The following is a 288,358-nucleotide window of genomic DNA, read 5'->3' as shown; positions in this document are numbered from 1 at the left end:
TTCTAATTAAATCTAGTCAGCCTATTTTTTCTGGATGGGGCTATTGTAGTGTGAAGCCAAAAATTTCAGTGATCTGTAAATGACATTAACTAAGGCTCACATTGTAGTCCCAGTGTGATCTTTAAAATTTGTCTTCTTAATACATGTGGCCTTTCAACAAGCTTATTCTTTTAAGACAACATATGTAATGTTTCAGAATTTAATACCATTAGTAATAGGTTTCTGTTTTCAAGTTGATTCATTATCATACAATAAAGAACTGTTAGTTGTCTTAAATGTTACACTATTTATTATTGAATTAGCATTGAGTTGATTTAAAATAGGTGCCAGACAGAATGCTCTAAGTATGAATTGGCTTATGAAAAAAATTATATATTACATATATACACACACATTATTATGTAGACCTCAAAATTTATTTTTAATTGTCAAACATTAATTTGTTGAATAATTTATCTTCTGTAATAGATGATTATTAAAATAAGCTGTTATAAATCTTACACAAATAACTTCATAAAGCTTCAAAATCCATAACATTATGAAGAATTTTTTCTACCAAAGCATAATTAACAAAACATCATCCAAACTGAAAACCATATAGGACATAAGCCATTTCCATAATTTTATATTATTTTGAACTAAACAATAGTTTACAGTACATATTAGCTATCAACATGTATTTGTAAATCTATCCTCAAAGATATAATCAATTAGTGTAATTTTTGTGAAAGCCATATATTTAAAAACATACTTTATTCAATATGAGATCTCTTATTCCAAGAGAAGAATAAGTATTTCAGTTCTCTCTGAAAGAAAAACAATATTAGAGTATTTTTAAAGTTGTAAAAACTCAATATGTTCTTCTGTTATTTAATTGAATAATGAAAAAGTTTAAAATAGATAATATAACCATTCATAAGCCTTAAACCTACAACACTACTTTTTCCCACAATTTTATTTTTCATAATTATTTTTATTTGACACATAATCATTGTACATATTTATAGGGTATAATGTGATGTTTCAGTACATGTGTACATTGCATATTGATCAAATAATGATAATTAGTGTGTTTACCATCTCATTTATAATGTATTTGCAGTTGGAATGAAATATATCTTAAAATGGTTGTCTACTATTAATGTGACATCTTTTCATTTTCTCCAGAAGCCTTTATTGAAGCATTTTCCCCCAAATTAATGAGTAATAATATAAAGATAGAATATAATCTACTTATTTCATTAATTTGAGAATCAAGTATGAAAGACAGAAAATTTGGGAAGTTACATATGAGATCCTCATTATTGTGTATTTGTTTTAAAAGAATAAAACAAACTAAATACAAGCATCTTCTCCAGTTACTTTAAATATTATGGTAGTCTTATAGGAAAGATGATACACTTATTTTCCTGAAACACATTTTTTTTTAATACTGAAAATAGGAGAGGGTTACTAGTCCATTTTTCACAAAAATACAAGATACTTTAAGATAAACTATTCTTTTTTGAGAATAAGCATAAACAAAATGAAACAAAAAATATGATTCAAAATGTATTTTTTTTCTAATTTTGACAAACTTAAAATATATATGTATTAAAAGACAGGAAGGTTTGGCATATGCTAATTTATAGGGTCAGAGGCTGGCAGAACTGGAATAATGGCAAAGCTCATATTCAAACTCAAGATCTCCCTGAACAGGGCAATCATCAGGAGGCCGCCGGGTTACAAAAATGCACTTGTGATGACCTGGTCTCTGGAAGGGGTTTGGCTGGAAAATGGCATGAGAAAACTCCTTAAGGTGGAGAACATACAGTCAATCCTCACTTAACCTTGTCAATAAGTCCTTGAAAACCACTACTTTACATGAAATTGTGCAGAACAAAATTTGTATAGGCTAATTAATATAAACAAGAGTTAAGTTCCTGTGCTATATTTCTGGTGAGAAAAACATCACCAAACTTCTAAATAAAAACTCAAAACATGTTTAATATCAAATATTGAAGTAAATGTGAAGTCTACATATATTTATATTTATAAAATATTAATAAATCAAGTAAGATTATTATTCATCCAGTAATTTCAGTTTGGGTAAAGCCTTTCCCAGCAGTTCAGAGCACAGGTAAGGAAGAAATCCCTAGACAAAACACTGTTTCATGGCAAGGCATACTCACTCACGCACACACACACACTCAGACTGGGACAATGTAGACACATCAGTGAACTCAATGTGCACAGCTTTGGGATGTTGGAGGAAATTGAAGTCCCCTGAGAAAACCCATGCAGACATCAGGAAAACATCCAAACTCCACACAGAGAGTGGCACTGCTGGGAGTCAATTTTTTTTTTTTCTCATCAACATTATACTGAAATAAAGTTGAATGAAACAATGTTATTCAAGAACCTGCTCTAGAAGGTATCTGTTTTGACTGGAGATGCCATATATGAATAGAATCATTAAAACTCAATGAAAACCAATAATTTATAGTACATTTAAAAATAACTAAAAGAGTATAATTGTACCGTTCATAACACACACAAAAAAACTGTGTGAGGTAATGGATACCCCATTTACTCTGATGTGATTATTACATATAGTATGCCTTTATCAAAATATCTCATGTACCTCATAAACATATACACAGACTATGTACCCATAAAAATCAAAATTAAAAAACAATTCAATGAACTGAGGATTTTAAAAAGACAAAAGCAGTGATTTTTAAATAACATACATTGCAGGAAGCATAAAATATAATTTTGTTATTGCAAGCAAGAAAAACTGGCTCTAGCTTACTTAAAAGTCTTAAAAGAAAATGTATTAGAATAAAATTTGAGGAAGCTCTAGCCGAGCAATTAGGCAAGAGAAAGAAATAAAGGGCATCCAAGTTGGAAAAGAGGAAGTCAAACTATCTGTTTGCTGATTATAGAATTGTATACCTAGGAAACTTTAAAGACTCCTCTCAAAACTCCAAGATTTGATAAATGAATTCAGTAAAGTCTCAAGTTATAAAATCTATGTCAAAAACTGCTATACACCATTTCTTTTTCAAACTTACTAAAATGTATATGGCAAATATTTAGTTTTTAATTACACTGGGTAGAATTTACAACTTTCATAAATTATGCCACAGTTGAATATTTTGCATAGTAGTGGTCTGAAAGACCAATAAATCTAGTAACTGTCATGAAGTTTGCTAATTTTAAAATATGGAAATATGTGAAAACTTTGAAAATCTAAACTACGATGTGTAGGCCAGTTTTTCATAGATTTAGATTTTACCATTTTTTTAAAAATATATAAATCATCAATATAATACAATTCAAAAATTATCTGGTTCTACATGTTAGCTCATGCTACATTTAAAGCATTACATTAAAATCTTGATAAAATAACATTCTGCTTGATTATAATGTTTTTACTTGATAGATTTTTAGTGGCTTTAATTCTTATTCCATGATTTATTTTTATTTTAAATTAATATAATGATTATCAATTTTATAAATTGCTTCTGACAGTGAAAATAATCATGTGACTTTCAGAATGAGGTCAACTCCTCTCAGTAACACTGCAATATATCACAATGATTCAAGGCAAATGTATTATAGGCAAATGTAAAGGACAAGATGACTTTGTAACCCCAATTGTCTGGGAACACTGCCAAAAACCGGATTTTGTGCTACACTAATGTAATGGAGAGAGATTCACTTTTGAATTGCATGATGTTCTATTGGATTTAAAAAAAAAAAAAAGTCACAAAACATTTACCATAATGATGACTGGTCATTAGGTAGAAAATCCTGATTATAATGTAAGGGCAAAATTAAAATGGCATATATATCACATATTGTAATAGTTATTAAAATGAACAGATATTATAATAGCTATATTAGGGATATACAAATTATAATAAATGCATTATTAATAATCCACACTACACCGCATTTATATTGTTTTTACTGTATACTATGCGCTCTTCCGGGCCCTAGAGCTAGAAAATCAACAGAACCAACAACAGCAGATGTCACTTTCTCAGGAATTTATCACTTGTTTGGGGGAAGGCATACAACAAATCCTTAATAAAAAATAACAGATAATGATCAGTGCTATGATGAAAACTAGATACCACATTATGAGAACGAGTAGGATGTTTTACTTAAAACACACCCGGAGAAGGTGATATTATAGATTGAATTGTACTTTCCAAAAAGGTGTATGGAAGCGCCAAACCTTGTACTTGTGAATGTAACCTTATTTCAAAAGAAGATCCTTGGAGATATAAGCCAATTCAGAGGAGGTCACTAGAATGAGCCCTAAGCTAATGTGATTGTTGTTTTTTAAAAAAGAGAAAAATGTAGGCACAGAGACAGAAGGGAGAGCTCTGTGTGAATAAAGAGGCAGAGATTAGAATGCTGTATCAACAGACCAAGGCCTGCCAAAGCTTTCCAAATCCAAGGCTAGGAGAGGGACATGGGGTAGAATGTTTTTCAGAGTGCTCAACAGGAATGAACACTGCCAGTACTTTGATTTTGAACTTCTAGTCTCCAGAACTATGAGGCATAAATTGTTATTTTAATCCACCTAGTTTGCAGTACTTTGTTAGGAAACTGATATGGATGATATTTAATTTCAGAACTAATTTATAATAAAAGTCAACTCTGAAGAATTGGGGGAGATCATTCTGAATAGAAAAGTCAGATGCTGCAGAGACTTAAGGCAGGGGCAATATATCTTAGGCACAAGACATAGAAAGAAGGTGGCTGTGTGTGTAGTGTGAAGATAATTCGGTAGGGAGACAGTTGTAATAAGTGTGAAAAAATAACAAATCTTGAGACCCCCAAATCACTAAGCCAAGGGAAAAGTCAAGCTGGGAACAACTTCAGGGAAACCTGCCTCCCATTTTATTCCTAAATAAGATGGCTACAAAGATAAAAAAAGCTACAAACCTCCCTCGCAATTTGCCCACAAATGACTTGTGGGCCTCAAGATCTTTACCCTAAACAAGCTCAGTTAAATTTCATTGGCAATATAAACTGATGGCTTATCTTCACAGGTCCTGGATAGAAAGTCGTCCCTGTGCTCACCTGAGACAAACGCATATGATATTGCTTCCTCTGCCCTACTGTTTATGGGAAAATGCAGTTTTACTGAGCCAGGTTAAACTGTGTATTCAGTGAAAGGCTGATCAAGGACCGAAAAGAATGCAGCCTTTTATCTCTTGTCTACGTATGATCTGGAAGCCCTTGCTTCAAGTTGTGCCACCTTTCCGGACCAAATCAATGTACATCTTACAATATATTGATTGATGTCTCATGCCTTCCTAAAATGTATACAAGCAAGCTGTACCCTGACCACCCCAGGCTCATGTTGTCCGGACCTCATGTAGCTGTGTCCCCGGAATGCCCTGAACCTTGGCAAAATAAACTTTCAACATTGATTGAGGACTGTCTCAGATAGTTTGAGTTCACAAAAGTGACACTGAATAGGCAAGGGAGACAATAAACCCTGTTGTTCAATTAAGGAGTTCAGATACTATTATAAGTAAATTGGAAAACTTATTTGAAGACTTTAATAATAACAGAATGTTGTTAAAAGAAAGAATTCTATTTCAAAATGAACACTCTGGAGAATGGATAGTGGAAAGAGGAGGCGGACAAGAGTGGAGCCCGCAGAGCAGTTCAGTATGTACTGCAGTGACTGGTATCCTGAACCATAAATGCCTGCAATTTTTATGCAGTTGATCAGTATTGGAGATGGTGAAGAGTTAAAGATTTGTGATATATTGACCAGAATTACTGGCAGGAGTATGTGTGTAGTGAAAATGATTAGAAATCGAAAATAACTTAGGTGTTTTGGGCTTGAAGTGCTGGGTAGTTTGTTGAGATCATGTCCTGACATCAGAAACATTTTGGTCAGGGGCCACAAGTTCACTTTGGACATTCCAGGAAAGAAAAGTCTATTAACTATGAAATTATAATGTTAAATTTACAGGTTTGAAATATTAAAAATTTAGAATTCGGGGTGACCTTCCGTGTGAAGGAATATATCTTGAATAAATCAAAATAAAGTCGATATTTAAAGCTCCAGACCTAGATATATAAGATGTCCATCATTAGAGGAATATATGTGCTTATGAATTACTCTGTAATGTCTACAATATTCAAAACTGGTTAGCTGTGGAGCACACAAAGTATATTGATCAACAATGCCCTTGAAATAGATGAAAACTCCAGATTTGATTCAGAAATCAAAAGCAGAAAACCAAATCAGCACTCAGGAACAGATTCCTGCAGACACACAAGTCTAGCACACAAAGAATGGGTTATATTACCATTCTTTGAGAAAGGAATGAGTTACGTACTGAAATGAATCAAAGGCGATTCCAAGCAGAGGAAAGAACATGTCCAAATTTCTGAGGGCAAAGGGGCACACGATACATTAAAATAAATAGAAAAGAAATTCTTTCAGTATGATTAAAGGTAAGTAATAAAAAATGAGACCAGGGATGTAATCAAACAACAGGCCAATTGTTCTTAGTAAAACCCGTATCAAGCATGTTGGACTTTACCCTTACTGGCATGGGATGTCTTTGAATAATTTAGACCAGGAGAATGTCTGTATTACATTAAACTATCATTCCACCTGTGGTGTGAAGAATAGATTTGAGAGCAGTATTAGTAAGTCCCTACTATGCTGTATTCACGTTTCTTTAATAACTGCCCCTTCATGTTTCCTTAATAACATTATGTCACTGCAACATGAAACTTCATGAATACTTCAAGAAACTTCCAGAATAAACATGTTTCATGACTGTTCTTATCAACCTAAAATAAGACCTACAGTGAAGATCATAACATTGTTCAGTTACCTGGAGCAGTCTTGGTTTACTCCTGTGTTTTTGGCATAATTAAGTGCATCCTTTCATCCTTAAAATGTTCCAAGTCAGTGGTGTTCTAGCGAATGTTCAACAACTGCTGGAGAGTGGCAGGTCCTAATTTGTAGCATTAGCTGATTTCCACGGTGAAAAAAATACCACTATGGTGACCACTTCAAGTGAATCATTTTTAAAACCTGGCTTACAAAACTTTTTTTAACAATCAGCTCATCCAAGCTAGTAAAATTCAGTTTCAGTCCAGAACTGGTTTGATTTTCTATAGCAACAAATTACCTATTATTAGTACTCTTCTACATTCAAATGGAACTCCGTTTTGATTAAAAATTAAATGGTCACCTTACCTAAAAATGAAAGGTGCTACTGAGGATAAATCGTATAAACATACTAAGTAAATGTTAGCTTATACCATGCTTTGTAAATGGAGTCAGTCTATATTTCACAAGGAAATGAAATGTAGGGTAACAATATCAATGCAAATACTTTTCCTAAAACAAAAATATTAATTTATCAGATCAATAATTTTATAGCTCATATATTATACTTTATTAAATACTGGCCTATATAGAGTCCACAATTATAAATGTTATTTTTGAAGGAATTTTCTTTTTATATAAAAATATTTATGCACAATATTACAAGTATCTTCTAAAGCTTACTTTGGAGTATTTTAAAACAAATCCTTAACTTTTGATTGTAGATTTTTCTCCACAAATTGAATATTTATATCATTATTTATTTGATATCATTATTAGCAAATTGCATAAGTGCTGAAACAGTTGAAATGCCTTCTATATTATTTTAATAGATTGATTTTAATTAAAACTAATTAGGGCCCAGAAATCATTTTAATTACTAAATAACAAAATGAAAAAAATGATGAAATATCTTCAAATCAGAATTAGTAATAAGCCAGATAAGTCAATGTGTATAAAATAGGCTGCAACAACATTACAAGTAACATCAAATAAGAGAAATGGTTTTGCATAACATAATTTCGTATGTAAAAAGTACTCATTTGGCTTAACAGACATTTTGAAAAGTTATTAGTATAAATCATCAATGTTAAAAAATGTGAAATGCCAGTAGTACCAGCTAACCAGGTGCAATTCATAAAATCTGCTTTAATCAAGATATTTGTCAAATTAAAATGTAAATTAGGACTAATTTACAAAAACATGATAATGGTTTTTAAAATCGTAAAGGAATTCATATAGAGATGTAATATCAAATTATGTTAAGAATGTTTATTTGAGAATCTTTTCCGCCAAATTAAAAAAAAGCCTAAGACTTCTGTTGTGCATGTAGCAACCATCTTTTTCTGCAATTCATCCAGGATCTGAGTTATAAATGGTTCTTGCAAATGTCAGCCAGAATTCTCCATATTAAGGAGAATGTTCAAGGGTATCCTGTGGGGAAAGGAGAATTTAGTTTTAATGAGTCAATCTTTCTTTCTGTTTGGTGTGCTTTAGCTTTTCTGTTCTGAGTCTTAATGGTTATTGCTGGAATGGTCTCACTTGGCACATTGCACTGAGATGGATTGCTATTTGCTCACAGGAAAAGTTTTGTAACTGACTAATTATGTAACTCATTGCAATATTTTCCTCATCTCAACAACTATAGTCTGGATACAGATTGTGTGTGTATGTGTGTATGTGTGTGTGTGGTTTCTCCTATATAATTTTATCTTTCTTAAGTAAATGTAAGATGCAACATAATTGCCACTCTGAAAAAAAAAGGTCATTTACACATTAAAGAGATATCCATACACTATCAAAAAGCATCTTAGGGCCGGGCGCGGTGGCTCAAGCCTGTAATCCCAGCACTTTGGGAGGCCGAGGCGGGTGGATCACGAGGTCAGAAGATCGAGACTATCCTGGCTAACATGGTGAAACCCCGTCTCTACTAAAAATACAAAAAACTAGCCGGGCGTGGTGGCGGGCGCCTGTAGTCTCAGCTACTTGGGAGGCTGAGGCGGGAGAATGGCGTGAACCCGGGAGGCGGAGCTTGCAGTGAGCCGAGATCATGCCACTGCACTCCTGCCTGGGAGCACGGCGAGACTCCGTCTCGAAAAAAAAAAAAAAAAAAAAAAAAAAAAAAAAAAAAAAAAAAAAAAAAGCATCTTAGAAGATATCAGTTAAAAGAAGCACATTACTTCACTAATATTACTTTAGTAATTAACACATTGTACTCGACTGTTAAAAACTTATTTACTATAAAAACATAAGTTGGATATTCTTAATGTATCTTGATTTGTTTTTTAAAAAGAAAGCAATGCAGCACAATCATAATCAAGGAAGTTATAACTTTATAGGGGATGAGACTTTGAAAAAGAATATTGAAAGACAGTTTAGACATAATGTCTTCAACATACAGTAGTTCAGAAGAATTGCCACAAAAAAGAAAAATAAAAGTAGATTACGTGTCTATACAATAGCCCAGGTTACATCTTTCCAACTACAGTAAAATGTATACTTTGGTTAAGAGAAATATGTACGTTCTTTCAATTCCCTATTCCCTACCTGCTGGGTAAACAGAGGTACACTGGCAATGTGATATTGGGAAATGCTGTTAGGAAGAGTAAGAAAAAGACATTTGTCAGGCCAGGGCCTGCAGCCTGCTACCTAACCTATGCTTTCACCGATTTCCTGCCTTCACTGAAACAAATTTGCAGCTAGATATACTTGCCTGCTAGTTAAATACTTCATCCTTTTGATTATCTGAAAGTATTGTCCCTCAGATGTCAGTTAAATTGAGCCACTGGTATCATTAAAAATTCTAACATCATAGCATGTGTTAGCCTTCCTAGATACCCAATTGCTGTGATAACTGTAGTCTTATATATTTTAAGAATCAGGTTTCCCTCTATTTACCTTTCCATCTTTTATCTGGAGTGCTCTGAAATTCATAGGCATGAGCTTGCTTATTAACTGAAGCAGAAAAAACTATCATACTAAATGCTCCTTCTATTGACAGAGACAAATGGACCACTGGAATATTGGCATATTCAATTTAATAATTATATTCAAAAAGGGATGTTTTAATATTTACCACAATTTTATCATTTATAATATACGATATAGAAATGTTAAAATATTATATATAATTTTATGGAAAACAGGTACAAATGTTGATATAATACATTGAGGTTATGACCTCAATATATTTCTCCTTAATATTATGTATAAGCTTATCCTGATAAATATTTGACCCAGGTAAATTTGTGTCTGGTTAGCTTTTTCAACCTACCATATTGGCATTATGTTTTAAATCATGTTTCACTGTTGAAGATTCTACAAATAACACTACTGACTTTATTCAGTCAACCAAAATGCAATACTTGATCATAACCTAATATGAAAAGAGAAATCTTTCTCGTCAACAACAAAGACACAGAAAATGGAAATAAGAAATATAAGTAGCTCTGATATCATCAGACAAGTTTTAATCTTGCCAGTTATTCAAGTAAGTTGCTGTGTTTATGTTTGTGTAATGAATAAAACCTGCTAAGTGGTCTGCTCTTTCTTTTTCAGTCTGAAGAAATCTCTTGTCAGTAAAGTAGAAGAATTTTAGTCCATAGATTCTTGACGTCTATTAAATATATACAATGACATTTTTTACAATTTTTATTATTTGCCAATCATTAGCCATTCCAGTTGTGTTTCAAGTTGCCAAGTAAATGATCTCCAGACTACTGAAATATTATATATTGCTTCTAGCCACACAAGATTGAAGACATAGTTGTTTTGTTTGTTTAGTTTTCTCTTGTTCCCAAAGGGCTTTTAAACACGTGTGCTGTTTGCTACAAAAAAATAAAAATATGTTTTGCATATTCTCAAAGGAAAACACTCCCTGAAATTTATTAATCAGTAGTTTGATGCATTCAGTGTTTAGTAAAAGCTATGGATGAGAAACAAATAAAAACAGAGAGACTAAGAAAAATACAGAAAGCGGGAGTGAGAAGAAGGGAGCCAGGAAAAGAGGAAGGGAGGTGGGGTTGGAGAGATGAAAGAAGACAAATATAGAGGTATTGAACTGTAATGGCTAAGAAACAGGTCTCCAGAATCAGAAAGAATTTTTACTGCAAAAATTTTTAGGTTTTTTTTTTGACATTAGTCTAATTACATAATCCTTTGCAGTTCTGATTTCTTTTTTCTTTTTCTTTTTTCTTTTTTTAAAACGGAGTCTCTTTCTGTCGCTCAGGCTGGAAGTACAGTGGCGCCATCTCAGCTCACTGCAAGCTCCGCCTCCCAGATTCAGCCTCCCCAGTAGCCATTCTCCAGCTTCAGCCTCCCCAGTAGCTGGGACTACAGGCGCCACCACCACACCTGGCTAATTTTTGTGTTTTTTAGTAGAGATGGGATTTCACCGTGTTAGCCAGGATGGTCTCGATCTCCTGACCTCGTGATCCGCCTACGTCAGCCTCCCAAAGCGATGGGATTACAGGCGTGAGCGACTGTGCCCCGCCTGATTTTCTTTTAAAAATTGATATGATACATTTTCTCACTTCACAGACTTTTTTTAATGGTAATGAACTTGGTTAATCCATGTGAAGCACTAACCAAAGTGTCTGTCATGGAGCATGCAGTTGATAAATGTTAGCTGGTATTATTATTACATATGATTGTGGAATACAAAACGGACGCAGTGATGATGTATTTCTAATATATAAGACTGTTGTTACTCTTTAAATAAAAAGAAACAATAGTAAAATATTTGTAGATGGAGAGTAATCTATACTTTCTAGCTTTATGCCATATATCCTTATGGAGTGTCTAATGTGTTCTAGCCATTTTGATAGGCAGGTAGACACTGGGGTACCAAGAAGGATTACATTCAATTTGAAAGATGGAAAATTACAATTAAAAATGCTAAAATATTATGATCAAGGTATGAAAAAAACCCTACGGAAGCACATAGGAAGAAAATGAGAAACATTAACTTTAGGTATTCATTTCTCTGAGACGATTCCTGAAGACTGACAGAATTGTTTGTACACACTTCTGTAGATTACAGCAGAGAGAAGCTAAGGGATCCCAAATTATGTGATCACATTCACTAACACCTAGATGTGAATAAGAACATAGCATTATGATCACAACAAGATGTGAATAAGAACGTATCATTATGATAAGCACTAGATTCAGGGTATAACAAAAAAGCTAGAAAAGAGATAAGTTAAAGTATTTTACTTCCAATAAAATGTTTCTGGTAAATTATCTGCATATTTCAGTGTAAGGTATTTTTCATAGCATAAAATGCCTAGATACTCCCCATAATTTTCCATGACCCATTATTTTAGGACACTCTATTATAGCAGAAATCTAGATTTTTTAATGAATCTAATGCAGTTCATTATTCAATAAACAGCTTATTACTTCTCAATTGTCTTGCCTATGGGTATTTATTATGCAATTGAAATTATTTTGGAGACCTCAACATAGCAATCTTTAAACAGGATGAAGCTTATTAAAGTATAACAAAAATAATAAGCTTACTGCTACCATGTATATTATTTGCAAGGTTTTGATTAAAATCATGTCATAAAAACATATCTTTTCTTGGATAACTTATTTTACTCAGAGTTCAAATAGGGCTTATTTATGTAAATATAATTAATTCGATACTGAATTGCAGATAGAGTCTGATGGAAAAAGCTGCCCTATTTCCTAGTTTCTACATCACATGCAGCTGCCTCTGTAATAGTGATAGTGCTGCTGTCTCCCATTTTTATTTAAATGCGCAAATTATTGGGGGAAAATGACTTGAATGTTTTATGGTATCATATTATAGATAAGTCATTCTTCATGTGCAGCCTTTCTAAATTGTAGTAAGCACAGATTGATCAATATATTTTAAAACTGAATATGTACTCCACGACAAAATCGATACTGCTTTTGTTACCAGTGGAAGGTCTTGACTACAAGTCGTCCAGGTTCTTAGTATTTTGAACAAAGAACTGAATAAAAAGCATGAAGAAAGCAACAAAAGAATGAAGCAAGGAAAGCACAGACATATTGAAATGAAAGTACACTCCACAGAGTGATAGCAGGCTTGAGCAGGGGGTTGAAGAGCACTGGTTACAAAATTTTCTGGGGTTTAAATACCCTCTAGAGTTTTCCCATTGGTTGCTTGGTTACACACTGTGTAAATGAAGAAGTGGCCCACAACCAATCTGGGCATAAGAAAACGAGAGGCTGAAGTGAAGTTACAAAGTTACACCCTATGCACATGAAGACTGGTTGCAGGAGGGGATCAATCAAAGGTACCTGCCATTTTTCCTTTGCCACAGCAGTGGAAAGGGGGGTGTTGCAAAGGGAGTTGCCTCTGATCCTTTTGTTACTTGGGCATGGAGAGGTAGAGTTTTCCTTTTAATTCAGTTCTAGAAAGTCAGCGGGAATCGACCTTAGGTTCCCTGTCTCCAGACCCTATTCTCCTGCCTCACTTTCATAAAGAAAAATAAGGCAACTTTTAAAAAAGAATCATTTGATTGGTGTCTAATAAAGCATTATTTTCATGTTGTTTTTTCTTTTTTTTTCCAATTATATTTCTGCAACGAAATTTCTTCAGGAGTCACAAATTCTTCTCTGGTTAATGAATGTTTCTCTGTCTGTGAGCAGAATATTCTGAGACAATGGCTAACGCTATTTTTAAAAAAAGTTCATTATGCATCACTGAAAGGAAGAACTACTAAGCCACTTAAGTCATCCTGATCTGAAGAAAATTTAATAGAAGGAAATTCAATATTTCATTTGATTCATAGCAAAGATTGGGTCCTGTGCTACAAAGTAGGGAAAATATTCATATTAAAGGTATTGCAAACCAGATAAACAACTATGAAATATCTTTTCTAAGTGAAATTTCAATTTTTTTTTCACAATGGAACTGCAAATGAACAGAAAGATTACATCAACTTTAAGCACAGCTTTAAAATATAAATAGGACCAGTAATAAATTGATGGTGCATGTCTGAGCTTTTTTAAATTTCAATTTTCTGAACTTCTGATTTCCTCATTTATTTTGTTATGTGCTTGTTTTACTGTACCTTTCAAGACACTTGCAATATTTTTATTTTCTACTTGGTAAAATTAAAATGCTAAAGTATAGTATTCGGTATGTTTGAGACTTTATTAGATGTATCAATTCAGTAAATAATTATTTAGAATTTAAAATAATTTCCTTTTGCAAAGATCTAGACATACTAGAGAAACATTTAAAATTATTTTACTTATCTTAATTTTTAAAATAGAATGCAACCTTAATGTACGTGTTGTATATAAAAATATATAGAAAATTAATAACTCAATCTCTGTGTTAAAATTACTTCTTTGTCCATATTAGTTTCCATAGTTATTCCTAATTCTGTTGAGTTTTCTTTATTACTTATTTTAACAAAATGAAGGATATGCAGGAAGTAAAGTTAAAATGTGAGTTTAAGAATGTAAAATTTAAATTCAAAGGAAGGAAGGAAAACAAACAAGGAAATTAAGTTTACAAGACACAGTTTACAAATACGATACATTATGATCACCAAAGCTACATTTTTAACTGAAAAGTTGCTGTTCATAATGATATGGGAGGGGGACAGGGAAGTGCTGAGTAAAGAAGGGTGGGGTACCTGGCAAGGTCTCCACCCTTGGGCCTATGCTCAAGGACCTAAGTAAGGACAGACACTCCTGTTTTCCTGCCCAAATGTTGCATTTTCCAAGAAGACTCTGGCCCACCACACCCTCACTCCCCATCCTGTGCCCATGAAAACCCCAAGACCTTAGCGGGCACACACACAAGTGGCTGGACATTGAGAGGAACACACCGGCAGAAGAACACTCCAGCAGCTGCCAGCGGCAGGCCATCGATAGCCAAACACGCGAACACTCACGGGAATTCAGTCAGTGGAGAATCGGGCTGCTGGGCAGCCTGACTCCAGGGGAAGACCACCCTCCCTTTCCATCCCACTTTGGGCCTCCCCATCCACCCTGCTGAGAGCTACCTCCACTAAATAAAACCTTGCACTCATTCTCCTAGCCCACGTGTGGTCCGATTTTTCCAATACACTAAGGCAAGAACCCCGGATACAGAAAGCCCTCTGACCTTGTGATAAGGTAGAGGGTCTAATTGAGGTGATGAACACAAGCCGCCTGCAGACGGCAAAACTGAATGAGCATAATGTAACACAGCCCACTAGGACTTCAGGAGCTACAAACACTCAAACCCTAGACAATGCTGTGGGGTTGGAGCCCCATGACCTGCCCCTCCGCATGCTCCTCCTAGGTATTTGAGCAGCGGCGCACTGAAGAAGCAAGCCACACCACCATCGCACGCCTTACGAGGGGGACAAAGGAACTTTTCCCATTTCAATAATATTAATTATAATGACAATATAATTGCCTAAAACAAATAGAGAATAATTATAGCTTGAGGAAATAGAAAATTCGTGTGATACGATTTTACTTAAGTGTAAAGGTACACTTAGAAACTTTGTTCCTGAACTTGAAATCTTATCTTTAATCTGAGAGGATATTCAGAGATATCTTAGAGGAAAAGGATATTCTGGAAGTGCAAGAAAAAAAGAAAAGAAACTATAAGAAAAGCATATGAGGTAGGCCCCACACTTACCCCATCTTTCTTCCTAGAAAGAGTCTCTCAAATTTGACTCAGGTAGATGAAACTGAAGGACAATATGGTAGTCCAGCTGAGTAGACAAAGGTCAATTCAGGGGTAGTGCTGCAGTTGGAACTTTTCAAGGAAACTGTGTGGGACTGGGGTTCACCAAAAATCCTTGTCCAAGGTGTGCTTTCATTGTGCTCATGATGACACTTTTTTAAAGGCCAAACAGAAAGCAGCTGCGACAGACCGAAAGGTTCACATGGGGCTGGGAGACATTGGCATTCTGACCCATCTTAGTGGAGAGACTTCAATAATTTGAGCCATCTGCTGAGACAAGAGAAAGGGCATATTTTAAGAACAAGGACCACATTGTGTCGTAAGAACTTCTCTAAACCCTTTAAGACAAAGCCTAAAGTGAAGCCTCAGAGTGTTCAAGCGAAACTACCATACATTAACTGTTAGTTAGAACAAAACTAAACACTCTGTAAAGGAAGACAACATACTTCAAACCTGGATGTTAGAAATAGCAATCAAGGAGTTTAAAGAAACTATTATAATTGGAGACTTACAAGAACAGATGATCTTAAGAAGTAAAGATAAATCATAAGACAAACATTTAAATGATAGTCAACTGCACAAATCTGCAAGTGAAGAATACAATATTTGAAATGAAATACATTTATTGGATAGATTTATTAGAAGATTAGACCCTGCAGAAGAACAGATTAGTGAACATTAAGAATTTACTAATATAAACTATTCAAATGGAAACTCAGAGAAAAAAATTAAAAATAAAAATGGTAGAGTTTCAGTGAGTTATGGCAAAGTACCAGTGAACTATGAGGAAGTTCCTAGTAATGTAGTACATATGTATTTGGAATCTCAAAAAAAAAAAAAAAAAAGAAAGAAAAGAAAAGAAAAACAAAGAGCTTAAAAGATCAAAATAGTGATTGAAATTTCCCAAATTTGTTGAGAAACGTTGACTTCAAGACCCATGCAGCTCAGTGAATGGGAAGCACGATGAATACCAAAAAAACCCCCACACATTGCACGCTATAGTCAAACTGCTGAAAATCAAAGGAAAAACTCTTTAAAGCAAGAAGAAAATCATATAATACCCACAGAAAACAATGATACAAACAACAGGTAAATTATCACCAGAAAATAAAGGTATAAAAAGAATTATATATTTAATATGCTAAGAAACTGTCAACCAATAATTTTGTATCCCATAAAAATATTATTAAATAGATGTATGTGAAATACATATTCAGAAAAATGAAAACTGAGCACATGGTTCACCATATATATGCAGTACAAGAAATGCTAAAGAAAACTCTTCAGTCTGAAAATAAATTATACTATACGAAAATTCAGATTTGTAGTTAGGAATAATTAGCATGGTAAATGACAAATTATAAACATGTTAGTAAATATGTGAATGATTTATTTCCAACAAAAAACTGTTTAAAGGTAATAAACTTTATCATTAGGTAGGACTTATACTATGCATGGAAGTAAAATATGTATTAGAAACAACACAAAGGATAATTGGTTAATGAAAAAATGTTATCAAGTTGAGAGTTTCTTATATTTGTGTAATGGAAATTATGAAGTGTAAAGTAATACAATATTAATTCTAAATAAATTATGAAAATGTAAAGAGGCCTATTTCTATCTTAGCTACAAACACTAAAAGTTATAAAGAGAAGTATAGCAAAATGTAGAGAAAATAGATCAAATATTAAAATATACTGGTGAACTCCAGAGAAGACTGAAAAGAGAAAATTGTTTTTAAAAAGCACATAAAACAAATTGAAAGAAAATAGAAAAATGGTGGATGTCAACACAAACATACCAACAATTACATTAAATAAAAATAGAGAACATTTTTTTCTGATAAAATGAATCAATTATTACATTGAATTAAAAAAAAATGACAGCATACTGTCTATAAGGAACCCCAGTTAAGATAGATGGAAAGTCACAGGAAGGTTGAAAGTAAAAGGACAGAAAAATAAACAGTGAAATCTACAGTCAAAACTACTGTATATACAGCTTTTTCAAAAAATTGAACATGTAGTATTTATCAAGATAATTCATGACTTGTCTATAAAATATATCGCAATGCAAATAAAACAAAATCCAAATAAAAACAAAATGGTATATCAAAATAGTCATGCTGATAAAGCAGTGCTTGGCAGGGGGAGGGGAAACAACCCACAAATGTAATCCCATCTTCTCAGGAGGCTGAGGCAGGGGGATCATTCGGGTCCAAGTTCTTGAGGGTGTAGTGAGCTATGATTGAGCCATTGCACTCCAGCTTTGGCAACAGAGTGAAATACTGTGCTTTCTCCTCCCTTGAAAAAAAAAATCAATTCAAGGCGTGGGACATAGCAAATTGTGCTTCATCAAGCTCTCTACTTAAATGGGATACACACTGAAGTTTGAAAACTCTTCGTTTTAAGCCATTTCAGTTACTTCTCGTCAGAGAGATACATGCCCAATGCTGCTCATTGCTGTCATGGACAGTGAGAGCGATATTGCTGCACTACCATTGCCTGAACAATACTTTTAAAAGTAGACAAATTAAAAGGCAGATTTCAATTCAATCAACTGTAAATTAGAATAGTTGCTGTTGAAGCAGTCCATCACATTTCAGACCTTTACCAGGGGCTTGGTAGTTTTCAGTAACTGAAGCGCAACAGACATTAGCTTCTTAAGGAACTCCTCCAATTAAAATAGGTAGGACATTAAAAATGCACCTTGAAAAGTACTTCACGTCTGTGTCTTCATGGAGATGCTTTAATATATATTTTTAATTCAAAACACAAATCATTTGGTTAAAATATTAATTTATCAAACAGTGCCTTGTGTTTTGAACATTTGACTCAACTGACTGGTTAATTCATTCTGTATTTTCAAAACAGTTGTACAGAAATATTTTGGGAAAATGTAGAAGTTACAATATGAAGAATGCCAACATTTCCTAATGACCTCATTAAAATTCTAAGCTCATTGAATTAATATTTTTTAGTTTTGGTCTCATGGATTTATGAAGTTTAATTCAAGCTATGAATTTCTAAAGTACAAATATCCATACTAATTAAAATTCAGTCACAACAGACAAGCTTAATTGGGACAAAAAAACTCCTGAGAAAATTACAGTAGATTATTTCAAGTCTGAGCATTTCAAGGATTTCTTTGTTATGCCAAGATCCAGTTATTAAGATTTCTCTTGTCCTTTCATGATTTCTTCACAATAAATTTTACTTTCTAGGCAGTTTCATAAATGAGTAACTGGCATACTACTTCCAGTTTTCAGAAGGACTTTGTAATGATGAGCAAAATTGCTGTGATTTACGTTCTGTCCTATAGATGATAAAACAGAAATAAAAGAAAGTATGGGATAATTATAAACACAGTGATAGAATCATCTTTTTATAAGAATATTAGAAGCAAAAGATCTTGGACAGATTTACTCTGCCAGTACAGATGCTCATTTAAATATTTCACAAAATTCAATATTAAATAAATTGACAGTAATATCTTTATTTCAAGTGTAATTTAGAAATCAGGAAATACTAAAGTAAAAATTATAGATTTTAAATTGTGTTTGCAAATTTCTAATCTTACTTTATATTAAGTCTGAAAATCCAAAATATGCTACATATTTAAATGTCAGTGTCTTGGTTTGGATGTCTAGGCTATAATAATAAATACACCAAAATGTCAAGTGGCTCAAACACAATAAAAGATTACTCCTCAGTCACATAATACTCCAATGTAGCTTCATGATCAATAGGCAGTTCTCCTTCATATAGTATGTCAGAAATCCAAGCCCTTTAAGTCATTTGGTTCTCTCATCCCCTAGGCCTGAGACCTTGTTATTATAGGACTCCAGCTAGAATACAGAGGCAGTTTGAGAAGAAAAACTCATGCCAAGCTTAGTCTCAAAATAGCACCCATTACTTCTTTCATGTACTACTCTTTAGAAAACAGTCATATGGTTATATCTAAAGCAAGGGAAGTTAGGAAGTGTAAAATAGTTGTGTGCTGAAGAGAAAATGCATTTTTGATTAACTGATAGCATTCTCTGCAGCAGTCAGTTTAACTTAATACTAATTCAACACTTCCCAAAAAGTTCACTTTATAGAGACAAGCTGAAGTGGAACTGTCATAGTTTAAATTGTATTCACAGCATAAGTATTGAGACATTCCAATAAAGAGATAAGACACAAAGAGCAATTTCACAAAAGCACACCCAAATCATAAACTTACAACACAGAGTTGTGTGTCTGTGTTTGTGTGCACTCTTATGTGATGTCTATGGAAGTTAGCTATGGTAGAATAAAGAAAAATGTTGGTTTTGTATGTGCATTTGAACATAATTCTCATTAAGATGTGGCTTCATCTGTTCCCACTACTTCAATTATCACTCTTGAACAGGTATGAAACATGGGGTATTCAAAATAAGGTAAGTTACAGATTCAAACATTCTAAGTATGCGATCTTGGTAAAGCTGCTTACTAATTTTGAGCTTACTAATAACGTGAGTTTGGGGAAGTTTTTAAATCTCTTTGATCTAGCTTCTGATTTTTAAAAAGACAATTTTTCTACTTTGAACATTTTGAGGATCACGTGAGATAATACATAACAATACTCTGACTCACAAAAAGCAAACTGTAAATACTACCTATTTTTATGACTTCCCATATCTCCAGTTCTGATCTCTTTCCTGAACTCGTGGCCCATTTCTTTCAACTTCTTATTTTTCTATTTTATTTTGCAATTAGTTAAAAGCACTGCTTCCTACTTTTACCAAGATAAGTAGATTCCACTATTTAAAAAAAAAAATCTGGGCCGGACGCAGTGGCTCACGCCTGTAATCCCAGCACTTTGGGAGGCCGAGACGGGTGGATCACGAGGTCAGGAGATCGAGACCATCCTGGTTAACACAGTGAAACCCCGTCTCTACTAAAAAATACAAAAAAATTAGCCAGGCTTGGTGGCGGGCGCCTGTAGTCCCAGCTTCTCCAGAGGCTGAGGCAGGAGAATGGCGTGAACCCGAGAGGCGGAGCTTGCAGTGAGCTGAGATCTCGCCACCGCACTTTGGCCTGGACGACTGAGCAAGACTCTGGTCTCAAAACAAAACAAAAAATCTGTAGAATTACCTCCATTTCCATCATAAAGCCTCCACTACAGCCTGATTATATCTCATGCATAATAAGCTAATCGCATAGTAGACAGTATCTATGTCCTCATTATGCTGTTTCCACATGTTTTTCTAAAAAGATTATTTTCTCAGTCTTCAAAGGCATCTTGTTACTTGAGGAATTCTCAAATCTTACTATGATTTTTAAGGCTCGTCACAAATTCACCTTATCAAAACTTTTGCAACATCATTTCCTGTCATTCTCTTTCCCTGATCCATAAATACTATCTTAAAGGCTAACTAAAGGTTTGCACACAGAAAAGCTATTATAATCATTAGTTTATACATCTGTCCATCCTGGAAACCAGTGGTTATCTGAGACAATAAATTCATGATTTTTTAGTTAAGTTTGAGTTGTGTTGTTGTACCTTGTACTTTAAGAAATCTTACCAAAATTATATTATCCTATTTAATCCTCATAACAAATCTGTAAGTTAAGCAGACTGATTTTACACAGGAAGAATTTGAGATGTCATGGTTATATGAATTCCTTAAGGTAATTCATATAGTAAAGGGTAAAACACAGATCTGAAACCAAGTGTGTCTCATTCCAGTAACTGCTTGGTTTACTGCTCATCATTCTCTATTTGTCCATTAAACAACTGCTACCAACTTATTTAATCTGTCAAATAACCATAAAAGATCATGTATTGTGTTTGTTTTCAAGAAATAAAGAAGAGAGGAAGGAAGAAGGATAGAAGGAGGGAAAGAATACATGTCTAGATACATATATAGATACCTTCATATATATTTACACTGACAACTTTTTATACTATGGAAATTTAAAATATTGGTGATAAAATAATAATATTACACTTCAACTCTGCAAATAAAGCTAGTTCAGGGTAATATTAAATGATTCTATGTTTGTCTGCCAGGCACTGAATATTAGGATTTGGCATGTGGTATTTCATATCAAAAGTATGGGATACTGGACAAATTATAGCTCTTACACCCAGTTCAGTTGTTTTTCTTTTCTCTTTTCACTGGATACAGGTGAACATTTTAGTCAATTAATGCCTTCTTCTCTAATAGCTTTTGCTATCCCTTTTGGAAGATTTATCCCTCATTTTCAATTACATTTAGAGAAATTTTATTTAGATCATCTCTAAAAACTCAAACTCCATAAGTCAAAACCAAACTCACTGCACAAGCTGGTTTCTTCTCATGAGTTCTGGGATAATGTATAATTTTTTTTTCCAATAATTGGTATTCAATATTTCACATTAAAATTTAAGTGCTCAGATCACATTATTTTACACATTCAATCAGTGTTCAACACCTGAAAATTCAGTTCCCTACATTCAAGCATGCCCGTATATTTCTCCACTCTGATTTGCATGTCAGTCACCAAACTATGAAGTACACAGATAAACACATTTAGCAGATTTTTCAGAAATTATACAGAAAAATTGAATATTACTGCTTTACAAATATTTATTATAATAATATTTTTAAATACATAAATGATAAGAAGAAAACCAAAAACAACTCTTTAAACTTAAGATAGATGATGTTATTTTCCTATATACTGCTGACCCTCCAAACATACATTTTTAACCATTCTTTTCCAATGATTCTCACAGCTCAGACATCAAATATTCTTCTCCAAACAACTACATGGACATTTTACAAGCACCTCAAACAAAGCATATTCATAACTAAACTCATTATCTTTACTCACCTTTGTATTTTCCTCACTATTCCTAATCTCAGTTAATGACATTGTCATTTATCACCTCTTCATTCCTAAGACATATAAGGCTATATACACATTGTAAATATTCCTGACATGTACTAAATAAACACAGAAATATAATATTAATCTACATAGCTAGAGTTTTCCCCACTGATATAAAAATTGAAGTAACTATAAATGTTATTGGAAAGAAAAAATATTCATGTTTGGAAACAGGAATTTATCCATGCAACAAGGCATAAAACCTTGGAAACACAATTGTTATAAATGTGTAATAGCCTATTTGAATAATCTACTTATTTAGATCTTCATATTCTTATGTAATTGAATAGACACATGTGTGTGTGTGTCTGTGTGTGTGACAAATTTTACCAAAACATTTTGAAATTTCTAAAATGCAGATTTCAACCACTATTATGCTGCCTTCATAAAGCATGAAAAAAATACATCCTCAGAAGTTCTCAACATATAATCATATATTACATTGACCATCATGCAAATGACTATCTCTCATACCCTCTTATGTAATTTCAACATTTACTAGTGAATAATAAATATTTACATTATACCATATTATAGAAAAAAAACTTTATAAGTTGAAAGTATTAGAGAAAACCCAGGAGTTACAGAAGAATTCCATTTTAATTAAGACAAAAATGCAATAACAAGATGTAGTAAATTCTTGTAATTTTATGTTGCCTCAACATCCATTTTGAATACAAGTTAACTTTCTCATACCAGAAGCGGGGCTCAGTCACCCTTGACAGTTTCCTGTTCTACCTCATACCCAAATGGCTCAAGCCAAGCCTGTGGCTAGAGGAAGTACTTAGAGGTCTCTCTTCCGCCTAGCGTACTGCGCTCCCTAATTTCCCACCAATTTCTTTAAAAAGGCTATTCAGGCATTTGCCCACCAATCTAAAGTGACACACTCTCGATTCCCTTATATATATATTGTTAGTTACCATACACTTCTCTCTCTCTCTCACACACACACACACACACATACACACACACATTCTCTCTCTCTCTCTTTCATTCCTGCCTCATGTGACCAGGAGACAGAGGACTGCCCTCCTGACTCAGTAGGCCCTCTTTGCTCAGAACTGTAGGTAAAAATATTTGACTTTGTTTCCTATTGTAGTAACGTGTTGAATTTGCACTTTCTATCTGAAGAACCAAGGGCTATCTCAGGCCAGGTTTTTCCTGTGATGCCAAGGAGAACACAAGTCCAGGCTCCCAGTGTCAGAGCAATGGTCAGGCAGGCCTAAACTGGACATGGGTCAGACAAGAGCCACAGGGAAATCTGCCAGCATAAACAAGTTTCCCATGTGAGGGACCCCCTGAGGCGGGGTGGTAAAAGAAGTATCCATTAAGGGTACATTGTTAAACACCCATGCCCAGCTCTCCTTTATTTCTTGTTAGGGCAAAATTGCTAGCTACTCTGATACTAGAACCCCAATTTAGGAGGAAACTCCCAAAACACAATATATAGAAATAAAATGCCTGTTTTATTCTCTAGATTAATATCAATTAATATCATTTAATATAATCTTTTATGAAATAGAGCAATGATTAGTAATATTTAGATTTTATATTAAACTTAAAAACCTCATGTAAAATAAAGCATCAGTATTCAGAATGGAAGGTCTGCATGAGTAAGTCACTGTAAAAATATCATTAGTATGTAATGGTCATGCTGATATTCTGTTTTTCTCTCCAAATCTATTATCCTTTTGCCTACAGCACAAGGAAATTGATATTTATAGATTGATTTGCACGGTGGCCTTTCCTCCTATTTCCCTGTTAGACTTCACCAATAAAAGGCACCACAAAAGACGAGACATTGGACTAGAAAAAAGGTTAAGGGATTTATTTCTTTCCCTCCCTTCTTGCCGGTCCAAGACTGTCAGTGGCTGTATTTCACTGCTAACAGCATAGCTATGGTTAAGTGAACCTCAGCTACAGACACAACTTGCTCTGGATCCTAGCCACTGCTCCACACCGTTGCATCTTTAGCAATGATAAATTTAGAGATGATAAAGTGCTTCACCATCTTTTCTTGATTTCCCTTTATTATGCCCACACATCTTAAAACAGAATCTTAAATTTTATTAAACTCCCCTTAATTCCCCTCTCTTGGTAAAGCATCTCTTTTATGCATAGAGTTTATTTATTTAGAATTGGTTCTAGGAGTGGCCCCAGAAAATGATCCATTAAAATAGGATTCTGGCAATGGCTTGATGATAGGTTTGAAGAGGGAAACCGACTGTAATCATAAAGCTGATGAGGAAAATTTCTGGGTTCCCCGTATCAAAAACATACTTTATAAAAATGTGTACACGTAACAAAAGAGGATGTAGAGGGAAAGAAGATAGACTATGCTGGGTATTACTCATTTGATCCTCAAAAATATCTGGCAAATTTATAACAGTTATCTATTGTTACATAACCAATCACCCCAAAATTTAGAGGCTTAAGGCAACTTACATTTATTCTTTTTTACAATACTATGGCTCAAGAGCACAGTTTTATTTACCTGAGTTAGGCAAGAATGTTCTTTCCTTGATTTGTCTATGTAATTAGGGTCAAGTGGCAGATTAGCTGTGTTGACTGGTCTAGGATTGGCTGAGTGTGGCTGGTCTAGGATGTCCTTAGCTAAGATTACTCATCTCTTACCTATGTGGTCTCTCATTCTCCAGCATGAGGTTAGTTTGGGTTTGTAATGATGCCATTGGTAAGATTCTAAGAAAGATAAAGCAGAAGCAGCAAGGTTTTTTGACACTTGAGTTTTAAAGTGGCACAACATAATTTCCACCATATTATATTAGTCAAAGCAAAGTATATACCAACACAGGTTCAAGAACTGGAGTAATAGATACCACTTCTTGAAGGGAGAAGTTGCAAAGTTACATTGTGATGATAAGGGACACATGGATTGGTGAGGATTTGAGGATATTTTTGGCACTCAATCTACTTCAAAATTTCACCACTCTGTTCTGTCTGAGAAGCTCATTCTTATATATTACATCAAAGAATTCTCATCTTTCATCTTCTTATTGGGTTTGACAACTGAGAGACACCAGTAGCACATTAGAGACTATCAAAGCATGTCAGACCACAAGTTATTCATGGCTGAATTTCTCTCTCTAAGGTAAACGTTCTCACCTGGTGAGCTTTAAGATACATTTTTATCCATGATTCCATATTACTCTTCATTAATTAAAATACAACATTTTTTTAAAGTTAATGCATAGTAATTAAATTTTCAGATATTTTAATTTACTATTCAGTGACAAAATATCTATAACTTTGGAATAACATTCAGAATTGCTCTTGATGACACATTATCATTAAAATTGGACATTAAAATATCTTCAAAATATTTTAATTGAAAGTATATCCTTGTGAGGATATTTTTAACTGAAAAATTACTATTGTGGTTTCAAAATGTGCCTATATTTATTTCCATATTGTAAGAAAATTATCTTCAAATTAAATCAATTTTTAAAATAACATAGTTTGAGCATTGATTTTATCTAATTATAATTTGTGAATTTTTTTTACATTATTATATTTGACTTTCCATATTTCCCTGGGGTAAGAAACATATCAAAATAATTGTTAATGCTTGAATCTTCATTTTACAAACTATGTTTAATGAGCATTTTATATTGTGGATATTATAGAATATATTTATTTCAACTATATTGTTACAGATTGCCAGATAAGAAAAGGGTTATATTTATTTCAATGTTTATCTAAAAAAATTATAGTACATACATTTCACAAAGTTTATATCAACATTTATTTGGAAAAAATATAAAGATTGAATTCATGAATATTTCTCAAATTTGCTTTATCCATCTCCAACTCTATATCTGTATCTATATCGATATATTTATATAATCTCATCATTTTCATTATAGGCACCAGTGTATCTGTGTGTCTTCATTGAGCCAATTGCAAGCTACTATCACTTTAACTGTACTGTTAAATATTTCCACATACATCTTCTAAGAGTCAAAGCTATTCATTTACATAATTTCAGTAGTATTATCACAATTAAGTAGAATAACTGCACCTTTATGCCATCTAATGTTCAACCAATATTTAAATTTCTTTTCACAGCCCTCAACATCTCTTTTATTGATTTTTTAAACCATATTCAATCAAGTCTCAGACAGTACCTTTATTTGTTATATTTTTCAGTTTCTATCTAGAAAAATCCCCCAACTGGTTTTTATAGTTTTGTTTTTAAATTCTTGTTTTTATGGTGTACACTTCTGATAGAATCCAGTCAGTTGTCTGGTTGATGGTCCACATATTCTGGATTTGTCTCAGTGTTGTCTCATGGCGTATAACTTGTTCCACTACTCTATGTGTCTTGTCTGGGCTTATGTCTGAAAGTTTGATTTTTTTCAAGTGAAACAGGATCGGTAAGAATAATGTATAGGCAATGGTACATCCATTATGTGGCATCACATCAGCTGTACATAATGTCAATTTGTCCCAATGTTAGTTTTCCTAAGTTTGACCATTTGGTTAAAATAGTACCTACCAGATTTATCCACCTTAAAGACACATCTTTTTCCTTTCCTGAATAGTAGAGGAGTCTGTCTGCTGATACTTTGACAACATAAAACTATTATGTTTCCGAAAGTACTTTGAAACAATCATTATTTTTCCATTAAATTACTACGCTTATGGTGGAAAAATGCTTTTAAAAAATTTTAAGATGGCATCTCATGTATTAGCCTATATTCTTCTGAAAAGAAAATATTTTCTTACCACTGTCTTTTATTCACTCAGTTTATTGAGAGTCAGTATTTAATAAGTAAACTCAATTAATATTATTTTGGTGTTCAAATGATCAGCTTTGATTCAAAGCTTAATCAATAATTAAATATAATAAACGACTCTCATCAATTCTTTTCTAAAGATTCTTCTATTGTCTTTCATTGGATGAAGCTCATCATCTGATACATTTCAAAGGAAGGGATCATAATTAAGTTTTTCTTTTGTTTTTGAATTTTTTTTTTCTATTTTAAGTGCTCGGTTTAATCTTTCAAGTTTCTTGAAAACAATGCTCCACTGTTGCTTTCTTTGTATATTTTTGTTACTCTCTGGGGAAAACTATTCCGTTATATTTTATTTTACTTCATCCAAAATAAATGGATTATTTTGGAAATAAATAGGAAGGATAATTTTGCATTAATTTGGGGCTGCTGTTAAAGGCATGGTTATAAACTTTTTTATATTGTATTTTGTAACTCCCTTTTCTTATTGCCTAGACTATGGTATGAAGGGTTTCTTCTGTGTATAATTAAACCATAATAGCTTTCCTAAGATAAGATTTTTGTTGTTTTCTTTAGATTGACCATTCAAGTTATTTTTTTACTGGCACAAGATCAGCTTTTCAATATATAAATTCTGATATCCTTATTAAACCAGAATCTTTATTCTTTTGATTTTGAACATTAGTTATTTTTTCATTTTTAAATATTTTTGCTCTTCAGATTCTATAATTCATGTATGTGTGTGTGTATATATATATGTGTGTGTGTGTGGTGTGTGTGTCCATATATATCTACTTGTGTATTGATACCCATATGTTTTAAACATTGACCACAGAGATATATACATACACATACAGATAAATACAGGTTGATCTATTTTATCTATGCTTATTTCTCCTTGCTCTTCCTAAAAATTATTGTCCTTGGCCAGCTGCGACAGCTGTGGTGGCTCACACCTGTAACCCCAGCACTTTGGGAGGCCTAGGCAGGTGGATCACTTGAGGTCAGGAGTTTGAGACCAGCCTGGCCAGCATGATGAAACCCCGTCTCTACTAAAAATACAAAAAAAATTAGCCGGGCAAGGTGGAGGGCACCTGTAATCCCAGCTACTTAGAAGGCTAAGGCAGGAGAATCACTTGAACTTGGAAGGTGGAGGTTGCAGTGAGCTGAGATTACACCACTGCACTCCAGCCTGGATAACAAGAGTGAAACTCCATCTCAAAAAAAAAAATTTTTTTTAACCCTTTACGCTTATTCCTTTATTTTCAGTTTGCATTTGTCCTTCCACTGGCATCTTGTAATAATTAATCATGAGATGATGATGTCTTGTACTTCAATAGTTTCTCTGTTCAATTTCTTCTATCTCAAGTCTTTCTTTTGCATGTATATTGTAATTATGAGTTTATGCCTGTATCCAATTTGCTGCATTTCTTTTGTATCTCTAATTTATTTTAAAATTTTATTTAACTAGGGTGAAAAATTAGTGTACAGTTAACCTTTGTCATTTTTTCCATATCAGAGACAATTTATATTTTTAAACATAACATTTTTGATTGGCAATTTTTAGTCTTATGGTAGATTGGTATGGCTATAAATGATGTTCTCTTGTTAATAATAAGCTTTCTAGAAATGTTCTGAATCAACAGGAGACAAATTGGGGTGGAACGGGAAATGAGCTTAGATAACATCTTCATTTTATTTGTTTATTGTTTATTATTCTGAAGGTACAGTGAAGTTCACGTCTTTAATAAATGATACCTTCATGGTGGGGAGAGGTCAGTGTGCTTTCTGCTTCTGACTCTATGATATTTTTTTGTTTCCATGGCTTTATGAACTACAATGGCATGCTTATTTCTCTTTGTTCACCACCACCAAACCTCCTTCCTTTTCTTAAGTACTTCCCATGCATTCTCTTTTAAAATTTTCCTTTTTTAACGCGCCAGATCTGACCCATTGTCAGCATTCCTTACCTAGAACAGGAAACTCTCTCTGGGGCAGTTTTATTTATGTTTCATCACTGTTTTGGTCCCTCTACACACTTTTATTTTAAAATATTATTTTTTAAATTTAGAAACGCGGTCTTACTCTGTTACCCAGGCTATCCGAACTAAAGCTCAATGGAGCTTCAAACTCCTGCCCGCAGGGGATACTCCTACCTCAGCCTCAGCCTCCCAAGTAGCTGAGATTACAGACACACACCACCACACCTGGAAAAGTAAAGAGTCCTCCCTTTTTGCAATCTTCTTGTGATCTATTACTCATCAAAATGGCTCCACATCTGTGTCTGCTATTTTCAAATGTTGGTTTCCCAAGATAAAAGTAAATTCAGTTTTAAATTATTCTGTTTCCTGTTCATGCAGTCGGATGGGTGAAGCAGTTCAGAAATAAAGCTATCACTATTATCTTATGTATACTAAGAAGTTTCAAGTCAATGATTCTTAAATATTTGAAAGTCGATGGAATTAAAATATATGACCATGACCAAATATTTTTAATCTACTGATCCATGTAATAAAAAACACCATAATTAAGACAATGGAGCAATAAAAATAGGAAAACTTGTCCTGAGAATAAAGACAATAGCTTAAATTTTAAAAAATAAAGTCTGAATAGCCATTCAGGCCAGCAAAGATATCAAGTGAGGTTAATTAGCAGATTATAGTAAATCTAACCCAATGAGAAAAAAAGCAATGGCTCATTTTTATGACTTATTTATTTTCTCAGTACCACAAGGAAATGACTATTTTGTCCTTCAAAGATATATTTTTAAGAGTCAGATAAAATACAGCATAGGTTGTCATTTATTGATTTTCAATTATGGTAACCCATAAATTTTGTAACCGGGAAGTTTGCAGTTTTATCATGTATTATACACTTGCCTTCTGAATTTTCTGCTATATATAAGAGGTGCTGTAATGATTACCCTTCTTTCTTTTCTCTCCTTCCATCCTTCCCCTGTTTCTCCTCCAAATTCTTTTTTTCTTATCAAATATGTGTTTCTTCAGTTGAAAACAAAAATAAATGAATTATTTTGGAAATGGGAAAGATAATTTGGCATCATTATGAAGCTACTATTAGAGGAATGCTTATAACCTTTTTTATACACTCATTCTGTCTTTAAGGAAAAAAGTGAATTCTGTAAATGTAAAGAAAATTAGAAAATATAAATATTGAACACTGCTGCTGTCTAGATACACTGGTTATGTGCTTATCCATGCTTTAGGGTCTTATTACAAAACATGATTTCAGGAATTTTGCCCTTTAGGAGTTTTATACTGAAAGATTCAGTGAAATTGGTAGTAATATAGCATCTCTCTTTCCATGTTTGACTAAAAATTTAAAAACACTGAGGCAACCTATGGGATTATTAGTTGAAGTTCTTCTTTTCTTATACATCACACAATAGTCTGAAATTCATTTTACCAATTTCCAGACACATGCTTATAATACAGGAGTTAAAAAGAAATTATTTAGGTAGATAATGAGGGTACAGGAGACCTTGGTAAGGCTTTTTCTTTTAAGAAAAAGCAGTCCCCAAACCATTTCTTTTCTAACAAAAAGCATCCTGAAGAGTCGAGCTGTAAGCATAGATAAGCAAGCTGGAAGCTTGCATAGACAAATGCTGGCAGCTGTACTCAAAGTCAGGCCCACCCAATATGGTGATTCCCCCTCCCTTTTCTGTGTCACCACATGTGCAGGTGTCATAGTGCCGGCCAGGTAGAGGTCACATTTGCATAATAAAAGGGAGGGCCAGTTTCTAAGAGAGCTATGTAAATGACACACTTGGTCAAACCAATCCCCTGGGACCTATGTAAATCAGACACCACCTCCTCAAGCCTCCTCAGATTACCTACTGCTTCCCACCACAAGGGTTTCCGTTTATTTGTTTGTTTGTTTCTATCTGGAGCCCTCCTCCCTTTTTATGGAGGAGCTGTATTCTTCCCTGCCTACTAAACTTTCTGCTCCTTAACCCGCCCCATGTGTGTCCGTGTTGTTAAACTTCTTGGCGTAACACAACGAACCTCAGGTATCTCCTCAGACAATGAAGGTGCTTCACTTATATTTCACAACAAAGGACTTTGTAAAGTCTTAATAGGAGAGATGTATTTGCTTATATCATTGTTTTGCAGATTGTATTTAACGAACATCGATCAAGAGAAAATCACTGGGCCAGGGAACAAGAGTGTGAGGATGTGTTGGCAAGAGTGATGATAGGAATATGACTAGGATGCAAGAAGAAATGTGTTTTCCACTTATCAGGGAAAATACAAGACAATAAAGCATAAAACATAATGCAGGCTAACTGGGGTGGGCAGTTTGCCAATGTGTGGGTAGATTGAATGATTTCTACATTAAGATTCCATTAGTTTTATGGAAAATTATTATTTTTAAAATGCTATTCTAAGTGGTAAGCATGATTAGACTATTAATTATAGTGGCATTAAAATTTCCATTATGCTAAAAATATATTAATGAAAACCCTAATCCTGTGAAACTTTCTTTTGATTGACTAGGAAAAACATACACACACACACACACACACACACACACACACACACACACAGTCAAAGGGGAATGACTTAAAAACAAGGCAGGATAGGAGTTTCCAGCACTCACTCCCATGGAGAAACATTAATTTAAACAACTATTCATGCATGAAAATACCATCACAAGAGCTAAAGCCAGGTGAGAAATTATAGTACCTAAATATAGCACCGAAATTAAAAAATATATTTGAAGAAGGTAGGAAGGACAGCTTCATGTTACCTGTGCCATACTTCTCCCAAGATTATCCAGTGAAACACAAACAAAAATACTCTCCATGTGAAACGAAAGTGAAGTGAGAATCAATCTTTGCCACAGACCACAGCACCAGGCCAGCCCCAACAGTGCCAGGCACTTAGTCCATCCCCACATACTTTGTCACTAGGCCATTTAGAGAACAAGGCTGACACTTATGTACCCAAGGTCAATGCCTGCTTCAGCACAAGGTTGCTCTCCCTTAGACTTAGACCTTTCAGACCAACCATTGTGATCTCAAGCTGCAGGCCCACCTCCCTGGAACTAGTCACCAGGCCCAACCCAGTGGACCCCAGAAACAGGGCAGCAAAACTGGGCCCAGGACCCAGACCTGAGATGTGTCCCTCTGGACTGAGCTATCAAGCCTATTCATGCAGGTCCAACCTATAGGCCTACTCCTATTGACCTAGCCCCATGCTCACCCACCATAAGCTTAGGCACCAGTGTTGCCTGTCTGCTCACCCAGGTACCAAGCCATCATATCCATGGACTCCAGCAGCAAGTCTGGCTCAAGACCTTACAAGGTGGCACACCCAGATTCACTGGATAAGCCAACTGGTAAAGGGCTTCCCCTGATCAAGCCAGCCTATAAAGATTGGAAGAGGTGCCTACTTGTTAAAATACACAGATGTCAATGTAGAGCATGAGGATCATGAATAATCAAGAAAAAAAATGACACTGCCAAACAAACAAAACAAATAGAAAACAATAACTCACTCTAAAGAAATGGAGACCTGGCCAGGTGCAGTGGCTCACACCTGTAATCCAAGCACTTTGGGAGGCTGAGGTGGGCGGAGGTCAGGAGATCGAGACCATCCTGGCTAACACGGTGAAACCCCGTCTCTACTAAAAATACAAAAATTAGACAGGCGTGGTGACGGGCACCTGTAGTTCCAGCTACTGCGGAGATTGAGACAGGAGAATGGCGTGAACCCCGGAGGTGGAGCTTGCAGTGAGCCAAGATCCCACCACTGCACCCCAGCCTGGGCAACAGAGCGAGACTCCGTCTCTAAAAAAATAAATAAATAAAAAATAAAAAACGAAATGGAGACCTATGAACTCCCTGCAAAGGATTCAAAATAAGTGTATTTTAAAAGTTTAGCAAGCTACAAGTGAAATCAGGAAAATAATTCATGAACCAAATGAGAAGTTCAACGAAGTATAATAAGCATACAAAAAAAGAAATTCTGTTGTTGAAGAATGCAATGACTAAACTGAAAAAGTCAACAGAGAAGTTCAACAGCAGATTCAATAAAATAAAAGAAAGAACCGACAAGTTTTAAGATAGTTCATTTGAAATTATCTATTCATGGGGACAAAATGGAAAACAGAATGAAAAAGAGTGAAGAAGTCTGATGAGACTTAGGAGACACCATGGAGAGAAATGATGTACACTCAATGGGAGTCACAGGAGGAGCAAAGAAAGAGACAGTGAAGGAAAGATAATTTTAACAAATACTGTCAGAAAACTTTTTAAATTTGAAAAAATTCACTGGTGAATTCCATCAAAATTTTAAAAATTATTAATGTCAATCCTTCTCAATTTCTTTCAAAAGATGTGAGATAGGGGAACATTTCCAAACTCACTCTGCCAGGCCAGCATTATCCTGATTCCAAAGCTAGACAAGAAGGGTACAAGAAAAAAACTTTACGGGCCAATATCCCTGATAAATATGGATGTAAAAGTGCTCAAAAAAAAAAAAATTCAATAGAACCTTGAAGAGGTCACTCAACATGATCAAGCACAATTCATTACAGGGATGCGAGGATGGTTCAATTGTAAGCAAATCAACAAATGGGATACACCACATTAACAGAATAAATAATAAAAATAATATCAGCTTATCAGTACATACAGAAAAAACATATGACAAAATTCAACACCGGTTTATTACAAAAATTCTTATTAAGTTAGGTGTAGAAAGAATGCATTTTAACATAATAAATGCTATGTATGACAAGCCCACAGATAACATCATAGATCAGTATCAAGAGAAGGATACCCACTGTAACCAAGTGTCTAGTACTTGAAGTCCTAGCTAAAGCAATTAGGCAAACCTGAATACGAATGGAAGCATTAAATTGTCTCTGTTTGCAAATGACATGATCTTATATACAGAAAACACTACTTATGCCACAAAAAATCTTAGAACTAATAAATTCAGAAAAGTTTCATGGCACTAAAGTAATATACCAAAATCTGTTTTGCATCTATACACTAGTAACAAACTATGTGAAACATTTTTAAAATCTTGTTTATAATAGCATAAAAATACTTAGGAATGGATTTAATCAAGGAGGTGGAAGAGCTATACACTGAAAAATATAAAACACTTAGGAAAGACATGAAAAAGATCCAAATAATTGGAAAAATATCCTGTCTTCAGTGATTAGAAGAATTAATATTGTTAAAATGTTCATACCATCCAAAGCAATCTACAGATTCAGTACAATCCTTATCAAAATTCCAATGTCATTTGTCAGAGAAATAGAAATAAACAATTCTAAAATTTATATGAAACCACAAAAGACACAAAATAGCAAAAACAACCTTGAGCAAGGAGAGCAAAAATGGAAGCTTCACATTATTCAATTAGAAAATATACTCCAAAGCTGTAGAAATCAAAATATTACAGTACTAGCATAAAAGCAGACCTATAGACCAATGGAATAAAATAGCCCAGAAGTAAATCTTTGCATTTACAGTGAATTGATCTTCAACAAAGATAGTAAGAACAGGCGTAAAGAAAGGCAAGTCTCTTCAATAAATGACATTGAAAACTGGATTTAAAAAAGGATGAATTCATGTCCTTTGTAGGGACATGGATGAAGCTGGAAACGATCATTCTCAGCAAACTATCGCAAGGACAGAAAACCAAACACCGCATGTTCTCACTCATAGGTGGGAATTGAACAATGAGAACGCTTGGACACAGGAAGGGGAACATCACACACTGGGGCCTGTCGTGGGGTGGGGAGAGGGGGGAGGGATAGCATTAGGAGATATACCTAATGTAAATGACGAGTTAATGGGTACAGCACACCAACATGGCACATGTATACATATGTAACAAATTTGCACGTTGTGCACATGTACCCTAGAACATAAGTGTAATAAAATATATATATACACATATGTATATAAAATATGTATATGCATGTACATATATATATATAAAGGAAAACTGGATATCCACTTACAGAAAAATGAAATTAGAACCTTATCTCACACCATATACAGTAATCAACTCAAAATTGATTGAAGCCTTAAACGTAAGACCAGAAACTGTAAAATAACTGGAAGAAAACATAAGGGAAAATTTTTTGTCATTGGTCTCGGCAATGATATTTTGGATACAACTCCAAAATACAGGTAACAAAGATAAAAACAGACAAGATTGCAGCAAACTAAAAAGCTTCTACACAATAAAGAAAACAGAGTGATAAAACAACCTATGGAATAGAAGAAAATATTTGCAAACCATACTCTCATAAGGGGTTAATAGCCAAAATATACAAGGAACTCATACTACTCAATAGCAAAACATGAATAACCTGATTAAGAAATGCAAAAAGGACCTAAATAGATATTACTCAGACATACAACTGGCCAACAATTATATGAAAATATGTTCAACATCAGTAATAATCAGAGAAATGCATATCAAAACCACAATGAAACATCAGCTCATATCTGTTAGAATAACTATTATCAAAAGACAAAAGATAACAAGTGTTGGTAAAGAGGTGAGCAAAAAGGCAAGCCTTGTATACTGTTGGTGATAATGTAAATTAGTACAGCCCTTATGGAAAACAGTATTGAGGCTCCCCAATAAATTAAAATAGAACTACCACATGATACAGCAATCCCTCTTCTGGGTATATGTCCAAAAGAAGTGAAATCAATTTCATGAAGAAATATCTGCACTCCCATGTTCATTGCAGTATTAGTCACAATAGTTAAGATGTGGAATCAACCTAAGTGTTCATCACAGGATGAATGAAAAAAGAAAATATGATATACATGAATATCTTTTAATCTTTAAAAATAAAGAATATTATCAACAACAAAAAGCTTATTAACACTGAACTACTTTTTGAATTGCTAATTGGTCTCCTCCTATACAATCTCAAGGGAGGCTTGTTTTCTTGTTCTTTCCTTCTTCCTTTCTTCCTCCCTCCAATCTCTCCATTCCTCCTTTGTTTCCTTCCTTTGTTTTCTTTCTTTCTTTGTTTCTTTCACAATCAAGATATTTAGTTGCTCTTCTTTTCCTGTTATTAATTTTATTTTTGTTATCACCCACGTTTTTCATGAAGTCTTGGCTTTTGTTAAAAGGCAGGTTTCCAGTTGTGTATCTTGAACAGTTTTAATGTCTTGCTTTCTGAATCATGACTGGTTTTTCATACACAGTGCTATATGTTCTTGATATAGCTGAGGGTTCAACACTAGCTTACTACTGTGGAATCATGCTACCTCCTCCTCTTTGAACCCTGTCATTTACCTTATATTTAATTCTCAAAGTAATTATTCTTAAGTTTATTATATTTCCTATTAGAAGTTTAGCTTGACGAAATTTTTTTTTAGATTTTTTAAATCTGTCATTCTATAGAAAGGGAAATACAAAAGTTAACATTTATTTACAACTTCTGTATTGCTAGACATTCTAGGAAAATATGCATGATTTTTGTGTTATGAAAAAGTAATATTTTCTAAGTACTAACGTATGGAATAAAATTCAAATTTCCTAATGTATCTATAAGACTTTTCAAAATATGTTCCCTGACCCAGTCTTATCTCCCACACTTCAAACTGTCTCATTTTCATTTCATCTTAAGTGTTACCAATATTGGACTATAATTTAAAAATAAAATCATGCTGTGGTCAAAGTGCAGTCAGAATATAGCTTAAATATCAATCCTTTATTATATCTTTTATGAACTGCTCCATACACACAGCATAATTTCTCTGGGGAAATTTTTGTTTTGCATGTATTCAATTATTTGTGATTGAACACAACAACTCATTATAATATGCACCTCCAAATTATTAAAATATAGTCTTTCTATAAATATGTGTGTGTATATATATATACACACACACACACAACTCTGTATATCTTTATATCTTTGTCTATTTAATAAGTTAGATTTATAGAAGATATCAAATACCAAACCAAAAGATTCAGGATAAATCCTTTGAACAGTAATGAAAGATAATTGTTAGTGTAATCAAATTTTACACTTAACTTGGAAATTTACTGAAATCACGCATAAGGGAGACTATGATAAATGGCAAAATACTTGCTGTCTTCTCATTGTTAATTCTCTAAGACTTTTCATGAGAAAAATAGGAATAATACCAAATACTTACAAGAATACATTAAATGAACCTTTTTCTTAGGGTCATTGCATCTGATAATAAATAATACTTTCAGCAATGAAGGCTTACACCTGTAATCCCAGCACTTTGGGAGGCCGAGGGGGACGGATCACGAGGTCAAGAGATCGAGACCATGTTGGCCAATGTGGTGAAATCCCGTGTCTATTAAAATACAAAAACTTAGCCGAGCATGGTGGTGTGTGCCTGTAGTCCCAGCTACTTGGGAGGCTGAGGCAGGAGGATCGCTTGAACCCGGGAAGCTGAGGTTGCAGTGAGCAGATACCATGCCACTACACTCCAGCCTGGCAACAGAGCAAAATTCCATCTCAAAAACAAACAAACGAAAAAATAAACTTCCTATATTAAGCCATGATAGGTTTGAACTGGTTTTGTAAACAAGTTTTAAACTTTCTCTATTAAAAGTGTAAGCCCTTCATAACAAAACTTAAAATACAAAGAAAGCTTAAATCCTGCAACAATGAATTTTTAGCATGTTGTTTGACTACCAAATCTAATTTTGAAAATGGATCTTTTGGCAGTAGCTTGAAAGCTCATGCCCCTAGCAAATGAGACCTCCATAGTTTCTAGTCCAAACTTGAAAATGAAAAATATTTTTTTCTATTTTTTTGAATTAAAATAATTTATACTATTTCACTCACTTCAGATAGCCAACCATATGATAAAATTTGATAGCAGAGGTAATTTAAAGTGGAGACAAATGTCATTACATCAAGTATTTTTAAATTTGTACTGATGCCTATAATACATAATTTATCTTCAGAGTTCTACACCATAAATCATGGAAAATATTTTTAATAAAAAAGAATATATTATCAGTTAATAATTTCTTAGTCATACAAGAATATTATTTTGACTCTTGATATTATATATAATCTGTGTATATATATGTGTATATATATAATATATAATATCTGTGTGTATATATAAATGTGTGTATGTGTATGTAAATAACTTTTTTTATTTTAAAAAGGAATACATAATTGAATGAATTAGACTATCCCACCGGGTTTTTTTGTTACTATCTCTGTAATTTTTTCTTCATCCATCACATGCACCTCATAAATGTATACACTGATTTGGTACCCATAATAATTAAAAATTAAAAAAGATATTTGTAACTTTAAGCATCAACCTGAAAAATACATTCAGATATTTAATTGCTAAGAGAAGCTCTGTCTAGGAAGTGATTTTGTTACCTTATATTAACTTATTTTGCCTAAAGTAACAATGCATTTGTGAACTCTCTTAAGTGTTATGCACAGTATGAGAATCAAATTTTTCCATGGAGGATTTCATGTATTCTATTATTCTCATTGAATTGTCTTATGTATTGGTGACATGGTTTGGCTGTGTCCCTGCCCAAATCTCATTTTGCATTATAGCCCCCATAATTCTCACATGTTTTAGGAGGGACCTGGTGGGAGATAATTGAATCATGGGGGTGGTTTCACCCATACTGTTCTCCTAGTAGGGAATAAGTCTCATGAGACCTGGTGGTTTTATAAAGGCAAACCCTTTTAATCGGCTCTCATTCTCTTTTTGCTCGTCGCCATGTAAGACGTGCTTCCACCATGATTGTGAGGCTTCCCCAGCCACGTGGATGGTGAGTCCATTAGACTTCTCTTTCATTATAAATTACCCAGTCTTGAGTACGTCTTTATTAACAGCATGAAAACAGACTAATAGAATTGGTTTTGTTGTTCTTCTTGAGTTTCTTTTCTAACTTTTGTTGACTGGTCATTCTTCTTTGCTAACTTCAGGTTGAAGGAATTTTTTCTTCCAACTTAATCAAATTTCAAAATCTCAAGGAAACTACAAGTTATTCTTACTTCTCATTGCATAAGACTTCAAGTCAATTTTAGGAGAACCAAAAAAATAAATAAAACACTTTTTACTTAGCCACTTTACTTAAATATATGGTACCTCTTGCTAAAACATCTGTGTCTATCTAGCCTTGTTTTTTCTTATTGTAGTAATTTCAAAACCTACAGTGCATTCTTTCTCATTCCAACCAAAATGTTGCTAGTCATGATTGTGAAATGATGACAGAGATGCAAATGACCGATAAATAAATAACAAACATGTAATTCTTATACTGCAACATGAAAGCTTTGAATACACAGAGTCTCCCTGGTGCTGATATTAGGAAATAACAGATGTGTTGAGAGCATACAGCCTTCTGGTGTGTAGGAATAGTCAATGAGAAGAAATTGAATAAGGATAAAAACAAAGTTTCCTCAGTGAATTTTTTTAAGTGAAGTAGCCTTTGTTTTACTTTTTATTTCAATCATTTCCAGCATATTTTCATATGTAAACAGAATTTATCATTTTATATGCCTCCATTGGAATAAATATAGGCAATTTAATCAGTGCTTTCACACGCCTGCCAATATCTTTATTTTGGGGAACTGTGTGGTTAAAACTATCTCTACTACATTGGTACATACTTTATTATCTACCAACGTTGTTTTTTTTTTTTTAACTAAAAATATCTTGAATAATTCAACTTCTATAGAATAAAAAATAATTTGCCTCATGATTTAAGATAACCATCATTGAGCCTTTGTAAGTCAGTAAGACACTTAAAATAGCTTAGCCCCTTGCAATAATATAGGGTCAGTAATGATTATCAACAACAACAACAACAAAAATAAATTCCTAATAGTGATATACTTTGAAATAAAAAGAGACAACAAAAAGTCTATTTTTTTTGAAATCATAGTTTTAAAGAGGGAGATAACTTTTGCTAGGGCCTAGTATTGAAGGTTATAGATGTAGTATTTCTCACTGAATTTTAAAAATGTATGACTCACACCTGAATACTATACATAATTATTATACTCAACATTTGTGGTATTTGAAAAAAAAATGACAATAATTTTGCAAAAGCCCACGTGATACTAACTGCATAAAAATATCCAAATATGTCAAGTCAGATAAGTTATTTTGGGCTTCATCCAAGAATTCATGAACATTTCATAAACTACTTCAAGAATTCTCACTGTGATCAAGATAAAAGTGTCTGATAAAGCTTATACATTGACTGATACATGCACTTCAATGTATGAGTTAATTCATTTGCAATTTCCTAAAATAGTATTTTAGTCCGTGAATTTAAAACTGTCAATTGTTAAGTGATTGCTGAATGGCAACTATAAGAAGATAAATAATTGTCCTTGGTTAAATAACTGCAAGCCCTTAAATGAACAGCTAGGCTATTGTCTTCCTGTTTTACAAAGTTGCTGCATGCAAATTAGACTAATATTAATTATAGGTTTATTCCTATATCATTTTAAAATAAATATCTTGGCTGGGTGCAGTGGCTCATGCCTGTAATCCCAGCACTTTGGGAGGGCAAGGTGGGAGGATCACCTGAAGTTGGGAATTCGAGACCAGCCTGACCAACATGGAGAAACCCCATCTCTACTAAAAACACAAAATTAGCCAGGTGTGGTGACACATGCCTGAAATCCCAGCTCCTGGGTAGGTTGAGGCAGGAGAATTGCTTGAACCCAGGAGGTGGAGTTTGCGGTGAGCCGAAATCACGCCATTATACTCGAGCCTGGGCAATTAGACCGAAATGCCATCTCAAAAAAATAAATGAATAAATAAATACATAAATATCTTTAGAAAAAGTGCTTTTCTTTCCTTTGAGTTTTGAAAAATTCTAATTATCTGCTCATAAATGCTTGATACATTACTAAATTACATCTCATGTTGAAAGAAAAATACGAACTTTTTTTCCGCCCAGTAATATTGAGGTTTACATGAGGTATATTGGGTTTCTCATATTTCTAAATACCTTAGGCTTTAATTTCATTTAATTCAGATGTTTTTAACAATCATTTTTATTCCCAAGTTGTAAGCCAATGCAAGTTTTCAATTTTATTTATCTATTGTTTACATGCTTTGGTAGTTAATATTATTATGAGTATCTTACAAAATATTTTATTTAAAAGGCATGGCAAAGCTCATGCCAATTAAACTTCTTCAAACAGTATCATTCTGAGGTTATTCAATATTTCAGGTAACTCAAAGGTAATAGTTTAATGAAACTTCTTCTTATTATCTTCAAAGGCTTAAAACCAATATAGCTTTAAAGTATGTATTCTACTGTGAGCAAGACAGCATCTAATTTTCCTTACAATTACATTTTTTAATGGATGGAGGTAGTAGAATACATGGCTCAACAGCTGGCTTCACCAGGGTACTCCAAAGAACCTTAAAAATCTGGGCATTTATAACAATTATTTATTTATGAATTGCTGACTATTCTTTGGTTAACATTCCATTAATTGAATCTATGTTTTATAGTAGTTTTAGAGCTTAGTGATATTGCATTGTATGTCTCATTGATCTCCCTTATAAATATTAAAGCAAATGAACTCTTTCCAGTTTGTTAATATAAATAATTTATCTCTAGAGCCTGGAAACTTACTGGAAACTTCTTGCATTTTAAGTAAGGCATTTCTACACTTAAATACTCAGAGAAATGATAGAAGGACCATGTACAGATTATAAGTGTTGTACCAATAAATAACCTACCATTAATGAACTTAATAACTTTGATAAGTCAAAGAATAATTTTTTATTCATATCTTTCTATTTTTATTATTAGAGAAAACAATTAAAATTTTATTTGTTATTAAAATAGAATACAATGTACAATTTCAAGTTCAAAATAGGAAATGGAATACACTAGAAGTTTGTTGAATCTAGATGATTTTAATTTTATATGTGTGTATATGTTTATACATATATATATGTATATATAAAGAAATGGCTAATGAACAGTCAGAAATTCTAATTCTATGACCTTGAGGAACCTCAGAGTGGTTCTATAATATGCCCAGCAGCACATTAAATTAACCTTGTAAAGAAAATAGCATGTTAATGTACATATTGACAACAATAATTCTTCAAATCTGAATTCTAGAGGCCATATTGACAGGAATGATCCTTCAAATCTGAGTTATATGGGCCAAAGGTCATACTGTCAGTCAGGTTTTCCTTGGTAAATTTCTAGAGAAAAGGTCGTATTGTAATGTATGCAATTCCAGACACTCCTTGGACAAACTGTGACTTACAGGTGGCTTAGTGGTAAGGAACTTTGAGTCTGAGCTCTTTGTGACCTTCGGTTAACTACTTAGTGTTCCAAGGTTGTCTTCTAGAAAATGGAGCATAAATAATGTCTTACTGGGCTCTTGTGGGAATTACATGAGAAAAACAAACAAACAAACAAACAAACATATATTTAGTAATGAATACATTATAGGTACTCAACCCTTTTAGCTATTTTTACCCTTTATGTACACTTCTTAAGACTCCTAGAGTAATTCCATTGTACATCATCAAGCACTTCTACTGCTGAACTAGGTCATGGCTTCCAGAGGCAGCAATTCTATTCCCTGTCTCTAAAGATAAATAAATGATCAGTAATCAATGAGAACAAAACAGGAGCATCCAAAGACAGATGTATTTCTAATTCACTCAGAGCATAATAGAATAGAAAATGACACATGGAGCTACGTATTGTTTAATATAAATAAAATGCACATTTGATTCAGACCCCAACCAGTACCATAGATTATTTTTCCTCCCAGATACAATCTTTAATCTTCTAAACTGAATATTAGAATAGACATTTGTGTTTTGTGGCATGTATTTCATAGCTATGTATATGAATATGTATATAAATACATATATAAAAATATATATGTGATTATATATGTGTGTGATTGTGTGTGTACAATGTCCCAAATTTGTGTCTTTACTATTACAAGGGACTTGTGACTATGACAGTAAATTTGATGTGATGCTACATCTCAAACTGCCAAAGTGGCTCTGAAAGTAGGGGAGGTCAACAAACCACAGAATGTGAGCAACCTGTAGGAGCTGGAAGGGGCAAGGAAACAGATTTTCTTCTACGGCTTCCAGAAGGGACATAACCTGGCTGATATCCTCATTTTAGTACACTGAGAAACATTTTGGACTTCTAACATCCAACAGTGTCAGGTTAAAAAGTTGTATTATTTTAAGCCCCTATATGTGTAGTGATTGTTACAGTAGGAACAGAAAACTGAACAAACTAAATCAAAACAAAACAAAAGAATGTATTGTTATCCAAAATTACAATTTAGTTGGGTGTCCTGTATTTTTATTTACTAAGTCTGGCAACCAAATATTTGTAAATATATTAGAAATTTAAAAGTGAAAAGAAGTGAATTTCTGAGTGCTGAAAGGTTAGTTAAGACTTTTTAGATAAAAACATATTTGGGATGGACTTTTTAACATATAAATGTTATTAATTAGTGGATTAATTTTTAAAGTATGTCTCTATGTATGATAATTTAATACCAGGATTACATCCCAAACTCTTATTTCAGTATAGGGTAGGAATTAGGTCAATATGTTTTAAAAGATATGAAATAATTCTTATACACCGGTAACAGACAAACAGAGTGCCAAATCATGAATGAACTCCCATTCACAATAGCTTCAAAGAGAATAAAATACCTAGGAATCTAACTTACAAGAGATGTAAAGGACCTCTTCAAGGAGAACTACAAACCACTGCTCAGTGAAATAAAAGAGGACATAAACAAATGGAAGAACATACCATGCTCATGGATAGGAAGAATCAATATTGTGAAAATGGCCATACTGCCCAAGGTAATTTATAGATTCAATGCCATCCCAATTAAGCTACCTATGGCTTTCTTCACAGAATTGGAAAAAACTTTAAAGTTCATATGGAACCAAAAAAGATCCCGCATTGCCAAGGCAATCCTAAACCAAAAGAACAAAGCTGGAGGCATCACGCTACCTGACCTCAAATTATACTACAAGGCTACAGTAAGCAAAACAGCATGGTACTGGTACCAAAACAGAGATATACACCAATGGAACAGAACAAAGCCCTCAGAAATAATACCACACATCTACCGCCATCTGATCCTTGATAAACCTGACAAAAACAAGAAATGGGGAAAGGATTCCCTATTTAATAAATGGTGCTGGGAAAATTGGCTAGCCATAAGTAGAGAGTGGAAAGTGGATCCTTTCCTTACTCTTTATACGAAAATTAATTCAAGATGGATTAGAGACTTAAATGTTAGACCGAAAACCATAAAAACCTTAGAAGAAAACCTAGGTAATACCATTCAGGACATAGGCATAGGCAAGGACTTCATGTCTAAAACACCAAAAGCAATGGCAACAAAAGCCAAAATTGACCAATGGGATCTAATTAAACTAAAGAGCTTCTGCACAGCAAAAGAAACTACCATCAGAGTGAACAGGCAACCTACAGAATGGGAGAAAATTTTTGCAATCTACTCATCTGACAAAGGGCTAATATCCAGAACCTATAAAGAATTCAATCAAATTTACAAGAAAAAAACAACCCCATCAAAAAGTGGACAAAGGATATGAACAGACACTTCTCAAAAGAAGACATTCATACAGCCAACAGACACATGAAAAAATGCTCATCATCACTGGCCATCAGAGAAATGCAAATCAAAACCACAATGAGATACCATCTCACACAAGATAGAATGGCAATCATTAAAAAATCAGGAAACAACAAGTGCTGGAGAGGATGTGGAGAAATAGGAACACTTTTACACTGTTGGTGGGACTGTAAACTAGTTCAACCATTGTGGAAAACAGTGTGGCGATTCCTCGAGGATCTAGAACTAGAAATACCATTTGACCCAGCCATCCCATTACTGGGGGTATACCCAAAGGATAATAAGTCATGCTGCCATAAAGACACATGCACACGTATGTTTATCGTGGCACTATTCACAATAGCAAAGACTTGGAATCAACCCAAATGTCCATCAGTGACAGACTGGATTAAGAAAATGTGGCACATATACACCATGGAATACTATGCAGCCATAAAAAAGGATGAGTTCGTGTCCTTTGTAGGGACATGGATGCAGCTGGAAACCATCATTCTCAGCAAACTATCACAAGAACAGAAAACCAAATACCGCATGTTCTCACTCATAGGTGGGAATTGAACAATTAGATCACTTGGACACAGGAAGGGGAGCATCACACACCGGGTCGTATTGTGGGGAGGGGGTAAGGGGGAGGGATAGCATTAGTAGATATACCTAATGTAAATGATGAGTTAATGGGTGCAGCACACCAATATGGCACACGTATATATATGTAACAAACCTGCATGTTGTACACATGTACCCAAAACTTAAAGTATAATAAAAAAAAGATATGAAATCACTATTGAAATAATATACCTTAAATAGCACATAGTAATTTATTAAAATTTATTTTATAGTGTGAACCATTTCCTAGCAGAAAATGCGAGAAGGGAACAATGTTAAGACACATTCAAATAAACTATGGTTAACTAAGTGTCTAGAATAGACTCAGCTCTGAAGTATAAAGATGCATATAGGACATTGTCTCATTTGGCAGTTGGCTATTAAAACAAGTGCATGCAATTAGTTGCTTTAGGTGTTATATAATAATTCCCTAACTGAATTGTAGTTTATTAATTGTTATTTAATTTAATTTTGAAGAATTTAAATCACAGTAAACTTGAAAGTCATTCCTGCTCAAAACAAGAAAGGGGAAAAGTAGCACTTTAACTTAGTAAATAAATTAAGCAATTGACATTAGAATGTAGATTTCAGCAATGATAGATTAGAAAAGATAAAAGATAATGAGAAAAATATTTCTATCCTTCATTAGAACAGAGAAGAGTCTGGTAGTCTGCATGAAGTGTCATAAGTCTTCTGAAATGTTTCCTAAATTATAAGACTTGAAAGTCAAAATTACTCTTCGATCCATGGACTGCAGAATGGAAACTGTGTTAGCAGGCATGAAAACAACATTAATCTCCTTGTATCTCTCCATCAGAGCTCCTGGATGACCAGGTACATTATTGATTCACAATAATATTTTGAAAGGAATTTTTTTTTCTTAGCAGTGGGTCTCAACAGTAGGTTTAAAGTATTCAGTAAAATGTGATCTAAATAAATCAGATGTTTTTCAGGCTTTGCTCTTCCATTTATAGAACATAGGCAGAGTAGATTTCACACAATTCTTAAAAGTCCCTGGATTTTTCCGAATAGTAAATGAACACTGACTTCAATTAAAGTCACCAGCTGCATTAGCTCCCAATGAGAGAATCAATCTGTCCACTGAAGCTTTGAAGTCAGGTATTGACTTTATCTATCTAGCTATGAAAGTTCTAGATGGCATCTATTTCCAAAAGAAGGCTGTTTTGTCTACATTGAAAATCTGTTGTTAAACGTAGCCAACTTCACCAATTATCTTGGGTAGATCTTCTGGATAACTTGCTATGGCATCTACATCAGCACTCACAGCTTCAACTTTTATGTCATGGAGATGGCTTATTTTCTTACACCACCCAACCCACCCTCTTCTATTTTCAAATTTTTCTTCTGTGGCTTTCTTAATTCTCTCTGCCTTCATAGAACTGAATGAAGAGAGATAAGCCCTTGCTCTAGATGAAGTTTTGATTTAAGGCAATGTTGGGGCTGACTTGATCTTCTATCTTGCTCAAACTTTCTCCATAAGAGCAATAAGGCTGTTTTTGCATTCTTTTCGTTCTTGTGTTCACTGGAGCAGCACTCTTAATTTCCTTCAAGAACTTATCTTTTGCATTCACAACTTGGCTGTCTGGCCCATGAGACCTAGCTTTCACCCTAAGCTTTCCTCAGTGAGCTTAATTATTTCTAGCTTTTGGTTTAAAGTGAGGGATGTGTGACACTTTGTTTTATTTGAACACTTAAAGGTCATTGTAGGGTTATTGATTAGCAGAATTTTAATAATGTACATCTCAAAGAATAGGGAAGCCTGAGGAGAGGGAGAGAGAAGTGGGAACCAGTGATCAGTAGAGCAGTCAGTACATACAAATCATTAAGTGATTTGTATATCCATTAAGTTTGCCATCATATATGAACACACTTTGTAGTGCTCCAAAACAGTGACAATAGTACATCAAAGATCACTAATTACATGACAGACATAATGATAATAATAAAGTTTGAAACATTGCAAGAATTACCAAAATGTGACACAAAGACATGAATTGAGAACATGCAATTGGAAAAACGGCACTGGTAAAGTTGCTCAATGCAGGGTTGCCACAAATCTTCAATTTGTAAAAAGCTCAATGTCTGTGTAGTACAATAGCATGAAGTACAATAAACTGAGATACGCCTCTAATTGATGTTCTACTTTTTGAAGAATACTCTCTTTACTGTTTTGTTTAACTAAACTCAACAGAGACAGACATCATCAAAGCCATGGTTTTATATAATGGGTGGCTGAATCTTGTATGCTGTAGTTTCATGTGAAATCAGCCTTTTTTTTTAAAGTAGCCTAATTGTAGCTTTAGTAATGACATGTCTTCATTTTCTATACCAAGATATCCACCTATGTGATTTCTTAAATAGGAGATTCTCTAGGATTGGCAGAAAATTTAAGTTCGTAATTATGTTAGATAAATTGAAATATATTGACTAAACATATTTCTTTTAGATGAAAAACATAGTAGAACTTTAAATGGATATATGCAAATTGCTTAACTGAATCAGGGTAATATCTTTATTTTTAGCAAATGCAACCACCTTTCATTAGAAAGTGCATGGATTTGGATAATCTCCACAAAGCCATTCATGTCAATAAGGGAAAATTTACTCAAAGAATTAGGGAAATATCACTACCAAAATAATGCAAGATGTAACTCTCTTTTGAGAGTTATAAGTTTTATGAAAATTTTCACTTTTAAAATTTTGTTTGTTTCCATGTGATTATGTCCTATTTGTCATTATTGTTATTGTTTTGCTTTGTTTTCAGAGGATTTGAATGCTAACTAATCCAAAACCATGCTAATCCAAAACCCAGGAAAAATATCTACTTTAAGCATATACATTAGTGACTATGGCTTCAATTAAGATTTATCTGAAGTCAGATCTAATTATATAGTAGGTAAATTACTGTTTGTTTCCTGATTGTCCTGTGATGACTCATTTTTAGATACATGATATCTTTTTATTTATTTATTTTTTTCTGAGATGGAGTCTTATTCTGTCATCAGGCTGGAGTGCAGTGATGTGATGTCCACTCACTGCAAACTCTGCATCCGGGGTTCAAGTGATTCTTCTGCCTCAGCCTCCCAAGTAGCTGGGACTACAGGTGCATCCCACCATGCCCAGCTAATTTTTGTATTTTTAGTAGAGACGTGGTTTCAAGAGATACATGATATCTTAACTTTAGTAAGATGATCCAAAAAATGCTGTCTTTTCTGTAGCATAACTTTATTTATGCCAGCAGTGAAAATATTCACTCTCTGGAGCGATATTACTAGATCAGAAACACATCATATTTATCAGACATGAGGCACCATTGATGGACCAGGTAATATTATGTAATTTCAGAAGGAAGAAAGAACATAATCTTCATGCTGAAGTTAGAAATTTTTCTCCAAAAACTTTTTTCTTTTTGATTTTACAAAACATCTTACAAAGTTTCTTCTCCATGTTAATTTAGCTATTCTGTATTCCTTCACATTTCTTACTTTTCAAGCATATATTTATACAGATGGCTACATACAAAAACTCATATACAGGTAACTAAGTCTAAGATAGGAATAGGTTAAGACCTTGGCTTTTAAAAGTTGAGCAACTCAATTTTGATTCAGAAAGCAACAATGACTTAAAATACTTTACTTTTTTTAAGAAAGACATCTTCAATCAACATTCAACTGTAAGCAGCAACCCTTCTAATTTGCTAAGCCAGAAAACCATTACATCTTCCCCTTAAAAGTTATTCTCATTTTTTTCGTATTTACCTAATTACCATTTACAAAGCACATAACATTTCTTATAGGGCTGATTCACATTAGGAAGAGATGAAGTGGTTATAACTTCACAATAAAAATCAGTCCTGATAATTACAGTGTTCAGTCTGGATACATGGGTATTCATGCATAGCTTGTGAATAATTGGGGACAATTCAAAGAGTGTGTAGAATTTACAAAGACTTACAAGTGAAAAAAATTCAGGGAATAGGAAGAGTCCAAGTTATTTGAATAATTCTAGCTGCGTGATTTTTCAAATTCATATCATTTCTGCAAACATCACAGCTTTCAGGATGTATGCATGCTTTGGTTTATCCTCTTTGAGGCACAGACTGTATATCAAAGCAAGAAAGAATTGATAATCATTTACATTCTGTTTAGTAAAGAGCTTTACCAAATGATACGTAGAAAAAAAAAGATTGAATTTTTATATAAAATGAGTACTGCAATTATTAACAACAATATTAAACAACTCATGAATATGTATGACTCTTCTCCATGTACTTTGATTAACAGTCCTTGAGACGTTCCATTATTTAAATGATTTGTAGAGGGTAAGGTTATTTTAAAGTCAATTATTTGTTCTCATATGTATATAGATGCTGAGGCTAGAAGCTACATAGTTTGTCACAAATATATAAAACATGGCTGCCAATGTTCAATTCATTGAAATATTTATTAAGTTTCTGGTGTATTCTGATCACTGCTTAAAGAATATGGGATCCAAACTATGAGTCAACATGTTCCCTACAAAAGAGAAACACAAACATGTTGACAAAAAGAAGATATGTCAGCAAAGACATAACTAGAAAAAAAAAATTTTAAATCTCTAAAGAAGGAAAGTATATAAAATTTGTGAAATTCAGATTGTATTCATGAAGGGTTAAGAGTACTCATTCTTCCTGAATACTTTTATTCTGAGAAGTCTTCAAACTTTTGTTACAGATAGGCAAATTATTTCCTGGAACAGGTAAATATATTTATCACAGCCTTTCTTTCTAACAATTTAGGAGTTCCTTGTAGGAATCTGACTTTAAAAAGCAAAGCAGGGGAGCTGATTTTCTGAGAATTTCACCTTGTGCTGTTTCTTTGGTTGTTTTATCAGCATTAATACCTGCTTAAATTGTCTGGCTAATCTCACTTTTAGTTTTTTAGCCTAGTCACATTAGATTTGCTTTCCACAATTCACCCTACCTATCATTCGCAATAGTGGTACAGGAAGATCTCACACCAAAGACCATAATTGCTGATATACAAGTATAAGTACTTTATTCATTTTTACAGCTTTTGCCACCTAGCTTATTTACAGCATTCATAGAAATTTTCCATAATTTTCACCAGGATTCCATTTAAATATTAAAATTTCCTTTAAACGTGAAAACACACTCACACTAACAGACGAATTCTGTTCTATATATATATTAATTAACCAAAGCATCAAGTACTGGCATAGAATACCTGGACCTTGAATTTTTATAATCAAAGTATTAATTGCCCCTAGCATGACTTTCTGTAACTTATTCTTATATGCCACAGAATTTGTTATATGAAAACATACATATGCACACACACATATGTGTAATATGCAAATATGCATATATACACAAAAAAGAATTACAAAACATTGAATTATGAAAATTGACTTTATATTAGTAAAATGACCTGCAAAACTACATTTTTAAGCCAATAAACAGTCTTTCTTCCTTGAAAAGTGAGATAGCTAATGAAGACTCAAAATGCCTATGAATTACATATCTGATCTTACGAAAATATTTTGAAATACAATGTCTGGAAATATTTACTTATCTTTCTGTCTAATGGAATGTGATATTTTAAGAAAGATCAGCAACAAAATTTTATATGAATCTTTTGAAGTTACAATATTGTGCTTTCTCAGTGTTCAAATTGATTAGGATTTTTAAAAAAATTACATATTGCGATCATGGGTGCATGTTGTGTGTTATGGTGTCCCCCAGATTTAACAAAATAACTGATACATAGAACATACCATATAATAAAAATGGTTGTCAAATTGAATTTATTAACACTAATAATACATGAATACATTGGTATAAAATAAAATGATAACTTCAGGAGATAGTTTTGAGTTTTCTTCAGATAAACTCAGATATAGTGAGATACCACTTTTTGCTACAACAAATAATAAATTTGATTCTCAGAGCTGGAAAACATCTAAAAGTTCATGAGTATACCATCCTCTCTAAAGTCACAATTCTGGTTTAAAAAAAAATCTATCTTTCTGCTGTATAGGCTATATTGAATTCTGTAAATAATAGAAAATATGTTGCTTTGTTGAGAAGTCATAAATTATTAGACATCTAGTGCTACAGAAGAACTTATTCACACCTTGGTACTAAAAGCCACTACCTAGGATAGGCTCCCTTTAGTTATTTTCCTGCCTTATTAATTGTGGTTGTTAATTACTATGTCAACTTAGCTAAGCTGCAGCCACAATCCTTGGAATTTTTTTTTTTACCATATGGCCCCTGGTTAATGTTGACCAGCAGCCAAATTTTTTTGAGACTTTGAGGTAGAAATAAAGGCAGTCTTATTTTTCTACTGCGAAGGAGGGTGTTATCCACTATGGCAGCTTGCACATGTTGTCACTAATGTGTTTGGTCACCTTGTTGAAGTGGGGCATCAGCTGAGCCTGCAGCAACTCCAGCTACCACCATACCTATTCCTTCATCTTCTCTGATGCTGGGCCAGGTATATGTAGAGCTACACGGCAGCAGATATTGACCTCTCCTGCAGAGCCTCCACAGCCATAGTTGCAGACAGTGAGATAGAGGCAAAGATTTTATTTTGTCCCCCAAATTTTTTGTTTGTATTTTCAAGCTTCAGTTTGTCCTTGTTCTCAACCACATCTATCGGGTTGATGTTTTCTAAATTCATTGGGTGTCATAAGCAAAATTCAAAGAAAATCCCTCAAATTCCTGCCTCCAGCATTCAAAACTTATATAGCCTCCTCTCCCGATAGGTGTGCAGAAGTTGTAACTGTGATGAGATACCATTCCTACAACAGATAGACTTTTAAGTAATCAAAAGTAGATTATACTGGTGGGCTTGACCTAATTTGATGATTCTCTAAAAGAAGGTGAAACATAGACATTTTGCCTGCTGACCTTGAACAAGCAAACTGCAGTCTTGTAGAGAGGGTCACAGAGCAGGGAACTGAAAACTGGAAACAGCTACAGTTCCTGGTTGACAGCCAGCAGGAAATTGGGAAGCTCAGGTCTACAACCACAGTGAAGTTAATTTTGACAATCCAAATAGGTTTAGGAGAAGGCTCCAGTCCTCAGATGAGAATATGGGCCCAACTGAGACCTTGATTTCAGCCTGATGAGACCCTGAGCAAAGGACCCAGCTAATCTGTGCCCAGAGTCCTGGACCCACAGAAACTTTTTGATAATAAATTGTTATTGCATTAAGCCACTAACATTGTGGTAATTTGTTAGGAAACAATAGAAAATTAATAGAGTTCGTGTTACCTGGAAGTGAGGGTGTTGCTATAATAAATGCCTATACATGTAGGAAAGGCTTTGGAATTAGTCTGTGAGCAGAGGCTAAAATGATTTTCAAGAGTCTAAGTGAGAAATGTTAAATTTACTTGAAGAGACTGTTAGTAGAAACTTGGACTTGCAAGATGTTGCCCATGAGGGCTCCGGAAGGAAGTGAGAAAGTGAAGAAGATGTAACATTGTAAACTGGAGAAAGAAGATCCTTGTTATGTAGGGATAAAAAGCCAATGTTTAGGAAGGAATAGGACACTGAAAATTGTAAAAGTCATATATTTTCAGATCTTGAATCCGTAAAATTTTGTTGAATCTCCTTTACCAGTGGAAGGACCTTTTCGTCTCTGTCTGAAGACTTTGTCTACTTTTGCCTGAAGAAACTTCGGTGTGCTCCCCCATGGTCCTGCTATTACAAGGAAATGTTGATCCTTCTAAGATGTACCCCTTTATCCCTTATTATTCCTCAATATATAACTAGACTTAGGTCTCAAGAAATCCCAGAAAATAAGGTACACAGTATGACCCATGGAAAGGTGTGATACACACAAAAAAATTACATGATTTAAAAAAAATTTATATAGAAACCTGGGGATCATATATTGTAATTAATACTAAAGTTCTTAGAACAGGGTTAACAAATATTTTGTTTGATCAGGCTGAATTGAGACTCCATAAATAAGTATTTCACATTCAATATTTATATCAATATTCAACAGATACAAACAAGCAATGTCTTAATTAAATTAGATGTCAGTGGCTATAATATTTTTATTGGTAGATTGATTTGGGCCTCAATGTGCATTACACTAAATGAAGGGGAAATACCAGAACTTCTTTATTATGCAGAAGGCATAATGAATGCCTGTAGATGAAGACATCCAAATGTTGATGGAGATTGGAAAGCATTAGTAGATTTATCATATAAAATGAACTGCATCTTATGGAAGTTATAAAGGACAGTCCTTCATAAGTTTAGAGAAATACATTTATAAGTGGAATCTCTCCATATTTTAAAAGAACTGTGATGACTATTCTTTACAAGCCAGAAATGATAGTCAGAACTACTTCTATTAAACTTTGCTCTCCTAATCTTCAAGGGAGTAAAGGGATCTGGTGTAAATTGTGACTCTTAATTGCCAAAGAGAAAAGATGCATGATTGCCATAATCAGTGACAGAGCCAACACAGTAATCAGAATAGTCTGACCTGCAGAGATTTTTGGCATTGACCAGTTGATTACTGCATCTCTAAAATGAAATATATGGATATCCTACTAAGCTTGTATGAGTAATTCAACTCCAGACTTGTTGAATGAAATTGTTTAAATCACTATAATACAAAATCACAACCCCTGTACCAATTCCCAGACTTCAGTGGGTTCAACCCACAGTCTTTTGATTGAATAAGAGGAAAGGTTCATTCAAGGATGAATCCTTCCATATATCCAAAAACGACTACTCAAAATTTCTTTCTACTTTCTCCCAAATTACCTGTGGCCATTTACCACGGTGATTTTGCAATGGAAAAGAGGAAATGATTAGATACTTATGGGGTTACTGAACTCTGTCTCTGAAATGACCTTAATGCTTGAGACCTGAAATGCCATTTTGCTGTTCACCATCAAGATTAGGGGGTTATGGAGGTCAAATGAGCAATGGAGTTTTGGCTTGTGTGCATTTCACAAAGAGCTTAGTGAGATAAACATCCCCTGTGGTTATTTCCTATAATTGGAATAGTCATACTTAGCCACTGGCAGAGTTCCCACATTCATTACCTGGGCTCTTATAATAAGAAAGGTCAATTGAAAGCCACTAGAATTGGCTCTATCTACCAATAGAGTACTTCAAAATAAATCATGAGAGAACTGTAGAGATTTGTGCCACTCTGAAAGACTTGAAAAATGCAAGGATATTGATTCATGCTACATTGTTATTCAACTTGCCTATTCGGGTCATACACAATCCAGATAGATTTGGAGAATAAGGATGGATTGTCATCATCTCAATTACATGTTGACTCCCAATTGCAGCTGCTTTTATAGATGAAGTTTCATAGTTGGAAGAAATTAACAAATCCCTCAGCCAGCACCTTGTATGTGTCCATTGATCTTGAAAATATTTTTTCTTCTCTATATTTATAGTAAATGCCATAAAAGCACTTTACTTTCAGCTGAACTTGCTAGTAATATGTGTTCTCTGCCCCAGCTATGAAACTGTCTAATCCTACATCATTTGGAGCAAACATAATCATCCCTTCATTCCCCCAGAATGGTATATTATATTGATTTATTTCATCAATAATAATCATGCTGATTAGGCCTGATTATTCAGATGTAACCACTATTATAGGCATCTTGTTAAAATATATACATATCAAAAACAAATTCCTCAAAAATTATAGGTTTGAAAAATGTTTTGAAATCATTTTCAAATTGAATGACAACATACTTCAGGCATCTCCAACCACTAAGAAAAAGGACCTCTTTGGAACATGGAGGCAATGTGTACCTCCATCTGTGCATGCTGTCCTGACTACTTTGCTGAGTAATCAAAACAAAGCTCACAATTTTGAGCAGGTCACAAAACAAGACAATGCTTTGCAATATGTTCAGGTTGTCATACTTGTGTCATATAACTTAGCAGATTACATGGTATTTCTAGTATCTATGGCGGAATGGTATTACATTGCCCCCTCTCCCTCAACCCACATGTATGGTCTTTTAGGGGAATTCCCTATATGTAGCAGCTAATGAAAAGCAATGGGGGTTGTTTATAGATGTTTTTGCACAATACACTGGCACTATACACAGGTGCAGCATTACAATGGAGTTACTCTGGGATTACCTCCAGGAAGGTGATACTAAAAGGTTATTATGTTAATTAAGGAAAATGCTCACCTTCAAACAGTATACCTGGTTTTCAATGTTGTGTAGTAGGAGAGATAGTCAGAAGCATGGATCTTTATTGATTCATGGACAGTGGTTGCTGATTTGGCTGAATGTTGTCGATTTGAAAAGAAGAAAAGGGAAAAACTGTGACAAAAAAATGTGGTGCATGGGAAAACATTTCTGAATAGCCTTGGGTATGAAGATACTTGTTTCCCATAAGAAACTTCATCAAAATGCAACTTAGAAAAGAAGAATTATAATAATTAGATGGGAAAGTTGACCCATTCTAAGGATACCAGGACATAATTCCCTTTAGCTATATCTACGCTTTCCTGTTGGGCTCATAAACTAAGTGCTCATAGCAACAGTGATAAGAATGCCTGGGGTCAGCAACTTGGACCTTGACTCACCAAAGCTGATTTGAATCCAGCTACATGTAGCATCCACCTGCCTAAAGCAGAGACCAACAGTAAGCTCTCCAAATGATATAATATCTTGGGCTAACCAGATGCCTGGTGGTGGATAAATTGAATGAGATGCCCATCACAGAATGGGAAGTACATTAGTCTCCCTGAAATAGACCCTCTTGCTGCATATAGGTTTATTTTTCTTGTACACAATGTTTACGCTGCAATCACCTCACGCATATGCACTTTACTGGTCTTTCTTTGTACTCCATGACCTGAAACAGCTGACTTGAATAATGGTATGACTTTTAGAAGATTTATAGATGAATGCACCAGGCAATAACAACTCTGCAAAATAAAGCAGGATAATATTGTTTATTTTAAAATGTCAGAAACCAAAAATGATAAATTAAGAAATTTTCCAAAAGGCACACAGTTATTAATATTTGAGGTGGGTATAGGAATAAATATCTGTAACCCAAGCACATTTTCTTTTCCATTTACTATATCCCTTCTCTTATGACCAGAATTAAAATAACATTATTTTCTATGTACCTATATACTTCATCTAGAAAAGAACTAACATATATTCTTGTTAATTACTTCATCTTTCCAAGTTGAATTAAATTTGCTTCTATTATCTGTATTTTCCTCTATGTACTTTATGTAGAAAAAAAATTAAACTACTTATAAGAACATCTGCTTTGAACAAGTCAGTATATTTTAGCATTTCCTCTTTCTCCTCTTGGATATCATACAAAAGCAAACAAAAAAAATTTTAAATAATTCAGAAAATACATTTTTAGAGAATCTTGGACATAAATATAATCCAAAACTTCAAAAATACATTTCTGGCTGCCAACAGCACTGATGCTGAGCATAAGTCATCTGAAAAGGAGTGAAGACAAGAAGCATAGCAAATGATGAGAGAACTATCCTTGACATAGCTAAAAAAAAAAAAAAAGCTGCAGACAAAAAATATCTACAGTTGAAGTGCTCATTCTGAAGCTTAAAGCAATACTGGATAAAGTAACTAGTTTGACTCAAAGAAGCAAAGGACATACCACAACACAAATAATTACAGAGATGGGCCATATTTTCAGGAAACAGTCTGTCTCTGTGGCAGCAAACAGTCTCCCAAATTATTATCTCTGCACACTACTGCCTATAATAAAGACTAGCCTTCTCTGAGTCATATTGCATGGCCAAATGAAGAAGTGCTGAATGAGAAAATGTAAGCTGAACTTCCTGGAAACTTCAAAACATGACTCAAGGGCTCCATTGGTGCCTTTCCTTACCCATTCCTTGTGTTTGAGATTCAGACATAGTGCCAGAGTGGTAGAACAGCAAGATAAGATCTTCCTAAGAGATAAATAAGCTTGTCTCTTGTTTAAGCCAATTTTATTTTGGATTTTCTTTTGGACAGCAGCTAACCTTATCAAAATATATTTTTCCAAATATACATGGGTTTTAATTTCATTTGATGTCTTTTTTCCCAGAGAGAAAAGTAACAATTCTGACAACACTTAAACAAGAAAAGCTTTATGTAAAAGGATAACTAAAAATATATATGTAACCAAGGATATCATAAGCAGTGTCTAAGATAGGTCCCAAACTGTGTTGGCTTTAAAATCCTCTCATTGTCTGGCAAACTATCACCATCTTCTTGAAAATCTACCACAACATCTAGATTTTAGAAAAGACAGAGAGAGAAAGAGAGAGAAAAAATGAGATATCCTTTTGAAGAAGTGGCACGCAGACATCCAATGACATCAACAATTTCTTTGAGTCAGTGTTAGTTTCTGCAGAATTGAAATGCTGTCTCTGATCATGACTGCTGTCATCTCCTTATTCATAAGTTCAATAAGGCGATTGTACTGCTCTCCAAGTAACAAGCAAAGGAGAAATGGACAATGAAATCCAGTATTCACTTGAGTTTTTATGTAGGATTTGAAGGCTGTTGGCAACTAAGAATAAACACAGTAAAACAAAATGGAGTAGACTTTTGTAACAGAATGCCATGCATGTATGCATTGCTCTTAATACACACTACTGAGCAAGAAAAATTAAAATTCAATGAGGCTTATAGAAAAATATAACTTGTGTAATAAAAACAGATACATTCATGAAACCATATTGTACAATTTCAGAGAAGCATACACACACACACACACACACACACATTAAAGCAAATGTCTCTGATGTATGGTGTGTTTGAAGAGGGTCATGGTGGGGATAGGGCTAAAGAAGTGGGCCACAGGCTGGTCTCGGTGGCTCACGCCTGTAATCCCAGCACTTTGGGAGGCCGAAGCGGGTGGATCACAAGGTCAGGAGATTGAGACCATCCTAGCTAACACGGTGAAACCCCATCTCTACTAAAAATACAAAAAAAAAAAAGGAGCCGGGTGTGGTGGTGGGCGCCTGTAGTCCCAGCTTCTTGGGAGGCTGAGGCAGGAGAATGGTGTGAACCCAGGAGGCGGAGCTTGCAGTGAGCCGAGATAGCGCCACTGCACCCCAGCCTGGGCATCAGAGCCAGACTCCATCTCAAAAAAAAAAAAAAAAAAAAAAAAGAAGAAGTGGGCCAGAAAGGGAGAGGTATCTTATTTAGTTTGTTAGTTCTTATGAGGTATGAGGTATGGGTCAAATAATATAATTAATTTAATTTTGCCTTTGAATTATAGAATTAGAAATATACATATTTAAAAGGTTTTGTTTGTTTTGTAGAGACATCTGTCCAATATCACACAGGACTGAGAAACAGGAACATTTCCCTGGATTACAATGTCAGGGTTACTTAGGTATACATTTTAAATGGCAGATGCCAATCATTTGTGTGTGGGAGGAGGTGCGTATGTATACTTTGCATGAAAGTGGGCACATCAAAGGCTTTAAGAAGCATCTAAGTCTTAGTTTCTGATGGTAGACATGTATTCTGAACTCTTTACATCTCTGGAATTTTTTTTCTTTTGTTTCCTGTGATCCTAAATCATTTTTTTTTCTTTCTTTTCCTTCCTTCCTTCCTTCTTTCCTTCCTTCCTTCCTTCTTTCCTTCCTTCCTTCCTTCCTCCCTCCCTCCCTCCCCTCCCCCCTCCCCTCTCTCTCTTTCTCTCTCTCTCTCTCTCTTTCTTTCTTTCTTTCCAGACAGAGTTTTACTCTTATTACCCAGGCTGGAGTGCAGTGGCATGATCTCGGCTCACCACAACCTCCGCCACCTGGATTCAAGTGATTCTCCTGCCTCATCCTCCTGAGTAGCCGGGATTACAGGCATGTGCTACCACACCCAGCTAATTTTGTATTTTTAGTAGAGACGGGGTTTCTCCATGTTGGTCAGGCTGGTCTCAAACCCCCGACCTCAGGTGACCCACCTGCCTCGGCCTCCCAAAGTGCCGGGATTATGGGCGTGAGTCACCGTGACTGGCTGATCCTAAATCATTCTTAAAGTCTAGATTTTGTCCCAGATTATCCTACATCAATTCCTGATCCTAAAATACAGATCCATGCACTTATACTGTTTATTGTCCTGCTGCCTCTCTCACTATTATTATAATTTTTCTAATCAGACTTTTCATTACTGGTTTTCAAGGCAACTGAAACTAATGATGCAAATTAGTTATTATGTATTCAATTTAATAAAATTGTACTATATACCTACTCTTGCAGTGTTTCTATCACACCTGGATAATTATCCCTTCTTTATTTATTTAAATATTTTTTATCTTGAATGGTGGGTATTTTGTAAAGCTTAATATAATTGCCTTCAGAATAAAGATAAATGATAAAAGAAACATGTATGTGATTAAAATATTTTGAAAAACATATAACAGATAAGAGAAAATATTAACATATGTTGTAATTTTAACAAAAGAAAACCTTCCCTACCCATTTTCCTTTGATATAAAGCAGAAAAAAAATAAGGCTTGGGAGGTAGCGATTAGTAAGAATTAGATAGGTTCTCAATTGGAAGAAATAGCTACGTCTATTTTATTCACCCTTCTATTCAACGCATGGATTGCCTTTCTAAAGTTTGGTGTCCAAACAAGATAAAATTCAGACAAGTCTCAGATAAAACCCTAAATCAGCTGAAGAAGAGTTATGCTTAACTTTTATAAGAGCATTTCCTGGAAATCTACAGTGAAGACAAATAACAAAAGCATTGAGAATGCAGTAAAGCTTGCTGCACATCAACGATGGTGTCAGCAACTAGTGCAACAGAGATGAGGCACTGGAGCAGAATGCACAATGAAGCCTGAGATGTCAGGCAGCAGGCAAAATAGGTACAAGTTAAACCGAGATCACCTCTGTGCATCTAGGGAATACTTCAGTGACAGTTTTAGCAGCAGTTGATTTAGAAAATGCATAGCAATTATGTGGTCAATTTTAGAACAAGTGTGATGTGGTGATGAGAAGAATGTATATTCTGTTGATTTGGGGTGGAGAGTTCTGTAGATGTCTATTAGGTCTGCTTGGTCCAGAGCTGAGTTCAAGTCCTGAATATCCTTGTTAATTTTCTGTCTCGTTGATCTAATATTGACAGTGGGGGTGTTAAAGCCTCCCACTATTATTGTCTTGGGGTCTAAGTCTCTTTGTAGGTCTCTAAGAACTTGCTTTCTGAATCTGGGGGCTCCTGTATTGAGTGCATATATATTTAGGATAGTTAGCTCTTCTTGTGGCATTGATTCCTTTACCATTATGTAAGGCCCTTCTTTGTCTTTTTTTCTTTGTTGGTTTAAAGTCTGTTTTACCAGAGACTAAGATTGCAATCCCTGCTTTTTTTTGCTTTCCATTTGCTTGGTAAACATTCCTCCATCCCTTCATTTTGAGCCTATGTGTGTCTTTGCACATTTGATGGATTTCCTGAATACGGCAAACCGATGGGTCTTGACTCTTTATCCAGTTTGCCAGTCTGTGTCTTTTAATTGGGGCATTTAGCCCGTTTACATTTAAGGTTAATATTGTTATGTGTGAATTTGGTCCTGTCATGATGCTAGCTGGTTATTTTGCATGTCAGTTGATGGAGTTTCTTCATAGTGTCAATGGTCTTTACAATTTGGTATGTTTTTTCAGTGGCTGGTACCAGTTTTTCCTTTCCATATTTAGTGCTTCCATCAGGAGCTCTTGTAAGGCAGGCCTGGTGGTGACAAAGTCTCTCAGGATTTGCTTGTCTGTAAAGGATTTTATTTCTTCTTCGCTTATAATGTTTAGTTTGGCTGGATATGAAATTCTGGGTTGAAAATTCTTTTCTTTAAGAATGCTGATTATTGGTTCCCACTCTCTTCTGGCTTGTAGGGTTTCAGCAGAGAGATTTGCTCTTAGTCTGATGGGCTTCCCTTTGTGGGTAACCCGACTTTTCTTTCTAGCTGCCCTTAACAATTTTTCCTTCTTTTCAACCTTGGTGAATCTGACGATTATGTGTCCTGGGGTTGCACTTCTCCAGGAGTATCTTTATGGTGTTCTCTGTATATCCTGAATTTGAATGTTGACCTGTCTTGCTAGGCTGGGGAAGTTCTTCTGGATAATATCCTGAAAAGTGTTCTCCAGCTTGGTTCCATTGTCCCCGTCACTTTGAGGTACACCAATCAAACGTACGTTCGGTCTTTTCACATAGCCCCATATTTCCTGGAGGCTTTGTTAATTACTTTTTATTCTTTTTTTCCTCTAATTTTGTCTTCATGCTTTATTTCGTTAAGTTGATCTTCAATCTCTTATATCCTTTCTTCTGCTGGACCCATTCAACTATTCATATTTGTGTATGCTTCACAAAGTTCTCGTGCTGTTTTTTTCAGCTCCATCAGGTCATTTATGTTCTTCTCGAAACTGGTTACTTTGGTTAGTAATTCCCCTAACCTTTTTTCAAGGTTCTTAGCTTCCTTGCATTGGGTCAGAACATGCTCCTTTAGCTTGAGGAGTTGGTTATAACCCACCTTCTGAAGCCTACTTCTGTTGATTCATCAAACTCATTCTCAGTCCAGTTTTGTTCCTTTGCTGGCAAGGAGTTGTGATCTTCTGGAGGAAAAGAAAAGAGGCTTTTGGAATTTTCAGGCTTTTTGTGCTGGTTTTTCCTGATCTTTATGGATTTATCTACCTTTGATCTTTGATGCTGGTGACCTTCAGACGGGGTTTTTGTGTGGACATCCTTTTTGTTGATGTTAATGCTATTCCTTTCTGTTTGTTAGTCAGGCCTCTCTGCTGGAGGGCTGCTGGAGTTTTCTGGAGGTCCACTCCAGACCCTGTTTTCCTGGGTATCATCGACAGAGGCTGCAGAACAACAAAGATTGCTGCCTGTTCTCCTCAGCAAATGCAAAAGAACAGAAATAATAACAAACAGTCTCTCAGACCACAGTGCAATCGAATTAGAACTCAGGATTAAGAAACTCATTCAAAACTGCACAATTGCATGGAAACTGAACAACTTGCTCCTGAATGACTAGTCAGCAACTAATTAAATTAAGGCAGAAATTAAGAAGATCTCTGAAACCAATGAGAACAAAGACACAATGTACCAGAATCACTGGGAAACAGCTAAAACAGTGTTTAGAGGGAAATTGATAGCATGAAATACCCAAAGGAGAAAGCGAGAAAGATCTAAAATCAACACCCTAACATCACAATTAAAAGAAGTACAGAAGCAAGAGCAAACAAATTCAAGAGCTAGCTGAAGACAAGAAATAACTACGATCAGAGCAGAACTGAAGGAGATAGAGACACAAAAAACCCTTCAAAAAAATCAACGAATCCAGGAGCTGGTTTTTTGAAAAGATTAACAAAATAGATAGAAAGCAAGCCAGACTCATAAAGAAGAAAAGAGAGAAGAATAAAATAGACACAATAAAAAATGACAAAGGGGAGATCACCACTGATACCACAGAAATACAAACTACCATCAGAGAATACTATAAACACCTCTATGCAAATAAACTAGAAAATCTAGAAGAAATGGATAAATTCCTGGACACATACACCCTCCCAAGACTAAACCAGGAAGAAGTCAAATCCCTGAATAGCCCAATAACAAGTTCTGAAATTGAGGGAGTAATTAATAGCCTACCAACCAAAAAAAAAGTCCAGGACCAGATGGATTCACAGTCAAATTCTAGCAGAGGTACAAAGAGGAGTTGGTACCATTCCTTCTGAAAGTATTCCAAACAATAGAAAAAGAGGGACTTCTCCCTAACTAATTTTATGAAACCAGTACCATCCTGATACCAAAACCTGGCAGACACACAACAACAACAAAAAATTTCAGGCCAATATCACTGATGAACATCGATGTGAAAATCCTCAATAAAATCCTGGCAAACCAAATCCAGCAGCACATCAAAAAGCTTATCCACCACGATCAAGTCAGCTTCATCCCTAGGATGCAAGGCTGGTTCAACACAGACAAATCAATAAACATAATCCATCATACAAACAGAAGCAATGATAAAAACCACATGATTATTTCAATAGATGCTAAAAAGGTCTTTGATAAAATTCAACACCCTTCATGCTAAAAACTCTCAATAAACTAGGTATTGATGGAACGTATCTCAAAATAATAAGAGCTATTTATGACAAACACACAGCCAATATCATAATGAATGGGCAAAAGCTGGAAGTACTTCCTTTGAAAATCAGCACAAGACAAGAATGTCCTCTTTCACCACTCCTATTCAACATAGTATTGGAAGTTCTTGCCAGGGCAATCAGGCAAGAGAAACAAATAAAGGATATTCAAATAGGAAGAGAGGAAGTCAAATTGCCTCAGTTTGCATTTGACATGACTGTATATTTAGCAAACCCCATCATCTCAGCACAAAATCTCCTTAAGCTGATAAGCAACTTCAGCAAAGTGTCAGGAAACAAAATCAATGTGCAAAAATCACAAGCATTCCTATACACCAATAATAGACAGACAAAGAATCAATCATGAGTGAACTTCCATTCACAATTGCTACAAAGAGACTAAAATACCTAGGAATACAACTTACAAGGAATGTGAAGGACCTCTTCAAGGAGACCTACAAACCACTGCTCAAGGAAATAAGGACACAAACAATGGAAAAACATTCCATGTTCATGGATAGGAAGAATCAATAACATGAAAATGGCCATACTGCCCAAAGTTATTTATAGATTCAATGCTATCTTCATCAAGCTACCAATGACTTTCTTCACAGAATTAGAAAAAACTACTTTAAATTTCATATGGAAACAAAATGAGCTCATGTAGTTAAGACAATCCTAAGCAAAAATAACAAAGCTGAAGGCATTATGCTACCTGACTTCATACTACACTACAAGGCTACTATAACCAAAACAGCATGGTACTGGTACCAAAGCAGATATATAGACCAATGGAACGGAACAGAGTCTTCAAAAATAAAACTACACATCTACAACCATCTGATCTTTGACAAACCTGACAAAAACAAGAAATGAGAAAAGATTCCCTATTTATTAAATGGTGTTGTAAAAACTGGCTAGCCATATGCAGAAAACTGAAACTGGACCCCTTCCTTACATGTTATACAAAAATTAACTCAAGATAGATTAAAGACTTAAACGTAAGACCTAAAATCATAAAAACCCTAGAAGAAAACCTAGGCAATGCCATTCAGGACATAGGCATGGGCAAAGACTTCATGACTAAAACACCAAAAGCAAAAGGCCAAAATTGACAAATGGGATCTAATTCAACTAAAGAGCTTCTGCACAGCAAAAGAAACGATCATCAGTATAAACAGACAACCTACAGAATGAGAGAAAAATTTTGCAATCTATCTATCTGACAAAGGGCTAATATCTAGAATCTACAAGGAACTTAAAACAAAGTTACAAGACCAAAACAACCCCATCAAAAAGTGGACGAAGAATATGAACAAACACTTCTCAAAAGAAGACATTTATGTGGTCAAAAAACATATGAAAAAAAGCTCATCATCACTGGTCATTAGAAAAATGCAAATCAAGACCATAATGAGATACCATCTCACACCAGTTAGAATGGTGATCATTAAAAAGTCAGGAAATGGCAGGACGCGGTGGCTTACGCCTGTAATCCCAGCACTTTGGGAGGCCAAGGCAGGCGGATCCCAAGGTCAGGAGATCGAGACCATCCTGGCTAAGATGGTGAAAACCCGTCTCTACTAAAAATGCAAAAAATTAGCCGGGCGTGGAGGTGGGCGCCTGTAGTCCCAGCTACTTGGGAGGCTGAGGCAGGAGAACGGCGTGAATCTGGGAGGCGGAGCTTGCAGTGAGCCAAGACCGCGCCACTGCACTCCAGCCTGGGTGACTGAGCGAGACTCTGTCTCAAAAAAATAAATAAATAAATAAATAAATTAAGTAAACAACACGTGCTGGAGAGGATGTGGAGAAATAGGAATGCTTTTACACTGTTGGTGGGAGTGCAAATTAGTTCAACTAGCGTGGAAGACAGTGTGGTGATTCCTCAAGGATCTAGAACCAGAAATACCATTTGACCCAGCAATCCCATTAATGGGTATATACCCAAAGGATTATCAATCATTCTACTCTAAAGACACATGCACACATAGGTTTTTTGCAGCACTATTCACAATAGCAAAGACTTGGAATCAACCCAAATGCCCATCAATGACAGGCTGGATAAAGAAAACATGACACATATACACCATGGAATACTATGCAACCATAAAAAAGGATGAGTTCATGTCCTTTCCAGGGACATGGATGAAGTTGGAAACTACCATTCTCAGTAGAGTAACACAGGAACAGGAAACCAAACACCACATGTTCTGATTCATATGTGGGAGTCGAACAATGAGAATACATGGACACAGGGCGGGGAACATCACACACCAGGGCCAGGGCCTGTCAGGGGGTTGGGGGTTAGTGGAGCGACAGCATTAGGAGAAACACCTAATATAGATGACGGGTTGATGGGGGCAGCAAACCACCATGGCATGTGCATACCTATGTAACAAACCTGCAGGTTCTGCACATGTATCCCAGAACTTAAAGTATATTAAAAAACGTAAAATTACAAAAATTTAAAAAATAATAAAATGCATAGCAAGTGCATGAAGCAAAGAAGAACAGTAGAGAAAAAAATGGCAATGATATTGAGCAACAAATTTTCATTCTCACTAAGCATGCTGTAAGGCTGTATAGTAAAGTTATTGAAAGTGTTTACACTGTGCTTATTTTAAAATCACAAAGTTGAACATATGAGTGTTTTCTTGGTTTGGAGTTAAAAATGTAATGTAATCTGAGAGTCTCACATACATTCTTTCAAGGTCCTAATAAAGAGGTCTGAAGAATACAAAAGAGAGGAGTTCTCCCTCTGTTTTAAATGGTTGCAGTTGTGGAGGAAGCAAGCCACAAGTTTGATGTGAAATATATATGTGATTAGGCCTTTTGTCATACTCTCAAATGTCATTTTTCGTAAACCATTTCCTTTTTTGGCCTTTGGCAAGGAAAGTATATATAACATTTCAGTAAAAACAGCTAACAGATATGCATCAGCAACAATTAATTACTGAGAGAATATAAATATGCTTTAACTATTTTACAGGTGTAATTGTGTGGGATAGGTAACAAGCTAACACAATGTTTTACACACTGATTTCTTTATCCCTAAAGCATTGACAATTATTTTACAGTACAGACAAGGACAAAGCGTCAATTGTATGATAGGGAAATAATTACTCTAGTATGTATAACTTGTTACAAATATATTATATATCATTTCATTAAATTCTGAAGTATGAAAATAGCAATACAATATAATACTTACTTGCTTTCCATATTTAATAAGTATTTTCCTCTTATCTTCCATACCAAAGGAAGCATCAGGCTTTCATATGTCCTTGCCTAAAATGCTTTAGCAAGACAGATAGAGGAAACTATTGAAAACAAACCTCATTTTTGTATGCATATGAAAGCTTGAGATTATTTATAAGCCTTTGCTTGGTGTCCCATTAGGGAAGTACCTTACACTTTGGAATCCATTTGACTGTGAATTAATTCACCTAAAACAACCCATTATGCTTGCCAAGTTCCAGGTTATCAAAAACATGTTCTCGTTAAATATTTACAAAGTTTTTAAGCAAATTGTACAGCATGCGATGGTTTCAACCACCTTTGAATATTTTCGAAGTTTTAATTCAATTCAGTTTTAATTTTAATGTGATTCTTTTAAAATCCCAGGCCTTTGATTTAGCTAATTAGCTGTGGTTTTGAGGGATAGCTGAATTGTATGCCAGTGTATAGTCACCATTCAGACACTGAACATCTCATTTTTTTTTCCAAAATACACAAAATGAACATCTGATCAAGTTAGTTACATTTCTGGACGGAGACTGAAAATGTGTTTAAATTAGTAGCATTTCATGATTTATAAAAGCATTGACATCCAACTACTGGAAACACTTGAAAATCAAAACATACAACAAATGCATTCCCAAATATCAAACCAATGTCTAGAAAAACTCAGAAGTGTACTATATTTTGTCCACAGTGAAATTGGTGTCATAAAACTGTTGCAGGCAAATTTTAAAAATTACAATTAAAATTAAACTACACTGAAACTCTAAATTGACCAACTGTAATTCAGGAGGAAGACTCAGAAGCTACTAAAATTACCTCATTCTATATAATTTGTTGTGAACTGTATAAATACTTAAAATATGTATTGTGTCAGTAGGTAAACCTTTAAATTTAATAATCATGCAACTTAACAAATTCTCTTTTAGCCAGTTACATTTTATTACAAATTTTCACAAGATTTTTGGCCACACATCATATTGGCAATTGCACCTGGCAGGTGGTATATCCTAGGAAGGAATATATTCACTTATTGCCTAGGGAGACTGGACACTGGGCAGGTTCCCGTTCTCTCAAGAAGATCATAGAAACTGAAAACTTGGCACTGACTTTCAAAGGAGCAATTAGCATCCCATGTGTAAACAGAAATACAGGACATTCTCTGGAGCTTTGACAGATTATAAGCACTCCAGGATCTCTGTAGGAATCTGAAAACGTGGTATGACTTTTTTAAAAGCTGAAGTTATTTACTGAAATGAATTTTCCCTGTACATCAAGTAAATTTCTCTAGGAAACCAACTTAATATGGATCTATAATTTATTTTATATTTTTTCAAACACTATAGACCAAAGTGGCATTTCCTCCACATCTAGTTCTATGATTGTTATACTTTCCAAATGATTTTTGCAGATGAGAGGAACCTAACATGACAGGAATTCTAAGTGATAACTCATTAATACTTGGACAATCTGTCCTATATAAAAAGAGACTCTCGATAGAAAGCAATGTTGCATCTGATTACTTACAACTGTAGTTTTGTTAGTTTGAGTTTAATTTTATAAGCATATTCTAAATATTTTGTTGATTATTTTACTGTGTATTATGAACAGAGGCAAAATTGTGATATTTATATGCAAGAATTACTTTAATAAGTGCAAAAATAATGACCCATTACATGTTATAAAAGCCATGTTTGTTTTACCAATTTAATTTCTAGGGTTAATAGACTTTCACTACAGAAGCACTGTAAGGCAGTTTAATGACTAACAATTAGTAGCTTTGTTGACTACAACAACCTACGAGTAGATAGGGTAGCTATAACTCCTATGATGGGGGAGAGAGGCAAACTATAAAGGCACCAAGTCCTGGTCATAAGGTACAACTGGTGTACTTGTATACCAATTCCCTCAAATTTCAGTGATGTCTTGAGCCTCATATAAATGTTTTAACTTGAACCAAGGTGTAGGTATTGTCAGAATTTCTGCACAATCTTCTTTTTGAAAAGACTTACTAGCATTCTATACAATTTGAAGTACATCTCTCCTAAGGAATACTGTATAGGCCTTTCGGGTCAGAGTGAAAGAATGGAGAAACAGGAAATTATTTCTATTCATTTTTTTTGTCCACGGTACTAAATGATTACCTGTAATTAACTGCATGATGCTGTTGGGCCACAATCATGATAAACCATTTTTCAATGACCCTAAGTTTCTTCATTTAGTCATAGTCTTTCTCGAGAAAATATGCACATACTACACAGAGGATGCTGTACCCAACCTCTCTAAGTTTTGTAAGATTGAATTTCATGAAAGCAGCATCCAGATTTTTTTGTTTGTTTGTTTGAGACAGGTTCTATGCTCTCTCACCCAGGCTGGAGTGCAGTGGCACAATCAGGGCTTACTGCAGCCTCTACCTTCCGGGCTGAAGTGATGTTTTTGCCTGAACCTCCCCAGTAGCTGGGACCACAGGCATGCACCAACACGCGCTGCCTAAATTTTTTGCATTTTTTTGTAGAGACATGGTCCTACTACATTGTCCATATTCTGGACTCAAGTGTCTGCACACCTTGGCCTTCCAAAGAGCTATTTGCAGGGTGAGCCAGTGCAGCTGGCCCAAGGTGCACCTGAGCCAGTTCACCTTGCTGGGTCTCATATCATATGACTTCAACTTCTTCTTGACAAGCAGGTAAGGTAGTATTTAATAAACACTTAAGATTAATTGAACCAAACACCTGTATACTTAGCATCTAGTATGGGCGAGGAATCCTTACAGATTCACCAACTGAGTGTTTTGAGATATATTTTTTCCTACCTGATAGGTAAGAAACTGAATTTCAGTGTTCTGGCCCTCTCTTCACAGGCATTTGTCCTAAAGTTTTTGTTTGTTTGTTTAGCTTGCTAGGTTCCTTTGTTTTAGATTGCAATGTCTTAGCTGATGATATTTTTGTTTATGTTGGGGATGGGTGCTGTTTCTTCTACTTCAGTGACAGTTGTTTCTTTATGACTCTTGAATTCTAAAATTTGTCTCCATTTCCTTCTTTTCAACATCAAGATTCTAAGGGATGCCTCATTTGTTCCAACACACTATCCTCAGAAAAGAAAACTTTCTAAGACTGTCACCTGTTTTGACACATTTTAGCTATTTCCCTACAAAAGTCTGGTTGCCAATGCTATAACAATAAACAAAAAAGCTTCAATACTGTCTCAGTATTCTATTCAGAATGGGATACTGAAATGATTAGAAAAACAGTATAAACTTTAGAAGAGTAACATGGTAACAATTCATAGTGGTGGGGGGTGGGGGGAGCAGTATTGGCAAAATATCACTAAAATTTGTTGCTAGATATCTTAGAAAATAAAGCTAAAAAAGCATTTCCAAAAGTGTTGACCTCCCTGGTTTTGCTATCCTTATTAAACACATGTAAACAATGTATTACTGAAGTATTTCTAGCTAAGCAGATTTAGAAATGCCTCAGAAGAAAGTAAATATTCTGTAAGTTTCATGTTAGTCTGAGATACTATCTACCACTGGTAAGTTGGTGGTCTATACAGGATGCTGCTAAAATGTGTGTTGAGTGTTACAAGTTAAGAGAAGAACCGAAAACATAACAAAATGTTACAAGGGCTAGCTACCAGAGTGTCATAATATATGGTTTCTAGCAACAAGAAATAAATGCATAAATTCCAAAAAATGACTGAGGCTGCACATGGTATATTGTGTTTAGTTTGAAACTTTTAATTATGTGTTAAGTATAAAGAAACCAGAGACAGTTTAGAAGAGACTGCCAATAATTTAAAAAAAAATGAAGAGCTTATTAAAAGAAGATACATTATAAATATAAAAATTGATTAGTTGCTTTTCAAAGTCATAACTTAAAATAATATCTTAGTTTCAAAGAAATTGACATTAAAATCTGAATAATTTAGAGATAATATTTGTGGCATAAGAGATAATATGTTTTGGCTGAAGGATAATGAAGTAACTGAAATGGAAATAATAACATATTACGGGATACATAGCAAGAAGGCTGTACATATCATAAAAGAGTCTTTAACTTTCCATTTTGTCATTTTAAAAATGCTTACATTTCTAAGACTATATTCATAATTATTGCACAGAAAACAACTGCTTTACAGGTACTTTCTGAGATATGAACTAAATGGTCAATTCTTAGATATAGTGAGATCAGCAACTACAATTAATTGCAACAAGGCAACTGGTTATTCTTCTAAACTTAGTTCCAATAATACCAACATTTTTCCATGTGACATTTAAAAAGCATCACAAACATAAGAGAGCATGGAAACGTACCTACATGGAAACAAAATATTTAATGCACTTCCTGGAGCCATACACAAGTCTATAATAAGTTCTGTTAACATAAAAATGCCTGAATGAGAAAATACTCAAGTTGCAGGCACAAAGGAACATATTTCACATAAGTTTTGATACCTGCAAAATACTGTTAGTTTTTTAAAAACAAAATTATATAATGCATTTCCATGAAATTTTATTTTCAGTAGTTTTATCAAATGCAATATCCTCATTAGGCAGATTAAACAATTGAAACACACAGAAATAAACGTTTTCTTTTCTCTTCAATTCCTATATTTTTCTCCTTATTTTCATAGTATTGAAATTGAACCAGGAATGCCCCAAAGCAAGTTAATTCTATTTTCATGTTGACGATAGAACAAAAATTTGTAGAAGCATTTGTATAAGTTCTTGCACATACAAGAGAGAGTTAAGGACATAGTGATGATTGTTTATAGATGGAAAATATATATTATCACCATAACATTTTATGCAAATGCATTGAAGATACGTTTGCAGAGCAAGAACAATAATCAGCATAACTCTCAGAAAACTGTACGCTGGTTTTGATGAGATTCCGCATACATTTTATTAACTTTTTGTGTTGAGATTTTTTAAATTACATTCTGTCTCAAGCATATTTATGAGCTTTCCTTTATTTTTCAAAGCTTATTTGTAGAAGGAAAACACCATTACCACATTTATATAAAAATCAGAACTTCCTGCTTTCATTTACTTCTCTACATCTTGGACTTTATCCTATTTTAAAATTTTCCTTTGAACTTGGCTTCTTCAAATTTTTCTGTATTTCTTAAGACATCATATATTTCATGTAAGGTTTCTTAATGTTACCTTTTTAACAAAGCTAAAAATAGAATTTTTATGTCATATTTAATTTAAAAATACCTTATAAAAATGTAATAATCTACTTTGCAACCAGTAAGTGAGTTCAGTGCACATGATAACTAAATTTTTTAAAGGTTATTTCAAATTGTATTTGAATTATAAAACAAAGATAAAATAGGACAAAATAACTTTTATCAAAACCATTTTCTGCTGACAGGTTTTCTAAGTTATGGATTATCAACATGGGTAATTTTGCATGCCCTACAGGGTTCATTTGGCAAGGTCTGCAGTTCAAGAGGGGAACTGGAGTTATTTGAACGTAGCGGGTGGTGGCCAGGAATGTTACTAACCATCCTACGATACACAGGACAGACCCCCACAACGAAGAGTCGTCCAGTCCAAAATGTTAACAGTGCTGAATTTCCCTGCTTCCAAGTAGTCTTGAGATTAGTCAGTATTCAGAAAACATAAATTAGGAGGTTTACTGCACCTATTTGTTCTCCTCATTCAATTCCCACTTAGAAGTGAGAACATGCAGTGCTTGGTTTTGTGTTCCTCTGTTAGTATGCTGAGGATAATGGCTTCCAGCTTATCCATGTTCTTGCAAAGGACATGATCTCACTCCTTTTTATGGCTGCATAGTATTCCATTGTGTATATGTACCACATTTTCTTCATTTAGCCTACCATTAATGGACATTTGAGTTGATTCCATGTCTTTGCCCTTGTGAATAGTGCTGCAATGAACATATGCATAGAATGATATGTTCATATAATAGATATATTATATGATTTAATATATTATATGATGTAATAACATATAATATGTTCATAATAGAATTATTTATATTATTTTGGGTATATACCCAGTAATGGTATTGCTGGGTCAAATGGTATTTCTGGGACTAGCTCTTTGAGGCATTGCCACACTGTCTTCCACAATTGTTGAACTAATTTTCACTCCCACCAACAGTGTAAAAGGGTTCCTATTTCTCCACAGCCTCACTAGCATCTGTTGTTTCCCACTTTTTAATAATCACCATCTGACTGGCATGAGATGGTATCTCATTGTGGTTTTGATTTGCATTTCTCTAATGATCAGTTATGTTGAGCTTTTTTTCATGTTTGTTGGCACAGCTTTACCTATGTAAGAAACCTGCACATCCTGCACATGTATCTCGGACTTAAAATAAAATAAAATAAAATTTTTTAAGAAAGAAAATGTAAATTAGGAAATAAATTGATTTATTTTATTTTCAAGCTGAGAAAATTTCAGGTGTGATAACTAAATAATCAACACTTTCCTGAATAGACTTTGCCTGTTTTGCTCTCCACTCATCAATTATATTTTAATGCTTTTGTCAAAGACATAAAACATATATAAATCAATTTTAAAAGCTCTTACTAATATGATATAAACTGAATTCACTTTTTGCAATTTTCCAGGTTCTCATATGCAAAATTACACATACACACGCATACACACATACTAAGAAAAAATACTACCTAACGTGTATAACCCCTGAAAATTTACTAAATTATTTAAGTGTCCTCATTATGCCTATGAATTCAGTTACCTCCAATGTGCTGATTATTTTCCAAATTGCCTCTAATGATAGTCTTTCTTCTTTATCTTCAGAAGTACTCAAGGACTATTGGTGCTTTCTCATAGACACTCTTAGTACACTGTCCAGTGTAAAGTAAATTACACAGCAAACGCTATTGACAAGACCATAAATACCATGAGATTATGAATAAGTCTGCCTAATTCACCAATGTATCCAAATACCTTGCATAATACTCACCATACATAGCTTACTCTCAATCAATATTTATTAAATGAATAAATGAATTAAATGAAAAGCATGTTGATTCATTTTTAATTCCATACAATATCTCTGCTTTTTTGAGACTAATGAAACTAGAGAAGCCAAAAGATATAAAGTACTTATATTTTGTATACTTTTGGAATGCAGGAAATATTTAAGGTGGAAAATAGTTGAAGTAGTTGGCCATGTGTGTTGACGTTACTTTAACTGTTGAGTCACACAATGTAAAAGTAGAGTAGCAAAGTTAATAAAATGACAAGTAGATTATAGCACAACAACCTGTGATAAACAGTGAGAGACTGAAGGAGAACCTATTGACTTCTCACATTGTAAACTGCTGAGATAGCATCCTTTGTTAGAACATTTCTTTGACTTTAGAAAAAAAAATATTTCAATCTCTCACAGTATATGTGTGCTTTTTTGAGGGAAAAAAAACCATATTATTTTACATCTGTTTACTTAGTAAACGGAAACAGGTTCAAATCAGACTTATATGATGCACCAAAACTTAGCTGCCACCAAAGTCTATTCACAAAGTTAAGAACAAACATAAAAAGAATCTTCTATTTTTATTTACATCTTGCAATATTAACCGTACTATGATACTAAGTAATACTGATTATACTTAAAACTAAAATAAAAAGAAGACTATATTTTACTACCATCAGAGTGAACAGGCAACCTACAGAATGGGAGAAAATTTTTGCAATCTACTCATCTGACAAAGGGCTAATATCCATAATCTACAAAGAACTCAAACAAATTTACAAGAAACAAACAAATAAACAACCCCATCAAAAAGTGGGCAAAGGATGTGAACAGACATTTCTCAAAAGAAGACATTCATGCAGCCGACAGACACATGAAAAAATGCTCATCATTCCTAGTCATCAGAGAAATGCAAATCAAAACCACAATGAGATACCATTTCATACCAGTTAGAATGGCGATCATTAAAACGTCAGGAAACAACAGGTGCTGGAGAGGATGTGGAGAAATAGGAACACTTTTACACTGTTGGTGGGACTGTAAACTAGTTCAACCATTGTGGAAGACAGTGTGGCGAGTCCTCAAGGATCTAGAACTAGAAATACGATTTAACCCCAGTCATCCCATTGCTGGGTATATACCCAAAGGATTATAAATCATGCTGCTATAAAGATACATGCACACGTATGTTTATTGCTGTACTATTCACAACAGCAAAGACTTGGAACCAACCCAAATGTTCATCAATGATAGACTGGATTAAGAAAACGTGGCACATATACACCATGGAATACTATGCAGCCATAAAAAAGGATAAGTTCATGTACTTTGTAGGGACATGGATGAAGCTGGAAATCATCATTCTGAGCAAACTATGGCAAGGACAGAAAACCAAACACCACATGTTCTCACTCATACATGGGAATTGAACAATGAGAACACTTGGACACAGGGTGGGGAACATCACACACCAGGGCCTGTCGTGGGGTGGGGGGAAGGGGGAGAGATACCATTAGGAGATATACCTAATGTAAATGACGAGTTAATGGGTGCAGCACACCAACATGGCACATGTATACATATGTAACAAACCTGTACGTTGTGCACATGTACCCTAGAACTTAAAGTATTATAATAATAATAATAATAATAATAAAAGATCTTCACAAAAAAAAAAAAGAAAGAAAGGCTTTCAGGCACTGCGTGCTGGGACTCATTCTACCTAGAACATAATAAAATATAATAAAATGCTAACCTCGAAGACAGAGGACATATCCCAGAAGGATTCTCTTCCTCCAGGACCTGACAGCACCCTACAGGTCTGATAAGGTAGAGGGTGGAAAAAAAAAAAGAAAAGAATTCCACGTTCAGGTAAAAGTATTAATTAAATCAATAATAAAAACAAAATAAAAATTCCATAATTTTGTATTGGAAATTATACTTTCATGTTCTTTCACACTTGGGGGTTATAATGAGGATGTGTTGGAGATGGCCTAGGCATGGAATTTATTCTTGTTTTAATTAGTTACTGGACTTATGACTTCATATTTGATAGGAATTAATTGTCATTTGAAAGCTACAGAGATATATAAAATGTGCAGTGTATATTTACTGTTCTTTTTAAGAATATATACTTGTTTTTCAGACACTCAGGGAAACATATAGTAGATTCTTTCTAAAATTTTCTTTAAAACATATTGTTCAATATTATCACATTTTCTCTCTAACAGTGGTAAATTAGAACAGAAGAGCTATGCTATTTGCAATATCTACTTTACAAATGTAGATTTTTAACCCCTTTTTCTAACTACACAATACTTATTTCAGATTGTATTATATAATGTGATTTTAAAATTATCCTTATTTTCATTAAGTGTTTTAGTTGAATTTTTTGTGCTTGTGTATGTAAGAGGATAAAACTTATTTTATCAGGATTTGTCTTTTGGAAATAACTTGTCTTGGTTTAGGAGAATAATTTTATATACCACTTGTAAGTACAGAGTGCATGTTTTAGAAAGAAATAGCCTGAAGAGAGATAAAAATCACTGTTAGTAGATTACCGAGAATCAAGACAGGGATAGACAATTAAGTGGAACTTGTATTAGGGATTTACCACCACAAATGGTTTTCATAATTACATGTAATAAAGTTTTAACTGTGAGCGCCCCCAACATCCCACAATCCATTCTTAACCAGCACACAAGAAGATGCAGTATCTCCAAGAAACTAGAAAGGCAACATGTCCCTGCCCACAATTACAAATCATTTCACCTATTAAAATACCCATTTGCCAAATGTGATAAAATCTTCACATTCATCAAGTTGCTCAGATTCATCAAGCAGTATATTAAAAAAGATAGCATATACAGGTAGCCTGTTCTTTTCAGTACTTTAATTAAAATGTAATTCAGATTAGATTCCAGCTCTGCTCAAACTACTGGATGCTTCCCATTTCCATCTGAAGATATTCCAGTATCTTTACACAGAATATAGATCCTGCACTGTCTTGGATATCTGCTCTTCTCTCAAACCTCATCTCACCATTCTGCCTCTTTCTCAATGGACTCCAAGCACAGAGGTACCTCCGCAATTAACAGCCAACCAGGATTTACACTTGTTCCTCCTGTCTGGGACAGTCATTTCAGATATTTCCATGAGTACTTTCAAGGAGCACTTGAAAACTTGAATAACTGTAGGTTTGACAAGTTAATAAGTACTTTATTAAACTTATTTTGCAGTTTGGGAAGACTTCATTCAGACAACTACTTCAATTGCAGTGATTCAGTCAAAGGTTTATTTCCTTTTTCAGGAGAGAGTGAATATTTTAAACCATGAATCTGTTTCCTTAGAAAGATACCCATTAGCATACAGTTTGAAAAAAAGCCTCTGAAATATAGAGTTATTTAAAATGGAGAATTTAACAATTCTCTAGATGTATGATTTCATTTCCTGCAGTCAGGTAGTGTAAAAGGGTGTTCTAAAAAGTAACAAAACAAAATAAAAAGCTAAATGAAAATTCCAATGTAAATATCAACAGTAGTTACCAATTTTTAGAAGAAATATGCTCTGAACTTCCTCTAAGAGACTTTTTTAAAAAAATTACTTCTTGGTACCATATTTCCTATTTTTTTATCTTTAAATGCATATTAATTCCAGACTACTATATTAATATTGAAAATGTGATAGTTTTTCTTCTAAGGAGATTATTAATATTTGATTGCATACAATCATACATAGTTTTTTATATCTCACTTATTACATACTGTTTTATATCTCACTTATTATTTTTTGAAAAACAGTGGATGATTCAATTATATATTCAGCAACACTTCCGCAACAAGTAAACTGAAAAAATATCTTTTGCTCATTTAAATATATTAGCTCATTCAAGTGTATCAGGAATGTGAAAATAGCTAAATTATTACTGTTTCTTTATTTTTGTGGATATATGAGGTTTCACACATTATATATTCTTTACAAAAATAATGTGTTCATGCAAATACTTTGTTAGTCTTAAATTTCATTACTATTATATGCCAGAAACTGAATATATTTACTGATTTACTAAAAGAAAAACTGCGCTACTTCAAAACTAATTTTGAGTAACCATGATGGCATAATTTATACTCTATAAAAAAGGTTGACACAATGTAGACATTTTTAAATTGTTTATTTTTGTTTTTAAATGTATGCATTTATTTATTTAAATTGACAAATTTACATGTATTTATGTTATACAACATGATGTTTTGAAGTGTATATACACTGTGGAATGGTTAATCTAGCTAATTAAGATATGCATTTACCTCACATAGTTATTATTTTTTTGGCGAGAACACAATATTCACTCGCAGCATATTCCAAAAATATACTATACTGTCAGTGACTAATCACCATGCATTACATAAAGGGGTGTAATTCTTAGGTACAGTCTATGACAGCTGGATAACTGAGAAAAAAAAAATAAGTAATAAGCAACATTTTGTTTTAAGAAATTTTGAATACTGAATGTGCTGTCAATTTATCAATACTTAAAAATCAATAATTTAATTATTTTATTCAATTACTTATCTGGAGTAAACTAGATTAGTCCTAATTTCCATTTATGTGTTTTGTAGATATTGTTATGACAAAAAATAATTGAGTGATATAGATATAAATTTTCAGTAAATATGTTTTTGACACAGACACATACCTTTCAAGCTCTTAAATCTTTTTATTATGAAATTTTATTTTAAAAAGTGTATCATATATTCTTCTTTAACCATAAAGACATTCTTTGCTATGAAATATGGGGGTTTTATTGTAATTTGAATCACTGTAACTCTTGCTTAGATTCTGCTGTAATCAATAGGTCACAAACGGCTAGGAACTTGCACTTAGGTCGGATAGAATATAAGATTTTAATATTTCTACAAATAGCAACTATCGTCTTTTAGATGCTCAGGTCAAAATATGTGGTGGCATTTATCACTCCTCTCATATTTTACATCCAATTCAACAATAAATTTCTGTTGACACTACTTTCAAAACAAATGCAAAATCTTACCACTTACTATTATCTCTACCACTACTCCTTTGGTTCAGGATACTATTTTCTCTTACCTGGTCTATTTAAAATGTGAACTATGCAAAACACTTAACAACTAGCCTGCCTGAGCAATGATTTCTTGGAAAGTGCAATTATCATAATCAGCAAGTATGGTCACACCGGTAAATAGTAGTGACATAAAATGAAGGGAAGTAATTAAAGTTTAAGAGAAAGTGACAACTGGATTTGGGAGTGTATTCTCCGTAAAGAGGAAGGAAGAGAGTTTGATGAAGAAGAACCAGATCTTGGAATATTTGAATTCTAATAGACGTTGCTTAAAAGTAAATTGTAGTTAATGCAGTTTTCCAATGAATTATATTGTATACTTTGAGCATAAGTCTGATGGAAAAAAGGTCCCTGCATGTATTTAACAAATTTATGAACAGCACCAAATAACCCCTATTGCTAAGCAATTGACTTTCAGTAGTAAATATACTTTCTTATGCATTAAAAATAGTACTGATATAGTTGTCAAAACTCTGACAATACAAATAGAAATAAACTATAGAAATGTATATAAGATGTATCATTATTTCACTCATTCTTCACTCCATTTACTTTTTGTAAAACTCTCCTGGGTGCCAAGGTCCTGTTATACAGCAAATGTGATGTATGAAGTTAGTGCATATACAATGTAGGCGAAAATGTTTCCTGTTCTGCCTTTTTTAAAAAAGTAGCAGTATCTTGAGGGAGACAGAAATGGTTTCATGTAATTTCAAAATTTTAGTAAATAACAAAATAGAACATAAAGAAGCTCAAAGTTCTGACAAGACAAAGTTAGTAACAGCCCAGAGAAATACGGCAGATGCCAACTAAGGGTAATATCTACTCTCAGTGTGGAAGGTACTCAGCGTGCAGGAAAATTTGATGTGAGGGGTATAGTAACTGTATCTGGTGAAGAAAATGTCAAAAGAATGTCAATAAAATTCTCACAGCTTTAATAGTATTTTAATGGAAATTTCAAAATAGGTATCAATATTTAAAAGCTAAAATAAATACTTGATTTAAACGTTCTTTTTTAATTCTTTTCCAGACTTTGTATTTTCTAGCCATTTACACTCAAAGGAGAAAGTAGGTAATAATATTTGCCTGTCTAATATTCACATGCTTATTTTAGAGTAGTATGTATTTAATTATTCATATTCACTTATACCCGAGACTAGTATTTACTAGGCAAAATTTCCTTTCTTCTTGAAAAATTTCATTTCTGTATATTCACCAAAGTTTTTATAAATAAATAAATTTCAGACTTATCCTCATGAGTAAATAATATTTTTTTCAATTGAAAAATTAGGATTTGCTTCTATAGATCACACTGAGTTTGGCAATAAAGCTCATTGCTACAGCTGCACTCACTTCAGTGAATTACTTTTTAATTACCAACAATTCTTTTCATTTGGCTTGGATGACCAGACTAGCATCTGGGACTTAAGGGAAAAAAAATGGCTTCTCCAAACAACAAATTTTCTTAGCTGTACAAATCCTTTTTTGTACTTATTCTTATTTTTAACTCAGATTTTAGTGTTACTACTTTTTCTTTCAATACTACTAATTTTAGGCAAAATACCAACAAAAAACTAAAAACTAAGTTCTGGCAAAGCCTTGTAATTAAATCAGCAGTTTGAGATTTCTCCCCAATAGAATTTTCAAACTTCGATGCCAATTGGCACAACCTATTTTAGAAAAGTGTAAACCCAGTTTTAGAGAAGAGTACTTTTCAGGTGAAATTATTTCTGTCATAGAGGTCTGGGTCACCTTTCAAGCTGTAACATTTCTACTTCCTTTAGTCTCTTCCAAAATTCTGGGAAACAAGTTCCCTAGATAATCTACTAGACTGGAAATAACTAAACTAGCCAGCCTGAATAAAGAAGAGCTTCAAAACAGTGTGTTCCATCTGAGAATCAGGAAAAAGAGAGACAATCTCCCAGAGAGGTTTTAACATCTTTGGATACTCTGCTTGTAGAAAAGTCTCACACAGAGTCTGTTGGTTAGTTCCCAAATCACACTCTGCTATAAGAGCTTTGCACTTCTCTGCTGTTCATAGAGGAGTCATTATGTTCAACCATTATGTTCAGCATCTGCCTGGGCTTCTTTCCCCTCTCTTATATATCTTCTGATTGTATTAAAAAAAAAATCTTTCTAAAAGAAACCACCCCATTCTCTTTAATATTTTCGAAATAATACATTTGATAAATCAAGTTCTAGCACAACATACAATATTTTCGTCATTTCAATTTAGAAGGCAAAACAGCATTTACTATTTCACAACCAGGTAGAGGTATTTAACATTCAGGATTATTTACTGAATGGTGTCCTTCAGCCTCAAACAAATTCTTGACAATGGAAGTTAAAAACTGTGTGTATTAGCAAAGATCTTAGTTCTTATAGATTCTACATTCTAGAGGGAAGCATTCAAAGCCAACAGAAAGAGAAAGAACAGCTTTGGAGACATGTATAATCAGAAAAATAGAATTAGGTTAAGGTTTAGAGAGGACATTCCAGAAAAGTCACCAAGAAGGAACTTCTGGTGTATTCAAAGAAACTGAAAGAACGCAAATATGGTGGAAGCCGAGGGAAGGTAAAATGTTACACTACCAGAGAAACAGCTGGTGGCAAGTCATAATGGGCCTTGTAGGCAAGGGATAAGTATTTGGTTTTTCTTTTAAGGGCACTGGAATTCAATAATTCTATGCCCAAGAATAAGAAAATGTAATTTTTATTAAGAAACATCAATGTATCTTCAGAGCAAGGATTGAAGCAAGAAGGTCATATAAATGCTAATATCAGTAGTCACCATAAGAAATGATACTGGATTGCATTAGATTGAATTGAATTAGGATGGAAGCAATACATTTGAATAAAAGTAAATGGAAAATTGGGTGTTTTGTTTTGTTTGTTTGTTTTGCCTTTTGCTTTGAAAGTAAAGCTATCAAAATTATCTGATGGTTTATATGTAGGAGGATCAGTTAGGAGATATCCATATTGAATTCTAGTTTTGCCTTTAATAGTTGTCTGGATGATAGTCGTATTTACTGAGATGAAAAATGCTTAGGTGGGAGCACATTCAATTGAGGACAAGGTTCTGTTTTGAACACATTAATTCTAAGGTGGCTAATAGACTTGAAATGAAAGTATTGACTAGTATTAGGAAATTTTGACTTGAATTCACAGGTGAGGGGAAACCAGAACATTTAAATTTGGGAGTAATTAATAAACAGGTAACATTTAAGCTGTAAGATTGGATAAGTATACATATTTCAAACTATATTGTGCCATATAAACATATACAATTATGATATGTCAATTAAAATAAGAAAGCAAAAGGTTGCATGAGTTAATCTAGGATAAGTTATAGAAAATAAGGGGCTAACAAGGCTCAAGCACAGCGCATTCTACAATGTAGGATCCAGCAAAGAAGGTTTAGAACTAATAGTCAATGAGATAGATGTGAACTTTTAGAAACAAAGAGAAGGAATGATTAAAGTAGAGAATAGTACAGAGAGTTAAATGCTGCTGCATTTATTTATATATATATTTACATATTTATTTATTTATATTTATTTATATTTATATATTTATTTATATATATATATGTATGTGAAGTGGCTAATAGATCAGGCAAACAAAGTTGACAAGAGTAGTTTTAATGGAATAAGGAATAGGCTGGTATTCAGATATGGTAGAATGAACACATAGAGAAAGTTTCAAAGATAACACTTTACAGATTTTGGGGGGTTTTATTCTGTTTTTGTTTATTTGTTTGTTTTTATAAGGAGAACATAGAAATAGAGATGGAAGGACCCAGACAGAAACGTAGATATCAACACTTCTTACTGATGATTTCTGATAATATTTAAAATTAAAACATAACCTCAATTTTTCATATAAGAAAGTAACATTAATAGATATAAAAATCACTTTAGGAATAAGTATCCATTCTCTTCCAGAATAGTCCTATTATAATGAAACTCGATAATATTTATTAACCATGACCTCAATTCAATATAGAAAGCTATGAACTAGACTTAAAATGTAGGAACTATCATTCATACCCTTTGAAGACCTGCTTCTGTATATAGCACTGCACTTTATTAAATTCTCAAATTTAAGGTTGTAACTTTTGCTATTCATGGAGAACACCAAAGTTTCAAGTGCAGATCTTTTCTTATCCTTAATTTCACAGGTTTTGATCCCAGTCAGCATCTTGCACCCAAATTCCATCTGAGCCAGTCTCTATTTTCAGAAGGCCCAGCCTGAGAAAAGAGTCTTGAACATAATATTTATTCTGTAATGTCAACACTATAGCTTTCTTTTGCCTATGTGTTACTTTTAAAAGAAAATTAGAGTATAAATTATTATTCTTAAATGTATATCATTTCCTGCAGAGTTAAGTAAGCTCTTTTTGTTATGTTTTCTTCTCAACAGCCCTAAGTATCATGCCTATTGAATGATGGTATTCCTGGCATAAATTCAAAAAGAATTTTCTTTACATTTATTTATCTAAGCCATGATACATATTGACTTGTCTTATATTGAAAGTAGGTCTTTCCTATACAGTTTGTGATTTTATTTGAATTTTCTTACTGATGTTGTTTTATTATTGGGAGAATAAATAGGTTCTTTGCCTAATTTCTAATATTACTTACCTTTATTCTAGCTATTGCTTGAAACCATTCTTTTATATTGAAATCATTTGTTTTATTTTTCAGTATGGAAGATTTGCTTCATGTTAGGTCCATGTATTTGCCCCCTGGAATTTTCAAGTGCTGTGTAAATATATGTGTGGACGTATGCGCACATATATGCACACGTCTTATTTATTTTCTCATACTCTCTATTATATCTTATACATTTTTTCCAAATTGACTCCCATACTACCCAGTCTATGGCATCCTTACTACTTGATATGGTTTGGCTGTGTCCCCTGCCCATATCTTATCTTGAATTGAGACTCCCACAATTCCCACGTGTCATGGGAGGAACCCAGTGGGAAGTGATTGAATTATGGGGGCTAGTCTTTCCTGTGCTGTTCTCATCATAGTGAATGAGTCTCACAAGATCTGACAGTTTTAAAAAGAGGACTTCCCCTGCACAAGCTCTTTTTGCCTGTTGCCATCCACGTAAGATGTGTCTTGCTCCTCCTTGCCTTCTGCCATGAATGGGAGGCTTCCACAGCCATGTAAAACTGTAAGTCCAATTAGACTTCCTTCTTTTGTAAATTGTCCACTCTTGGGTGTGTCTTTATCAACAAGCGTGAAAGCGACTAATATGCTACTCTGTTTCCCCTATAAAAGCAAACCAAAACAAACAAAACCCACCTCTCTCCTGGAATTTTAAATTTTCTTGCTTTAATCTGTGCTGAATTCTTATCAGGTTCCTACAAACCCTCATTGTTTCCTTCATTGGATACTTGTTTCCTTTCCCCTTTACCTTATCTTGCTTCATTTGATCCCTCAGTTGTCTAAGTATACTCCTTTTAATATATTTTAATATATTTTTAATAATAGGTATTCAAAGTTAAATTTCTAATTCCCTTCAGCTCTGAAAATGTATGTCTAATCAGCCTGTTCTCACTACTTGGTATGTAATTTGGTAGGAGAAAGAATTTGAAGTGAAAAAGCATATCTCCTTCAGTATTTGAAAACCAATCTCCACTGTCCTCTAGGATTTAGTAATATTAATGAGAAATCTAATACAGTAAGTCTTCACTTAATGTGATTGATAGGTTCCTGGAAACTCCAACTTTAAATGTAATATTATATAAGGACACCAGTTTTACCACAGGCTAATTGACATAAATAAGAGTTAACCTCATAGGGCATATTTCTGATCACAAAAGCATCACCAAAACACTCTCAATAAAGAGTCAAAAGTACTTTTAATATTAAATATTTGAATAAATGTGAGCTATACATTCATCTAAGAGAAATTAATAGAAACTAGTAAGATAATTATGTACCAAATTTTTTGGTGACTCAGTGAGTGATGGCAGTCATAGAAGTGTGGGGGTAAAACAAGGGATATGTTTGGAAAGTGAGCATTGCTAGGAGCAGCTCCTCCCATTATACAGTTCAAAAACAATCACAACTATCCAAGGCTTGCTGAGCCTTGTCAGACCACGTTTATTTATTTATGTATTTATTTAGGCAAATACATGCATGTTAATAAACAAATAACATTCTAGAGGTGGCTGCATGCAAACATTTAAAACTTTTGAGAGATTATAGCACACCAGGGGAACTATTTCTATGACTATTAGAAGGATAATATCAAGGTTTGGAGTATGCTCCTTACCCAGAATTCCCATAAACCAAGTGACCTAAAATCAAGTAGATCAAAGAATAAGCTAGATAAACAGTTTACTCACTTAAAGCAGTTTCTTTGTTAATTCCCTACAACTGAATCCCTATAATCTTCATTTGATGTATTTATCTACAGGCCACAAGGGCCAGCAGCTGCACAGATACTTCTTTGTTTAGCCAATTCTATTATTTAGCAGAACTTTCCCAAGAAAATTTAAAGTCTGCTGTGTAACTAAAACCTTTACATTAGAATCTGCTATATAGCTTATCATGAGGAATACCTTTCTAATCATTGCTTATCTTACTCCAAACCATGGAAAAAGGACCTAATAAATGATGCCCTTCTAGAAAAGTGAAGGCCTCCTGGCAATGTTCTCTTTAACCCATGATGTAGACCACATCATTTATTGTCATGAATTTGTATGATTATTGCCTACAAATTTTTGTTTTACAATGATTGGAATTTATTCATTCACACATTTCTAATCTGCTTATTTCATTTTAGGGCTGCAGGTGGTTGGAGGCAATCCAGGTAGCTCAGAGCACCAGGTGGGAACCAGCCTGGACAGAAATAATGTAAATACACCAACTCGCCTAACAGGCACAACTTTGAGATGTGGGAGGAAACCAGACACCCAGAGAAAACCCACACAGACATAAGAGAATGTGCCAACTCCACAGAGGCAGTGGCCCCAGCCAGAAATAATTTTCTTTTCTCATGAAAGTTATAACAAAACTACTTTGACAACCTGCTTTATTACTAAATTATTGCAACTTTGTAGATTACCTATTTTCTCTATAAAACTCAAAACTTCTACAGGTTTATTTGTTGTTCTGGTTGTTCACAATGATTTTTATAGGTATTGGTATAGGTTATTATATTTATCCCATTTGGCAATTCTAATATAAAGATTGCTTTTTTATGGTCTTTTAAAAAATTTCTTTTGAAAAATGTTTCCATTTTTTGGTTTTTCATTTTTACTTTGAAAAATATGTTCTCAAGATATTGAACCAATGGTGGAGTCTTCATCTTATATTCATTTTGGCACATAGTAAGGACTTGATATTTTGAATCAATATCTTCATCTTTTTGTTATTTTATGAGCAATTTCCTTGATGTTATTTAGCCCTTCTATTGATTTTTTTTTAAAAAATTTCTGATGAGCAAAGAAAATCTAGCAACTTCATTTTTTAAAATAATTGATTTAATCCTCAGAAACTCTTAAGGAATACATAAGGAGGGAAATCAATGGTGTAGAATGTAAAACAGAAATTCTCAGTTTTAGGACAGCTAACTCTAAATGTTCAGTTACTTTAATGGTTAATTCTATTATTGGCTGATTCTATTTCTTTCTCTTTTTCATTCTCTTTCACTTTCTCTTTCTCTTAGCCCAGATGGTGTGTGAGCACAGGGGTGTGTAGGAAATAAGCTTGAATGATCTCATACCAGCCATGAGAAAAGTCTGTAGAGCAGCATGTGTGCTCTGGCCCCACATTGTTTTCCACTGTGGTAGGGGTGGGGATAGATATGACTAGTCTGTTCCCCAAGGATGGTATCTGGCAACAATATTGGTGGCTGATGACCTCCTTGTTTCTTATTCTAGTATGGCCAGAGCCTACCTAGATCCCACAAACTATCTTATTTTTACACCGTGCTGTGTGCGCTCTCCTGTGGGATGACTAAGCTTCCTAAGATGACTCTGTATTGCTGCTGTAATGAAGTACCACAAGCTTACTGGTTTACTACAATAAAAAATTATGATTTTACAAATCTGGGGTTCTAAAGCAAAGTTTAAACTTAACAGTGTTGGGTGGGCTATGTCCCTTCTGGGGGCTCTAAGGGAGAACTGGTTCCCTTGCCTTTTCCAGTTAAAAGTTCCTTGCATTCTTTGATTTGTGGCCAGCAGGAGTGTATTATCTTACAGTCTCTCTCTCTGCCCTGTTTCTGTTGTCCTACTTTTTTTTCTGACTCTGACTTACCCTTTTCTAATCAAGACTCCTGTAATTACATTGGCCCCCAACTAGATAATGCAGGAAAACTTCCACGCCTCAGGAACCTTAACTTAATCACAGCCCCGAATTCCCTTTGCCATGCCATGTGGTACGGACTCACAAATTCCAGGCAATAAGTATCCTTGGAGAAAGTTGGGGAGCACATTTTCTATTTACCATTTACCATGGTCTTTGAGCTACTGGTAACCTTGCCGCACCGATAATGATTACTTCATCAGTTTTGCCAGGCAAAATTAGCAGTCACATGTCATATACCTCTATGGGGTACTGGAAACTGAAGCCATAAGCTTAGATGGCTCAATTTCTGTCCTGTTATAATTTATTATCATATTCATTTTGTTCCATTTACTCAATGATTGCATGTATCATCTCCTGGAAAAAGATACTCTGAGTATCTAAACTGGGATCATGAATCAGATACAATCTTATTTCCTTTTAAATTACTTTATTTTATATTTTTAGAGACATGGTTTTGCTCTGTAACCTAGGCCGGAGTGCAGTGGTGCAATCATAGATCACTGCAGATTCGAGTTTCTGGGAGCAAGCGATCCTCCTACCTCAGCCTCCCAGGTAGCTAGGACCATACGCCACCAAACCAGACTAATTTTTTATATTTCTCTTTCGTAGAGACAGGATGTTGCTATGTTGCTCAGACTGGTCTCAAACTCCTAGCCTCAAGCTATCCTCCCGCGTTGGCCTCCCAAAGTGCTGGGATAACAGGCATGAGCCACCACACCCAACCTACAATCTGATTTTGATTGTCCCTTCACTACATCTAGAAGCCTGTTGCTTCCTACTCTAGGTGAAGGAATTATACAAGAACAAATGCATATTTCTAACAATTTGATTCCAGTTGCTCCCCACCCCAAAACCCAGGCTATTCCTTTCCTTATTTTTGTTTCATTTTCTCAAGATGGCCTTCTTTTATATAATAACTTCTTTTGCCAGTGAGTTTGTGATCAGCTTTTTGGATGCATATCACTTGGTATTTTATAATCTCTCCTTTAAAGGACCTCAAATATTAATCCTGAGTTAATTGCCATTAATGATTTTATGTATTTGCCAAAATTTCAAGATCAATTCTCATTTTATGTTACCCACACTGTGGAAATATCACAGCATTGGCAATCATATGATTTGTGTTCAGAGTCTAGTTTCAAATGTGTTATCTGACATTGGGAAAATCAATACATTTTTAGGGCTTTGTTTTTCTTTGGTATCAAATGAGGTTATCTAACTAAATATTATTTGAGATGCAAAGTTTTGATTCTCTGATCCTGAGAAATCCACTATATGTTTATTTGTAGCTAGATGTATGGAACTACTCATATTATGAACAAATTGTGAGTAACCTTGGGGTATGTCAAAGAGAACCAGAGCTGAACACTAAAGTGATACTGATAGATTTTTTTAGAAACTATTGCAATAGGGGAAAATAGACTTCAGTATTTAACTGAGTTAAATCTCAATATAGCAAGGGCAAATAGGAATTTATAGCCAATGGGAAGGAGGCAATGGATAGAAAATTACCAAGAATAAATATTAAGGGAATTCTGGATAAACTGACTTAAGCAGGATTCTTGCTACAACTGGGCTAGGTAGGCTTGAGGTCAAGGGCCAAGGACAAGACCTAGTCCAAGAAAGGGCTCAGAGGAACCTGTGGAAAGTTCCGTCCCAGAGTCTTACTAACAACACCCACCAATGTTGTGCCTGGGAGAGAATGAAACAATGTATTGGTAAAAAGTTATATTGGGAACCAAATATAAATATGTAGCAGTACAATGTTTCTCAAATAGTCTTGGTTACAAACAGCAGAGAAGCTTAGTAAATATGAGTGCCTTGGCCTCCTATGAGAAATTAGCTTATGGCTAGAATTGAGAACTATTAATATTTGTGTAGATTATCATCAACATATTTTTAGCTTGTTTTAAATTACTTTGCCCTCTTGCTTACAATGGCAACATATGCTTTTCTTTGTTGGGGGAGGGTAGAGAACATTAAAATAATACAAAATATAGAATATACAATTATCATTACCTTAATCTTATATCCCAATCCAGAAAATATTGCCCTTAGGGCATTCTGGTGATGAAGAGCATGTTTGAAAGAGAAATTGCCAAGAGCATATAAAACAAACAGCATAGGGATTATACCCATAGATAAAAGGAAGTCCCATATTTTTTTGCTAATCTTGGGTCCTAAGTTGCTCAATAGGTTCATTGTGGAAATCTGAAATTAAAGTTTTAAAAAGCATGTGATGATTATTTTATGTGTCTCTACCAATTATAGTTTAAATTATGACACCTCTGTGCATGGAAATAGCATCCCTACCTTCTATGGATCATTGAACAGGTTCCAGAAATGAACATAGAACTGTTTCTTATTCATGTGTTTGGAAAAAAAACTATCTGCATTGTCACGGTATACTTCTTTTTATTTTTTATTTAGTGTTTTTGAGAGGGAGTCTCGCTCTGCGGCCCAGGCTGGAGTGCAGTGGCGCAATCTCGGCTCACTGCAAGCTCCGCCTCCTGAGTTCACGCCATTCTCCTGCCTCAGCCTCCCAAGTAGCTGGGACCACATGCGCCCGCCACCACACCTGGCCAAGTTTTTGTATTTTTAGTGGAGATGGGGTTTCACCATGTTAGCCAAGATGGTCTCGATCTCCTGACCTGGTGATCTGCACACCTCGGCCTCCCAAAGTGCTGAAATTACAGGCGTGAGCCACCAAGCCCGGCTGTCATAGGGTATACTTTTAATGTGCTTAGAGCTAACTTTGGGATGTGATAATTCTTCCTAAGACTTAACTATAATAAAAGTACATACATGTGGTACCTAAAGCCATCACAAAAGCTTAAAAAGAAACAATTCATACCATTAATTTTGGGCTATAATTTTAGTAAGAACTAATGTATTAATTGATTCCTAAAATTGCATATTTTATACTTGACTATTAATGATGTATTATTTATATTTAGATATTCTGAATTACAAATTAAAAGCATGATTTGCTAGCATTTTTTTTACAATATTGTGTTGTGTGAGTATAATAAGCTACGACATGCTTGTGTGATGTAGATCCAGTTTCATGTCAATTATATGAAACTAAAGCTGTTTCCAAGCCAAATGATCGCCTTTGAGTTCAAGCTCTCAAACTGTGAATACCCTGGGTGGTTTCTTGGCATGCAGATTTCTTCCACCTGTTCTTAGATGAAACATAAATGTGAACCATAGGAGATGTGATTTTCAGTGCTAAAGAGAAACCATTTACTTTATAACTTTGCAATGGAAAACTACCAGTATGGCCAATTAGGTGTTGAATACTTTAAATATTTTTCTCTACCAACATGAGATTTTTGCCTAGAAAATGTCTTCACCAAAACAAACAAGAAAACAAATCAGTTGTTTAATTGGCATAATCAAGTTAGACAAATACAATAGAAAAAACTGAGGCAATAACATAGAAAATTCAGGTTAAATAAGATTCTATTGGGTATAGTGTTTAATCTTGTTGAGTTTTATTAAAGTTTAATTTGAATGATTGGAATCTTTTGATATGCATTTCAGTTAATCTATAGAAGTATCTTTAAGGAAATAGTCAAGTAGATCCACGGTAACCTGAAGGAGTTCCTTTACCTTTCTCTTGTATATTATTTATAAGTAAAGATAATAATAAGTGGTAGAATGAATTGTATCCCCTCTTAAATTGTTAATGTAAAAATCAGAACATTCAGTGCTGAGTGCTTTGAATTGTCCTCATTCCTTTAATAAGTGTAATGAGATAATTGCCTTGTTGGTTGAATTGTTTGGACCAAGGGTGGTACCTGACTCAACTGGACTCAGAACTGTTAAGCACATTAATATCAAAAGTAATACTTTTCACTGGGAAAAGAAACTAAAAATAAAACTTGGAGTTTTTGGTATCTCTCTTAGCCTGGGCATAAATCATACCTCAACAAAGGAAAAGCAGAAACTTATTCAACAGAAAAAATATATATATTTGGGAAAGAGTCCTTGGGAGCACACAGGTCATGGTTTCTCAGATGCATTGGCCCCCTTTCTCTTGTTAAAATGTTCTTTGGAGTGTAGGATTTGTATATGTCCATACTTTTTTTTTTTTTTTTTTTGACAGTCTCACCTCTGTCACCCACGCTGGAGTACAATGGTGCAATCTTGGCTCACTGCAACCTCTGTCTCCCGGGTTCATGTGATTCTCCTGCCTCAGCCTCCTGAGTAGCTGGGATTAAAGGTGCGTGCTACCATGCCTGGCTAATTTTTGTATTTTTAGTAGAGACGGGGTTTCACCATATTGGTCAGGCTGGTCTCAAACTCCTGACCTCATGATCCACCTGCCTCAGCTTCCCAAAGTGCTTAGATTACAGGTGTGAGTCACCGCGCCTGGCCTACGTCCATGATTTCTTAAGCTACTTTAAGGGTTTCTATCAATTGAAATCAAGAGTACTAATATAATTAGCTTAAGATTAAACAAGACTTGGTTCCCTTTGTTTTAATAAGAAATTATCTTTAGATTTGAAATGCACGTCTTATCAAAACTAAGCATGTACCTGAATAATAAATAAACCTCATTATATTTACATTTGAAAATACCAATAGTCTTAACAAATAAAGATACATCTTTTAGGAACCAAATTGGCAAAGTAAAAGAACAGGCAACACCAGACCATTATGAGGCTACAGAACTACTAAAAAGAACAAAAAATAGGATAATTATATGAAAACATTACAGTTTTTTCAATTTGGATGTGATAAAGATAATATGTCCAAATATCTGGTAAAAAACCAAAAAAACTGTGATTAGCAGCATTACCACTGGGAATGGGTGGAAACATGAGTGAATCATTTTTAAGATAAGCATTTTAGTCATTAATTGCAAGAGTCTGGAAACATTTATTCTGAAAGCCCTTTTAAATAAAATGAACTGCTCAACCATATATTCTTTTGAGGATGGAGTGAAAGAAGTAAGTAGCCTCAGCTATTACTACCGGTAATGAAGACAGTATGGCATGGGTACTCTCGCAAAATTGTAATCAACTTCCTTGTGCATTTTTAGAACACTTCATCATGGTTTAGTTGACATAATAATCAATTGTCATATTGAAAACACTACACAACTACCTAACTAAATTCTGGAATAAATTTGTAAACACAATAATAGGTTTTGTGGGTTTTCCTACACATCCAACGAACTTCTTTTTCTGATAATAGAACCCCATATTTACTTTTTTTTTTTTTTTTTTTTTGAGACGGAGTCTCGCTGTGTCTCTCAGGCTGGAGTGCAGTGGCGTGATCTCAGCTCACTGCAAGCTCCGCCTCCCGGGTTCACGCCATTCTCCCGCCTCAGCCTCCCAAGTAGCTGGGACTACAGGCGCCCGCCACCACACCCGGCTAGTTTTTTGTATTTTTAGTAGAGATGGGGTTTCACCATGTTAGCCAGGATAGTCTCGATCTCCTGACCTCGTGATCCACCCGCCTCGGCCTCCCAAAGTGCTGGGATTACAGGCTTGAGCCACCGCGCCCGGCCCCATATTTACTTTAAGTTACTATTGCTCCCTAATTGTTTCCATGTTTTTTTTCAAGCAAAGTCAATTTGACCTGTAACTCCAGAGACAGGGATATGGCCCGGTGTTGATAACTCAAATTAGCTGACCATGAAAGAGGTCATGTAACCCAATCAGAGCCTTTGAGACACCGTCTCTGGATTTTCCTCGGTCTATGCATAGAGGGTGGCTTCACTTTTTACATAAGCTTGGAGTCTGGAGGCCATGAGTTGGAACTATGTTGGTATGACAGTCTGTGGATACTGCATGGTAATGCCCTGTCTGAATGAAATGACTGCAATAAAACCAAACAGTGGGGCCTAGGGTCACATTGTAGCACCTAGATTCAGCTTCACTAAACTCTGGCTTTTGAGCAGCATAACTTCCAAGTTCCATTTTACTTAAATAAATTTATATTGGCTTTTCCTTGACTTGAAACTCAAAAAAGAATTAATTGGAAACTTGAGATTCTAAAAACAATGTGGAATCTAGGGAATAAATACGTAGAATTATGAGCTATACCTACCATTTGGAGCACTGACATCTCTCGCAACTCTCTCTCTCTCTCTCTCTCTCTCTTTTTTCTTTTGTCAATTCTTGCTCCCAAAGGTCAGACCTGTGATTTGTGTGTAAAATCTCCAGCTTCCTCAATGGAACTGGTTATATGACCCACGCTGTCCCAAACATATTCAGATTAAGGAAAAAGCATATAATATTGGGAGATTTTGGATTATCTTCTGTTTGCAATACTGCTTAAGAAACATAAGCAAAAATGAAGGAAATACGTGGAACTGTGTGGTTATAATAAGCTTATATCCTCCATTTTACATATATGTACACTAAAACAATTTGGTACTAAATACTTATTCTGTCCTATCAAATATTTTACCAACTTAAATGCAATTTCCACAACTTTTATGAATATGTTGGAAGAAGCAGAAACCATAGGATGTGGAGAATCTGTTTTTTATTCCTACATGATGACACATAACCTCCAAGTTCATTTTCTCTATTTTCCTGCCTTTATTTCCTTCCTTTGTTTTATTTTTCTTAGACTCCTATCCCATGCTGGGTTTGATCTATGATCTTCTAGCAGCATCAGAGGGAGTTGGAACAAAAATAAAAATTTTATAGTGTAGTAATTAGAGTAACAGGTAGAGAGATCAGTAAATACATGGCTCAGTGCTAAATTCTTGCAGATGTTTCTGACTGAATTCTTGCCAGAATTTGAAAGCAATGTATGACTGTTTCTGGGAGCTGCAGACAATCAACTCTCCCTTTCTGCACTTTTAAGTACAAGGTACTTACAAGCAACATAATGAAATAACTTACATCTCTCTAGTTTGTTCAGCCAGAGACAACATCTGAATCTTGATTTTTTTCAAATCTCCTTTATGAAACTTTTTCAAAAGCACCATTGTGTTACTGTTGTAAACAAAAGTTCTTTTAAATCATAATTATCTGAGTTTCAAACATCTGTTGATAATTAGTACTCTTATTCACATAAAATTATTTTTAGCCCGGAATCGTCACAGTCATTTTTGATTGTGAGATTATCTAGGGACTTTGGCAGAATTATGGCTGTCTTTGGACCTGTCCCAACTCTAATATCTCCCAGAGATATTAGAATCTGGAGGGTCTTGTAGCCATAATTTGAATAAGGCCTCCACACAATTCTTATATTCAGAAAATACTGTTAAACACTGATTTAGTCTTGACATAAATTTAAACCATATCACTCCACTTATGCTGTACCTTCTACATCTAGTCAGTAATCAAACGCTCCTGTGTCTTTTGTTCCTCAATCTACTCCAAAGCCAACATCTTTCCCGATGTCCTTCACATAAATCCTTCTTCCTAAAATTGTACTCTTCCCCCATGACTTAGTTTGTGCTGATGTATCATAGCATAGACTGGGCAGCCGAAACAGCGAACTTTTATTTTTCTCAGTTTTGGAAACTGGGAAGTCCAAGGTCAAAGGGCTGGCAAATCCACTGTCTATTGAGTGTTCTCTTACTGCTGTGTCTCTTCACATAGTAGAGAGAGAAGAAGCAAGCTCTGTCCTCTTTTTTTATATAAGGGTATTAATCCCTTCACAAGGGCTTACCTCTTATGGAGTCATTCCAAGAGTCATTATCTCCGAACACCATAACATTGGGTATTAGAGTTTCAACACAGGAATTTTGGGGAAGACACATTTTTGTTTTCTTTATATATGATATGTAGTTAATTTTGTGAAATTACGTTCTATTCATGTGTGCTGCATAATATGAGATTAAATCAGTTTCTGACTTTTATATATTGACTTTTACTTCAGTTTTGCAGCAACTCACATTCTTTATTCTCCAAAGCAGTTTGGCTTCTGGTTTTGGAATAAGAGAAACCAACAGTAGCTAACTTAAGCAGAAAGGAAATTTATTGGAAGGATATCTAGCTGCTTAAAGAATCATCAGAAAGACCAGAGGGATAAAGTTGAGAAAATTAGCAGGAAAAAGGAAAGCTAGGCCATGTACACTTGACAAATAGCGTATCACAGAAGCAGACTTTTTTTTTTTTTTTTTTTTTTTTTTCCTTTTTCTGGGATTCTCCCAATGGACACACTTTACTGGCTACCAATATCACTTCTACTCTAACTTCCACACCACTGCCATTGGACATATTTTCTCAATTGGCCATTTACTTTTCAGCTATTTCCTTAATGTCCAAGTAGCAAATAGGAGCATTTAAATGGGTGATTATTGGTCATGCGCTCATTTTCAACACTAGAGGAGATAAAAACAGATAATATTTGAACTCTTGTTCTCTCATAGTACAGGTAGAATAATTCAGAATCACATAATGGGAAATTAAAATAGGTAGTATCTTCACATGCTGATTAACTGTTGATTCTAATAATACACATGAGTAACTCTTCCAATACACAAATTTTCAAACTAAAAAATTGCCCCAACAAACATAAAACAACTATCTTCTGTTCAATGTAAAATTCATACACATCTGACAAAGTGACCTAAAGGGAGGCAACCCACAACACTTTTACAAACAATGCTAAGGCCCACATATCTTGGTGTTGTCTATTTTTTCTCTAGTTCTGACCTGTTATCTAAATATTGTCTCATGTACATAATTAAATTGCAAAGCTAGCCACAATCGATACACTCAATATATGATTTGGGGAAAATAAGTAGTAAAGACTATATATACATACACACACACACACACACACACACACACACACACACACACAGATATAAAGGAACACAAATAATTTTAGAAAATAAATTTTTTCATTTTACAACTGAATTTTAGGGGGAATTCCTGACCTTTCTTCTCCATTAACTATACCGTCTCCTTACGATTTCAATAAAGAGCTCAAGTGGTCAGGTTCTAAGTCTTCTCTTGTAATATAAACTTTCCTTTCCGAAAGACCTGTGTCTACGGTGGCCCTGCTTTTATACTGTTGCAATAGTCTTCCATTAACATTTACCATTAGATACAAAAAAATAATAGAGTCTGCCCAGAGAGAATTTGGACTCCCTTTGAACTCTCCTTGCTTCTAAACTTTGGAAATCACCCTAACCAAAATCAAAATTTCCATTTTTCCCCAAATGGTGTCAGAAACTACAGAAGACAAGCTGCTGTTTCAGCTTTCAATTCAATGGAATCATGGAATAGGGGAAGTCTATCTGAGGTAGAAAAATCTCTAAATTGCACAAGAGGAGAGTCATGGAAATAGTAAGCAATGTTTTTTTTTTTTTTGAATGGATACTTAAGGGTAGCCATGGGATGTACCACCCCTTACTTCTGCTTATGGACTTCCAGACCCATGTAGAATTTATTCTGTACCTTACATTGTGTTGCTTATAACTGACACCTGACTGGGGAAACTAGTGATCCCCATTGACTACTTCCTTTCTTATTTTGCTGTATAATAAATTTCTCTGTCAGAAGCAATGCTTTACAAAAGACTAAAGTGGTTTGTCATCAATTACTAACTGCATAGATAGTAGTACTAGCAGAGGCATAAAGAGGCAGAGAAATAATTTTTAAAACCCAAATGAGTAACTGAGTTATCACAAATTACTACCCTCTCCAAGGTAAAATGAATAAATAAAATTGAACCTTTTCAAGGTTATTCTAAGGATGTAATACAATATTAGGGGCTTCAGTCTTCTTACTTCTGCTAAGTTGAGCACGTGGTGGCAGCAATCATTAAAATAGTTTTAGTCAGCCAGGTGCAGTGGCTCACACCTGTAATCCCAGCACTTTGGGAGGCCAAGGTGGGCGGATCATGAGGTCAGGAGATCGAGACCATCCTTGCTAACACAGTGAAACCCCGTCTCTAAAAAATAATTAGCCAGGGGTGGTGGCGGGTGCCTGCGGTCCCAGCTACTTGGGAAGCTGAGGCGGGAGAATGGTGTGAACCCGGGAGGCAGAGCTTGCAATGAGCAGAGATTGCGCCACTGTACTCCAGCCTGGGTGACAGAGCAAGACTCCATCTCAAAAAAAAAAAAAAAAAAAAAAATTCCTTTAGTTATGGGAAGACTATGCCATTGATTTTATGCATAGCCTCCTATCTACAAAATAATCTCCTTATGAGGTCTTTGTGAAAGTACTTCAGTAGCAGATGAAGGAGACACACTTACTTCCTTAGCTTAAGTAATCTTGCCGTGTTGATTATTAACATTTCTTCTGTCATAATTGCTTTTAGGTGAGCATTCACATATGACCCAAATATGTTTATAGACGGGACCATTATACAATATCTCTCTAAAAAAGTCCTCCTCGTTGTTTAATAATACCTTTTACTTTCTTGACCACCCAACAAAATTGATTACTTGTGCTATGAATTGTAAGATACCCCTATCTCACACCATTTTTTTTCCAAGCAAAGTGGGCCAAACATATACTACTCTAAAAAATATCTCTGGCAAAACATTGCTTGCTCTCATGGCCTTCAGAACCACTCCTGAGAAGACTATACTGCTATCACAGTTCATTTTTCATTATTTTACTGCTATATAAGGTAAACTCATCTATAAAATGTTATATTCTGTTTAAAATTATCAAGGAAATCTCCTTATAGAAAAATTGTTAATTGAGAAAGGGGAGGTTATAAAGTTGGATAATTATAGTGGGAGATTAATGACTCAATCTATGATGTGCATCCAAAGTTATGTCAATTCAACAAAAACAATTCATAAAGAACATTTAGCATCATATAAAAATGTGGTAACCATTTGTATTAGTCCATTTGTGTTGCTATAAAAGAATATCTGAAGTTGAGTAATTTATAAAGAAAATATGTTTATTTGGCTCATGGTTCTGCAGGCTGTATAAGAATCACAGCACAAACATCTGCATCTGGTATCCACCTCAAACAGCTGCCACTCATGGTGGAAGGGGAAGGGATGCCAGCACGTACAGAGATCAAAAGGCAATAGAGGAGACAGAGAAGTGCCAGGCTGTTTTTATCTACCAGTTCTTGTGAGGACGGAGTGAGAACTCACTCATTATCTTGAGGACGGCACCAAACCATTTATGAGGGATCTGCCCCAGAATCCAAATACCTCCCATTAGACCCTATATCCAATAATGGGGCTCAGATTTCAACATGAGCTTCAAATGGGTCAATGAAAGCAGACTATAGTACCATTCAAGGTTTCAGCTGTTGTACTCTTTCATGGCCTATCACCAATCTAGAATCTATGTTGGAAAATGATAATGGTTACATAAGAAAGGTGACAGTCTGGCTTCAAAACTAAAAAGTTTCTACTATGCTTTCAAATTGTGGGTTATTGTAGCCTCCATAGAACATTCTGAAATGTCACAAATGTTTGAGTGATACTAGATTTTCTGTTTCAAAGAGTCAAGTGGCAGAAGAACTTATTTGTCATGAAGGGTTAACTGGAGAAAATTCTCTTGCCTTGACATGAGTCTCATTTAATTTTGGCTGCCTTTCAGATCTCAAAGTAAACAGACTGAGCCAAATCTCTTGTTCTTGTTTTTGTTTTTTCTATTTTTGGTGGTGGTAAGCAAAAGGTAGAGAACTTTTTTTTTTCATGATGTGCAGAAATCATATAAGCTTCCCTAAAATGAAAGTTTTACATGTTCTGTGGGATATGTGTCTTTGTCTCTGCCAAATGTATTACCATATTATTTAGACTGTTTATTAATTTGAAGTGAACTCAGCATGATGCATACAGTGGATCCATTGGAATGGGAAGACATTAAAGATCACTAAAAATAAGAAGTGATACCAAGTTTGAGAAATAATCTAGCCCAGGAAAAATATTGAATGTATGATCTACTAGGTAAAAGAAAACTGATTGTGATGTTCTGTGTTTATTAGGATAAAGGCAAAACCATTGCCATATCAATAGTGTTGAACAGGAAATGAACTGATTTGCTCTGAAACGAAACAAAAACTAAAAGAAAAGCTGCAATCATTGGTCAATGTACTACCATTCTGCAAGACTTCTAAGCTTTCATTTCAGACCAAACAAGGACATGTAATTGCTTTTAATGGACTATTCTGATACTGAGAAGGAACTGCTATTATTTTAGGGTCCTCTCTTAAATATATATATACACCACATAAATTAAATATATAAATATACCACACTTATATTTATATATTATTTACATATTATATATATATACACACACACACACACACATGCATACACACACATAATGTTTCATAATTGATATAAAGTCGTATTTCCTGCTTGGAAACACATACTATATGCACTAGGAATCATATATGACTAGATGTAACTTTAGGACAGATGGAATATAATAAAAATAAATTTATATTATTGAGAGACTGAGGGTCTATTAGGAATATTTCCTCTTTAAGAAAAATTAAAGTGACATAAATAAGTTGGTTTAAAAAAGTCAATGCATATATGCTTTCATATGCACTAAACGATTTGGAATAATATTGTATTGAGAAAAACTACTTTCAAGCCAAGTGAAAATGCATCGGAGAAGAACAAGGTAGTGAGAAACTGTGCAATCAGAGTTTGGGCAAGGAGAGAAGACTAAATGGGATAAAATGGACATTTGGGATATTCTCTCTTGTAGAAGAATTTAATGATGTTGGACACAACAGCTGAGTTTGAGAAGCTGAACAAAGCTTTCTGCAGACTCATGGACCTAGAGGGACAAACTTGGACTTCAAAAACACCTGAAAAATCCACAGGACTTGGAAAAGGGCCCACAAACAGCTACAATGAAGCAATAAAAGTGAACTAGAAACAAGATTTTCACCAAAACTGAAGACAGCTTCAGATTATCTCAATTTCATAATTATGCCAGAAGCAAGATAAAGTTACAATCATTGTTTAATGTACTACCAGAAGAAGATAAATACTCTCTAAATGAAGATTACATAATACAGAGCCTCAAATTGTTTTCATAAAGTGTGGTATAATATGGCAAATGCTCAATCAAAAGGAGCATGAGGAATAAAATGTGAATGAAAGCCAACAGTAGCAACTGGAAAGAGACACTGACCTATAGAAGACACATATAATAGAGTTGTCAGTCACAGACTAAGCAATATATGTTTAAGAAGAATTTATTGACAATAAATAAATGGCAGTATTGTCAGAAGACCAGAAATTATAATAAGGAAATGTGTAACATGTAACACTAAAAATTATAATAAATGAAATCAAGAACTCAGTAAATGCAGTAAGATGAAATTAGATGCCAGTGAAAAAGAATTATTAAACTAGAAGGTAAGCCAGAAAAAGAAATATTCAAAATGAAACACAGAGATACATGTCAAAAATTGTGAAAAATCTGAGATTATACTCTGCTTACAAGTTAACAAATTAGTCTTTCAGAATGTCATCGATGCTACCAGAAAGCACAACATTTCTGAATCAGACAAATAACTTCGATAGCATGACAGCAGAATGAACGTCATGTTCATATCTAATCTGCCTCCCTCTATACACCCCACAAATTCCATGGGGATGAGGCTCACGTTGGGCCCAGGTAGATGCTGCACATACAACATGTTTGTTCCACAAAACTGAAGAACACCAAGCTTAGAAAATCTCCAGTCTCATAAGGAAGCTGCAAGCAAACCTACCTAACTTTTTCTCAGGAAGGATATGTTATCTTTATTTTTCTGAACAGAAAACAAATCTTGTCCCAGTGTGAGACACTATCTTTATCTTTCAAGTTTATTTACTATGTAAATAAATCTCTTTGAAAACATAGTCTGAAACAAAATCTACTCCAAGCTATGTAGAAATACTATGGAGAATTGCTCATTAACAATACATATCTCTGTTTGCATCATCACGTTTTCTGAAAGATTTTTCAATGAATATGCTGATCCATCATCCACTTTGATTAATCTGGGATAAAGGACTTCATTCAATGAAGATACCATCAATAGAATTCTAAGCATCAGGCCAAGTGTCAATGCCACCCAATAGTATTTATAGTAATAGTATTATTTATAATAGTCCCCAAATTGGAAATTGCTCAAATGACCATCAACAATAGAGACAATAATAAACTGGCCGGACCCGGTGGCTCATGCCTGTAATCCTAGCACTTTGGGAGGCCAAGGCCAGCAGATCACGAGGTCAGGAGTTTGAGACCAGCCTGGCCAACATAGTGAAACCCCATCTCTACTAAAAATACAAAAAAAATTTGCTAGGCATGGTGTCAGGCACCTGTAATCCAAGCTGCTTGGGAGGCTGAGGCAGGAGAATCCTTGAACCTGGGAGGCGGAGGTTGTAGTGACCCGAGATCGCGCCACTGCACTCCAGCCCAGGTGACAGTGAGAGATTCCGTCTTAAGCAAAGAAAAAGAAAAAGAAAAGAAAATATAATAAATTATGGTGTATTAATCACAGAATACTTCTGTACTTGTAAAAATTGCAACTTTATGAGCCAATGGAGAGGAACCTCATAAAATAGTTTTGAGACAGAAGAAAAAAGGCAGAAACCAAAGGACACATCCTATATGGTTCAGTTTACACAAAATCCTGAAACAGAATTGATGCGTTGAGTTATAAATTAGCATAGTTTGGTTAGTCAGTGGGAGGAAGGACCAGGTGGGACACAGGCCCAGTATACTTCTTCTTAATCTGTATACTGGTAACAGAGAGTCGCTAGTATGCAAATATTTCATTGAGTTTTACATCTAGAATTCATGCATTTCCTTGAAGGTTCAAAACCCTGATCATGGTATAATATTATATTAAAGTGAAGAGACTCCGTCTCTACAAAAAAAAGAAAAAAAGAAAAAAAAGAAATCCTAAATAAAACTTAGAAAGTTATATACATTAAGAGAAAGAAAAATATTGACATTTGGTTTCATACATTAGAATGAATAACTTATTTTCATTAAAAGATGGAAACAAATGCATGAAGAAGCAAGGCAAAGAGCTGTTTCCAACACATGTAATTGAAGAGAGGCTTATATCAAGAATTTAGCACAAATTCCTGCAAATCGATAATACAATGACAGACAACCTTATTTAAAAATTACACAGGTTCTTCAGAAAAATAGGATATAGAAATGTTCAAAGTGGTTAGTTTTCAAGGAAATGCAAACGAAAGGGGCCCTATCACCAACATTGGCAGGACTGTTACCAGCAGACTCTGTACAAACTAGACCAAGAGCTTGGCTTTACAAAGAAACATTATCCTCAGGGAAGGAATCAGCAGAAAAATATGTTCTTGTCATGGGATTTGTCTGCAAAAGTTCTAAAGTTTTCATTGACATAACACAGTTATTTATCCAAGCAAAAGAGTTATTATCCAATTACTCTTTTTTGAGTAATTGAAAAAAGAAAAAAAAAACTTTTTTATGGAACAACAAGAGAATTATAGTAGACTTGGGAACGATCCAGAGAAGGTCCAGAACACTCCAAGCCCAACAAGGCAGGACTTTTATTGGAACACAATTTTCCAAAGAGGTGGAGGAGGTGGCACCATGGATGCGACCTGTGAATATCCTATAAGACTGCTATAGTGACCCTCTTTTATGATCACACTGGAATGGTAGCAAAATATTTTTACATGCAAATAGATATCAATCAAGTCATATTGACTATAATTCTGAGAAAATTCATGAGTTCTAATTCATTATGAAAATTCTTACTATTTCTTTGCTCCTAAGCTTTGCTTTCATTTAGCCAGCTGACTCTAATTTGAAAGGAGCCCTTGGGAAAATCCGCACCCCTCAGGATAAACCAGACTCACAATATGAGACATATTTCTTGCTTACTATGATGCTTTTCTGCAAAGGCCTTTGGTTGTTTAATGAACTAAGTCATGAAGACTGAATCACCCACAGTTTCTTAATCACCTTATTTGGACTTTCCTTCAGAAAAGCTAGTTAATTAATTTTGGAAAAGCAGCTGTTTATTTAAAACCAAATAAATTAACACTGTAAACCTTTTAGGAAAAGCTTTTTCTTTCTTTTTTTTTTCTTTCTTATAAATGAAGCAAGAATTATTTTCTAGGATACGTTTATCTCACGTCAATTTAAATATGTGACCTTAGTCTGTAATGAACCTAAACAATACCATTTCAAGTATATGATTTCATGAGGAGGAATATTTTTAAAATTCAAAGGACAAGAATGGTTAAGAGTCGAAAAAGATACTTCGGAAACCTGGGAGATGATATGATTCTAAAATCAGACATTCTAAATCAACTCATACAATTGGAAAGGGATCATAAAAAATTCACACTAAAAAATCATGTATTTGCAGGATTTTAACAAAATCATTTTAGAAACTGAAAGTGGGACCAATTTTATATAGGACTGAAAGCCCCGAAATCTGAGTCTGTAACAGAATGTTTTAGGGATGATTTCTGGCTTTCACTTTATATTTTTCCATAAGCCCAAACTAATGTGAAAATAACTCAGCCTAGGTTTACTCTGTGATTTATAACCTCTTCCCAGTGGAACATCACTCTTGTCCTGAATCTGAATTTCTTCTCCTCAGCTGTTGAACCCCATCTACTACTCTCTTAGTCTCCTTAAACAGATGACAATTTCTCTATCGTGGGATTTCTGATTTCTAGTCCATCACGTACCTCAAGAGAGGTTTTTAGTCAGTTCCTAAGTCTCAGGACTTCCTCCAAAGGCAGAAAGTCAGGTATGAATATTAAGCTAGAAAAGAAAAGCCAGGTGTGAATATTAAGATAGAAAAGAAAACAAGTATCTGAACTTAAAATAGTTTAGAATCCAGTATAGGGTGCCTTGCAAATATAAATAAATAAAATGTTTTTTCATTTGTATTTAAATACATATCTCATTATACTATTGAAACTCATTTCTGGAAAACCAGTTTTGGAATATTTATACATTTTAATCAATATGAATGAAATAAATGCCGAAATGAAGTTTCTGCCCATCTGAGCAAATTAATGTTGAGGTAATTGAATAAATAATGAATTAATATTGAAATGAGTTTTCTGCCAATTTAAGTAAAACCACAAGTCATTATAAATAATTCCAGCCATCCTGCACTAATCTCATAAACATGTCCAATTGACTAATTTAATGCTATCATTTATGCTTCCATCATTTCTAAAATGTTTAATTTTAATAGAAAATAAATTAAATGGCTCATTGAAACATCTATCTACCAGGTTAGAATAGGGTGGCATATTTTTCTTCAGTTGAAAGATGTAGAAATAAGTGAAGACCACTCAAATGAGAACAAGCAAAGGCAATTTATGCAGAACTTGCCATGGGTGACAAAGAGCCAAGCACCATCACTTGCATGTGGCAGCAATTCAAAGGCAGGCAGGTAGGTGTAAAAGCTTTATAGAGAAAAAAGAGAAAAGTTTTAGTATGACCTGATAGGAGGTTGTTGGCAAGGGGAAGCAGTAGATGGACTTCCTAGAAGTGGGGCACCCTATCTGACTGGTTGGTGGCACAAACTTGGCTTTCTCTGCTTGGTCCAAAGTTGGAAATGGGAGTAAAAAGGGGAGAAAAAATAACAAAGCTGGCAGGTATCAATCTAGCCCTGACCATTTCAAGTGCTGCAGTGCTACCGAGTGTGAGGCTTGGCTTTCTGGTCTGCAGACTGTAGGACAAAATTCTATGGGTCAGAGTTTTATTTTTATATGTGGTCTGGCCACTCTCCTTGTCCATTTGCACATTCAATCTCTAAGAGACAAGTGCAACTATACTAAAACTCAAGTTTTCTTCGATTAGATATTTTAATGCTACAAATATATGTGTCGCTTTTTGAGATATTTAATCCCCCATATATAGATAACACTTACTAATGTAGAGAAAGCTGTTGAACTTCCACACATAGTTGAAAATGTCATACAAAATTGTATTCATTTTAAAGTCCTTAAAATATAAGGAGAAACATATATCATTTGTTTCAAATAGAACGAAATCATTTTTGACAGTGGATACACAGTCTTGGCAGATTTTTAAGTAGAAACTTGATTTCTAGAGAAATTAACATCTGTGAGACTGCAGTATTCTCTCATTGCTTATAACACGTATTGTTAATAAGCCTTCAGGAATCACCTTCAGTTCCCTCTCTGCCCAGTGCTAATGTTGGTGGCATTTTCCAAATTTAAAGGTACTCAGGCATAACTACTCAGAAAATACAGAGCAAACTACAAAATTCGTTTGGTATCAAAACAAATCTTCTGGGAAGTGGACTATGAAAGTTGTGCAGCTTCAATTCAGACTTAGACGCGGAATAACAGATAAGATCCTTCTAGAAGGTGGTGGATCCACAGAGCACAGAGAATAATAGTCAATGAAGGAGTTTTGTGAAAGAGCTTAATGAGAGTCTATCTCTGGTCTATGGTGGAGTGTTGGGGGATAGACTTTACCCATAGACTTTGGTAAAGGCCCTTTCCTGAGAAAGTTCCTCTCTATTCCTATTTTGCTTTGTGTTTTAGTCATTGGCTTTTTCTGTGCTTTTCCAGCATCTATTAAAACGACCATATATTTTTCATCTTTATAAAATGAGTTGGAAAGTGTTCCTCCTCATTAGTTTTGAAAATTTTTTAGAATTGGTGTTCTGGAATTCTGTTTAAGGTAAAGCTTTTGAAAATGAATTCAATCTTTTAATAGATACAGGACTAGTTAATTTTTTACTTTGCATCTTGGGTTAGTTCAGGTAAGTTGTATTTTTCATGAGATTGGTTTATTTAATAAAAGTTTTTCAGTTTATTGCCATAATGTTTATACATATACATAGTTATATATATATATACACACACACTTTATATATATATACACACACACACACGTTTATATAGGTAATTACCTTAACATATGTAGAATTTGTAAGTATAGTTTTTTCCTTTTTTTTTTTTTTTAAATCACCCAGCTCAGGGCTTCTCAACTTTGTTGATCAGTGCAAAGACCTAACATTTGGCTCTGTTAGTTGTCACAATGGTTTGCCTCTTTTCTATATTGATTTCTCTTCCTGCCTTTCCTTTTTATCTCTCTTACAGTTTATTAAATTTGTTTTTTCCCCTTAGCTATTAGAGCAGATTTTAGATCACTTATTTTATACATTTTTGTTTCTTCCCTAATACAAAAGTATTAAAACCTATACAATTTTCTAAGTCTTGTTTTTGCTACTTCTAATATAATTTGTTGTATAAAAAAATCACATAAGATAAATAATAATTTACTAATGTTAAAATAAGGGAAGATACTCCACCCCCAACTTTAGGAAGTTCTTCTTTTGTCTCTTTGAAATATATGTGAAATTTTCTAAGAGTTAAATAAGCCTCTTGCTAGCTTTAGAACCCAAAAATGTCTTTGTTAAGTACCTACAAACCATCTCCTTGAAATGCCATCAATAAAGAAGACAGCACAGTCTTCAAGTTTCTGTGAGAGAACAGGCACATGACTTCAATGGGCACCTTGTTCCAGGTTTTAGAACCATATTCTGTTATAAAGATCTAATTTTATTTTTTCTTTAAGTCAATTAACAGATGGCTACTCTAATTACTGAGTAAACTTAGGATAAATACGTGTGACAAATAATGTCACATACGCTCTTACTTGAGGACTGCATATTGTTTATTTTGAGAACACATATGTAATGGGTTGTATCTACTTGGCTACATAAAAGGGTGAAATTTCTTTATGACTTTGCAATCTTTTTAGTGGATTGTCTGTGATATGCGTCATTAGTACTTATTCAATAAACTTTTTTTTTTTTTTTCTTTTCTACCTTTGTGGATAATTTTTCTAGATTGGAAGATTTTATTTTTAATTGCATTTCCCCAACAATTGTATGTTGGTTAACATTCATTTTGAATTTTTTAAGTCCCTTTAAAACATTATTTTAAAGTTTCATTCTTTAATGCGTGCATTATTTAGCGATGTGTTTCTTACTTTTTAAATATTTGAGCTCAGTTATTTTATTCTGCTTTATATATTAATGATTAAAATTCTGTCATAATTTAAGATATTAAAATTGTAAATATATTGGATAAAATAGGATATAAAGTCAGTAATTCTTGACTTCGAAACGCAGTTTTGCCAATTAACATGTGTGACTTTTGAAATATTAGTATCTCTAAGCCTTAGTTTCTTACCTATAATATAAAATAATACAAAATTGATCAGTTTGATTGAAGATATAAATGTGTGTATGTTTGTATGTGTACTGTAGGTTAAAGCAAAAGTTAAATTACTAGTATTATTATATTGACATGGGAGACTCATCAGCCTTCCACTCTAAAACTAGTCATTGTTATTATTCAAAATAACCTTGCATCTTTGATGAAATCAGTGCACTCACATTAGTAAAGATGGTGGAAAACAACAGTGATAACATTATTCCTAAAGAAAAGAAAGTAACATCACAAACATCAGAGAAACAAGATTATAGCTAGTGGGCATCTTCCTTAATTGAAATAACAAATTATAGTTTATACCACTGATCAGAAAAGAAGTTGGGGTATTCTCCTTAAGTACTTTAATAAGGACTAGATGGGTTAATGTATTTAAAGCAATCTGAGAGTGACTGAAAAGATGTGCTTTTCAAATCAATCAATAAAAAAATGCATATGTACTACCATCACACCCAATGGCTTAAAAGTAAAGGAGTCATTGCTATAGCATAGGCATAAAGTTACTTTGCATTGTTACTGTAATATCTATATTTGCTTTTAGATATCATATGCATATAATCTGAAAAACACTGCTCTAGAGAAGGCATAAGTTATTACTCTAAGTTAAAGTCTTCTGACCTAATAGTTAGATATCAAGGAAAAAGCACATAAAATCATCAATAAATAATTTATTATTAAAGGGCATGTATATGAGATAATTATTACTAATTTCTAGTCTCATCATTTACTAATGAGTCAATATTGTTGGAATGATAATATATGAAAGATACGGTAGAAATATTAGAAAATATTTTATCAGCAAAACCTTTCACTATTATGGTAGCAATGATATGCACTGGATTCTGGAAGAAGCTATACATACTACAACAAATATTTTCATTTTGTTGGTTAAACAAGTTACTTTTTTGCTATATTGCATTGGTAATCTTAAAAACAAATTCAAACAACAAATAACATTGTACATCAGTTAACGGTTTAAAATGCAGTTTCTCCTTGTTCATCAAAAATCCCTATGAAAGAGATGAGTCTACATTGTTAGGTACCTCATTTTATTTACAAGTAAAAAATGACCAAAGTTTGTATAACTTGTATATAACAGGCATTACTTATCTTTGTAGTCAGATAACTTCAAAAGTTTGCTACCTCTTTAATCTGCAATTCTCAAATTTTAATATTCTTAGGAATCTCTGAAATCCTTGAGAAATAAAATTTCGATCCCAGATTCTACTTATATTCTGATAAGATTCATAAATCTTCTTTTTAAATAGGCACCCAATATTATTTATAACTGGGTTGTCTATTGACCATACTTTGAGGAAAAAACACTTTCTAGCCTACATTTTTGTATATGTCTAACTGGCATGATTGGCATCATGCATACACAATCCCCTATTAGTCTCCACCTTTGGAAAGAAATGAATAAAATACACGTATTTTTCTTAGGTAATTGTTGAGTGTACCTGGAATACCCAACAAGGCCTTCTGAATGGCATATATTTGCCATCAAAACTTATTTTCTACACAAATAAATGGGTTATGCAAGTTCTTAAGTACTCTTTAATTAGACCTGCAGCCTAAACTCCAATTATTTCTCTCAAATCTTGTTTGTATTTGATTAACATCTATTCTAATCCTACAAAGTAATTTCCACGCTCTGCTAAATTATTGCACTGTAAATAAGAAATAATCGTTTAAACTTCAACCTTCTCTTTTCAAAGATTATGACACTCAGGTTTGATGGTATTATCACAGAAAATGTCAGCTCAATTATTTTTAGAATAATTAGCTTCATTATATACAGAAGGTACACAGATATAAAACTCAGTTTCTTGATTCTAAAGTACCTTCAATAGCAATCAAATCCTAATTGAAAGAGGCTCACACCTGCTACCTTCATCCTTTGTCACTCTCTTATGGAAAGATTTACTATCACAGAATCTAAATAATTATTAACTATCCCCATAGAAATGATTGTTAAATATCAACACATATATCCTTAAGTTACTAGATGGAAATTACCTAAAATTATTTCTTATGATTGGAAAATTTAGTCTTATATAGGGTTGCTGTGTAGCTAAAGTATTAGAGGCACAGAGAGGCTATGCAATTTGATGAGGAAAAAGCTTGAAATAGGACTCAGGTGCTCAGACATAATCACTCCTGTTACATGAGTTCATTGCATTCATAGAACATAGGTGTTTACTTTGTCAACTGAAAATGCTTCTGGGATAAATGGAAGTATTACTCTAGACCAAAAAACATTCTAATTTTTCCATGTGATTTTCCAGGTACACAACTTTTAAAGAACATGCAGTGACTAATATACAGTTTAGGGAAAAATAAGAAACATTTGGTTTAGTTGCCAGGAAGATCAAGAAACAGGATGAATATAGTCACGTGCAGAAAAAGGGGAAAAGAATAGCAGCTGAAAGCTATGAGTATGTACATATTAATTCAGAGGACAACTTGGGGCTCAGGTTTGGTACATCATTAGTTAAACAGGTTATGTTTCACATATGAGTAAACAATATGAAGATATACAATAGTTTTAAAGGTTAAACTTAGGTGTATACTCCACTCTTCACAAATATGCTCATAAAATAATGATTTTTGTATGATGAATCAATTTTTGAAATATTTTACGTCAAAAAATTTGGCAGTTTTTCCTTTTAAAATCTGATTTGTTTCATAATTATACAATAATCTAAATTTGGATTTATACCAGGTTCAAATTATTTGTTACATAATTATCAGACAATAATGTTAAATAATTTCTTTTTAAATTTTAGTCTATTTATTTATTTGGAAACCAAGTTATGAGACTGGCTCACTTTTGCATTTTTGGTAGAGACTAGGTTTCACTGTGTTGCCAAGGCTGGTCTCGAACTCCTAGGCTCCAGCAATCCACCCACCTTGGCCTCCCAAAGTACTAGAAATACAGGCATGAGTCACTGTCCTTGGCCAATAATTTATTTACCTAAGAAATATTAGATACAACACTACATGCACTTTGATTTCTTTTCAATTGTGGTAAGAACACATGAGATCTACCTTCTTAACAAATGCTTCAAGTGTATAATACAGTATTGTTAACAATGAGCACAATGTTGCACAGCAGAGCTGTAGAACTTACTCATCTTTAGTAAGTAAAATTGTATACCCATTAGCTATTCTTTATGTTCTCCTCCCCTCACACCCTGAAAAATCACTACTTTACTCTGCTACTATAAATTTGACTATTTTAGATACCTCTTATAAGTGGAATGATGCAGTATATTTCCTTTTGTGACTTTCTTATTTCACTTAGCTTAATGTCCTCAAGGTTCATACATGCTGTATCATGAGACAGGATTTCTTTCCTTTTCAAGGCTTAATAATATTCTACAATGAGAAACCATGTCATCCCTGTTAGTATGAATATTATCATAAACACAAAAGTATTGATGAAGAGGTAGAACAATTAGAACCCTTGTACACTATGAGAAATGCAAAATGGTGCAGCCACTATGAAAAACAGTATATGTTTCCCCAAAAATTAAAAATAGTACTACAATATGATCCCCTCATCTCACTTCTGAATATTTATCCAAAAGAATAGGAACCAGGATCTCAAATAGATATTTACACTCCCATGTTCACTGCAGCATTATTCATAAATAGTTAAGATGTGGAAACAAACTAAATGTGCATCCATAGATGAATGAAGAAACTATTTTGTAACTTAATAAGGATAGTTACTATGAATATTGGAAAGACATTTTTATTTTTATAAACCATTTAAAAAGCAATTAAATTACATTTAACTCTAATTTTTATATACTCTTGAAACTGATGAATACTAAGTATATGTAAAATGCATGTTTTCTGAATAAATGCATGTATGTTGTCCTCAAAGCATTACTATTATTAAGATCTCTGTGTGATTTATGAATGAACCAGTGGAGTTACTCAGCCTTAAAGGAAGGGCTTTTAAATTTAATTTTATACCTGTTAAGTACAGTTATCATCCGCCTCAGACTTTAAACTTTTGTTCAATAGAAAAAAGTTGATCATTAAACAACTTAGGAAAGCTTGTCTACGTAGGCTTTTTCCCAGCAGGTTTCTGTTGTCAAAGATCTAGTTCAACCATCTCATGAAACATAGTAGCAGAGGATATTTGCCTAATGGTACAAGCATTCAGGATTATTGAGAGGAATTCCTCTATAAATAAAATTTTTTTAAAGATTAATGTTTGAAACAGGCTATAAATCCAGTTTCCAAATTCAGAAAGCAGTCAGGTTTTTTTAGATGTTGGACTCAAGGCATCTTTAGATGGTGGAGTGAGTGAGTGAGAATGGTAGTAGCAATCAGATAAATATCCCAGTTATTATTCTGAATGTTTTTTGTGATGGCATAGACATCAGAGAGGATTTGAGACAATGATGATAACACTTAACTTTCTGTGAGAATATGATATTAAAGAATAAAGATAAAATGTTTTTTGGACATAACAAGGACTATGTCAAATGTTATATCATTTCATAAGTGAATAGTATTTTGTTTATATTATTAATAAACTAAATGGTAAACAACATAATCATAAAACTATAATGTGATTTACAACAGCTCTCCCTAAACTTCTAAGTTAAATAGGAGCTTTATAACAGGATATCCTGACTTGTAAACTTTTTCCACAAATTGACATTTCTTAAGTAGCAGGAACATATTTCTACATCTCTATAAAGGTCTGCATATAAGTAAGGAATTTATAGTCTCCCATAAGAGTATCAGCCTATAAACTGCATGGAGCGTCACACTCCTGAACTACTGTTGTTCCTTCTCCATCGTTCCAGCAATGAGCACAGTCAGAGAAGAAAATATAGTCTCCCCAAACTAAGGTCAAATTGTTAATTTTTCATTCAGCTCTTATTGACATAAATGGCATAGTAAATGCTTAGAACACTGACTGAAAATAAAAAGAACTGTTTAGTAAATTTAAAAAGTGTTGAGAGATTTACTAGAGGCCTGGTAAGAATAATTTTTCTTGAAGTGAATTTCAGAATAAAATATAAATCACTGGATCTTATTTAGAGTAGTTTATCACAGATGCCACGAGGTCCTTTTGTAAGATGACCTAACCTCAAGTTTCAGTGCCTGTTTTCTAATAGCATTACATAACCATATCTGGGGTAGTATTTATTAGATAGCAATTCTTTGAAATAAACCTCCAGCTCTGTGTGCTTATTTACGGCATTTATAAGATTAAGGCGTGAGCTTAAATAAAGCAGGTTGGATCAGCGCTTACAGACTTGTGCCCTCATGTTTCACGAAAGAATAAAGACAGGAAGATAAACATGGACTGGTTTACCAAGAGGACATCCTGACTCTTCGTAAGTCACTTTGGAATTTTTCTTACCACTTGATGCCTAACACTTTGCCACCTGTAAACCAATGACTGTTAGGTTCCCAAGACAAGATTTGTCCAAAACTTGTAACCAGGAAAAGTATTGCATCCCATGGAAGGAGCTTAAAAAATATAGCGCTCTCTTTATCCAGAAAAACTAAGAATTATTTTAAAACTTTTATTTTAAAAGTGCTTACAGTGATTAGTACGTGAGGAATGTTTAGGGAGAAATTAACTATATATTTCTCTTATTTTTTTTTTTGGTCAAGAATTTCCCAAGTCAACTTAATAAGAAGAATCATAAGGGGCACCAATTTAAACTAAAAATAACTAATAAAAGTAATGAAGCACATATCTGACAACTTCTCCTTTATTCTAATTCATTAAACCTGGGGCTCACCAAAGAATCTATCTTTTTATGAAATAGTTTTAATAAGATTTTGAGAAATATAAGTAATAATTGAAAAGCCATTAAAATGCCTCTTCATAGCATATATTTCAATACAGGTATTAATACAGTTTAAAAGAAGAAAACACAGCATCAAATCATGGGGGTAAAAATGTAAAGCAAATATAAGAGAAGAAAAATATATTTGAAAATAATGTAAAAATAAAATTTGGAATAAATGGCAAATATATATAGATTGTGTTATGCAACAAGAGAATTTATGACATAAAAATGATGTACATCACTTAGCATTTGTAGATGGTCTGGACTGTAGTCTGTCTTTCTGGTGCTGGCCTAAAGATCTAGAACTTCTTTCCTTTGTTTTAGTTCTGGTGATATTATTCACACCCAATTAATGCTCTCTTCACTCTTATTTTAAAAACCATCTAAGTGTATAGCACAGTCACAAATTTTAACCCACACAATAATTTCTATATCTAGAAAATTGTAATTGCTTTTGACCTACGTTGAGCTTTCTCAATGACAGCACGCACTCCAACATACACACATAATCTAATTTAAAACGTATTCCGATGCAATAATGTAAACTTTAATTTCTGTTTGTCCTAGAGAAAATTCTCAGTTCTCCGTGAAGAAGCATGATCCCTGCTTCTTTGTTCAAGAAGGTGCCTATATGTTTGAAAGAAGGAATGTGGAAAGTTCTGGGCATAATGACCTCCATCTTCTGGGATGCTATCTTTTTTCCATGTGAAAGCTATTTGTCCTCTAAATCCCTCTTGTCTAAAACATGAGCATATGGTGCTCTTTGCTCCCTGACTTAGTGTCCATCTCTTGTTCCTGCCAATCCTATGTTCCCTTTGGGGTCTGGGTACCATTTTGGCACAGCTCTGAAAGTCTGCTCTGCAGGCACATTATAGAAACTAGCTTTCTAAGGCAAACTCCTTAGGCACAGTGTCAGCAATATCTGGATCATGTCATTGGTACACAAGAAGCAAAGGCAATATTAAAGCCTCAAAAACTGTCCTCTGCTTGAGCATTAGCCCTGACAGATGTACTTTGATATGACCCAACCTCGATTTAGTATGGAATAGCCTGCAAAGCAAACTTTTCCTATTGTCTCTAACGTAAGAGTCTGACCCTCAGTCCACTCGCAATGTCAACCTCACTTACTGAAAGACTTCCTCATCAATGAGTCAAAGCCTAGAATAAGAAAAATCCAGATCTCATTGCTTTGCTTTCCTTCTTATAATCCTCTCTGCCTAAAAGTACGTTTTTTTAAATATATCTTATTTTGTATACATCTTTGTTATAGCCTTCACAGAACTGTCACAGATGTTAAAAGTTTTATTCAGCACTTTGCAGGAGAACATTATGAGTTGGTCCTTTCTGTCTTGAACCTTGATTTGCTTAAAAGGAGGAAATGATAATCTGGAAATATTATCTCTCTACCAAATCCCTGAATCTAAATGCTACTGTCTAAATCTATAATCCTATTGTTAAGTCGTTATTATCATAGTCTTACCTTGTAGTTTCTATCATAATCAATACTGATGTGGTTTGACTGTTTCCACACCCAAGTCTGAACTTGAATTGTAATCTCCACGTATTGGGGGAGGAACCTGGTGGGAGGTGATCAGATCATGGGGACCATTTCCCCCATGCGGTTCTCATGATAGTGAGGGAGTTCTCACAAGATCTTGATGGCTTAAAAGTGGCAGTTTCCCCTGTGCCCTCTCTCGCTCTCTTGCTGCCTTATGAGAAAGGTGCTTGCTTCCCCTTTGCCTTCTGCCATGATTGGAAGTTTCCTGAGGTCTCCCTAGTCATGCAGAACTGTGAGTCAATTAAACCTCTTTTGTTTATAAATTACCCAGTCTCAGGTATTATCTTACTAGCAGTGTGAAAACAGAATAACAAAAATACCAATATTTCTACCATCACCTAAATATCTTTAGTGAACTAGTGTATACATTTTATGCTTACAGATGCAAAAAGAAAAAGCATATTAGTAATTTTTAAAAATGTTCTCAATAAAAAATTTATATTAATGTTTGACAAAAAACAATGTAAATTATACATGAAACCTGAGAAATACTCTAGCTCCTTCTTCAAGCTGCAATATTCTTCGGAAAGAAGTGCTTCCTTTAGAAACAATTACTTAAATAAACTACGTTTTTCACTACAGGTTTTTTTTTCTTTTTGTTTTTTGTTGTTTTTTTTTTTTTTGCAACCCAAGTGCAAAAATGCTTTTGGCTGACCATTTTCAGTTATATTTTGTGTTCTCTGCTCCCATTCAAAACCTTCTCCATTCAGAGATAAAGAAAAGCTGGTTTTATTCTTTCACTGAATGTATCAGTTTCCTTTTCCTTTTAATTACTCCAAAAAGTCAACAATACTTCCACTTACCATCTCCCTTATTTGTTCCTAATGAAACCTCAAATGGCTCTCCCCAGTCCTTCAAATTCCACCTTTTTCTAGAATGTATCCATGTACCATTCAGTTACTTTTTTGGAGGTTTACCTATTTCTTTTTTATTCTCTAATGTCCTAGACAAGAAAAGGAATTTTCAAATTGAGAACATTCTGTATAATATGGTGAAAATAGACTAATATCACTATTATCCTTGCTTCAGATTTCTAAAACTCAAAAGCATACTAAAATACTGTGTTTGAGAGGGTATAATTTGTAGTATTTACAGATATTCTTAGAGGTAACCAAAAAATTGAAAAAAATTATTTAAATTTAAAACTCACCTGAACAGACTACAAATGTTTGTGTGTGTGTGTGTGTGTGTATATATATGCTATATACATATATATGTTGAGTTTTAAATGTTCGCTTAACCTTTATTTCTCCTTTATTCTTTGATAAACACAGCTCTGAATATTGAAAACACTTACAAAATAGTGAGGAAACAGCTATTTACTTATTATTCATCAGTCTTATAATTAGCTATTCCTACCTTGAATGCTTTTGGGATAATCCACATAACTGCAGATGTTTTGAACCATTTTACAGTAACATCATTTCTAGTAAAGAATGATCAAATTCTGCATTACAAGTTTAAAAGGACTATTTTGTTTCGATTGAGAAAAAAAGGTATGATCCTTTTAGTTTTAGTTATAAAAAAATAAAGATGTCATTACAAAATTTTAGAGTTAAGAGTAATAAAATAATTTAAATGTGCTATAACAACTGTCACCTATTTTTTCACATACTTAACTAAATTTGGTTGCTTCTGAGAGATGACTTTTCTCTTTTATAGAGCTTAATTGAGTCCTTCATTTTTTGTTCTGGCCACATAATGTATTATTTACATTACCCTAAATCATTTTCTTTTCACTTTACAATTACTCCAAAGTCTTCTACTTTATAAGCTTTGCAAAGCAGGTTTAGGGTCTAAAAAGAAGACTATAGCAATTTCCCTTCAGGGATTTTGCATTGACTAAAAGAGAGCAATCAAACTTATCAGCTGAAAACAGTTTTTGGCTGCAAGCAAACAAACCAGTTCATTTACTGCATTTAGAGTCTTACTGGGGCAGTTCAACTCCACTGTGAAGAAACTACTACCACAGCATAATTAAAGAATCTGTAATTCTGACTGGAGTACTGTGCATCTTAACCAGGACCTCAGGTTAGGATGGCTAAGGCCCAAACAATATGGAACAAAAGAAATAGTATTTTATAACTGGTGATTTATGATAAACCTGAACTTTTAAAACAAGTCTGCATTGTAAAAAGCCAAAATCTTTCTATTTATAACACATTGTTATTGTAATATTTTGAAGGAATGCATTGGAATTACGCTCATATTTTAACTCAGTACATATCCTGTAACAGGTAATAGGAATAACAGAAGTGCAGAGAGTTAAGTTCATTTCTCTGAAAACTTAGTAAATTTTCTTTAAAATATCATTTTCAATATAATTAAGAGAAATAAAAATAATTATGAACAAGGGCTTAAAGAACAAGCATGAAAGCCCTGGTAGCTACAGAGAAGAAATTACAAATATAAGAGGGAGTGGGGCAGAAAGATGAGAAAGCAAGGCATACTGCTCTACAATTATGCTTAAGGGGATACATACTAGATAAAGGAGTTCTTCAAAATATATAGCATCAACCTAAGAACAGAAAAAAATGAAAATCTAGTCTTTTTTTTTCTGCATAGAATAGACTTCTACTGTAAAGAGGAAGAAACTAGCTTCGCACAACCATATCATACTTCAAATAGGATTAAGTATGCTGATTCCACACCAAATGGTCACATCCAACACTGCTGCCAGAAGGGAAGAGAAACCATGTGCTAGTGTTTTCATCAAGGATCTCACAAAGTAATATTTCGAACAAAAAAAATTAGATTATAAATTGGGACTACCTAGGATATATCTGAGACAAAACTGTGACTTCTTCAATAGCTTTCTAAGACTAACATAGGCAAGTGAATTCATCTTTCTCATTTTCAATTTCTTCTTAGATAAACTGAGACAGTGGAATAAGTTGAATTACAGAGCACTTTGATGTTGTATCTTAAATATTTTCTTGCCTCCAAAATTCATGTGTTAAAAATTTAGTCACTAACCTACAGGCTTGGGCAATGAGCCTGTGACAGGTGTTTAGGTCATAAGGACTTCACCATCATGAATGGATTAATGACATTATAAAAAGGGATATTGGGAATGAGTCTTTTCTGCTTCTCTGCCATGTGCAGGCACAGAGTCCCTTTCTTGGCCCTTCTATCTTCTATGCGAAGAAGCAACAAGAAGGTCCTGGACAGATGATGGCAACTTGATCTTGAATTTTCCAGCCTCCAGACTTTGAAAAAATATATTTCTGTTCTTTATAAATTACCTAGTCTCAGATATTCTGTTATAGCATGCAAAATAGAGTAAGACATTTAAGATGAACCATGCCAGTGATTTCATACATCAGTAATTAGTGACTTTTCAATAAATAATAGTAGTTTGTTCATCTGTACTTCAATGGCAGCAAATAATATTTTTTAATGTAAGTGTGGTGTTGTCGCAATTGAAAATATACAGATATGGTTGCTTAAAAGTTACATATCTCCTAAATACTAAAAACAAAAATAAATAAATAGCAATAGAACTCTAAATAGTTCCAAATTTGAGAGTTTAATCTTAAATAACACATAAACATTCCTTTATTCTTCAATAATTTAATTGACTTAGTCATTTGATTCTTTCAAGCAAAAATAATTAAAGGTTTATTTGCCACATTTTATCTTGTAAATCTGAAAATAAATCAGTACCACTCAATAATTGTTCACTAGTCACTGCCTTTTTGCTTTCATTGCCATGGTTTTGAACTTTAAAGTTATTGTTAAAATTTGTAAAAGTCTGTGATCAAGAAATATCACTTCCAGATGTAAATTAGAAACTATCCATTGAGGTTTCTCTATACGTCACAGTATGATTTCAACCTTTTTCCTAGGGGAATTTATTTTTGAAGTGCCTGTGTTTCATTTTTACCATTTCCAGGCTTTTGTTTTGTTTCCTTTTTCTGGGTTTCAAAGTTTATTTTTGATATTTCCAATTAAGATTGAAGTTTGCTGTGGTTTGTTTTTTTTTTTTTTTCTTTTTGGAACAATGCCATTTTCCTAACCCACAAAGCTGTTACTGTGAGTAGGCCTGCTCTTAGATAACTCCTCCGGTACAGCTCTGTTCATGATTAATTAGCATTTCTAAAGAAGTAAATGAGCATCTTGCTTTTCACATTCTTTGCAAATGTTTGACATATTGTGAATGTTTGATTTTGCTGTATTACTCTTAATATATGCTAATACATGCTTGCAATGGGATAAAATAGTATAGTGATTAGGCAAGTTTAAGAATCTCAGTGAGGTGATTAAATGCTTTTCTTCTTTAATAGTATGGTGACATAGTAGCTTGTCTATTATTGATAATGATACCATTAAAATAATCTTACAAATGGAAAATAAACTGATGGGTTTACTTTCTCTTCTCTTGGAAAGTATGAGTTTTGGAACTCCTCTATATTCTTAACCATTCTTAATCCAGGAAGGTATCCAGATATACCAAAATAAAATTGTTAGATAATTTATGTGCATTTGATTCAGCTTCAAGAAACACAGTTTTTCATTTCTTAATTGCCTATATCCAATTTCTAGAGGAAAATTACTTTTGAGTTTGAATATCAGCATTATATTTTTACAGATATTGTCAAAGTTACATAAGAATACACAGATACCAAGTTAAAAGGTAAGAAGCAACCTATAAAATTATATTCAGCTGATCTTTGACAAAGGCGCAAAGCCATGCAATGGAAAAAAGATAGTCACAAATTTAAAAAAAAAAAAAAAATCAATCTAGACACAGACCTTAGAACCTTCACAAAAATTAACTCAAGATAAATCATAGACCTAAGTGTAGAACGCAAAAAGTACAGTATAAAACTCTTAGAAGGCCAAGCATTGTGGTTCATGTCTGTAATCCTACATTTTTCTGGTCCATGATCCCTTCAAGGATCATGGGAGATGGGAGGTTAAGGCAGAAGGATTAAGAAAAAAAAATTATTAAATAGAAGAAAATCTACATAACCCTTTTTTTTTTTTTCTTTTTTTAGTTTTTTTTTTTTTTTTTTTTTTTTTTTTAAGCATCTCACTCTGTCACCCACACTTCTGTACAGTGACACAATCACAGCTCACTGCAGCCTGGACCTCCAGGGCTCAAGTGATCCTCCCACCTCAGCGTCACAATTACCTGGGACTACTGGCATGCACCACCACACATGACTAACATTTTTCTTTTTTTGTAGATATGGGTGGTCTCCTTATGTTGTCCAGGATGAGCTCCTGAACTCAAGTGATGCTTCTGCCTGAGGCCTTCCAAGTGCTGGGATTGCAGGAGGGAGCCACCACACCCGGCCTGACCTTGGTTTTGCCCATGAATTTTTAGATACAATGCCAAAGGCATGATCCATGAAATAAATAATTGATAAGTAGAACTTCATCAACATTAAAAAAAAAAAAAAAAAAAAAAACCTGCTCTGTGAAAAACACCATCTAGAAAATGCAAAGACAAACCAAAGACTGGAAGAAACTATTTGCAATAGACACATCTGATAAAGGACTGCTATCCAAAATGCAAAAAGAAAACTTGAAACTCAACAATAAGCAAACAACTTCATTTAAAAATGGGCAAAAGATGTATAGACATTTAACTGAAGAAGACATACAGATGGCAAATAAGTGTATTAAAAATGCTCAATATCCTGTTATTAAAGAATTGCAATATAAAACAGTAAGATACCACTACACACAACGAGGTACCATTTTAACTAAAGGGATGTCCAAAACAAAAAATACTCAACACCACATTCTGGCAAAGATGTGGAGCAACAGAAACTCTCGTTCCAGGTGAGAATGCAAAATAGTACAGTCACTCTGAAAGACAAATTGGATTTTTTTTAACAAAACGAAATATATTTTTAATATGCAGAATTACATTCCTTGACATTTATCCAAAAGAAAAAAATTCTTGTGTCCACATAAAAACCTGGACAAGGATGTTTATAGCAGACTTTTTCATGATTGCCAAAACTTGAAAGCAAACCAAGATATATTTTAGCAGATGAATAGACAGATAAACCTTGCTATATCCAGACAAAGGAATGTTATTCAGAGCTAAAAAGAAATGAGCTATCAATTCATAAAAAGACATGATGGAACCGTAAATATGTATTACTAAGCGAATTAACTAAATCTGAAAAGGCTACCCCATTGCATGATTTCAACTAAATGACATTCTGGAAAAGGCAAAACTATAAAGGCAGTAAAAAGACCAGTGGTTGCTAGGGTTTGGGAGGAAGAAATGAATAGAATATTAGGGCAGTGAAAGTATTCTGTATGATATTAAAATGGTAGACAACTGTATTACACCTTTGCCGAAACCCATATAATATACAACACTAAGACTGAACCTAATGTAAACTATGGACTTTTAGTGATACTGATATATCAATACAGGTTCATTAATTGTAAGAAATACACCATTTTGGTGGGGGAGGTCTATAGTGAGGGAGACTGCATACTGGGGTGCAGGTGGCCAGAGAGTATATGAGAACTCCTTATACTTTCTACTCAATCTTGCTGTGAACCTAAAGTATCTATAAAAATAAATTCTATTTTAAAAAGCAGAAAATATTAGAACTTAAAATATCTGTAAGTTACTCCTCACATTTAAAGGAGAGGAAGTAGACTGTAAAGTGCTAGGTGACTTGCTCAAGGATGAACAAGTAAATAAAGACAAATTATTGTATAGAAACTTGACTATTTACTGTCCTCAAAGTCCCTGCTCACCACTAATACGGGACAGACATGTTAAATATCTTTTAAATAGTGTCTGAATTATGTTGACCTTTTAGGCCAATGTCTCCATGGTTCTAGTATACTTCCAAAGATAATACTATCCAACATTGATTTCTGGTGTTCTTGATCACTATAACGTTTACACTGGGTATCATACAACCTAGGAAACAAATTTAATTCAATTGTATGCTGTCTGTGATGCAGTCTTTTCATTCTTCAATAGCCCGATTGTAGTATAAACTCTTTTTGAAATAAGTAAGCTATTTTAAAAGTTGGTCGATGGCTTACATATACTCGATATGCTTTAGAACCTAATCTCATGCACTGAATCCTATGTGACTTAAGAAATATTTATATAATTTGGAAAATCTACAGAATGAGACTTTTACTAAAAGGAATTATTTATTGCTAAAGTTGAACATGGTCTGATAACATGATTTAGCATCCAACAAGAAAAATGTACTGCTTATTTAAAACCAGTGTTTGGATATTAAATGTCATAGTATTTAGTACTGTGTGCTAGGTATAAGACAGGAATAAAATTACCTTCTTTATTATAAATAATGCTTTCTTTGTATGATAAGCAAAATTGATATTTATTGCTTAGATAACACTTTCAAAAATGATGACTTTTTAAATCATTTATTCAATATTATTTCTAAAGAGATGGACAACCAAAAATACAAACATATATAAAAGAGCTACTAAGTTAATTCAATTTCTAAAGGCATCTTAATAATTCATATCTACACTTAACTCTTTACTTGAATTTGATTTTTATTGTCTCTGTTAAAATAACTAGAAAATTACTCTTTAGCTGAAGAAAATATAGAAAAGAAATACAAGTGAAGAAGAACATAAGTTTTTATTTGTCACCTTTTTATTTGGATTACACTGAGACTTACAGAAAAGGTAAAAAACAAAAACAAAAACAAAAAAACCAGTAGCATACAGATTCCCAATGAGCCCTTAACTTGTTTAAACAAACGTAAACATCTTGCATAAATAGATTTTATGTAAGGAAAAATATAATCAAACCAGGAAACATTGCTGTAGTACTAATAACTTAACCATAAACTTTACTCAGATTCCCAATTCATGTGCATTTTTCTGGTCCATGATTCCTTCAAGTATTCTGTATTAAATTTGTTGCCATGTTGCCTTAAATTCTGCTTATCTGTTCCCCACCTCATCCCTATCAGTCATATTGAAGACATTTCCTCAATTTGGGTTTGTCTGATGATTTATCATGCATTTGGGGCATGTCAATATATGTGTTTACATACATAATATATAGTTTTGTGTATATCATCGTGTGTGTCCATTAACAGTGTTTATACTTAACTGCATACACATTTTATCCAATTCAAAATGTACCGTAGTTTGTGTTCTTAACAATGTATATTGAAAATCCTTCCTCTTCAGTAAAGTTCTTCATATATTTTCTATGGCATTCATAAATTATATTAATTATTAAAGTCTGACAAATCAGAGAATTTGTCTTTTTAATGAAATACAATCAATATTCAATAATATATTTTCTTACTCATTGTGATGTATAAAACCAACTTTACTTTTACCTATTTGCTGATCATATCCCCAAGATTCCCAAGATATCTACAATTAAATACTTTCTCTTTCCCCTGAGCGTAACTCAAAAATTTTTCATTGATGATTTGTTAAGGAGATATTCTATTTTTTCTAAATACACATACACACACGCGCAAACACACACACACACACACACAAACACGTATGTCATGGGTCTAACACTTCTTTCACATCTCTTATTTTTATCTTTATTTGGGGTAAGTCTCCTGATTTTCTGCTTTAAAAAAATATGTTTAATGTCCATACCAAATGCACACCTGATAAAAAGCAGGGGAGTGATACTGAGTTTATGAAATAATGCCCTGCTTTGGTCAGACCACACAGACCAACTTAGGAACTCCAAGAGCCAGTGTTTGTTCTCTTTGACTTGTCCTCAAATCACAGCTGAGTTAATCAGTTTCTCTCCTGTAGCTTTGAAATGTGCAACAGAGAGACACAGAGATTAATTATTATCTTTGAGTCACATTAATTGAAGTGGCCCTCAAACTTTAATGTGCCTATGGATAACCAAAGGACTTGCTAAAATGCAGATTCAGGTCTAGGATACAGAGAGCAGTTCTGCCTTTCTTGTAAGCTCTTAAGCAGTGCTGAGGCTGCTTTTAGCTGGACCACATTGTTAACAGCAAGGATATATGTTAACCAGAAATTTGATGAAATTCTTTGCTGATACTCTTCAAGTGTCCAGGTTTTTCCCCTTCCTTTGGTTATTTTCTCTTCTAATTGCTCGAGACAGCTCACCATCTTTTCAATAAATTCATCTTTTTTTCTACTATACTTAAGTTTTACCTAAAGGTACAGTTCATTCATTTGTAATTCATTTAATTATATGGGCTCCTATAATTATTTTTTAGGAATACAAAAAGAGTATATCTAAAGAAAAAATATATTTAAAAAACTAGTTTTAAAAAATGTGAAATATAAACCCAAATTCATTTTTCTTCACGTTAACCAGAGTCAACTCATTGTGATTAAAACAAAAAAACGTCAAAACCAAGAATACTAATGCCACTGTATGTGTTCATTTATGTCATAGGTATTCAGAATGAGCTTTATTTAAAAGAAAGAAATTACAACTCTGGCTTCCCCTGAAAGTACTTGTTCTGTTGTGGACAGTTAACAGTAATTTCTGAGTGTACATTAAATTAAGGCAAACCAATTTATTTCCCTTCCTACGTGATTTGTTGCACCCAGCCTTAGTTTCTCTAATACTTGTAGTCCTATTTACAACATGATGTCTCACAATGGTATCTGAGATTTTTGAGGCTTAAGTGAGTATCAAATAATCAAGTACAGTAGTAATTATAAAAAATCCATACAGCACTTTGGGAGGCCGAGGCAGGCGGATCACTTAAGGTCAGGAGTTCAAGGCCAGCCTGGCCAACATGGTGAAACCTCTCCTCTACTAAAAACATAAAAGTTAGCCAGGCTTGGTGGTAGGCACCTGTTTCCCCAGCTATTCAGGAGACTGAGACAGGAGAATTGCTTGAACCTGGGAAGCGGAGGTTGTAGTGAGCCAAGATCACGCCACTGCACTCCAGCCTGGGCGACAGAGCAAGACGTCATCTCAAAACAAACAAACAAACAAACAAACAAAAAATCCATACCATAAATCTCTATGTAGGAAAATGAAGAATATATAATGGATAACATTCTAATATGCATGTCAATGAGTCTTTCCCTTATCGCTTAAATTCAGGAGGAAATAATTTGGACACAATTTTTAATCTTATTCAGAAAAAAAAATCTGTAAAACACAATTTTTAGTTGTAAAATAACTTTTACACAATGGGGGGAAGTTCTTAAATATTGTAACAATATTAATAATAGCTCAAAGTACATAGAAAATACATATTTATGTTTATATATTTTAACATCTCTAGAATCTACATAACACAACAGAAATATCTTCTTATAATTTAAAGTGAAATGTAATGTTTACAGTATTTTTGCATTCTAATTCCTTGTTATGAGTATCCAAGAATTTAAAAAATGACTCTCAAAAGTGTCCATTTTTTTATCTGGATAACTGCCGCTTTTGCTATCAGGAAATCTTTCATCTTTCTGGCAAAATATTACAGTAACTTTGCTTAAGTACAATGCTACACAACTCTCTCCCTATACACGGTTTGGATGTAGTTGCCATAATTACTAGCTAATTGGTGAGCTCTGATTGGCCTAAATCACGCAGAGTGACGTAAAAAGACTGGTTCAAGTGTGGCCTACTGATCTATTAGGGGCCTATGAGATCTGCACCCAGGACTGTTATTCCTCTGTTGAGTGAAGAGAAGAGTTCTTTTCGTTACTGACACTTAAGGAGCTTTTAAAAATAGGGATGTATGGGCCCCATGCCAGACACAGAATCTAAGGAGCTAGGTTTAGGTAGGAGCTTATTCTATATTCAACTGTATGTTATTTTTAAAAGCAACTTCAGTAAGTCTAATAAGCATTCTAGTTTCACTCACTCACTGATTCACGGTGTAGATTAACTCACAGCATCTTTCCATGATGTAAAACTTGAGTGTGAAAACAATGTAGACAAAGACAGAACCAAGACATAAAGGGAAATGGAGTCTTGACGACGAGATTTGAATCCATGTCTGAATTCAACATTACTGCGAAAACTTTGCTGCTACTTTACAATCAATTCTTTCCTGATGTAAATGAGTTCAAGTTGGATTTTCTGTCGCTTTCAACAAATAGGCCAAATATATAAATAAAGAACATTTTAAGTACTTGATTTTATCACTGCTTTCTTAAGATACTTTATATTCATTTACAAATATGAATATAGTAATTTTCAATAAGTAATGCTATAAAATAAAATCCAGAGTTACTATATACATACTTTTATGGTCCCATCAATTACCCCATACAATTGAAGTCATCATTGATCCCAAGAATTACAACTCATTTAGAGCCTAATTATATTTCTCTTCTAAGTCTCACAAAATAAATGATTTTGCATGTTCTGATATTAAATAAATAAAAAAGAGCGTAATATAAAAGGAAACAGGTTAAACTCATTTTGTTTGTTCTTCTAATTTTGAGTTTCAAAGCCATATTACATTATCAAAATTTTAAATATATTTATGATAGACTCATAGCAACTATAAATGTCATCTTCGTATGACAAGTATTTCTTCTATGCCATACATATTTCAACAAATCAAAGAGGCCTGCAACTATATGAACAGCTTTATCATACCTACTAATAATTAATCATGAGACTAAATAAGCACATGACTAAATTAATGCAATTCTAAAATTTACAAGGGGATTTTTCCTTTTGTCTCCCTCATGCATTCATTCCATATTGTTGTTTCGTGTCCAGAACACTTGTTTGTACCAAGAACACTAGGTAAACTGAGAAATATATGTATTTTTATGTAAATAACAGGATAAAAATTACGCCATGCAAAGAACTTTTTTAGGCCCAATATATTGCTCTAATTTGTTCCCAAACCTGAGGTTAAATGGAAATTTTACCACCTTATTTACAATGCAATTATTTTATCTTTAAAACATAATTCTGTCATTTTTTAATTGACTCATAATTTGTAACAATGATTAGTATATATCTATGATACCTAATCATTATAGAGCTGTTTATGGTTATCACAAATGCTAAAAAAATGATAAATGGTATTCTTGCTCTGTTTCGGTTATTCATTCCTACATTTGAAAAAGTTATACTAGTTTGTAGTTTAGGACAACAAGTTATTATTTTTCATGTTTCTGTAGGTCAGAAATTTAAGCAGTGGTGGTTTGGGCAGTTCTGTTCAACTTGACGTCAGTTAGAGCTTATTCTATATTCAACTGTATTCAAGTGGTATTCAACTGGTGACTGAAATGAGCTAGTCTAGAAATATGCAAAACATACACATTCCTCATGTCACTAATCTATCCAAAAACAGTATTAGCAAAAAGCCAAGAATTACATCATGCAAATTAAGTCCAGGTACAGAAACGCCTCCCTAGGGAAAATTACTCAGTTGTAGCTTCTCAGTTTAGCTCTTCTTGTTCCAGAGCTAAAAACACAAATTACTTGAAGTTTCTGTAAATCTAACTATCTGTGTAAAAAAAGAAATTATTTTTCTCCCTTACCCTACCACATAACATATAATAATGAAGCAGAAACGAGAAAAAAAAAATCACAGAAATTCCAAAAAAGAGGTGAATGGAAGCACATAGCAGTCAATGGTTCACACCTGTTTTGAAATCCAATTGTGCATATATCATTAGCAATTTCTACATCCAGAGCAGGGAACAGTTTTCAATTAATGCCCCATTTTCTCTCTGGAAATGCACTTCCACAGCCATTAGCACTACTTTCTGGGAGTTGGTTTCTGCTCTTGGAGTTCACTCTTAATGTTTTAATGAAACACAGTCTATGTTTACAACTATCTTTCTCAGCTAGTTTCTGCCCTTAAAAGACAGAAGGCCCAGATTCCTCTTTGTTTTTCAGTTAACTCTTTCGCTTTTATTCTAAGCTGTTGATTCTTGGGTATGAAATACTTCCTCCAAATTTTGCTTAAAGCTGAACAGCTCTGTCTTTTATTAATCTCTCTTGCAATATCTTATCATAAATGTGATATATAAACCAATTAGCACTTTGAACATTATGCCTTGAAATATATTTAGTAGTTCTCAAATTCAATAGGTGTATTTTCTATTATCCATGTAATGCAGTCAGCTGTCCTACTGGTTTTTCCATCAGAATATAATGTGCCTACTTTTCTTCAGTCTCCAATAGCAATAGCTTCATTGAATTTACAGTTTCCACTAACAATCTTCTCACTGTCTTCCTAGACTTTTCTTACTGCTTGATGCCAGAGCCAGTGCCACATGTATTAGGTCTTTATTAGAGCAACAACCACTTTCAAAGGCAGTGGAAACAAATTCACCTCTTAGAAGTGGTATGTACATAGAGATAGAGAAAAAAGTTAAAGGCTGTCTTTCCGAACTACCACATGATCTACCGTAATTGATTATGGTGGTTACAGAACTTCACCCTTCTACATAGTGCCAATTTCAGACTACTACATGATCTACGTCTGTATCAATTTCAGACCACTACATGATCTATATCTTTACATATCTACAGATAGCCATAGATCATGTAGTACTCTGAAACAGGCACTATGTAGAAGAGTTCTACAATTGAAAGCTAAAAACCAAATATTTGAAAAACATTAGTGTTTGGAATGGGAATGCAAGGATAATTTAGGCTTTCTTTCCAATATGGTTTTATATATTTTAATATACTGGATGTTATATGTATATATTTATATGTACAAACATAGATATATATATTATGGCATGAATAAACAGTAATATTTAATAACTATTTTCTCCCTATTTCTTTTTATTGTAGAATTCTGAAGGCTATGGTGCTCGAACAGATGAAAGTAGTTGTTTAGGTTGTGAAAATAAATATCTTCCTTTTAAAATTTTGGCAATTGTATTGGGATATCTGTATCAGTCTCACATACACTAATTAGCATGATACATATTTCAAAGCCAAAATAATGATTGAGAAGCAATACGGTGCAGCAATGAAGACAGACCTAATTATTGTGAATTCCACTTTCTCAATTTCCTACTGCTGTTGCATTAATCAGCTTGTCAGTGCTATAATAACACCTTATAATTTTTTTAAATGAAGCAAAATGCTTGATAATTTAGCTATTGAATAAAATAAGATATTTTTACTGAAAATGGGGAAAGCACCAAATCACTACAATCTATAGTATCACCTCTGAGAAGTAAGCAGATTTTAATTCTCTATGAGGTCACATTTCACAAAAATACATCAAAGTATTTTACATAAATATTGGTTTAAATATGAAAAAGGAAGTGCTTGTATTCATAGCATATTGTTAATGACATTTCAAAATATATCTAATATTTTATAGAGTATTTAATAGTATGTATTTTAAAATATTTTTCAAAGTGCAAATGTGCTTTCTCATAAACAGATGTTGACAACACTTTAAACCAAAATTTGTCAAAATTTGAGTATATATTTTTCCGATGCAGAGATTGAAAAAATGAATCTAATATTTTCATTTCTGCCCTCAAACAACTTATTAAAAAGGTCAAAACAGAAGCTATCTGTTGGAGTTTCACCGCTTTTGAAAATTTACCATGATTTTTCAGCGCATCTAATCTTAATGGGAAGTGACAGCATGGCAACGGAAGTAATTTCAACATATTTTCGTGGTATCAGTGGCACACACTATTACTTGTGATCCCTACCAGTTATATTTGGCTGAATTTCCCTTGACATTTTATAAGCCATTTTTTTTCTTGATATAATCATTGTACTTAAAAAAAAAAAAAACTCATTATCTCAAAGCTTTTATGCACTACTTAAAGACCCAACTAAACTGCCAGAAGTTACAACTTCTCCTTTGAAAATTTTTAATAAATCTGCTAGCTTATTATCTAGTCCAATCAGCAAAATTTTGGACTGTAATATATCCCGTCAGTATTTGAAATGAATAAATCAAGAGCTAAAATCCCAGCACTCTAAGAAACAATATAGAATCAAAGTATATTAAATAATAAATCTAAAACTTACTTTAGATAGTCTGAATTTTCATTTTTGTGTTTTTCTTCTCAATTTGTATTTTATGACAGAGCTCCAACTAACTTTAATTCCCATGATAATGTTCCATGTTATTAAGTCTATGTGATTTGAAAGAAGTTAGTCAGAACCAAGTATTTGGTTTGGTATATTTAGCTGCAATTTCATGAATGGAATTCTACTAACATAAATTGGATTAGTTTTCATTATTAATAAGTGCACACTACAGTTTCTATTTTATTATATATATATATATATATATATATATATACACTAAATTTTCAAGATCAAAAAAACATAGATCCATGAAACAAAGGTAACACAAGAAACCCCAAACTCATGGTAATAGTTTAATTGGCACTCCCTTAAAGTAGGTATTGTATTTTATTGAATGGATTAATCCATTTTTCAGATAATACAGCTTGTGCTTAGAGATCAAAAATATGACAGGAAGTATTTCTGAAGAAAGAAATCCAGAAAAAAATGGGAGAATGCATAACAATTATTTGGAGTAAATATATTTAATCAATCCAATTGCTTCAAAATTATACTCTGGATCAAATTTGTTTGAACATATCTTGTGAATAATACTAAATTTGACTAATGCCATTTTGAAACCAATTTGTGCAAGGCAGTATGCTAGAAAAGCATATTAATTCAATCAACTCTACATAGCACCCAAGGTAAAAATTATCATCCTCTTTTGGTAGATGAGAAAGCTGAGGTTTAAGCTGGCAGATAAGAAATTCAAGTTTAAAAATTTCTGTTCAGGATTTATTGAGTAACATTAGATTCAATCTTTTCAGTAAGTCTTTTTAATAAAGTGAGATACAAAAAAAAGGAAGAAATCGAATTCTCTATAAGTTGATGCCCTAGCTTTCCACTTTCAGGTTGATGGCTAGTAATTTTCCCTACTGGACATTCTCTAATTGATTCATGTAAAATTTAGTTATTAAAGTGAAATGCAGAGACCACATAAAATCTTCCAAATACATATTTTATAGCAGCTTTAATTCAAAATTGCAAATACTTGTAAGCAAACAAAATGACCTTCATTAGGTGAATGGATAAATAAACCATGGTACCTCCCGACAAAGGTATTTCCTTTTATTCTGAGCTAAAAAATGAGTTATCAAGTCATAAAAAGACATGGAGGAACCATAAATGGATATCACTAAGTGAGTAAGGACAATTTGAAAAGGCTATATACTGTAAAACTGCAACTATATGACATTCCGGAAAAGTCAAAACTAGAAATCCAGTAAAAGAATCAGTGGTTACCAAGGGCTTAAGCCAAGAGAGTGGGATGAATAGGTGGAAAGCAGGATTTTTAGGTTAGTGAAAATACCTGTAGGATACTAAAATGATAGATACAAGTCATTACACATTTGTCAAAACCCACAGAATGTGCAACACCAAGAACGAATCCTAATGTAAACTATGGACTCTGGGTGATAATGACGTGCCAGTGTTGGTTCATAAATTATGACACATGTACCACTCTCGTCGGGGAGGCTATTCCTGTGCGGAAAAGGAGGTTTATGAAATAGCTGTAACTTTCCATTCAGTTTTGCTGTGAGCCACGAATCATTCTAAAAAAATAAATCTATAAGAAAATGAAATGCAGAAACAGAAGTCTCTGGTAATAATGCAAAAATCTGTCCCTCTCTTTCAAAAATTAAAACCTGGAAGTAGGTGTTCAAAAATGAGCTTAGTAAGTGTTTTACACTTTTGGTAGCTTTCAATGTGAATTGAAAGAACAACTGCAGCACAACTATTTTGAATGATGATGCTTATCTTGACTTCTAATTTTTTTTTTTTTTTTTTTTTTTGAGACAGAGTCTGGCTCTGTCACCCAGGCTGGAGTGCAGTGGCCAGATCTCAGTTAACTGCAAAGCTCTGCCTCCCAGGTTCACGCCATTCTCCTGCCTCAGCCTCATGAGTAGCTGGAACTACAGGCGCCCGCCACCACATCCAGCTAATTTTTTTGTATTTTTAGTAGATACGGGGTTTCACCGTGTTAGCCAGGATGGTCTCGATCTCCTGACCTCATGATCCGCCTGTCTCGGCCTCCCAAAGTGCTGGGATTACAGGCGTAAGCCACTGCACCCCGCCGACTTCTAATAGTTTTTTTATTGGTAAACCAAACACAGAATAAAAAACAACTTCTGTTTTGACTTTCAATATGTAAAATGAGTGTCTAAGCCATGGAATACTGGAAACCCTTCAGAAAAATCTATCCTTTATAGGAGTTAACATTTCTCTCCTGAAATTCAATTATGTTCTTTACTTTTCTATTTTTTAAATGCAATCAGCTTCATAAGAAATTGGCACTTACAGCTCTATAGTTTTTTATATATCACTTCAGGAAATTCCAATTAAAGTTGTTAAAATTTACATATTATTTGTCAGAGACAAAACAGAGACGCTAAGCTATTTACATTATTGTTTGTAAAATCCCCACCTCTCCCAATCTTGCCTTCATACATGAAAAAGTACCATTATCATTTTCAAACAGTATATCATTTGATTAGAATATGCATGACAATGTGAGTTCACCTAGTCCAGGGCCACAGGGACACCATGGTATAGCAGAAGGGCTCCATCTCCTGGACGAAGACCAGAGTCTCAGATTGAAAATTTACATGTGTTTATTACAATTAGGTCAGGTATTGAGCTACATAACTTTTTGTCCTAAAACATTGACATTCCTCCTTGCTGTTTTTAATTTCACATATGCAAGTACACAAAGCATATTTCTGAGAGATTAATTTTTAAAACCTAGGTAGTAATTGCAATCAAAGCAATGTTTTCACATTTAGATTATCTTCGGTTGATAAACTGTTTTGACTCCAAACCCCAATGATTTAGTCACTAATGAGGATTGTTTTCTCTCTGAGGGCTGTAAGCTTAAGTATGTCTTCATGTAGCTGATTTTTTTCCCTCTATCTTAAAGCTCATTAATTAGAAGCTAACTTCCCCCAGTTGTAGCTTTTTAATGTGCTGCTTTAGAAGAGCTTTCACTGCTTAGCATTAAAATGTCACTGAATCCAAACAGCTCTTACATTCTCTCAAAGAAAGCATTTTATACCAAGTACAATAATACAGTTAGCAAAGAACTAAAAGAATAAATTTGTGTTTTTGAATGCATATGCAGCTTTCTTTCTTTTTCTTTTTTCTAATTCCATTGAAGACATGTAGAAACTATTTTTGCAATTCAGGAATTTTCTGCATCGCATAACCCTAGACCCAAGATGGTATGCCCTGGGCAAGGTGCACCCTAAATTACCAGCAATTACAGAGTTATGTTATATGATTTCCATAACAGTTAACTTAAGCCCGTCAACAGCTCCCAGTGAGTGCTTCTCATCACCATCCATCATAATCTAATTTCCTTTTTAAAGTTTATCTTAAACATGCTATTTTTAGACCTTGGGCATGTGCATACAATCCTATGTTTATGCTCACAGTCAGATGCTATTGATATATCCTTTGTTCCCTTCATGCTTTATTTCACTCTCATTTTTCACCCCCATCTCTGTTTCCGCGTCATAGGCAACAATTTAAAATGTGTTTGATGTGTGTTATTTTACTCGTTTTCATTTTTAAAATGTAGTGTAGTTTTCTGTCCATATATTTTAAATGTTTCTAACTACATTATTTTTAACACTACATTCTTGTTGCTATGTGTACACTTCATTATTTCATTCCCTGCAAAATCATCCTTCACATTTGGCTTTTATATTTGACAGTATTGGATATAATTATTATCTCCTACTCCCTGCAGTCACACACATACTCACACACCCGTCTGTGATAAATGTTCATAAATATAATCTCTTATGGAGCACTGTGAAAATTTCTCTGTGGTTCATATCCAAGAGTGGGTGGGTTGGTTCTTATGGTTAGAGCTTTACCAATTTGAATAAGCCTTGCTCTCCAGAATGCCCGGACCAGTCTATATTCACATGTATAGTACACTGGGCTCATATCTACAACACTAATTATTATCCAGTTTTATAATTTGCTAAATTGTCTTAAAATATGTATCTTTCTTTCTTGTTTTGTTTTGTTTTAGACAGTGTCTTGCCCTGTTGCCCAGTCTGGAACAGAGGCATAATCACAGATCACTACAGCCTTGAACTCCCCAGCTCAAGCAATTCTCCCACCTCAGCTTCCCAAGTAGCTGGGACCACAGGTGTGCACCACCATGCCTGGCTTTGTTTTTTTGCTTTTGTTTTTGCTTCTGTTTTTGTTTTTGTAGAGATGATGTCTTCCTATGTTGCCCAAGCTGGTCTTGAACCCCAAGGCTCAAGAGATCCTTCTGCCTCAGCCTTGCAAAATGCTGGGATTACAGGCATGAGCAACCATGCCCAGCCAAAATACATATTTCTAATTATAAAACAGCTCTTCATATTTATCCAGTGAATTGGATTTCTTCTCAAGTTACTTGATTACACCTTTGGTTTACTTATTGAATGAGCTGTTGGTTTGTAGGACTCTCTTGTGTTTTCTTGATTTTAATCTTTTAACATTATTAGACATTTTGCATATTTTCTTCCAACAGAGCATCTTTGTTATATTTGCTCCAGGTATCGTCCTTTTAACTGAATTGTTTTTATTTTAATGTATTGAACATTCCAATTTACTATGATGGAGCTTTCCTTAAAAAGACTTAAGTCTACTTTAATATGTTCCTCTGTGAGGATCTAGATTTTATATAAACAATGAGGCATCATGCAGTTAAATTTCTCAAAGAACAAGTTGTAAGTAGAAATCTATATTTATTAGAGGGTCTTGGACTAGAGCAGGTAGCCAGCATTCACCTGCTTTTGTTTATTTGTTTGTTTTGTTTTGTTTTTAAGACAGGGTCTTGCTCTGTTGCCCAGGCTGGAGTGCAGTCATGCTACTACATCTCATTGCAACCTCGAAATCTCGCGCTCAAGTAATCCTACCACCTCTCAGCCTCCCAAGTAGCTAGAACTACAGGTATGCACCACCACACCTGGCTAATTTTTGTATTTTTTGTAGAGATGGAATTTCACCATGTTGCCCAGGCTGATTCCAAATTCCTGGGCTCAGGCCATCTCCCTTCCTTGGCCTCTCAAAATGCTGAGATTATTGGTATGAGTTAATGTGGCCAGCCTTGACTATTTATTTATTTGTTATAAAATACATCATTAGTTTATTAAGAACCCCTTGCTAGCCTACAGAATTTTTTAGAAGAGTTGAGGCAAGTATTAATTTTGAAACTGCAAACTGAGAGCAAGTTTAAAATAATACAAATTAACATGAAAATCCATAATACCCAAAAATTCTATATCATTTTTAAACCAGAAAATTAAATGCTCCAGCTGGTTACTAACAGTGTACAATTTCCTAAGTTAAAAAAAAAAAAAAAAAGCCTTAATGGTAAGTGTCAAAATTATAGAACATTACAATATCCATGCAACTACTTCTAACCTTATCTAACTTTCAATAAAACTGATGATTTGAGTGTATACATGTTTAAGATGGAAGTTCCCACCTAATATAAATTTGAGATAATTTTGAGAAGAATTTGATGACAGGTGGAAGAGCATATTTGTATTTTAAAAGTCTAAAACAAAATTATAGATGGTATGGGAAAGTTATGTGTTACTCATCAGTGAGAACATAAGAAGCATATTTGTTAGACTGTTTTACATGTTGCCACTCCAAGTTGTTTAGACTGTTTTAGATGGTGAGCTGAAAACTATTAAAGATTGTAGCAGCATTTGAACCCAAAAATGTGAGAATTAGTCTGTCAGCCAGTAGAAAAAGGTTTACATGGACCACTTAAAAACAGCATGGCAAGATAAATATATATATAAATAAATAAGAGTTATCTACTTATCAATATTTTTTATTAAAACTATGACATGCCAGGGGAATTTTTAGATAATAGGGAAACAGAATTATATGAACACATATAATTCTTATCACAAAAAAATATATCTTCTTCTACTTTGGAAGAAATAGGCAATAGATACATAGTCATATGCTAGTCACCTAGTCATGATTTTTGCAAAACGAAATGAGGGTATATACCACAAAGACCTTAGAAAACTTTCACTGATAAAATATAGTCCTAAACCAGTTGAAACCACCACCTTTGTTTCTGAAATCCACAACTATATAAAAGTCTATTTGTTAATTTTTGATAGCTAGTTAATATGTGAAGCAATTTCTTCTTTGCCTTAGATTCTGTTCAAAACTTGATAAGAAGAAAAAAAACTTGACAGAAATAAAGGATGGGGTTCAGAGTCAGACTGTTCAATGATGAAAATTAGCAAGAGTTGGATCCTTACCAAGTCCAAAGACTTTATCTTACTAATTCAGCAGCCACATTTGCAATATAGACATCTCAGTTGGTCCACTTGATATTAATCCAAAATTGCTAGTATCTCAGACAGATATTTTCTCAATCTACAGTGAAAAGGCTAATAAATTGAGAATTAATTTATAGCCTTAATATCTTTAACTTTCACTGATTCAATGGTAGATCTTATCACTGTTTAAGGAAAGCTCAAATCAAAACACAACCACCAAAGTCAGTGAAAACAAGTTTTGACAAAAAGAATATCTTTAACTCTGATGCCTTTTGCTGAACTAGATGAATTATCCAATGCAAAATTGTCACATATTTCTGAGCTTTATTTATTCAATGATTCCAGTGTGATAGAACAAGTTTGCTTTTATTGTATGACCACAGTAAATTGTTTAATTGATCATATTTCCCTTCTTTGCATTAGCTGCTATACAGAACACACTCAAATTTGCAGCCTAATTCAAGGAAGAGTAAATAGAAGAAAGAAAAGCAAATTACAGCATATTTTTCTGTACTAATCTCAAATTAGTCTTGTTTTTTATTTTCTGATTTTGCAACACATGTCTCAATTTTCAAAATAATGTATAATGCAATCATCTATTTATTTTTTTTAAATAGTTCTGGAAAGAGTACCAGATGAAGAAGTAAAGAAAGACAGGTTGAAATTGTGGTATTAAATGATATTTAAGGTCAGCCTTAAGAATGATCTGTAACATTATTTTAGAAGATTTTTTCCTGGGGTGAAATTTCCTATGAAAAGGCTGTATTAAATATGTCTATAATTTTTCTGCCAGAGTAGCTGATTTAATTGAGATCTCATTTTAAAAGTAATTGATGGTACAAATGTATTTTCCTTTATCCCTATTCTTATTTGACTAATTAGCACAGTTTTTAGTTTTCACACTAATTAAAAACAGTTCGTATTAAGAGCCAAAAAATGAACATAGATGAAATTCTTTTTTCTCAGACTATAAAAAAATTTTAATATGAATAAAAATATGCAAAAGTTAGTGATTTCTTCAATATTATGCTTATAACAGAACAAATGTTTCTATTGTTTACTTTGTAATGTTACCACCAACAGCCTTATAAGATAAGCTGATTTATCACATTTCTGTCTCTTAATCCCTCAAATCTAATTTTGGAGCTATCAGTATTTGAGTTAATTTTAGAAAGGATACATAAAGCCGATTTCAGTTTTTCCTATAAGACAAAACTTTTTCTAAGAGATGAGGCAATTTAATTAATTCCCAACTGAAATCATTTTTCTGAGTCTTCTTAAAACCTTGAGAATGTGTTATGCTAAGTTTGGTGGGTTTTTTTAGCTTGGCATTGATCATTATCATGAAACAGAATGTGAATCTCATCAACACAAGTAATTGAAGAGACTGTAGTTGGTAAATAAATGAAGAAATTACTTAGGCTGATTTGCAAAATGATCATTATTTGGCTCTCTTGGATATTTTATAAATAAATGGCTAGGTTTCTGACTTTTTTTTAGAGGTCTTCTTTAGATGTCTGATTTTATGTAAAAATGCCTGTAAGCTAGGAAGTTTGGGCAGTTCACAAAAGGGGCCAAAGATTTCTTTGTGATAAAAGAAAACCCATCATTTTTCTTAATGCTACATATTCCCTTTTAATTCTGCTTCTAGTACACATGATAGCATAAGAGGATCTACCCTTAACCTCCTGCTTTAAAAAAAAATTGGTCTTGGCCAGGCACGGTGGCTCATGCCTATAATCTCAGCACTTTGGGAGGCCGAGGCAGGTGGATCACCTAAGGTCAGGAGTTCGAGACCAGCCTGACCAACATGGAGCAACTCCGTCTCCACTAAAAATACAAAATTAGCCGGGCATGGTGGTGCATGTCTGTAATCCCAGCTTCTCAAGAGGTTGAGGCAAGAGAATCGCTTGAACCCGGGAGGCAGAGGTTGCACGGAGCCAAGATCGTGCCACTGCACTCCAGCCTGGGTAACAACAACAAAAAAAGATTGGTCTCTTTCTTTTTTTAACCTTTCTATCATGATCTGACATATTTAGTATCTTGTCTTTAACGCACTAACAGTTTAAGTTGAATCACTTCTGAAGTTTACAGGATACGTACAATGTTCTAAAGCACTGGTATACCAAAATTTTCACACTTGTTATGAGAGTGGTATTACTATTAGCCACATTTTTTAGGTGAGGAAACTGAAGCACAGAGAGTTTGAATTGTGAACATGCCAAAAGGTGACAGAGATTTGGTTCCAGTCTACAGGAGGGATACCCTATTTTATCATCTCTCTTTGATTTCTAGCCCCCGCAGATACCCTGCCATTTTGGTCATTCACTCTACAATCTGTAGCCTGAAGACAAGTACTGCAGAGCCTCCTCCCTTAAACCTGCTTCCATGAGCCTTGGATTCTCTATCTTATTTCTTATTTATCTTAAAGAATGATTAAGAACTTTTAGTGAAATCAAATGAGAAAAAGCACAAAAGTTCCTAACTCTGCCAGCTTCCTTTTCAAAATTGATAGATATGAAATTATGGCACATGCAGAGAGGCTGTTTCAAATCAAACCTAACTAAGTATATATGAGATGCATACCAGAGATAGAAAATGAGCAAGCCTCTATCTGAAGATGTAAAAAGGTAAAAGCAATTTGTTCAAAATTACTAAAACTTTCAGTGGTTTAGCCAGACTATTTCATTTTCTGTTTATGTGAATTTCACCCACATACTTCTTTGTTCTGTTCTTTATCCATCATACTAAAGCCATTCTCTTTCTGACTGTACTCAGGTGTATTTGTCAAAGTGGACTTGGATAACTTTGAAATTACTGGTATAAAGATTTTGCTTTGCTGTGACTAAAAGAATAACAGAAACTAGGCAACCTTCTTTTTGGTTCTACATGAAGTAATTTAAAATATCCCCAAAAGTAACACTATTAAAAGGGAAACGATATTCAAGTAACATGCACGTAATTCTAGGCAGTTATTAGCCCCTAGAGGACACAAACCATGGCTTCTGAATCTATTTATAAGTGGTGGTATCTTGCATAATACCCAGACCACTGTTGACCATTTAATAAATAGTTGGGGATTATGTGAATTTAATAACCTTACAATACCTAGCTGTGATAATTGTTGCCCTAATTTAAACTCCAAAAAGATATATTGCTAATGAGAATTTACACTGTGCAAAATTAGGATGGCTAGTGATGATGTGTAATTGTTATGAATCTTAGTTTGCATACTTGGTTGAGTACAACACACATTAAAAAACAAAACAAAACAAAAAACTCCACATTTTAAGGCCTCATCTAATGTTCTGTAGAAAACAAAACCTAAAAGAAACTTATGTGGTATTATTTCACTGAGAAGTACAATCCCACAGACACAGAAATGGGAGGGGGATGGAAAACAAAGTGTGGTCAGAAAGGATGGAGACCACACAGAAAAGAATGTATTAAGAAGCTGATTGTTCTTCATATCAAGCACAGCTGATCACTTGGCCTTCAATGATGTCTTCATTGAGACATTATTAACTGCTGCTTTGTACAACAGTCCGTGGAGAGGAGGAGAAAAAGGAAATTCATCGTCTTGATTTTTCCTGTTATGCTAGTCTGTTTTCTCTCAGTTGGGAGTTTAATGATAGTTAGGCCATGCTTCCCAAGTTGTGTCATTAAGGCAGTTTCTTTAGCCAAAAGCATAGATTTTCTCCAAGTTCAGAAATGATGGGAAGAACCAATAACATGGCGGTTTAGTTTATCAGTCTGGTGCTTGTCTCTGAGTCTGTGGGTCTTGAACTGTTGTGCCTCAGAGTTCTCAGAAGTCACACACAAATGGTCACCAATTACTTGTTGCATTAATTTACGAAATAGTGGCTATATGGTTCAGGACTCAGGAATTATTGTAGCAATACTAAAGATAGCAGTCTTAGGAGTAAGGAGGGAAATGAAACAGGTAGGGAAGACGGCAGCGCTGAGAGAATCAAGAGAGACACATAAAATATGCCTAATACATGCACCTTAATTTTAGTTTAAGTCAGAATATTATGTATCTATTGCTGAATAACTATTAGCTTAGAGGATGTCAGCAAAAGTGGTAGAGTATGCAGCTTCAGTGGCCCATCACTCCACAGAAACTTCAAAAAAAATCAAGCAAAAAGGATCAGAATCAACTTTATCAGAACTCTGAAAAACAAAGGATTATGGCCAACAAGCAAATGCTTAATAAATAAAAAGGCAACATAAAAATGATAAGAAAGCTATGTGGCACTTTTATTTTCCCTCGTTCTTCTTCTTGACAGCTTGGTGATGGTCTTGAAGATGGCAGCCAATGTTCCCAGTGTAAACTCTGGTAGCTGGTTTCAGAGAGAGGAGAGGAGACCTCAAGGATAAATAATTGTATTTATCTGTTCTAACTGGCCTGGTGCTAGCCAAAAATTACTCAGGCATTTGTCTTTATTTCACCTAACATGAAATTTACTCAGGGTGGAAAAGCAGCAGGTATTCCTTTAAAACTTCTGAAGGCAAACAAACAACCCTCAGGTCAAGGAGGAAAAGGTTATGGTTGAGATACACAACAGACCTCCTCAAGCCTCATAGGAAAATCTGGGGAGAGAGTTTCTTTGGAAAATTAGAACATTAAAAATACTTTTTGTATTCTGGGAAACTTAGGAAGCCACATACATACCCATGGCAAGAGGCAAGCTTAGAAAAAACTGAGAAGATCCCAAACTTTCAACTCTGTCTGATCTCTAAGACTTACTGAAGGACAAAGTGAAAGATAAGACACAGTTGAAAATGGACTGGCTAAGTATTGAAAAAGTGTGCAAACATCATGCCAATCTAGAAAGAAAAGGAGATATTTTTCTTTTACTTATTTATATTTTTAAATCATTCTCTTCTCTCTCTCATCTCTCCCTCTGGCATTTAAGGAAATCCTTGTCAAAATGTTAATTGATTATATGATAAGGAGCAGAGACTCTAGAGATCATGAAAATAACACAATTTTTTAGAAACGGTTTGGAAACGTCACTAAGCAAATAGCTACAGCCCACGACAGGCAAATCAAAAAACAAGGCTGAAGAGAAAAATCTGAATTTCAGAACCATATTGAAATATTCAGCATCGAAGTTATGAACAAAAAATATGAAGCATGCAAAGGAATAACAAAATATATTCCATTCAAAGAAGAAATTTAAAAAACTGTCCCTGTGGAAGCACAGACATTGTTAGTACTAGACAGAGTTTAAAGAGCTGAAGGAAAGCATGGACAAAGAGCTCAAAGAGATTAAAGAAACCAGGAGAAAAATATGTGAGCAAAGAAAAAATATAAAGATAAATTATTAAAACGAACCAACAGAAAGACCAGTCTTGTTTCAATGAGAAGACTACGAAGGCTTGAAAAACCATATGTAAGGATTTATTTTAGAGGTAACTACCCAGTCATCACTTTTCTGAAAGATTAGAAATTAAGTCTTAGCAAATTTGAGGTTGCTTCCTCTTTTACCCAGGTTATGGCTAAATTTCATGGAACCAAGCTATACGGTGGATTTGGACCCTGATATGGTTGGGCTCTGTGTCCCCATCTAAATCTTTTATGTAAGCCCCATATGTCAAGAGAGGGACCTGATGGGAAGTGACTGGGATCATGGTGATGGTTTCTTGCGCTCTGTCGCCCAGGCTGGAGTGCTGTGGCCGGATCTCAGCTCACTGCAAGCTCCGCCTCCCGGGTTCCCACCATTCTCCTGCCTCAGCCTCCCGAGTAGCTGGGACTACAGGCACCCGCCACCTCGCCCGGCTAGTTTTTTGTATTTTTTAGTAGAGACGGGGTTTCACCGGGTTAGCCAGGATGGTCTCGATCTCCTGACCTCGTGATCCGCCCGTCTCGGCCTCCCAAAGTGCTGGGATTACAGGCGTGAGCCACCGCGCCCAGCCTCCATGCTGTTCTTATAATAGTGAGCTCTCACAAGATCTGATGGTTTAAAAGTGTTGCAATTACCCCCCTCCTGTCTCCTTGTAAGACATGCTTACTTCCCCTTCATGTTCCATCATGATTGTAAGTTTCCTAAACCTCCTAGCCATGCTTCCTGTTAAGCCTGGGAAACTGTGAGTCAATTAAACCTGTTTTCTTTATAAATCACCCAATTTCAGATATTTATTTGTAGTAATATGACAACAAACTAATAGAGATAATTGGTATTGAGAAAAGGGGGCATTGCTAGAAAGATACCGGAAAATGTACAACTGACTTTGGAACTGGGTAATGGGCAGAGGTTGAAACAGTTTGGAGGGCTCAGAAGAAGACAGGAAGATGAGAGAAAGTTTGGAACTTCCTAGAAACTTGTTGAATGATTGTGACCAAAATGCTGATAGTGACATGAACAATGAAGTCTAGGCTCAGGTGGTCTCAGATGGAGGTGAGGAACTTTTTGGGAAGTGAAGCAAAGGTAATTCTAACTGTGCTTTAGCAAAGAGAATGACAGTATTTTGCTCCTGCCTTAGAGAACTGCGGAACTTTGAACTAGAGACAAATGATTTAGGGTATCTGGTGTAAGACATTTCTAAGCAGCAAAGCATTCAAGATTAAATCTGTTTTTTCTAAATGTGTACTTTTACATGCATGAAGAAAGAAATGGCCTGAAATTGGAACTTATGTTTAAAAAGGAAGAACAGCATAAAGGTTTGGCAATTTTGCAGCCTGATTATGTGATAGAAAAGAGAAACCCATTTTCTAGTGAGAAATTCAAGCCAGCTGCAGAAATTTGCATAAGTAACAAGGAGCTGAATATTAATAAACAAGACAATGGGGAAAATGTCTCCAGGGTATTTCAGAAATCTTTGTGGCAGCCCCTTCCATCACAGACCCAGAGGCCTAGGAGAGAAAAATGGTTTCATGGGCTGTGCCCAGGGCCCTGCTGCTCCCTGCACACTAACAACATGGTACGCTGTGTCCCAGCCACTCTAGCCATTGCTAATAGGAGACAAGGTATAGCTCAGGCTGTTGCTTCAGAGGGGGCAACTGCAAAAATTGGCAGCTTCCACATGGTGTTTGGCCTGTGGGTGCACTGAAGACAAGAGTTGAGGTTTGGGTACCTCTACCTAGTTTTCAAAGCATGTATGGAAACACCTGGATGTCCAGGCAGAATTCTGCTGCAGGGGCAGAGGCTTCAAGAAGAACCTCTACTAGGGCAATGCAAAGGGGAAATGTGGGGTTGGAACCCCCCCCCCCCCCCCGAGTCTCCACTGGGGCACTGCCTAGTGGAGCTGTGAAAAGATGCCCACCATCCTCCAGACCCAAGAATGGTAGACTCACTGACAGCTTGCACCATGCACCTGGAAAAGCTTCAGGTACTAGCACCAGCCTGTGAAAGCAGCCACAGAAGCTGTACCCTGCAGAACCACAAGGGAGGAGCTGCCCCAGGCCTTGGGAGCCCACCCTTGCATCTGTATGCCTTAAATGTGAGACTTAAAGTCAAAGGATATTATTTTAGAGCTTTAACATTTAAAGACTTCTCTGTTGGGTTTCAGACTTGCACGGGGCCTGTAACCCCTTTGTTTTGGCTAATTTCTCCTATTTGGAATGGGTGTATTTACTCAATGCCTGTATCCCTATGGTATCTAGGAAGTAACTAATTTGCTTTTGATTTTACAGGCTCATAAGCAGAAGGGACTTGTCTTGTCTCAGATGAGACTTTGTACTTGGATTTTTGAGTTAATGCTAAAATGAGTTAAGACTATGAGGGACTGTTGAGAAGGCATGATTGTATTTTGAAATGTGAGGAGGACATGAGATTTGGGAGGGGTCGGGGCAAAATGATATGGTTTGATTGTGTATTCCCACTCAAACTTCACCCTGAATTGTAATCCTCATGTGTTGAGGGAGGGCTCTGGTGGGAGGTGATTGGACTGGGGGCACGGTTTTCTCTATGCTGTTCTCATGATAGTGAGTTCTCATGAGATCCTATGGTTTAAAAGTGTGGCACTTCCCCTCTATCACTCTTTCTCCTGCCACTTGTAAGATTTTCCTCTTCTTGCTTCCTTTTCCTCTTCTGCCATGACTAAGTTTTCTGAGGCCTCCTTAGCCATGCTTTTTGTTAAGCCTACAGAACTGTGAGTCAGTTATACAGCTTTTCAAAATAAATAAATAAATAAATTACCCAGTCTCAGTTAGTTCTTTATAGAAGTATGAGAATGGAGTAATACAACCCATTCCCTTGTTTGTTGATGCCTCCTGGCCACTGCAGAGATAGACTTCAGGAACTCCACTTGGCTTCCTTAGGTGCTGCTCTACTCTTCTACTACTTATAGGCTACCATTGTTCATTGCAATTGTCCTATTCTTTTAAGCTACACTAGATTATGCAGAACATTCTGAGATTCCTTAGGCTCCATCTGGATACAATATCTAGTTATAGTCTCTCCAAAATCTTACACCTTCCTAACTGCAAGGCATAGATGACCTCTGCATTCAAATAATATGATTACTTGTCTTCTTCCTAAGGACTTGGTCCAAAAATGAGCAAGTATTCTTTCTCTGGGGACAACCATTTCTACTTCCCCATCCTTTGCCTGGCAAGTTTCATGTTCCTTAAAAATACACTATCCACCACTAAGCTGGTGAGAGGAAACCTTTTTTTTTTTTTTTTTTTTTTGAGACAGAGTCTCACTGTCACCCAGGCTGGAGTGCAGTGGCATGATCTCGGCTCACTGCAAGCTCCACCTCCCAGGTTCACACCATTCTCCTGCCTTAACCTCCCGAGTAGCTGGGACTACAGGCATCTGCCACCACGTCCGGCTAATTTTTGTACTTTTAGTAGAGATGGGGTTTCACCATGTTAGCCCAGATGATCTTGATCTCCTGACCTCATGATCCACCTGCCTCAGCCTCCCAAAGTGCTGGGATTACAGGTGTGAGCCACTGCGCCCAGCCGAGGAAATTTTTTTTTTCTCCCCCAAATATTTTGACATGAGTCATTTTATACTCCTTAATGGATAAAGTTTTTTTTTTTTTTTAATTCTGAAGTCGAGATGAAATCCCTTTTAAATATGTACTTTGTAAACATTTCACTTTTCACTGAATTGTTCACCCCAACTATAAGACCAAGTTATTGCTTAAGAAAGAAGAGGAGATTGTTTTAGTTATATATTGTTGTGTAATACATTATTACACAATTTAGTGCTTTATTAGACTACCTGTGAATGAGGAATCTGGGTTCATTTTTGGCAGGTCTCCTAATTCAGTGTCTCTCATAAGGCTACAGGCAAGTCAATCTGAACATCTGACAGGGGAAAGACATTTCCAAGATTACTTATGTGGTTGCTGGTAGCATATACTCTCTTAAGAACAATTTGACTCCAGGCTTCAGTTTCTTACTAGTTATTGGTCAGGGGCACTCTCAGTTCCTTGCCACATGGGCCTACCCATCATGATCACATTTTCCATCACAGCCAGCAAAAGAGATAATTTGCTACCAACATAAAAATTACAATTTCTGTAGTCTAATTATAAAGTTACATTTCATCACTTTGCCATATTCTACTTGTTAAAATCTACTCAATAGGCTATACTCAAAGGAAATTTCACAAGAGTATGAATACCAGGATGTGGATATCATTGGGAGCCACCTTGAAGTCTGCTGCCACAGTAGTGAATAGGCTTCATAAAAAAAAAAAAAAAAAAAAAAAAAGAAAGAAAAGAAAGAAAGAAAGAAAGAAATCCACAAATATTGTTATAGGACCAACAGGTTCACATGCCTGCTACACAATAACAGAGACAGCAGGGTTTGTAGCAGAGAAAAAGTTCAATGATGGTAGGGGGGCTGAGAGAGGAGATGGGAAGGGCACTCTAATCCATCTCCCCAAGGAGTGCTGCAATGGGCTTTAGAGGAGATTTATATGGTTTGTCTACATCCCTACCCAAATCTCATCTTAAATTGTAGTTCTCATAATCCCAACGTGTTTGTGGGAGGGACCTGTTGGGAGGTAATAGAATCATGGGGGCAGTTACTTCCATGCTGCTCTTCTTACAATAGTGAGTGAGTTCTCACAAAATCTTATCATTCTATAAGGGACTTTTTCCTTTTTGCTTGGCACTTCTTCTTTCTACCATGTGAAGAAGGACATCTTTGCTTCCCATTCCACCATGATTGTAAGTTTGCTGAGGCCTCACCAATGATGCTGAACTGTGAGTCACTTAAACCTCTTTCCTTTATAAATTACCCAGTTTGGGATATGCCTTTATTAGCAGCATGAGAACAGACTAATACACTAAATTGGCCGTGAGAGAGTGAGTTGCTGCTATAAGGCTACCCACAAATGTGGAAACAACTTTGGATCTGCGTAACAGGAAGAGGTTGGAACAGTTTGTAGGGCACAGAAGACAGGAAATGTAGGGAAGTTTAGAACTTCCTAGAAACTTGTTGAATGGCTTGGCAATGCTAATAGTCCAGGCTGAGGTGGTCTCAGACGGAGATGATGAACTTGTTGAAAACTGAAGGAATGGTCACTCTTGCTATGCTTTAGGAGATCTATGGAACTTTAGACTTAGAAGATTTAGGGTATCTGGCAGGAAACTTCTAAGTGGCAAAGTATTCAAGAGGAAATACAGCATAAAAGTGTGGAAAATTTGCACCCTGACCAGTGCAATGGAAAGGAAATACACATTTTCTGGAGATAAATTCAAGCCTGCTACAGAAATTTGCATAAGGAATGATGAATGGAATGTTAGTCACCAGACAATGGGGAAAATGTCTCCAGGGCAAGTCAGATAACTTCGTGGCAGCCTCTCCCATCAGAGGTCTGGAGGCCTAGATGGGAAAATGGCTTTCTGAACTGGGCCTGGGGCCCTCCTGCTCTGTGCAGCCTCACGAAATGGTGCCTTGCATTCCAGCTGCTTCAGCTTTAGCCATGGCTAAAAGCGGTCAAGGTATGGCTCAAGACATTGGTTTGGAGGATGTAAGCTGCAAGCCTTGGCAGCTTCCACGAGGTGTTGAGCTTGTGGGTGCACAGACATCAAGAACTGAGGTTTGGAAACCTCCACCTAGATTTCAGAGAATGTATGGAAATGCTTGGATGTCCAGGCAAAAGTTTGCTGCAGGGGCAGAGCCCTCATAGAGAACCTCTGCTAGGGCAATATGGAAGGCAAACGCAGAGTTGGAGCCCACACAGAGTATTCACTGGGGCACTGCCCAGTGGAGCTGTGAGAAGAGGTCCAACATCCTTCAGAACCCAAAATGGTAGATCCATCAACAGCTTGCATCATGCACCTGGAAAAGATGCAGGCACTCAACACTAGCCTGTGAAAGCATCCAGGAGGGGGCTGTATCCTGCAAAACCACAGGGGAAGAGCTGCCCAAGGCCACAAGAGCCCACCTCTTACATCAGCATTATCTTGATGTGCCACATAGAACCAAAGGAGATAATTTGGAACTTTAAGGTTTAACTGCCCTATTGGATATCAGACTAGCATGAGGCCTGTAGTTCCTTTGTTTTGGCAAATTTGTCCCACTTGGAACAGTTGTATTTACCCAAAGCCTGTACCTCTGTTTCATCTAGGAAGTAACTAACTTGCTTTTGATTTTATAGGCTCATAGGTAGACTTTGGAGTTAATGCTGAAATGAGCTAAGACTTGGGGTTTTGAAATGTGAGCACGAGATTTGGGACGGGCCAGGAATATACTGATATGTTTTGGCTATGTCTCCACCCAAATCTAATTTTGAATTGTAGTTCCCACAGTCCCCACATGTCATGGGAGGGATCCAGTGGGAAGTAACTGAATCATGGGGATGGTTACCCCCATGCTGTTCTCATGATAGTTAATGAGTTGTCATGAGAGCTGTTGGTTTTATAAGGGGCTGTTCCCACTTTGCTTGGCACTTCTTTCCTTCTACCATGTGAAGAAGGACATGTTTGCTTCTCCACCCACCATGATTGTGAATTTCTGGAGGTCTCCCCAGCGCTGCAGATCTGAGTCAATGAAACCTCTTTTCTTTTTTAAATTATCCAGTCTCCAGTATGTCTTTATTAGCAGTGTGAGAACAGGGATCACGGAGGGAAAGAGTCTGGAAAATCGGGGTTCCTGATTGGTGGTGTTAAGGGGGATGAAATTATTAGGATGTGGAAACTGCATTTTTTAGTGAATTTTAGTGCATTTTTTAGCTTCTTATCAGGTCCTTCAGATCAGCAGATGTCAGTAATTTAACTAAGAGACAGGACCTTAAAGAATATTTCAAATGGGAAACTCAGTGTTTCACAATGCTTAAGTCATTACGTATAGGACAGTTAAAGAAAACTATAATCTTGTGACAAGACTGATATGATTCTGAAGCAATAGGAAGCAAATAACTATGAGGAGGCAGGTCAGAGAGCAAGAGGGCCTAATGAGTAATGCTGAATGTGCTTCAAGCTTGGTTTATTTTTCTCTGCCTCCCTTCTTCACTAATTAATTTTACAAAGTTTATAAGGATTATTTCAACATTTGAAAATTATTTTTCACAATGAATATGTTAAAGGTGGAAAGTTGTGGTGAGAAAAATAACAGCTGGTCAAATATTTCCACATCCTAATCCCTGAAACCTGTGAATATATCACATAATAAGGGAGAATTTAGATTGCAGAAAAAATTAAGGTGGCTAGGCCGGGCGCAGTGGCTCACGCCTGTAATCCCAGCACTTTGGGAGTCCAAGGTGGGCAGATCACAAGGGCAAGAGATCAAAACCATCCTAACCAACATGGTGAAACTCCGTCTCTAATAAAAATACAAAAATTATCTGAGTGTGGTGGTGCCTGCCTATAGTCCCAGCTACTCAGGAGGCTGAGGCAGGAGAATCACTTGAACCTGTGAGGCAGAGGTTGCAGTGAGCTGAGATCGTGCCACTGTACTCCAGGCTGGTGACAGTGCAAGACTCTGTCTCCAAAAAAAAAATTAAAGTGACTATAAAATGGAGTTAAGACAGATTATCCTGGGCCAGCGCGGTGGCTCACGCCTGTAATCCCAGCACTTTGGGAGGCTGAGGCAGGTGGATCATGAGGTCAGGAGATTGAGACAATCCTGTTTAACATGGTAAAACCCCGTTTCTACTCAAAAAAATACAAAGAAATTAGCGGGGCGTGGTGGCAGGCACCTGTAGTCCCAGCTACTCGGGAGGCTGAGGCAGGAGAATGGCATGAACCCAGGAGGCGGATCTTGCAGTGAGCTGAGATCGCGCCACTGCACTCCAGCCTGGGTGACAGAGCGAGACTCCTTCTAAAAAAAATAAAAACAACAATAATAATAATAATGATAATAAGATAGATTATCCTGGATAATCCAAATGAGCCCAATGCAATCAGAAGGGTATTTAAAAGATAGTAGAGGCAGAAGAGTCCATGTCAGAGTGGTATAGTGTGAGAAAGACTTGTTCATCCATAAATGGCTTTGAAAATTGAATGGGACCACAAGAAAAGAAAAGTGGGCAGTCTTTTGGAGCTGTAAAAGATGAGAAAATGTGTTTTCCCCCAAAAGACTTTGGAAGAAATTCAGTTCTTCCACTACTTTGATTTTATCCCAGTGGAACTCATCCTAAACTCCTGACCTCCAGAAATGTCAGACAAAAAAACTTGTGTTGTTTAAGTCTTAAGCTTTAAGGCACCAAATGTATGGTAATTTGTTATTTCACCAAATAGGAAAAAGATACAGAGGTGATTCACCAGTATTCTAATGGGGGAAAAAAAAATAAGAAAATGCTAACTGAGGCAATATAGACATAGATTTAAATATTTAGATTTATGATTAGATAAGAATATATATACATATATGAGTATGTGTATGTATGTGTGAATGATGAGTGATTAAGGTTAGATTAGACAAACACAAAGTTTGTGTAGATGTTATAATTTAATTTTTTTAAGTGGTAAGTTCTCACTCTGATGCCTAAGGTAGAAGGAGGGTGCATTGGCATGATCATAGTTCACTGGAGCCTTGAACTCCTGGGCCAAATGGGTCCGCCTACCTTAGCCTCCTAACTAGCTAGGACTACAGGTGTGCACCACCAGGTCTGGCTTTATAAAAAAAATTAAGTCACATTAAATAGGCCCAACATAAGCCACAGAGCCTAATTTTAAATCATTACAATTAATTAACATTCATTTCAGCATTTCTGAAGTAAGTTTGAAATGGTAGAAATTATATTTATTAAATAAATCAAAAGAATGCCTTTAAAATGTGATCAAAATTTGTTCTCATAACCTCATCTGCTTTTAATCACAGGTTTTTAATTACTGCTTCAGCCACTCAGGGAAATTTTCACTTCAATGAGGTTACTATGCTAAATGACTTTGGCTTAACACCAATTAACAAACGAGCCTACTTTCTAGTACATTTCTAATTTTCTGAATTTTCCTGTATTTTAAAAATTTCTATTAACTTATTTATAATCATCATCCCCATTCAGCTTCAAAAACTTGGAAATGTCATGCCTCGATGTTAGAGAATAATATCTTACACTTGTTTTAAGAGGAAAATCACGTTATTAATAGCAACTGGAAGCTGACAACATATATTGCACATTGCGGATTACACTTGATTTACAAACCTCAGGAACTCCAAAGAAAATGTGTGAATTTATACCATTTGGGTATTGAGCTATATTTCTAAATGTTATGATATTCCAAGGGGACTTCCTTTTTTCTAATATACAATATCTGTGAAATTTTTAAGAAAACTTTTAGCATAGTCTGAGCAACACTCCCTTGGTGTATGACAAAAATTAGTTATAATGTACCATAGTTAAGAATACAATAAATTTATTGCAATTAAATTGACTGAAGAAAATTTACCTGTATGCTACTGTACAGATGACAAAACGTCTTTCTATATAATATTATTTTTATGTCATAGAATCTAAAATTGTTAATTCATGATGAAGATGCAAGTTTTCTAAAACAAGACTTGTGTTATTAGCCATACTCATGTGTTTATACTGCTTTTGATAAAGTAAATAATATTCAATGGTACTTGTTAAAACATGGTAAGGAAGATTTTTCTCAGAACCACTGAGATAGGTGGAGGACCAATTATAACAGAGTCTTGCAGTGTGGGAGAGAGATTGGGCCCAACTGCAAAACAGCATGGGCAAATGGAAATTTATAGCTAACTAGCACTGGAAATCAATAGATGGAAAATTACTAAGACCAAACCGACGTAAGCGGGATTTTGCCTAAACTCACCTAACAGGATTCTTGCTGAAGCTAGGCCAGGGTGATCAGACATCACCTGAGAAATGGAGGATCAGAATCCCATTCAGACATTGAGGGTAATCAAGTATCAAGTGTGGAGAGTTCTTGTCAAACTACCTTAGTAGCATTCTTTACCGACACTGAATTTTGTAAGGAAGTACATAGACAGGGTTAGAAAAAGGTTCAGAAGCTTGACTAATCTATGGCCATGCAAGGAATCTTTGTCACTTTGAGATCTGTAGGATATTTATGTACACAAGGAATTACAGAATGTCGGATTTAGAGGAATCTTTAATGATCATGCAGGCCAATGTACTCATTTTCCAGTTAAGAAACCAAATCCTATGGAGATTATAAAAGGTACCTAAATATACAGAGTGAATTTTTAGTAGGCTGAATATGCAATACAGCTACTAATCCCCAAGCTAAGTCCCTTTTCGTTCTCTATGCCATTTTTTAAAACCACTCATCTATCTCAAGACATTAATGAGGATGCTGGCACACTGACATAGAATATTATCTATCAGAAACAAATACTTTAAAACTTTATTGTTTGTAATGAAATCCTGTTACAGGAAAAACTCACTAACATATTTCATTCTTTGTAAAGGAAACCCACAAGTATGTTGTACCCTGGTTTGCTTGGGGCAATTCTAACTTGCTCCCATTATTCCAGCCTAAATATTAGAGACTTTTATTTTCTCAGTCAAGCGGGATGCAAAGTCATCAGCTGAGTGTCAAAATAGCATTGTGAGGATGATAAAGGAGGAATGATAAAATAGTATTTATACAAAGTAAGAAAATAAATTTTCTAAAGACACAGCATAAGATCAACAGGCAAGTGCAAGTACTTATTTGAGGTATGTTATTATTAATTTAAAATTAAACCAGTGAGACTGTGTTTGGTTTTGTCTCTAGCAAAATTCACCTGCTTGGGTAAAGCACATAGAGAATAGTTTGTTTTGCTTTTGATTGTGGTCCACCAGTTAAGTGTGATGGTAGGACAGAGGGTGGTGGTGTTTGAAGACATCTGCAATAGTTTAACTATAAAGAACAATCCACAGAATCAAATGTGGGAAAAAGAAAATGTATAAGGTCAGTGCAGAGGATATTTAGATGCCAGAATGATGACCGAGGAGTGTTGCAGAAGTGAAGGGAAGGGATGGCAGGCAGTCATCTGAGAGATTCATAAACAGTGAAGTTACCTCTGATCACAGACGCGTGGCTATAGGAATTAATAAATATGCACCAGGAGCTTAAGTGAGAAGCATGGGTGACACTGAAGAAGTAGGGGGCGGTTAAGAAAACTACACATGACAGCAGAGCAGAGAGGGTTTGAAAGCACTATTGAGATAGAACACCAGGTGCACACCACACAGCCCCTTCCTTCTGGCTCTGAGGATAAGTAACAGTAAAAACAGGTTCCTCTGAGAATGCTACAGAGAGGAGATATCATGAGGAGCAGCTGTTAAAAAAGGCTGGAAAGTGTAGAGAATATTCAGAAAAGAGGTTAACACAGTGTAGGAATCACTGCTAGCAGTTATGGGGTTCTCAATGGCAGAAAGGAAAGTATGGGTTGGTCGGATTTCGGGGATTATAAAAATCATGATAATGATATGTAATAATTCTGCAACTATAAAAATCTCAATGAAATGGGATATTCCCACATAGAACACTGTATTTAGTTAGGCAAGAACTATATAATTATGTCAAACACTAAACATCATGTAGTTTATTTGTAGAACAGCACACCCCCCTGCTGGCTCTCAAGGGTATCCAATTTACATTGTTTTTCAGCTAAAATACAGATTAAAAACAGTAAATTGACAGGGGAAAAAGGCAGGAGTTTTTTGTTGTTGTTGTTTTTGCTTGTTTATTTAAGGCAAAGACAGTAATAAAATAGCTGGCAAACAGAGTTCAGAAAAAAAGAAAGAACGAAGTCAGGAGGAAGTGAGAGAGAGACAGGAGGAAGGGAGGGAGAGAAGAAAAAAGAGAGGGAAAGAGACAGAAGGGAAGGAGAAAACAAAGAATAAGAATAACAAACATATATATTGCAAACTGCTATGCTAGTTAAAGTTCCTTTCTACACCTGTCCACAGTTCTTAAGGGTAGTGTGGTAGTATTCATATGGCTTTATCTTACAACACTTCAGCTCTTTGTAACACTCTTATAAACTTCAAGGTGCTATATTGATACAGAATTACTAGTAGACATCCAAATCACCGAGATCAGTCCTGTACAGGAGCAGGTAAAACTCCTGAGAGTGATAAAAACGTTCTATATTTTAACTTCATTTCTAGTTGTACACATTAAACTATGTTCTCTAAATTCACGAATACTTTGGTTTGTGATTTATCAATCAATTTAGTTGATGAAAAACATTAACACCTGGATATCAACCTGAAGTTTCTAATTTAAATTATCCTGGGTACCAGCTGGGCATCAGATGTGTTAAAAGTCCCCAGGTGATTATAATTGGGAACCACTCCACTCAATGATCTTCCCCAACAACCTGCCACAGGAATGGAAGTCTCAGACTGTTTCTACTTGAAAGTACTGATCAAATGTAGCATTACTAGGCATGGACAAATTGATATTATGGACTATATTACTCATCTAGGGCTGCCATAACAAAACACCACACACTGCGCGCCTTAAACAACAGAAACTTATTTGCTCACAGTTCTGAAGGCGTGGAAGTCCAAGATCATGGTGTCAACAGGCTTGGTTTCTTCTGAGGCCTCACTCCTTGGCTTGCAGACAACAGCTTTTTTATTGCATCTTCTTATGGCCTTTCCTCTGTGCATGAGCACTCCCAGTGTCCGTCTCTCTCTCCTGTTGTAAGAACACCAATCTTATTGGATGCTATAGGCCTCCACCCTTATGACGTCATTAAATTTTAAATACCTGTTTAAAGGGCTTATATCTAAATACAGTTACGTTGGGATGTAACATAAACTGCTGAAGGCTGTCTCCCTACTTTGAGTTCCTCCATAACCAACTGGAATCTAACTTAGTATGTTAAAAAAAAAAAAAGCTAATTTAAAAGTATAGTTATATAACAAATAACCGGGGCTTCGGCCAATCACAAATAGTTAAGCTTAACTAATCACAGCTAGTCAGTGAACACACTACATCCAAATAAGGCAGATGCCTGGCTGTAGTCAATCAGATGATTTCTCCATTTTGCATCCCTGTTTGACCTATACGAGCTGACTGTTCACACGGCTGGGTGGACCTCTCTAACTTCTTCTGGTTCTGAGTGTTTCTAAACCATTCTTTGCTCAAATAAACTCTGCTAAATTTGTTTTGTCTTAAGGTTTCTTTTAATAGTGGGTTAGGGCTTTGACATATCTATTTTGGGGACATATAATTTAATCCACCATATGTACCTCCTGTATTAATAAGGCAGAATCACCTCTTAAGTAGTCTTGCTAATAAATTGAACCTAGAGCTAATCAAAATTTTGTATCTACCAGTTTACAGGAAACACAGAGACTAAATAAAACCTCTGTGACAAGGAACTACAAAGATGACTTCGGAGGAATGGGCAGGCTTCAAGATGTTAACAGAAAATTGAACTGGACAAGTTAAACAGGTAAGGAAGACCTTATACAAGACTACTGCAATAGGAAAGGGATGTTGAATTCAACTGTCCTGAAACAAAAGGCTGGAGAGCTTTAAGCACCAGGACATGCTAGTGGAACAGTATTGGAAACTTTACAGCATTGCTTGGTAAATAGGATTAGATCACCTGTGTTTCCTAATTGGTACCTAATTGGCACCTCCCCTCTCACAGAGACTGAAAGACAGGTGCTATCACTCTTGATAATTGCATTTCAATAGGATGGCTCCCAGATCCTTGAGAAAGAGATTCCTAAGTTGTAAATTTGGCAAGAGGCTTCATGATTTGCATCTCAAAGAAGCAGATAAATGATTTAAAATTGCATACTTTATAAAGCAAATGCCATAAGAAAAGGTAGCTCAGAAACCTATGGGTAAAATGTAACTTGTCTAATGTCTACTCCAGCTGAAGGGGAAATTAACACTTTTTTGATCAAGGACAACTAATTCTGTTTCTTCAAGAGTTAATGGAATAAAAATGTTAGAGGAAAGACCTCTCTAATTTTAAAAATACTTAAATACAACACAATGCAAGACATGGACATTTATTAGAGACTGAACAGAACAGACCAACTTTAAGAATTTTTGGGGGGGCATATCATAAATATTTTAAATCATTGTTTTAATTGACAAGCATCTATGAAGGACAATGTGATGTGACAGATGTATAGACTGCAATAAATCAAGAAAATTTATATCCCCATTACCTCAAATATTAATTTTTTGCTGTAAGAACATCTGAAATGTACTCCTTTAGCAATTTTGAAATATGTTATTATTAACTATACTCTGCTGTGCAATAAACCTCAAAAACGTATTCCTCCTAATTGAAACTTGTACCCTTTAAACAACATGTCTACACTTAATGCCCCATCCCTAAACCAGCCTTCGATAACCACTATTCTCCTCTCAACTTCTATGAGATCAACATTTTTACATTCCACATACAAGTAAGCTCATGCAGTAACAGTCTTTTTGTGTCTGCTTAATGTCACTTGGAATAAAGTCCTCCAAGTTTTATCCATGTTGTTGCACAAAACAGAATTCCATTATATTTTTGTAAGACCGAATGGTATTCCCTTGTACATATAATCACACTTTCCTTATTCATTCATCCTTTGATGTATACTTAGGTTGATTCCAAATCTTGGCTATTGTGAATAATGCTGCAATGAATATGGAAGTGCACATATCTCTTCAAACTACTGATTTCAGTTTCTTTGGATATATGCCCAGTACTGGGATTGCTGAATCATATGGTAGTTCCATTTTTAGTTTTTAAAGGAACTTCCAGACTTTTCCATAATGTCTGTACTAAATTGCATTCTTGCCAACAGTGTACAAGGGTTCCTTTTTCTCTACATACTCACCACTTGTGATCTTTCACCTTTCTGAATATATTCATTCTAACATGTATGAGACAATATTTTATTGTGGTTTTAATGTGCATCTCTCTGATGACTGGTGATGTTAAGCATTTTTTTTTCTCATATGCTTGTTGGCTATTTGTATGTATTATTTTGATAAATGTCAATTCATGTACTTGCCTAGTAATTTTTATTTTAGGTTTGGGGTACATTTGCACGTTTGTTATCTAGGTAAAATGCATGTCACAGGGATTTGGTATACAGATTATTTTGTTGTCCAGGTAATGAGCATAGTACCCAATAGGTAGTTATCTAATCTTCTTTCTCCTCCCAACCTCCATCATCAAGTAGGTCCCGATGTCTCTTGTTTCTTCCTATCCATGTGCATAAAATGTTTTCCCATTCGTTGGTGTTATCTCTGTTTTCTTTGAGCAGTGTTTTGGAATTATCATTGCAGAGCTCTTTCACCTTCCTGGTTACCCATATTTCTAGGTATTTCATTCTTTTAATGTCTATTGTGAATGAGCTAGTGTTGTTGATTAGGTTCTCAGCTTGGATGCTGTCGGAGTATTAAAATGCTATAGGTTTGTGTACATTGATTTTTGGATCCTGAAACTTTGCCAAAGTTGTTTATCAGATCTGGGAGTTTTTGGACAAAAACTATGGGGTATAGAATCATAAACCTGCAAACAGATATAGTTTGACTTCCTCTCTTCCTATTTGTATGCTTTTATTTCTCCCTCTTGTCTGACTGCTCTGGCTAACACACCTACTACTATGTTGAATAGGAGTGGTGAGAGTGGGCATCCTTGTCTTGTTCCAGGTCTCAAGAGGAATGCTTCCAGCTTTTGCCCATTCAGTATAATGTATGCTATGGGTTTGTCATAGTTGACTCATTATTTTGAGGTATGTTCCATCAATGTCTAGTTTTTTACATGAAGCAATGTTGAATTTTATTGAAAGTTTTTTCACCATGTATTGAGATGATCATGTGGTTTTTGTTTTTAGTTCTGTTTATGTGGTGAATTACATTTATTGATTTGCATATGTTGAAACAGCTTTGCATCCTAGGGATAAAACCTACTTGATTATGGTGAATTTGATTTTGGATGTGCTGCTGGATTAGGCTTGTTAGTATTTTGTTGAGGATTTTTGTGTCAATTTTTGTCAAAAATATTGGCCTGAAGTTTTCTTTTTTTGTTGTGTCTCTACCAGGTTTTAATATCCGAATGATGCTAGCTTCATCCAGTTGGTTAGGGAGGAATCCTTCTACCTCAATTTTTTGAAATAGTTTCAGTAGGAATAACACCAGCTCTTCTTTATACATCTTGTAGAATTCATCTGTGAATCTGTCTGGTCCTGGGCTTTTTCTAGCTGGTAGGCTTTTCGTTACTGATTCAATTTCAGAACTTGTTATTGATCTGTTCAGGGATTTAGATTCTTTCTAGTTCAATCTTGGGAGGCTGTATGTTTCTAGGAATTCATTTATTTCTTTTCAGTTTTGTAGTTTGTGTGCATAGAGCTGTTCATAGTAGTCTCAGAAGATTTTGTATTTCTGTGGCATCAGTGGTAATGTCCCCTTTGTCATTTTTGATTGGGTTTATTTGGATCTTCATTTTTTCTTTATTATTCTTGCTAGCAGTCTATCACTCTTATTATTTCTTTCATTTTGACCTTGTAGAATCTGACAACTGTGCCTTAGGGATGGTCATCTTGTATAGTATCTCACAGGGGTTCTCTGAATTTCTTAGATTTGAATGTTGGCCTCTCTAGCAAGGTGGGAAAAATTTTGTGGATGATATCCTCAAATATGTTTTCCAAGTTGCTTGCTTTCTCTCCTTCTCAGGAATGCCAATGAGTCATAGATTTGGTCTCTTTACACAATTCCATATTACTTGAAGGCTTTATTCATTCTTCTTTATTGCTTTTTGTTTATTTTTGTCTGACTGAGTTATTTCAGGAGACTGGTATTTGAGCTCTGATACTCTTCAGTTTGGTCAATTTTGCTGTTAATATTTGAGACTGTATTCTGAAATGCTTGAAGTGAGTTTTTCAGCTGTATTAATTCAGTGTGGTCCTTTCTTAAAATGGCCCTTTTGTCTTTAATCCCCTGTATCATTTTATTGTATTCTGTAAATTCCTTGGATTGGGTTTTGACTTTCTCCTGAATGTTGATGATCTTCATTCCTATCCATATTCTGAATTCCATTTCTGACATTTCTCACATTTCAGCCTGGTTAAAAACCAGCGCTTAGGAACTAGTACAGTTGTTTGGCAGTAAGAAGATATTCTGGGCTTTTTAATTGCCAGAGTTCTTATGCTGGTTCTTTCTCATCTGTGTGGGCTGATGTTCCTTAAATCTTTGAAGTTGCTGTCCTTTGCATTTTTTTATGCCCTTGGGAGTTTGACTGTGGTAAAAGGTAAGTTCACTCAACTGGTTTTGATTCTAGTCTGTTTCTTGGTCTTGGAGAAGCCTCCTCTCATTACTGTCTCCGCAAATGTGTTTCTCTTGTTGGGTGTTCTGGTCAAGTTCTTGGAAGTCTGGAGTCTTATAAATTAATTAAATCTGTTTCTTCAAAACCTTGGAGTAAAACTGATGCTACAGAAATATGTACCACAGATATTCTCCTCTCGTGCATCATCCCTGCAAAGACTTAAGGTTGTGGCTACTCCAGTTACAGAAGCATGTAGTAGTGGAGTACTTAGAGTTAATCCGAAAAACGGGAGCTTCCTGCCTAGACTCTCAAGAAGCCTGAGAACTGCCAGGACCCAGGGCAGTTAGAACCTAGGCCTGCCCCTACCTACTTTGCCCATTTTTATTGTAAACTGAGTTATTTGTTTTCTTGCCATTGAGTTGTTTGATTTCCTTATACATTTTGGATATTAATCCCTTATCAGTTTTATGATTTGCAAGTATTTTCTGTTACTACTAGATTCTCTCTTTACTCTGTTAATTGTTCCCTTTACTGTGCAGAAACTGTTTAGTTTGATGCAATACTATTCATCTATTTTTGCTTTTATTCCCTGTGTTTTGGGGGTCAAATCCAAAAACTTATTGCCCAGTCCAACATTGTGGAGGTTTCCCCTTATGTTTTTGTTTACTGGTTTTACAATTTCAGGTCTTACATTTAAGTCTTCAATCCATTTTGAGTTGATTTTTCTAGATGGTGTAAGAGGAGGGTCCAGTCTCATTCTTCTGCACACGGATGTCCAATGTCATTTATATATTTTTTAAAAAACTGTCCTTTTCTCATTTTGAGTTCTTACAACTTTTGTCAGAAAACAACTGACTGTAAATGCATAGGTTCATTTCTAGGTTCACTATTCTTTTCTGTTGGTTGTTGTGTTTACTTTTTATGCCACTGCCATGCTCTTTTAAGGACTATAGCTTTGTAAAACACATTTCAAAATTAGATAGTTTGATGCCCCTAGTTTTGTTGAAATATACATTTTTTAGTCAATCAGTGGTACAGTAGTCACCCTTATCTGTGTATTCACTTTCCATGGCTTCAGTTACCATCAGTCATCTGCATTTCAAAAATATTAAGTGAAAAATTCCAGAAATGAACAATTGATAAGTTTTAAAGTGCATGTGTTCTGAATACATAATAAAATCTTGCACTCTCCCAACTCTATCCCACCTGGGGTATGAATCATCTGTTTCATGACAGTTATATTACTGTAATTGTTCTAGTTCTTATCCGATATTGTTGCTAATAACTTGCTATCCTAAATTTGTACTTTAAACTTTATAATACAAATGTTTGTGTAGGGGAAAACAAAAAATATGTAAATTGGTACTATCCTTAATTTCCTGCATCCACTGAGGATCATGGAATGTATCCTCAGAGGATTAGAGGAAACTAGTGTATTTTGTTATTAACTGGGTGCTATATAAAATCAATATATTATTTTAAATTTTGGCTAAAAATGCCATTATTTTTATTATGAAATTAGTCATATGTTCTTACCATTTGGAGATATATGCTGAAGTATATAAAGGGATGAAATCACCTGGTATCTTCGACATGCTTTAATATACATCCATAAATTGAAGACCCTCTTTTTCTCTCGTTTTTTCTCCCTTCTTCCCTTCCTTCCAGCCTTCTGTCCTCTGAGCATACCTGGGGGTAATAATAAGGACACTAAGAACTCAGACCTTGATTTTTAAATACCTTAGAAAAATGTTCAATTCCAGGACAAAGGAAAAGAAAGAGTAATCTGACCCTGAAATAATTTTTTGTGTGTGAGAAAAGTAAAAAATTTCTTATCAAATTATAGGAACATATTAAAAGAACCCAGAAGCCAGCTTCAAGGAGCTTTTTCAATTAAATTTAGGGCAATTTGAGCATTAAAATACTACTAATATTAGATTGTTCTAATTAAAACAGAAATATATGGATCAACACAGATACTAATAGAGAATAAATAGAAGTCAAATACCTTCCTTACCATAGGACACCAACTATAAAGGTAGAATAAAATATTAAATTAGAAAATCACATTTGACACCCATCATATTAATAATTCATTAATTTACCTGAGAAATATCAATGGATGCTAAAACTCATGTGGAAAGAGGCATGAAAATTTGAGATGTACATGGTTTCAAAATATCTTGTCATAAAGGACTCATTAATTGTAGTGGGAATGGGACGGGGAAACATCGCTTTACGATGGCAAAATCTGGCTGATCCATCTTGAGTAGCCCAATTTAACACTGCAAGTAATCAGTCCAGTAGACATTGGGTGTCACTTGATAGAATGTAATGAAATAGCCGTATTATTTAATAATGTAGCTAATATTAGCTAATTTATAATCTAATTATAAATTAAATTATTTTTAATTATAATTTAATTTAAATTATAATTTAATTAATAAATAATTTATTATTTAATTAATAATTTAGCTAAACAATGCATCACCTGAATCTATTCATGAAGAAATATCCTATACACACGCATGAAAAAATATTCTACAAAACTATTGCTTTGTAATAAAAATTTCATAGTCATGTAAGCCAATAAAGGCTGATAAATTATTCCGGATTGAAGGAAACTAGAAAGATATAAAAAGAAAGTCAAAATAAGTGAGTGCGATATATGATCCTAGTTTGGATATTTTTGCTGTTAAAAAAAAGAATACACTATGAAATCAGTTAGAGGTTCTCTATATGATGGATGTATAGATTCTTTGTATTATTTTTGCAAGTTTTCATTGAATATGTTGTCTGAGAATATGAATGCATTTAAACAATATAATGGGTATATAAATACAAGGAATTTCAATGATTTGGGAAAATAATCATTCTGAATTGCTATATTTTCTATATTCTTCATATGAAATTTTGATCATTTAGGTAATGTAGAAAAAAACTTAGAAAACATAAAATGTGTTCCTACATTAAAAATGTTCACAGTTGCCCTGTGCTAGGGTTATACCTTGTCTTAGTTAACTTAATCCTAAAAGCAGCCATATGGAATGGGTACTGTAATTATTCCCATTCAACATACAAGGAAACCCAGGAGTAGGGATGTGAAATATACTTCTCCGGGTCATACAGCTGACAAGTAGTGCTGTAGCATTTTAACCAGGCTAACTAGCTCCAGAGCACTTTTCTGCAAGCATAAAAACTAGAATTTTGTCTAAGCATGCTTGCAGCTTAAGGAAATATGTCTAAATCAAATATTAACTTCATTACATGTTAGTTATTTAGCTCATTTATAGTAATTTCATTTTTTTAGTATTGAAACTAAATGACCTAATAAGTTTGCCACATATTGCTAACTTTCCTTAAAATTTTTAGAATAGATTTACACATATCTTCATTTTAAGTCTGTGTGTGTGTGTGTATGTGTTTGTAATTTTTACTTGATGGATGAGGTAATATAACTTTGCAAATTACATTTTTAAATGTTTACTGATCTATATAAAATAGAGGAAATTTCAGTCAACATATAGCATTTTATCTCATTTTTCTTTTCCTTTACTTTCTCTGGTTTTTAGCCTATTTTATGCTTATACCTTTCCCTGTTACAAAACCTCAAGGAATTTGAGTGTATAAAAAATGAATAACTATAGTTTCTGATTTTACCTTATTGATGAAAAGGCTTCCCAAATATTTGACTCAATCTAAGATTCGTGAACTGTAAACAAGGTTTATGATTCATCTTGCTAGTTAATAGAGGATGTCTAAAATGTGGCATTCTATTTTATGATTTTCCACAATTTAATAAATTTCTCTCATGTAATAAATGGGTAAGCAAATGAAGGTGAAATGGTGATATATGACGTCAGTTATAAATTGCTTTGGTCAGCGCTGGCTTCTTTGTGGAAATGATTGAGATTGTTTATTGCATATAGCTTTTACATCAGATATTATCACTTCAAAAATAAGAGACTCTATGGAAGTTCTATACAATTTCCTCTCTCTCAAGTTTATTATTTGACTGATTTAATGTCATTGCCTTTATATTTTATACATCGATACCAGGTTCAGAAAATAGGTAAAGCAGTAAAAAATATATATTCTTCCCTTACCAAAGTGCTGAAAAGTAGACTTCAGGGTGCTGTATCAGATTGCAGTAACTCCAAAACATCAATATTGTCAAAACATTACGTTCTACTCTTTTCTCACTCTATGCACATGTCTATCATTGGAATCATTGGAACTGCCTCTTAAATGCGTCTACCTAAAAGTGGTATATATCACTGCTACCCAGGTTTCACTGGGCAGAGCACATCACTTGGTCATACTTTATCAAGGTACCTGTTACGTTCCAATATGCCTGGAAATAGAAGAGAACAAGACATTGGCAAACAGTGGTGATATCTACCATAGGTACCAAGATGATAAGGAAAGACATCTGTCCTATGCTCGGATGGTTGCTTCTATTAGCTTTTTTCTGCTATTTTTGGTATTTTCATATTTTGTTCTAACGTATTTTTTTTTCTTTCTGAAATAGGTATTATTGTTAATAACATGTTATTGCAATGTACTATTGCAGATCCCTTTCTTCTCTTTAATTTTTGGTCTGCTTAGTACTTATTGAAGACCTAGGAGAAACACAGAAGTGTTATATATATACATAGATATATGTTTGTAAAAGATAATTTTATTTAATAATATTTGTAAAGGTTCATTTGCTGTTCAATATGGATTGAAATGCATTTAATTAAAACAATATTTTAATAAAAATTACTTGCTGGTAATGATTCTTTGGAAGGAAGAGATATTAAAGACCAGAAAATCAGCTTAAGATTTCCAGCAATACAAAAATACTCATAAGAACAATATAAGGGTTTTGACCATGGGAAGAAGCAAATATGAGATTAAAGGATGATCAGAACAAGAGAATAAATTTCCTGCTATAGTCAAATTTTGAGATTAAAATAGAAGAAAGAAAAATCCAAGAAGCACCCAACAGTATCCAAAACATCTAAGTAAATGTGAGGAGGTACATTTGAGCATCATCTGCCTCTTACTCTATTCTCTGTGGAACTTGAGGACTTGAGGTTTTTTGCTTAGTACTACTCTCACATAAGCAAAAATATGTAGAAATTATTAAATAATAAATTTTTATGTTTATATGCTTTACTGTTAGATACAAGGACTGGAAACTAAATCCAATTATATAAAAGAAGTTACACATTATTTCAACTAAATCAAGCCACTTCATTGCTTTTTATAGTGAGGCCTGTGACAAGGCACTCTTTGCAAAATGTATATTTGACTTACCTGTGTACACAGTAACAAGATTACTTGCCCAGCTGGAGCAGAGTCTTTGCAAAATGCTGAGTTGCTACAACCTAAAGGCTGAAACAAAAATAAAATAAAATAAACTTTCACTTCTGAGAAGATAGATATCAATGTCCCCATGAGGCTCTTAAACACACTCACCATTTCAAATGTGTTTTGCCTTATTCCCCATATAACATGAAAATTATATTAATAGCTACAGGGTTGTAAATGTATCATGCAGGGTCAAGAATACAAATTTAAAAGAATAAAAATGCAGACATTAAATAAATACATTTAAATCCTTTTTAGCGCAATATTACTTTGCTTAATTTTATTAAGACTCAAGCCATGCTCCTTGCTAAAGGCCAAATACAATATTATTTATTTAAATATGACAGTGTGTCATTTAAATAAAATTGTGTTGAAAAACAATACAATTGTTTTACAAAAGTAAAGCATACCTTTACCTGTTTACAAGAATGAAACTGTTTTTGAGCTATAGTGGTAGCACTATTAGATACAAAAGAAAGTGCTTAGCAAATTAAAATGCGTTATAAAGTTGCAGCATATTATTACTCAAGAGGTTGATTGTACGTGTACCCAGAATTAAGCCCATCAAATTTTGCTTTAGAGTCCATGCCATAGATCCCAATTATTAATGATAATTAGCAATATCACCTATAACAAAAACACTGGATATTTCAGAAGTTTTTCCCCCTATGAAGATCCAAACACATCTTTTTTATTGAAATGTCTTAAGTGTCAAAGTAAGAATTTAGTGTATTTAGGTAATAAGTTATTACTATTTATAAACAGTCACCAAATATTAAATATACGGAACAACTTAAATAAATATATTCGTTTTTCAATATTTGTATCTCCTGTGTAACTCTCTTCTCATTTCTGCTTCTTTCAAAGTGTATGAATATATATACTGACAGTTTATTTCAGAAAACATTCTTGAAGATTTTAAATAACCAACTTGAAGTTTAGGAGTTCCTATAAATTGTCAAAAGTTACAATATCACATGGACAGCCTAAGTAAATTATATTTGCATATATGTAGGTTTTATTAATAAAAAAAGGCATGAGTTTTAAAAACATAATAACTATGATACTAATTTTGGGTTAAAATAAAACAAAGCAAAACCAAATCAATTCCCCAAATAGTCCTTCTACTGAAATCTACTTAATTTTGTATGTTGAAAAAATAAAATCTCCTTTTTTATAGTCTTTTTACCTGGATCTTGAGACGTTGTTCAGTAAGAAATGAAATAACCATCAAAATCTGTTGGGGGAACCCACCCCCAATATTTAAACGTAGGTTCTTTCTATTTTCCTTAAGTGTAGGTTGGTCTGAGAAATAAAGAGAAAGAGTACAAAGAGAGGAGTTTTACAGCTGGGCTGCTGGGGGTGACATCACATATCTGTAGGTCCGTGATGCCCACCTGAGCCACAAAACCAGCAGGTTTTTATTGAGGACTTCAAAAGTGGAGAGGGTGTAAGAACAGGGAGTAGGTCACAAATATCACATGCTTCAAAGGGCAGAAAGGAGAAAAGATCACATGCTTCTGAGGCAAATAAAGATCACAAGGCAAAGGGCAAAATCAAAAACTCCTGATAAGGGTCTATGTTCAGCTGTGCACATATTGTCTTGATAAACATCTTAAACAACAGAAAACAGGGTTTGAGAGCAGAGAACCAGTCTGATCTCAAATTTACCAGGGTGGAGTTCCCAATCCTAGTAAGTCTGAGGGTACTGCAGGAGGCCAGGGTGTATTTCAGTCCTTATCTTAACCACATAAGACAGATACTCCCAGAGCAGCCATTTATAGACCTCCCCACAGGAATGCAATTATTTTCCTAGGGTCTTAATATTCCTTGCAGGAAAAGAATTTAGCGATATCTCTCCTACTTCCACATCTATTTATAGGCTCTCTGCAAGAAGAAAACGATGGCTCTTTTTGCCCGACCCCACAGGCAGTCAGACCTTATGGTTGTTTTCCCTTGTTCCCTAAAATCACTGTTATTCTGTTCATTTTCAAGGTGCACTGATTTCATATTGTTCACACACGTTTTACAATCAATTTGTACAGTTAACATAATCATCACAGGGTCCTGATGTGACGTACACCCTCAGCTTATGAAGATAACAGGATTAAGAGATGAAAGTAAGACAGGTGTAAGAAATTATAAGAGTATTATTAGGGAAGTGATAATAAAAGTCCATGAAATCTTCATGATTTATGTTTCCTCTGCCATGGCTCCAGCCGGTCCCTCCATTTGGGGTCCCTGACTTCCCGCAACAAAAATCTGAGATTAAAAAAAAAATCTAAAGTTTTAGTATGAAAGACAATTGTGTTATGAGAGAAATACCACATTTGTGGGAACTAGAATAGAAATTAGACTGATTTTATTCAAAGGAGAGACATGATCTAGAAATTAACTTTAAAACACATACATACTTTTTTTCTATTACAATATTAAGACCATTTATTTACAATTCATTATAACTATGAATTGTAACCATTTCCATATAACTATTTCCTTTTGTGATCTCCAATTTGTTGCTACAAATTAGGCTCCAAACTCAGGGCTACTAAGGCCCGGGGTCAAATCTTAAACACTACTGTATTGCTACTGCCTAGAACAATGGATGGCACAATCAGGGGCTCCAACAGCATATACTGAATGGAGTAACCCCAAGTCCATTCGCTTTTGTTCCTTTCTATTTACTTTGGAACTTTTCCCTTCTCTTATATTCTAGGTTATTTTTAGAGTTCTCAGGATATCACAGATGCTGAAGATATTCTCCAGGTTCAAATGGAGCAACCCATTTGTACTTTGTTGGATGTTGTCTCTTCAATTCTAAACCACCATTTCATCATCCACTCTGAAAGACATCACTTCCATCACTTTCCAAAGACCAGAATCTTCCATTAGTTACCTGATCATCAACAGATATTGCCACCACTGATAGAACACTCTTACCTAGGAACACCAAAGCATGCAGAGGCTTAGATAAATTACAGCTTTCATTTCATTAACCAGATGTCCCTATTCTTCAGCTCTTTTCCTCCTCATAAAACCCATAACCCTTAATAAATACAGTTGGCCCTTGAACAATGCAGGTGTTGGAGTGCTGACCACCTGCAGAGTTGAAAATCCATGTACAATTTTTGACTCCCCAAATATTTAACCACTGATAGTCTACTGTTGACCAGAAGCCTTACTGACAGCATGGATAGTCAATTAATACAAAATGTGTATATGTAGTACATACTGTATTCTTACAATAAAGTAAGCTAGAGAAAAATAAAATGGTATAAAGAAGAGAAACTATATTGACTATTCATTAAATAGATGTGGATCCTCATAACAGTAAGCATCCTCATCATATTCACATTGAGTAGGCACAGAAAGAGGAGGAATAGGAGGGGTTGATCTTTCTACCATGGGTGGTAGCAGAGATGGAATAAAATCCACATATAAGTGGGTGAGCATAGTTCAAATTTATGTTGTTCAAGGGTGAATCATAAGATCATCAAGAATGGCAAGAGGAATAATCTTCTAACCACTTCCAAAACATGAAGGTGATTGATATTTGGCATTATTTTCTATTAATTTTATCTTTTTGTGGAAGCATAGCTTTACATGACATATAGTATTCATTAACTGAATTAGCCTAGAAAGTACCTTCTGACAGTTTAGAAACAAGGTTGAAAATTAGATCAACATTTTCAAAACTGGTATTGATTTGATAGATGATAATAGTTGCCAGGCTGAGGGGGACAGATCACCTGAGGTCAGGAGTCCAAGACCAGCCTAGCCAACATGGTGAAACCCTGTCTTTGCTAAAAATATAAAACATAGCTGGGCATGGTGGTGTGTGCCTGTAATCCCAGCTACTCAGGAGGCTGAGGCACGAGAACTGCTTTGAACCCAGAGGTGGAGATTGCAGTGAGTCGAGATCATGCCACTGCACTCCAGGCTATATGACAGAGCTAGACTGTCAAAAAAAAAAAAAAAAAAAAAAGTTTTCAGGCATTCATTTCATATAAGGTAATATTTGCCATTAAAAAATCCCTTGGTCAGGGGACCTCCTCTTTCAGTTTTGGAGCCCCCCTCCCTCTGTCTCTGTACAGGAGGGCTTCTACATTCTGTCTTCTCCCTTCAGTCTTGCCTATTAAACTCCTTAAAACCATTCCACGTGTGTCCATGTCATTTTATCTAAACCGGCATGAGGACCAACAGCCCTGGTGTTCCTCCACTCATCAGAGCTGTATCATTCTGGGGCATTGGCGGGGAAAGGAAATTCAATCATCCTCTGGTGAGTATGGAGTGGATTTCAACTTGAAATCTGTCCTTTAATCTCAAGGTTCTCTTACAGCTACCCTGTCGCCAAACTTTCTCTCCCTTTTTATCCACGGTCTCTTACCCTGTGTGTGTCTAATGCACAAGAATCTTTACAGTTCAGGGAAACAGGTCTGTTAGAAAAGATCACGAATCACGGCAGGCAGTAACTCAATAAATGTCTCTCTCTCTGTTTTCTCTCACGAGCACATTGTATTTCTAAGCCTCCCAGTAGAAATAAGGCTCTAGGCCTCTTCTGGGAATGGAAAGTTTCTGCCTTTAGCAGTTAGGAGTAAGAGATCTTCCATAGCTCAATCTTAGTCTCGATATTGTCTCACTGGCAGGAAAATGGCCATTCGATTCCTATGTTCTTTTAAGGCATCTACTCTGTCTTCTAATAAGACCATACTTAATTAGTAAGGGGATTTTAAGTCTGGAAGTTAACCGGAACCATTCATCTATGGGTAAATGCTTTAGCATGGGCTATAATAGCAGGATATAGAGTTCAATCTAGCACACCCCTTCCCTTAAAGAGGTCTTGCCCAATGACATAGCATTTCTTTGAAATCCATTTTTTTTGGAAGGCACACAGGCCACACAAGTCTAGGAGGTCAAAGGGAAAGAAAAGGCAGAGGACTGATTGTTTGGGGACAGTGTGACTAAGGCCTAAAAGTCAGTTCCTCTGGTGCAATGGCTTGGAGGGTCATACCTGCAGTCACGGGTGGCACATTTAAGCGGGTGCCAGGAATCCAGGAGTGACGGAGAGGAAATAGTTGGGGGTACACCCTCTATGTTTTCATCTCCATCCTAGATCACATACCAAAAGGAAGGAGACTAAAAGGATGCTTTCATTCTCACTTCTCTTTCTATATGGGTAACTTAATCTTCAACATGCACTCCCCTGGAGTGTATTTTGAAGCACTGGGACTCCTTCAACCTTGAAACTTCGAAGAAAAAGTGGCTTATTTTCTTTTGCAGCCATATCAGACAGGCCCAGGGAAAATAGTTCCCCAAAATTAAAAAAGTGACTTTCAAGGAGGTCATCTCAGGTCCCCCTTATTTGGGGCCCCTTCAAGTTCCCTTCTCATTCCACTACCTTAGACAAGTAAAAGGAAACTGAGGCTGATTTTCTGACCACCCTGATAGGTATACAGAAGCTTTCCAAAATTTAATTCAGTTATTTGACCTCACATGGAGGGATGTTATGTTACTGCTAAGTCCAACCCTCACTACAGCTAAAACAGGCAGCTCTGCAAGTAGAAGAAAATTTTGGAGATGAGCAATATGTCTCCTACAGTAGGGGCCAGAAGGGAAAAGAGAAAATAGGGAAGGAAAAGAAATAGGGGGAACACTATTCCCAATAGGAAGAGAGGTATTACCTCCTAACAACCCTAATTGGTACTCCTTTCTATGGTGTTTTTTTCTTCTTTTGTGGTTTAAAATGGCTTCTTTCTCTTTTATAATGTTCTCCTAACCAGGGAAAAGTTAATTTTCCAAACCTTAAAATGCTTGGCATACAGTTGAGCTAGGGGAAAGGGAACCCAGAAGCCTGATACGCTGGCAAAAGGGTAAAAATTTCTTACCAGTTGTTTCATGTCCTTGGGAATATAATCTGTAACCACGTAGCAATACTTTGTTTTAGTCTCTGCCATTTTACAATGGTGGCCGTGTTCTTGTGCTAAATCAGATAAGCCAGTCTGTCAATCCGGGTGGCGCCAGCTGATGCATCAAGTGCAGAGTTTACAAAATATCTTAAGCACTGATCATGAGAGCAATTTAGGGAGGGTCAAAATCTTGTAGCCTCCAGCTGCATGGCTCCTGGGACATGGTTTCTAATCCTGGGGCTACTCTCTTGCTCTGGTCCCCAGGCAAAAGGGAAGTATGTCTTGGGAAGCAGGTGATATCATCTTTATTTTAAACTATAAACTGTAAACCAGGCTCCTCCCGAAGTTGGTTCAGCCTATGCCCAGGGATGGGCAAGGACAGCTTAGGGGCTGGAAACAAAATGACATTGTTTGGGTCAGGTCTCTTTCACTGTCTCAGTCACAATTTTGCAATGATAGTTTCAAAAGCTGCCCATAACTCCACTGAAAATTTCTTGTACACTCACCATAAAGTCATACCCTAATGAAGTCTTGTTGGTTTCACCTGTGAGGTTACTTTTTGTAAAGTTTAAAAGCTGCAAATCTTAAGTGCTTGGCATGGCTAAAGTCAAATAATAAGGAACTTAAAAGGATTTTCTTAAAGAGTGCTCAGCTTAATGAAGAGTGAATATTCAAGTTATAGGTATATTTAAAAGGTCTTGATGTTTTTCTCTTCTTGGATCTTGTTTTCTGGAAAAAGGTTCTTCTCAGTTGACAGAATTATTTTTCTCCATTTTTTTTTCTCCTATTATTCTTAATGCATGCATAAGAGGCCCTAAGATAACTTCTGGTAGCATGGGACTCCTTGGGAAAAACAGAGGAGGTGCCACAAACTCCGTTTTGGGGGAAACAAAAACCCTCTGTTTTCCTCATGAAACCCCAGGAATTAAAAGCCAATAGTTCCCTCTCAAAAATCAAAGGTTCCGTTCTGTTTTGCATTGTGTTATCTAACAGTTTTAAGCTTTGGGGGTATCAAAAATCACTTCACATTATGAGAACGCTTTGGTGTGTAATAACTAGGTAGGAAATACACTGTAAGGGATGGCTAATAGTAGTTAGAAATCAGAGAAGCATGCTCTTAGCCATCTGGAAAATAAGAAAACATCCCTATCCCACACTGGGAGATGAGAGAGATGAGACTCCCATTGGGGATGGGCTTATTTTATTTTACTTTTTTTTGAGACAGAGTTTCACTCTTGTTGCCCAGGCTGGAGTGCAATGGCACGATCTCAGCTCACTGCAACCTCCAGCTCCTGGGTTCAAGCAATTCTCCTGCCTCAGCCTCCCAAGTAGCTGGGATTACAGGCATGTGCCACCACACCCAGCTAATTTTGTATTTTTAGTAGAGACGGGGTTTCTCCATGTTGGTCAGGCTGGTCTCAAACTCCGGACCTCAGGTGATCCACCTGCCTTGGCCTCCCAAAGTGTTGGGATTACAGGCATCAACCACCATACCTGGTCAAGGGATAGGCTTATTACAAAATAAGCCAATTGGCTTTGGGTTGCCTTGCAGTGAAATGCATGGTAGAAGCACTACATTGTCTTCTCCCATAATACCTATATGGTCTTTTCATAAATTAAGCATTGAAATAAAAGCATAGCAAGGAGGTCTTAAGACACTAATCTGCCCTTTAGTAAAAGAGTTATAAAAGGTTTGTAGAAATTTCACCTCATAGTCAGGTTGGTTAGGATTAGATGGAATGACCTATAAGGTTTCATTTAAACAAATTAGGGTTAACATTAACAAACTAATACAAGGGTAAAATTTGGCTTTAAACAGGATTTTCATGTCATAATAAAGGCTAATAAACAGTTTTTGCCTTTTGAGTCATCATTTTGGCAAAATAATTTATGGCAATCTGGGAATTGTTCTTCCTAATGCCTGACCTTTTGGATGATTCAGAGGACCCCTGAAACATTCAGAAAAGAGGTAAACAGGATCATCTGACATGTTTAGTCACATGAGATTGCAAAAATGATGTCCAATCTTCTTTAAGTTATATTTTCGTGAATAACACTAATATATGTTCCAAAATTGTATGGGATTTCTAAAATTCTAATGTCTAAGTATATGCTATCAATCATAATTAAGGATAAAGTTATTGTAAACCATGGAGATAAACAAATTTCTTTGTCAGTCATATTTTTAACTGTAACTATCCTGGAGATATTGCCATTCACAGACAATTGTTGTCTTGCTTTGCTCCTTCTCAAAAGATAATTTATAATCAAACTATATTAAGGACTCAGGTGTTCTCAAATTCAGGTTTTCAATAGCTTTGAAGATTATAACATTGGAATAGAGAAAGAATGTATGGGACTCCTAAAGAACTGACATGTTCATAAATATCAAGCAAAACAAAAGTTAAGTGAACTGCACTCAGAAAGTTTAAGCAACCTTTTTAACTTGTGCTTGGAATATTGCTGATCCTTGTTTTGTTTTTCAGAGTCAGGGAAACTTATTTTAAGCTATTTATGGCCTTTAATAATTAAGTAAGGTATATTACTGTGAACAAAATCTGCAGCATATTCATTTTTCTCTGCCTGGTTCCTCTAAAATTTGGAGACTATCTGTGAGTACTCTCATGGCAACACAGTTAGCATCAGTGCAATAAGAATCCATTTTTCTTTGCCAACAGAACACAATTGGAAAAACTGGTGATTTTACCAAGGCTTTGACTGAAAGGGTGTGTTTTCCCTTAAGAAATCAAGCTTGACATGTGGATCCAATAAAAGCCCCTTGGGGAGAATGGCCTTATACCTTGTCTACATTGTCCCCACACAGGCACAGGGCTCCTACCCTGTGGTCAGTAAAGAATGTCACTTTCTAACAGGTCTGGAAGCTCCGAGTTTATCTTGGGACCCCAAGAGGAAAGATCACCCAACTCACAGGTATGGGAGGATACAAAGTCATGGCTGGACTCGGCTTTAAAAGTCTTATCTGAAACTCCTTGTGGAACAGCATTTTATCAAAGCCAATCCGAACAGCCTATGTAAAAATAAACATTCTTGCTGCACTTTATGCAAATAACAGGCCAAGTATAAGAGTAAGTTTATTCATAATTAGTTTTTGCCAAAAATGAGGACAAGAGAGAAAAATTTTGCTCCAAAGCTTATCATACATCTGTCATTAAATCCTAGTCTCATTAACTATTTTTAAGCTTTTTAACTACATTTTAGACTAACCCTGCTTTTTCCTGTGAGTCAAGTAGTGATCTTCTGCAGCTTGGAGGAAAAAAAAAAAAAAAAAAGGATGAGTAACAAACAAATGTGAATCAATATGCTAGTCCTGGGCAATTATCTTGCAAATTCTGCCAGATAATGAAAGTGAGTAAGGTGCCCATAACACAGAGGTTTCTTTGTTTGGGAAAATAAAACCAAGGAATTTTATAGACCTTTAAAGGAGACTTCTACATCTTGGCAAGTAAAATTTTAGATGGAAATTGCCTACCACACCACATATGTGGGAACTGCTGTCCTGCTATTTGCAATAGGGTTATACATAGTAGCACCTTCTAACTGAAATATTGAACAGAAAGTTTCTATCACTGTGATATTTTGCTTAATTATTATCCTTACAGCAGGGATAATAGTTACTAACAAAAAGGAAGCATGAAAGTTTTACTATCACTGAGTCTGCTAGGACTTTTTATTAGGTCTAGTGATGCACTTTTAAATGAAACATGCTGCTTTTGGATTAACACCTCTAGTATAGCAAAGGAAAATCTACAGGTACTTAAAGATCAAATCAAAATTATTGGCAGGCTCAGGGAAAAATGCCAGCTTCAGCCCCAGGTGGCTACAATCCCTCTTTAATGAATTCCAGTTTTCTTTATAAAGTTGGTTAGCCCCTTTATTAATCCCTCTCTTGCTTATATGTCTTGTATTAACATTTGGACTCTGTATACTCAATACTATAACTCAAACTGTCTCTTCTCGCCTAGAAGCAATCAAACTCCATATGGTGCTTCAAACTGAACCACACATGGACGTGCCATTCTTCTGAGGACCCTTAGATCAACCCCAGGAGGAACCCTAGCTGCTGTTCCCCATTCCACACTCCTTTTCAGCAGGAAATAGCCAGAAAGAATCATCACCCAAAACCCACTAACAGCAGTTAGTGTGGCATCTCCACATGGGGGAATGTTATGGGAGATATTAAGAAATTATTTTAGGCAAATAGAGAGGACAGTGGGGTCTTTGGGAATTTTTCACTTTTTTTCTTTTTTTTTTTTTTTTTTTTGGGATGGAGTTTCGCTCTGTCACCCAGGCTGGAGTGCAGTGGCACGATCTCAGCTAACCGCAAGCCCCGCCTCCTGGGTTCACGCCATTGTCCTGCCTCAGCCTCCCCAGTAGCTGGGACCACAGGCACCCGCCACCACGCCCAGCTACTTTTTTGTATTTTTAGTAAAGACGGGGTTTCACCATGTTAGCCAGGATGGTCTCGATCTCCTGACCTCGTGATCCGCCCTCCTCGGCTTCCCAAAGTGCTGAGATTACAGGTGCGAGCCACCGCGCCCGGCCAAATTTTTCATTTTTTAAAGTATCTCCAGAAAAGTTTCTTCTAAAGCCCCAGCTCTTAGACCCAGGCCGGCAACCTTTGATATTCAAATGCCAGCCATTAGAACCTGGATCCACCCAAGAGGGCGATTTCTGCGGCCTTCTTGGCGTTTCCCCACATGTTCTGGCAACATGGCTGCTCCCACATATCCCCACGTGTGTAGTACATCCATAGGCCTTGCATTTGCATATTAAAAGGCTAGGGTGGGCTGGGTGCAGTGGCTCATGCCTGTAATCCCAACACTTTGGGAGGCCTAGGCGGGTGGATCGCCTGAGGTCAGGAGTTCAAGAGCAGCCTGGCCAACATGGCGAAACCCTGCCTCTACTAAAAAATACAAAAATTAGCCAGGCCTGGTGGTGGGCACCTGTAATCCCAGCTACTCAGGAGGCTAAGACTGGAGAATCACTTAAACCTGGAAGGCGGATATTGCAGTGCGTCGAGGTGGCACCACTGCACACCAGCCTGGGCAACAGAGAGAAACTCCATCTCAAAAAAAAAAGAAAAAGAAAAAAAAGGCTAGGGTGGGAGGGCCAGCTTTTTTGCAGGCTACATGAAAGACATGGCTGGTCAAACCAATCCCCTGAGCCCTATTCAAATCAAACACCGCTTCCTCCAGCCTCTACATATATACCTGGCTGGTATCCTTGACAGGCGGGTACCTCCTCTCTCGGGTTTGGAGCCCTCCTCCCTCTTTCTTTACATGAGGAAGCTTCTTCCTTCTGTCTTCTCCCTTGCTTCTTGCCTATTAAACTCTCTCCACTCCTTAAAACCAAAAAAAAAAAAAAAAAGAAAAACTTTGGTTAAATAAGTTTGTGAATCATTGTATTATTACATATCTTGCTCTGGAAAATTTAAAGTGCATGGCAGCATTTAATGGCTCAAAAGATTCCCTACAGTAAAAACATCTATCAACTTTTACCTTAGCATTTCCCAAGCTTATCTGAAAATGGAAAATGCTTGTAAGTTGTTGCATGAAACAGGTATTTGGAAATTTTTAACTTAGAATGATATAGGTACTCACCAATGGATAATGGCAATATATGATATAAAATGCTAATTACACAATTTTGACACATCACACAGAAAGTTGAATATCCCCATGAAAATATTTTTCAGCATTTACAAATATAACATGAAGACTCTTTTCACAAAATAGATAATTATAAAAGTCTAAGTATATATATTAGAAGAAAATAATATAAATATAAATAAAACTCATGGCAACTTTAATACAGATCTTTGACCTTTAATTTGGGTGATTAAAACACACATATTTCATCTGAACAATCTTTCCTAGAGATGAATACAAGACACAGGAAAAAAGGGGGTAATAAGTGCCTTAGCACTTATGGCAGGATAAGAAAAATAAATATATATACTTATATCAGCTTTCTACAAGAATTTTTGTTTTTTTGGAGCAACACTGAAGATGAATTGAAAACTGTGAATAAAAACTGAAGGCCAGGATAAAACAAATTATATGGCCTTTGTCAAAAGGATACAACAAAAAATGGAATTAGCAGTAGATAACTGGAGAGTTAGTGAAGCTTAGATCATGTAAGTTTTTTTTTTTTGAGACAGAGTCTCGCTCTGTCACCTAGGCTGGAGTGCAGTGGCACGATCTCGGCTCACTGCAAGCTCTGCCTCCCGGGTTCACGCCATTCTCCTGCCTCAGCCTCCCGAGTAGCTGGGACTACAGGCACCCACCACTACGCTCAGCTAATTTTTTTTTATATTTTCAGTAGAGACAGGGTTTCACCGTGTTGGCCAAGATGGTCTCGATCTCGTGATCTCGTGATCTGCCCGTCTCGGCCTCCCAAAGTGCTGGGATTACAGGTGTGAGCCACCACGCCCGGCCATGTAAGGTCTTATCTACCTTCCAAGGGTATCTATTCATCTTCAAGGCCACAGGGAAAATCTCAGAGGATTAGTAGAAGGCCACGAATGGACTGACTTGTAAAAGGAGCACACTAAAAGCATCAGGTACTGTAGAGCAGCAAGGTAACTGTTGAGACAGGAATTGGCGTTTGTGTGTCTATTGAAATAGTGAAGCCAAGTTTGGGGGCCTGAGGGAAAGGGAAAAGTTCTGGATGTCTGAGTTAGGTGACTGGATGGAACTCAGTACAATTGATAAAGTTAGGATGTGGGACAGATTTAAAGTGAGGGGAATAATTTAAAGTGAAGGGATATCTAGTTAGATTAAGTTTAACTTTTAGTATGTTATGAGAAATGTAAATTTACTTGCCATTAGATAGAAGTATCTTGAGAGCAAGATGAGAAATGGATGAAGACATTAACGGTGGAGGAGATTAGAGTTATCCTGAGTTACTGGTGGCCTATCCTTATGGGTTCGTAGCAACTTCAGTTCATGCCTCCTCAGAAGAAAGAATTCAACTGAGGGGCCTAAAGGAGAAAAAGCGACCTATGGAAATTTCAGAGCAGCAGTGGAAGTTTATTTTAAAAGGCCTTAGAACAGGAAAGAAAGGAAGGTGCGCTTAGAAAAGACCCAATCAGGCATGTGAGAGTTAAAGAGAGGTCAAATGCCTGGTTTAACCCTAATTTTAAGGTATTTCTAAGCTTGCCTCTTTCCTGTGATTCATCCCTTAGCGTGGTTTGCCTGCATGTGCTGAACCCTCCTGACCCTTTGAAATTAAGAATGCTGGTGTGTTCAGGGAGCTACAGGCATGCCCCCCTGAGGCTTTCTTCCTTTTTCTGGTGGAGTGTACCCTGAAGATTATACTCTGCCATCTTTGTATTTTAATATGCATTTCCAGAAAGTTGTTTTTCCCTGGGGCCTGCATTCCGTTAACATTTTGATGGTAACAGATGTGGACCATCGGGAAATGCCTCTCCCTGGCATTGTCTAATTATCACTTTTAGAGAGGCAATGCGATAATTGCCGAACCATCACCAGATATTTCTAGTGGGTTGAGGGAGAGCCCTCTTCTGCCCTATTCATGACTAACTACCTGTAATAGAGAGATAACATAAGACATACCAATATATAAATTATGACTGCATAGATAAAATGTTAGTAGAGCTGGATGGTGACATTGAAAATAGCCTGTCACAAAGAGAGGAGGAGGAGAGTGGAAAAATAACAAGAATGGAGAAGTGTTACATGTTGTGAAGCCATCGCAAAAAAGGGGGTCAAGTATAATAGGTTTCAGAAAGGGTTAGCTGAATTTGGCAATTAGATACATTACTATGTTCCATAAAGAGCTTTGATTTTAAAGCAAAGATGTGTCTAAATAAATGTAAATGTTAACCTTTCAGATTAATGTACTTTTCATTAAAATTTTCTTTGATAAACTTTCTATAGCATTAAATATTTATCTATAGAATTGCAAAATCTTCAGATAAAGATCAGAAGATAGTTTTTTTTTTTAATCCCCTGGCTGTTATTTTCACAAACACAACTGAAAGCTATTTTGAAAATTAGTAAAAGAAAAATGGATGTAGAAGAAAATTACCATAGAAAACTCCATTTACAAGCTTTTGTTTTATAGATGAGAAAACCAATGGCTGGTAATATGGAGAAAATGAAAAAAAGCAAACAACTGTTCTTAAGTTGCCTTATTAGCTCTTATTAACTAATACATTTAACATACTGTGAAACAGACTAAAATTTAATACTAAAATGTAAGAAATCTATGTTTTAATTATAGTCACTGACACATATAGATTTGCCTCAATTCTGTAATAAAAATTGGACTTAATCATGACAATTTGTTTATATTTACCAAGATGCCTGCCTTCAAATAGGTAACTGAAATTACTCTTTTTATGTTTTAATGTTATGATGACATAGCCTCAGTTGCACAGTAATACATATTAGAGGTTGTAGCTATTTTTCTGAATCTTTGTTTTTCCCAACTAAATTATATAAAAAACTAAAATAAAAAAGGAAAAAAAAATCAGTATTCCTGACTTGTAATAAATCTGGGTTCTACTCTTTTATCACTTTCTACATGGAGTGATTTTTCCTTAGTGGAAACAAGAAATGAAAAAAAAAAAAAAAAGAATAGATAGTCTTTCCCTGGAGTAGTCAAAAAGTGCAATTCACTAGTGGCCACTGTAAATTGCTTTAGTACAATAAAGGATGTTGATTCATTGGCGCTGCACAAAGACTGAGGACTCACAGCAGTAAAATGCCAGGAAATGTAGGGTGATATGATGTAAAGGGAATAAGTTCAGTAGTAAAATGGAATGAGAAAAAGTACTAACATAATATTCTGTGGTGTAAAACTTCAGACCTGATGCGATATTTAAAAAGTAGTATGCTACAAAAACATGCACTGTAGATGCATCCAAAATCAGCAGACCAAAACTGTAAGAGGATTACAGGTATGGGAATTAAGAATGGAGAAAGAAGCTGAACAAGACTGACAGGCAAAGGATAATGAGAGGTGAAAAAGTCAAGGTGCAGTGAAGAGGGAAAGCAACAGCTAACAGGACAGAAGGGAGAAAAGTGATTGTAGATTAATCAAACAGTAGCAGCTGTATGATGACAGGGAAAACTAACAGTAACTCATATAAAAGACAAGAGGGGAGGAACCATCAATAGAAGACACTGGTTGGTCTAGGAGGAGAGGAAATGTTGTATTTATTTAGAACAAACTTACTTTTCCTCTAGCAGTAGAGCAGAAAACATTACCACATATTCCTTAAGGATTTGCTGCATTTATACAATAAACTTGATATCAACTAAAATGCACACTTAGGAAATCTACTTACGAGCATATTTTGCTTTTTGGTGCATGTGCAAGATTTTAATGTGAGTATTACTAACCTCTACTTAGGAAGTCATGAGTTTCAAAGTGGTGTAATAGGGGATTTGAAATTTGTAAGCATGTAAAAATGATTAAGTACAATAAAGAAGGTACACTTAATCAGGTACATTTTCCTCAAATCAAATAGTTTCTACAGAGGTACCCAATTATATCTGAACCCAGAAAGTCAATTCAATTTGATTTGTCTGCTTCTGGTTCGGACTCGGGGTGAGGGGAGGCTGCTGTTCATATTTTCAGACCTTAAATAATTCTGATTCATTTGATGGAGTTGACTACTTTCTCCTTGTGAAAATTCTTTTTTCACTGCTTGTATGACACTGTTTGTTTTGCTGTTGTTGTTCTTATTTTTCTTTAGTCCTTTCCATTGCTTTGGTGCAATTTTACTTTCATCTTCTCTCTCTCTCTAAATATACACATAATAGGTATACTGTGTATATATATGTGTGTGTGTGTGTATGTGCATTTTTAAAGCAATAACCTATTATCTTTCTATTTATTCCTTCAAGCCCATCCACTTTCAGAAATGCAACACTTAAGGCAAATAGCTCCAAAATCTTTGCTCTAAACTTATTCTAGATTTTCCCAGACTGGTGGAAAATTTTACTTTCCTAATTTGCAGTCTTGTTGACTACAATAGAGGTAATTCTGAATTTAATTTTTTACTTTAAAATGATTCCACTTTCTATGTTTATTCCCTCTGTATTTTTTGTTGTTGTTGTTTTGTTTTTGTTGTCATTGTTACTGTTAATGACACCAGTGTTACCTCAGCTGTCCAGACTTGAAACCTTGGAAAACTTTACTCTTTACCTCACACTTCACAAGCAATTGGTTACAAACCCTTTCAATAATCCCCAGTACTGTTCCATATGATTCAGTAACGCATTCACTCCACAAAATTCAAAATTTGACACTAACAAAATATCAAAATTAGATATATATATATATGCTATTTATTTACTATTTTCCAGGCACTATTGCAACAGCTGAGATACGGCAACGAATCTACCAACTATATCTTTTCCCTCATGAATTTTCTAGTTATGGGAGATAAAGAATAACACGTAGTGGCTGAAGCAGTATATACTTCTCTTTAACACAATCCGAACATAAAACACATTTCCTTCATCTCAAAAAAAGAGACACTCATTTCAAAACTTTGTTTATAGAAGTCCCACTTAAAAACAAGTTTTACCTAGAGTTGCAGTCCATTAAAGTTTCTGAATGTACTAATTGACATCATTTTAATATTATTCAATGAATCGTTAAATATTTCTGAGCATTTCAAGTGCATACTTTACGAAAGGCCTTGTATGGCAGGGATGAGGGGCTGGTACAAATTTGGAGGTTGATTTTATATTACAATGTCTAAAATGAGATTTTTACAGCCCCCTTTAAAAATGATTTTGAGTGACACAGTACTTATAGTCAAGTGTGCTTTTTAAACTGTCACTTATTGTATTTTATTTTACTTTCTCTTCAGTAAAAGTAAAAAAATAATAATGAAAGAAAAGCAAAGCAGTCCTGCAACCTCAATACTCAGGGAGACACTTTGAGTCCTAAATGAGTCATGTTTTTTAGATTAAACAATCTATAACTCCTCTATTCCTTCTGTGTGAGCAGCATTTTTAAAACTCTACATTTGTCTTCCTAACTCCAACTTTCAACTTGCAAGTCTTTCCACTCATAAGTTTTGTGTATGTTGTAAAGGCATACAGAATTCTAATAGCGTTCTGCCCTTCTTTTCTCTGTGTAAATAAACCTGGAATTTATGCATTAACAGGGTCATGGCTAGCTGGAAATTATAACCTAAGTTATTAATGAATTCGGTATGAGAGGAAAATGATCCATAATTGAAATGGCTTTCTCTGTGGGAGTAATGTTTCCTCCTGCATTGATCAGGCATCCTGCACTCAAGAGCCAAAACTTGTCCTGGAGTGAAAGACAAACAAAACATCTTTTTTTTTTTTTTTCAAAATCAGAAATTACCTCTGTAGATCTTAGACTTCTTCAGTGAAAGTACTTTTGAATTATTAGTAAGTTATGGTAATTAGCATTATTCATCACTGCAAACATTTATTGCTTTGTAGTCAGAACACTTAAATTCTGTATTGCAGCTATTTTGAAATATACAATATATTATTATCTGTAGTCACGTTACTGTGCAATAGAACACTATAAGTTATTCTTCCTATCTAATTGTATCTTTGTACCTATTGACCAGTATCTCCCCATTCTTCTCTCTCCCAACCCTCCTAGGCTCTGGTAACCACTATACAATTGCTACTGAGTTGAGTTCCTTATATATTATTGACATTAACTCCTTGTCAGATATATAGCTTGCAAATATTTTCTGTCATTTATTTACAATAGTGATGGGAGAGCATAAACAACTGTTGGTAGTATTTTGTATAATAGTAGAAAATACCAAAGAAATTAGGCAAATTCAGTACCTTTGACCAACAGAGCAGTATCTAAAAGATTTGAATCAAAAAGCCCTGAGGAGGGTCCCTCTCACTCCCACTTTCCACAGTTCTAAACATTCCATATGGTCTTAAGCATGGCTGTTTCCCACTTACATGTTAACTTTTTGGACTCTGAAGCCATATCCTTTTGAAATACTTTTGAATTTTTTTTTAAAACTGTAATCCACTTCAAGTTGATTTTTGTATATGCGAAAGATAGGGGTCCAGTTTCATTCTTTTACACGTAGATAGCCAATTTTGGAGTATCCACTTCAAAAGCACCACTTTGAAGAGGTTGTTCTTTTCCCAATGTGTGTTCTTGGTATATTTGTTAAAAATCTGTAGCCAATAGATGCATGAATTTATTTCTGAGTTCTTCATTGAGACTTAAATATAAAACTCAAAACTATGAAAGTATCCAAAGAAAACCTAAGGGAAATACTTCATGACATTGTACTGAGCAAGAATATTTTGCATATGACTATAAAAGCACAGGCAATAAAATAGAAAAATGTGATCATATCAAACTACAAAGCTTCTACATAGCAAAAGAAACAACAGAGTGAAGACATTGTGCAGAATGACAGAAAATATTTGCAAGCTACGTATCTGACAAGGAGTTAATATTATTAATACATGAGGAATTCAACTCAGTAGCAATTGTATAGTGGTTACCAGAGCCTAGGAGGGTTGGGGGGACAAGAATGGGGAGATATTGGTCAATAGGTACAAAGACACAATTAGATAGGAAGAGTAACTTACGGTGTTCTATTGGACAGTAGGGTGACTATAGATAATAATATATTGTATATTTCAAAATAGTTACAAGAGAATTTAAATGTTCTGACTACAAAGAAATAATAAATGTTTGCAGTGATGAATAATGCTAGTTACCCTAATTTAATCATTATACAATGTACACATGTATAGAAACATCACAATGTAAATATGTACAATTGTTATGTGTCAATTTTAAAAAATGACAATAAAATAATGTAAAACTCTCTTGCAAAGTTTTTTCTTCCACTTGTGTTCAGAATATTAAGCTATCTCTTTTTTGTGTTGAAAAGAACATCTTCTCATTTCACTCTTCCTCTAGGCCTAAAAGCTTACTCAAGTTCACTTATTATAAAATAGCCATCCCTTAAAGTTGAAAGTAAAATAAACAGCTAAGAGCAAAGATATAGACAGTAAAGACAGCTAATTAATGTTTATGATTAGGATCTAAGTCTTCCTGAAATGTTTAATGGATATCCAATATACGCTACTTAGGAAAGTAGACTACTTCTATTTAAAATAGTAAAACAAAATGAATTATCAGCAATTTAAGACACAATTAAGAAAATATATTTATATTTTTATGTTTATATAAACATAACTTTTAGTATTTGGAAAGAACATTAATGGTTATTTAGGCCAATTTTTTTTCAGTAACAAAGAAATCAGGGCCCATAATGGGAAAACAAATTGTCCAGCGTTACAAGCTAAGGGGTAGCAGAGCTAATAGTATAAGTCATGTTTTCTTCTCAAAGATTAATAAGTTTTTAGTGAATACTTATTATGTTTCAGGCAATAGGCAACATAATCAAATGCACACAAAAACGCCAGCCTAATGATTCCTTTCCTTCTGTTGAAATAGTTGTTCTGTACTAAATACTGAAACAAACTCTGTTTCATTACTCCCTTTATATTTCTTACTGTTCCTAGTCTCATTTTTTAGGTTGAAATTGTTTTATTATTGGCCTTCCTTCCAAATATTTTATATAATAATGCCCATTTCCAAAAAGAAATTGATCCATGGATACACTTAGATTAACATAACAATAGAATGACTGCATTTGCCTCATAAAAGTCAGAATTTTTAAAAAGTATGATTTTACACAAAAATAGATTAAGCATATTGTGCCTCCTTAGTTTGTCAAAACTGTATTTTGTTATGAATGCACAATAGGTAAGATCACTAATTGTTAATAGCTTAAGTCTGTAAAGAGTGTGTTGAATAGAAGTACAACTCGTTTAAGCCTCTCACTGTAAATCTGCATAGATTTTTATTTTTAAAATATATAGAAAGAATATCCTTCTGTCCAAAGTGTTTTATATGTTTAAAGTTAAATACAGAAAAAAATTGTAGCTTACTTTTTTTTTTTTTTTTTTTTTTTTGAGACGGAGTCTCACTGTGTCTCCCAGGCTGGAGTGCAGTGGCGCGATCTCGGCTCACTGCAAGCTCCGCCCCCCGGGTTCACGCCATTCTTCCGCCTCGGCCTCCCAAGTAGCTGAATTACTAAAACGTATAACCAATTAACTTTTATTAATGTTACATTTCTCAATAAATCTATATATTACCAACAAGATGAACTGACATTGTGACAGCATTCTCAAAAGGATCAAAAAGAGGAGTTTTTCACTAGACCATCTAGAGAATAAAATCATGAAGTCCTTCCCTATAGCATCATCCTCCTCTTGTTAATTTAGTTGGCTTGTAGTAAAAGACTTGAAGGCTGACCTAATCTCTAATATTGCTCTGTGAAATCTTCTGTATTTTGTGTCTTCTATTTACTTTTGTGGAGTCAATATTTTTCTACTCAACTGCAAACCTAGTTTTGTATTCCCTTGCTACTTTCCTTAGCAGAGCAAACACTATATTATATTTTTAAAACTGTAATAGTTGACTGCTGCCCTACAGCCCCTAACCACCTCAATTCCCCTGGGTTTTCAAAGGAAAAGATTGGAAATGCACATAACTGCAACTTTCACAAATTCATTGAACCTGAAAAGCTAAGAAAACCTCGTTAAATGTTGGAGCAGCACACAAGACAAGCTCTAAAGCAGTTCAGGAATAAAACACAAAATTAATGACCTTTCTGAATGAAGAAAAGGATTCAAAGTTGAAAAACTGAAAGGGTACCCAAAATAAAGTGAGAAGAGGATAATAAATGTATTTTATGAATTAAAATATAGTTTTAATCTTTCTAGTTTCAAAATACATACATATACACACATAAGTGAGAATGCTTAGTTTTCTCTTTTGTAAATGACTCTTAGCTATGGAGGGTGATAGACTAGGTTTTACTTTTTCATAATGTTTTTATCATGATTTCAAAAATAATATTTTTTCCAAAGAATTTATTACTTTGTCATGCCTTTTAAAAATTTCATGGATAGATGGGATTTTAGAAACTGCTTGAATGAGAAAGTAAAACGGCTTAGTGATTTTTTTCAAAGAAGAAATATTTCAAACTTAGAAGACTGGGAAATGAAGTGTGAGGTGACTCCTGAATGAAGCATATACATTTGAAGTTGGTTGACGGGCAAAAATATACTTTATTTAAAATTCTAATTATGGTATATACAGTTACTAGGTTTCAACATTTTATCTGATATTCAGCATCTTAACTCCTAACCCTAAACTCACTGAAGAGAGGATTAATCCTTGATTTCTCTTTCTGTATTCTGTACCATTTAGCATGGTGCTTTATTAAGTGTTACTATGGGGAGTAGATGGAGGAAAGAAAAATAGATAGGAAAGAAGGGAGGGAGGAAGAAAATCATGTTGATCAGAGAATCATATGAAAGTACAGTGAAAGAGAAGGTTAGAACCGACAAATGAATCAGGAAAGAACTATAGAAATGTTTGTGATGGTCAGGAGAACAATTTCAAGCAAGTATCTTATTTCTAAAGTGGCATATTTCCAGTATCTTTTATTGAGACACAGGAAACACAGATTCTGTTGCTTCACAAACCTATTTATCAAACAAGAGCAATTGACGATATATCAAACCCCTTAAAAGCCTTGCTAAACTATGAGCCAGACTGAATTCTAGGTGGCAGTTTACATGTTAAACACTGCATATCTTGGCCAGGATATTCAAATTCCAAGTGATGAATGAAAATTGTTAGGTTTTCCTTCATTTGTATTGGGAATTACAATTAGTAACAAAAAATAAGTTATCCTGCGATTTTATAATACACATTTAAGGAATGTTGAAATAACAAGGATAACACTGTGTTTATAATTAAAAATAAGCCAGACTCATTTTTAAATTCTTAAAAGTATTAGCTACTCAAGGAAAAGCAGCTTAAAATGTTGTTTTCACTTTGAAAATTATGTGTGTATGCATGTGTACGTTTCTGTGTGTGCTGTCTTTTCCAAGGACCTTACATATGTTGTTTCCAACATTTTGCAGAATTAGAATCAGATATTTGTAATGTAGGGGAGAAAAGAAATTTTAAAATTGGACAATCATATATTAACACAACAGCAATGTAGCTATATTTCCTTTATAAAAGTCAAGACTTTATAAAGAGTCATGCTATGTACATGATATTTATTATTTTAATGATTTAAGCATGTATTGTGCTGTGTTGATTATTATACATGTATTAAGCAGATGTTCAGCTAAGTTAAACTTTTTTGAGCCTTCCACTTCATAGATGTGTATTTTGAAACATTTATAATTAAAAGTTACTTGTGTCTGTTTTGTCTAAAGTTTTCTCTCTTTATTGTTTTTAACATTATATAAGACTACAGACTCTACCTTATTGTTTTATTTATAATTACTAAGGGTTTAAAACCAATAATCTTTTATTCATACTAGCTTTTTCAGTAAATCTATATACGTGTATATTATGACATAACGCTGGGAAGCCTTGTCAAAAGATACAGAAGACTGGTTTATCACTACATCATCCATCTACAGCATAACATCTTGAGTCCTTCACTGCAAAAAATGATCAATACAAACCAAGCAATTCTCAAATGCCAAAGGTTAAGGATTATAGAGCCATTAATTGAAAAGATCATCCGTTCTCCATGGAATTACCTGTGCTCCTTTGTCAAAGATCCATTGACAATATTTCCATGTGTCTATTTCTGAGCTCCTCATTCTGTTCCATGAAGAATGTTGTCTACTCTTTTTTTTTTTTTTTTTTTTTTTTTTTGAGAGGGAGTCGTGCTCTGTCGCCCAGGCTGAAGTGCAGTGGCGCGATCTCGGCTCACTGCAAGCTTGGCCTCGTGGGTTCACGCCATTCTCCTGCCTCAGCCTCCCCAGAAGTTGGGACTACAGGCGTCCGCCACCACGCCCGGCTAATTTTTTTTGTATTTTTAGTAGAGATGGGGTTTCACCGTGTTTGCCAGGATGGTCTCGATCTCTTGACCTCGTGATCCGCCCGCCTCGGCCTCCCAAAGTGCTGGGATTACAAGCGTGAGCCATCACGCCCGGCCTGTTGTCTATACTTTAATCAATGCCATACTGTCATTACTACTGGTACATTATAGTGAGTCTTGCAAAATTAGTCAGCTTGAAAGGAATTTTAACCAGTAAAGATAAATTTAAAACATGACCTCATATGTATTTTTTTTTTTTACTAAATGGAAAAAAATACGAAAGAAAAAAGCCCATGCTTTGAAATTTAGGCTACCCATTAGTTAAATTTAGTGGCTGAAACATTGTTATTGTACCTTAATAACCCATGAACATTTTTCTTTTGAGAAATTCACTTGCCTATTAATTCTCCTAATCTTTTTCTTCCGAATGTTTTAGGAGCTTTTATTTGGCTTGATTTTTAAATGTCTTATTAGTATATCTTTTTTTATGAGAAGGAAAAGCAGTGGCTATATATAAAACAAAGCAATTCGATGTGTGTGTGTGTGTGTGTGTGTGTGTGTGTAGATTTGCATTTACTCCTAAAAGAAACTCATCTTTGAGTTTGCATGTGTAAGGCAGTGGAGACGCACACATACATATATATGTATTTCCCCAGATCAAACAAAGTGGAGATAGAAAAGAGGAAATACGCGATGAAAGGAATCAGTTGTCACTGTTTCAAGGCAATCTCAGTGATTCAATAGAAATGTGATGAAGAAAAGTGTCTCATAAATCTTGAACTACGTATCTTCTTGAACAAAATTACAGGCTGCACAACAAGGCAAAGAAAAGCATTAATGGGTGATTTAGGTGCTTATAATTGTGAGGACTTTATGTTTTATGTAGAGAGATGGTTTATTATATGAGATTGTATGCTAAAGAAGAGATAAATGAAGAAAGTATATATTTTTAAAAAATCAAAAAAATCATCCATGGATGTGTTAACAACAGTGAAAAGTCAGAGTTAAAGGCTTTTGCCCAAGGGCTAGATCACTAATCAGACTCTCTCCTGCTCAATCTCACACAGTTATACTTTATACATCTCACGGCATGGTGAAAAAAAAATGTTCAAAAGTCTCAAAACAGATATGAAAGTCTCAAAACATATTTGCTATTCTCATTATTAGAACATGCATGATTAAATTGGAAAACACGATATGTCAAATGACTAGCTTACTGAAAACCTGTGGCCAGTTTTTTTGTTTATTTGCTTGTTTCTTTTTTTCTTTTTTTTTTTTGAGATGGGGTCTTGCTCTGTTGCCCAGGCTGGAGTGCAGTGGTGCGATCTTGGCTCACTGCAACCTACACCTTCCTGGTTCAAGCAATTCTACTGCCTCAGCCTCTCAAGTAGCTGGGACTACAGACAAGTGCCACCACACCCGGCTAATTTTTTTTTTTTTTTTTTGTATTTTCAGTAGAGACGGTGTTTCAGCATGTTGGCCAGGCTGGTCTCGATCTCCTGACCTTGTGATCCGCCCACCTTGGCCTCCCAAAGTTCTGGGATTACACGCATGAGCCACTGTGCCTGGCCCAGTGAGCGGTTTTTTATAAAACTGTATAATGTCAGATCAAATATTAGAGATAAAATATATATAACATTACTCAGCCCTTTTCATTGTCCAAAAGTTATGTGTGAAAAATTTCCTTATTTTGAAAAAGTTAGTAGCTAATTATTACTAAGAATATTCTGCTAGCGGTCCACAGTCTTCATTTTCATTACAGTAATAACAACATAACTTCATAATCAAGTGGAACTATATAAAAATTTTACATATTTTATATTTTCATTAAAAATAAAATATATATTCACACAAAATCATTTGCTGAAGAAAAACCATTATATTTGATTCATGAAGAAAGTTTTCAATCATGTTTAAGTGCTTTTAATTTTAATATTTTAATAGACATAATATATGTCATTTTTTAATAAACTAGGTAAACCTAACTTTTTGTGACTAGCTATGTTAATTCACTTTTTGGGATAACAGAATTGAATGAACCAAGTCACACAGAAGTGCCTGTCTCTGATATGAATAGAAAGCACAAAGAGTTTTACAAACTTTCATAACTCCTTCAACACATGAGAAGATAAAGATATAAATAAAACGTACTGCAGACATTAAGTCCTAGGCTATCATGTAGGGTAGTACACTGTTATGGTAGGTAAAGGGTGTCTACCTCCTGACACTTCTAGGAAATATTACATGACCTTGGGAAAGGCATTTCACTCTCAAATCCTCAAGTCCTTTCTCTGTGAAATAAAAACTCGATAATAACTACATAAAACTACCCTAGATAATTTTCTCTATTAGAATCTCCTAAAAATCTTCCAACCAGCTAGGTGCAGTGGCTCACACCTGTAATCCCAGCACTTTGGAGGCCAAGGTGAGTGGATCGAGACCATCCTGGCCAACCTAGTGAAATCTCGTCTCTAATATAGAAAGTTAGCTGGGCATGGTGGTGGGCACCTGTAATCTCAGCTACCAGGGAGGCTGAGGCAGGAGAATCGCTTGAACCTGGGAGGTGGAGATTGCAGTGAGCCGAGATCTAGCCATTGTACTCCAGCCTGGGCAACAAGAGCAAAACTCCATCTCAGAAAAAAAAAAAGAAAAGAAAAGAAAAAAATCTTCCAACCATTAGGAGTGCAAACTTATGGCAAAAACATGTATTTATGTGTTTCATTCTGAGATACAATAAGCTAGCATTAAAAATATAGAGTTCTTTTTCAAGGAGCACATTGAGGAGCAGACATTTTATAGATGAAGTCAGTTAATGTTAATTTTATCCTCTGAAAATAAGTCAAATATCAGCGTCCCATTACTGAATGGTGACCTCCAATGTCCTGTATTTATAATGATAAAGACATTCTGGGCATCCTTTAGGTGCAGGTGACTTTTACTGATAGAAACAATTCTATTTACAAAGTTATGAACAAAGCCAAGTTTATTCCTCCCTTTCTTTTACTTCATTGGATTTTATGGAACTTTAATTCACAAAAGATAATCAAACCCCCAGGGAATTAGAAGCATTCACTTTCCTATTAATTCTCCTAATATCTTTGTGCTCTGATTGTTTTAGTAGCTTTTATTTGGTCTCATTTTTAAACGTCTTATTTGTATAGCCTTATTTTACCAAGGAGAAAGAAAAGCAACAGCTAGATATAACAAAATCATCTGTAATTAGTTTGATCTGTGATAGTTAAAACTATTTACTAAATAATTGGATAAAATTTAAACATTATTATGAATTAATTTACCATGAGCATCACTAGTTCAGAATATATATTAATTTTCTTCTGTAATTTTTAAAATAAAGTTTTGAAGATTTTAAGAATGCAGCAACAATGATACAATTCATTATATTTGTACTCAACTGGTTTTGGTCCCAGAAAAATATGTAAATAAATACATTTTATTTTTTAATTAACTTATTTTTCAAGACAAGGTCTCACTCCCTGATTTGATCATTATACATTGTATGTATGTATTAATATATCACATATAACTCATAAACTGGTACAAATAAAAATGAAATAAATGCAATGTAGTACCTTGGACTGGTAACCAGAGCACAAAAAGAACATTAATGGAAATACTGGTGGAAGTTGAGTAGTCTTGTATTTTTTCAATGGTGATATACCAACATTGGTTTCTTAGTTTTGACAAACGTACTACTGTAACGTAATGTAATAATTTTAGGGTTATCTGAAACTGGAAGAAGCTGGAGTCGTGCTATTATGTCACTGTAACCTCAATGTTCTGGGCTCCAGTGATCCACTCAGCTTAGCCTCCATAGCTGAGACTATAGGCGCATGCCACCACACTCCACTGATTTTTTATTTGATTTTTTTTTCCCCCGTAGAGACTGAGTCTCGCTGTATTGCCCAGACTGATCTCAAACTGCTGGCCTCAAGTGATTCTCCAAGCTCAGCCTCCCAAAACATTGGGATTACAGATGTGAGTCATCTCCTCTCATCAATAAATAATTAAATCTGTTAGCAATATTACTTTAAGTAGCTCTTAAAATTATATTTTTTTCTATTTTAGTAAGATTTTTCAGTCTGTTATACAATTTAAGCAAACACAGCAAACACCCTCTCTGTTTTTCATGCTTGCCCATCCAAAATCCATTGGATATTTTTGTCCTCCGTGAATATTAGTTTGTTCTAAAAAGACAGATTGTAACCTAACTGATAAACAACAGGGTTATATATGAATCTTATAAGGTTGCACTAAATAACAAATCCTTCTGAATAGCTAAAATGCCTCAGGTTTTAAGTAAGGCAACATTGGGAATTGTATTTGAGTTGTCAGGATTTATGGGTAGTCACATACCCATGGATTTCAAAAGAGCTTAAATTGCATCTTGTGAGTAGTCAGGCTGCACAGAAAATTTTATTAACTATTTACAAGAGACACATATGGCTTTATTAATGTTTTCAAACTGCGTATCTTTTAACGAGATTTTCTTTAAAAACATAAACCTCTTTGTTTTAATTCTGAAGAAATGATAATACAGAAGCTAAAGTCACATAAGTATATACGAAATACATTTTAGAATAGACAATCTTATATTTTAGCATTTTATATTGCCAAAAATGATAACAATTTCTCTTTGTTATAAGAATAAAAATAAAAAAGATATTAAAATAGAATTTAATAATTAACTTGGCATAGAGTATTGTACCTAAGTCTGTGTTCTTTATTTAAAAATAGAATGATTCAGACTGGGTGCGGTGGTTCATGCCTGTAATCCCAGCACTTTGGGAGGCTGAGGAGGGCAGATCACCTGATGTTAGGAGTTCAAGACCAGCCTGGCCAACATGGTGAAACCCCATTTCTACTAAAATTACATGGTGGCAGGCGCCTGTAATCCCAGCTACTTAGGAGGCTGAGGCAGGAGAATTGCTTGAACCCGAGAGGCGGAGGCTGCAGTGAGCCGAGATGGTGCCACTGCACTCCAGCCTGGGGTACAAGAGTGAGACTTCCTCTAAAATAAATAAATAAATAAATAAATAAATAAATAAATAAATAAATAATATAATGATCAATCTCTATGGTAAGCCAAAAATAAAAGAACAAGTGATATGTGTTCACAAAAACAGGGAAACCATTTTTCAGTTTTTGCTGTTTCCAATGAGACTTTATGTATTTTTCATGACAACTGTAGATTATTTGGATGCTCAACTCAGAATCTTTGCACTCGTTTGTCTTGCTACAGCCTTCCAACCCTAGAGAGCTGAGGGATTATATATCCCTGACTTCATTCATTCAGGCTCTGGTCAAATGAAACCAGATATACTTCTTGATATCATTTATACTACAATATTTTCCACCATATCACAATCTATTGCTTTGCCCTGCTTTATGTTTTTAATAAACTTTTTATTTTGAATTAATTACATAATGATTGAAAAGGTAGTACTGCAAGTTGCAACGTGCCCCTCTTCCAGTTTCAGTTCTCCTTAATTTCATTACAATGTACTATACAGTAGTGCATCTGTCAAAACTAAGAAACCAGTGTTAATGTACTGCAGTTGACAAAATCCAAGACTACTCAAATTTCATCAGTTTTTCTACGATTTTTGTGCTTTTGTTACCAATCCAGGGTACTACATTGCATTTGTTACATTTTTAGTTTTAGTTATACTAAAATATGGGGTACATGTGATATCTTGATGCATGTGTACAATGTGTAATGACTAAATCACAATAATTGGGATATCCATCATCTGAAGTATTTATCATTTCTTTGTGTTAGGAACATTACAGTTCTGCTCTTTAAGTTGTTTTGAAATATACAATAAATTATTGTTAACTATAGTTGTTCCACTATGCTGCTGAACGGTAGGTCTTATTCCTTCTATCTAGTTGTATATCTGTACCCATCAACCATTTCTCCTTTATCCCTCCCTCCCCATTATCCTTCCCAGATTCTGTTAACCATCATTCTATTCTCTATTTCCATGAGATTGAGATTTTTTTTTTTACTCACACATATGAGTGAAAACATGCAATATTTTCCTTTGTCTACCCAGCTTATTTCACTCAAAATAGTGTTCTTCAGTTCCATCCATCTTGTTGCCCATAACAGAATTTCATTCTTTTTGAGGGCTGAATGATATTCCATTTTGTATATATACCACATTTTCTTTATTTATCTGTTGATGAACATTTACTCAGATTCCATACCTTGGCTAGTATGAATAGTGCTGCAGTGAACATGGGAGTGCAGATTTAATGTACTGATTTCATTGCCAGTGGAATTACTGGATCATATAGTAATTCTATTTTTAATTTTTTGAGGGACCTCCATATCAATCTCTATAGTGGTAATACTATTAGATTTCTATCAATAGTGTATAAATGCCTCTCTTTCTTCATATCTTGTCAGTATCTGTTATTGCCTGTCTTTGGGATACAAGCCATTTTAACTGGGGTAAAACAATAGCTCATTATAATTGAAGAGACATTTCTCAAAACAAGACACACAAATGGCCAATAGGTATGGAAGAAATACTTAACATCATTAATCATCAAAGAAATGTAAATCAAATCTACTAAAAGCTACATTGTATTGAGTTGTCATGTTTCTTTAGTCTCTTCTTGTCTATGAAAGGATTTCAGTGTTTCCTTATTTTTCATAATCTTGGCAGTTTCAGGGATACCTGGTTAGGTATTTTGTTTCTTGGATTTATTTAAGGTGTTCCTCATAATTAGAGTGTAGATATTATTGTTATTATTATGTTGGAAAAAATATGCAAAATGACCATCTTGTCATATCATATAAAGGTTATGTGATATCCACATCACAACACTGATGATAAACCTGGTCACTTGGTTAAGGTGGTGTTCAATAGGTTTCTCTACTGTTTTTTTCTTTTACATACTCTATTATTTGGAAGCGAGTTCCATACACAAGGATGAGCTGGGGATTAAATATGCTCCTCCTCCTAAAGGTATGCATATCTTCATAGATTATGTGAAATTATTCTCCAGCAGATTTGCATCTTCTCCATTTATTTAAGCAATCATTAGCTTATATCAGTGTGGATTTTGTATAATTTTTCAACTTCTTGTTAAAACATAATACTGTACTTATTTTATTTCTCAAATCTTTCAGCTTTGGCATTGGAAGCTCTTTCATTTCCCTTATGTGCCTGTGACATGCCTAAAGCCCCATTTTTTTAAAATTTTTTTTTTGTTTTAATATTATGCTTCCTTAATTTGAGGTGCTGAAAGATGTTCTATAATCATCTAGAAATGCCCTTGTCTCAACTTCATACTCAGTCATTTCTCCAAGGAATATTGGAGTTTCTTTTATTGAACAATGGTATTAGAAACCATAATCTTGGCACTGTGTGAATTTATAGGACATTTCAGCTGAGAGCTGGGCAATATATTCTGTATATGAACACATGTATGCACAGATATCAATGTTTCTGTACATACACATCTGTGTGTATGTTCAACTAAGAATGATTTCATACTGATGTCTCTAGCTATAATCTACTTCTGTGTGGTTCTATCTAGCTTTCCCTTTTGAGTTACTGTTTTTGGTTATCCCTTTCCAAATATGGAAAACATGACTTCCACCATCCAGCATCCATTTACTTATTCATTCCCAGGATACATAAAAAACAATTTTAGAATGTTTAGTATGCACCCCTTGAGAAGCAAATTTACCAACTAAAATGTAGTGCTTGTGCACAGTTCCTTTTTTCTTAGCTTTAATTTCTTCTTTAGTCAAAACACTATTTTCCCACTTAGATCAACTCCTATTTTTCTCCCACCTCTAACATTTTTAATAGAGTAAGATTCATTTCTCACAGTCTGTATTCCATTTTTGGGTCTCCTAGGCTTTATATTTTACATTTCAGAAAAGTCATTATAATATGTATTTTATACACATACACATACACAGACACAGGCGCACGCGCACACACTATATACCTTTACCTTTGAGGAAGAAAATTATCTTGATTTCTATCTGTCTTTCTCTACCCCTTTCTTCTTATCTCTCCCCCTCTCTTTCTTCATCTGTTTTTCTATTTATATATGTTTTTTGTATCTATGCATTATGTTTTTTCCATTCATGTAATCAATCCAACATGTTTTTAAGGATTCTATTTTTCAGGTTTGCTGCATCCTTCTAGGAATACAACAGTGAACAAAATTCAAGAGTCGAATTCAAGAAAGAGGACATACACGTTTAGCAAATACGCAGGTAAATAGAAGATATTCAAAAGGTGGCAAGGATTACTGAGAAAAAGTAAAAGCAAGGTAAGAGAAGAGGGAATTTGGGGGTGGTTGAAATGATAATTTAAATAGTCAGTGAAGAATTTCTAAAATATTTTTATTTTTGGTGGAAAACAATCAATTTGGGGAGTAGTGTAAGACATGAGGAAATCTAGGCAAAAGTAACAGTATTTTCAGTTGATTTTAAATGAAGAAATGTTTTTGTTTGAAGACCATCAGAAAAGAAAGCATGGTTGAACCAGAGTGACAGGATGAGTGGTCAGAGTTGAGATCAGAAACTGAACTCTAGCGAGATTATGTTAGTTCCCACAGGCTATTTTATGCACTTCTATTATGAATTAGATGGTTGCTGTTGGAAGGTTTAGAGTTACTATTTTACTTATATTTAAAAAGAACACTTTAACTACAATATGGAAAATAGAATTGGGTGGGTAGACGGTAAGAGAGAAAAGAGACAAAAGTTAGAGCAGTCCTATAGTCATCCAGCTGAGAGACAGTAGTGGGTTGTATAAGTGAATTAGTGGTAGAAAGAAGAAGTGATCAGATTCTCGATAAAATTTGACATTAGATCCAACCAGATATATTAATGGAATAATGAGACAGAGGAATCAAAGACGCTTTGTAAGCTTTGGGTCTGAACAAAGGTAATAATTACCTTGCATTTATTGAGAAGGGCGAAGATTTCAGAAGAGAGAGAGATGAGTCTTTAGAAGAGTAAAAATGTATGTTAGAACTTTTTATTTAGGACATTTTCAGATTGTGATATTTAATAAATATCAACTGAAGGTGTCATTTAGGTAGTTGGTGATGATGAGTTAAAGTCCACCCAACTGGTTCTTTCTGAAGACATAACGTCAAGATTCATTAAAATATAGAAAAAATTTAAAGCATACATTCTCAATAGGAGTGTTACAGCCCTCAAAGATTAAAAATTGGTTCTTAACGAGTGGAAAAATGTTTGATATTACAATGATCTGTGATTCTTCATAGTGCAAACCTATCTGACAAACCCTTATTTCTTAGTATTTAATTTCTCTCACTAGTGAGAATGTAAGCTTAAGTTTTCTCTTGAGGAAAATAATCTTTAAAAAGACTTTAGGAACACTAATCTAAATTTAGAACACTGGATGTGATTATCTAAAACATGAGTTTAAAGAATAGAAAACTCTGATATCTTGGGACTCATAAATCATAGAAGTTGGAAAAATAAGAAAGAACCAATAAATGAAATGGAGTAAGATTGGCCAGGGAGGTAGGGAGATAATAGAATACTGTCTTTATATTTCAGGTGAAATGTTTTTCAAGAAAAAAGAAATAATGTTATATGTCAAGTGCTGTAGAATTTAAGTTGGAAAAAACATTATAGACAATCTTTTTGACTGTTTTATAAGAAAGGGAAGGGGGGAAGGCATGCTAAATGAAGGATATTGTTTTCAGCACATAATGAGATATTACTGTGTGTTTGTATGCTAATGGCAATGATCGAGTAGAGAAGACAATCTCCTATGGACAGCACGAAAACACTATCTGGATCAATATCTTGAAGTAAATTAAGTAACTGTGGGTTCTAGTGAGTTAGAAGATTTAGCATTAGCCAGAAACACAATCACAATCTCCTTAATTGCAGGAGAAAGAACAATACAACCAGAGGAAGATATATTGGTATGTGGCAGTGAAAGCACTCAGAACACTTTTTCATTGCTTATATGTTCTTCACAAGATAGAAACAAATTTATGCAGTGACAGTGAAGAGCACTGAGTGTGTTGGAGTTTTAAAGAGAAAGGACAGGCATGAAAAAACCTGTGAGGAAAATAGGAAAATAAACTAGGAAAACATGGTCTGATACCAGGGAGTTTGGGGAGCCATTTTGATATCAAAAATGATTAACCTACAGGGAGCTTAATTGATATGTTTTATGTTTTCCTCTAGCTACATACAGTCACTTAAGTGGACGTTCAGAGTATATAGAATATTGTATTTTTGTAATTATAATATTTTCATAGAAAGAGGAAAGTGAGTTTAGGGTATTTGCAGGAAATTGACTATAGTAAGGACAATGGAATCTAAGATACATAGAAAGGAATTTTTAAAACCTTAAGAGATCAGAATTGAGCAAAGCTGGGAAGGTCAATGGATAGCATATACTAGAGGAACTGAAGTCAATTGTGATGTTGACATAGAAAAATAGAAGGTGATGCTTAGAGATTAGGATATTTGTAATTTAGGTTATGAAAAGGTGCCAACTATTGATGATTTCAAAGTCTAGGATGTTACCATGTATATCAGGAGCTGAAGTAAGACGAAAAACAGATTTAGAGTAGGAAGTATGTTCCAGGTACTAAGTAGCATTGGTACTGAAAAATCATGGACAGCATACGGTTATTAAAACACCAAGAACTATGACAAGAGTAGTGATATTTATAGTAAAATCTTAAAAGAGAGGCCGTGCACAGTGACTCACACCTGTAATCCCAGCACTTTGGGAGGCCGAGGTGGGTGGATCACTTGAGGTCAGGAGTTGAGACCAACCTGGCCAACGTGGTGAAACCCATTCTCTACTAAAAATAAAAAAATCAGCCAGGTATGGTGGTGGGCACCTGTAATCCTAGCTACTGGGGAGGATGAGGGAGGGGAATCACTTGAACCCAGGAGGTAGAATTTGCAGTGAGTCAAGATCGCACCACTGCACTTCACCCTGGGCAATGGAGTGAGACTCTATCCCAAAAAAATGTAAATAAAAATGAAATGAAATAAAAGATAAGGAGAATTTGAGTAAAAGTCTAAAGATTACTGGAGAAATGAGTACTCTTGAAAGACATCAAATGAAATAACAGCACTAAACTTAATACTAGGGACCTTTAGGGAGAAGAGCCTAAAAACGATAAAGTGGCCTTTTTTATTCTCAGCTAAGTTTCTTGCATCTAGCATAGTTCCTAAATTTTAGTAAGAACTCTTCAACCATTTGCTAAATGAAAGAAACTGAATGCATAAATAAATATGTTAAAAAAAAAAAGACCTGGTAGTACTTTTAAGGATTTCCATTTCTAAAATTTCAACATATATAAATATGAATATTATTCAATATGTCCTACAGTTTGGGTTGGTTATAAGGAAAATGATGCTTAACGATTTGATTTGTATCATAGCTGGCTTCACCTCACCCTAGTCCAATTATTACTTTAATTAAGTTCTATGCCATTATCCCTACTATCATAGGTCTTGGTCTCAGCAGAAAGTCATTTTTATTGCTGTATCTGTTTTTAGATTGCTCTAAAGCTATGATGGGTAGATTTTAAAGTGATTGAACATCAGTCTTAGAGGAAGAATTCCTAATATCTCTTACTGGCCTTAGATGCCTGATTATTCTATATTTTACTAAATCAGAATCTTACTGATGGCCTACCACATCTCTCCCCAGTGGACATTCATAATTTCATAGTTTACCTCAAAATGGTCTAAATTTAAGTCCCTACAGTCTGCACACTTTTACTTTTAACTAACATTGATCTATACATATTAATTTTTAAAAAAATTTTGTAACCATATCTTTGCTTCTTGATCTCCAGATTCAAAGCTTAGCTTGCATTTCTATCTCTATATAAAACTCAGACTTCACTCCCATTTCAGTCTACCTTGCCTGTTTGTATGTGCCTTATGACTGCTTCGATACTGATCATGACAAGTGCAATGATCTCTTTAGGGGATATTTGTGTGGGACACAGAAAGAAAATGCAGAACGTGTTTCAATGCACAGATAAATTTACAATCCTTTAACACACAACATATCAACAGTAGGTGGTGGTATACATAAGTGGCACAAAAAATCAATCTAGGTTTCAAAATTCGTCAGGATATGTCAGGATGAGAAACATACTCATGCTTTTCCCCACCATATAAGGTAGTAAAGGAAGATCTCCAAGACATAGAAATTTCAAACTGTAAAAGAAGAAAGTGTCTAATTTAATCAACTGGTTTACTAGGCAAAGAATTGAAGGCTAGAGTAGCAAAATAGCATTTTTACAGGAAAAAACTCTTGCCCCACTCATGATGATTCCTTCATTGCAGAGGGATGCATATCAGCATTTCAATCATTTCTCTCCTGAGAGTTTAGAAAAATTAAACTGGGCATGATGATTTCAGACCCTTTGTCTCTCTCCTCATTCTGAAACTGCTTCTCAACTGGGAGCAGATTTTCTGTTCTGTGTGTAATTTTTACAATGTCTTTTAATTGTTAAATTGAAAAATCCCATTTAGAATATTTAAAAAATATTTTTGTCGGAGTTGTAACTTTTTGCTAACCACTTTCTTAAATTTTCTTTTACTTAAAGGTTTCTCCTTTCCTTCTCTTTTTTTTGTATAAATTATGCAGATTAATATGGGGTTTATATTCTCTTTGTTTTCCCTCAGATATCCATGTTTCCTAAAAAGTCACTATATTGCAGTGGTTAAGAATTGTTTCAACATCCACGAACTGTGAGAAACTGAGCCATTACTAATTTTTGTTTGTTTCATTCTTACATCTGTAAAGTGAGCCTAACAAATGTAAAAGTAGCATAGTACGATTTATTGGTCATCACTCTGTTTTAAAGAGGTAATGGCTCCCACTGTAGCTTCTGGAACACTAGCAAATGAACCTTCTGAGGATCTTTCTGATATTTTTCCTGCCCTAAGGATACAGATATATTTTTTACACTATCCTGGGGAATTAAACCATATGAATAACCTCACTGGCATATTAAAAACTACTGTGCAGAAACATTCTTAGAGTTAATAATGTGTAAGAGATATTTTTAAAAATTCCTTTATTCATTAATAAGGATAGTATTCATACTAATACTGCAGCAATGTTTCTTTATTTTCCCCCAATCTGTTGACTCACTTGCCACATACATAACAGCTGGGAAGCTTTAATCTAAGACAATATGCTAAATTGCATTTACTGGCATACAGTACTCTAGTACTCTAGAAAATGATGTGACCCCATGATACATATGTAGCTTTTCGAATGAGTAAACAAGAGCTTTGACCTGACCACAGTGCGTTCTCACCATTCATTAACCATTCCACATAGAAACACTAATGCTCAGGCATTGTGTTTCCCTCTGAGGAACCAAAAGGAAATAAAAAGATGACTTTTCTTTGTTAACAATGTTGCTATGGAGAGAACTACATGGGTGTATAGAAAACAAAAATTTTATATCAAAACTTATAAATCATACTTTATATTCTTTTGGTCCTTTTTGATCATTAACCAGAGTTATGAATCTTATTTTGAACACAATTAAATAAGTTTTATTATTCTTTATAACAATGAAGAATAAAATACATTTAACAGATACCTTATTTTCTTTCTTTAAGGATAATCTGCAGGATACATTTTAGAAATGTATGTATATAAAAATGACTTTCCAGCTATGACTTTAAATACTGAGAAATGACATCAATATAGATATAATTATATTTAGTACTCAAAATACAATTTAGAGATTAAATTCTTTCTAGCATTTGCTTTCCGAAAATAAAATTCTTAATATCTACCCAAAATAATTAGAGCCATCTAATAATGATGCCAAGCTATGTGCTGTAATCGATCAGCAGCTTGGCATTAATGGTGTTTGAAGGAAATATATCAAACTAATGAACAGCTAAGAGACATGAGAATTACTTAGTGCTTCAGTTGTATACTTTCAATAGCCTTCTGAAACACTTCAAAGACTAAGAGGATTAATGTTTATAGTAAGTCCTTGAAATACATTTCTTGACTATTTTTCACATATAAACATATAAATAAAATTGAGCATAGTAATTATAGTATATACTTTTAAATCTATTACAATCTATCAAGTTTCTGTGTAGGAGCACATGCATGATGTGCACACTGTTCCCTAAATCTATTTGGTAAAATTTACTCTTGTTTTTTTTTTTTTCCGTTAAGAATAATGTTATATTCAGGGTTTAGGTAGATAGTTTGTACTAGAAAAACCCTTGGCTTGATCAATGGGAATTATTGTCATTATTCTCATTTAACATATATGGTAGCTATAGAATAATGGAAATAATTATAGTGAACAGTTTTTTGGAATGATTGCTAGATTGCAAGTAGTAGTATACATTTTTTTAAGCTTAAATAGCCATAAAAGCCAATGAAATAGAATAGAATGCCCGCAAATAAGCCTATGCTTATATGGCCTACTGATCCTTGACAAGGGTGCCACCAACACAATGGGGAAAAGATAGTCTCTTGAATATTTGGAAAAAACAGTGTTGGGAAAACAAAATATTCACATCCAAAATAATGATATTAGACCTCTATGATACACTATACACAAAAACCAACTCAAAATGAATTAAAGACTTAAATATAAGACCTGAAACTAAAATAAATTCTACAAAAAACACAGAAAGTTTCCTGATATTTTCTTTGACAATGATTTCTTGGATATAACACCAAAACCACAGACAACAAAAACAAAAATACACAAGTGGGATTATATCAAACTAAAAATTCCACCCAGCAAAGGAAACAATCAACAAAATGAAAAGGCAACATACAGACGGGAGAAAATATTTGCTTACTATATATTTAATACCGGGTTTACAGTTAAAATATTTAAGGCACTCCTACCATTCAATAGCAAAAACAAAAACAACAACTAAGACAATTATTAAATAAATAACCTGTTATTAAATAAATAACCTGATTAAAAATGAGCAAAGGGCCGGGTGTGGTGGCTCAAGCCTGTAATCCCAGCACTTTGGGAGGCCGAGGTGGGCGGATCATGAGGTCAGGAGATTGAGACCATCCTGGCTAACATGGTGAAACCCCATCTCTACCAAAAAAAATTTAAAAAATAAAAAAATTTTCCAGGCGTGGTGGTGGGCGCCTGTAGTCCCAGCTACTTGGGAGGCTGAGGCAGGAGAATGGCGTGAGCCCAAGAGGTGGAACTTGCAGTGAGCCGAGATCGTGCCACTACACTCCAGCCTGGGCAACAAAGCGAGACTCTGTCTTTAAAAAAAGAAAGAAAAAGAAAAGAAAAGAGCAAAGGACATGAATAAACATTTTTTTTCCAGAGAAGACATACAAATGGCCAACACAGGCATATGAAAAGGTTCTCAACATAACTAATATTTGGAAAAATGCAAATTAAATGAGATAGGCAGATATCACCTCAAATTTGTTAGGATAGCTATTATTTTTAAAAAGAAAGAAGGAGGAAGGGAAGGGGAGGAGAGGGGAGTGGAGGGGAGGGGAGCAGAGGAGAGGGGAGGGGAGGGAAGGGAAGGGAGAAAGAAAAAGTAAAGTATTGCTGAGAATGTGGAGGAAAGAGAACCTTACACATTACTGCGGAAAATATAAATTAGTACAGCCACTATGGAGAACAGTATAGAGGTTCCACAAAAAAATTAAAAATAGAACTACCACCTGATCCAACAGTCTCACTACTGGGTATATATTCAAAGGAAATGAAATAACTATGTTGAAGAGATATCTCCAACCCCGTGTTCACTGCAGTACTATTCACAACAGCCAAGACATGGAAGCAACCTAAATGTTCCTCAACAGATAAATAAAGAAAATATGGTATGCATATATAATGGATTATTCAGCCTTTAAAAACAGAAATCTTGTTATTTGTGACAACATGGATGAACCTGGATGACATTATGCTAAGTAAATAAGCCAGATACAGAAAAACAAATATAAAACGGTACCACTTATGTGAAAATCTAAAATCGATTCATAGATGTAAAGAACAGAATGGTTATAAGGGACTGCAGTGAGGGGGAAGAGCAAGTTATCAAAGGATACTAAGTTTCAGCTATGCCAGATGAGCAAGTCCTAGAAGAGATATACCATAAAGCAAAGATTGAACCTGAAGTTCATAATACTGTACTCTGTACATAAAATATTGCTAAGAGGTATATCATATGTTGTGTTTTTATCACACATGTATGATGTAAATAAATAAGTGTATAAATACCCACGGCAAGAGAAAACTTTTGCAAGTGATGGATAGGGTTATGGCATAGATGGTGGCAATAGTTTCACAAGTATATACTTATCTCCAAACTCATCCTATTGTATATATTAAACATGTATAGTTATTTACATGTTAATCATAGCTCAATCCGGTATTTTTTTTTTTTTAAAGAACTTAAACAGCCCTAGCTGTAGCTGCTATTAGTATTTCAGTCTTTTCAGTGAGAAAACTGAGATACAGCAAAATAAGTTAACTTTGCCAAAACACAGTCTGTCACTAAATGGTGAAAGTCAAGATTGTTCCTATGTAGTCTAGCCCCATGCTGGAGCTTTACATAATTATTATGGACTCTCTCATTAAGAGTACCTTAGTGAGAGGTGACAATGTGCTAGCAACCCTCACTCTCAGCGCCTCCTTGGCCTCGGCGTCCACTCTGGCGGCACTTGAGGAGCCCTTCAACCCGCCTTGGCACCGTGGGAGCCCCTCTCTGGGCAGGCTGAGGCCGGAGCCGCCTCTCTCTGCTTGCAGGGCGGTGTGGAGAGAGAAGCGCGGGCGGGAACCCAGGCTGCGCGCGGCTCTCGCGAGCCAGTGTGAGTTCCGGCAGGCGCGGGCTCGGCGGGCCCACCACACGGAGAGGCCGGCCCAGGGCAGTGAGGGGCTTAGCACCTGGGCCAGCAACTGCGGAGGTTGCGCTGGGTCCCCCAGCACTGCCGGCACTGCGCTCAAATTCTCCCCGGGCCTCAGCTGCCTCCCCGCGGGGCAGGGCTCGCGACCTGCAGTCCGCCATGCCCGAACCTACCCACACCGCGGGGAGCTCCCGCACGGCCCGAGCCTCCCCGACGGGCGCCGCCCCCTGCTCCAGGGCGCTCGGTCCCGTCGACCGCCCAGGGACTGAGGAGTGCGTGTGCACGGCGCGGAACTGGCCGGCCGCTCCGCCCGCGGCCCCCGTGCGGGATCTACTGGGTGAAGTCGGCTAGACTCCTGAGTCTGGTGGGAACTTGGAGATCTTTTAGGTCTGGCTGAGTGACTGTAGATACACCAATCAGTACTCTGTATCTAGATAACCTAGTGCCCACTTGGAGACCTTTTATGTCTAGCTAGAGGATTGTAAATGCACCAATCAGCACCCTGTCAAAACAGTCCAATCAACTCTCTGTAAAGTGGACTAATCAGCTCTCTGTAATGTCTGCAGCTTCACTCCTGACAGCCAGACCACGAACCCACTGGGAAGAACGACCAACTCCAGACACGCGCCCTTTAAGAGCTTTAATGCTCACTACTGACAGGCAGACCAGGAACCCACCAGAAGGAAGAAGCTCCAGACACATCTGAACTTCTGAAGGAACAAAGTCCAGACATACCATCTTTAAGAACTGTAACACTCACCGCGAGGATCCGCGACTTCATTCTTGAAGCAGCGAGACCAAGAACCCACCAATTCCGGACACATTAGGAGAAGAAACCCATTCTGAGTTATCATTTGAAAACCTGAAAGGTAACATGCATTGCCATTCCTATAATCTACTTTGTTATTTCTACTTTTAAATCATGGGGCTGGAGTTGCACTGTCCAGGAAAACTTTCTACAACGATGGAAATGTTATATAATCTGCACTCTTCAATATGGTGGTTACCAACCCCAGTTAAAATGTAACTAGGGCAATTGAGAAACTCAATTTATAATTTTATTAAATTTTATTTAATGTAAGCATAGATTTAAATAGCCTCAAGTTGCCAGAAGCTACCAAATTGGAGAATGGGCTAGGATTTCTGGTCAGTATAGATACACCCAAGAGGCTCTTTGACGCATTAAATGTATGCCTGAGCCAATTTACCTTGAAATTCATGCTCCTAATCCTAGTGATAAATTTGATTCTTGTTCCAGAAATTCCATCTTAATTGCAGCTCTGACCTTTTCTTAATTCCCTTACCTGCCATCCTGAGAATATTAGGAATAGTATTGAAGAAGCTGAATATCCTGAACAGCTGTTAGGAACTGAAGACAGGGGTGGGTCAAATGAAGTGAAAGTTTAGATAAGCTCACCTAAAATTTGAGGTCTCAGGAATGTAAATGCCAGGTTCTAGCAGTGTAAATTTACAGATGGTCCCCAAGCAACGTTTTCTTTCCTTCTGTCTCCTCATTGGTGCTTTCATCTACTTTCCTTTTCAGTGCCCGTGGATGCTGCTATGAACCAGGTTCTCCACAGAGCTCAATTTAGTCTGATAAACTGTATCTTCTTTTCCTTTTACAGGAGTTAATGTATGCCTTTTTTGAAATGTCCTAATACAGCTATTATTAAGGAAAGAGAAACTAAAAGAGGAAAAAAATGCTTTCTTTTATATCACATTTTTCTGTTTTTATTTTCACTTAGATAAAGCCAAATTTACTTATATTCTAATCATTACTTTTTGAATACATACAATCTGAAGAAACCTATATTTCATGGGAAAATCAGCCTCACGGTATAGAAGATCTTAATGCAGAGAGGCATTTAAGAATAATTGGTAATACACACACACACACACACACATACACACACACAGCAACTGAAAATGATACCAGTGATAATAGCAGTGGATGGCAAGGAAGGAAAAAGGTAAAACAAGCATTATCATGTTTACCACCTCAGTAATCCCAACCTTCCACCCCCGGTTTAAGGTCAGAAGCCAACCTACTCCCTGTTTAAAACATCTGCTTAGCAGTAAAGGGGCTGGATTTTTTGGTGACAAATATCTGTTAGGAGAGAAGCAAACAAGAGAATGTGATACAATGAAGTAGAGAGAGGCATTGCAACAATTATATACTTGATGGTTCTAACTCAGATTTCAACACAATCTCTCCTTATTCCAGAAAATTTATGCCATCTGGAATCTCTGCCTCTTAAATGAAGAAGGTCAGCAGAGTACTGATTTCCAAATGCATATGTGTTTCCACATCTGCATAACACTGCATGTTTATTATAAGTAAATATGTAAAGAGATAGAACATTAAAGCTATGAAAGAACAACAGACAAAATGATCAAATCTGTCCACAGCTCAGAATTACAAATAAAGAAGGATGCTCAATTTAAAAATAAAAAAGACAAGGCTTGGACTAGAAATCTGAGTCTGTGATGTTTCTTTTTCTCTACTTGCTTTCAACTGCTTAAGCTCGGAAATGTGCTCTGTCATCATTCCTGTACTAAACACAACACTTTTGGGGAGAAAGTGTACCCTATAATTTTTTTAAGAAAGAATTTCCCTATCAGTAAGACTTGGGTGCCTTGTGGTGACATTTGACAGCATTGGATTTGAATTTGTACATTCTGTCTAAATACAAGGAAGTTTTCAGCTGATATAATTGCACTACATTATACAATCAAAATACCTTCGAGGGGGGAAGGTTTCTGTTTACTGTTATAGTGCTATGTGAGCAAACAAACACTCTCAGTTATTTTGTTTTCTATAAAATAACATCTATATTATTATATATAAATATATAAATATGTAAATACTTATATGTAATTTATATCAATAGATATTACATCACAGAAAATAATGTGAGAACCGTATATGATTCTCTTTCATAAATCTTTTGTTTGCTCACATAGGTAGATAGATGTGTATACATACATACATATATATATACACACACACACCCCAGTTTCTTGATGCACAGCTTCTAAAATCCTTGGACTTTCCTATGATACATGTGCTAGGAACAGCTTTTGTTCTAATATTTGATCTTTGATTCAAGTACCTAATACAGAGCTTCTAAATCCCTTAGAATTTCCTGGGTGATAAGAGTGGCTTTGTTTTAATGAGACAATTCTTGGTGGGCTCCTGGATGGGGACTGGTCACCAGAAAGACCAAGACATGATTAAAAAAACCTTGGCGCTTTCACTTCTATCCCCTGTTCTCCATGAAGGGGAGAAGGGCTGAACATTGAGGTGATAATTGATCATATCTATGTGATAAAGCCTCCATAACTTTCCATCTGGCTGTTCCTGAGTTGTACCCTGTTATAGTAAACTGGCAACTAAGCGAGTAAACTGTTTTTCTGAGGTCTCTGAGCTAGTCTTGAAAGAAATTGGATCCAAAGAGGGGATGGTAGAAATTACAGTTTATAACCGGCTGGTCATAAGCACAGGAGGCAGCCTGGACTTGCATTTGGCATCTAAAGTAGAGCCATCTTATGGAACTGAAGCCTTAACCTGTGGGATCTGACACAATTTTTAGGTACATAGTGTCAGGATTGAGTTTAACTAGGGGATACCCTGTGGATGTCTGTTGAGAACTGGAGAATTGAATTTCTTGGTGGAAAAACCCCTCACACATTTGGTGTCAGAAGAAAATGGAAGTAGTAGTGAGTGTTGAGAGTAAAATATAGAGAAAGAAGAACAGCTGGTCTTTCCTTTTACTTTCTTAGTTTCAAAACTTTCCAAAAATTAAAAAAATACAAAATGAAAAAAAGTGAAAATTAAAACCAGGAATAGAATTTACAGCAAGAACAAAAAGAAACATCAGGGAAAAAGAGAAAACCTCAGCATTTTAGAAGGCTAAAATATCCTGTTTCTGTACCTTAATATTCTCATCTTTTTCTTTATTTTTCATCCTTTTTTCTCACTTTTTTAAATCTTTAGAAATAGAAATTACATCCACAACAGAAAATTTCTGTGCTATTAAAATTATCGCCTAAGAACAATACTAAGATTTTTTTCACATAAAATAATTAGAACTGTTTAATATTCAAATCAACATGTGCAGATTATGTATTTACTGTGTTTTAAAATTCTATTCTAAAACTGGAATAGAAAAAAATTTTGGAAACATGAAGATGTGTGTAAAGTTTCCTGGCATCACTGCAAATTATTTCTATTTAAAGTGATAGTGGGATCACATGTGAAAACAAAACTACTTTGTTTAAAAAGTAAATAGGATGAGCATCTAATTGTAATTCTTTCCTCTAAAATGTCATGCTCTGCAAATTCTAGCTTCCCCGGCCACCCTATACTCTGAAATCTATCTTCTCTACTCAGTGAAATGCTGCACTGAAGCATGGATATTTGATGCAGGCGGAAAACTGATACAATAATAAAAGTTTACCTGGTTATTCTTTTCTCAGCAGTCCTTAACCTGCATGCCTATTTCTTTTATTCTGAAAACACACACACATACACATGTATATATATATTTCTACTTTTATAGTTATATTTGGCAAAAAATAACTACAGTACCAGTTCCTCCATCACATACTCCATCATTTCACATATTTTTTCTAGATGTGAAAAAATAGTAATTCAATATAAGCAAGCTAATTCATGCAGATATTAATCAAACATTTAATTATTGTGACAAAAATGGAAACTTTTCTATAGTGCAGGATTAAAAATGATATAACACCTCTGATAATGTATTAAATAAGGCCTGATATGTTTGTGTATTCCTCACACATATCCATTTATAGACTTTTTCACTCTATGTTTAAATTTATCACTTTAGTGCCTGTCTCTTCTACTATAATATTTGTCTTAGTCCATTTAGAATGCTCTAGCAAAATATCATAAACTGAGTGACATAAATTTATTTCTTACAGTTCTGGAAAGTCCAGGATCAAAGTGCGGGCAGATTTAGTGTCTGGTAAAGTCCTGGTTCATAGATGGCACCTTCTAGATGTGGCTTCACATGATAGAAGGGGCAAGGCAGCTCTCTGAGCCCCTTTAATGAGGGCACCGGTTCCATTCATGAGAATTCGCAGCCATTACCTAATCATCTTTGAAAAGGCCCCACCTCATATTACCATCACTTTGGGGGTTAGAATTTTAACATATGAATTTGAGGAGATAAAGTCTTTTGGACAATAATAATAGTCATTATGTTTACTCTCATCTTCTGATATAGGGCTTTACAACGGTATCCTGTAAGAGAATAAATAACAGATAACTAATAGGGTAATTATAGTTATACTATTTTATAAAGAATAATTCATGGCAAGAACAAAACAAAACACGACCATAAGCAAAGTCAAAAGACAATTCGTAGTAAAATATATTCCCAGCATAAAACTTAGGCTTTCAGATATTTAAAGGATAAAGACCAAAAACAGAGACAATGGAAAAAAGATTGACAAAATAGTCACAGACAGATAAACACAAACGACTCTTTACAAATAAAAAGGCATTCAACTCTACATGTTAGGAGAAAAAATCAAACTAAAAGTATAATTTCTCTGAGTGGCAGAAATCTCAAGTGTGGCAACACGTCTCATACATCATTGATGAAAATGCAAAATGGCACAGCCCCCCTGGAGGGCAACATAGTGACATCTGGGGAAATCAATATATGCATCTGTTTTTTAGCACAGCAATCCCACTTCTAGAAATCTATCTTCATGACACACTTCCAAAATGGCATATGAGTTGTTTGTTCTGGCACTATTAGTAATAACAATGTTACACACAATCAAAATGGTCATCCATAAAGGACTGAATGAAAAAATATAATAAATAAACCCAACAATCTATAGTCACAAAAAAGAGTGCTAGGCTATTGTAAAACTATATGAGCAAGGGCTTTATCCAATGATACGAAGCGATCCACAAAATGTGTTTTTAAGTGAAAAAAGCAACACATAAAGCAGCACATATGCTGCCTGTTGATTTAAAAAGTGAAGAAAGCAAACACACTCATGAACCACAATTGTATCTGCAAAAAGCTAATGAAAAACCAGCAAAAACTACTAAAAATATTTAATACTTAAAGGACAGGGAGGCACAAGATGGAAAGAACAGGGGTGAAAGGAATTCATGTTAATATACATGTAATATAATTTTGATATTTGAGTTATGTAAATTTTTATGTAATCAGAATGCAAAATAGTAAAACAAGCTTCAAATAAAATAAAACAAATATAGCTAATTACATGCCATTTTGGTGACATAACCTCACAGAAGAAAATAAAGAGTCTCATTGTTTATATATAGTCAAGCCACATATCTAATCTAAGGACAAAATATATGCAAAGAAATATTAACTTTATCCAGTTGTATTATTCTTACCTTGAAGATACTTCCATTATAATTTTCCATATTGTAGGATAAAGAATATAAGTATTCATGCTAATTTTGTGTAGGAAATAAGCTCTTCATGAGAGAATAAAAATCTTATATGTGAATTGAATACAGCACTACAATTTGTTTTTATATTTTTATATTCTAATGTATGTTTTAGCATCAACCATTAAAAGGATTTAAGAACAATAGCAACTCAGTATCAGTAAAGACTTCTAGCACATTTTGCTTATTAAACAGTCATTGCTTTTTTTTTAAATTATACTTTATGTTCTAGGGTACATATGCACAACATGCAGGTTTGTTACATATGTATACATGTGCCATGTTGGTGTGCTGCACCCATTAACTTGTCATTTATATTAGGTATAGCTCCTAATACTATCCCTCCCTCCCTCCCCCCACCCCACAACAGGCCCCGGTGTGTGATGTTACCATTCCTGTGTCCAAGTGTTCTCATTGTTCAATTCCCATCTATGAGTGAGAACATGCAGTGTTTGGTTTTCTGTTCTTGGGATAGTTTGCTGAGAATGATGGTTTCCAGCTGCAACCATGTCCCTACAAAAGACATGAACTCATCCTTTTTTATGGCTGCATAGTATTCCATGGTGTATCTGTGACACATTTTCTTAATCCAGTTTATCATTGATGGACATTTCAGTTGGTTCCAAGTCTTTGCGATTGTGAATAATGCTGCAGTAAACATACGTGTGCATGTGTCTTTATGGTAGCATGATTTATAATCCTTTGGGTAAATAACCAGTAATGGGATGGCTGGGTCAAATGGTATTTCTAGTTCTAGATCCTTGAGGAATCGCCACACTGTCTTCCACAATGGTTGAACTAGTTTACAGTCTCACCAACAGTGTAAAAGTGTTCCTATTTTTCCACATCCTCTCCAGCACCTGTTCTTTCCTGACTTTTTAATGATCGCCATTGTAACTGGTGTGAGATGGTATCTCATTGTGGTTTTGATTTGCATTTTTCTGATGGCCAGTGATGATGAGCATTTTTTCATGTGTCTGTTGGCTGCATAAATGTCTTCTTTTGAGAAGTGTCTGTATTTATCCTTTGCCCACTTTTTGATGGGGTTGTTTTTTTTCTTGTAAATTTGTTTGAGTTCTTTGTAGGTTCTGGATATTAGCCCTTTGTCAGATGAGTAGATTGCAAAAATTTTCTCCCATTCTGTAGATTGCATGTTCACTCTGATGGTAGTTTCTTTTGCTGTGCAGAAGCTCTTTAGTTTAATTAGATCCCATTTGTCAATTTTGGCTTTTGTTGCCATTGCTTTTGGTGTTTTAGACATGAAGTCCTTGCCCATGCCTATGTCCTGAATGGTATTGCCTAGGTTTCCTTCTAGGATTTTTATGGTTTTAGGTCTAACATTTAAGTCTCTAATCCATCTTGAATTAATTTTTGTCTACGTTGTAAGGAAGGGATCCAGTTTCAGCTTTCTACTTATGGCTAGCCAGTTTTCCCAGCACCATTTATTAAATAGGGAATCCTTTCCCCATTTCTTGTTTTTGTCAGGTTTGTCAAAGATCAGATGGTTGTAGATGTGTGATATTATTTCTGAGGACTCTGTTCTGTTCCATTGATCTATATCTCTGTTTTGTACCAGTATGTTGATGTTTTGGTTACCATAGCCTTGTAGTATAGTTTGAAGTCAGGTAGCATGATGCCTCCAGCTTTGTTCTATTGGCTTAGGATTGTCTTGGCAATGCAGGCTCTTTTTTGGTTCTATATGAACTTTAAAGTAGTTTTTTCCAATTCTGTGAAGAACGTCATTGGTAGCTTAATGGGGATGGCATTGAATCTATAAATTACCTTGGGCAGTATGGCCATTTTCACGATATTGATTCTTCCTATCCATGAGCATGGACTGTTCTTCCATTTGTTTGTGTCGTCTTTTATTTCACTGAGCAGTGGTTTGTAGTACTCCTTGAAGAGGTCCTTCACATCCCTTGTAAGTGGGATTCCTAGGTATTTTATTCTCTTTGAAGCAATTGTGAATGGAAGTTCGTTCATGATTTGGCTCTCTGTTTGTCTGTTACTGGTGTATAAGAATGCTTGTGATTTTTGCACATTGATTTTGTATCCTGAGACTTTGCTGAAGTTGCTTATCAGCGTAAGGAGATTTCGGGCTGAGACGATGGGGTTTTATAAATATACAGTCATGTCACCTGCAAACAGGGATAATTTGACTTCCTCTTTTCCTGATTAAATACCTTTTATTTCTTTCTCTTGCCTGATTGCCCTGGCCAGAACTTCCAACACTATTTTGAATAGAAGTGGTGAGAGAGGGCATCCCTGTCTCATGCCAGCTTTCAAGGGGAATGCTTCCAGTTTTTGCCCATTTAGTATGATACTGGCTGTGTGTTTGTCATAAATAGCTCTTATTATTTTGAGATATGTTCCATTAATACCTCATTTATTGAGAGTTTTTAGCATGAAGGGCTGTTGAATTTGTCAAAGGCCTTTTTGTGCATATTGAGATAATCATGTGTTTTTTGTTTTTGGTTCTGTTTATATGCTGGATTACTTTTATTGATTTGCATATGCTGAACCAGCCGTTCATCCCAGGGATGAAGCCCACTTGATCATGGTGGATAAGCTTTTTGATATGCTGCTGAATTTGGTTTGCCAGTATTTTATTGAGGATTTTTGCATCGATGTTCATCAGGGATATTGGTCTAAAATTCTCTTTTTTTGTTGTGTCTCTTCCAGGCATTGGTATCAGGATGATGTTGGCCTCATAAAATGAGTTAGGGAGGATTCCTTCTTTTTCTATTGATTGGAATAGTTTCAGAAGGAATGGTACCAGCTCCTCCTTGTACCTCTGGTAGAATTCGGCTTTGAATCTGTCTGGTCCTGGACTTTTTTTGGCTGGTAGGCTATTAATTATGACCTCAATTTCAGAGTCTGTTATTAGTCTATTCAGGGATTCAACTTCTTCCTGGTTTAGTCTTGGGAGAGTGTATGTGTCCAGGAATTTATCCATTTCTTCTAGGTTTTCTAGTTTATTTGCATAGAGGTGTTTATAGTATTCTATAGTGTTCTCTGATGGCAGTTTGTATTTCTCTGGGGTCGGTGGTGATATCCCCTTTATCATTTTTTATTGCGTCTATTTGATTCTCCTCTCTTTTCTTCTTTATTAGTCTTGCTAGCGGCCTATCAATTTTGTTGATCTTTTCAAAAAACTAGCTCCTGGATTCATTGATTTTTTTCAAGGGTTTTTTGTGTCTCTATCTCCTTCAGTTCTGTTCTGATCTTAGTTATCTCTTGCCTTCTGCTAGCTTTTGAATGTGTTTGCTCTTGCTTCTCTAGCTCTTTTAATTGTGATGTTAGGGTGTCAATTTTAGATCTTTCCGGCTTTCTCTTGTGGGCATTTAGTGCTAAAAATTTCCCTCTACACAGGGCTTTAAATGTGTCCCAGAGATTAAAAACATGCCAAAATGTAAAGACCATCAATGCTAGGAAGAAACTGCATAACTAACGAGCAAAATAACCAGCTAACATCGTAATAACAGGATCAAGTTCACACATAACGATATTAACCTTAAATGTAAATGGGATAAATGCTCCAATTAAAAGACACAGACTGGCAAATTGGATAGAGAGTCAAGACCCATCAGTTTACTATATTCAGGAGACTCACCTCACATGCAGAGACACACATAGGCTCAAAATAAAGGGATGGAGGAAGATCTACCAAGCAAATGGAAAACAAAAAAAGGCAGGGGTTGCAATCCTAGTCTCTGATAAAACAGACTTTAAACCAGCAAAGATCAAAAGAGACAAAGAAGGCCATTACATAATGGTAAAGGGATCGATTCAACAAGAAGAACTAACTATCCTAAATATATATGCACCCAATACAGGAGCAGCCAGATTCATTAAGCAAGTCCTTAGAGACTGACAAAGAGACTTAGACTCCCACACAATAATAATGGGAGACTTTAACACCCCACTGTCAACATTAGACAGATCAATGAGACAGAAAGTTAGCAGGGATATCCAGGAATTGAACTCAACTCTGCACCAAGCAGACCTAATAGACATCCACAGAACTCTCCACCCCAAATCAACAGCATATACATTCTTCTCAATACCACATTGCACTTATTCCAAAATTGACCACATAATTGGAAGCAAAGCACTCTTCAGCAAATGTAAAAGAACAGAAATTATAACAAACTGTCTCTCAGACCGCAGTGCAATCAAACTAGAACTCAGGACTAAGAAACTCAATCAAAACCGCTCAACTACATGGAAACTGAACAACCTGCTGCTGAATGACTAGTGGGTACATAACGAAATGAAGGCAGAAATAAAGATGTTATTTGAAACAAATGAGAACAAAGTCATTGCTTCTTTAGAAAAAATAGATCTTTTAGGTGTTGGACAGAAAATTTGTGAGATGTTTGGGGCATATTATTAAATATAAAGGATGGTAGTATTACGGACTGAGTGTTTGTATCCCCCATAAATTCACAGGGTGAATGCCTACACCTGAATGTGATGGTATTAGGATTCAGAGCCTTTGGTAGGTAATTAGGTCATAAGTGTGGAGCCCTCAAGAATGATTGGTAGTGGTTGAGGGTGGATGACAGGTCTATTGTACTATTTTATTTGTTTTGTATATGTTCAAACTTTTCTGTAATAAAACGCTTGAAGAAAAAGACAAAGTTGATGTACTGTGTTAGTTCTTAAAATCATAGTTACCTTTGGGGAGGAAAGAGGGAGAAAGTGATTATCGAAGGCGTGTGTAAGGCTGGTTTTATTTCTTCATTACAAAAGTGTATTTGCTTTGTAATAATTCATTGAGAATTACATGAATGCTTTGTACAAGTATTTCTATTTTTTAATTAAATTTTTTGTGGTTACACAGTAGGTATATATTTATGAGGTACATGAGATATTTTAATACAGGCATACAAAATGTAATATCACATGAGGGCAAATGGGTATTCATTACCTCAAGCATTTATCATTTCTTTGTGTTATGAACATTCCAATTGTACTCCTTTGGTTATTTACAAGAAATCATTACCGACTGTAGTCACTCTGTTGTGCTATCAAATACTAGATCTTATTATTTGTGTCTGTATTTTTGCACCCATTAACCATCACCATTCCCCATCACCACCTTGCCACTGCCCTTCCCAACATCTGGCAAAACATCATTCTACTTTCTATCTCTGTGAGTTCAGCTGTTTTAATTTTTAGTTCCTACAAATGAGTGAGAACATGTGTAGTTTGTCTTTCTGTGCCTGGCTTATTTCACTTAATCTGTGTCCTCTGGTTTCATCCATGTTGTTGCAAATGACAAGATTTCATTCTTTTTTATGACTGAGTAGTACTCTATTATGTACATATACCACATTTTCTTTATCCATTTGTCTGTTGATGGACACTTAAGTTGATTGCAAATCTTGGCTATTGTTAGTAGTGCTGTAGTAAACATGGGAGTGCAGATATCTCTTCAATATGGTAATTTACTTTCTTTTGTATATGTACTTTGTAGTCAGATTGTTAGATCATATGGTTGCTTTAATTTCAGTTTTTTAAGGCATCTCCATACTATTCTCCATTGTTGCTGTACTAATTAACATTCCCACCAACAGTGTATGAGAGTTCCCCCTTTCTCCACAACTTCACCAGCATTAATTATTTGTGCATGTATTTCTGTATGCATGTTATATATCAGTAAAAAAATTAAATACTAAAAATAATCACAAGAGAGATAATTTATCTCTTGGCCACATGAGGATGCCGAAAGGAGAAGGCTATCTGCAAACAATAAAATAGACCATTACTAGAACTGAAAATACTACCATGATTTTGGACTTTCCGGTCTCCAGAATTGTAAAAAATAAATGCTCGTTTTTGAGGTCATACATTTTATGGTCATTTGTTATAGTAGCCTACACAGACTAAGACAGGAGGTTACAAACAGATTAGATTATTAAGTCCATTCAGAAGGTACAAGAACCAGTATGAAGATGCTCTCACTGTTCTACATTAAAACCATTTGTGCTTCCAAAAGAATGATGACTACAGTGGATTGAAAACCCCAAGTACATAAAAGTGAAGTGTGTATGTGTGTGTGTGTGCGCAATCAGTCACATAGAAATAATACAACATTCTGTAGAGAATACTGGAATTTGCCAGGATATCAACTCATTATGGTGAAAATTGATAGTTAAATGAGAAAAATTAAGAATTTATTCTCTACTTTCTATATGGACTGCATTTTAGGCTTACCAAACCCTACTGAATGAAGTAGGGGGTGGCTAAAATAGAATAATTTCAACTAATAAATGTGAAAAGATTGAAGAAATTAAAAAGCCACAATTTGTCTAAAGTACTGATTTAGACAGTCATGTGAATTACAATACTTGTTTCTCCAAAGGTGAAACCCAACTTTACAAACTATTAGCAAGCAGTAATTTAAAATGAGATTGTCTCATTGTATAGGAGTAAGGTAAGACAGTAAAGATAGAAAGTAAGAGTTTAATTGCTTTCCATTCAAAGGGGTTTAATATTTTTTGAATCTAAAATTAAATTCCTTTGCTTGTGAAAAGAAGTTCTAGCTCAGCTAGAAGACTGCTATAAAACATTAAACACTGTCAATTCTTACTGTGATATGACATTAATACTGCATAACATCAATATTTTATATTAAGAATGTTAATTATCCCTGAGTTTCTAGAATGCCTAACAGTGCTAAAGTACTAGCACACTAATTTTATTTTTCATTCATTTTCTTTTTTTTATTGGCCGTTCTCCCTGGATTAAATTCTTCTCCCTGCAGTGAGAAATGAGCTAAATCAGCTCTCACTGTCAACTGGAACAGCCTTGGAGCTGAGTTAATTCATCACCTACTGACAAAAGGTTAAAAATATTGAATATCAATATCCAGAATGTTTTCCAGCTCACAGCAATTGTTTGGCAGTGCTGATGTCTAAGCTCTGAGAATAAAGTGCAAGGTTTTGGCATTCTCTGTGTCCATAAAGTTACTTTCTTAATGTGCTTTATGTATGAATACAGTAGAATTTTTTAACCTTTGTTTTTCTTTCAATATAGTTGACACCAGAGATATAGAAATTTGATAACAAAGGTAATATGATATTGAAATGTATACCTCTACTTTCATAATTAAAGCAAACTTTCACAACTGACTTGTTGAATTACCAGCTGGATCTATAATGCATAGACTCATGCTTATTCATGTTTATCTAATTACACATTCAGACTCTAGCTATCTACAAAGACTAAACAATAGCACTGTTATTTTTTGAATGAGTTTTATTCAATATGTGCAAATGGAGATAGGAGAAGTAATACAGATGGCCATTGAGTTTCAACGATTTGACTGATAATTTTTTTACTCTATAATTGTTCAAAATCATTGCAACACTGATGTAAGTATTCAATAAAGTTACATAAAATATTCACAGCATTTTATTTTAAAATAGGCTTTACGTTAGATGATTAGAGGTTAGTATTCTGAGCATATTTAAAGTAGGTTAGACTAAGCTATAAAGTTCGGTTGATTCAGTGTATTAAATGCATTCTTTACTTAATGATATTTTTTTACCTTACTGTAGGTTTATCACAACGTAGCCCCATCATAAGTTGAGTGGCATCTCTATGTGAAATTCTCCTTTTGAACTCAGAGGGTTAGTATTCTCACAGTTGAGCATAGGATGTATTTATGTGTATGTTGAGCTCATGTATACACACTGATGCATTATAGAGCATAAGTGTCATAAAAAGTTGTTAGAGAAATATGGTAGCTTGGAAGAGAGAATATTTTAACCAGGGTTTGTGTTCACAGAAGTCTGCCAGGAGTGTGGGATTAACTTAGGCCTTCTCTGTCTTCCCCAAGAATATACACCTTGCATTCATTGGAAGGGATGTATTGGTGGAACAGACCATAGGTGAGGAGAACAAGAGGAAGAAATACAGCATTCTGTTGATGTATGATGGGTTTTAGTTCTAGTGTCCTATCATGGCAAATTCACAATAGGAAACACAGGCAATACAGACTTGCAAACAAAATCAATCTAATTGGAGTTGGGAGCTAGGGTGAGGAAGGAGTGAGATATGATTTCAGGATTTTAATAATTGGTAGTATATAAATGATGATACTTGGAACTGGGATGTAAGGAGAGAGAAAAACACATATATGAGAATATATGTACATATAAACACACACAGATATATACACATACAAGCCATTGTCATCTGTAAAGGACTATGTCTTTGTGGGCTTAATGTTGAGGTAAGAGTCCCTATAGAGCATTTGAATGGTGATTTATAAAGTTTTGAGGTTAACTTTAGAGAATTTGTGTTAGAGGATTAGGCTGGAAGCATCAACATGAAAAAAAAAAGATTAGAGATTATTTTGCTTATTTAAAGTTGGAATCTTAATAAAAATGGGAATGAATTTTAATCCTTATTTTATGAGTAATTGTTCTGAAGACTATTGAAATTTAGATAGAAAATATTTTACTTATTTATCTTATTCTTCTTGTTGTATACAAAGATCAACCACTCTTGCTTTATTATGTGTTTGGACAAGCTACTGTTGACTTTGTGACCAGAAGATTTCTGATATAAGGGGTTCTTATAACCTCATTTTTACATTTTTTCATGCTCTATAAGTGACTGCCAAAATTAAACTAAGCTCTTATTTTATTGTGTGTTTGTCAGTGTCTCATTATTATATAATTTTATAGAATGAATTTTTTAAAGCTAGTCTAACTAGTGTACAAAAATTCAAAATTTGTATTTGTAACGAGTGGGGGAGTGGATGAAAATTAGAGTATTGTATAACATGAATGAGTCCAGCAGCTTTCTCTTTGTTCGCATTTGTCATGTAGATCTTTATGCATCTTTCTACTTTGAAACTATTCTTACAACACAGAATGTAGCTATGACTTTTCTGGGAGTGCATTACTAGAACCATTTTTTCAGTCTTTACACCAGTTATTTTTTTCTTCCTTCATCCTGATTTACTTTTTCACATTGCACTCTCCACTGAACAAAAAATGCATGTTTGACTTAATTTTCTTTTATTTTTTTCTCCACTAACTTGTAAAAGAGTTTCATAAAGCAAGTTATTTATTTGTTTTGTTTTCTACTGTATCTCTAGCTGCCTAGCACAGTGGCTATGTTAAATAAGTTAAAATTTAATTACACATACATTCTATTTAATTCACTTGCTAATTGGCAAGTTGAGTCAACATTTTTCTGATAATTAAAATATCTGTATTTCTACAATCTTATTTTGTTATTTTAACTTTACTTTCTAGTCCTAGGCACCTTTTTTTCTTTTCTTTTTTCTTTTTTTTTCTTTTTTTTTGCTTTGAGCACTTCTATTGGAATGATTGAATTTCCTTTACTCTCCTATTTCTCTTTCTATATTATATGTATCTGCCCTTTTCAGATGTATCTTTTGATTGTATCTTTAAAATTTTGACAGACATGCTTGACTTTGTGTTTATCATTGCTTATCTCAGACAATACATGATAAGATTCTGAACGTATCTTTCTCATTTTATATTTTCTTGTTTAGCATTTTAATACCAACTTGTTTTCACACTTCAGCTTAACATTATTGTATTTTTATTGTTTGTATTTAAATATATATTTATTTACCTATTTATTTCTTGATTCACACTTTTAATCATGTCATTTAATTCAAGTTCATTCATTAATCCTTTAGTAGTCATTTTAACAGGAATAATGTAATAATAAGCTCCTTTTTGGGGTGACAGAGATGGAGCAGTGTTTTCTGATGCTGAAAACTGAAAAATACTAGCTCTATATTTTAATTCTTTTTGATTTCAAAAAACTTTTATGATTTTGTTTACTTTCTTATAATTTTACTTATGCTTTCAAGAAAATGTTTGTAAAATTTTCTCCATGTTCATATGCATGTGTTTGTGATTTGTGAAACAGTTTTCTTTACTCCTCTGTCCTTGAAGTGCACGTACAAAGAGTCTCGAAAGTATCGTCATTCCATATGCCGATTCATGGTGGGAATTTTAGTCAATTAAATTAAAACTTTGAAGAGCATCTTAAATAAATTGGCCAAATTAAGAAATTAGTGACCCAGAAAGAATTTTATATCTCAGATGACAGGACATAAGCATTACTGGGAAAGAGGATTTGTAGATGTATTACATGTATTACATGTTTTTCTGGATATTTGTTTAGCATCCCAAAAGACTATGTGGTGATCAGTATATTTTTCTGAGGAAATCATTCCATTTCTGCTTTTCGATAATCACATAATGAGCTCAAAGAGCAATGGAGGGCTTGGACAGCTTCCTTCCTATATGTACTTTTGCTTTACTCTGGGAATCTGTTATGAAGCAATGGATACAACAGTAATGACTATCATAGGCATCTGTAGGATATTGATTGAGTGTCATTAATACTGTTATTACACAGTGCAAAAAGTTAGAATGTGGTACTTCTATTTATTTATTTAACTTTTTCTCAAACCTGTGCATTTATCTCAACAACTCTTCAATGTTTTTTTTCTGGTTTGGGAAGAAAAAGTGTAACAAATGAAAAAAAGCAATGCAGAAAATAAGACTTCTCATAATAAGGTTACATTGTTGTGAAAACAAGTGTCAGAATTGTCAATATTTGAGAATTAAATATGTTCTGTCCACCAAGATCTGGGAATCAAAGAAAAGTGGCCTCTGAGTATTAAACTACAACTACAACATCTGATTGATTATAACAGACACCTACAAAATGAACTTTTAAGCTGGTAACATTTGATTGTACCTTTAATAAATGTATGTGCAATATTTCTAAGAAATAATTCATCAGTAACTATCCATTTTTTGTGTGTTGCATAAAGACCCTGTCCAAAAAAGAGAGCTTTGCATTTCAGTACTGTAGAAACTAATCATATGTTCCTATTAAAATTTAATTTTAAGTTAATTCAAATTCACTTAAATTAAAAATTTAATTAGCTACACTACCCAGATTCTGAATGCTCAACAACCACCAGTCCTTAGTGGTTACCAGACAGAACAGAGAACATTTCTGTCATCACAGATACTTCTATTGCATAATACTAATTTAGACAATAGGTTTCAAGTATTTAGATATTACTGTGGTAATGATATACTAAATCGTAGCTAATCAACTTGAAGTATGCTAATCACATTTCTAGAATTATTGTCATTGTGAGATAAATTTATAAACCTGTCCTAGCTTGATGTCATTACCTATTTAAACATGACTACTCTTGCTTTAAACCATGCCACTAAACAATCCTCACCTTTTATTTATCTTCTCATGGTTCAGTTGTGTCTATCAGGATAGAATGGTCTATCTGTGCATACTCAATTATACCAACATTTCTTAAAATATTTTTCATTAAAAATTAATAAATTGATGATCTGATTTTATTTGATTTTACAGCTAACTTTATAGGGAAATAATATGTTCATCATGTCAATACATATGTTTCTCCCAAAGCATCCGTTCTATTGTTTATTGTAAATTAACACATTGCCCTTCTCCACTTGCTTACTTTGCTCCAGATGGCTTTCTTTCTTTCCTTCTTTATTTTTAAAGCTTTCTTCATTTAGGTATAAATTTACGTATGACAAAAATCAAACACTGTCAGTATATAATGATGCTTTAGTAAATCCATAGAGTTCTGTGATCATTACCACAATGCAGCTTCCAAAAATTAATTTTACCTCCAAAATTACTTTGTGTTATTATGTATGCAAGTCCTATACCCCTCATCCTAGGCAACTGCTAATCGGGTTTCTGTGTCTATACATTTGCCCTTTATATATATTTTATATGAACACAATTATATGTGGTCTTTGGAGTCTAGATTCATTCACTCAGCATGATATTTTTGAGGCTCGCCTGTGATGTAGCATGTATTCACAGTTCATTTTTTTTTCATTGCTGAATAAATTCCATTGTCTGCATGTGTCCCATTTGGTTGATTATACATTTAGGGTTTTTCAAAGTTAAGTTATTGTGACTAAAAATGCCATAAAACTTACATGTTTGCATTTCTGTGTATTTCATTTATCTATGATTGTTTCCTAGGAGACAGATTGCTGGGTCATAAGGTAAGTTTATGTTTTCCAAAGTGACTTTACCATTTACATTCGCCAGTAATATATAAGAATTCCAGTTTCTCCACATTCTTACCAGCACTTGATATTGTGTCTGTATTATTATAGCCATTCTACTGTGTGCAGGTGTATTTACAAATTTATTACACACATATTTATTCTTTTTCTCATAATCGATTGGTTATATGATTTTCTAATATTTTCTTCCAGTCTTTTTCTTTTCTTCTTGGTATCTCTGAATTACAAAGTTTTTACTGTTGACTTTAAACTTTTATGGGTACTTAATACTTCCACATATTAATGGGGTACATGTGATAATTTGATATGTGATACAATGTGTAATGATCAAATCAGGTAATTAATCAAATATTTATCAATTATTTATGTTGGTAATATTCTAAATCTACTCATCTATTTATTTTGAAATATAGAATAAATTATTGTTAACTATCATCACCCTATTGAGCTACCGAACACTGGATCTTATTCATACTATGTAACTATATTTTAATCAACCCCTCGGTATCCCCTTCTCTACACTACACTTCCCAGCTTCTGGTATACATTATTACCCTTTCTATATCCATGAGCTCCCACATACGAGCAAGAACATGCAATATTTGTCTTTCTGTGTCTGGCATATTTCACTTATCATAATGTCCTCCAGTTCCATCCACATTATTCCAAGTGACATAATTTTATTCTTTTTTATGGATGAATACTATTTCCTTGTACATACGTACCACATTTTCATTATCATTCTTCCGTTGATATCTTGGCTATTGTGAATAGTGATGCAATAAACACAGAAGTGCAGATCTCTCTCCAACATACTGATTTCCTTTCTTTTGGATATATTGCTGTGACATTTGCTGCTGCTTCTGGATTTTTGGTTTGTGTCCTGTTTCTTTATTTAGAACCTAGCATAGTTCTGTGAAATATGTCTCCCTGCATTGTGGGGCAGCTGAGGTTCCTTCTTAGTGTTTGTGGGGTTTTCTTGATAGTATTTTTCAACTGGGAATTGTAGGGTTCACTCCTCTGTATGCAGAGCTTAGTGGTCAGTGATTGGAGAGAAGTTATTCTCAAATGCTTTGATCCAGCAAGAAATCCCTCAGCTGACAATGGATCTCTGTGGGTAATAAGTGCATTTGGGGTTTTCATGGTTGCCCTGGCGTGTACTTTTCAGTAGGCTCCTTTTGCCCTTCCTCAGTGTGCAAAAGCACAGCTTCAGGGTTTGCCAGGAGTGTGGGGTTAACTTAGGCCTTCTCTGTCTTCCCTAAATAGGAGAGCAAACTCAACAAAGAATATGTTTTCTGCAACCAAGACAGAAATCTCAGGCTAGTAAAGCTGTTGGCCTTCCTTACTTATCTGAGATCATCATTCCAATCAAGGATGAAGCTGCATCTCCCAATGCTTGAAAATGAGTGAGCTTCCTTAGACTATGGCAAGGAGGCTGCCATCCCTCATGGACTGTCTCACCATGGTAGAAGCTCCATGCCTACCCAACTGGGGTAGGGAGGTGGTGATAGGAATAGGCCTGTGGGGAAAGGCATAGATTCTTTGTGTTCTGACTCCACATTTGACAGTTTTTCAAGAATGCATGGTTTTCTGATTATTATACACCTTTGGGCCATTTTGAGAACACTGAAATATTTGTGGGGTTATTTTGTTGTTGTTTCTCAGTTTTGCCCAACTTAATAGTTACTTTGGTAGAAAAATTTTCTGATCGTCTTACTTAGCTAAAGCCACAATGACATTATTGTTCCTCCTGAAATACATCAAGCATGCTTTTGCCTGCATTTTAGCCCTTACCTGGATACAGACATGTATGAGTACTTGGCTTATTCCTTCATTTAATTCAGTATAGCCATATTGTGAAGCCATCTCACCCTATGAGCATACCCTCTGCTCTGTATCACCTTTCCCTTGCTTTATACATTGCTTCTTCTTACTTATCACTAGATACGTGTTTATATGTACTACTCCCTCTAGATGAGAGCCCAATTTATTGTTGTATTTCCAAAATGTACATATATTATCTAGCTCAATAGATATTGTACTCACTATGTATTAAATTAATTAATGAGTTAATTATTGCATAAATAACATTAAAAGGCAGATAATAAAGCACATGTTGCCAGAGCATTTGTCCTTTTTTGAGTGAGTACTGAAAAATACTAACAGGAAAAAATGGTGTTTTCTAAGTGTGAGCACCATTGCTCTCCTTTCCATTTCCTAGAAATGTTTTAAGAATACCTTATAAATACTCTCTGAAGAAGGCTTTTTTTTTCTTTTCTATAACCTAAGATAGGTTGAGATAATTTCTTCAAGCAATCTTGATTTAGATATGGGTAAGGATCTCAAATTCAGAGTTATTCCATTGGCTAGCATTTACAAAGAAGAAAGAGAAGAATCATTATCTTTCACACTTACAGAAGTATACAGTAAACAATTGCTGTACTAATACAAGAAATATTTATTTAATAATCCAAAGATTTTCTTTATATTATCTCTTAAAAATCAAATGCTGGTGTTGTTCAATAACTAGTGTCAGGGTATATTATCAAGTGAGGAATTATCAAAGAAACAAGAGTAGCAGATGGGCAGGCAAGAAACTGAAGAAGAACATAAATGAAAGTGTACCAAATAGTGAAGTTGCTATGTCAAATATATTAAGGATTGGAGGCAAGGAGGAGGCAAAATACTAGAGGTGTTTGAAAGATTTTATTGGGGCTGATGAAATGTGCCTTCTCTTTTCTGTGTCTTTAGTTTCAAGTAAATTCTTATGTATATATTTTTTAATTTTTAATTTTTAAATTTCCAATTGTTGTGGGTACATAATAGGTGTATATATTTATGGAATACATGAGATATTTTGGTACAGGTATGCAATACATAATAATCACATCATGGAAAATTGGATATTCATCCCCTCAAGCATTTATTCTTTGTTTTACAAACAATTCAATTGGACTATTTTATTTATTTTTAAATGTATTTTAACTTATTGTTGACTATAGTGGCCCTGTTGTGCTATCAAATATTAGGTTTTATCCATGCTTTCTATTTTTTGTACCCATTAACCATCCTCTCCTCCCACCCACACCACCATTACCTTTGCCAGTCTCTGGTAACCATCCTTCTAATATCTATTTCCATTAGTTTAATTGTTGCTATTTTTAGATGTCACAAACAAGTGAAAACATACAATGTTTTTCTTTCTGTGTCTGGCTTATTTCAGTGTCCTCCCATTCCATCTATGTTGTTGCAAATGATAGAATAACTTTCTTTTCTTCTGGCTGAATAGTACTCTATTGTATATCAGTACTACATTTTCTTTATCCATTCATCTGGTGATGGACACTTAGTTTGCTTCCAAATCTTGGCTATTGTGAGCAGTGCTGCAACAAATATAGGAGTGCAGGTATCCTAGAAATGTTTTAATACCTTTGATATACTGATTTCTTTCGGGAATATACCTAGCAATGGGATTGCTGGATCATATAGTAGTTCTATTTTTAGTAACCTCCAAACTGTTTTACATAGTGGTTGTACTAATTTACATTCCCACTAACAGTGTACAAGCATTCACTTTAATCCACATCCTTGCCAGCATTTATTATTGCCTCACTTTTGGGTTAAAGCCATTTTAAATGGTGTGAGACGATATCTCATTATAGTTTTAATTTGCATTTTTCTGATCATCAATAATATTGAGCACCTTTTCATATGCCTGATTTTTTCCATTTGTATGTCTTATTTTGAGAAATGTTTATTCAAATATTTTGGCCATTTTTAAATCCGATTATTAAATTTTTCCCTATAGTGTTTGCCCTTTGTACATATTCTGGTTATTAGTCATTTCAGATGGGTAGTTCACAAATATTTTCTCCCATTCTATGGGTTGTCTCTTCACTTTGTTGATTATTCCCTTTATGTGCAGAAGCTTCTTAACTTGATATGAGGCCATTTGCCAATTTACCCATTTTCGCTTCGGTTGCCTGTGCTTTTGGGGTATCAAATATTAGGTTTTATCCATTCTTTCTATTTTTTGTACCCATTAATCATCCCCTCCTCCCACCCACACGCCCATTACCCTTGCCAGTCTCTGTTAACCATCACTCAAGAAAGTTTTGTCAAGGCAATGCCCTGGAAAGTTTCCTAAATGATTTCTTGTAGTAGTTTCATAGTTTGAGGCCTTAGATTTAAGTCTTTATGTATTTTGATTTGATTTTTGTATATTGTAAGATGCAGGGGTCTAACTTCATTCTTCTGCATATGGGTATCAGTTTCCCAGCACCATTTATTGAAGAGACTGTCTTTTTCCCAATGTATGTTCTTGGCACCTTTGTGAAAATTGAATTCACTGTACATGTGTGACTTTGTTCCTGAGTTCTCTACTCCATTCCACTGGTCTATGTGTGTGTTTTTATGCCAATACCATGTTGATTTGGTTATTGTAGCTCTGTAGTATATTTTGAAGTCAGGTAATGGATTTCCTCCAGTTTTGTTCCTTTCGCTTATGATAGCTTTGGCTATTCTGGGCCTTTTATGGTTGCATATAAATGATGGGTTTTTTTTTTCTATTTCTGTGAAAAAATATGATTGGTAGTTTGATAAGAATTACATTGAATCTATAGATTGCTTTGGGTAATAGGAACATTTTAACAATATTGATTCTTCCAATCCATGAACATGGAATATCTTTCCATTTTGGGGGTATTCTTCAATTTTTTTTTCATTAGTGTTTATAGTTTTCACTGTAGAGATCTTTTAATTGTTTGGTTAAGTTATTCCTAGGTATTTAATTTCACTTTTGGCTCTTGCAAATAGGATTACATATTAAAATTTCTATTTCAAATGGTTCACTGTTGGGATCTATAAATGCTACTGATTTTTGTATGTTGGTCTTGCATCCTGCAACTTTACTAAATTTGTGTATCAGTCCTAATAGTTTTTCTGGTGGAGTCTTTAGGTTTAAACATATATCAGACCATACCATCCTCAAATAATGATAATGTTACTTCTTCCTTTCCAATTCATAGGCCCTTATTTCCTTCTCTTGTCTGCTCTAGCTAGGGCTTCCAGTACTTTGTTGAATAACAGTAGTGAAAGTGGACATCCTTGTCATGTTCCAGATCTAAGAGGAAAGGCTTTCAGTTTTCCACCATTCAGAATGATACTAACTATGAGTCTGTCACATATGACTATGGCTTTTATTATGTTGAAATATACTCCTTCTATGCCCAGTTTTTTGAGGGATTTTATCATGCAGGAAGATTGAATTTTATTAAATGCTTTTTCGGCATCAATTGAAATGATCATATACTGTTTGCTTTTTATTCTGTTGATATAATGTATCATATTGACTGATTTGCATATTCTGGGTTAAATCTCACTTCATCATGATGAATGATCTTTTTAATGTATTGTAGAATTTCGTTTGCTAGTATCTTGTGGAGGATTTCTGCATTAACATTCATCAGAGATATTGATCTGTAATTTTATTTTTTGTGATGTGTCTTTGGTTTTGGTATCAAGGTAATATTGGCTTTGTAGAATGAGTTTGGAAGTATTCCTTCTCTACTTTTTGAAACAGTTTAAGTAGGATTTTTGTTCTTTTTTAAATGTTTGGTAGAGTTTAGCAGTGAAGACATAAGGTCCTGGGCTTTTCTTTACTGGGAGAGTTTTTATTATGGGATCTTGTTACCTGTTATTGGTGTGTTTAGGTTCTGGATTTCTTCATGGTTCATTCTTGGTAGGTTGTAGGTGTCTAGAAATGTATCCATTTCTTCTTGATTTTCCAATTTGTTGGCATATAGTTGTTTATAGTAGCCATTAATTATCCTTTGAATCTCTGCAGTATCAGCTGTAATGTCTCCCTTTTCATCTTTGATTTTATTTATTTGGGTCCCTCTCTTTCTCTCCTATTTAGTATGCCTTAAGGTTTATGAATTTTTTTTAACTTCTCAAAAAATGACTTTTTGTTTCATTTATGTTTTGTATTATTTTTATCATTTCAAATTCATTTATTTCTGCTCATATGTTTATTATTTTCTTGTATTAATTTGGTGTGTGGTTTGTTCTTTTCTAGTTCTTTAAGATGTATCGTTAGGATATTTATTTGAAAGTTTTCTTTTTTACAATATAGGCATTTATAGCTATAAATTTCCCTCTTAGTACTGCTTTCATTATATCCTGCCATTTTGTTATTTGCTCTCTGGGTTTTCTGTGGTCTTCTCTTCCTCCTTTTCTTCCTCCCTGTTTTCTTTTTAGTGAAAATGATTTTCTCTGGTGGTATGCTTTAATTTCTTGCTTTTTATTCTTTGTGGATTGATTTCTGTTTTTTGTTTTGAGGTTACTCTAAGGCTTTCAAATGCTGTCTTCTAACCTATTATTTTAAATTGATGACAACTTAACCCTGATTGCATGAACAAACTTTCATAAATAAAATTCATGAACAGTCTACACTTTAACTTCGTATCCCTGCTTTTTAGCCTTTTATTGCTTCTCTTTATGTCTTATTGTTCTATGTCTTGAAAATTTGTTGTAGTTATTATTTTTCTTGGTTCATCATTTAGTCTTTCTACTTAAGACAAGAGTAATTTACACATCACAATCACTGTGTTATACTATTCTGTTTATCCACATGCTTACTATTAGCAGTGAGTTTTGTACCTTCAGATGATTTCTTCTTGCTCATTAACATCCTTTTATTTTAGATCAAAAAACTCCCTTTAGCATTTCTTGTTGAATTTGCCAGGTATTGTTTGTCTGGGAAGATTTTTATTTCTCCTTCATGTTTGAAGGATAGTTTTGCCAAATATAATATTCTAGGATAAAAGGTGATTTTTCCCCTCAGCAATTTTAAATATGTCATTCCACTTTCTCCTGGCCTGTAAGGTTTCCACTGAAAAGCCTGCCTCCAGACATTGGTGCTCCATTATATTCTTGTTTTTATCCTTGAGTTTTGGGAGTTAGATTATTAAATGCCTTGAGGTAGTCTTATTTGGGTTAAATCTGCTTGGAGTTTTATAACCTTCTTAAACTGGCATGTTGATATCTTTCTCTAGGTTTGGGAAGAGCTCTGATATCCCTTTGAATAAACTCTCTAACCCTATTTCTTTCTCTACCTCCTCTTTAAGTCCAAAGACTTAGATTTGCTCATTTGAAGCTATCTTTTTTTCAATTTTGTAGGCATGCTTTATTATTGTTTTTGTCTCTGTTGATTATGTATTTTCAAGTAGCTGGTCTTCAGGATCATCAATTCTTTATTTCACTTGATCCATTCTGTTATTAACAGACTCTGGTGTATTATTCAGCATGTAAATTGCATTTTTAAACTCTAGAATTATTGCTTGACTCTTTTTAATTATTTCAATTTCTGTATTAAATTTATCTAATAGAATTTTGAATACCTTATCTGTGTTATTTTGAATTTCTTTTAGTTTCCTTAAAAGAGCTATTTTGAATTCTCTGTCTGAAATGACATATATCTCTGTTTCTCCAGTACTGGTTCCTGGTACCGTATTTATTTCATTTGGTGAGGTCATGTTTTCCTGGATGATGCTGATGCTTGTAGATGTTTGTTGGTGTCTGAGCATTGAAGATTTAGTTATTTATTGTAGCCTTCATAGTCTGGGCTTATTTGTGCCTGTCCTTATTGGGAAGACTTTTCAGGTATTTGAAGGTTCTTAAACCTCAAGCACAGTAACACTGTGATTTTTGCAGACTTGTAGCGGTACTGTCGTGGTGGTCTTGAATAAGAGCTGGAAGAATTATCTGCATTACCAGACAGAGACTGTTGTTCTTTCCTCCCAGTTTCTCCAAAATAGAGCTTTGTTGTTGTTTTTTCTCTCTCTCCTGAGCCACGTGGAACTGGCAGTGTGGCGATGCAAAAACTCCTGTGGCCACCACCACTGGAACTTCTCCATGTCAAACCTGAAGCCAGCGTAGAACTGGGTCTTTCCCAAGGCCCTTTCCATCAGGACAGCAAGTTCCCCCAAGTCCCAGGCATGTCCAGATATGCTGTCTGGGAGCCAGAGATCATAGACAAAAAGTTTAGCAGTTTACCTGATGTTTTACTGTGACTAAGTTAGCAATTGAACAACAATACAAATTGCTTCCCAGTCTTCCCTCCCCTTTCGAAAGGCAGAGGAACCTCTCCCTGTGGCTACTACCACCACTGGTCCATGGGATGTTCTTCCAGGCCACTGCCAATGTTTACTTAAAACCCAAGGGCTCTTCTGCCAGCTTGTGCTGAATTCTGTCAGGCGTGGGTCTCACCCTTCGGGAAAGTGGGCTCTCCTCTGACCAGGGTAGGTCCAGAAAGGCTGTTTAAGAGCTTAGGCTTGATCTCAGGGACCCCAAGAGCCTGCTTGTTGCTCTACCCCACTGTGGCCAAGTTGTTACCTAAGGTTCCAGCCAAAGTCCCCTTTACTTTTTCTCTGCTTCCCTCAAAGAGGAGTCTTTCACTATAGTCATCATAGCTGGGAATGTGCTTGTTCACCCCTGAAGCTAGTGTGTATCAGAGCCCAAGGCTCACATTGTACTACCTGGGTATCACTGCTAGTTATTCAGGGCTCAAGGGTTCTTTAGTCAGCAGGTGATAAATCCTGCCAGAACTGGGCCTTTTCCTTCAAGACAACAGGTTCCCTTTTGGCCCAGGATGTGTCTAGAAATGTCTGGGAGCGAGAGCCATGAATGGGGCCCTCACAACTCTGTCTGGTGCCCTATCCTACTGTGGCTAAGTTGGTATCCAAGATAAAAGACAAAGTCCTCTGTACTCTTCCTTCTGCTCTCCTTAAGTAGAAGGAAGGAAGTACTTTTGTTGCTGCGAGCTGTACTGCCTGGGGTTGGGAGAAGGATGGCTCAAGCACTTCCTTGGTCATGACAGCTGGTGTCTCCCTAGGTCACATGTCACCCTAGTTCACTGTCTCTAAGCCCAGTGTAGCAGTAGGAGTTGCCTAGGAATTGCAGTCCTTGTGTGCTAGCCTGCCTTTCAAGTTTACCGAGGACCCCAGAGCCCTTCAACCAGTGGTGGCAAGGTTTGCTGAGAAATTCAATTGACTGCTGGGATGGGCAATTCCCCTCTGGCTAAGGCTGGTCTAAATGCTCCCTTCCTACAAGGGTGCTGGCTGAGCCCAGCAGGGCTTTATTCTCCCCTGAGACAGTGTAACACTGAGTTCAACATAAAATCTCCCAGTCGCTGTGCTCTCCATCCCCAAAATGCACAGATTATTTCTGCACTGCATGGCAGTTGCTGGGGGATGGTGTAGGGGTGGCATCGGTGATTCAAACCAGTTTCTCCTGCCCTCCTGAATGCCTCTTTCAGTGATATGAAGTTAAAACTGGGTACTGTGCTCACTTGATTTTTTTATTCTTGCTGGCAATGCTTTTCTGTGTACACATAGTTGTGAAAATGCAGTATTCCAGTGGGTGTTGGGGGGAGGAACACAAAGAATATAAGCTTTTATTCTGCCATTTTGCTCCACACTTTTTCTGTATTTTAAATTGACCATTTAATAATAAAATAAAAGTAGTCAGTCAATTAATCAGCAATTCAGAGGAAAACAATAGTGTAAAGTGAGATTTTCTATTTTTTTTTCAGTTAAAAGAAGTTAGTCCTACGAATGCTATATGAAAAAATGCAAAATGCATTTAGTTTTTAAATTAATTTCTGAATTGGAAAACTATGTACATATTTATAGTGTTTCTTGAAGCAGGGAATTTCATAACGTGTAGAAAACTAAGCTACTGGGTTGTTTTAAATAAGCAGCTATGCTGGACATTTTAATAGTGCTTTGGTAATTTTTTTCTTTTTCTGTAGGATACTCCTGAACTTACTGAGTAAGCCTGAAGCCAAATAATTTTCTTCCAAGCAATATAAAACAAATTTCAAACACATAAAACATATTATAAAAGGAGCCATAGCACATCTTTTTTTTCTAATTTCTTGTTGCATTTGAAAGTACTCTTTTTGATAGTTAACAATTTTATTCAATTATATCAGATGTGATGAGCACTATTTTAGAAAGGAAATAGGTGAAAATATATACATTCATCCAAGTACAAAGAGAGAACAATGTAGTTAGTATTTAATTCTGAATCCTAATAATATTAAAAATCCACTTATTTAGAAATATTTGTATCGTTATGTAATGTAGATAAAGACTTCACAAATAAAAATGTTTCAGCCTGTATGAGAATGTTTTCATTCTTCAGTTTAAATTATATGTCAAATGAACACTTGTTTACCATACTAGTGGTTGTTCACCATCAAACATAAACATAAAATTATTTAGAGGGACTACTCTTTACACTAAGTAGAATGTAAAGCAAGAATGAGAACTGTTCCTTGTCAAACTTTTTATGGATGTTTGGAAAGGTAAAGTGTTTATAGAGAACTATACAAAGCAGTGCAACCTTACATTTTTCATAGGCTAGTCACTCAAACCACAATACAGGTAAAAAATACAATTATTTGACTCCCTGTGCACTATTTTTGTGCATTTCCTCTTAGCAATTTCATCACTTTAAGCTTTGCAGCCACAAAGCAAACCATTTGCTTGTATAATTTCTCTTTTGTTTTGATACAAAATAACACCATTTCAAGTTTATGGGGATCCAGGGATTAGGAACATAATGCTACAGTCTCATTTAACCAATATAACATTTCAGAATTCTGTCCTCAAATCCCCTACACATTTATCATAAAACAATACATACAGAGCCTATTTTTTATATGAAAGTACATTCTGACTATAAAGAAATTTCTCTTTTACTGAAGCATTCTAAATAGATCAACTGTGTGTGTGTGTGTGTGTGTGTGTGTGTGTGTGTGTGTGTGTGTGTGTGTATCTGGATTTCTACTTGATTTAAAAATGAAGATTGTTGTTTTCAAACTAAAACATAAAACATAACAATGTTACTCTTAATATACTAGACTGGTGAAGACTGTTTCTTCCAACCATGTTTTCTTTGATAAGTTTTGTATCTGTTAAATTAGGCTAAAACTAGACAAGAATTAATTGCAATCATCAGCAGGTTATCAGGTTTATGCAAATTAAAGATTAGAATCCTACAATGGCATTAAAATTCTTTTTAAAATCCATTCTTCTTTTTGTAAGTAGGGAGATGTGGAATCTGAATAATCCTCCTTCAACTGTCATTTACTTTCCTTCTACATAGAATCAAACAGTAGGACACATCAATAAAATCATGGTAACCTGTGTTTCACTCTCCTAGCATCTCCCAGAGGAACAGCCTGTGGTCCCATGAAAACAAGTGTGGGCCATTCTTGTTTATGTAGCCTGCTGCTGCAAAACTGACAGACTTAAAATAAAAACAAAACAATACCTGCAGCTGTTTGCTATAGTTTACACTTCCTCAAGCCCCTAGCCATATGATTCTCCCTAATCTGTTTGGATATTATTTATTCTGACACTGTTTGCACTCTACTTTGACCCACAGCATTGTTTTGCCCGACATCTTCAACACCGGCAACAAACAGGTGACTCTGAAAAGGAGCTTCCTACAATTATATTTTAACATTCTTGTTCACAATCAAGGTCACTCCAACCTGCCCCTCTCTATACAAGTAAGAAATTTGGCTTGTCATATAATTGGTCATAAGGCTGAAATGTCCGGAGACTGTAGCTCTGCTAATATTTAAGCTCTGCTAATATTTCTAAATGAGTATAGAAATTATGGACTATAATTATACAAGGGATTCATACACATTTTATACTCTAATACTGTAGAAGCTGATAGCAAAACGACCTATACATCAAAAAAATTCCAAGGAAATGATGTTTGTGCAATTACCTTGCAGGGCAGTGATTCTCTTAGAGTTATGTATAACTAGTAAAGCAATTCTCCATATTTTTTTCATATAGTTTTGGATTACACAATATAGATATTGTAAGAATTGGCAATATTGATCTTTATCATTTTAAAACATTTTTCAAGTTTTTAATTTTGGGCAGTATTCACCTGAACTTTAAAGAAAGATTTTGGTATAAGAGCCAGATAGAAAATACATTTAAATATAGAAAAATGGCTTCCCAGCTTATAAAAATGCTTTGTATTTAACCAAACCGTATTGAGAAAACAAAAATGAAACAAAATAAACCAACAAAACAACACATGATAAATTATGAAACAGTGAAAGATAGATATCATTTTCCAGTCATTCTCCAATGGACTGTTTTTTAAAATATCTGTTTTAACGTCATTAGGCATTGACCTCAAGAACATCCAGTGACTTCACAATCAGGGCTTACATCTTTTGAGTTTTCTGGGACAGGGCAATATGGAAATCTTGGCATGCATTCTTTCATTTCATCACGTAACGACCTTCATTGGGCACCAATATTATTACCAGTTTTACAGTTCGGAAAGCTGGGACTTAGAAAGACTACGTGACTTGTGCAAAATCAAACAGATAGTAACTAATTAAATCTGTTTCCAATTACAGATATATTTATTCTCCAAGCCTACATCTTCACTACCCTCACATAATATCCCTGGAACCGTGCATATTTCACTACATATATTTACTGTGTTAGATCCTTGATATTACTATTCCACCAATGGTAAAGCACAAATTATTATAATTGTTTACTGCCTACACATTTGTTTGAAATAATTTAGTCATACTAAATTATCAATGATACACAGTGACCCTATATAGATCATAAAATACTGCTACAGTGGAGCCGAATAAGAAAAATCAGACAAATAAATCTAAAACTGCTCGGTTATAAAATCAGATATAATGTTATAATAAAAGCACAATGTAGCGTTGCTTTAAAATGAGGCATACAGATTGCTACTTATTTTATAATTATAAAACATCTAATCTTTGCAAAATATATTCTTTCATTTTATGTTCCTAATTTTTCCTTAATGAAAATGGTTTAATATACCATAAGATATGATGGGAGGTTAATAGTTCATCCAGTCTTCAATGAAAATAAGCAAAGGCCATAAGAAGTCCAGGGATCCATAAAAACTAATAACATATATTCTAATGAGAATCTAATAGCAGGCCTTGGGCCTTTCAATCTGTCAACAGTCAAGAGCAATAGAGGGTATTTTGAAGTCATTTTTCTTTGCTTCGTCCATTTCTTTTTAGGATTGACAACACACAGAGAAATGGTTAGAACCATAGACTCTTGATTAGACATATTGGTGATATTCCTGCTCTGATATTTACAAGCAGCATAGCCTGAGTCATGTTACCCAATATTAGTAAATCATAATGTTATAATTTGTTATAATTTGTCATGTTGTCATACATGCTTTTCAGTATATTGTTGTACAGCTCACATTGGGTTATGGGAATAAAATAATTTCACCATTGAAGTTACTAGTAAGCACCCCACATATGTTAACTTTTTAAATTATTTTTCTAATCACCTCTGCATGGGGAGGAATGCTATATTTATTGTGTATATGTCTAAATATATGCATGCCTGTTGGTAAATATTTATTGTGCACTTACTGTGCCAGCAGTGAAAGTTAACTGTGTATACCAGATATTCCTAATACTGCCGACAGATGTGGTTGCATTTTATTTCTATAAAACCTTGAGATGACTGAAATATTTGAACAATGGATGGAAGAAGAAAATATAGTGCTTTACTCTAATAGGGAAGTGGACACTGATAAATAGAGAGCTTCCATTTCTGCTGAAAAGTCTAGTAATAGCAAGACCCTTGGCTGTTCAACAGTTTTGTTTGAGTAGATTGCAATATTCTGGTTTGAGACCAAAGGGAACCCGGAAAATCTAATTTATCCTCAAATGACATTTTATTAGCCTGGCCTAGTTTTAAATAGCCCTCTGTGCTCTGCAGATATTTTATGTAATTTTTAGATTTAATGCAGGTTTTACATTTTTGTTTATCAATTAGTATTTTGTTTCTTTTAGATGTGAAACTGTAAAATGGAATCCTCTGCACTTGTCATGGGAGTCGCTTTATCTTTTTCTAGAGCTTTCTGATTTCTTTGAAAATAAACCAAACTCATATTTTTTTCTCTTCAGTTGAAGCAAGTAGAAATTTAAAACTAGATTCACATTCCAAAGTGTTCACTGACAATAGTACTTCTTACAGTTTAACATGTGTTAAGATGAAACATTCTGACCTAGCAACCTTTATTGCAGTTATGAGGATTGCGTTGAAAACCTGCTTCGAATACAAATCGTAATAACTACAAATCAATGTGTCCTACTAAAGCTGTGGGTAAGTCTACATAGCAAAATTCTCTGCAACCAAAAGCACTGAAATGACACAAATTTGAAACATCATCTAAGGCAGCCCCTGGCATGAATGCCTAACTACAACATATTCATTCTGAAAGCCTAATTTCTTTTCCTCTCACAGTTCGTGATTTTCTTTTTACCCTTTCCAAGATTTTCCATTATTTTTTTTCTTTGACCATACCCTCCAATACCTTGCCATTTTCTATATTTTAATTTCCTGTCTTCCTTCATGAGTCATTAACAGTCAGCCACCCTGCCAACAAAAACAAAAACAATACAAATCAGAAAACAAAGAAACCTTTTCAGGAAATCTTTTCAGATCAACCTATAATAAGATACTTTCATGGTAAAATATTTAGTAACACAGCAGCATTGCCTCAGTTGCATATAGTCAGCCACATTTGTGTCAAAGATGTGTTCTCATGTACAATGATTGTGCTACCCATTAGTTAAAGGTCAAATTCTTCAAGTTAGAATATTTTCAAACTAGTGTCTTTTCAAATCATCATTTTTAGCAAAGTGTTCTATACCTAAGACTGTTCTAAATTGGGTGCTTTTCTGAATATCGAGGAGTTTCTTAACATTTTCTTATTTCTAGTGGTGTTTATTATATCAATAAAAAAGTCTTCAAACCTGTGTTATAAGGGGAAAAATGTAAAAAAAAAAAAAAAAAAAAAAGGCCGGGCGCGGTGGCTCAAGCCTGTAATCCCAGCACTTTGGGAGGCCGAGACGAGCGGATCACGAGGTCAGGAGATCGAGACCATCCTGGCCTACACGGTGAACTCCGTCTCTACTAAAAAATACAAAAAACTAGCCGGGCGAGGTGGCGGGCGCCGGTAGTCCCAGCTACTCGGGAGGCTGAGGCAGGAGAATGGCGTGAACCCGGGAGGCGGAGCTTGCAGTGAGCTGTGATCTGGTCACTGCACTGCAGCCTGGGTGACAGAGCGAGACTCCGTCTCAAAAAAAAAAAAAAAAAAAAAAAAGCATTGATTTTGACTATGGTCATGAAGACTTACAGAGAGTTTGAGGTTATACATATATATGTATACATGATGGATATGGTGGTTCAATATACAGTTCTCTTACTAGCTGGGACTCTAGTCCTAAATATTTTATGTTGGCATCTCTTGTAAATCAGATTGTTCCTTACCTTAGTCTTTAATCTTTAATTAATAACAAAAATGAGCCATTAGACTTATAGCTAGACTTATATAGGATATAAGCTCTGTAACTGTTTGCATTACCTTTCTCCCATATCAGATCACTTCCTCTCTACCAATAGAACAAGTTTCAGTGTCTACTGTCGAGACTAACAGGAAAAAAAAAATTAAGAGCAAGAAAACCTTTTCCTGTCTATTATGGCATGCAAACAAAAGTAATTAGCCATAAAGGTACCTGAATACATACTTCCATCCCTAAAATCAGTCTCTTTCATCAGCTGTCTCTTCTTCCACTAGTTAATTTTGAGTCCTTATCTGCCTGATGTCAGGCTTTATATCAAGTGAGGTGACACGTATCTCTCTGCTATGGAAACAGAAAGCCCTTCCTGGGCTGCCACAATGATTTTCTTAATGCAAATTGTGACTTCCCTATAGCAAAACTAGCCAACCAGTGAGTTTACCAGCACTACCATATAGTTTTTAAGGGAGAAATGGACATGGAATAATGATTTTAGAACGTTTAATTTTCATTCATTTAACAAATACATGTTAAGTTGGCAGTATGATGGCAGGTACTAAGGATATAGTGTTAATCTAGACTGACTTTGACTAGCCCTCAAGTAGGATGCATTTAACGTTAGATACATACCAAATACATGTATAAAATAGTTATGTGAATCTGTAGAAGAAACTTTTAACAATATATCAAAGAAGGACAACATCATCCCCAATGTAAGCACTGTGTGTGACTCAGGGTGGAGTGACAAGTGCAAAATTCTAAGGCTTGGTGGACTAATAGAGAAAAACCAACTATAATATAGCTGAAAAATAATAAATTAGGGAGTGGCATGAATGATTTGAAGTTAAGAAGTTGTATATTAATGTAAAGAGTTTATATTTTAACTGTGCTGTAATATATGGTCATTTAAGTGTTTTACACAGAGCGTGACCTTATCAAATATATGTTTTTAGGAAATTACTCTTGCCACCATGTAGAATATAATTTGTAGGTGAATAAAAGTAGAAGCATGGAGACCAGACAGAAGGTAATAGCAGTTATTAAATTAAATAATTAACATGTCCTGGCTTAGATGGATAGCTGGGAGAACAGAAAAATGAGGACAGATACTAGACATATTTTGGAGGCAGAAACATATGAAGTTGGTGATGCATTGATCCTGAGGAATGAGAGAAAAGGAAAAATTGAAACTGACTCCTCATTTTTTTTTGCTTGAAAGGTGATGATGGGTCCATTATCTAATATGGGAAAGTGTGAGAAGAACTATGGGTGGTACAATAAGAACTTTAATTTTAGATTTTTTAAGATTGAGATAAGGATTTTAGGATAGGAGATATTGGAGTTGTATTTGGGATTTCTCAAGCCATCCTTGTTCAAATTTCTATTTTTTGCACATGTTTCCAGCAACCCCCACAATGCCATTTCACTCCATCCCTTGCTTGGTACATGCCAAATGACTCCTCAAATCCATGCTCAGATGTTGTCCTTGTCAGAAAGCCTTCTGATTTCAGTGTAGGCATCCAGTCAATGCTCTCCATTCATTCTCTCACTTACTTGCCTTTTTTCCTCCAGAATCATAATTTGATAAGGGGAGAAACTGCACTTCCATCTTTTTGTTTTTCCCGGACACTAGTCCAGCTATCCAATAAACCTTTGTTTTTCTTTTTTCCTTTATTATTATTTTTTTTTGAGATGGAGTTTCGCTCTTGTTGCCCAGGCTGGAGTGCAATGGTGTGATCTCAGATCACTGCAACCTATACCTCCCGGGTTCTAGGGATTCCTCTGGCTCAGCCTCCCAAGTAGCTGAGATTACAGGCGCCCACCACCATGCCCGGCTAATTTTTTTCAGTATTTTAAGTAGAGATGGGATTTCACCATGTTGGCTAGGATGGTCTCAAACTCCTGACCCATGGTGACCCGCCCGCCTCGGCCTCCCAAAGTGCTGGGATTACAGGCGTGAGTCACTGCGCCCGGCCTGTTTTGCCTTCTTACACTAGGAACAACTAAGCGGTGTCGAGGAAGCACTCTCGTCAGAGCTTGAATCCACAGATTGAGTGAAATAGGACAATCCACCACTAAAGAATCTACAAAGATTGTGCTCCTTTACCTTGAGAAAACTATGAGTTGTGATAAGTGCAGCTGTGTTGATGTCTGTGTATTTTTACATCTCTGGAGGCAGGAAGAATCAGTAGGTATTTTGGTTATTTTGGCCTTTCTAATTTCAAGGCCATATAATACCGTGGTACAAAGAATGGATGTATAGATGCATATCTGAAACCTTGACAGACAATGTGTTTTGGGGAAAAAAAATATGATTCAGGCCTCTAAATGTTACGACCTTAATACACCAGAAACGAGTGATAAAATTCTACATACCACCAAGAGAAGACAATCACTGATCACTTAAAAGCATCTGTGTAGGGCACTCCTATCTCCACATCTATCTGGACTGAACACTAATGTTTCAGAATGGGCTATTCAGAGAAAGTGTTCCCTCTGCGCATTTGCAAAGGATTTACTAAACTTAAAAATAGAGGGATTATGTTGTAAATGAAGAAGGGGAAATGTTTTATTCCACCAGTTTTCTACTAAGTAGGAAAATACATTCCATGTTTAATCTGTAAAATTAGATTTTTATTTTATTTTGTTATTTTAAATATGTTCTTCCATTTCCATTAATAATGTGATTCACTATGAAGGACATTTTAAAAACTATACTCAGAAGCAATAGTTTGCTTTCTGCTTGTTCTATCACATTAATTAGGTTAGGTATGGATGACTTAATTGATTTAGTTTAATTGATGTGAAAAGGGAATAGTCCTAGGAGTTGATTATGTCTGCCAATACAAAATAAGGTAAGAAGTGATGGATTCGTCTTTGAAGACTTTATGTGATTAGAATGTACAACCTAAAAATAAGCTTAATCCTAAGTAGGAGGTATTACAACTAACTTATTTATTTTTTCCTTCTTCTTCTTCTTTTTTTTTTTTTTTTTTTTTCTGAGATGGAGTCTCACTCTGTCGCCCAGGCTGGAGTGCAGTGGTGCAGTCTCGGTTCACTGCAACCTCTGCCTCCCGGGTTCAAGCAATTCTCCTGCGTCAGCCTTCTGAGTATCTGGGATTACAGGTGTGTACCACCACGCCTGGCTGATTTTTGTATTTTTAGTAGAGATTGGGTTTCACCATGTTGATCAGGCTGGTCTTGAACTCCTGACCTTGTGATCCGCCCACCTCGGCCTCCTGAAGTGCTGGGATTACAGGCATGAGCCACGGTGCCCAGCTTTATTCTTTTTAGTATTTTAAAGCAGAATATATGTCTTCCAGAGCTTTGAGGTTTTGTTATTATTCTTTTCTCTTTTACTTCATATTTGCTCATAACTTGGTTTTGTCCTTTTTAGTATCTACAAAAGGTCTAGAAATTCAACGTATGAATTTCCTTTTTAATTTTAATCAGAGTTTCATCTTGAAAAACAATGTGGTACTTTAAGTTCACTATGTACAAAAGACATTGTTTCAGCTGCAGCGCAACGTTTTTGAGTCCTAATAGCTTGACCTAAGGCTTAGTAAAGTATGGGGGGGAGAAACAAAAGGACAAGAAAAAATGGTAAAAATATGTTTGCTAGCCTTGTTAAACACTTGGTGGAATGTTTTTGAATACATTCTTAGTATTCAAAATTATTAAAAAGTATACTTTAATATTTTTTGACGTTATATATATCAAAATTTTGCACATATATCTTTGAGATGTCAATCATCCAGTATTTATCAAATACAAACTATCACACAGAAGTAATATTTATCACTAATGTTAATCCCTAATGCTTATTTTTTTAAAAATATCCTAATCTTTTTTTAAAATTTAATTCATTTTTTATTTTCTCTTTTCTTTTCTCTCTCTCTTTTTTTTTAATTATACTTTGAGTTCTAGGGTACATGTACACAACGTGCAGGTTTGTTACATATATATATATATGTGCCAAGTTGGTGTGCTGCACCCATTAACTCATCATTTACATTAGGTATGTCTCCTAATGCTATCCCTCCCCCCTCCACCCACCCCACGATGGGCCCCAGCGTGTGATGTTCCCCCTCCTGTGTCCAAGTGTTCTCATTGTTCAATTCCCATCTATGAGTGAGAACATGCGGTGTTTGGTTTTATGTCCTTGCGATAGTTTGCTGAGAATGACAGTTTCCAGCTTCATCCATGTCCCTACAAAGGAGATGAACTCATCCATTTTTATGGCTGCATAGTATTCCATGGTGTATATGTGCCACATTTTCTTAATCCAGTCTATCATTGATGGACATTTGGGTTGGTTCCAAGTCTTTGCTATTGTGAATAGTGCTGCACACACACAGACATGCATATATATACACACACACACAGCATAATAGACTAACTATAGTTGTTTTCCTGAAGAAAATATATATTGATATTAGAATTAAAGACCACCAGGGGTAAAATACTGCTGCCGATATTAACAATAATAAATTGTAATAAATTCATCGTTGAAGACTTTTCGTGATTAGAATATGCATAAAAACAGATTAGGTCCTTAGAGACCTAGTCTTCAACGATGAATTTATTACAATTTATTATTGTTAATATTGGCAGCAGTATTTTACTCCTGGCAGTCTTTAATTCTATTATCAATATATATTTTCTTCAGGAAAACAATTATAGTTAATCTATGATGCAGTGTTTGTGTGTGTGTATATATATATATGTGTGTGTGTGTGTGTCTGTGTGTGGTTAGTTAATGCCTTAAAATTAAATTTAGCGTACTCTAGTCAACTCTATCGTTAGAAATTGAAAATGTTACCTTTTGGTTTAATGCCAATTCTGTTTATAATAGCTAATCTATGTCAGATTTACATTTTGAAATAATAAGATTAAGCATAAACTTAAAGTCACAACAAGAAAACATACCAGATGCAATTTATCACCTTTTTGAAACCTTGTGTGTGTGTGTGTAGGTCTATGTGTGTGTGTATTTGGTTATACTATGACATAAATAAAACCATAACTGTTTACCAGTAATATACTCTTGTTTATTAATTCTTTTTTCTCCTTACCCTTTTCTTCTTTTCTTTGTTTTTGGACAAGCTTCTTACATTAGATAGCATAACTTGTTGGTTTACATTTAGGAATTTTTTAAAAAATACTTCACCAACTCTAATTTAAAATACACACAAAATAATTAATAATTTTCATAACTTATTTTTCTTGACACGCTTGTGTCATTCAACACAGTTGTCCTCTTTATCTCTTAGTTTCATATTATCTCTCTTCTTGATTTCCATAATCATACTCAAATTATTGTCGATATTTTTTATGGATTTGTCTTCACCCTAAAAAGTTGATATTTTTAAACTACATTCTGCTGCATTCTGTTTTTTGTAACTCTTCTCAGTTACACAGTAACCCAAAAGATTCTATCCCAGCTCAATACTTTCACTGTACACTGATAGTGTACATATATAATTCCACCATGGTCTGTCTGTAGACTTCCAAATACATAACTTTGGCATTACACTGCACAGTCACTTGGATATCCACAAGCACCACAAGGTGAGGTCCTACCTGTAAATAATTATCTTCAAAATAAAACTACCTTCCACCCCAATATTTCAATCCTGGTTTTTGTCCTCTGAGTAAAGACAAACCCTCTGCCCAGGCCCCAGTCACAAATCCATAATTATCACAGCTCTTTCTCATCCCCCATGACAAAATGAACTCAAACTCATCTTCCCTCTTTTATATGGTCTTTATCATTATTCATTCAACTTTCATTATTAGTCTATGACATGATTACTGTTCCAAGCTCTTTGCTTCCAGGTTTGAAAACTTCCCATTGACTCTCCCATTACTGTCAAAGGAACCATTCGGAATTCAAAATATGATTATGTCACTTTAGCACTTAAAACTCTTTCACTAGTTCTTCTCAGCCTTCAAGAAAAGCAAAAATCCAAATGTGAGTCATAGTTAACAGGACCCATGATGATCTTGTCTCTGCATTTAATAATGCCTTAGCTAAATTTCCTCCACTTTTCAATTAAAAAATGTGTACTCTCACTGCAGCATATTGCCAGTATGCTATTCCCTATATACATCAAGTTTCTCCATTTTAATTTTTTTACATGAATGCCTTATTCACTTAACAGAAAGCTTCTTTCACAAACTCTCACCCTATGCCTCTTATGTACTGGGACAAATACATCAAGATTTTTTTTTTCAGCTTCAACTCCTCTGTTTATTAATTATTCATGTATTTATTCATTCAGTGTGTTAATTAGGTCCGAGTTCCTACTAGGTGCCCAGTACTGTGCAGGGTCCTGCATTTTAGCAGTAAACTACAGAGATGGCCTCAGCTCTTGTTTTAGCCTTTCTCCAAATCTGTTGGTAAACAGTTTCTCTGCTGCAATACTATTTATTCCACCCCTCCATTATAACCATTTTTAATATAATGCAATCTTTTGTTTGATTTTTCATGATATCCATTATACCATAAGCCTCTCAATGGGAGGGACTTTTTCTTATTCATTTTTTAAACCAATCCATATCTAATCATGATGGTTAATATACAATAGGCAGTTTTCAATATTTATAAAATAATTGAATAGCAACTAGTAATTTCTAATTGACTTAATGGTGTGCAAACCAGCATTGATTTTTTTAAATTTCTAAACAGATAAGGGAAAAGTATCTATACAGTCAGTCAAAGTAGAGGCAGAAACATTCTGTAAATGCTATTCTCTCCAGCTGGAATGTCCTTCTAGATTGCTCTGTATGACCAAAGGGTGCTCTTTAATGTCTACTTTAAAATAATCATATCTCAGGGAGTCCATGCATGATGCAGTAGTCATTATTAATTTCACTTTCCTCCGAGCTCAGAGGAAGGTTTTCAGATACCGCTCATTTAGCAATTAATATATGCTGCTTTGTGATACTTAAAAGTATTGTTATCAATTAATAATGCTGGCTATTTCTTCCTCAAAAATACAGGATCAGACATCTGCCAACTCTTAAGTTCTGCTCATTTAGTTCTTAAAAATAAAAAATAATTCACTGACCATTATTTTTCTGCCATGTTATGGGTAAGGTCTGATTCCCCTTTTTCCTTTTATGCAAACTATTCTCTCATGAAACAATTCACCCACAGCCTCTCTCTCTCTACTTGCTCAGTAGTGTTGTCTCTTCTACCTTACCAAGTCCAAAAGTTCAGGCCTCCTAACTCAAAATCCCAGAGCACTAACTATGACTGTGGGATATTCTTTGCATGTTGTCAACATGGAGTAAAAAGAGAAAATTGTAAACATCAGTATATTAGGGTTCTTTAGTGGGACAGAACTAATAGGATAGATGTATATATAAAGGAGAGTTTATTAAAGAGTATTGACATACATGATCACAAGGTGAGGTCCCACAATAGGCCATCTGCAAGTTGATGAGCTAGAGAGCCAGTCTGAGTCCCCAAAACCTCAAAAATATGGAAGCCAACAGTGTAGCCTTCAATATGTGGCCAAAGGTCCAAGAGTAACAAAGCAGAAGAACTTGGAGTCTGGTGTTCAAGGGCAGGGAGCATCCAATACAGGAGAAAGATGTAGGGTGGAAGACGAAGCCAGTCTAATCCTTCCACATTCCTCTGTCTGCTTTTATCCTAGCCATGCTGGCAGCTGATTAGATGGTGCCCCCCCACCAGATTGAGGGTGGGTCTGCCTCTCCAAGTCCACTGACTCAAATGTTAATCTCCTTTAGCAACACCCTCACAGACACACCCAGGAACAATGCTTTACATCCTTCAATCCAATCAAGTTGACACTCAATATTAACCATCACAATAAGTATATATAATTGAGCTTTTGATTATGTTTCTTCTTCATTGCACCTTTTTACTCTCTGTGTCTTTTATTTTTGTCTCTCCCTTCCTCTATTTATATTCCATTCAAATATAAAGCAGGATGCAAACACACATATGCATGTCGGCACATATCACCTTTTTACATCTGAATTTTCATCACAATTCCTTTCTTGAAGCTTTATTTACCCTTCTACTGGTAGCGATTTTTGGTTTTTGGTTTTTGGTATTCTTGTTTCATTGTTTTACTTCTGGTATTCTTGACTGGGACATACATGTGAAAATGTTATGAAAAATTAAAATTCTAATTAATTTTTGTTTTGAAATATGTTTCAGGGTGTACTGGTTTTCATCATAATTATTGAGAGTCTCAGAAAATTAATAAAAATTGTCAAGTATGTAAAGATCATACACTATGCAAATGCACATTTAATTTGGTGTTGTCTTTCCATTTCAAATAAAACGGCACATAGAGAAGACAGGGAGAAATAATTTAACATGTGACATGAGCAGTTTAAAACTGGCTGCAAATCTGTTCTTCTTGTCCCATTGAGCAGTGGAGGTGATGTCCATTCCTCTTGAATTTTGGCTGGCCTGTGACTGTCACTAATAGAGTACAGTTAAAATGACACTATGCTCATTATTGGCCTAGCCTTTAAGAGAAATGGCCTTGTTTGCTCTTTTCCTCTTGGAGTTTTGAGTTTTTATGTGAATCTGACTACCTTGATGGAAAGAGTGTTTACACAAGACCTGAGATGTCTTGAAGAGACAGGAAGATTCAGCTGAGCCCAGCTTTGTAAATGCTCCTTTGAACAAACCAGGTAGACAACAGAAGCCTTCTTGGATACTGCACACCAGCTTAGCTACCATCGAATGAACTGAGATAATTCCCTTACCAAAGCTGTATGGAATCAAACTGCCCAGTAAAACTCTGCCTAGATTTCTGACCCACAAATTTGTGAAAATAATAAGACTGTTGTTTTAAAGCACTATGCTTTGGAACAGACAGTTATGCAGCAATAGGTAAAGGAAATGATAGTCATCATATTTTAGATAATAGTATATTGACATATATTCTAGTAGTTGCATATTTTTACATTTATTTAAATTTGTCTTAGTGTAAAATTATTTCCTTTAATGCCATTTTATGATATAAAATATAACTTTCTCAAATATATGTTGGGCATTAAAAATTTCAAAATACTTTCAGACTTTAAGACTCTACTTAGTATGTGCTTAATTTATAGCAATAGCAAAGCTAAGATCTACAGAGACAGTCAACAACTATATTATTAATGCATCATATAAAGGTTTTCTTTAAAAGCTAATTTAATCTGCTGTAGTCTAAATAATTTCACTATATGACTCATTCTTCTTCTAAATTTTGATATTTTATATTCAAATTGAGTTTAGGTATTTTCTTGAATCAATATTGTTATGACATGCCAAATAAAGAGGAAAATAGAAAATGGTAGTATGAGTCCTAGGTTAAATTTGTTATATGAAACAAGTTATCAAACAATGGGAAAATGCATTGAGTAGCCTGTGTTTTGAAAATTAAACAGCTGCATGAACCATTTTATGAAAAAAGAAAAATAGAGTAACAAAGAAAAACACGCCAAAGGGCAAAAACTATTTTAATCAACATAAAATATGTAGCTTTGTGAGGCAGTTTTGCAAGAAATCCCATGTCTTAGCCTTTATGTTTTGGTAAAATATGTTTTTGTCTCAATTGTTGCAGAACAAAGCCAGTGTAGTATCCTTAATCTGCCACTTTGTCTAGTTACCATAAGAGAAAACAGATATATTTACAAATATTCATTATGGCTTATATATCTTCACTTTTTTTCTGAGCTCCTTACTGTGTATGTAATAGTGAAATGGTGAAGTATTTCTTATTAAAAATGATACTCTCTTCTCTAGACACACACACACACACACACAAATTTGAAGTCATTTGTGGAGTTAAGAAATATTTTCTTAAAAAAAGAAGAAAGGACAAAAAAGAAATGAATGCATTTTCACATCTCTAAAGAGCACACATATTCAAAAATGCTGCATATGTGGCACACAAAAGGCATAAACAACATCTACTAAGAGCCAGTCATACCAGCAATAGGTGCTAGGTATTTATTTTGTCTGAAGGAGTGATTTTCTGAGCTTTTTATGTATGGTAATTAATAATGTTTCTATGCTTTATTTCTGTTATTATAATTATTTTTACTTAATTCATTATGATATGAGAAACCAACAGTTACTTTCAGTTCTTATGAAAAGTTTGTTTAGGTTCTCTGGGACACAGTATGAAAACCAGAATACAACTTTAATGACAGATCTACGTGTGTACCGGTTTTTTGTTTTTGTTTTTGTTTTGTTTTTGTTTTTGTTTTTTTTTTGAGATGGAGTCTTGCTCTGTCGCCCCAGCTGGAGAGCAATGGTGGATCTCGGCTCAATTCAACTTCCACCTCCTGGGTTTTCAAGCAATTCTCTTGCTTCAGCCTCCTGAGTAGTTGAGATTACAGGTGTTGGCCACAAACCCCGCTAATTTTTGTATTTTTAGTAGAGAAGGGGTTTCACCGTGTTGGTCAAGCTGGTCTTGAACTCCTGACCTCAGGTGATCCACCTGCCTGGACCTCCCAAAGTGATGGGATTACAGGCATGAGCCACCGTGCCCGACCTTGTGTACCTTTTTTAAAGCATGTCATTTCTCTAGCCTTATTATTTCTATAATGAAATTACATTTTGCTGGCAGTCTTTCTGATTAAACATTATTTCTTCTTTTATTAATCAGAATATTTTGATACAATTTAACATTTTCGTGATAAGCCTTAATCATTTGTAGAAATTACATGAGCACTGATTTTTGCTGGCCTCAGATGGTCTCAAAATACTATATTGTCAGTTGAAAAATCATGTAGTATGTATGTTTTTGTTCCTCTTCATGTTGTGATGTGTTGGTTACTATTAATGTCCTCTCTTCTTTCTCTGATTGTTTTTATAAGCAATTGTTTTGAATAATAAAATCAAGAATAATTACAAATGTATAATGCTTTTTACATTTTATAAAGTGTTTTCTGGAACACTAAAAATATTCCTAAAGATAAGTTGAAATTTTAAAATGATCATTAGTCTTTTGACCTAAGTAAATCAAGCCACATTTAGAGTATGAAGAACATTATTGGGAAGAGACACATGAACATTTATAAGAACTCCCTCTGAATTTAGTAATTTACAGTGACACATAAGATCTCACTTGAGGAAGGCACAAGATTGAACAAGTACCAGGTACTGAATAACAAGCCATTGAACAAACCAGCAGGAAAGAACAAATGGATACTTCATTCCTCAGCTGTTGAACAAATATTTATTAACTTCCAATATTATGCATATGCCACAAAGTGATGTTCCATGCCTTGGGAGATTTATTAAATTTGAATAAGACATTATTCCTGCTCTCATGGAATTCATTGCTATTTCAAACAAATGAGAGTAAATGTGATAAAAGTTATACTGTGGGTTTGTAAAGTATATGCCATGGGCAAAGAAGGGAGCCTCTGAACCTGACTAGGGCAGTTTTTTAAAACCTTCAGAAAGGAAGTAGTATTTTAATTTGTGTTAGGAGATTGGTGGGGTTAAGCATAGTAATAACTAAAAAACAAGCAACAGAGATATGAAAATGCAAGTCAGTAACTGTGAGAACTTGAAGAATAAGACGAGACCTAAAGTTCAAGACCTTAATATGCAGATAATGTATAGCATTGACTTCAAAAGTGCATAATTGGAGGGAGAAACACCACTTAAACATCTGCAATTTTGGCAGTGTGCTGCAATTCCAGAGCTTATGTTCCAACTCATAAACTCAACTCTCTAATCTATCAGGCAGCTAAGTCCCAGTAACAGAGAAGAAAACATAAGGTTATAATTAGCTAATGATCCTGGCTAACAAAATCATCATAGTAACTTTAAATGTCTAGACTACATGCTAACTAACAACTGTCTTATTAAACATTCCCTTTACTTGTAAGAAAGATAATGAGCTCATTCATTAAAGAGGCATTCTCAGTTCTCTTTACATTCTTTTAAAAAAAAAAAAAAAAAACTCAGAAAACCTCTCTCTCTTTACATTCCGAACAATCTTTTAAAGAAGAAGACAAACTGTGCAACCCCTCTGCTAAAAACACATTGTCACTCCCTATAGTATTCAGAGTAAAAACCAAAGTTCTTACAATGGCCCACAAAGTCCTACACTACCTCTTTTCCATTTTACACATTTCTCCTTGGTGCCCTTTCTTGCCATTCTCAGCTGTTCACTCTTCAGCTACACTAGTCTGTGAAATATTCTTGCCTTGGGACATTTGTCTGCGATGCTCTCTTTGCCTGAGAAATTCCTACACCAGAACTTTGATCTTGGCTTTAGATTGTGGCATATTTCATCCCCTTTGTGCTGTTTAATTATCTATCACTAATATTGTTCTAATTACTAGTAAGGCATTGAGAATGTGTATTAAATAAGGGTGCATTACTCCACTCCTCCTCCCACCTGCTGTCCTGCTGGGCTCTCATCTATTTACTAGCAGCCTGTGCCATGCAGGCTGTTACAGAATATGGATGTGCCTGAGTGAGCTCAGGATGGTTTGGATATTTGATTGGGGCCAGGTGAGGGAGGATGAGAGCATATGTTAGATTCCTTGTATTACAATGAGCAAAAATTCATCCAGGCATTTATGTTAATATGACAATTAGGAAGTACAATAGGAGAGTACATTATCGAGATCTTGACATGTTTGTTGTGATTTGAGCTTGTGATCTAAAATGTTTATCATTACTGTAACAACACAGGAATCTTGATAAAGTAGATTTCAGGGGAACCTGGAGAAAAGGCTTAAGGTAAGCTTTTATGGAAAATATAGGGAACACACAAAAGCTGGGCCTCATGAAGGCCAGAAGTAACTCAAAAGATTTCACAGCTCTAGGAGCTCATTTTACTCACCCTTCTCCATTACTCTAACTCATATTGAGAAAATATTCCCTTAAACACTAATCCACATTCTGCCAGGTCATTCCTCTCTGATTTTCTTACTACTGCTACTGCTAACAAGATTTTCTATATCTGTGCAAACTTGACTCTGATTTTTCAGAGATTCTCCTATTGATAATTTCTGAAGCCCATACTGATTCCTTAGCCCGCTATTTTCCTGTCTGCCAGCCCATGCTCTCAACACAACTGGGGACCACTTGTTACCGCTAAAATTTAAATTATCCAACAGAGAATCTCATTCGTTCTCTTAACCCCTATATCTTGCTTTAAAACATCTGGCACCTGACAATTGAGAATTCATGAACGTACCTCATTTTGACCAGGTGCTCTCCATCACTGGCACAACTTAATTTGAATGTTTTTCTTGGAGCAGGGCAATCCAGGTCCCAATGCTGGGACCATCAGCATCAGCATCTCTTGAGGCTTTGGTAGAAATGGAAATCTTAAGTCCTACTCCAGACATATGAGATCAGAAACTCTTGAGGTGAGGCCCAACAACCTCTGTTTAACAAGCCCTCACTTGTTAAAACTCACTACTTTTTTCTTAACCTTCTTCTAATTAAGTTTCTAATTAATTAATTAGAAGGAAGTTAAGAAAGAACTGCACACTGGTCTGTTTAATATAGAATACCTCTTAGTTTCCTATTGGATATTAGTGTAATTAACCAATATAAAATATATCAAATAGACGATTCACTTTCAAAATAAGGTGAAATGTCACTGACATGTTGATTTCAAGATTCCTAGGGGAATCCCAGTTGAAAGTGTACAAGAGCTGGTTTGTTTAACTTATTTCTAACCTATTACCTTTCAAATATTATATATAGGTAAACACACATATGTGCATATATGATGTTAAAGCACCCTTACATTAATAAATACAGTTCAAATTCAACATGGATGGATGATCCAAGCTATGTGGCGTTAGGCAGCTCTAAATATTCAGAGCCAGATAGGACATTTCAGATGTAATGAAGGTCCCAAATCAGTAGGCTTGAGTTAATCAAAAGAGAGATGGTTCTGCCTGGGACTGACTTCATCAGGTGAAAGTGCTTAAAAGAGGGCCTGGGCTCCAGCTGAGCTCAGAAAAATCTTGCTGAGTTGATGATATAAGCAGTTATATTGAAAAAGCCCAAGAGGCCAGGAACTGTGGGAAGCCTCTGGGAACTGCCAACAGCCTCTAGGACCTGCGGGCAGTTCCTTGCCAACATCTAACAAATGTTGGGGCCCTTGTCATACACCTACAAGAAATGAAGTCTGCTAACCACTTAAAAAGCTTGAAAGAGGGTTCATCCCGCCTCCAGATGAGAATGCAGTCCAGCTGATACCTTGACTATAGTCTTCTGAGACCTTCAGCAAAGGATCAAGGTAGACAGTGCCTGGATCTGACCCACAGACAATGTGGAATAGTAAATGTGTGTTGTCTTTTGATGTAGGTTTTATTTTTTAAATTTATTGCACAGTAATAAAAAACCCTAAAGCATCAGGTCCTAGCTGCATATAAACATATACCTCCATTTTAAAGTGTAGTCTATGTATATGTATTTCGAAATAGAAATAAAATGTTGATATTGTCTAAAGCTTTCTTTCTTTCTTTTTCTCTTTGTCCTTCGCTCCCTTCTGTTCTTTCTCTTACATCAATGGGGTCAGGGAAACCTTACAAAATAACTCTGGTGGTATTTTAAAAGCCTGTTCAGACACAAATTGACAGAAGAAACCAATAAAAAAAAAAATCTCAGACTTGTGGAAACCTGTTTCCTTAAGCCTTCATAGGCCGGGCGCGGTGGCTCAAGCCTGTAATCCCAGCACTTTGGGAGGCCGAGGCGGGTGGATCACGAGGTCAGGAGATCGAGACCATCTTGGCTAACATGGTGAAACCCCGTCTCTACTAAAAATACAAAAAACTAGCCGGGCGAGGTGGCGGGCGCCTGTAGTCCCAGCTACTCGGAGGCTGAGGCGGGAGAATGGCGTGAACCCGGGAGGTGGAGCTTGCAGTGAGCCAAGATCGCCACTGCACTCCAGCCTGGGTGACAGAGCGAGACTCCGTCTCAAAAAAAAAAAAAAAAAAAAGCCTTCATAATACTTAGAAAGCCCTTAGGTCAAAACAAATACTTTCTATTGCCACATAGAGACCTTTATGAAAGGTGAATACACAGCGATCAGCCTGGAATTCACACCTAATCAGTTCTGTATTAGAGGAATAAAAATAATCCCACAGCAAAGAAAAATGGGTGTAAAGGCAGATAGTGGAAAGAAGAGCATATACGTTCATTTTATACATTGTGATCCTTATTTCATTCTAGGGTCTAAGGGAACAAAAACAGAGAAACTACCTTTTAAGATATAAATATTTAATATTTGCTTTATCCTTTAAGATCGTCTCACTTCAAAATCATCTTTGGAGAACAATTTCTTAAACTTGGCTCCTATACCTTTCTCATGAGGCAGTAAGTCTCCCTGCAATTATTTTTAAGGGTTTTACTGCTAATTAGGAAAGGATATTGACAGCCCATAAAAAAATGCATGAATAAAGTGATAAAACTTGCAGAATCTTAAAGATGCCCTATAAGTCCCTTTTCCTATTCTATAGTTTACTCTACGTGGTCTTTTAAAGATTGGTATCTTCTACTTGCCTCCTAGCCATTCATCTAGGTCTATGCCATTTATTATTCTTTCTCACTTATATTGATTGGTTCGTCTCTCTTCTTAACTTGATTCTGTCACCCTGCCAGAATCCTACTGTATAGATGTATGTTGGACAAGGTAAAAATTGCACTTCCATTTCTTCTCTAGCTCCTGAGGACATAAATCAGGATCATCACTTTTCCTTACATATTATGTGATAAAGAGAGTCTTTGTCTGGCTTAGAGATGTAGAGTGGTAAGTCTTGGTCCAATTAAAACATCCTGTTGGTTATCCTGAAAATCACATTTTCCTCCAGAGTTTTCAAAATTTAAGGCCTGCAGCTGCCAAATTATTTCCTTTTGTACATTCAGTAGGAATAACACATTCAACATGTCTAAAATTTAACTCCTTATTTATTTATTATTATTCTTAGTTGTGTATGCCAGTAACCCAGTAACTCAGTTGCCCAAGCCAGAAACCTGATATTCATCCTGGAGGTCCTGCAAATCTCTAACTCCTCTGTCCTCCCTTATTTATAACCATAGTCAATCCATCTCTGGCCCTATTCATCCACCTCTTAACTCCCAACTTTACCCTCCTCTCTCCATCTCTATTCTCTTCCCTTTCTGAGTTCAACCTTGGCAAAATCCTATTTGACACCTTTCTCTAAAAGAATCCACAGTAATATACAAAGGGCAGAATCAAATCCTATCAATAGGAACAATTTTGTTAAGCAGTTTTTACAATGTAAATGTCAAGTATTTTATCCAAGATATGTAAGGCTGGAGACATAGCATTTCAATGTACACACCATTAAAACAAAATAATATGAATATTAGTTAAAATAATTGAGAATTGTAATGTTTAAGAACAAAAATGGAAGCAATATTTATTGAGCAATAACTGTACACAATTTAAATGCACTATCTTATATAATTATTCCACTAATCATACGGCACCTTATTAAAGGCAGTATAGTTGTGGTATAAAGCATGGACTTTGGAATCAGACTAAGGCTGAGACCTAGCTTTACTATTTAAAACCTAGCTAATCATGAACAAAATTTTAATTATTTGGTTTCTCAAATTTCTTAAGTATGAAATGGGGATGAATATAATTGTACCTGCTTGAAATGGCCATTTTGAGATGTAGTATACACTCACGTATTTTTGTTACCTTTATTATATGGTTGTTGAGGAAGACTCATATTTGAAGTAAAATGCCCAAACTTAAATGGTTAGTAAAGAAGTATAAACTAGATTAAAATATAAGTATGCTTTGCTCTAGAATACTTTATTGTAATCCCACTGTTTTACTGCCTCTCTACTGACATAGAAATTTGCAGGTACAATTATCAAACTATTTTTCCCTTTGCAGTAAAATATATTTTTTGGATTCTTGATGTTTTGTCAAATCTTATTTTGTAATTTTAAAATTTATGACATATTTGAGACTCTTGAGCATTACATTAACATTTTATAAAACTAAAGTAACATTTTGACTGACATTTCTTTTTATTGTTCCCACCTGGGAAAAAAACAAGTGAAAATATTTAGCACTTATGTCTATTAATCCAGTCTAAAAATTAATCATTTATTGAAAAACTATTTTCAGTTAGGAAATTTTTAGACACTTTCATTTTATTGATAATGAAATGGTCACCCCAGGATCTCTATGCTATAATGTATAGTTCTTTTCACTTTTGATCAAATATTGTGCATCTGTGACTAAAGGATAACATTTAAATTATAATAAGACTATTTTATAATATTTTAAGTCACAAATACACAAATAGCATCTGGAATTTTCATTTTCTTTGATCATTTTATTTTAATTGTTTTTATGAATTCCTATTTTTTGGGGGTATTCATTACCTCAAGCATTTATCCTTTTATTATAGACAATCCAATTATTTTAGTTATTATAAACTGTACAATTAAACTATTTTTTTTTACTATTGTTACCTTGTTGTGCTAGAAACTGCTAGGTCTTATTCATTCTTTCTAAATATTTTTTGAACCCATTAACCATCCCCAATTCCCCCACTCCTCCCCACTACCCTTGCCAGTCTCTGATAACCATCCTTCTACGCTCTATCTCCATGAAGTAAATTGTTTTAATTTTTAGCTCCCACAGATAAGTGAGAACGTAGGTACTAATGTTTCTGTGCCTGGCTTATTTCACTCAATATAATGATCTCCAGTTCCATCTTTGTTGTTGCAAATGACTGGATCTCATTCTTTTTTATGGCTGAATAATACTCCATTGTGTATATGTACCATATTTTCTTTTTCTTTTCATCTGTGGATAGGCATAGGTTGCTTCCAAATGTTGGCTATAGTGAATGGTGCTGCAATAAACATGGGAGCACAGATATCTTGTATGTGGTTGGTGGGAGTGTAAATTAGGGCAACTGCTATGCAGAACAGTTTGGAGGTTCCTCAAAAAATTAAAAATAGAGCTACTGTATGATCCAGCACTCCCACTCCTAGGTATTTACTGGAAAAAAAAAGGGAAATCAGTATTAATTCCTATTATTTGAAGCCATAATTAAAGATAATTAGGAATTATGCTGCTGTTTCTGAAACATTTTCATGTTTGTATGAAATATATAAGCTAACTGTGTTAGCTAACTAGTCCAAAGACATAGATGAAAATGTTAATGACACATGGTATAGGCATGAGACAAATTTACTCAGGAATCCTACAGGCCGGGGATCGGAGGAACACATGTAGTTCCTTAGATTCTCATCATCTCACAGTGCTGTGCATGAGACTCAGACGTGTGGCAGTACTCCATTGGAGACACTCTCAATTTCCTGCCACTCTGCCTTTTATACATTTCCAGCGAAGTTGATAGAGGACAAGTGAGAACCCAAACCATCTTGTAATAAAGGAATCTTTCATTACTAGGGAGTGGCTCTTTATGTTTCCATGTTCTTTGTTCAGAGTTGTATTTTCAGAAATTAACATCTGTATTTTCAGTTTTATGTCTAGAAAAATAATTTCTATGCATAGTTTAATAAAAAGCATAAAAGATATACTTAATTGATAAGTTTTCTTAGTTGAAAACAGCAAAATCCACAACAGCTAGTTTAAGCAAACCTGTAACACTATTAAAGGTAGGTCAAAGCATCTCTAAGGGAGATAGAAAACCAGCTCCAAAAGCCATGAAGCTAAACACATTACTCAATCACCCTGCAGGGAATAATGTGCCAGAAACCTCTGGCCAAGGAAGGTAAGGAAAAAAATATTTGGAGGAAGGACACTTAGTGACTTAAAACCCAGACACTTTATTTCTACTCGCTTTCTACTGACAGGTGTTTATCTTCATGTTGCTTCAAGGAAAGCTGAGAGATGGATACTCACTGGGAAGTGATGTACCATTACTGTGAGAAGAGAGGATACTGGATTTGTTAACTAGACAGTATTCTCCGCCATAAACTTTAATTTTTTTCCCAACTCCAAATATTCTTGATCTCAGTAGAACCTAAAATTTGTTAATCTTACAAATTATTATTTTTTTATTTTTATAGATACACAGTAGGTGTATACATTTATGGGTTATGTAAGATATTTTGTTACATGCATGTAATTCATAATAATCACATCACGGTAAATAGGTATCCATCCCCTCAAGTACTTTACTCTTTTAGTTATTTTAAAGTATGCAATGAAATTTTTTTTTACTATAGTCACCCTATAAACTTTAACTTCTTTAAGCTGTTTTCCAGTTTGATAATTAACTTCATAGTTTTACATAATACATTTATATTTTTATCTATTTGGTTATCTAATTTAGATAATGTATAGTGCATTCTTATAATAATACAAATATACACCTCAATATACTCTATTCATGATCTAACCTTTCTCTAATACTTTTATATTATTATATTTAATTGAATATACATCATTGTGACTATGTAAACCCTTTTATGCAAGGCTGATAATTCAAAACAGCTCTACAAAAGATACAGTTTCACACTGTATCTTGTTTTTGAAACTTGTTTATTTGGACAGCAGAGAGCTTTACTGTTACTTAAATGCAATTCTCATATTGTATTAAGTTTTCATGAATTCTTTCTCATATTGATATAGTACTTCTCTGAAAGTGTTTCCAGACACTGTGATATACTACCTGTAGTTGCCCAAGGATACATTTATTTTTCCTGGCATTTAAATGATATTTTCCCTGGCATTAAAATTAGATGTTCTAAGTTATTGTCCTCAACACTTTTCCATTATATCTTCACTATATTCCTGCATTTAGAATTGCTCCTGGAAAAAAAAAGTGACATTGATATAATTTATGTTTCTTTGAAAGTTTTTGCATTTTTATTGAGCTGATCTTTGTCAATGTTATTAAACTGCATTTAATTTGGATAAGGGATTTTGTCTAGGGAGATTGTGTGGTTGTATGAAGTTGTTTTGTCTGTCACTCCATGGAATGTTTCAAAATAAAGTATTTCATATACTAAAATAGAACATTCTCTATTATTAATTTAAATATAACTACTATATTTACATATTTTTTTCCTCTGAGTCTCCAATAGAAAAAGATGTGATCAGGCTTATAGTTTTTGGTCTGACATGTAAGGATGTGAAGTCCTCATTCCTGTCCACACAACAACAACAGCAACAAATAGCAGAACAAACTGAACGTCAATAAATTTTTTAGATCCATTAAATAATTGATGTCAAAGGAAAACCTGCTGCCTAGAAAACTGAAGAGGCAGGCAGGAAAACTTAAACTATAATGGACAAATTGCTAGATGTTCTGTATTTGGATAATCCTGAAAGTTAAAAATTCCAGTGGTAAATTGAGTCTTAGAGAGCTCCCCACACTTTCAAGTGTTTTACCTCTAAGAGAACTACTGGTAAAGCAGTTCAATGGTAAAGACTGAAGAGAAATTTATTTCTTCTGGCAGGCAGAGAAAAAAAAAGCAACCATTTCAAATACACCAAGAAAGCATTCTGTTCTTGTTTAGAGGGCCTGTTCTCAAGGGAAGCTATTTTACCAGACCCCAACAGACTGTGACTGCAATACAGTATAGGAGACCCAAAGGAAGAGATATATCTAAAATTAGTCCCTCTAGACTTTCCATGTGTGAAAACAGAAAATACCCAGCCTCAGACCCATTAAGCCTTCCAGTGTACTTAAGGGAGTAAATACCAACCAACCAAACAAACAAAAATACTGGGAAACATTTGTAATGGCCACACACAGCCCAAAACACAGGCTTAGTGAAGGAGTTGAGACCTAACTAAAAGACTACGCAACATGTCCTCTCTTCTTCCAGACCTTGCCGCCACATTTGTAGGGCTTCCGTGTAATAACAGGAGAATAAAATTGAAACAGCACGTCTCACACCTTAAGAAGTCTCTAGGGAAAACTGAAGCCAACAGGACAGTCAAACAAATCAAGAACCTTAGAGAAAAATTTAACCTCTGTCACCTATAATTAGTAAACGCAGCCTAACTTTTAGCCAGATAAGTATAAAATCTTCCAAAAAGTGCCAATTTTTTCTTCTGCTTTAAAGCACTGACTTAGAGGTCCATTTTCCAAGAAAGAAGCACATTTAATCATATCTTCTTTATTTTACATTCCATGTATTGTAAGCACTTTCCTTCTCATGTAGGCTGGTATTTTTCCAACAGTCTTACGATCAAAGTATTTTCCTTGGGATTTCTGTATTTGCAAGTCTGATTTACTTACTTCTTGATGTTCTGTCATCATATCAATTAGGATCTTGAAACGGAATTAGTAATGTTTAATAATTGGCAATTTGTCAAGACATCAGTCTCATTGCAAAATCGTATTTATTTATTTGCTGTTTAATTGAGTCAGATATATTTTCAAGATCCTAACAGTTTTTATTTTAAGGTATATTGTACTATATTCTGGAGCATATCTTTCCAAAACATCCTGAGAATTTGGGGATGAGAGATATGTTTTCTAAATCATTACAAATCCAAAAATATATTTATCGTGTTCTCAAACTTAATAAATATTGTTTTTTTCTCAAAAAATTTCAAAGTCATAATTTTTTTCTAAAAATCTACTGATGCTTCTGAGAAATGCTGTTTTCATCTTCACTAATTTGTTTGTGACCAAGATGTATTTTTTTGGTTTTTTTCAAGTTTTTCTACTAGTAATTTTAAGATTTTTCTTTCGTCTCCACTGTTCTGCTTTCTGATGATGAAAACAGATTCATTAAAAATATTTATTACAATTTTCATTACAGAAAAATTTTCAATTTGAAAACTTGAGGCCTTTGGTTATTGGAATTTTTCTTGCATTTTTTTCTTTCATTTTCTCTAAACATTTTCTAAAGATATTTTACCTCATTGATATGGTGGGGCTCTGTGTCCTTAACCAAATATCATCTTGAATTGTAATCCCCACATGTTAGGGAAGAAACTGCTGGGAGGTGATTGGGTCACGGGGGCAGTTTCCCCCATACTCTTCTCATAATAGTGAGTTCTCACAAGATCTGATGGTTTAAAGGTGTGGCATTCCCCCCACCTCTCTCTCTTTCTCTCTCTCTCCTGCCACCATGTAAAGATGTACCTGTCTTCCGTTTCACCTTTCACCATGATTGTAAGTTTCCTGATGCTTCCCCAGTCATGAAGAATTGACTCAATTAAACCTTTTTCCTTCATAAATTGCCCAGGCTCAGGTAGTTCTTTATAGCAGTGTGAAAGTGGACTAACTCTCTCATAAATAGATACTCTACATCTTTCATTTTAAATTTATAGGAATACTTAGGATATATTGCAGATTCAGTTCCAGACCACCACAATTAAGAACATACCACAATAAATCTAGTCACACAGATGTTTTGCTTATATGGTGTGTATGAAAGTTATGTTTATACTACATTGTAGTCATTAAGTATGCAATAGCATTATGTCTAAAAATGTACATACTTCAATTTAAAACACTTTATTGCTAAAAAAAAAAAAAAACCATGATGATTATCAAAGTCTTCAAGGAGTTGTAATCTTTCTTCTGTTGGAGTGTTGTACTTTTGTGTTGATGGCTGCTGACTGATCAGGGTAGTAATTGCTGAAAGTGGAGGTGGCTGTGGCAATTTCTTAGAGTAAGACAACAATGAAGTTTGCTTCATTGATTGGTTCTTCCTTTCACGCATGATTACTCTGTAGTATGTGATGCTGTTTGATAGCATTTTACCCACAGTAGAACTTCTTTCAAAATTGGAACCAATCCTCTCAAAACCCTGCTCTTGCTTTATCAGCTAAATTTATGTAATATTCTCAATCTTTTTTGTCATTTCAACAATTTTCATGACATCTTCACCAGGAATATTTTCCATCTCAGGAACCCATTATCTTTAATCATCCATAAGAAGAAACTCCTCATCTGTTAAAATTGTATGTTGACATTGTAGTAATTCCATTGCATCATTAGGCTGTACCTCAAATTCTAGTTTTCTTGCTATTCCCACCATATATGCAATTTTTCTCCATTAAAGTCTTGAATGCCTCAAAATCATCCATGAGTGTTAGGATCAGCTTCTTCCAAATTCCTGTTAAATATGTGGATATTTTGACCTTCTCCCATTAATCACGAATGTATTTAATGGTATCTAGAATGATGAATTCTATCCAGAGGATTTTAATTTACATTGCCCAGATTATTCAGAGAAATTACAATCTGTGGCAGCTATAGCCTTACAAAATGTATTTCTTTATATACATATACATATATACCTACACACACACATATATATATCTTCTTACTAAATATATTTCTTAACTAATAAGACTTGAAAGTCAAAATCACTCCTAATCAATGGGTTGCCGAATGGATGTTGTGTTAGCAGGCATTAAAAAAAACAACAATAATCTTTTGATACAGCTCCATCAGAGCTCTTAAATGACCAGGTGTATTGTCAATTAGCAGTAATAGTTTGAAATAAATTATTTTTTTTCTGAGCAGTAGGTCTCAACTGTAGGCTTAAAATATTTAGTAAGCTATGTTGTAAACAGATGTTCTGTTTTCCAGGCTTTGCTGATCCATTTATAGAGCACAGGCAGAACATATTTAGCATAATTCTTAAAGGCCCTAGGACTTTCAGAATGTAAATGAACACTGGCTTCAACTTAAAGTCACCAGCTGCATTAGCCCCAACAGAAGAGTTAACCTGTCCTTTGAAGTTTTGGAGCCAGGCATTGATTTTTCCTCTATAGCTATGAAATCTTACATGGCATCTTCTTCCAAGAGAAGGCTGTTTTGTCTACATCAAAAATCTATTGTTAACTGTAACCACCTCATCAATTATCCTAAGTATATCATCTGCATAAATTGCTGCAGCTTCTGCATCAGCACTTTACATTTTTATGTTGTGGAGATGGCTTCTTAGTCCTCCAGAAACAGCCTCTGCTATCTTCAAACTTTTCTTCTGCAGCTTCCTCACCTCTATCAGCCTTCATGAAATAAAAGAGAGTAAGGGCTTTGCTCCGGGTTAGCCTTTGGCTTAGAGGAATGTTGCAACTGATTTGATCTTCCATCCAGACTATCCTAACATTCTCCATATCAGCAACAATGTTTATCAGCAACAATGTTATTTTGTTTTCTTATTCTCGTGTTCCCTGGAGTAGCACTTTTAATTTTCTTCAAGAACTTCTCCTTTGCATTCACAACTTGGCTTATTGTATGGCACAAGAGCCTAGTTTTCAGCCTTTCTTGGCTTTCAACATGCCTTCCTCACCGAGCTTAATCATTTTTCATTTTTGATTCAATATGAGAGACTTGTGACTCTACTTGAACACTTAGAAGCCGTTATAAGGTTATTAATTGGCCTAATCTTAATACTGTGTGTCTTAGAGAATAGTGAGGACTGAGGAAAGGAAGAGAAATGGGAGAAGACCCAATGAATGGAGTAGTCCGAGCAAACATATTTATTCATTAGGTTCGCTGCCTTACATTGGCACAGTTTGTGGCACCCTAAAACAATTACAGTAGTAATATCAAATATTATTGATCACAGATCACTATAACAGATACAATAATAATAAAGTTTGAAATACTGCAAGAATTACCAATATGTGACAGACACAAAGTCAGCACATGCTATTGGGAAAAAATGGCACTAGGCTAAACTTGCTCAACCCAGGGTTGTTGCAATCCTTCAATCTGTAAAAAACACAGTATCTGCAAAGCACAGTAAAGCAAACCACAGTAAAACAAGGTATGCCTATATTTCATTTATGTCACTTCTTACTGTTTTGTTTTATTTTCATAAAGTATTTCTCAATTTTACCTTAAATAATGCTTTTGAATTATTTTATTGTTATTTTTTAACCCCAAAAATGTATTGTTTTTCTCTTATTGATCTTGCCTTTGTTTTTATTGGTTGCAGTATGTCTCAAGTCCTAATTCATTAACTAGAGCTCCTTAAAACTACTTTTGTAATCCCCTTTTCTAGAGGAAATTTCAAAGATAACGATTACAGAAACACATTATAGTCTTTCTAACCCATCTGGTCTGAAGACCACTACTTATATTTACCATATTCTTCCTCTACCATCCTGAGACCGCTCAGCCTCAGCTGGTTCCTCTGCTGGCATAGGTGATTTACTTGATGGAGTCACTCAGATCCTCATAGCTGAATAGTGTTATCCTCCCCACACCATTCCCATGTCAAGCCTTGCTACCGCACTTGTCAATTTACCAACAAAATTAAAATGAAGAGCACAAGACACACTATATGGATCTTTCAGACGCTACACACACTCCTTTATCCTACTGGGTCACAAAAAGCCTACCATATCCTAATAATCAGAATTCTCCCTGACTGGATAGTGACTTCTCTACTGAATGCTGGTCTTTTGGGACAAGTAGCTTAAAATGAATGGGCAGGGAGCGGTTTTAACCTGAGGATTAGTGAACCTCTTGCAAAGCCACTTGGTAGAATAATTTTCCTTCTAGAAACTAAAATTTATAAGCCTAGAGCACAAAAATTGCAAGTTTCTGAAAGTATGTATTCATTGGGTCACTGAGGGTGAATATCATAAGTTGGTTTTCACAGAAATAGACTCAGAGATTTGCATGCATGAAAAGTTGCATGGAATAAAGGTGCACTATAGTGGACTATGTCATGAGTTGCCTATAGTTGGCCTGCAGAACCCAAGTCCTCAGTTTTCCACCTAATAGAGAATACTGGCAGCTAACAGCTCTCAGTTAATTCCTCTCCATCACCTCAGCTAAACAGTGACCTCAAGAAAGTCACCCATCTCTTCCTAGGACATCTCCCTCCTGAACACTACTTAATAGGTTGGCATAAAGTCCAACTGTAAAGGATTAAGATCGAGAATCACCAGAGAATTAGCTCAGGTCTTCATTGAACCTGAACTTCAGTTCAACATTTTCTCTGCTCACCTCTGCTTCTTTCTCATCCCCAGGTATTGATCCTGAGAGCACTCCTCAATACACTCCATTCACCTCAATCTCCATGTAAGATTCAGCTTCCCAGGGAAACCCCTGTGCCATTAAGATCCACTTGTCACAGTTATCCAAACATATTTCATTAAGCCAATAGATTTGAATGTGAAAGCAACCTGTAATTATAATGTTATTTTTTTCTGAGGACTTCCATTTTTTTATGGATGAGACTAACAGACCCCCACTGATTTTATCTATAGATATTAAAATCCCTGTTCTCAGTCTGCACATTAGATGGGGAAACAAGATCAGTGCTCTAGTTGTCTTGCATGCAGATTTCCAACCCATTCTCTTATTATTTTCCTTCACTTCTTACCCCATACACTCTCCCGTTGTATTCCAGATTTCCTTGTCTCTCCTGGGGGAAAAAATGTTTCCAGAATATAAGTCTCTGATATCCAATCAGATGCTCTGTTTCCTGACATTTTCTGTCTGGAAACTGAGGAATGGTAACACCTGTGCCTATGAATAAATTTTTATAAATAATTTCCACTGGCACCCTATCCTGAAGATGATGCTTTTAAGTTCTTAGTCTCTTGGTAGCTCAACAGAGCTAAGTGGTTTTCTTTTTTAATTCTTGCCTCTCTGTGGCCTACAATCTTTGACTGTCTATTCAGATAAAAGTGTAATATAAATTCTATATAAAATAAACTAGGTAAACGCTGTAAATTCTGACTTTAAAAGTCTATATAATGTCTGTATCTAGCAAGTAATCCATGGAGTAATACGTGTATGTGGAAATGAGTTTGAATATAGGATGTAAATTTTTAACAAGGCTTTTGAAAACAGAGTAGAAATGGGTAGACGCTGAATGCAGCAAAGAATGCTTTTATGGAGAAGTGTTGCAATTATTAAATATCACAATAAGACATAACAAATAATGAAAATTAAATAAATTAAATTCTAAACAATTTGATATCTTGGTGACTTTGCTTCTACTTAGTTATGTTCACTACCTAGATTTTTTTTTTTTTTAATTAAAATTGGCAGTGACTCTTTTCACATATTTGGGATTCATCTTAAGTACATGATCCTAGGAAACTTGTATGCAGTTTTTTTGAAGATCAACTTACAGAAATTCTTTAGCCAGCATTTAAGTAATGAATGAGACTGTTTATATCTAGCCATAGGAACTTAGTTTCAGTTTTACAAAGACAGTGTCTCATACAAAGTTTAAAGACCGAACTAGACAGAGTACTAATTACTTTTGGTACTGAAATCTTGAGTTCTGCTCAGAAAATATGCTTGTATTTTTATATTTACATAAAATAATAGTTCTCATTCTACGTTTATATAATCCAAAAATTTCAGTTTATACTTAAAATTTTTCTAGCACAATTTTCCAAGATCCAAAAAAAAATTACTTATAAAACCCCTTGGGTGTCAACTTACTTTTAAAAGGTTGTCTATTTATATAATCATTACCTGAGAATTTATCTCTTAGGAAATTCTGTGTGTGTATATATGTGTGTGTGTTGACCATGTTAAATACCATTTGAATATGAGAGAAAATGGTAGATATTAAATCTGATTTTCCTTAAAGATTTACACTGACTTATAAAGAACAGATATCACACCATTTAATAGGCAGCAAAGTAATTGAACGAATTGATGACATTATTTTTAGATTCAATGTTGGTTGGTCATATCACAAACTATATCAATTATCAAAAAAAGAAAAAACAGTAAATTTGCTCTTAAAAATTCATAGTTTTTAATACATAATATGGCGGAAGTACTGAATATACTTTCATTAAATACAAAATATTTTATTCTTTTAAACATTTTCTGTGTTATTGGATCCCTTTCTTTATCACAAATTCTTCTCATACAATATCTGTAGAGACTAAAAGAAATATAAACTATGACAATTCTCCCAAACATATAAGGTGGAAGAATAATGCTGTTTCATTGAAGTTAAGTTTCAAGTATAAATATTGCAAAGATTCAAAAGTTATAAAGCGGGAAACATGCTGAATATCTTTCTTTTAATATTTCACTTTTCAGCTATATCTGAATATGTTAGGCATTGAGAAAATTTTTCCCAACACTTGTTTTGAAGTATTCTTTTCTAACGATTTTCTCTAATATCCTCTTCCCATGAAGTCAGAGAGTCTAGTCAATATTTTATAGTTTCATGATCTGCTTTTCAAATGTAAGGTTTTGTTTTTAAAGAAAACTAATCTAACCTTAATCCTTTTTCAATAGTTAAGTATTACAAGTTGACTCCTCATCCTATTTTTAGGGAAACTCAACCCTGCATCATTTGCTTTGTAGGGAATAAATAACAATGTTGAAAGTCAAACGAAAATCTAAAAACTTTTATCGTTTATGACTCTTTTTTTTTTTTAATTTTTGAGATGCGATCTTACTCTGTCCCTCAGGCTGGAGTGGAGTGACACAATCATGGCTCACTGCAGCCTTAACTTGCCAGGCTCAAGCTATCCTTCCACTTCAGCCACTCGAATAGCTGGGACTACAGGTGTGCACCACCACACCTAGCTTTTTAAACTTATTTGTAGATACAGGCTGTTACTATGTTGACCAGGTTGGTCTCAAACTCCTGGCCTCAAGCAATCCTTGGCCTCCCAAAGTGCTGGAATTACGGGTATGAACCACCATGCCTGGCCCTGTTTATTATTCTTTGTCTGCATCTTAGTCCGTTTTTGTGCCTCTATAACAGAATACATGAGTCTGGCTAATTTATAAGGAAGAGAAATTTGTATCTTACAGTTCTGAAGGCTAGGAAGTCCAAGGTCAAGGAGTCTGCATCTGGTGAGGATGTTTTTGCTAAGTTATCCTGCAGCAAAAGGCAGAAGGTCAAGGGAGCAGACATAAAGCAGGTGAAGAGAATGGAGGGGAAGAGGGAACCAAACTCATTTTTTTTAATGAAGGACCCACTCACAATAACTAGCCCACTCCTGTGATAACAGTATTAATCCAGTCACGAGAGGACAGCCCTCATGACCTAATCATGTCTTAAAGCTTCTGTCTTTCAACATGTGGCACTGGGGATTAAATTTTCAATACATGAACTTTAAGAGACACATTCAAGTCATAGCAATGAGTTAAATAATGTAAAATTAGTTTGCAAATATCTATTATTTCATATATTTTATTTATCATAACAATAAAGTGCAAAGATAGTCAAACAACCATAACCATATGTAAATTTTACAAAAGACACTCTCACTTCTTTCCTCGCCGAATTATCAAAAGATGAGTGTGAATATATTTAAATTTACAATTATTCAAGAAATACAAAAAACACGTATGTGAGATCTTCCACAATGAGTTATCACATTGCTAGTAGAACAGAAAGCTCTATATCCCACCCATACCATCAACATTTCAAGGTCAAACACCTCCATTGAAATTATTTATCCTACCAAATTAGAATAATTGAGAAAAACCTTAAGAATTACTAAAAAATAGACAAGTGTTTTTAAATGGTGACTAGAAAATTTAATCACAGATTTATCAACTGCAGTATTAATAGAAAATTGTTTTTTATTTCAGATGTTCTAGTCCGAATATCAGTTGTAATATTTTCTTTTTCTTCATTTCTGTCCTTTGAGCAGAGGATATAAAGATCTGTAATCAACCCTGCATTAAAATAACTAACTCTAAGGCTATGTAATTTAGAAGGACGAAGTGGAAATGTGGAGTCAGGGAGGAATAGGCCAAAAAAAAAGAAAACAAAAAACAGAAAAAAACAATGAGTCAAAACTGAAAGAGCAGAACAGAAATAGACACACTCCACAAAGGGAGATGGAGTTGATAAAGACTTTATGGGAAAATGTAAATAATTGATCTGCATTATTTCCTCAATGTTTTGTGTAGATGATTACCTAAAACTTAGATGTTATTTCTGGTAATAAATGTCCCTTACCAATATTACAAAGATTCAAAGTATAGCCAGTGAGTTAATTCTCAGACATGTCAATATTTAATATGTCCTTTCTCAAATTTGTACACTCCATTGATTTGTTTTCCAAGTGTTTTCTAATGGAATTTTAAGTTACCCAGAACATGCAAAAGTCTCAACAACTTTAAAGTGCAGTGCCTAAACTTTTCATTATGTTAAATGTTTTGTAAGTTGTTCTGAAGTCTAAATGATTCAACTAATGGCTAAGTTAGATGTAGAGTTTCTGTTGCTGTGTCAGTTGGGGGCTGTGCTGGTCTGACACTCTTCCTCTACGGCTAGGGTGTGCTTCCAGTAGATGGCTTCTGCAATCTTTATCCTTGCTCTGATAGAGCAGGCATATAAATCAAGTCTTTCTGTCTGTTTTTCTTTTACATTATGCTTTTAATTCATTGTGATAGATTTTGTCTTTCAAGTCATGCCAGACCTGCTGGGATTGATGTGCTTTTCATCTGTCACTCTCTTCACACTGTTTGATTAAATTGGTTCTCCTACTTGCAGGGAGACAGGCTAAAAAGCCTAAGAGGCCATTTCCAACTAAAATGTATAATTCCACATGTTTCTATCTAAAGTCTAGTCATTAGCTTGAATTTGGATACAAAGGAATTGGTGTAATCTGTAAATTTGTCCTCTAACACCCTTTGAGGACAATACTTTTAAATAAAATACCACAGTTCATATTCATAATAGTTTTACTGAGATTATGAACAATGCAATTTTTGAAAAGAGTCAGTATTTATTATCCTTTTGAATAAGATCAAATGCTATATTAAAATTAAATATAAACATACTTCAATAAGAGAAGTTATAAAGAAAAATCATATAAATTTTCTGCTCATATGTAACTAAATTATATTGAGTTGATGTAAAAATATGACATTAATATCATATTTTAAGTTAAGCTTGTGAAAATATACTAAAAACCAGAGTTCTGTTTCTGCTACTTAGAACTATGCCAAATTCTGACTTTTTGTTCTTCACTTATTAATCTGTAAAATGAAGGATGTAATTTAATAAGCTCCAAAGTTATTCTTAGCTCTTCAAAATCTGTTTTTAACTCTTCAAAATCTTTTTCAATTTATTGTATGTCTGGGTGTACCTACATATCTCCTCCCGTGAATATGAAATTCATTGAAGATGAAACTATTACTTTCATGAAATACTCTTTCAAAAATTAACCTTATTGTTTACAAAAATTTGGTTCAAATCGTAATTCACATTCTTACTAAGTATGTGATTGTGAAACTCTATGTATTTTATATATGTATGTATATATTTGTTAACATATGTATTCTTATGTATCTATATACAAGCGATTTTTTTCATATAGAGTTGATACATTGCTTAGTGTAGCATGCATGTGGTATGTGCAGTGTGGTAATATGTGTTACATGTGGGAGATAGTAAATGTCCAGGAAATTTTAGCAGCTGGAGATTGTAGTTTCATTAAAAATCAAAGTTCAATGATATGTCATCTACAAACAACTTGTTAATGCACCAAATACTTCTAGGAACTTAATACTATGCTATTCCCATCTTTATCTATAGCACCTGTTTCATGTAGCATAATTTTTTCTTAGTGACAAAACAATATATTGCCAGTTATCACACTGGAAGTTTATTCTGCTAGGGAAAAATACTTTATACCTCATTTCGGTTTGGGTTGAATTATTTGAAATATAGATAATATGATGTTTTATATTGGTCTCAATTTAGTGAGAGAGACTTTCTGGAGGATACTTGGGATATATAATATGTGACTCATTTTCTATCAGGGACAGAAATGGCTAGTTTCTGATTCCTACCTTATGTAACTTAAAGCATAAGAGGTATGCAGCTTAGCTGCTTTAATGATAACAGTAAAGGTAAATGTGCTGACATATATCCACAAATTGTATTTGCACTCTCAACATTTTTTGGTGTAAAGTATCCATGCATATTTCCAGTGAACCAGATGAAAACATTCACAGAGACCTGGCATTTGTTAACTGGTTTTCTTAGTCTGTAGGTCTTAGTACAGATAAATTGAATTCCTAGGAGTTTTGGGAGGAATCAATCATTGGAGAGGAATCAATCATCGGCCAGAATATGTACAGAGCTGTAGCTACTAATATGCTGGTAATGTTTAAACACTAGTTCTCCAGAATAAAATAAGCTAGTTGTATATAAGCATGTAAATTTATTATAAACTCTACTGATATGCAGGATATATGGTATGGTATATGGAATATACCATTTTTAAATAATAAATATACAATGTTGTTTATTATAAATGCCATATAGCTCAGCAATCCTCATAAACTGCCTGTATTCATTTTGCCTCTTTCATCTGTAGCCAATAGATGAATGAATAGATGAAATAGTGTAGTTAAAACATAAAGTTAATTGCTATTTTTATTTAATAAGAAAGATAAAAGTAAAACAATGAAGAATATTTCATAATGTTAATTATTCTCCAATGACACAAATGACTTATTTGCTACATTTTATAATTCTTTTTGAATACTAGAAAACTTTTCTGTTTTTCAGCTATTAAAAAGTAGTATTCATGGACTCCACACATCTTAAATTTTCATTATTATTTTATCTACCAGTGTATTAAGCCTAGACAATAAAAAAAATAAGCCCTGATTATCAGGGTTTTCTGATTTCTCCGATGTACATACGTTCATCATGTTTGATTTTAAGCTGCTAATTGGACATCACTGACTGCTGACTTGTGAAGGGAGATGTTGAGGAATACCAGTCTGTTTTCCGCACACAGGCACAACAGCTGTGAACAACCTCAAGAGTTTGTGTAATATTAAAATATAGTAAAACAAGTAGAAAGTAATGAGATTCTGATATGTATTTTTAAATAACTAAATATTTTTTTCCAAGATGGTGGGTTGGATGCATTGTAGTATGCCTCTTTTACTTGTAAAGATAAAATAGTGTGTAGAGCTTCATGCTGTAAACTTTTTTTCCAAGAAGCAACATGGTAACTAAACAGAAAAACTGAAATAAATCACAGATCCTTTAAAAGAAGCAGTAGCCTAAACTGTGAAACATGAGGAAAACTCCCCAAAAGAGACTGTGAACTTACTCACACATCCAGCACATTGCTATTACAACCAGACTCTGAGAAAGCCATCACGCAAATATTCTCTATAACTAGAAAACTCATACAGAGTCTTTGCAGCTGAAAGGACCAAGAGCCAGAGCTAGGTAACAATAAACTACAAACATGAAAGTCACACCCTCAGGAGAAAATAAGAAAACAAACAAACAAACAAAAAACCCCAAGTCAAATAAAAAATAAATTCAAAAACAAATAGAAAAATACAGTCTACCCAAATAAGGAGAAACCAGAAAAATAATTCAGGCAGTATGAAAAAAACAGGATTCTATAAAACCGCGAAAATATTACAGTAACTCTCCAGTACTGGATCCAAACCAAGAAGAAATCTTTAAAATACCAGATAAAGAATTCAAAAGGTTGGTTAATTTAATCAAGGAGATACATGAGACAGGTGAAAACCAACAAAAAGAAAGTTTAAAACAACTTGGAATATGAATGAAAAATTTTATAAAGAGAAATATATTTTAAAGAAAAACCAGTAATAACTTCTGGAGATGAAAGTCACATTTAGGGAACTAAAAATGCAGTGGGAAATTTAAACAATAGACTAAACAAAGTAGAAGAAAGAATTTTAGCATTCTAAGATGAGGCTTTCAGATTAACCCAATAAGACAAAAATAATGAAAAAAAAAACAACTAAAAGAAATAAACAAAGTCTTCAAGAAATATGGGATTATGTAAAACTTCCAAAGCTAAGAATCACAGGTGTTCCTGAGTAAGAAGAAAAAGTAAAAAGTGTGGAAAACATATTTGAGGGAATAATTGAGAAAAACTTCCCTGGCCTTGCTAGAGATTTAGACATCAAAATACCAGAGCTCAAAGAACCCCTGGAAAATTTATTGCAAGAAGGACATCACAAGAGAGTCAAAAGGCTATCTAAAGTCAATGTGTAGAAAGAATCGTAAGAGCGGTGTGACAAAAGCATCAGGTAACATATAAAATAAAACCTATCAGACTAACAGCAGACTTCTCAGCAGAAACCTTAGAAGGCAGAGGTATTGGGATCCTATCTTTAGTCTTATTAATCAGAAAACTGTCAGCCAAAAATTCTGTATCCAGCAAAACTGAGCTTCATAAATGAAAGAGAATTAAAGTCTTTCACAGATAAGCAAATGCTGAGAGAATTTATCAATACTAGATAAGCCCTACAAGAAATGTTAAAAGAAGTTACAAATCTTGGAACAAAAGGTGGATATGTACCAGAATAGAAATTCTTGTAAGCATAGAATTCACAGTGCTTATAAAACAATAACACAGTGAAGAAAACAAAATCACTAGGTGACAATCAACATGATGACTGGAACAGTACCTCATATCTCAATATTAACATTGAATGGAAATGGCTGAATGCTCCCCTTAAAAGATGCATATTGACAAAATGGATTTTTAAAAAACTAGATACCAAATATTTGTTGTCTTCAGAAGACACACCTAATACATAAGCATTCTTATAGACTCAAGGTAAAGGGGTGGAAAAAGATATTTCATGCAAGTGGAAACCAAAATTGAGCAGGATTATCTATTCTTATATCAGAGAAAACATACTTTATAGCAAACAATGGTTAAAAAAGACAAAGAAAGGCATATATAATGATAAAAGAATCAATTCACCAAGAAGATATAAAAACTCTAAATATATATATGTACCTAACTCTGGAGCTCCCAGATTCATAAAACAATTACCACTAAACCTAAGAAAAGAGAGAGAGATAACACAACAATAACCTTAAGGGACTTTGGCACTCCACTGACAACACTAAACAGATAATTGAGAGAGAAAGTTTACAAAGAAACACTGAACTATAACTGAGATCTAGAACAAATGGACCTAATATTTATAGGACATTCTAGCTAAGAATGGGAGAATATGCATTCTTCTCATCAACATGGAAAATTCACCAAGGTGGACCATAATAGGCCATAAAACAAATCTCAATAATTTATTAAAAATTGAAATTATATCAAGTATCTTTGCACACTTCAGTGTTATAAAACTAAAAATCAGTTTCAAAAGCAACCCTCAAAACTACACAAATACATGGAAATTAAACAATCCTCACCTGACTGATATTTTTGGTTAACAGTGAAATCAAGATGGAAACTAAAAATAATTTTGAAATGAATGATAACTATAACACAAGTTATCAAAACCTCTGAGATACAGCAAAAGCAGTGATAGGTGGAAAGCTTACAGCACTAAATGCCTACATCAAAAAGTCTGAAAGATTACAAATTAGTAATCTAATATCACACCTCAAGGTACTAGAGAAACAAGAACAAACTAGCAGAAGAAAAGAAACCAAAGATCAGAGCAAAACTGAATGAAATTGAAATGAAAAAAAAGAAGAGATTGATGAAACAAAAAAGTTGATTATTTGAAAAGATAAATAGAATTGATCGAGCACTAGACAGATTAATGAAGAAGAGAGAGGATTCATATAAGCTTATTAGGAATGAAAATGGGGACTCCACAACTGACACCACAGAAATGTAAAAGATCATTTGAGACTACTATAAATACCTCTATGCACATCAGCTAGAAAATCTAGAGGAAATGAATACATTCCTGGAAACCCTAGCTTGAATCAGGAATAAATAGAAATCCTTAACAGACCAAAACAAGCAGAAATATTGAATTATTAATAGAAAAAAAAAAAAAACAAGCAGCCAAATTCTATCAGACATTCAGAGAATTGATACAAATTCTATTGAAATTATTCCAACAGATTGAGAGAGAGTACTCCCTAGCTCATACTACAAAGCCAGTATCACTCCAAAACTACAGACCAATATTACTGATGAATGTTAGATGCAGAAATCCTAAACAAAATACTAGGAAACTAAATTCAACAACCCGTCAAAAAAAAAAAAAATCACCATGATTGTGCCAGTTTCATTCCAGAGATGCAAGGAAGTTTCAACATATGCACATCAATAAATGTGATTCATCACATAAATGGAATTAAAAACCATATGATCATCTCAATAGATGTAGAAAAGGCATTTGATAAAATCCAGCATCCTTTTATGATTAAAAATCCTCAACAAATTAGGCATAGACAAAACATACCTCAAAATAATAAAATCCGTGTCTGACAAACCCACAGCCCACATCATACTGAAAGGGGAAAGTTAAAAGCATTCCCTCTGAGAACTGGGATAAGACAAGAATGCCCACTTTCACCACTTCTATTCAACGTAGTACTGGAAGTCTTAGCTAGAGCAATCAGAGAAGACAAAGAAATAAAAAATATCCAAATGGGTAAAGAGAAAATCAAACTATTTCTGTTTGCCAATAATATAACTGTATATTTAGAAAACCCTAAAGACACCTCCAAAAGACTCCTAGATCTGACAGATGAATTTTATAAAGTTACAGGTTACAAAGTGACTGGACACAAATCCATTAACACTGCAATACAACAACCACCACCAAGCTGAGAATCAAATCAAGAACCTTAATTCCGTTTACAACAGATACAATAAATAAATAAAATAATATGCCTAGGAATATACAAGATCTCTACAAGAAGTACAAAACACTGATGAAAGAATTTATGGGTGACACACAAAAAATGGAAATACATCTCATCCCCATGGATTGGAAGAATCAGTATCATGAAAATAACCATACTGTGCAAAGCCATGTACAGATTCAATGCAATTCCTATAAAAAATTTTGGGGAAACATACCATTCAGTTAATTGAAGAGACCCCCTTTGTTGCCCAGGCTGGTCTCAAACTCCTGGCCTCACACGGTCCTCCCACCTCAGCCTCCTGAGTAGCTGGGATTATAGGTGTGACCCACTGCACACAGCAGATTAAATTTTACATTTTAAATAAATTAATTATGCTATATGTGAGTTATATCAATAAAGTTATTTTTAAATAAGAAAGACAATATAGAGATAGACTATACATGTGTTTATTTGCAAATATCGCATAGCATAATTTCCTAAAATTCCTTAATTCTCCTTTCATTGTATTACAGAATGCTAGGAGTGTAGTAGTATTTTCAGAGTGCCATCTTTAGCCCTCTAATATATCATTTAATTTCTGTCAAGTCTGGTGAAGTACAACAGTGCGTTCCCATGGTATGTTTTGATCAGATTAATATGATTTTTTCTTCCATCTAGTATAAATTGTTTACAAATAAGAGATTTTGAGAACTACAAAAGGCAGGATAGTGAAATCTCTAAAAGTGTATTTTCCAGATGTAGACGTCAACCACTTGTAACAATTAAAAGAGGATGTCAGAGTAAATTTAAAAAGTAAGATAAAATTACATGTTGTTTACAACATACCCATTTTACCTATAAAGCCAAACATACACTTGATGATTATTATATCAGAAGTAGACAGATTCAAGCAGTCAAAAATATCACTAAGGACATGATTGACTGTAATGTATATTCAGAATACTTCATTAAAAACAGCACGTTTCATATTTTTCTCAAGCTCACATGGAATATTCAGCAAGATAAACCACATTATGGGCCATGAAACATACCTTAACAAATTTAATTTAATAGAAAACATACGTGTCTGCTCTCAAACCACAATGAAATTAAAATAGAAACCAATAACCAAGAGACAGCTGGGAAATTCCCAAATATCTGGAGAATAAACAGTACTTTCTAAGTAACACACAGGTCAAAGAAGAAATTTTAAAATATTTTAAATGAAAATACAACTTATTTAAATTTATCGAATACAGCGAAAGCAATGCTTAGAAGGTAATTTATAGCATTTAATGAGTATATTAGAAAAAAGAAAGATCTAGATTTTTTTATTTTTATTTTTATTTATTTATGTATTCATTGAGACAGAGTCTCAGTCTATTGCCCAGACTGGAGTACAGTGGCATAATCTCCACTCACTGCAACCTCCGCTTTCCCGGTTCAAGCAATTCTCCTGCCTCAGCCTCCCGAGTACCTGAGACTACTGGTGCCGACCACCATGCCTGGCTGATTTTTGTATTTTTAGTAGAAACATGGTTTCACCATATTGGTCAGGCTGGTCTCGAACTCCTGACCTCAGGTGATCCACCAACCTCAGCCTCCCAAAGCACTGGGATTATAGGTGTGAGCCACCGTGCCCTGCCAGAAAGGTCTAAAATTAATTCTAACTTTCGCTTTAGGGACATAGAAAAAGAAGAGCAAATCAAATCCAACCAAACGTAAGGAGGAAGAGGAGGAGGAGGAGGAGGAGGAGGAGGAGGAGGAGAAGGAGAAAGAAGAAGGAGAAGGAGAAGGAAAAGAAGGAGAAGGAGAAGGAGGAGGAAGAGGGGGAGGAGGAAGAGGAAGGAAGAAAAATATCAACAGATAAAGTAAAAGCATTTGACAAAATGTACTCATTTATGATAAAACAAGAAGAATTAGAGGAGAAATTAATGAAATCAGAAACTGGAAATTAATGAAGAAAATAAGGAAAACCAAAAGCTAGTTCTTTGAAAAGATCAATGAAATCAGTAAGCTTTTGGTCAGGATAAGAAAAGAGAGAGGTGCAAATTATTAACATCATTAACAAAAGAATAAACATTATCACAGAGTCCAAGGACACTAAAAGATAATTAAAGAATACTATGAACAACTATGCTCACAAATTTAATAACCTAGATAAAACAATTCCTTGAAAGACACAATCTGCAAAACTCATACAAAAAAAAATAATAATAAACCACCTCATAGGCCTATATCTATTAAAGAAGTTGACAAAAAATAACCTTCCAAAATACAAAGCACCAGCCCCAGAAGAGTTCACTGGTAAATTCTACCAAATATTTTACAAAAGAAATCATACCAATTCTCTACAATTTATTTCACAAGATAGAAGCAGAGGAAGTACTTCCTAATTCACTCTATGAAGCCAGCATCACCCTAATACCAAAACCAGACAAACAGATTACAGAAAGAAAAAAACCAGCAAAATATATCTCATGTATATACATGTAACAATTCTCAACAAAATATTGGCAAGTTATATCCAACACTGTATAAAACAATTATAGCCACAATCAAGTGTGATTTATCCCAAATATGCAAGTCTGGTTCAACATTTGAAAAGGAATTAATATAAAACATCACATTCCGCACCTGAAGGGAAAAAAAAATCATATCAGCAGACACAGTAAAAACACTTAACAAAATACACCCATTTATGATAGAAATTCTCAGCGAAGTTGGAACAGAGACGAACTGCCTAAGCTTGATGAGGAACATCTACCAAAAATCCTACAGCTAACATTCTACTTAACGGTGAGAAATTTGAAGCTTTCTTGCTGAGATCAGGAAGAAGACAAGGATGCCCCCTCACTACTGCATTTCAAGATTGTGGTGGAAGTCCTAGTAAATGCAATAGAAATGAAAGGTATGCATATTGGGAAGGAAGAAATGCAACTGTTTTGTTCACAGAGGACATAATTATCTATGGAGAAAATCTAAAAATATATTAAAAATCTGCTGGAACTAATAAGCAATTATAGCAAAATTTCAGTAAACAAAGTTAATATTCAAAATCTAATCACTTTCTTTTGTACCAGCAATGAATACATGAAAGTCAAAATTATAAACACATTACTATTTACATTAGCACCCAACAAATGAAACCTTAGGTAAAAATCTGACAAAATATATACAAGACCTATAGAAAACAACTTGAAACCAATGAAAGATATCGAAGAACTAAGTAAACTGAGAAATATTCCATATTTATGGATAGAACAATTCAATATTGTCAATATATCAGTTCTTCTCAACTTGATCTGTAGTTCCAATTCAATCCAAATCAAAATCCTAGCAAGTTAATTTGTGGATGTTGATCAACTGTTCTTAAAGTTTACATAGAGAGGCAGAAGACCCAGAATAACCAATTTCATATCATAGGAGAAGAAAGTTGGAAGACTGGCATTGACCAACTTGAAGACAATATAAAGCTAAGGTAATCAAGACAGTGTGGTTTGGTTAAAAATAATAATAATAATAATAGACAAATCAATGGAACAAAATAGAATTAGACCTACATAAATGTAGACAACTGAATTTTGACAAAAGAGAAAGGCAATACAATGGAGAAAAAGTTATTCCCACAAGCAGTGCTGGCACAACTAGATATTAGTGTTCAAAAAATGAACATAGACATAAACCCTACATTATTCACAAATTATGACTCAAAGTGGGTGATAGATCTAAATGTAAGATGCAAAACTCTAAAACTCCTAGAAGATATCATAAGAGAAATCCTAGAGGACCTTGGGTTTGGAGATGACTTTTTAGAATATCAAAAGGCACAATCCATAAAATAAACAATTATTAAGCTGAACTTCATTAAAATTTTTAAAAATTGTTTTGATAAAGATAGTATCAAAGGAATGAGAAGACAAACCACAGAAAAACACATCTGATAAAATATTTGCTAAAGACACATCTGAATAACAATATACATTGTTATTCAAAATATACAATGAACTCTTGAAACTCAAGCATAAGAAGATGAATAATCCAATTTAAAAATGGGTAAATTAACTAAACACAAACTTCACTAAAGAAAGTATAATGATAGCAAGTAGGCCTTTGAAAAGTTGTTCAACATCATATGTCAGTAAGGAACTGCAAATTAAAACAATGAAATATCACCTACACCCATTAGAATGGCCCAAATCCAAAATACTGACACCACCGAATGATTTCAAGAATGTTTAGCAACAAGTACTGTCATTTATTGTTGGTGGAAATGCAAAATGGTATAGCCATTCTGGAGGGTAATTTGGCAGTTTCTTAGAAAAGGAAACGTTTTTATGATGCAATGCAGCAATCACGCTCCTTAGTACTTACCCAAATAAACTGAAAACTTATGGCCACATAAAAACCTGCATAAGAATGTTTATAGCTGCTTTTCATAACTTCCAAAACTGGAAGCAACTTTGATGTCCTTCAGTAAATAAATGAATAAATAAACTCTGGTATATCCAGACAAAGGAAAATTATTCAGCACTAAAAAGAAATGAGCTATCGAGCCATGAAAAGACACAGAGGAAATGTAAATGAATATGATTAAGTGAAAGAATCCTCGTGGAAAGACTTCATAATGGACGATTATATTAGGTGGGTGCAAATGTAATGGCAAACCAGCTATTACTGTTGCACCAACCTAAATAACTATATTGTATTCTAGACAAGAAAAACAATGGAGACAGTACTAAGATGAGTGGTAGCAAGGGCTTGGTGTGGGGGGGGAAGAATGAATAGGTAGAGCGGAGGATTTTTAATGGAGTGGAACTATTCTGTATGATTCTACAATGGCAAACACATGTCATAACACATTTGCCAAAACCCTAGAATGTACAACACCAAGAATGAACCTTAACATAATTGCAGACTGTAAGTAATAATGATGTGTCAAAGTAGGTGCATGGATTATAACAAAGGTATCACTGTGGTGTGGAATTAGGGGAGGTTTTGTGCCTGTGAGGACAAGGGAAACATGGGAACTCGTTGTATGTCCCCTAAATTTTGCTGTGAACCCAAACTGGTCTAAAACATAAAGATTATTAGTTAAAAAATCATTGAGAACTCTTGATTAAATAGGTATGTGGACACATAAGGCAGTAGAGTTGGGAAAAATTAAAAAACTATATCTCAGAGCTAGATCTCATAGATAGTTAATGCCATCTTGGAATTGTAGGCTTCATTCTGTAGAAATTATGAACCAATGAGAAAAATTTTTAGTAGTTTTTTCATAGTCAGAGGTGGATTTTTTTTGGAAGTTTAATTTACAAAAGTCACTGGTATGAGAAATGTATAGGAGGAAAAAAAAGAAAATATCTTGTAAATATTGTAGTATATCATGTAAATATGTAGGAAATGATTGAACACAAATTATGTCATTTATACCCAGATCATATACAGGGGTAAGAAAGAGAATTATGAATGACTGAGTTTCAAGCCTGAGTGATTGGAACGAAAATTAACCAAAATTGAAAACATTATACACATGGTGCTGATTTCTGTGAAATTATAATGATTTATGTTTTCTATTTATCGTTCAGTGTGTGATATTACAAAGACCATGATATTACAGAGGTTCCAGAGGAAACAAGAGAAAAAACATCTAGAATAAAAGGTAAAAGTACTTTTAAAGAAGGTATGACAAAGGGAAATAAATCAGTAAATAAGCATTGATTACTAAGGAAACAGTAGTATGTTTGGCATTACTGTAGCTTTGGTAATATGCAATGAAGTGATTTCAATCAATTAATTGATAAGACCAACAATCAGACTGCAAGGGGCTTATGGATCATCAGAAAATGTGATGTACACGTGTGTTGTATGCAATATTTTTATATAGTTTACCATGTTAATGTGTTGCAGTTGTAAAGCTTGAACAGTTGCAAGTAAGCTCAAATCGAATGAACATGCAATTCCTTTGTATAGTATGAGAATCCGCCTCTGAAAGGTCCCCAGTAAACCTCTCTTCCTATTTATTCATGCCTTGGTTCAGTCTCCTCCCCTTCGGTGTGGGTTGAACCTGGTTACTTACAACTCAAATGATGACATGTCACTGTCAATATATGCTTACAGAAAGACTGTGACTTTTGTCTTGAACACACATCTTCTCTCTGTCTCACTTTCACTCTGTGGAAAGGCAGATACAATGTTGTGAGCTGCATTCTGGTGAAGCTTGTGTCAGAAGATTGAGGGAGGCTTTCAACCAAGAGCAAGTGAGGAAATGAGGCTCCAGGCCAACAACCCGTGAGGAACTGAATCATGCCACCAACCTGTTGAGTGACCTTGGAAGTGGATCCTATCCCAGTTGAACCTTAGAATGAGACTGCTACCCAGCTGACACCTTGTGGGAGAACACGAGCCAGAAAGCCCAGCAAAGCCATGCCCAGATAGCAAACCCGCAGGAAGTGTGGTTAATAAATGCTTGTTATTTTAAGCTACTGAGTTTGGGAATAACTTTTTCACAGCAATAGATAACTAACACGAATGGTGAAAATCTTTTTGAAATTTAGGTTTTTATAAGCCATTTTGTCTATAAATGAAATATCTGTACTTTTAAGAGTTAAATATACTGATTTAATATAAAAAGAGATGTTTAATAACTGGCATATGATATATTCTTAAAAGTGAATCTATAGATGCTTGAAATAAGCATGCTTGCGTAAAGTGAAATGTTTATTTCCCTTAAATTAAACAATGTTGCTATTTAACTTTTTTCAACCAGTAAATGTATCTGTATCACAAACCACAATTCAATTTTTTATCATATGTTTTCTATTTGAGACTATTTCCTTTGCTAAGACTAATAGAAATATTTGATAATGACTTTTTGATGTTAGGATTTGCTTTGCAATATTAAAATTGAAAGTTTATTTGCAAAAGCAAGTTAAGGAGTGCTGGTATGGTAGAACCTCTAACCACACTGTTGTGCTTTCATCCAGGAAGTCTGAAATTAAATCTTTATGGTTCACAATATCACCAGCCTTCTTCACTGTTGCATAGAGCATTAATCAAGTAAATATTTTAGTGAGAGCTTAGAATGTTAAGTTCTGCATATCATGACAAATCACAAGGAAAAGGCCTCTTCCTAATATTCTTTTCTTCTCAATTACTTAGCTCAATTATTTAGTGTATTTGGAATACACTAGACACAAGCCCACTTCAGTGCATTTGCTCTGTCTCTTCTTTTTGCCCCGCATACTCTTTTCCCAGAGATCTGCATAGCTAATTGCTGCACACTTTTAAGTCCTTGTTCAAATTTCACTCTCATTCTTGACAATACTGTTCGATATTACAGCCTTCCCTACCAGGCCCACTGTCTTAATTCCTCTTCCTCTGATCTTTCTTTTGTATCACTTATACATTTTAAATATGTAATGCAATCATTTATTTTGTTAATTATCCAAGTAATCAAAATAAAATACAATTAATACAGGTTTAAGATGATATAATTAGTGTAATAGGTGTTTCTATGGAAGCTTCCAAAAAATATAACATTTGGGTTGATTCTTGATTGATGGGTTGTGTTTTTATAGCTATGGAGAAGACGAATGCTTCAGTAGTCCAGTTGGTAAGAATAGTATATTCAGAGAAGGAGCAGCAAGTCATTCATTTTGTCAGAAATATAAGGCAACTTTGATATGGTGTGGCATATAAGTCATGAATGCTGTAGCACAGTAAAATAAGGAAGAATAATGTGACTCATAATAGCAAAAATATACTATTATATAATATACTATAACGTAATGACATTACAACAATAAATGCTAGGTAGTAAAAGAACACTTCAAAAGTCTATTGTATATCATTTTCTTTGTTCAACTATTTATGTCATTACATAGTGATATAAATTATGTGCCTATGAAGCAAAAATATGGTAGCTCTTTTAATCTGTTCAAACTTCTTGATGTTTCAATGTGTGTGAGTACACTCCATATGAAAGTACACCAACCTGGTTATTTAGAGGGGACTGCAAAAGCCAATGGATGTGTACAACAGGAATTATGGTAATGCCCTGGAGAACACATTCCCCATTTTAAAGCTAGTTACAAAGCAGATCCAGTTAATCATTTGCATGTACTTTTGTCAGAACTTCTACTTCACAGGAGATTATGGACATTGGATTATTTATCTAAAATGTTTTGATATTTATGTTTGGAAAACTAATTAACAGCTTTGAAAAACTAATTGTTCATAAGGCACATTTTGCCCCTGGGCTGCTCGTTGGCACCCTCACCCTATGTCCACATTTACTGATCATTCAATGCTACATCACTTCAAGCAGCAGCTTTCAATAATCACAAAGGCTACAGTCACACATGTATACACACACAATATATATGAGGATATGTATACAAATACTGTAAGTATTTTTTTGGGGGGGCCTCTTTAGATTCCATTTCAAAACTATATTTACCATGTATTCCAAATGTACTAACAAATTCACAATGTGTGTTGGATATAGAATACAGACTGATTTTTCCACACAACCTCTTTTTAATTTAATTCAAGGTCTTTAATATTTAAAGAAAGCTTGCTTTATACTTTCATCAGAAGTTTTACTTTTCTACAGAAAAAATATATTTTATTCCTAGGAGCAATAACAACATTTAAATCATTGAAAACATTATATAATGTATGACTGCACCTTAATTTAAATAACTTTTCAAACAGAACTTTCTCCTTCCTATCACTCCCAGTACTAGTACACAGGCAGTGGGGCAAGTTATCCAAAAAGATACATGTTGATTTTAATAGCTTGGAGGGAATGGAATTAAGAAACTCCTCTGTTTCCATTTTTTCCTAAGAACACTATAACCCAGACAAGTTTCACAGCATAAAACCAGCTCTTCTGGGCCAAATAATAGTCACATGAAATGAAAAATGCAATTACCCTCAGCAGGATAACAGATAATTGGGGTATGCAGAGAGATATATTTTTATCACTTTTTCCTTTCTTTACAATCTTGGTATTACATTTGTTCTAATATGTCGAAGTCACAATACATGACAGGATCCTTTCTGAGCAATCGGAATAGCTGTCCACAAAGGCGTTCCTGTTCTCTAACTTAAGTATGTATCAGGTGTAGAGGTAAAATAGAATGTAGAATTTCATCCCTCCCTTGACAACTAAGATTGTACCTTATAGTGAACATCCACTAACTTTATAAAAATATGTTTTTCTCTAAGGAAAAAACGAAGAAGTCATTTAAAATATACTGACAGAGAGTACTAGTTGCAGCTCTGACACAGAAATTTATTATCACTCCTGTCCTTACGACAAGAAATAGGTGGACAAACTAAAATTCTGTGACCTTTTCTTGGCCCATTAGAGAGCTGAGGTTGTAGGGCAAACCTTCAGCCCCATATCTGAACAGCAGATAAACCTAGATTCACAGCTGAGATCTGATTACCTGGAGCAACAACGTTAGAAATTATGAACTATTAGGAACATTAGAAATGCTGGAAGCTGAGTGTGGACAAGTGTGAGAATGAGAAACTCGTGAGGTGGCACAGACTTAGTGTCTTCTCCCTCAACATGTTTAAGGGCTTTCTCTCTAGAAACTTTGCACTGTTAGAATTCAAGAAAAATCTCCTCATGGGTCTGGGTAGTGCAGAGTAATTTCTCCATAGCAAATTCCTACCTTCCAGGCTAAAGAACCTTTTCAGAAAACTTGTACCAACAAAGGAAAGGGGATTCCTTCCCACTGAACTCTCTCCCGCCTACCTGTCACACATAAAGGGCTAAAAACACATTCAACAGAGGACTGAGGTTCAAATAAATAGATTGGGAAAACCACAGTAACTGATTGAAATTTACTTGGAAAGTTAAAGAATATTCTTCTTCCACACCTTACCACCAGTATAATAACATTAGATTATAGGTTAAAGACAAGATATAGAATCTTTCTGAGGAGCAGCTTATAGGAAATCCAAAGACAGGAGGAGGGACAAAAGTAAGCAGAGGAATTGGAAGCTCTGGCACATCTACCTACAACAAACATCGAAACAGTCCAACTCCTATTCAACTTACCATAAATTCTCACACTCTAAGCCTATATACCTCAAATTCTATGACAAGATGCAACATGTCTATCAATTAGTCAGCAAAAATTAAAAAGCATATCATAAGACAAGAAAATAAAACTGCAAATGCAGTCTTTACTGTTTTTGAATATTTATTTAAACTAGTCCATAATAGTCTGTACACAACTGACTTTAATCCTTCAAATCTTAGCATGTTTCCTGTGTTAATTATATGCCTCCACTACACTTGGTCTATATTTACGTGATGCTCTAGTGTAATTATAGGACATAATTGTAATTATCAGAGTATTAACTGATGAGCAGTATATTGTCCTAATTATCGTGAGAACCAAGGAAAGATGGGAAAGGCTGATATTGATGAAGTAGTTTAAAGAATTAAGAAGGATATGAAAAAGGATCTGTAAGGTTCTAAGAGAGGGCACTATAAAAGTAATCAGACCAAAAAGTCCTCCCTAAAGAAGTGGCATAATATTGCAATATGTTCCATTATATATCACTGTAATGTGTGAGCTTTGAGTATGCTTATTTTAATCACTGTTATGAGTTTTGGCATCTTCTGAACTACCAGTAAAATGTATTGCCTTACTTGTCTAAGAGCTGTGGACACACGGAGCTAGATGATTCAGATGAAAACATTAATCTTTCTATATATCTCTGCTTTTCTTATGTAGATAGATAAATATAGATACACAGTTGCCAAACCACCATTATAATCAATTACCTGCGTTACTCTACTAGTTTTTCTGGAAATAGTGATGGTGTTGAACAAATGAAAACTATTTTCTTAATTTCTATACATATTTTTTGCATCATCAGAAGTATTTATTTGTGTCTATGTGTGCTACACTCTGTTATAGTGTATAAAATGAATGAGGCATGGTATCTTTCAAAAAGCAGTAACATACTATTTAGAGTATATTGTTATGAAATAAAAATATCTTACATTTTAAACATGTCACATAGTCTGTCTTCATTTGCAATAATATGATTTGCAGCTACATCTATTATATTTCACATTACTACATCCAAAATTTGAGTTATAAAATTTGCGAATAAACCTCCACAGATGGAGTCCTTAAATTTCATCTAGCAAGCAATAATCTACCACAAGTGCTTAGGAGTTCTATTCTAACACATTGAACAGATTTGATTCCAGTTTCAGTACATCTATTGCTAAGCGAAAGAGCTCTTTTGGATTTGCTGTCTTGTTCATTGCTAAGATTATGAATATGCTTGTTTGAAAATGGTTACATTAATCCTTTTAAAGTAAAGGGAAACCTGGAAACTTTTGTTTTATGCTTTTCCAAAATGTATTGGATACATATTTATCATTGTATAGAACGCTTAAATAAAAAAAGAAATTGCTTAAAAGCCTACTGCAAAAATTTTGAACAAATGGTTTTGCACTATAAATGAGTGCTTTTCCAAATGAAAAATAAAGTAATTTTGCTACACTTGGCAAGATTAATCATCTTTGTGTTAAATGTTTATGTCTGAAACTTAAAAGTATAATTTGAATTACCATTCAGTGCCTCTGGACATATAATTGTATTTATATGTCTACTTCAAATTTTATGAATATATTTTCTGCTTAATAGCAGCATTACACCAGTTGGCTTATTTTAATGTACCATAATTATTGCAGGGAAAAAAAGTCCAATATTGTCAGCAGTCATTTTGAATCACTACAACTGTTGGTAAACTGATTAATACATTTTTTCTTGTACATGTAATATTGGAAAAAGCTGGTTTTTAAATTCATTAATGTTCAATAAAACATATGTGACATACAAGAACCTCATTCATAATCCACATTCTATCTTCTAGAAAAAATTATCCTAAGTTTTTAAAGAAGAAAGAATGTATCTTTCTCAAAAAGTTAATTTGACTCATTAGGTAAGTCAAAAGTAAAGAGTATTATAGATGTAGATATATAATATAAAATGTAGATGTTTAAAATTAGGTATTTAATATTAGAATAGAATACTATGGATACAAAAGTATTAACTATAAATAATCACATTCTTTTTCTTCTTGAAATTCAGGCCAGGGCAGAAACATTTTTCTGAAGATTGAGAATTAAATACTCTGATTATAACTTGTTATCAATGATTTCTTAATATGCTCTTGCTCTTTGCATGGCTAACATCTTTCTTGTTTTCCCTTTCCAGGGCAAATGGAAGCAGAGAGACAGAATGATGAAAATTGCCACTAAGTGTGTTTCCTTACCAAGTTTGTTTGACAGTAGTTACCAAATTTTATCATGGGTCAATTTAAAAATAAATAGCCTGTCTCTGTAGCTTAAAGCAAGCAAGAAAGAGTCAGCAATACAAAATAAGTTGGGGAAAAGGCATTTGTGCCTAAGAGCAAAAAACTAAATGAGTACATATTTATTTTCCCTTTACACTTGTCCCATTGTTAAATGCTAATTTCTTTTCTTGTAATCAGTCCTAGAAAAAAGAAAGAAAAAGAACATTGCACTTTAATAGAAAAAAAAACTGCTTTTAGATTAGAACAATCATGTGTGGGGAGCATGTGTATGTGTGTAATGTGTATACACAAAGCATGTGTGTGTATATGTGTACCTTCTTAGGCTGCTTAGTATCTTCCTTCTTGCCTCCTGCTGTGAAATGGATTGATATTTTAAAGGTCAAAAGAAATCTCCAATTGTTCAATTGTTGGCTTGTTGAAAGGAAAAAAAAAACAACAAAAAACTAAGATTGACAATTCTGTGGTAACTGAAGATGTTTCTCTTATTGACTCCTCTCTATTAGCATACTAGGAAGGAATACATGTTATTTGATCTGTTTGAAATGAACGCCTTTTGTTTATTTGAAATCTAGCTACTAAATGACCAGCCAATGTATACAATATGCCTACACTTTTATGTTTTCATCAACATAATAAAACAAATCATAGATGAATAGAATATTTTTGAATGCATAAAACACACCAGCAATAATTTTCTGTGGCAAAAGGTATATGTGACCATGCTACATTAAAGAAAATTCATTGTGACTCTTCATTTTGCTTAATCTAAATATTTTATTATCTATTTACATTTTTAGGGAATACAATGGTTCTATGATTGGTCAACTACTTTGGATTACAGAAAATATAAAGGTAGCATCAGATTATCTGTCCCAAAATACACAAGCACATATATAGTTGTCCCTTAGTATGTGGGGAATTCGTTCCAAGTTTGTGTCTGCCCGCCTCTTCCGAACTCTTGCTCCACATAAAGTATAAGCATCCCATGAATACTGTATTTTCCAGCCATCCATTGGTGGTGGATACAGGACCCACAAGTATGGATTGTATTTACTGAAAAAATTTGCCATATAAGTAAACCAGCGCAGTTCAAGCCTGCATTGCTCCAGCATCAAATGTATACACATAAAAAGGTGCATGCAATTTCAAAGATTTCATAGAATTCTTGAGAATCATGCATGGATCCTGAACCTCCAGCTACTTTTTTTTTTAATTATCATTTTTAAATTGAAAAAATATTTTTAAAAATTACCATCCAAACTAATTCTGAAGTAGATGTATTATCTTCTGTCTTTTAGAATGTCTACACTTATGTAGAAAAAAAACTCCAGTAATGATGAATAACTGCTGGATAGTAGTTATAGAATAGACATATATATTTTTATCAGTCATAGCAAACAACTTCCACTGACTTGCCAGAAATGTGACCCTTTGAAAGCAGATTCTGTAACTTACTTTGAACTTACATTTTAATTCCCATTTATTGTGACTCTTCATTCTCCCCATTAGGAAATACAAACATCCTCCTACTGACATGCAATTTAGTTTTACCTTTAGAGCAAATTAATATAGAAATTAGACTGATTTGCACACATTAAG

Source organism: Theropithecus gelada, chromosome 17 (genome assembly GCF_003255815.1).
Source record: "Theropithecus gelada isolate Dixy chromosome 17, Tgel_1.0, whole genome shotgun sequence".
Lineage (NCBI taxonomy): Eukaryota > Metazoa > Chordata > Mammalia > Primates > Cercopithecidae > Theropithecus > Theropithecus gelada.
This window is presented reverse-complemented; position numbering follows the sequence as displayed.